The sequence below is a fragment of the Musca autumnalis genome, unplaced genomic scaffold (assembly GCF_047663935.1).
Source record: "Musca autumnalis isolate F117 unplaced genomic scaffold, ASM4766393v1 scaffold_5, whole genome shotgun sequence".
NCBI lineage: Eukaryota > Metazoa > Arthropoda > Insecta > Diptera > Muscidae > Musca > Musca autumnalis.
In genome coordinates, this window is record NW_027412088.1 from 65,550,637 (window position 1) to 65,838,994 (window position 288,358).

The window sequence follows — 288,358 nt, forward strand, 5'->3', positions numbered from 1 at the left end:
AATCAATGGAGAGGAAGGGTTTACAATAATTTAAATACGATTTTGAAATTTGATGCATAAGTTCTTGGATATTTCTTGGATAGTCTTTGACCCCCATACCTCTTATAAACTTTTTAATTGGAATTTGGTATATTGTAATATTTCAAGGTATTTTATTATCTCTTTTACATTATTCATCTGAACGACTTCTATGAATTAAATACCTCCAAAAAGAAGAATAACTCGCATCCGCGAGTGCATATTGGACTTGTATCGAATGATTCCAATCGAAAATTGTGTACTGCTATTGTGTCAATAACCTACGTCATAAAACGCCAACATTTTACTTTTTTAACCGAAGTGATTGGATAGCACGGACAATCCAACTAAAAATTACATTTAAAAAATTGCGACCTGTAGCGTGATTACAAGGTTTAGATGGACAGACGGACGGACGGACTGACGGACGGACACACATAGCCAGATCGACTCAGCTCGTCGAGACATTCATTTTGGTATATGTATATAAGTATGGGTCTACGACCATTATTTCGATGCGTTACAAACTTTTTGGGCAAAACCAACTTATAATACCCTCCCCACATAGTGGTGTAGGGTATAAAAACTCCAAGATTTTTATTCCGACTGCATTCTCTATAATGTTAAAGAAGAAGCTTTATTTATTTATTACCTGTACGAGAAGAAGTTTTGGAACTCGATTACACAAAAAATTTTTTTGGATAACGTTTTTGCTATTTATTGGAACTAGAATTCAATATCTTGAAAAAATAAGCAAATATCTCTAATCAACAAGTACTCTGCCCACACCGATTAATAATTTGCTCCCAAAGTCATAACTTGTAAACGGTTGGAAGTAAACTCATGATAACTCGTCACTTATATTTTGCAAAGCAAGTAAAAACGTATCAGTCGGCTTTGTCGCCTGTGTGGATTAATACTTTTACCTATCGGCAGGTCGAAAATCGGCTTCACAGAAAATATATTTTTCCCAAAATATAGAAACTTTAAGGGTATTTATCTTAAGGATAAATTCTTACGTTTTTCTAATAAATTTGATTTGGATTAAAGCTCAAAAGGGTTTACCTTTTATGGAGAATGCTTCTGAATGAATGTGCCGATTTAGTCCATTAAGCAAGTGTATATCATTATGAAAGTCATTCGATAGTTATCACGCCCACCAGCCATTTTAGTTGGTCACCGTAGGATTTATAGCTTTTCTAGCATTATGCATGGCCAAATTTGATATTTACGCACAATTTTAGCAACATTTTTTAACTTTTGTGTTTGATGTACCCGAAGTGGTGGACCAATATGACTTAAACTAACTTTTGAAAATATGATGTCAACAAAATTTTGGACGGAATCGGTTAATCCAGCTGGGCTAAATGACTGCAGATTGTCTGACCCGGATTTCGTCCAAACATATTTGGACTCTAAAGCCACTATTTCGATTAGGGACATTTGTATCGTATCAAAGTATATATAACCTCATTAGCCTAATGGCCTAATGGCAATAGGAAACAAGTAAAAAAGCGTTAAGTTCGCCCGGGCCGAACTTTTCATACCCTCCACCATAAAATATTCTGAACTAAAATGGAATAATTAGTTTTCATTCCTGTCCCCAACTTAAAGTGGGTACGTCAAGATGTCAGATAATGTACATAAAATGTTTATATCTAACTATGTATGTTGACAACTTTTGGTGGGCTAGAAATTGGGAGGTACCGTTATATAAGGGTTATAATAAAACATAGACCTATGTTGAAAGTTTTTGATGGGAGCCTTTAATGTCAAATAACTCCTCATTCGGTTAAAAATTGTAGGTAGAATCCTCAAAATATCGAAAATTGGTACATAACGTGGGAACTTCAAATGTCATTAACAACTAGTTCGGAGGTATGTGGGCTGTACGAAAATATGAACTTAAATGAACAAATTTTTTTGGATTTTAAATTTTAAATTACAGAAAGTTCGTCCAAAAAATAAAGTTAAGGTACCGAAAATCGGAAGGTTCGTTTTGGGGCTATACCAAAACATGGACCTACGTTCGGTTAAACATTTTAAGTAAAATCCTCAAAGTACCGAAAATCGGGAAGTATCGTTATATTGGGGCTATGTTGTTGAAAATTGTTGATGCAGATGTGTGGTGTTCACTACAACCTTCAAATGTCAAAATACAGTTAGTTCGGTTAAAAATTGTAGCTAAAAATGCCAATTACTGAAAATTGGGAGTTACCGTTATATGGGAGCTATATCCAAACATGGACCTATGTTGACAATTTTTTATGGAGAGGTGTTGTGACCACTAAGAACTTTGAATGTCAAATTACTGTTAGTTCGGTTTAATATTGTAGTTAAAATCATCAAATTACTGAAAATCGGGGAGTTTTATCAATACATCGACCTTTCTTGACAATTTTTAGTGGAGAGGTGTGGTGACCACTAAGAATTTCAAATGTCAAATGTTCAAATTACAGATAATTCGGTTAAAACTTGTAGGTAAAATTTTCAAAATACCGAAAATCCGTTATATGGGGATATCGAAATCCATTATACCGAGGTACCGTTATATGGGGCTGTACCAAAACATGGACCTACGTTCATAATTATTTCGAATATAAGTTTTTTGGTCACTAAGAACCCTAAATATCAAATTATAGCTAATTCGGTCTAGAAATGTGAATTTAAACGTCAAAATACATGAAATCGGTCGGTAACGTTATATGGGGGCTATTCCAAAACATTGATCTATGTCCACTAGTTTTGTTATATAAGTTTATTGACACTTAAGAACCCTAAATGTCAAATTATATCTAAATCGGTCTAAAAATTTAGCTAAAAACGTCAAAATACCGTAAATCGGGGGTACCGTTATATTGGGGCTATACCAAAACGTGGACCTATGTCCACAACTTTTGTTATATAAGTTTATTGACACTTAAGAACCCTAAATGTCAAATTATAGCTACATCGGTCTGAAAATGTAGCTAAAAACTTCAAAATACCGTAAATCGGGGGGTACCGTTATATGGGGGCTATACCAAAACGTGGACCTATGTCCACAAGTTTTGTTATACAAGTTTATTGACACTTTAGAACTCTAAATGTCAAATTATAGCTAAATCGGTCTGAAAATGTAGCTAAAAACGTCAAAATACCGTAAATTGGGGGTACCGTTATATGGGGGCTATACCAAAACGTGGACCGATATAGCCCATCAGCGAACTTGACCTGCCTGCAAACAAAAGACGCATTTTCCCTAAATTTCAGCGTCCTATCTCCATTTTTGTGGATGCTAGAGTGATTACCACAGACGGACGGACGGACGTGCACAGATCGACTCAGAATTTTACCCTGATCAAGAATATATATACTTTATAGGGTCGCAAATGAGTATTTCAATGCGTTACAAACGGAAAAACAAACTTAAAATACCCTCCATACTATGGTGGAGGGTATAAAAACCAGTACGGAGAGGATCAAGGTCGGGCGGCGCCGACTATATAATACCCTACACCACTGTGAATATGTAAAATATATATGGGAGATAAATCCAAATCAGAACAGATTTTGATATAATTTTTCACATTTATTTGTAGACCAAATTCCGTCACATAGTCCAAATTTCATCAAAAGTTATTTCTAGACTAACCACCGTCACACATTCCAAATTTCATTGAAATCGGACAAATATTGCGTGTTTCGTGCATCAAATACCTCAAATTTGCCTAAAATATATATCAAGCTTTTTGTAGAAAATTAACTTATGTTGAAACTGAGGTATGGGGTATTGTAACTCGCGATCAGTTTTACTATACCATAACTTTTGACCGCATTTGGGCAAAATAAACTGTTTTAGCTCGATTCACCGAGGGGTTTCTTAAAATAATAATTTGAGCGGAAGCTGTGGTCGTACTTATGTAAAAAAATCGGAAAAAATCGTTGAAATAAACGAGTTTCATTATGTTATTTTCCAATTAGTGGTTTTACAACACAGTGTAGAGCTTAATGCTCAAAGGAAAAGTTAAAGAGCACACTTCAGGGTTGAAGTTTCTAATGTATGATTTTTTTATATATCACTGTATCTACCTCAAACGGATGCTGACATTTTGAAACCAGAAAAATGGGGTTTTTTGAATTATTGCTCTAATCGGGACGCGCAGCTGGATTTCTCTAAAAGCTTATTATTTGATTATAGTACTCGCGATTTCGCATTTTTTTAATGTATAACATGAGGGTGTAGCCCTCACAGGATCACAGTAATCTGCTCCCAAACACGAAATTTTTGTGCGTAAATTTTTCTCAAAAACCTATTTTTTTGGTTTAAAATTTACAAACGTCAATCGATTTGCGTGGAAACCCGCGTAAATTTAGTTTTTTGCGTTCTGAATCTAACAAGCCACGACGCGTAAAATTCCACCCACTAGATCGGCGGATATGATACCTCTCAAATTTCGAAAATTTGCAAAAAATTATTTTGAAAATATCGCATAATAAAACGCGTTCTGGATGTGTCAGTTCTACTGAAATAAATAGATCGATACGCGTGTTTAAACTGCGCGAAAACAGATATTTAAAAACTCTCGTAAATCCAGAGATATAATAGATTTTTTTCTAAAAATTGAGTGCGATGCTACATCCACGATTCTTGATGGATCGCATTGAAACGGCATAGAATGATGTATTTTTTAATGGTGATTATTGAAATCGGATGCGCATAAAATGTAAATGAACTTCGCGGAAATTATGACCATTTTACTGTGTTTTGCACCCTAATATGCAGAAGATGCTACATCGTGGTCGCCAAATAGAATTTGACAAACTGTACATCAAATAAGAGGGATTGATTCGCTGTGTTGGAAAATCGGATGCGCATCATATCATTATACCCTACACCACTATGTGGGGAGGGTATTATAAGTTGGTTTTGGCCAAAAAGTTTGTAACGCATCGAAATAATGGTCGTAGACCCATACATATATATATCAAAATGAATGTCTCGACGAGCTGAGTCGATCTGGCTATGTGTGTCCGTCCGTCCGTCCGTCCGTCTGTCCGTCTGTCCGTCTGTCCATCTAAACCTTGTAATCACGCTACAGGTCGCAATTTTGATCGGATCGTCACGAAATTTTGCATGTTGATAGGGGTCCCGGAGGGGAAGAAGCCTATTGATTTTGGTGATGGTCGGATAATATTTAGGGGTCGGAAAGGGCAAAAAACTTAGGTGGATAAAATGACAACGTTTTTTTCCAAAGCGAATATCTCAGCTTCTATACGGGGTATACCAAAAGCAAAACCTGACAATGAAAGAAGAAAATATCACCTTTCTAATGATGTAAAGCAGGTGCTCGTAGGTAATCAAACAACGAAGATATAACAATAGTAGCAAATAAAACCCCAATTTTCATTTTTGCGATTTTAACTATATTGACGAATATCACAGCTTTGGTTGAAAACTTTCCAAAAGCAAAGTCTGACTATGAAAGTAGAAGATCCCGTCTTTACAATGATGCAAACTAGGTCGGCGTAGGTAACCAAATAACGGAGATATCGCAATAGTCGGTAATACATCCCATTTTTCTATTTTTTTGGAAATCACGCTACAGGTCGCAATTTTAATCGGATCGTCACGAAAACTTAAGGGTTAATGGGGGTCTCACAGATGAAGAAGCCTATTGATTTTGGTGTTGGTCGGATAATAATTAGGGGTCGGAATGGGCAAACACTTATTTGGAGAAAAGTCAACATTTTATTTTAAAACCAATATCTCTGTTTCTTTAAGAGGTATATCAAAAGCAAAACCTGACAAGGAAAGTAGAAAATATCACCTTTACAACGATGTAAAGTGGGTTGTCGTAGGTGGTCAAATAGCAGAGATATGGCAATAGTCGATAATGCATCCCATTTTCCGATTTTCTTGTAATCACGCTACAGGTCGCAATTTTGATCGGATCGTCACGAAATTTTGGGGGTTAATGGGGGTCGCAAACAGAAAGAAGCCTATTGATTTTGATGATGGTCGGATAATATTCAGGGGTCGGAATGGGCAAACACTTATTTGGAGAAAGGTCAACGTTTTATTTCAAAGCCAATATCTCTGTTTATTTAAGAGGTACATCTAAAGCAAAACCTGGCAAGGAAAGTAGAAAATATCACCTTTACAAGGATGTAAAGCAGGTTGTCGTAGGTGATCAAATAGCAGAGATATGGCAATAGTCGATAATGCGTCCTATTTTCCATTTTTTTGTAATCACGGTTTTTTTGTAATCGGTCGCAATTTTCATCGGATCGTCACGATTTTTTTGGGAGTTGATGCGGGCCCCACAGAGGAAGAAGCCTATTTAGTTTGGTGATGGTCGGATAATATTCAGGAGTCGGAATAAGCGAAAAGCTTATGTGGAGAAATGTCAACGTTTTTTATGCGAATATCTCCGCTTCTGGTTGGAGTATTCCAAAAGGAATACCCCTCAATGGCAGAAGAAAAGATCTCGTTTATATTGATGCAAAGTATGTTGGCGTAAGTGAGCAAACCGAGATATTGCAAAATTCAGTAATATACCCAATATTTCCATTTTTTGTAATCACGCTACAAGTTGGAATTTTGATCGGATAGTGACAAAATTTTTGGGGGTAGATGGGGGCCCCACAGAGGAAGAAGCCTATTGATTTTGGTGATAGTCGGATAATATTTAGGGGTCGGTATGGGGAAAAACTCATTTGGAGACAAATTCAAAGTTTTTTTCTTTGTGAATATATCGGCTTCTAGTAGGGGTATACCAACGGCAAAGCCTGTCTATGGAAGAAGAAAATATTACCTTTATATTGGTGTAAAGCAGGTTGGCGAAGGTGGTCAAACAAGGGAGATACCACAATAGTCGGTAATGCATCCAATTCTTCCATTTTTTGCAATCAAGCTACAGGTCGTAATTTTGATCGGATGGTCACGTAATTTTGGTTGCTTATGGGGATCCCAGAGAGAAAGAGGCATATTATTTTTGGTGGTAGTCGGATTATATTCCCTAAAAGAAATGTTTACCAGTGAAAAGCTTATGCACAGGGATAGTGGTGTAGGGTATCACATGGTCGGCTCCGTCCCGACTATAGCCTTTGCTCACTTGTTTTCATAATAGCGCGGTTTATATGCATCTCAAATGTTGTAATATTCAATATAACATTATTTTAACGTTATGCCACCATTGTAATTCCTTGTGATTTGATGTAATGTTCTAATAATATTATCCAATAGGAAGACTATAAGCGAAAAATTTGTTACAACGAAATATCATCATTATTGCGTGAAATTTTAACGAAAATGCCGAAGAACTCAAACATTTTTTCTCCAACTTTTCCTAGAAAACCATAAAAAAATAAAATTAGAATAACATGATTTTAATTTTTTCGTAATATTTTCTTCGTGTTTTTTCAAATAACTTGAATACTATAGCTTTAACCTTCACAACTTAGGTTTCAATTTACTCCTCAAAATGTCTGGATGCTGTTAAATTTTTTTTATATATTTTTCGTAACTATGAGCGCTATTGTTTCAAAAATATGTTTGTAAATACGTGAAATTTTTTAACAAATTTGATTTTTCGCGAATCCATTGAGACTTTGCGATTATTTTTTTGCATCATCGCAAAGGTTACGAATTCAGTTCACGATAATAGGATATAACAGCTAACAATATTAAACCGCGATTTTTTTAGAATTTTTTCTAATTATCATAATTAAAACAGTCATATCTTTTGCGCGCAACAATCAAAGTTAGTAACGAAAACAGATTTGGAATGCTGATTTTTTTCTTAATCTATTTTCTTAATCATTGATGTAGTATCAAAATTTTTTTTTGATTTTTTTGAAATGAAAAAGACAATTTTAGACATTTTTCGTGATATGAGAGCTATATCCAAATCTGAACCGATTTTTACCAAAATAAATAGCGTTCGTACTTTGGCCGAAAAAACTATCTTCCCCAATTTTCATGCGAATAGGACAATAAATGCGACCTGTACTTTGTTTACAAAAATACATGGACAGACGGACAGGGCAGACAGACGGTTAGACTGACATGCGTAAATCGACTCAGAAAATGATTCTATGTATATCCCTAAAAGGAACTATGGGTCTATCTCGTTTCCTTTTGCATGTTACAAACTAATTCACAAAGACTAATACCCCTTACCACAAGTAGGGTATAAAAATCAAGTGGGTATGAAGCATATTGCAGATTTTTTAAGTTTTTGATGCTCAACAATCAATTTTTCTTTATTATTCTCTACTACTTTTTATTTATTTTGAAACTGAGCCTGTGTAAGCTATATGTTTCTAGATATACAATAAACAGTTACAAAGGAGACTTATAATAACGCCAAAAATAATGAAATCCCTAGCGAACATTTTTTGGACGAAAATCGAAAAATATGAAGCAAATAACAAGTCAAACAGGGACAAATTGTCAATGACGACAGAAATAGAAAATATAAGTATGTTTCTTCTGAGAGCTTCTAGCAAATGATAAAAACTGGAAATAAGGCAGTAGATATGAAGGTTGTCCACTTTTAATCAAATGAAAAAAATAACAGAGGCATCGGATTTCTGGTAAAATGAAGACCATAAAAACTGAAGAGAAAACTGTGAATAATTATTTCTGCATACACAAATTTTAATATTTAACAAAAGCATGAGATAAAGTTGTTTATATTACTTCCGGTGGTATCCAGTATTATCTAAATACCACAAAGATTTAGAACAACAAATTTGTTGAAATAAATATCTAATTGGTTTTCGATATATAGTTCACGAAAAGCCCATGGCACACGATAAATTTTGTCCAATGGATATTTCATGTCATGCACTTCCATTCCCATAATATTTAACCCGTAATATTTGTTGATATAGGATACCTTAAACCTCGAAAATGTCCTAGAAAAGATGGAGTATATTCAATACGGAACTCGTTTATTTTTTGTTACTGAACGATATGACATAAAACAACAATTCAGACAAATATTAAACCCGTAATATTTTCAAATATTTCTTACAAAAGTTATTAATGAAGTACATTTTCTGTACAGAAACTTCAGAAAAACATACGTTTTCATTGAAATATCCAAACATCCCTGTGTACGTCCCTGAGTCGGAGGATAAAACATCGGGTCTCCAGATTCGCCCCAGTGAATGAAAGACTAGATACAATTCGAATAAAAAATACTTCAAAATTCACTGAAGACAAGGACGAACAGACCAATAATATATTTTACGAGCACTTAGGAGAAACATATGACCGTTTCCTACCCATGACATTTAAATTATACTACACGCAGAGAAAAAATATTGTTGGAACAATCATATTCTAAGAGCAAAATAGTGTATTTTAAAATTCTTAAAATATGTATTGTTGGCGCAACAATATATTTTGTGTCATCATGTTTGCTAATAAAAAATATATGGTTGAAACAACAATATATATTTTCAGATTTTTAAAATATACTATTTTGCTCTTAGAATATGATTGTTTCAACAATATCATTTCTCTGTGTGTAGGTGAATTTAATGCCAAAATTTGAAAGAAGGATATCTTTGACCCAACAGGCGGGAAATTCAGCATCCACCGTGAAACATCTGACAATGGTATGAGACTGATAGACTTTGCAGTGACAAGAAACATGGTAGTTAGCAGCACCAGATTGAGGCATCTCGACATTCATAAGCACACCTGGCTGCCCCAGATTGAACAACAAGTAATCAAATAGATCATGTTGTGATAGATCGAAGACATTCATCGAGCGTGTTGGATGTCGAGTGTCAAATACAGACTCGGGCCCCCACCTTGTTGAAGCAAAGGTATGTACCTGTTAAACGTAGCGAATAAAGTCGAACAGACACAATACGAAAGTTAGACATCGGTAAGCTGCCATCACAAGAGATAGCCACATCATATTTCACTCAACCGGCTCAATTGCTTAATCAGCACAATGGCAAAGTATTGCCTACTCTATTCAAACAGCCCAAAATCCATCCATGGATACCAGAGACCTCCACGAAGGAATCCATGGTATGGAGGGTCGTGCTGCTACCGAAGAGAAAAATGCGGCAAATAAAACTATTCCACAATCAGTAGCAATGTTGCGCTTGTGAGAGGTATCGGGAGAAAGAGAAAGAGGAGAGGCGTCTTTTCCGCAGGAAAAAGGAAGAGATGGAAAAGCGGGAATGTGAAAAATTAGAGATGCACAGGAGCCAGAATGGAGTCCGAAAGTTCTACGAAAGAGTGAAAGATCAAACTGATTACTTTGGTTCAGGCACATCTTCTTGTAGAGTTCAGCAAGGTTATTTGGTGACTGATTCCAAACTGGTATCCAATAGTAGCGAAAACGACGAAAATACCACAAAGCTGTATTGAATGTATACCGCCCAGTCAAGATGAGGTAAAGACAGCAATAAACCGGCAGAAGAATAATATAGCAGCAGTAGCCAATGGCTTACCACCGAGCTGTTCAAAACCGGAGGCCATCTGGCAGGATTAACGCGAACCCGACGACTGGAACCTGAGCATCCTGTGCCCTGTTCACAAGAAAGGAGATAAGACTGTATGCTCTACCTATAGGGACATAAGTCTTCTCCCCATTGCTTATAAGTAGACAGCGGAATCCTATGCAAATGCATATATGGTTAGGATGGTCGTAGAGAAAATCTGATTAGACAGAAACTAGCTTTATTACGAAATAAAACGAATTAGGTCCAGAAATTTTTGCATATTCGGCATATCGTGCATATTTTGACATATTTGTACATATCTGCATAAAATTAGCATATGCAAAACCATATGCAAAAATATGTTCAAGGATTTGTGGTCTAAATATCCCACCAAAATGGCTGAAATTTGGTATTAAGTCTTCGTTAGGGGTATGCAACTTTAAAACTGAAATCTGTCCGCATAGGTCCACGTCTTCATATAGCCCCCATAGAACGGTACCTACCGATATTCGGTATTTTGAAAGTTGTAGCCTCAATATCCCAATGACTGAAAATTGGTATTTAGTCTTCGTTGGAGGTATAAAATACTCCACCTGAAATTTGTCGGCATAGGTCCACGTCTTTATATAGCCCCCATAGAATTTTACACACAAACATGTTTGTACCTATTATTGAAATATTTGTTGCATATGTAATATGTTTCGATTGTAATCAGAAGCCAAAAATATGCCTAGTATCAAAATTTGACATGAATCGGACCAAAAATAGGGGTTGCATAAAATTCAGCTGTCTACTTATAAGATAGATTCAGGGATATTGTGCGAACGACTAAATCCTATGGTCAACGAAATAATTGGGCCATACCAATGTTGCTTTAGACCTGGTAGATCCATTACCAGATATTTAGCCTGCGGCAAATCCTGGAGAGGGCCCAAGAGATGCAGATCGACACATACCAAAGCGGCCTTCGACCGCTCCCTATGTTCAAAGGTATTCCAAGTCATGTCTGAATTTTGGTATGCCTGCAAAGCTTATTCGGCTTTGAAGAATGACATAAACTGATGCTCGGTCCTCAGTTAAAATTGGAAAAAACCTCTCCGAAGAGGTTTCCGACAAGGAGATGGACTCTCGTGTGACTTATTCAACATTCAGCAGGAATAGGTTATACGAGATGCGAAGATCGAAAGAAGTGGCACAATATATAAAAACTGCCGTATGCTACTTGCTTATGCCGATGATATTGACATCGATCGGCAAAGGAAGTAAGTGATACCTTTGAAAAAGTCGAAACGGAATCTGCTAAAGTGGGTCTGGCGTTAAACGGCGAGAACAACAAGTTGATGGTGTCGACGAACAATGCGTACAATGCGTCAATCCCACGGCAGCGGGTTCTTTCGTACCGGATTGACCCGGAACAACACAAAACAAATGTTCCGGCCAGCGCACAGAGGGGAAATGTGTGTTAAAAGTTGATCAAAAGCCCTAGAAAGCTCATTTACAGTCGGATTGATATAAAATTTTGCACGAAGCATATCTTCTGTACAAGGGTTAATCCTATAGAAAATAATGAAAATCGGTCCAGATTTGGATGCAGCTTCCATATATATTCGCATCTGATATGAGATAAAAATGCACCAAAATCACTGAAATTTGACACATGCAACCTGAACTAGCCTAAAAAAACATTGTGCCAATTTTTAAACAAATCGGTACAGATATATATATATATATATATATATATATATATGAACTAGCCTAAAAAAACATTGTGCCAATTTTTAAACAAATCGGTACAGATATATATATATATATATATATATATATATATATATGGTCTCATATACATATATTTCATTCCAAATTTTATTTTTTGAAATTTACATAAATTAAATTTTTCTCAATTCACATGAGAAAAGCCGTGATTATACCCTCAGCCTTTAGGCTAAGGAGGGTATATACACTTTGATACGATGAAAATGTGCCTCATCGAAATAATGGTTTTAGACCCCAAGTATGTTTGGACGAAATGTGTTTCAGACAATTTGGAGTCGATCTAGCCATGTCCGTCCGTCTGTCTGTCCGTCTGTCTGTCTGTCCTGCTGGCTGGAGCGCACGATAACTCTCGAACGGATGAACCGATTCGGTTGAAATTTTGGCTTTCGTAATATTTTGTCCAAACTTAGTTTAAGTTCGAAGATGGGTTATATCGGTCCACTCCTTCCGGTACCTCCCCCACATAAGTTCAAAAATGTTCGGAAAAATTGTGCGAACGATAACTCCTAAAGTTAGCAACCGATCTGCTCCATACTTTACACATCGTGAACCTTCTACCAGACATAGATGAGGTTCCACTATGGTCTCAATAGGTCCACTCCTTCAGGTACCTCCCACACAAAATTTCGGAAAAGTTCAGTTTAGGGCCATCTCTCGAATCGCTTTGATTTTTGTTTCAGCAACTTGTATTCACTGCCCTCCATACGACGGTACAAGTTTCATTAGGGGAAAGTCCATACTTCCTGAGAAATTTGCAAAAAACCCCTATGATACCGTGTGAGGTTGTTGGAGCGCAAGATAACTCTCGAACGGATCTGCCGATTCGGTCCAAAATATGGCCTTAGTAATATTTTGTCAAAACATAGTTTATGTTTGAACATAAGCCATATCGGTCAACTCCTTCAAGTACCTCCCCCACAAAAGCTCAAAAATTTTCGGAAAAATTGTTCGTACGGTAACTCTTGAAGGGAGTGGCCGACTTGGTCTATACTTTACACATCCTAATATATCTACAAGATATAGATCACGCTCAATTATGGACTATATTTGTCCACCCCTTCCGGTACCTCCCACACAACATTTCGGATAAGTTCACTTTAAGACCTAATATCGAATCACTTTGATTTTTGTTGAAGCAACTTGCACTCACATCCTCAATTACGATGGTAAATTTTTTTAGGGGCAAGTCCATACTTCTTGAGTAAACAGCCCGAAGAGTGTAAAAACCCCTATGGCACCATATGTTGTGGCTGGAGATCCACTTCCATAACGGTCAATGTCGATCCATTCCTTTTAGTATCTCCTCCGCAGAATTTTTGATCTTTAATCCCAATCAACATTTTTGTCGGTTCAAACGCCCAAAACTTTTAAAATCCCCTAAATACATACGTATTTTGGGAAAAATTGTTTCAATATACACAGGCTGAGGGTATATCTCTGTCGGCAAAGCCGACTGATACTTTTTTACTTGTTGTTTCTGAATAATGCAAACATATTTGTTAGGTGTTGGTTTAGTCTGATAAATAAGAGCTCCGGTTATAAGGCGGAACAAAATTTAGTGTGAGTAAACCTTGCAATTCCATATAAAAATATTTCCTATTTTAGTTAAGAAAAATTAGATTTTGTCGGAATGGCGCAAATATGCGCAATTTTTTATGATTGAATCTGATATTTGAGAATCAAGCGCATAAAACATTAGAAGAAACTATGGTCGGGAAACGACGGGGAAATAGACTTTTTCACTATTGAAATTGTAGTAATATTAAAAATTATCATAAAAAGATTTCATAAAGAGGATATGTATCACCATTATTAAAGAGCAAAGATGTAAAATCAATCTGAAAATTTTAAATGCTAATCTTGTTCGGAGACTGTACAAAAACAATAAATCTTGAAAAATATAAATTTTCGCGAAAATAATGTCATTTTAATGTTCACCTAATTTCTTAGTTATCGAAAATTTATTTTTTGTTTTCAATATGGCTGAGTTCAATCGACTGCTGCATTGGATTGGTTAATCTTACAAAGTCGGGGATGGTTATAGCAAATGTAGAAAAGAGTCTGATTGCCGTTTATCAACATTTTTTTCATAAAAAAACGATTTTCATATTTTGAGTTTTGAGCAACTTTAGGCCTATGTTTCCCCTCTGTGCAGCGGCTGCCACCTCAGTGTGTACATGTTCGTATTTGTTTCGTTTTTCTGTGTTGGGAGCAGCATATCCCGGAATGCCTGCTCCGAATTCTATTGGTCCGAGCCGCGACGGAAGAAAACCCAGGACCAATATATCTGTGCTCAGTTTGTCACATTCGCATCTTCACCCACATCCAACCTTCGGTGAGATGCAATAGATGTCAGGAGTGGGTACATTTAAGGGGTTGCTCTGGACTCGTCCACGTGAGGGACTACGACAGGGACTATGTTGCTGCTTGCTGTGTGAACACAGTTCCCAGTGAGTCGTCGTCGGATTACGAGACTCCTTCGTCGTCTGATTACGAAACTCCCCCGCAGTCCCCTCGACAACAACCACACACACAGCCTTTAACACCAGCCGTTGTTGTCCCAATCCCCGAAAATGCAGCCTTTTTGCAATTGAATTGCAATGGACTCCGAGGTAAGATCGAGGAGATAGTAGATTTTATGAGTCGGAAGAACATCAAGGTCGCGGCGGTGCAGGAAACCAAGCTGAACAACAACCACAGCGTAGAGCATTGTGCTGGTTACAATGTTCTGAGGAAAGATCGCACCAGAAGTGGAGGTGGGGGATTGGCTTTCCTATTGCACCAGTCTGTCCAATACAGACCTATCTCGCTTGAGCCTGTCTCTAATGACCCATACATGGAATGTATGGGGGTAGCAGTCAGGTGTGGAGCTGCCGAGATAGAGTTGCTGAATGTATACATCCCGCCGAGAAATAGCTGTATCCATGATTATAGGCCTGACATTAGCCCGCTCTTGCAAGGTCATAATCGTCTGGTCCTGGGGGATTTTAATGCGCATCATGAGATGTGGCATTCGGCCCTCGGAAACGACCAGAGAGGTACAGCGCTGGCTGAGCAGATTGATAGCTCTACGTTTTGCACGGTCAATGAGGACGCCCCTACCAGAATTAGAGGAGAGTGTCACAGTTCGCCTGACATAACCATCGTGTCACCTGGTCTGACAAATGACGTTACCTGGCAACCCGTCATTTCCCTTGGATCAGACCATCTCCCCATAATTGTCTCCATTAGCAGACCACCCGACTTCATCACCTCTGAACGCCGCACGATCGTCAATCATAAAAAAGCTGATTGGCCGAGTTTCAGAGAGTTCACCAATCACCGCTTCAGAGAATTGCCCAATCCTTCTGATGTTCGGGTAGCGGAAAGGACGTTCCGGGACATCATCACTGCTGCAGCCGCTCGCCATATCCCTGCTGGTCGAATACCCGAAGTAAGACCAAATTTCCCAGCAGAGGCGACGGGATTAGCAAACGAGCGTGATGAGCTTCGTCGTATCAACCCCAATGACCCCAGAGTCAGGGAGCTGACACTGGAAGTTAACAGGCTGGTCGGCGAGCATAAGCGGAACAAATGGTTAAATCATCTGAAGAGCTGCAACATTGGAGCCGGTATAGGTGAATTGTGGGCAACGGTTAAGTCACTCTCGAACCCTGGAAGAAGGGAAGATAGGACCTCAGTCACGTTTGGTGACGTTACGTTGACTGACCCGAAGAGGTGCGCAAGTAATTTCAATCGACAGTTTGTCGAGCATCCCGAGAGTGACAGGGCGAAGAGAAGAGTATTACGTCGCATCAGATCTCTTCCTGCCGAGGATGAACCACCACAATTTACAATGGATGATGTTGCCAATGCCATCAGGAACGCTAAATCATCCAAAGCGTTGGGCCCTGATGGAATCTCCATGGTAATGTTGAAGCAGCTGGATGAGCCGGGAGTCGAGTATCTCACCAAAGTCTTCAACTTGTCGCTAGCCACCCTCGTTGTTCCCGAAGTCTGGAAAATGGGCAGGGTGGTCCCACTACGGAAGCCAGGCAAGGATGCCAGCAAAAGTAAATCGTACAGACCGATTTCGCTTTTGTCGCCCGTAGCAAAGACACTTGAGGCCTTGATCCTCCCTAGTATCAGAAATAGCTATCAAGTTGCCGATCATCAACATGGATTCCGTAAGCAGCACAGCACGACAACAGCGCTGCACGCCATTACCACATATAGCTGTAAAGGACTCAACCGGAGACGGCCGTGCGGTAGAACAGTGATGGTGGCTCTTGACTTATCAAAAGCCTTTGATACAGTCAGGCACTCCACGCTGTTCGAGGACATTGAGCAGACAACCCTCCGGCCAAGCTTGAAACGTTGGATAGTCAACTATATGTGTGGACGCCAGTCGTACGTGGAATTCAGGAATAAGAAGTCCAAACCCCGTAGAGTGAAACAGGGAGTTCCCCAAGGTGGGGTGATATCTCCGGAACTGTTTAACCTCTACCTCTCCTGTATTCCACCCCCTCTAGACGGCATTGAGATCGTGACGTATGCGGATGATTGCACGATCTTGGCGTCGGGTACCTATCCTGATGACATCTGTGAGAGACTGAACAACTATTTAACTGATCTTACCACCTTTTTCCATTCGAGGAATATGCAGATTTCCCCCACAAAATCTACAGCCACTCTGTTCACCACATGGACAGCGCAGTTTGGACGTGAGTTGAATGTCGTGGTCGACGGTAGCAGAATTCCGACCACAAACTGCCCTAAAATTTTAGGGGTCACATTCGACACTACATTCACGTCGTGCGCACACGCCACAGCTATCTGCGACAAGTTGAAAAGTAGGAACAAGGTCCTCAAGTCCCTGGCCGGCAGCACTTGGGGTGCAGATAAAGAGACCTTGTTGACCACATATAACGCGATAGGTCGGTCTGTGGTAAGCTATGCGGCTCCAGTCTGGTCCCCGAGATTGTGTGATTCGAACTGGAAAAAGATTCAAACTTGCCAAAATGCAGCCCTGAGAACAGCGACAGGGTGCCTCCTCAAATCTTCAGTGGACCATCTACATGAGGAGGCAAAAATTCTTCCTGTAAAGCAACACAATGAGATGCTTTCGTTGCAGTACCTGCTTGGATGTTATCGTGTGAGCCATCCCAATCACCATCTTGTGGGTAGGCCCGGCCCATTCAGGGAGATCAGGAAGGATATCCATGCTCTAGAGGGAGAGGTCCAACGATACAGGAGAGAACCCCTAGATCAACAAGCATATCAAGCAGGATTGAATAGCATTCACACGGACGCAGTTGCCAAGGCCTTAAGCAATTATAGTGTGAATAAAGTACTTGGAGTACATCCTCCATCTATCGCAGCTGAGGAGCGTCAGCTGCCACGACAAACTAGAGTAGTTTTGGTCCAACTACGCTCGGGATATTGCAGTCGCCTAAATTCTTATTGGGCGGAAATCGATCGCACCGTGCAAAACATCTGCCCAGTATGCGGCATGGGCCCGCACGACACACAACACCTTTTTAACTGTCCCGCCAAACCTACCCATCTAACTCCAATGGATCTATGGCTACATCCCATCGAGCAGCCACTTTTCTTGAACTGGAGATAGACCCAGAGCCAGATTGAACAGAGGAACGAACAAATAAACATAACAAAAACACTGTTACAACAACAACAACGAACAATGCGTCCATAGAGATCGGACCAACTGTTGACGTTGGTTGCTATAATTTTGAGGTAGTAAAAAGCTTCGTCTACCTCGGCACCAACGTAAACACAACAAACAACATCAGTTGTGGAATAAAGAGAAGAATTATATTGACCAACAGATACTACTTTGGCTTAGGTAAGCAGTTTAAGAACAAAGCCACATCTCGTCAAACAAAAACAACGCTTTAAAAACACTGATACTACCCTTGCTGATGTATGGTTCCGAAGCCTGGGTACTTGCGCAAGCAGTCAAGGGAGTGCTTGACGTGCTTGTGAGAAAAATTCTTCGAAAGATCTATGGACCAATCTGCGTTGACTGTGAACGACATCCGTATAAATAAACGTATCGAGGTGCAACGATTGCGTTGGCTAGGCCATATCATAAGAATGAGCGATATTGAACCCGCTTAAAAGGCGTATAAATATGTACGTGCCACATGGCGGTGAACGCAGATATGGCAGGCTTAAGCTTAGGCGGAGCAAACAAGTGGATGAAGAGAAGGAAAGGCGCGGTGTTCCAGAAAGCGAAGTAGCAAACGGGGAGAATTGGAGATTTGTTCTTAGTTGGGCTTACGGAACAAATGTTCTGTAATGGGCCAGCTAAATAAGTCCATATTTATATTAGGCAATTTTCCTTGCGGCGATTGTCAGTTTGATGGAGAGAGAGGTGTGGCATATGGTAACTATGCGTCTCAACACCCTCTCTTATCGACAAACTGACAATTGCCGCCAGGAAAATTGCCTAATTATACCCTATACCACAATGTGGAAAAGGGTATTATAAGTTTGTTTTGGTAAAAATTCATGTAACACCGCGAAATATTCGTCGGAGACCCCCAATGTGGTATACCAATCTTCATATCTCGACGATTTTGAAATGTGTGTCCGTCCGTCAGTCCGTCCGTCTGTCCATTATAAATTGTAAACACGCTCCAGGCCGCAATTATGGACCGATCATGGAGGTCGGGTTCAGATCAGAATAGATCCCTATTCTTTTTGGTGATGATCGTGAAATATTTAGCGGGTGAAATGGACCAAAAACATAATATTTATCCAATTTTCTAGCGGCTCTGTAGGTATCAATAATAGTCCGAACAACGCGTAATTTTAAATAAGGTAAGAGTATATCACAAAGGAGAAGCTTGCAGTTTGAGATGGCGATAGGATAATATTTAAAGGGTTAAATGGACCAAAACTTTTGTGTGAAAATTGTGAAAATTTTAACTATACAGCTTATATCTTAATTCCTGGAAGTGACATTCCGGACAAGTGCGATATACTTGAAAGTGGAACGCTTGACCTTTCAATTTATGCCAATTATATTGGTGTGCATGATCAGATAACAGAGTTACAGCCTAATATATTCCGTTATTTGTTTGTAGTGTAACAATAAACTCGCTAGAAGTCGCAATTATACATCAATAGTCACGAAATTTTGCACCGGGTAAGAGTATAGGTCGAAAAAAATGCCTACAATTTTGAATGATGATCTGATATTCTTCAGCGGGGGAAATGGACCATTACTTTTGTAAGAAATATAAAAATTTTATTTTTGGTCGATATTTTAATTTCTTGAGGACATATATATTTCGCAAAGTATCGAAAAAACTACTGACCTATCCTCTGATGTAAATTGCAATAAAGTGTTTGCTAGATAACGGGCCTACTGCCCGTTTTTTTTATCCCATGCTACATATTGTCTCTCCAAAAGTTTATGTAACAACACGAAATATTCGTCCTAGACCCCATATTTGGTATGCCAAAATTCATATCTCAACGAGATAAAGCGATTAAGCAATGTGTGTCCGTCCATTAAAAATTGTAAACAAACTTAAGGCCGCAATTATGGACCGATTGTAAAGAATTTTTTAAGGAGGTTGGGTTCGGGCCAGAATAGAAATGATTAGTTTTTGGTGATGATCGTGAAATGTTCAGGGGATGAAATGGACCAAAAACAAAATTTTAACCAATTTTGTAGCGGCTCTGTAGGTCAAAATAATAACCTGCAAAATTTTGAACAAAGTTTGTGTTTATGATGAAGAAGAAGCGTACAAACCAACGTGAAGATCAGAGAATACTTAGCGGGTTAAATGGACTGAAACTTTTGTGTGAAATTGGTAAAAATTTCAATAACGTAGCGATTAAACAACGGAAGTAGTAGTACTACATAAGTGGGTTTCATTACATTTTAGTTTGTGTGAACTAAATTTTCCTTTCCTGCTACAAAAATGTCTTTGTCATGCTAGATAACTTTTTGGTTTTGGTCATAAGTATTATACATTACATCTGTGATATTTGATAATTAAATTTTCACAATCATTGAAAACAGGTTCCGTGGAGAGCGATTGTCCAGGGATAGTGGTATAGGGTATCCCATGGTCGGCTCCGTCCGACTATAGACTTTTCTTACTTGTTTAAATATGGACTAAGTAAACGACTTTGTCTACCTCGGCACGCTATAAACACAACAAACAACATCAGTTGCAAAATAAGAAGAAGAGTTGCAGATAAGGCAGTGCTTGGTGTGTTTGAGGGAAAATTTCTTCGAAAGATCTACTGACCAATCTGCGTTGACGGTGAATATCGACGTCGTATGAACCACGAGCTGTATTAACTATATAACGACATCATTATCGAGATGCAACGATTGCGTTGGCTGGGCCATGTTGTAAGAATGAGCGATGATGAGCCCGCAAAAAGGCGTATAAATAGGACCACATGTCGGTACACACAGAGCTGACAGGCCAAGGCTTTGATGGAGCACACAAGTGGAAGAAGGGATGGAAAGACGCGGTATACCAAAAAGCAAAGCATCGAACAGAGCTCGGTTTATGAGACAAATGTTCTGTAATAGATATTTACTTTAAAAAATCCCTAAGAGAAGTCATTGGCATTTTGTCCAATCTTTACAATTGTATATCTTTGTCCATACTTACTTGATTCGGTATCGGACAAAAAATGTTGAGCTTTGGGTCCCCACCAAGTTATTAAAATACAAGTACAAAAATAAAAATACATTTTCATATTTGATGTGTTTTTTCGTCTCTTTATTTAGCAAATTATTGCAGTATAAGAAATTATACATTTAAGTTTTGTTTTTATTTTGTTGTTTTTGTTTTCCTCATTTCAGTTTAATTGTTTTTTTCTTCTTTAATTTTACATTAAGCTACATACATACATAGAATGTTCATTGTTGTTCTTATTATTGTTGTTAATGCTATGCTTTTATTCTCTTTTTTTTGTTGGTAATTAATTTCTTTATACTTTTTTAATTAATTTTTAATTAATGTTTCTTAGTTTTCTTATTTTCTTTTTGTTTGTTTTGTTATATTTTTCTTGGTGGTTGTGTTTGCATGTGATTTTTCTTGAATTTTGTGGCTTGTCAATAGTTTTCCGTTATAATCGCCTTCATAGTTTTGAGTTACTTGATTCTTCTTATTAATTCCAAATTAGGTTTCCTCAATTAATTATATAATTTTTTTCTTTTTTCAATAATTACAACATTTCCTTGGGTTTGTTGCCTTTTGCTGAATAATAATACAGGCATAAATGGGTATATTTTAGTAGTAGTTCTTGTTGTTGTTGTTGATAATTAATATTTAAATTAATTTTGTTTTTTGTTTGCATCGCTTCATAAGACAAATTAGCGGTTTAGTTTGCTTAGCTTGTTTTGTTGTAACAGCTTCTGCAGCAGCTCTTTTAGTTTTTATTATTTTTTGGTTTAATGAAGTTGATGCAAGTAAGGGAATTGTGGTGGGGCAATGATGGCATTTTTGGTTATTGAAAAACAATTGAAATTATTATTAAAAAATTTGTCTAATTTGTTTCATTTGCAATTGTGTTTGTATTTTTTTTTAATTTTAATAGTTTTGGTTTACATTTTGATGATGATTGTTGCATTTTGTTTTGTTTGGTTTTGTCGTTGATTTTGGTTTGGTTTCATGTTTTGTTTTTTGTTTGTGTCTTCATAGGAAATTTGACTTGTGTTAAATGTAGATATAAATCATTTCGTTTATATTTCAGCGAAGGACACATTTTCTTTTGTTAGGTTAGTATTAAGGATACCTCCACAGGGGAGAGGGTCCCTTTAAGGTTTTAGTTAAAGTTGTTTATTTTTCTTTAATAATTGAAATTATTAATAGTTTGAGAGTGTAAATGCCATATATGTTCGCCGAAATTGGGGCCAAGTGTAAATAAATTAAATCATTTTTTTTTGTAATTTTGGACGGAAAGGGACTTGCGCAAAAGCCTTAATTAAAAATAATAATAAAAAAACATTTTCGTATACAAAAAAATATATATTTTATTATCACATTTTATACTTGATATTTTTGTTTGGATATTAGCAGTAAATTGAATAAATACATGGTAATAAACTTAGTGAGAATCAAGAATAACAAAATAAGCCTATATAGGCAAGCAATGGAGTCAAAGTGGTTGTATCCGCGAAAAAAAAACTGTGTATTATGAGTTTTCCTCGAAGACGGCTTATAGCAGTTTCCTGTGAAAAGAAGTCCTCCTAAGTTTGGTTGGTATAAGTGATGGATATATAGAGGATGGTTATATTTTTAGAGTGGATGCTGAATGTGAGCCATTCCTAAAGGACATTTTTTTTTTGTATTTCATTTAACATTTTATAAATTTCAAATTGTTAAAACTTATTATGCATATCATGCAATTATGAGGCACATCCATCAATAAGCAGAATTGATGCATTTGGTTGAATGATAATCCTGGGTGGCAAGTCCAACTACAAGTTCCTTATTACCTGGAATCCATGCAAAAAACTACTCTAATAAGATCCTCTAACATTATTTTTTATTGTTTTTACGCCAAATCGTGGGCGCATAGTGCCAATACAAAATTATTCCAATCGTTTGAATTTATAGTTTCAATAGTTTCCTTGGCGGATTTCCCGGAGGTAAGGTTGTTTCTTCTTCAATGCATTTTCTTCAGCTACCAATTGTTCTGCCTCTTCTTCGCTTTCCTTTGGCATTCCAATTAAAAGCTTCTCGACATATATCATCCGCTGGTTTGCAAAAAACCTATCCACCAGCATTTCCTTTCTCGCGGTTCTGTGGCCATTGGTTCAGTATCACACCTCTGAACAAGGACCAAGTTTGATATACAGTTATTTGGCCACCATATATGGAGAATGCGCAGGATCTTTTTGCGAAAGATTGCAGCTTATTTCGTATCCATATAGCATAACTGACAGAACGCTATTTTTAAATATACATATCTTTGTCTTCGTACCTAGTTGATTGGACCTCCAGATTTTGTACAACCTGACAAAAGCGATATTTTCCTTTCGGACGCGGGTTGATATATCATCCCCTACCTACCTCCATCTTGAGTTATTTGGCTACGTTAGATCCGTAAAGTTCGTCACCTTTTCATTCGTTATTTATTTATTTATTTATTTATTTATTTATTTATTTATTTATTTATTTATTTATTTATTTATTTATTTATTTATTTATTTATTTATTTATTTATTTATTTATTTATTTATTTATTTATTTATTTATTTATTTATTTATTTATTTATTTATTTATTTATTTATTTATTTATTTATTTATTTATTTATTTATTTATTTATTTATTTATTTATTTATTTATTTATTTATTTATTTATTTATTTATTTATTTATTTATTTATTTATTTATTTATTTATTTATTTATTTATTTATTTATTTATTTATTTATTTATTTATTTATTTATTTATTTATTTATTTATTTATTTATTTATTTATTTATTTATTTATTTATTTATTTATTTATTTATTTATTTATTTATTTATTTATTTATTTATTTATTTATTTATTTATTTATTTATTTATTTATTTATTTATTTATTTATTTATTTATTTATTTATTTATTTATTTATTTATTTATTTATTTATTTATTTATTTATTTATTTATTTATTTATTTATTTATTTATTTATTTATTTATTTATTTATTTATTTATTTATTTATTTATTTATTTATTTATTTATTTATTTATTTATTTATTTATTTATTTATTTATTTATTTATTTATTTATTTATTTATTTATTTATTTATTTATTTATTTATTTATTTATTTATTTATTTATTTATTTATTTATTTATTTATTTATTTATTTATTTATTTATTTATTTATTTATTTATTTATTTATTTATTTATTTATTTATTTATTTATTTATTTATTTATTTATTTATTTCGACAGTTTTTGTGCTAAACGTACCCAGAACAGTTCGACATACGAACATGTGTTGTGTTGTTTGCAGTGACTTAAAAAAATCACTTTGCAAACAAAATGGAATTTACTTGTGAATATTTTTGTCCGTACAGTTTTCACAACTTTCGACGAGGATAATCACGGCAAATGTGCATCGGTCAAATTAAATCTGTATATGCTGATAAAGGACCACCCTATTACACTGGTTTAATGAATTCAATCGTGGCCGACACTCGCTAAAAACGAAGTTCGTGAGGGTCGTCGAAAAACGGCCGCTGTGCCAGAAAAAATTAAGCCGTGCAAAAATGGGGGTTTCTCGTTAGATCCAGCACAATTTGACAATCGCTCAAAAAAGCTCTTATCGATTGGCGCAAAGATATTGTGAATAAATACGGTCACGGTGCAACAAATTACGTTTATAAGATCGAATACTTAGGAGCCCGAAAAAACAACAATTGACCGTGGGGTCTTCGAAGATGAGCCAAATCCAAGGAAAGTTGTTCATGGAAGAATCACTTCGAAGAAAACGATCGTCTGTTTCTGCGGCTAAACTGACTATATACTTGACTTGAGGACGACTTGAGGAACGTAGGTCGGTTAATTCTTAGTGGAAAACTACAATTTGTTTGCCTGAAGTCTCCGGAGAAATTCGAATTCCCATGACAGTGTGAGCTCTCACACATGGAATTAGACCACCGCCTTATTGATGGGCCATCCACCGTACAGGCCTGACTTGGCACCGAATGACTTAATTTTATTCCCGCACATCAAGAAAAAATGCGTGGTCAAGGTCTCGCCACAAGATGCTGTTGAAGCGTTCAATGTTTTGGATGTGTCTCATTTGAGGTGGAAAAAGTGCTTCGACAATAAATTTGAGTGTTTGCAAAAGTGTATAAGTTGAATACGTTTGAAAAAAAAAAACAATAAAACTATCTTTGATGATAGATATTCGCGTTTTCATTATTAAGTCAAAAACTTTCTAGAAGCCCTCGTACAAGTAAGGGATGAAAGATAACACGTAGAGGATGGCTATAACATATCAATGCTCAGGACTATATATCGGTCCCCCTTTTTTCCCATTTGGACACTGACCACCCAGTGGCGTCGCCTGGGGAGCTGCCTTTAACACCCGTTAAAGAATGTTACCCACCATTATAAAAAAACATCCTACTCCGAAATTCTATCAAAATATGAAACATCAACCTGATGGCTTTGGAACAGATGCCGTGTCCTATGGAGATGAGCAAGGTAATTTGTTGACAGATACAGATAGTTTGCTCAGAGCAGAATACTGGGGAAGACGACGAAGATACCACAATTCCAATGCAAAATGTTCAAAAATGTTCGGAAAAATTGTGCGTGTTTGTTTCATACTTTGCACATCCTAATATATCTAATAGATCAGGTTCGAATATGGACTATATTTGTTCACTCCTTCGGGTACCTCCCCCTCAAATTACTTTAAGACCTGTTCTCAAATCGCTTTGATTTATGTTGAAGCAACTTGCATTCGCTGCCTCAATTATGACTCTAAAAGTTTTTCAGGGGCAAATCCTTACTTCTTGACAAACAGCCCACCATATGTAGTTGCTGGAGAGCTCGAACCGAATACTGCATTCATCCACACTTTGAATATCGTAATATTTCTTCGAACATTAGGTGAAATTCGAAGGTGGTGCTTATAGGTCCACTCCTTCCGGTACCTCGCCACAAAGTTCGAAAATATTCGCTGAAATGGTAAGCGCAATATCTCATAAACGGAGCAACCGATTTGATCCAAACTTTGGATCCCGAAATATTTTGTCCAAACTTAGTTCAAAAGTGGGTCCTATCGGTACATTCCTAAGGGTACCAACCCACAAATGATCAACATTTTTGTTTCAGTGCGGTTAAGGGTCTGTGCGAGATTCCTATGGAAATGTTTACCGAAGGTTCTCCTAGTATCCCTGTTTACAGTGATATGATGTTTTTCTTGAGCAAGTCCATGTTTCATGATATAATGGACCTATCGAGAGGAAAGACTCCCAAAATAAGACACACTTCCAAAATGCTCTATGTCAATCCATTCCTTTAGGTACCTCCCCCGCAAAACTTTTGAGATTTTATCCTATTCCATATCTTTGTTGGCAAGTTCATACGTCCAATCTGAAGATCCCCTAAATATATACGTTTTTTGCGAAAAAGGTGTTTCAATTCACACAGGCTGTTTCAATTCTCACTTGGCTAGTTTATTTTCTATCACTTTGTGCAAAATTTGTAGGAATTTTTGAAAAAAAAAATATTTTAGTATTTTTGGCACAAAATATTTTATTTGGCCCCACTGTGGCTTTGTGAAAGTCCTTCCAAGAGGGCACAGTGGATCCACTTGTATGGAGAAAGTTGCCAAAAATATTTAGAGTGTAAAAATCAAGCCAATGCGCCGGTTACAGCTTTGTGCTGCTGCGAAGAGTGTTTTAAGAAACCAAGAGCGTAACATTCTCTCCCTTTTCCCTTCTGGAAGGGGTATACGATAAGAATTGGTTTATGCTGTTAATACAAAACGCCATGAACAAAGGTCCATATTATTTTATGATGCAAAAATAGTCTTGGGTTTGTCTCCCCAATCTCCAAAACAACATAAAATCCAACCAATTTAGCGGATTAAAAAATATCAACATTTTTGTTTGAAAATTTGTAAAATTTTTAATATAGATCTAATAGCGTTCTTGCTGGAAGGCACGTACCGCCAACGTAAGACAAATTTGGAAGAAGATTTCTTCATCTTGCCACTGATGCCAATTACGTTAATGTAGGTGGTCAGATAACAGAGTTATACCCTAATATATCCACAGAAACCATATTCCAGGGCAGCTTTAGTCAGTGACCCACCATTTATAGTCAAACACTAGATGGCAGCTGATTTTAATACTGAATAATCTTAAACCCATGGCCTACATTGGAAAATTCCTCCCGAGGTGGACACTGGTGGGCATCATGACTAAAACCTTAGGTCTAATTTAAGTATATGCTCGAATTGGCCTTACAAAATACACTAAGAAAATATGCAGCTAACTATAATTTCTCAACACGCTAAAACACTATTTTTTAATGAAAATTAAGCCATTACCTCCTCCTTCAAAATCCACTATAATATTTTGCTATACGTATTAGTTTCGTGATTTACTTGCACTTAAAATATAGGTTGTACTCACAATAAAAAATATTAGTCAAATGTTCCGACTTTTGAAGCTATTCTTAATAAGATCGCATTCGAATGAAACAAAATCTAATATATTTTTAAAAGGGTCCATGTCATAGCTGTCAGATTTGCCAGATGTTGTACCAAAATGTTTTACATTCATTTTTTTATTTTTGGCCAATGGGTGGATCCTCTGTGGAGGGTTGGCAGTTTTGTCTCCCTGCCTTTTCAGTTTAACAGATAGAGCGTGAGAAAACTCAAGGGGATGCTACGTTGATAGAATCGATATGCACTCCTTGATATGGCAAAAGTCTTTTCTTCGTGGGAAATAGCTTAGTCTTAATACCGTTATGTCTATGTTATCTTTAAAGCATTGGTGGCCAGCACAAAAAGAGAAGCAAAAATGCCTATGCACGCGTGCACAGGAATTTGTGTTGCTTGTGCTGACGTAGCTTTCTTGTGTGTAAAACTAATGGTGGTTGTTGTGGTGTCTGCTGCTAATTGCGTAAGCTGCGATGTCTTGGCCATAATGGCTTTATAATATTACCAAAAGGAGGTTTATATTTATAATTCAAGCAGAAAAACGAAATTCGTTAAAAAAATATATGCCATACTTACATATGTAATAAAATAATCATATAAACAAAAACATGAGACCAACATAAGTTCCCCCATTTACCGCAGCAATGATATACAACATTTACACTCTTTTTTCTAATTGTGATCACATTAAAGTTACATGGCATTAGCGTTGGTTGTTCAAAGGGCAGGGAGGGGGAAAGGACACCAACAGACTAAACAATAAAGAAAAATATATCGTTTACAAATACAATAAAGCCAGAGGAGCTAGTGTAACAGAATGCACAAAAAACTAACAACAAACACAATAAAGACAAGTGAAGAGGTGTAGTTTGTTTTTTTTTTCTGCTTCTTTCTTTCATTTCATTTAAATAATTTTTGCTATAAAAAATTCGTTTTTGTTTTTTTCTTTTCACTTTTGTTTTTGCATTTATTAAATATATATATGTATGTGTTTGTGTATATAATTGTCTTACACTCATATATATATAATTTTAGTTTTATATAATATTTGTTTTCTTGTTTTTGTAATAGACTTAGTTTATATATTTATATATTTATGTATAGTATAACTAACACTACAACATTTAATATGTATCTCGTTTCCATTTATTATTTAATTATTTCAGTTTTTTGTTTGTTGTTTTTTTATATATATAAATAATAAAGTCTCTATATACGTTTTGTTGTTGTTGATGTTCACAAATAATATGCAAGTGTATAATAATCATCATAATAATAATTTAATTGTATATATTTTTTAATGTTTTTTGTTATAAACAACTCTAGCACAATTAGTGAGTAATGCAGTGAGTTTTCTCTTATTACTTTTGACTATTTTTTTGCAAACTTATAGGCGCTTTTGTTTTTGTTTGACATATTCATCACTTGCTAAAAGAAACTATATATAAACCTAACATCTCAACTCAATTTATTTCCAGTTTAAACTAAGGGTTAGTCTAAATTCCCTTTTGTTCAAAATGTTGTTAAAAAAAATGGTTTTTCTCTCTTTTTTGTTTTGTTTATAAATATTGACAGTCACAGGTTTTTTCTTCTCTTTGTTATATTTTACTTATAAGTGAAGCATTTAGCTTTTGTGTTGTTGTTATATTTATTTCTTTTATTAAATAATTTAGCTACAATTAGTTTGTGTTGTTAGTGTCTCGTTGAATTTATTCGGTTTCCAATCGTGTCGAACTCTCTGAGAAATGGCAAATTGTAGTTTTGTTTAAGAACTGACCTTAAAGGTAGGCAAAGTGTGTTTTATGGTGGAACTTGAAGTCTGAAGGTAGGAAATGAAAAAATATTAAAATGTATCTTTAAATATAAACAGAAGAATTCCATTATTTTGAGAGCTGAAAATAGCTTTATAGACTACCAAGTATAGATTTTTATAAGCGACATAAAGAGAGCACTCCGTATTGTCCCAAAAGCAGTCGTTATGAACCAACAAACGGGAGAGGGATATATACATGGACAAGGTGATGATATTGTTGATATACAAATAAGCCGAAAAAAATAATCCTCTTAGATATAAACAATGAAGATTTTTTGAAACAATGTGGAAATCTCCGTAAACAAAAGCCTTCAAGGTACATTTGTTACAGACGAACAGAGGGAATCATTAAAGGCAACCAGAAGAGTCAGAGACTACCACATTAAAACAATAACAATTAAGAAAGTATCCGTCAGCTGTGCAGACAGAGATCCGTTCGAGAGTTATCGTGCGCACCAGCCAGCCAGTTAGACGGACGTACATGGCCAAATCGACTCCAAATTGTCCGAAACCATTATTTCGATGAGACACATTGTGCATATTGTACGATCTTGGGCTCGGTCCTACCGTCGATTACATGTGGGACAAGTTAAATGTGCAGTTCTTCCATCTGACGAATATGAAAATAACAGCCACTAAATCCACTGCCACACTATTCACCAGAAGAGAACGGCTGAAATGAGTCTCCCACAAAACATATTGGTCGATGGTGTAGTGATTCCGACCACTAACTACCCAAAAATATTGGGTGTAACGTTCGATAACATGTTTATGTAGGAACAAGGTCATCAAGTCGCTGACCGGCTGCACTTGGGGTGCTAACAAAGAAACCATACAAAGCAATAGGCTGGTATGTGATAAGCTATGCGGCGCCAGTATGGTATGCAAATGTTAGCTCTACGCCGAGGGAGAATAATCAAACCTGCCAGAATGCCATTGTGAGGACGCCAACAGGGTTGCCTCCTCATGACACCAGTGGGTCATCTTCATGAGGAGACGAAGATTTTAACGGTGCATCAGCACAACAAGATGTTGTCAATGCAGTACCTGCTTGAGTATTATCACCAGTCTAGAGGACAGCCTTCTTCCCCCCAGCCACGTCAGGAATGATATTCACGATCTAGGGAGATGTTCCAAGGTACAGACGGGAACTTCTAGATCAACCATTAGCACAGACACAAATTCGGCTGTGGATTTATAGTTAGCCGGAGGCAAAAAGGGTCACTTCGGTGGATGGAAGACTAGAAAAAAAATTCGAATAAAATCTAAATACTTCAACATCAATCTCATATGCGCCCATGCCCCGATGCGAAGACAAGGACTAGCAAACGAAAGATCTTTGTTACGAAGGGCTTGAGAAAACATGTGGTCGGTGGCCAACCCTAGGCGATTTTAGCCATCCTGGTTTTTAATGCAAAAATTAGAAAGGGGAATATCTCTGGCTCAACTGCCGATAAATTTAGCCTTCACAGCGAAACAGCCGATAGCGGAATAATGCTGATTGAATTTGTAAACACGAAATCGGCTGTGGATTTTTAGTTAGTTACCCCGATGAATGAAACACTAGCAAAAATTCGAATAAAATCTAAATTCTTCACCATCTGTCTTATCTGCGCCCATGCCCCGAACGGAAGACAAGAACGAGCAAACCAAAGATCTTTGTTACGGGCGGCTTGAGAAAACATATGATCGATGACCTACCCTAGGTCTTTTTAACCATCCTAGGGCGTTTTATTGAAAAATTTAAAAGGTGAATATCTCTGTGTCAACTAACGATAAATGTAACCTCCATGGCAAAACATTCGATAGCGGAATAACGTCGATTGACTTTGCTTTTGAAATGATCATGGTAATAAGCAGCACGAGATTTGGACATCGGGACTTGCACAAGGCCACGTTGAAGTAACCTGATCATAAAAAAGAAACCAAAGTGACCATGTTATGATAGATGGAAGGCATGCCTGCAACTTCGGCTAGGTTCACCATCTTGTTGCAGCAAAGTAGAGAATATAATATGCCCTAATACAGCTCGAAAACTGGACATCGGAAATCTACATACAATCTCAGCAGGCATCCAAAGAATAATCCTTACTAATACAATCGAGCTGCTTAAGACCGGATGTAGCAAGCAAGCATTAGCTCGTTAACCCGATCTGACAGGTAGAAATTGAGCATCTTATACCCCGTATATAAAAAAAGAGGAGAAGGAGACGGTATGTTCCAATTATAGAGCCATAAGTCTGTTCCTAAGGGCTTATCAAAATCGTATCCAGCGTAGTATGCGAATGACTAAAGCCTAAGGTCAATGAAAAAATATGACCATATCAATGCGGTTTTAACCAGAGTTGGGCAATCTCATTCAATTGAACGATCCGGATCACTATCTCGTTCAATGGACACCGGTAATTTCTTTGACAAAACTGCGTATACTTAATTTCACAGTTGGTTTTTATGATATTACTCATTCGTTTTTGAACGAGGACAGTGATCCGGATCGTTCAGTTGAACAAGATTGCAAACTCTAGTTTTAACCCTAGCAAACCCACAATTAACCAGTAGGAAAAGACCAAAGTCGGGCGGGGCCGACTATGTAATACCCTACACCAGTCGAAATATGTAAAAATGGAATAATTAGTATACATCCCAATACGCAAATTGGAGCCATATTTGGGGAAAATCTTTAAAATACCTAAAATCGGGAGGTACCGTTATATGGGGGGCTACAAAAAAACATGGACCTATCTTAACAATTTTAAGTGGCGAAATTTCGTGGCCACTGGGAACCACATATGTAAAATTTCAGCTAGTTCAAGCAAAAAATGTGGCTAAGATCCCTAAAATACCTTAAATCGGGAGGTATCGTTATATGGGGACTATACCGAACCGTGGACCTATCTTGACAATTTTTAGTGGAGCAATTTCGCGGCCATTGAGAACCTCAAATGTAAAATTTCAGCTAGTTTGGGCAAAAAATGTGGCTAAGATCCATAACATACCTTAAATCGGGAGGTATCGTTATATGGGGACTATACCGAACCGTGGACCTATCTTGACAATTTTTAGTGGAGCAATTTCGCGGCCATTGGGAACCTCAAATGTAAAATTTCAGCTGGTTTGGGCAACAAATGCGGGTAAGTTCCTCAAAATACCTTAAATCGGGAGGTACCGTTATATGGGGGCTATACCAAAACTTGGACCGATATAGCCCATCTTCGAACTTGATCTTCCGACGGCTAAAAAAATGGTATTCCCCAATTTTCAGAGAAATCGGTCAACAAATGCGACCTGTATGTTGCGAACGGACGGACGGACGGACGGACGGACATGCATAAATCGACTCAGAAAGTGATTCTATGTATATCCCTAGAAGGAACTATGGGTCTATCTCGCTTCCTTTTGTTTGTTACATACAAATGCACTAACACGTAATACCCCTTACCACATAGTGGTGTAGGGTATAAAAAGCTATTCACCTTACGGCAAATTCTCTAGAAAACACAAGAGAGGCAAATCGTCCTTTACGCTCAAAGGTAATTCAAAACATACCTGAGTTTGAGCTCATACGACCTTGGGAATGTTATAACCTGCTACACAATCGTCTGTTAAAATAGGCGAGAACCTCACCGAGAAATTCACTACCAAACAATGTTTCAGATAAGAAGATAGTATTTCCTGCGGCCTTTTCAATATCCTGCTAGAGAAGTTCATACGAGCTGCGAAGCAAACAGAAATGGTACAACGTCCAACAAAAATCACATGTTACTCGCTTATAGCGACGACAAACATCTTAGAGGGATCGGAACAAGTTGTAATGAATACCTTTATAATAGCAGAAAAATAAAACAAGTAAAAAAGTATCAGTCGGCTTTCCCGACAGAGATATATCCTCAGCCCATGTGAATTGAAACACATTTTGCGCATTTGAACTTGCCGACAAAAATGTGGATTAGGAATAAAGTTCAAAAATGTTACAGAGAGGTACTTAAAGAAATGGACCGACATAGCCCATTAACGAAGTAGATCTTTTTTGGAAGTCATATCTTTTCGATAGATATCGCGCCCACTAGTCATTTCAGTGGGTCATCGTATAACTATGCTAGGCAGCATGGACTTGTCCATTTTCAAAGATTTTCGAACAGAACCTAAGCTGCGCTTGGACGCAAATGTTGAACTTTTGTGGACCGATATGGGCCATTTTAGGAGTTTGATTAAACTTGGACAAAATGTTAGGAGATCCAAAATTTGGACCAAATTGGTTGACCCGTTCAAGAGACATAGTGTATACCATGTTAGTGACATTTTTTTAAATATTGGGGGAAGTACCGGAAGCTGTGGACCGGTATTGCCCATCTTCGAACTGATACTGAAGTTTGGGCAAAATAAGACGAAGGCAAAATTTGGGACCAAATCGGTTGATCAGGTCGTGAGTTATCGTTCTCTCTGGCCACCACATATGGCATCATAGGGGTTTTTACACCTTTCAGGCTGGTTTCCAAAGAAGTATGGACTTGCCCTTCAAAAAACTTTTACCGTCGTAATTGAGGCAGCGAATGCAAGTTGCTTCAACAAAAATCAAAGCGCTTCGGAAGCAGGTCTTATAGTGAACTTATCCGGAATTATGTGTGATAGGTACCCCAAGGAGTGGACAAATAAAGTCCATATTAAACCTGATCTATATCTGGTAGATATATTAGGATGTTAAAGTATACTATTATAACTATTGATGGGAGTGACCGATGATGGACCAAATCCAAATCTTGCGCACAATTTTTACGAAAATTGTTTAACTTTTGTGGGGGAGGTACCTGAAGGAGTGGCCGGATATGGCTTATCTTCGAACTTAAACTATGTTTGGACAAAATATTACTAAGGCCAAATTTTGGACCGAATCGGCAGATCCGTACGAGATATATCTTGCACTCCAAGCACTATACACTGTATCATAGGGATTTTTGTCACCTTTCAGGCTATTTTCTCAGGATGTATGGACTTGCTCCTGATGAAAGTTGTAGCGTCGTATGCGGGGCAGTGAATACAAGTTGCTGCAACAAACATTAAAGTGATTCGAGAGCAGGTTCTAATCTGAACTTATACAAAATTTTGTGTGGGAGGTACCTGAAGGAGTGGACCGATTGAGTCCATATTGGAACCTCATCTAAGTGTGGCAGAAATTTCACGATGTGTAAAGTTTGGATCAAATCGGTTCCTCCCTTCAAGAGTTATGGTGCGCACAGATTTTCCGAACATTTTCGAACTTTTGTGAGGTAGGTACCGGAAGGAGTGGACCGATATAGCCCATCTTCGAACTTAAACTAAGTTTGGAGAAAATATTACGAAAGTCAAATTTTGGAGCGAATCGGTTGATCCATTCGAGAGTTATCGTGCGCTCCAGCCAGACAGACAGAAGGACGGACATGGCTAAATGAACTCCAAACTGTCTGAAACGGATTTCGTCCAAACATACTTGGGGTCTTAAACCATTATTTCGATGAGGCACATTTTGGCCGTATGAAAGTGTATATACCTTCGTTAGAATAAATGCTGAGGGTACAAAAAATTCCAATGAGTCATGATAATATGGTCCACACAAAATCGATGAATTCTCTTGCCGTTTTTGAGTATTTTTTAACGAAAAAGTCATTTTATAGGTACCGTTACTTCAGATATAACGGTGCGATCAACGAAACTTTCATGTTTCTCTCTTAAGCTTAGCTTATTTATTTTCTATCACTTCATATCAATTTTTTCTGAGAGAAAAATTCTTCGAAAGATGTATATGCCCCTCTCTGTAGGCGCTAAATATCAACGTCGAATGAATCACGAGCTATGCCAGATATACTCGTATTTATGATTGGATGCGATGGTTTGGTCATGTCATAAGAATGAAGTATAATGCCCCTGCTAAAAAGCGTATACACCTGAGCCACAAGGCGGTAAACGAAAAGCTGGTAGGAAAGATTGCATCGAAGACCCCCAAACTGTCCAGTGTGCAGCCAGAGCCTCCAAAATTAAGTAAATACCTAAGTAAATAATTTTAACCTCATTGGTGGACATTTAATATTATATGTTTTTATTTGTTTATATATTTTCCACGTGGATTATGTTTATCCATGATGAATTACTTTTAACAACCATGGTAGATAAATTTTTACACGTTGGTAATAATTTTCACTTGCAAAAAAATTTCCGATCATCAAGCTTAACTCTAAACGAGAAAATTAATAAAAATCATTAAAAATGATCTTTATTCACTTTTTATCCGTATACATTTGACTGGATAATTATTATCCACAATGGTGGATACTTTTATCCAAATTGGTGAAGAGTGGATACCATTTATACACATTGAGGGAACATTTCTATCCATATTGGTCGAACGAATTTATCCACCGCAAACTATTGTGGTCGGCAGTATCAATTTTGAGAAATGAACTTTTACAGTCCCACTAAACACATTGAACTGTTTTACACTTTGTAAGCAGATATGTATGTACCGCGGTAACACAGAATATTTGATATGTATTTGTATTGCTTTTTTTATTTCAAAGACAAAGGATTTTTCACATTTTAATTTTGCCATTTCTACAAGAAAGTTGTTACAACAAAGTTGTTTGTATGATACCAAGAGGCCAAAGAACAGGTGTCATTGCAGAGGATCATGCTAAGCTTTAAAATGTCTGGTACACCATGACCTTACTTATGACCCCGAACATTTCTTGCTTGTCTCTTGTTATTTTCTTCATTCATGTTTGTTTTTGTTTAGTAGTTTTTGTGATTGTATCAATTTTATATTGTGTTTTTAATTTAGTTTTTACTTTTTTATATTTACTTATAAATAAAGTTTTCATTTTATAAAATTTGTGTTTTTTTTTTATTTCAATAATATATATAGTTTTTTTTCATTTATTTATTTAAAAGCGTCTTTATACAAACATATTTTGTTTTTGTTTTTTTTTTTTTTCACTGTATATGTGTAGGGTGTAAGTGTAGCTGTGGCGTGGGAGGCTGCTTTAATAGAGATAGAGAGGTGAGGGATGGTGTGTATGGCATATAAGGATTATTATGTATTTGTGTATAATTGTGTGTGTGGGCATGTGTTTCATGTGAAAAATATCAATGTCTCTTTTTCTCTTGTTCTAGTTTCTATGTACTCTGTTGTTGTGTTTTGCTTTTGTTTTGTTGTTTTTTGTTGTTTCAAATATATAGGCAAATAATATCCTAAAAAATAAATGAAAATTTTAACTATTCTTAAGTTATGCGAAACATCAACGCATTGACGTTTCAAAGTATACCCGTCTCAACATTGTGAGCTGTCCCCAATGTATTCGGATCAAAATTCATTTTAAATTCACCGGATATAACAATTTCCGATATACAACCAACAATACCGTTTGTATATCGTCGCCGGGGGAAATATAGTGAATCGGGTAGGCCACCTGTAAAAGTGAAGAGAAAGAGAGTGAGAGAGGAGAAAAATTAATATTAATTAAATGGTAAGAAACTAAGCAAAATTAATAAAAAAAATTAAATTTTAATTTTAGTTTTAGTTTTTTAATTTTAATTAAAAAAAAATAAATTTTCTGTTGAAAGAAACTTAATCCAAAAAAGATGTAGACATTCATATAGATATATCAACTGCAAAGATAGAGACTTAAATCTCCAGAATAAAATATTCCATTAATAAGAGACCTGAAGAAAATTTTGTACCAACAGAAGATCTATAGATATCTGGATATGCGATTTTCTGTAAGATCCTCTGCAAGTTTCTACTAATTTTAGCAGTTCTCCTATGGATAGAAAACCTTTTCGTAGGGATAGGAAACATAATGCAATTGCTGTATGCATAGCACGACTTCTGCAAGACTTCCATGGTTTCTATCAATTTTATTCAGTTCTTCTACAGATAGAAGGCCTTTTCCAGATGTTCTACGGATTGAAAAGGTCTACTATGAATAGAAGGCCTTCTTCAAGGTCTTCGGCATGTCTTATATGAATAGAAGCCTTCTGTAGGTATTCCATGTTTAGAAGGTCTTTCGCAGGTATAATATGGATACAATTTCCACAAAACGAAATCATTTTCCTGCCCTTCTAGAAGCATTCCATGGACAACAGTCGTTCACCTATCGATAAAAGACATGTAAAGTTGGATAGAATTTCCACAGGTCTTTTATAAATAAAAGAAAAAAGAAGATCTTCTTCAGGTCTTCTATGGGAACAATGCCTTTTGCGGGTTTTCTACGGATAGAGTCTTCTCCTAGTTCTTTATGGCTAAAATGCCTTCTACGGGTTTCTATTGGTTTTCTTTTTTCAGTTCTTCTATGGATAAAATACCTTCTGCCGATCTTCTGTCAATATAAGACTTTTTGCAAGTCTTCTATGTAAAGAAAGAAGATGTTCTGCAAATCTTCTTTGAATAAAATACCTCTTAAAGGTCTCCTACGAATATAAGACTTTTTGGGGGTCTTCTATGTATAAAAGGTCTTATGCAGTACTTCTAAAGATAAAATATCTTCTGCAAGTATTTTTTGAGTAAAATTCCTTTTGAAAGAGGACATTTTCGGGACTTCTATGGAAATAAGAAATAATAAGAAATTTAGCGTGAATTCTGTGGATAGAAATTTTTTTTGTAGGTTTTCTCTGTATAAAATACCTTTTGAAGGTGTTCTCTGTATAGTAGGCCTTTTGCAGGTCTCCTCTGAATAGAAGATATTTTGTAGGTGTTCTCTAAATAGAAAATATTTTGCAAGACTTCTATTGAAAGAAGACTTTTTGTAAGGGTTCTATGACCTTTTGAAGGTATTTTATGGAAAGAAGACCTTTTGTAGGTGTTCTATAGAAGATTAAAACCTTTTGCAGGTCTTTTATGTAGGTATTTTCTGGACAGAAGATATTTTGCAAGTCTTCTCTGTAGAAGACATTTTGCAGGTCTTATATGAAAAAGGGCCTATTGCAGCTCTTCTATGGAAAGAATACTTTTTGCACGTCTTCTCTGGGGAGAAGACGTTTTGCAGGTGTTCTCTGGATAAAAGATTTTTTGCATATATTTCCTGAATAAAATCCTTATTCAGGTCTTCTATGGAAAGGGGCCTTTGACAGGACTTCTATTGGTAGAAGACCTTTGGCATGACTTTTATGGATAAAAGGCCTTTTGCAGGTCTTCTCGGAAAAGAAGAAAAAAAAATGTTTTGGGGAAAAAATTTATTTTGCAGGTCTTTTCAAGGGAGGAGACGTTTTGCTGATCTTCTCTAGATAGAAGATTTTTTGCAAGTATTCTCTGGACAGAAGATATCTGCAAGTCTTCTCTTTAGAGAAAACATTTTGCAGGCCTTCTATGAAAAAGGACCTATGCAGCTCTTCTATGGAAAGAATGCCTTTAGCAGGTCTTCTCTGGGGAGAAGACGTTTTGCAAGTGTTCTCTGGATAAAAGATTTTTTGCATGTATTTTCTGGATAAAATCCTTATTCAGATATTCTATGGAAAGGGAGCCTTTGGCAGGACTTCTATTGGTAGAAGACCTTTGGCAGGACATCTATGGATAGAAGGCCTTTTGCAGGTCTTCTCGGGATAGAAGAAAAAAATGTTTTGGGGAAAAAATATATTTTATTATTTATATATTTAGAAGATTTAGAAGATATTTTGCATGTATTCTCTTTCTAAAATCCTTATTCAGGTCTTCTATGGTAAGGGGACCTTTGGCAGGACTTCTGTAGATAGAAGAACTTTGGCGGGACTTCTGTGAATAGAACACCTTTTGCAGGTCTTCTCGGGATAGAAAAAAAATATATTGGAAAAAAATATATTTAGCATTTTGCAGGTCTTCCCTTGGGGAAGACGTTTTGCTGGTCATCTCTGGATAGAAGATTTTTGCAGGTATTCTCTGGGCAAACGATATTTTGCAAGTCTTCTCTGTAGAGAAGACGTTTTGCAGGTCATCTATAAAAAAGGCCTATTGCAGGTCTTCTGTGGGAAGAAGACGTTTTGCAGGTCTTCTTTGAATAGACGATTTTTTGCATGTATTCTCCTTATTCAGGTCTTCTATGGAAAGGAGACATTTGGCATGACTTCTATAGATAGAAGACCTTTGGCAGGACTTCAGAACACCTTGCAGGTCTTCTCGGGATAGAAAAGATTATTTTGAGGGACAAATATATTTTGCATTTTGCAGGTTTTCTCTGGGGAAAGAACCTTTGCAGATCTTCTATGGATAGAAGTCCATTGAATGGACTTCTATTGATAGAAGACATTTGGTAGCACTTCTATAGATGGAAGGTCTTTGCAGGTCTTCTCTGGGGACAATACGTTTTGCACGTCTTCTCTGGATACCTTTGGCAGGATTTCTGTAGGTAGATCAAATTTTGCAGGTCTTCTCGCGATAGAAGACCTTTGCCAGGATTTCTCTGGACCTTTTAAAAGTCTTTTATGGAAAGATCACATATGGTTCGAATACCTTTTGCAGGTCTTCTCTGGATAGAAGACTTTTGCAGTTCTTGTAAGTAAGAAAAAGGCAGGTCTTTTTTGGATGGAAAAGGACATGAGGACCTTTTGCAGGTCTTCTATGGAGAGAAATCTTTTTTAAGGTCTACCATCGATACAATACCACAGGACTTCTATGGATCGAAGGTCGTATGCAGGTCTCCTTTGATAGAAAGGCCATGGAAGACCTAATGATTGATAGACTTCTGCAGGTCTTCGAAAGATCAAAAACATTTGCAGCACTTATATGTATTTAATACCCTGGTTACACTTAACCGGATTGACCCAGTGGGTTTGGATTTCAAATGTCAATTCCATAGCGCAAACGTCAAATAAATCCTCTCGAAGTACGTTTACCCGGCAAAAAACTCTAGTGTAACCGTACTATAAGGGCTTCTGAAAATACAAGACTTACTTTAGGTCTTCTATTGGCCAATAAGTTGTGCAAATCTTTTATGAATTTAAGGGTGTTTGCCCTTCATAGGTCTTTTATAAATAAATCTGAGTCTGATGCAGGTCATCTAGGGATAGCAGACCATCTTCTAGGGATAGAACGTCTTCTGCTGCGTGTTTATGGATATAAGCCATAATGCAGGATTTCCATTAATAGAAGGCCTTTTACAGGTCTACCAAGGGTATAACGCCTTCTGCTGGCCTTCTTTGCCTAGAAGCTCTTCTAAATGTGAATACCTCATGCAAGTCTTCTATGAATAGCAGATCTTTTTCAGGTCTTCTATGAATCGTGGAATTTTTATGGATGTAAGGACTTCAGGTTTTCTATGGAAAGGAGACCTTGGTAGGACTTCTATGGAAAGAACCTTTTTGCAGGTCTTCTCTGAATAGAAGATATTTTGAATTTGTTGATAGAAGACATTTTACAGGTCATCCCTGGATAGAAGAACATTTGCAGGTCTTCTCTGGATAAAATACCTTATTCAGGTCTTCTATATATAGAAGTTTTCTCTGGAGAGAAGACCTGTTGTATGTCTTCTATGGAAAGATGACCTTTTGTAGGTCATTTATATATAGAATACCCTTTGCAGCTCTTCTATAGGTAGAATTCCATTGGCTGGACTTCTATAGAAAGAAGACCTTTGGCAGCATTTCTATGGATGGTCTTCTCTGAAGACAAGAAGTTTTGCACGTTTTCTCTGGATACCTTTTGCAGGACTCCTGTGGGTAGAACAACTTTTGCAGGTCTTCTCGAGATAGAAACCTTTTGCAGGTTTTCCCTGGACCCTTTAAAGGTCTTCTATAGGAAGATGACTGTTTGCAGGGGTTCTATGGATGGAAGACCTTTTGCAAGTCTTCTCGAGATAGAAGACCTTTGGCAGGTTTTCCCTGGACCTGGTCTTCTATGGGAAGAGCACTATTTTCAGGGGTTCTATGGATGTAAGACCCTTTGCAGGTCTACTATGGATCGAAGACCTTTGTAGTTATTGTAAGTCAAGAAGAATGCAGGTCTTATTTGGATAGAAAACCTTTGGATAAGAGTCCTCTGGCGGGTCTCATGTGGATAGAAGACCCTTTGCATGTCTCCTATGGAAAGAAGGCCTATTGCAGATCTTCTATGGCATGGGATCCTTTTGCAGGTCTTCTATGAAGAGAAATCCTGTTGAAGATCTTTAATCGATACAAGACCTTCTACAGGTCTTCTATGGATAGAAGGTCGTCTCCAGGTCTCCTCTGATAGAAAGACCGTGGAAGGCCTCATGATTAAAAAGTCTTCTGCAGGTTTTCTAGGGATCAAAAGATTTATATGACTGCTATGTATGTAAGGGCTTCTGAAGATACAAGACCTTCAGTAGGTCTTTTTTGGATCAATAAGTTCTGCAAGTTTTCAGATAAAAGAACTTCTTCGGGTCTTTTAAAAATAAAATGTTTTCTGTGGATAAAAGGTCTTCTTGGTATAAAAGACCGTCTTATAATAAGGCCAGAAAACCTTCTGCTGGCCTTTTTGCATAGAAGGTATTCTAAATGTAGAAGACTTCGTGCAGGTCTACTATGAATAGACTACCTCCTTCAGGTCATCTATGGATATTGGACTTTTAATGGACGTAAGGACTTGCCGCTTCCAAGCAAAATCCTGAAAATTTAAAATAAACCTAAAAATGTGACCTTTGACCGCGATTTATTTTAAAATTTATTGGAGTTAGTTAAGGCGCATCGTGCATGACATTGTTTTATAAGGAGGCGATACAGTCTGATTTATTTGAAAGTGCCTCCGGCGATTTTTTTTTGTTTTTTTTATTTTGCTCATCCGTGAACATTGTAGTTTCAGAATCCGCAAAAACTTCCCAGGTGTAGGCTAGAGTTGGGAAATATCGTTAAATTGAACGATCCGGATCACTGTCCTCGTTCAAAGACGAATGAGTAACATCATAAAAACCAACGTGTGATATTAAGTACACGCAGTTTTTTCAAAGGAATTACCGGTGTCCATTGAACGAGATAGTGATCCGGATCTTTCAATTTAACGAGATTGCCTAACTTTCTAGTAAGCCCTTTCATTTAATATAAGTTAAGGCGCACCGTGTGGATCGAAAGCCCTCCACAGGAATTGCATGGTCAGAACATCTTATGCAAGCGGTTCGTGGCTACAAAGCCTTTTGTAGGTTTTATGGGTAGAAGCCCTTCGACAAGTCTTCCAAGGGTAGAAGATCTTCTGCAGGTGTTGTATGGATAGAAGGCCATATACAGGTTATCTACGAATATAGGGACTTCTAAAGGTCATTTAAGGGTAGAATACATTATGTAGATCTATTGCGGATAGCAGACATTCTGCTGGCCATCTTTTTAAGGGATTCCCTAACGCATTTTTGGCTACCGACAAAAATCGGTAAAATTAAAACGCAAAATTATGAATGAAAAGTATGAATAAAAGTTGGCAACACTGTTGCTATGGACAATTTTATTTTGGTTGCTAACTTACTGACAAATTTCGTTAATTACCTAAATTATAAGCATTTTAATTTTACCGATTTTTGTCGGTAACCCCCTATTGGCCTGCCATATATAAAAAAACTTTCGGCAGTCCTTCAATGGATAACAGATTTTCTGCAGATAATTTATGGATAGAACTCCTTCTGCAGGTCTTTTTATGGAAAAAGGCCATTTGCAGGTCTTCTATGAATAGAAAGCCGTCAGCACATTTTCTATGGTTAGAAGACTTTCTGCTGCAATTCTCCTTCGGACAGAACATCATAAATACATCTTCTTTTTTTTGTTCTCTATCTCTTTTTACTTACCAACATATAGGCCGGTGTCCGTATTTAATTGACGTAGTGTACCCGGTGATCTTAGCGTTATGCTCTTGCGACCATCAACCTCCAGATAACCTTGTTGATTATTTCTAAAAAAATAAACAGTAAAATTTAAAAACAAATTCTTGTGCTAGTTACGTCTGCAGCCTACCTTATTGCCCTGACACGATGCCAAAGACCGTCACTTATTTTGGTGGCATTAAAACGTATATCCACCTCCCCGGAACCTAAGTTGTAGCGGAAATGAAGATAGCTACAAGAGAAAGAAGAAATTGTTGAAAAATTTCTTTTGCAATAAATATCTCCAACCACACTTACCCATCTTCAATACCCAAGGATAGATAATCATCCGAGTCTTGATCCATTGTACCCACGCATGCTGTCCACAGTATAACACCATGTTCGGAACGTGTTTTTATTCTTAAATTCAAATCAATATTATTGCTAATAATTTGATTCATCGTATCGGGATCATTGTAGTGGAAATAGGATTCATGACCCACAAAACAGGCACCGAAATTTTTCCTCACACCAATGGGTGGGCGATTTTCATTGGAGGGTAAATCAAATTTACTCAGAAGACTCCAATCGGTATGGGTTTGGGTGGAATCTGAAGAGGTTTTCTTTTTAATGTCCATAAATTCTTGGGATTCAAATTCATCATCATCATCTTCGTCGTCGTCGGCATCATTGTCGGTTTCATTTGATTGGTCGGCACTATTCGGATTATCATTGCTACCAAAATTACTATTATCATCCAAAGATTGTGGAACATAGTCATCTTGCTGTTGCTGATGCAGCTGTTCTATGGGTTCCATTAATTTCTCAGCTTGCTGCAATTTATTTGAATTGATTTGCTCATCTGCTTCTTTGTTGTCGTTGTCGTTGTTGTTATTGTGATCCTGATTACGATTCTCATCAGCCTCAGCACTGTAATCATATTCGGTTATTACCAATTTCGGTTGTTTGGGTGTATAATGACCCTTGGTATTGGCCATAATGCGTTTCATATCCTGGGCCAATTGTTTGCGTTGATAATCTTCGGTACCATCGTTTTCATCGAACAAGGATTCATCCATAACAAAGGTATCCTCACTGGTATTTTCAATATTACCTTCATTGTTGTTGTTGTTGGTGGTGGTGGCCATGTTAACATTGTCACTGATTGTTGCAACATCAGCCGCATTAATGGTGGTTTCTTCCTCATCCTTTGCTTCTTCGCTATGTTCCTCGCTTGATGAAGACACTGAATCAGATACCGCATTAAAATCCTGCCATTGTTCTTCTAGTGCCACCGGATCTTCAAAGGTTAAAATGTCACTTCCGGTATTGGTTTGAAAGCTTTCGTAGTGTGTCGGCAAACGACTCAATTTATGTTGCGGTTTATCAATGACTGGTGTCTTGTGGTGTGGATCCGGTTTTGTTGAGTACAACGATGAGTGTTGTTTTTGTTTGTAAGGCTTACGAGTAGTTGTTGTTGAGGTGGTGGTAGTGGTGCTTGTGGTTGTTGTAGGTGTTGTTGTTCGAGCCGTTGTTGTTGTCGTCATGTGTTTACGTTTATTGCGGTTAGTTCGTTGTGATTTCATGTTGTTGTTATTGTTATGATGACCATAGTTGGCCACTTCCTTTACTAACTGTCTTTGCTGTTCTGCTTCCAGTTGCTGCTGTTGTTGTTGTTGTTGCCTTTGTCTCTGTATTTGCTCTTGTTCTTGTGCCAACTCCTGCTGTTCATGCATTGCCTTGATATCACGGAATATCATATCATCCTCAACTTCATCGGCCTCTTCGTCCTGTTCATCCTCATCTTCGTCATCATCGAGTACCACTTCATCGGTTTTCATTTTCTCCATGATACGTTCCAGGGTCTCTTGAGTCTCTAGAATATCCCTATTGATATTTTCCATGTCTTGCCAATTCATTGTTGTTGTTGTGGTGGTCGTCGTTGACGTTGTTGTGGTGTCCGTAGTAGAGGGGGTGGTTGGCCTTGTGGTCGATGTTGTCATTGCACTTGGTTTCAGGTTCTGTTGTTGCTGCTGCTGTTGTTCGTGCATGGCTTTATAGCTTGTTTTGTGCCACAACAAGTGCTGTTTCTTTGGTTTCTTGTGTCCTTTTTGTGGTTGCTGTTGCTGTTCGTTATCCTTAACACTGAAGTCATTGTAGCCCATCGATGAAGAAGATGCCATGGATGCAATGCCACCCTTATTGGTTTTTACTTTTGATTGGATTTTACTTTTCTTATTGTTATTGTTGTTGTTGTTGTTGCCAGTGTCTGCCGTCTGTTTTTTGCCTTTGTTGTTGTTGCATTGTTCATTGTAGGCACTGCAACGGCATTCATAGCCTTCCATTTGTGGCACACACTCTGACAATGGACCACATGGCCTTGCCACACATGCATGCGGACAATTGCCAATGTTTGTACCACCCAGTGCCTCGGATATTATGGACAATGGATGGCCATTTATTTCAATCTGTTTTAATGTGCCAATGAAATATTATTAATGATGATGTTGTTGTTGTTGTTGTTTTTATTTTTGTTAAGGTTCAATGAATTTTTGAAATTGAGGATTGCTAACCACTTACCTTCTGTATGCAACCCACAAAGAAGGGCTTATTTTTCAAGTCCATGGGCAATTTGTCGATGTGATTTACGCCACCCACAAACAAATTCTCCGGCAATGATAGATGCCAAAAGCCATTAGCCGAAATAGTCATTACCTCAGGCATTTGGTCAATCTGGAAAAATGCCAAACAGTTGAAGGGTGATTGGGGGGGTTAATAAAATATTTCTTTATGAGACGTATTAAGTGGAGGGGCAAGTCAACAGGAAATACATTTCTAAATTGAATAATAAATAGCTGAGGAAAATTAAAATTTGGATTTCCAAGAGATTTTTAAAGATTTTTTAAAGTCTACTAAGCTATATTTTTATTTTAAAGGCATAACCGAGGTATATGCAAGGTCGGCCAATAAGCCCACCTGATTAATATCCGAGACATCATCTATGCTTCACTCGCTCGGCTGAGAAATTATCATTTCAGGAATTCAGAAAAATGTATACTGTTCGAATACCAGAAATAAGACCTAATTTCTTAGCAGAGGCCACGGGATTAGCGAATGGAGCCTATGAGCTTCGTCGTATAAACCCTAGCGTTTTCAGAGTCAGAGGACTGATATTGGAGGTTAGTTAAAATAGTCTAGAGGATGGAAATGTTGCTGCTAGTGAAACCGAAGCCTGAAAAAAGACTGATATTGGAGGTTAGTCAAAATAGGCTAGAGGATGGAAATGTTGCTGCTAGTGAAACCGAAGCCTGAAAAAGGTGATTCGACTTCTGTAATGTTTAAATGTGAGTGGATGTTTTAGCCGACAATTTATGGAGCACTGTTTGCGATCTCTTCTAGCCGAGAAGGAACCACCACAGTTTACGATGTTTCAGATGTTATCCGAAGCGCAAAATCATGCAAAGCGGAAACGATGATGCTAAAGGAACTAATAGTTCCGGAAGCCTGGAAAAGTGCAGTGTGGTCACGCTACTGAAGTCAGGCACGGATGCCGACAAAGGTGAATCATACACGCCGATCTGAATTTTGTCAACAATAGCGAAGATTCTTAAGGTGTTACTCCTCCTCAGCATTGGAGCGTGAGTATTAATACTGATGTAGTCACGAAAACTAAAAAGCGATCGTATGATTACCGTCCATCCATAGCAGCAGATAAGCAACAGCTGCCTCGACAAACGAGATAAAGAGAGAGAGAAACTCTCTGAAACCCTGCATCCCACTTACTGAACTCCCTTTTCCTAATGGACAAATGCTATCCAGGTGACGTCATTTTTGACATGGAAGTTGGAGGCAGAACCGGATTTATAAAAAATTAATGAATAAACATGTCGTAGCTTCAACAAGATAAGGTAATAGTCCCGACAGCAGCCATCATTAAGCAGAAGCATTTTGGATCAATAGCCCTATGATACGTCATGCAACTTTTACCCTCTCTATTCACCAACTTGTTGCACGTGTCATTCCACTTCCGAAGCCCGAAAAACCAGTCAAATCCTTGTTCCTTATTGCCATCCACAGCTAAGGTACAGTAAGCGCTATTTTTGCCTAACTTCGCTGAAAACCTACATCTCGCGGATAATCAACATGGATTCAGTAAGGCTTGTAGCACAACCATGGCTTTAAATGACATCGTCATACTCATTGCGAACGGACACAACCAGAATCGACCGCCCACGTACTGTGGTCGCAGTATTGGATTTGCCAACCGCATTTGACACTACTGACCACTCGACTCCACATTGACTCGTATTACCAAGCGCTGGTGTGGTAATTGTCTCAATGGAAGACAGGAATATGTGGAGTTCAGAGGACGGAAATCCAAGCTAAAAATGGGCGTACCGCAAGAGGGCGTTACGTCGCCACGTCTATTCAATTTATTACTTGCGAAGCTTCCAGGCCTGAGAGTGAAACAGTTCGCTAGATATAAACATCGTGTCACCTGGTCTGATAAATGATGTCATCGTCCTTATCTCTCAATAATTGTTTCATTCAGCAGACCGCCCGATTTCATCACATCTGTACGGCGCACTTGGAAAAGCTAATAATTGACATCGTTTCAGAGCGTTCACCGCTTCAGATATACAGTGGTGTGAAAAATAATAAGGACACTTCAATCCATAACCAAGATTACATTGAAAACTGACTAAAAAAGTTAAAATTACATTAGTTTATAAAATTTATTGTTTTCTTAAAATGTTAAGAAAAGTATTATAAAGATATGTTGATTGCTTGTAACCATATTTTATTTATCTTTTATGTTTTATGCGAATTGTTGTAGTTTGGTGTGTGAAAAATAATAAGGACACTTCATGACATCCTTTAATAAGGACCAAACTTGAAAGAAATTAATGCAGGTTTTTACTAAATAATGGTAGATAAAGTGTTTCAGTGTCATTAATACTTTGTAGACGATCCTTTGTTTTCTAAAACGAAAGCGCATCGTCTGGGCATCGAGTCGACCAAATTTTGGCACTTCTCTACTGGTATCGCGTCCTACGCAACCTGTATAAGTTGCCAAGGGTCGCCATAATTTGATGGACACTTTCCCCTGCTTGATTTTTTAACTTCATTCCACAACATTTTTCAATCGGATTCAAATCAAGGGATTGTATGGGCCATTCTAACAACTTAACTTAACTATCCTGGAACACCTTTTTTCATTTTGCCGTCATTTTTGGGTCATTAACCTTGCTGAAGACTCATTTGAGAGGCACACCCCCTTCAGCATACGGAAGAATTATATTTTTCAAAAATTTCAATGTAATCTAGTGATTTCAAAAACACTTAGAATACTGTATAGAGACCCCACAGCATAGTAAGAAAATGAGCCCCACGCCATGCTGTTACCTCTGCCATATTTAGCCGCCTTCAGAGTATATTTTGGGTTATATTATTGATTTTTAGGTCTTCAACCCTGATAAACTCCTCTATCGGAACAAAAAAATATATTTGGTTTCATCAGACCAAAGAATGGTACGCAATTTTTCTTAGACCAAGCGATGTGATTTCTAGCAAACTGTATTATTTGCTGAATATTTTTATACCCTACACCACTACGTAGGAAGTGTATAATTTTTCGATTAAAATGATACTTTTCTGACACTGTGAGCTCTAATGTGGCCACCACAGAGGGTTTTAGGAGTTGTTGATGCGTCAAAATTAATATTTAAGTAGTTTTTTATTTGTAAAAATATGGTAAAAGGATCTTTTTTAATCATCGAATAACGCATTGATTATTACAGGTGCAATTTTTGGATTTCTACTAAGACTTTTATCTTTGAAGTTCACTTAGCTGCATCCTCCACCATTGTTTTTGAAGATTCGAAACTTTTTCTGTAATTTTTCTGTATGAATTTCCTTCTTTATGTAAACATTTAATGATTTCTCGAGTAGCGTGATAACAATGCATATTTTTAACCATATTTGCAAAGAAAAACTACAAATACCGGTAGATTTAACATTTAATGAATAGAAGTTAATGCATTTTAAACTTTTACTTACTGGAAAGAATAACAAAAAATAATATCAATTTATTTTTACTAAAACGAAAAACTGTCATTATTTTTCACAGCAGAAATCACGAATTTTATGAAAAATATTTGTTTTGTATAAAAACTAAACAGAAAGAAACCAAAATCGTAACGGGATTTCTTATTGCAATACATGTACATTTTCAAAAACAAATTTCCATCGCAAATTCTTCCATTTTATACATTTTAGGAGCGACCAAAAGTTGTGAATGTCACTGTCCTTATTATTTTTCACACCACTGTATGCCCAACCCTTCTGAGAGAAGACTTTCCGGGAGAAGAAAGGACGTTCCGAGACATGCTGCAGCCGCTTGCCATACACCTTCTGAACGACTACCCGAAGTGCGATCAAATTGCCCAGCAGAGGCGAAGGGATAAGAAAATGACCGTGATGTGCCTCGTCGTGCCAACCCAAGATACCCCACAGTCAGGGAGCTGACACTTTAAATTAACACTTTAGTCGGTGGAACAGATGGCTAACTCAACTGAAATTCTGCAACATTGCAGCCGATATAAGTGAATTGTGGGCAAAGCTTAAGTCACTCTCAAACCCTGTAAAGGAAGGAAGGTAAGACCTCAGTCACGTTTGGCGCTGTTACGCTAACTGATGCGAAGAGGTGCGCAAGTTATTTTAATCGACAGTTCATCAAACACCCCTGGAGCGACAAAGCGAAGAGACGAGTACTATGTCACATTAGATCTCTTCTTGCAGGAGATTTACGGTGGATCATGTTGCGAATGCCATCAGGAACGCTAAATCAGACAAAGCATTGGACCCTGATGGAATCTCCATGGTACATGAAAAGGGTGATCCCCCTACTGAAACCAAAAATGCCAGCAAAGGTGAATCAAACAGACCGATTTTGTTGCCCGTAGCAGAGATTCTTGAGGCTTTAGTCCTCCCAAGTGTCCGAGGGGTTAAAGTGCTTGTTGAGCAGAAGAGGACGCCCCTACCAGAATTACCGGAGAGTATAACAGTTCCCCAGATATAGGCATCGTGCAATCTGGGCAGACCATCTCCCCACTAGATTTCATCACCTCCGAACGGCGGACTTGGAAAAGCTAATAAATGCCCTAGTTTCAAAGAGTCCACTAATCACCGCTAAAGAGATCTGCCCAACCCTTTTGCTGTTCGCAGACATGCTGCAGCCGCTCGCCATATACCTGCTCCTCGAATACTCGAAGTGTGACCAAATTTTACAGCAGAGGCATCGGGATTAGCATATGAACGTCGTGAGCTTCGTCGTGCCAACCCCAGTGACCCCAGAGTCAGGAGCTAACACTTGAAGTTAACAGGTTGGTTAGTGAGCATAAACGGAACAAGTGCCTTACTCATCTGAAGAGTTGCAGTATTGGGGCAGGAATAAGTGAATTGTGGGCAACGGTTAGGTCGCTTTCAAACCCCGGGAAAAAGGAAGAAAGGACCTCAGTCATGTTTGGCAACGTTTCGCTGACTGATCCCAACATTTGCGCAATTTATTTTAAGCGACGGTATGTCGAGCAACCCTGGAGTGACCGGTCGAAGAGAAATATGTCGCATTAAATCTCTACTTTCCGAGGAGGAACCACCACAATTTACAATGGATGATGTTGCATATGGCATCAGGAAGCCTATATCAGCAATACGTTGGGCCTTGATGGAATCCTCATGGTAATGCTGAAACAGCTGGATGAGCTACAAATCGAGTATCTCACCATAGTTATCATCCGGTGGCGAGCCACCCACAACGTTTTCGAAGTCTGGAAAATGGGCAGGTTGGTCTCGTTACTGAAGCCAGGCAAGTTATCAGTTATCAGCATGGGCTGCTTAAGCAGTACAGCACGACAAGAGAGCTGCACGCCATCTCCACACATATTAGTCGTTGACTTAACCAGAACAAGCCGTGCGGTAGTACAGTGATACTGTTTAGCATTTGATACTGTAAAGCACTCCACGCTGTTTGAGACCACCCTGCGGCCAAGTTTGAAACGTTGTATAACCAATTATATGTGTGGACGTCAGTCGGACGTTTTATTAAAGAACAAGAAGTCCAAGTCCCGTAAAGAGAACCAGGGAGTTCACCAAGGTGGAGCGATATCTTCCAAACTGTTTCACCTCTACCTCTCTGAAATCTCAAGCCCTCCAAACGGCTTTGAGATCGTAACGAGTGCGGATGATTGTACGATCTTGATGTCGGCTACCTTCCCTAATGCCATTTATGAGGGGCTGGACTCCTATTTGGCTGATTATATCACCTTTTTCCACGCGAGGAATATGCAAATATCCGCCTCTAAAACTTTCGTCACTAGTTCACTGCATGGACTGCAGAGGTGAGGGTTGAGTTGAATGTAATCGCAGATGTTATAAGAATTCCGACCACCAACTACAACAACAAGATTCTAGGGGTAATAATCGACAGTATGTTTACGTAGTTCGCGCATGCCACAGTTATCTGCGCTGTAGCTGAGATGTAAAAACAAGGTCATCAAGATCCTAGTAGCCAGCACTTGAGGTGCTGATAAAGAAATCTTGTTGACCACATATAACGCGATAAGTCGGTCTGTGATATGCGGCACCAGTGTGGTCGGCGAAGAAAAAATATTCAAAACTGTCAGAATGGCGTTCTGACAACGGGGTGCCTTCTTATGCCTTCAGTGGACTATCTATATGAGGAGACAACGATTCTTTCAGTATAGCAAGACAACGTCATACTCTCGTTACAGTAATTGCTCGGGTGTTACCGTGAGAGACATCCTAATCACCATATGGTGATCTTCATGGTCTAGAAAGATAGGTACGACGTCAATATACAGAACCACAGAGGCAGTCGCAGATGCCATAAACAACTATCGTGTGAATGAGGTCCTCGGAGTACATCCGTCATTTCTCGCAGCTGAAGAGCGTCAGTAGCCGTGACAAACCAGAGTAGTTTTGGCTCAACTACGCTCGGGATGGTGCAGCCGTAGGATTGATGACACCGGGCAAAACATCATTCCAGAATGCGGCACATACCCTCACGACACACTGCACCTTTTCAACTGCCCTGCCTAGCCTACTCAACTAACTTCAATTTCTTTGTGGTTAGAAGCCATCGAAGCAATCGCATTCCTAGCACTGAAGATAGACCCAGAGTCAGAATGTTCGTGGGAACTATATTATACGTGTTTCCAAATAAGGGTTATTAAACAAGTATTTTTTCGACTAGATGTCGTTGGGAATAAATTGCAGAAGTTAAATGCTCCGCATTTTTAAGTTTGAGATAATAATGTCAATTATTTGTACACCTACCTTTAGTACTGCCAATCGAGCTGTTCGGGATATTCTTATCGTATGCCATTGGCCAATAGACAAAGGATAATCACTCCTAAATGAAAAAACTCAATCAAAACCAAATCTTCAAAAACCCAAGGTGTTTAGCAAATTAGCTTACCTTACAACTGCAGGACCATTGCCCAAATTGAAAGAGAATTCCACATAGCCGTTATTTAAAGATAAGGCAATGAAGTCGCCATGATGTTTGGGTCCAGAGTACATGATAAGGCCATCAGCTTGTTCGGGTTTTAAAATGACCTGAAATTTATGGGAGAAAGACAAATTTTAAAAAGGTAAAATTATAAAAAAAATTTACTTTCTTACATTTAATTCCAGCCATATTAAAACACTGTCACCCAATGGGGCATAACGCAAAAATGAGGAGCCATTGAATGAAGGAACCTGAAAAAAAAACAATTTATTTTATTGAAGAATATTTTTAGTACATTAATCGACACAAAATACCTGTAAATCCATGCGTATTTCACACAAATCTCCGACAAAGCCAATGGGACACAAACACACTGCTCCCTGGTCGGAGGGTAGACATTTGCCACCATGTTGACAGGGATATTTGAAACATTTATCTGTTATGCAATCCTCTGGTGAAAAGAAAAAATATTTATTTTTATGAAATTCCCAAAGTCAACAAATTAAGAGCTTACGTATATCAAAACCCTTGGTAACATCTCCCGCGGGATGTTCTTCAAATTTATATTCATGATCGTTGGCAATAAAATGACGTATGCATCCCAAAAAGCCTGATGTAATGGGTAAACGATTTGCCAGACCTGTTATGTTACCGGTGCCACCTAGGAAAACCGGTTCTCGGAATGTAATGCGTGAGAAAAGGCCCTATAAATAAAGAAAATTTCAATACTTGAAATTTATTCGTATTCATAAATTTTCTCTTTAATCATTTACCGTTGATCTACCCTGAACTTTGGTACCATGATTCAATACCAACCATGCATCCCAACGATGACGATATATCACGACAGAATTCCATTCATTGAGAAGTATGGTTTCTCGTGAACGAACACTACCAGCGCCACTGCCACAATCAAACCTAAATAAAATTTAAGGTATTTTTTAAGTGTTAAGAGTTACAGTTATCCTCTGCCTTGCTTACCAAAATTCCACAAAACCTTTATTCAATAATAGTGCCATAAAATCACCTGTCAAATCATCACGTTCTCCACTTAATAAAATAATGCCATCAAACGATTCAGGACGGAATTCTATGCGCAGTTGAACATGTTTGTAGGCGCCTTTAAGTGCGGGAAATGCCAACCATGAATGTTTGGAAAATTTTGGTACTCGTACCTTAATGTCTGAAAAAAATAAAATTAATGCAAATGGTAAAAAATTAAGAATAGTGGATGAAAATTTGGAATACATATGGGGATAATATTTAAAACCAACTTTTATCAATTATTATACTTCGATTTTCTTAATTTTTTTTTTCGTGTATTTAAATACGATTAATTAAAAAAATTTTAAGTTCTCTTTGGTTGTGGGATTCGAAAAACAAAATTTTTTTCTTATTTTTTTAAAAATTTTCAATACAATTTTTCCTTTATACCAATGCACAGTGTCCGATTTTCCAAAAAACCTGGCCAAAAATCGAAAAAAAAATTATCAATTTACCCTAAAAAGGGTCAGATATTGTTTATAGGATTCCAGTGTCTGTAGTTATGAAAAAATATATACATTTCTTGTTTAATAAGTGGGTATAAATGCAGGTCGAAGTGGCCCTATTTGGAATTTGTTTTTTGTTTTTCAATATTTAAGTTGTTTATAAATCTATGATAATGTACAGATTTTCTATGTACAGATTTTCTTTCAGAATATAGTATAGGGTCACTTTCTGGCGTTAGGGTATAATTTGGTGTTTTGGTATATTCTAAGACCTATAGTAAAATTTTATGGCGAACAAATTTCTAGAATATTTTGGTCTGATCCGATCACATTTTATAGGAGATTTCAAAGATTTGTGGAAAAAGGGACCAAAAGGACCCCTATCATGACTCGCACGAGGGTTAATTTTTTTAAGAAAAATATACTTCGCATACTTGCCAAAGACATTATACACCTAAAATGCAAGAATTCCAAGTGATCTTAACTCAAATATTTACAAAACTGTGGAATTGGTGGAAGCTTGCAACCCTATTTTAGTTTCTTGGTTTTTTGGCAAAATTGATACAGATATTTTCTTGGTATGTAATGCAAATAGAGATTTCTTTTCTTTGGTAACTTATAGTGAAATTTAGCATAGAACATTTTTGTCTTTGACGGCATTTTTCTAAAATGATGCTTTGTATGACAATTTTGCCAAAACTCACATGAAGTACGCCCTTAACCCTAAAATGTGATTATAATTTTACATATTTCTGGAGTTTAGGTAAGGTATAGAGTTTTGGTGTATTCTAGGACCCATAGTAAAAATTGATGGCGAACAAATTTGTGGAATATTTTGATCCGATAAGATCACATTTTATAGGAGGAGGGACCAAAAAGACCCCTTAAATGACCACCTGAGGGTTAAATAATATCAAAAATGTAATCAGCGGCCCGAAAAACATAAGAACCAAAGGTTAGGTCAAAATCCATTCATTTTTAGAGTTTTGGCCAGGTTTTTCGGAAAATCGGACACTGTGTAATGTGAAACATTAATTATTTTACCAAAATTTAAAAAATTTATTTTTTTTACATTTGTTTTGTTGTTTTATTTAGGAATTTATCTTAAACATCGTAAAAACGGAGTTTTTTCGATTTTGAAAATGGATTAATAATTATTGTACCAGCCGGACAATAAACTAACTAATTTGACTGGGTATCCGAGTCAAATAATCTACCACATATTAAAGTGATATATCCTTCAGAAGATGATTATTTAAATACGAAAGAGGATTTGAATTTGAAATATGCGACGGATAAAATTATCGCGGGCACAAACACAGTTTATTCAGGAATACCCACTAATGCTGGTATATTTATTGCTAAACCATTCTTAATATGGCAAAATGAAGAAGTTTTTAAGATATTTAAGATAAATTCCTAAATAAGATACGGGAAAAACTTTATTTACAAATTTTAAACAAATTTAGAAAAAATAGTAATCATTCGAATCCCACTATCAAATAGGACTTACATTTTTTATAATTGATCGTAGTTCAATACAAACAAATTTCAAGAAAATCAAAGGGGCAAATCATTGTTAAAAATTGATATTAAATATTAAATCGCGAAAATGACATCCAAGCCCACTGTAAAAATTTGTATACCCTCCACCATAGGATGGGGGTATATTAAGTTTGTCACTACGTTTGTAACTACTCGAAATAATCATTGTAGACCCCACAAAGTATATATATTCTTGATCAGCGTGCAATTCTACATCGATATAACCATGTCCGTCCGTCTGTCCGTCTGTCTGTCTGTGGAAATCACTCTAGCGTCCGAACGGATTGACGTAGGTTGATGAAATTTTGGAAAAATATGTTATATTTACGTAGGACTTTTGGTATTGAAAGCGGGCTATGTAGGCCCACGCTTTCGTATAGCCCCCATAGAAAATGACGCGTGACGCGTCGTTGTTTTAAGGAGTTTTTAAGATATTTGGCCCATTTTACCACCGAATTGGTTGTAATTTGGTACTTTGTGTCTTCAGAGGCCAGCAAACATTCCTACCAAAGTTGGGTTATATAGGTCCACGTTTTAGTATAGTCCCCACATAAGACCCCTTATAAAGTACGAGTCATTTTAATATATTTTGAATGTATTAGACCCATTTGACCACAGAATTGGTTGTAGTTTGGTATTTTGTGTCTTCAGAGGCCAGCAAACATTCCTACCAAAGTTGGGTTATATAGGTCCACGTTTTGGTATAGTCCCCACATAAGACCCCTTATAAAGTACGCGTCATTTTAATATATTTTGAATGTATTAGACCCATTTGACCAAAGAATCGGTTGTAACTTTGTATTTTGTGTTTCCAGAGGCTAAGAAACATTTCTACCATAAAATGTTTATATAGGTCCACGTGTTGATATAGCCCCCATAATACAATATCTCCCGATTTTCGATATTTTGAACGTTTTAGCCTCATTATCACACCGATATGGCTGAAATTTGGTATATAGTCTTCCTTAGGCGTATAAAACTTTCCTCCAGAAATTTGTAGGTATAGGTCCACTCCATCATATAGCCCCCATAGAACGGTACCTTCCAAATTTCGGTATTTTGAAGGTTGTGGCCACATTAATCCACCGAAATGGCTGAAATTTGTGGTGGAGGGTATAAAAAGTTCGGCCCGACCGAACTTAACGCTTTTCTTACTTGTTTCTATTTGTATTATATAGCTGATAAAACAACAAAACATACAAAAAATTAATTTTTTTCTAAATTGGAACAATACTAAAGAAGTAATGATTATTTCTTAGCCTATAGTTTTTACAGAATTCGAATTTTTTAAGGCGCGATATCTATAGAGCCGTTGGTCAAAAAATCTGAAAATATACTAATATGTTTTGCTGATGAGCAGAATCACCACAGCAAAAAATAAAGGAAATCAAAAACCTCATTTTGAAAAAGTGTCCGATTTCACTCAGAAATCCCCATATACATTAGAACGACCCATGTTTCCATGGTAATTTATATTGAAAATGCATACAAATTACAATACATACAAATTACTATGGAAATAAAGATCGATCGGTTGGACGAGTTAGCTGCTTTTGGATCAAATGGAAGAATTTCGGTTGTAGCAGTTCCATTTTTTTGGATCGCCCTAATTTTCGCATGCTTTTTGGACTTGATTGGGTATGAGTATTACTGGTATTATGTATACGCCAACCACACCACTACATGAATTGTTCCCCGCAATAATACCACAGCCACAATGGGCCCGTTGAGCGTCGCGTCACCGTGTTAAAACATCAACATGAAAATACCGCCAGTGTTGTCAATCATTGACCTGCAGCGATGCTTAATTGACGCCCTCAGGAGGGTATATAAAGTTTGTTTTTCCGTTTGTGACGCATCGAAATAGTCATTTGCGAGGCAATGATGATGATCTTATCTGCATTTTTTTCCGAACTAGATGTAATCGCAAATTTGAGGTTCTTATTGCTCACAAAACTTCTCCACCAAAAATTTTCAACATGGGACCATGTGTTGGTGTAGCCCCAATATAACCGCACCTCCTGATTTTAGGTGTTTTGAGGAGTTTAGCTACGTTTCTTGACCGAACGGTGTAAAATTTTAAAAATCGGCGATATCATGCCCCTTTGACTAAATTTGATTTACAATTTTCTACTTTTTTGTCGTCGAATGAAACATGAACTAAAATACCAACTATTTTCAATGACCTTTCCAATTTATCAATCATTATAATGTGGCAACACTTCGTATTTGCTTTCAGACAATTTTCGAAGCTCAGAAGAGATCTAACGAAATCAAAAAGTCATTTAAAGCAGGTTTATAAAACGTTTTTGTTGGAATATTTCTTGATTTTATCTGAAAGTTCTTGGTAACTTTTCCAGGTTGAGAATTGAACCCACGTTCCTAATAAAGCGGGTCAACTTTGTTGTAAGATTTATCAGAATGTTCCATTTTACTAAACTATACCAAAAAACTGCGCAATATTTGCATGCGTAGAACAATTTTTCAATTTTATTTGATTCAAACCTATTCTGATGATCGCAAAAATTGGACACTTTTTTGTACATTTTTTATTATAATTGGGATATTTTCCAAAAATATGGCGACACCGTCAAATTTTTTCTTGGGAATGTTGGCATAGTATAGGACTCTCAAAAAGTAAATAGTATGGATCTGTAATACAAACACATCAGAAGATACCTAAACATATAAAAAGAAAAAAATTCAAACCTATTCAGATGACCGCTAGTGTATGTTCCCAAGGAATTAAAATATCGACCAAAAAATAAAATTTTTTATATTTTTCATACAAAAGAAATGGTCCATTTCACCCGCTGAAAAATATCAGATCATCATTCAAAATTGTAGGCATCTTTTTCGACCTATACTCTTACCCGGTGCAAAATTTCGTGACTATTGATGTATAATTGCGACTTCTAGTGAGTTTATTATTACACTACAAACAAATAACGGAATATATTAGGCTGCAACTCTGTTATCTGATCATGCACACCAACATAATTGACATCAATTGAATGGTCAAGCGTTCCACTTTCAAGTATATCTCACTTGTCCGGAATGTCACTTCCAGGAATTAAGATATAAACTGTATATTAAAAATTTTCACAATTTTCACACAAAATATTATCCGATCGCCATCTCAAATTGCAAGCTCCCCCTTTGTGATATACTCTTACCTTATTTAAAATTACGCGTTGATCGGACTATTATTGAGACCTACAGAGCCGCTAGAAAATTGGATAAATATTATGTTTTTGGTCCATTTCACCCGCTAAATATTTCACGATCATCGCCAATAAGAATATGGATATATTATGATCTGAACCCGACCTCCACACAAAATTTCGTGACGATCGGTCCATAATTGCGGCCTGGAGCGTGTTTACAATATATAATGGACAGACGGACGGACGGACACACATCTCAAAATCGCTTTATCTCGTCGAGATATGAAGATTGGTATACCACATTGGGGGTCACCGACGAATATTTCAAGGTGTTACATGAATTTTTACCAAAACAAACTTATAATACCCTTTTCCACATTGTGGTATAGGGTATAATAAAACAGACTTTGTGCTGTAAAATACACAATTTTTGTTGTATTGCGTCGCTGCACAAATATACCGAAGTGAGACCAAAGGGAAGCTGTTAATGAGTACTTTCATAATATTTATAAAAAGAACGATGAAATTTGTAAAATTAGCGTAATAAAATCAATGTTTTTATATATATATATATTAATTTTTTTTTTTATAAATATTGTTTAAATATACTTAAACTTTAACAAAAAGGTCCAAATATGTCCACCTCCAAATCGAATTTGAAAGATAGCAGGGGGTCTGTACTAATAAATTCAGAAGTCAAATCGTGCTCAAATTTGCACTGTTAAAATAAAGTGGATTTTTCTGTTTTAAGATGGGAGAATTTTTTGTAAACACCTGTTGTGACTGTTCGTAGTATCCAATTGAAATAGAACGGTAATACCCACATCTATCAACCGATTTTCCTTAGAATTCATATTTGTTCACTCTAAATACATTCGATTTGTCCGTAGATGAAAGTTTTAATTTACACAGGCTGAGGGTATATCTCTGTCGACAAAGCCGACGGATACTTTTTTACTTGTTAAAACTTGGTATAAACATATTAACATTCTTCTAAATATGCATACATATGTGTATCAAACATTCGACTCCTTTATGTCATTCTAAAAAACTGTAAAGATCGCTGTGATTGTTCCCTTTATTTTCTCCTTTATTTTATTTAGTAATTTGTTTCCTGGTCTTTCCCAGACAAGACGATGTTCCAATATCCCTTAAACTTTTATGGTACACTGTCACGTATGAATAATATCACAATGTATACGTCACTAGGCCTAGTTTTCTTTCATAAAATAAGGAAAACTAACTAAAATTTGTAGAATTTTCTCTATTTATTAAATTTTTACATTCTAGGCAACAAAATATTTTTGTGTACACAAGGTCATGTCAGCAAAGAACGAACAAAAATTAATTTCTATTTTATGTACATTGTTTCTTCCACCATAATGCAGCAGTAAAACAAAATTATTTCATGGACTTATTTTTATTTGTGTTTTTTTCGTTCGTTCGTTCAGTTATCCTATGCCCTAATCAAGTAAACACCCAAAGAATTACCAGCCAGCTTTCTTATTCAAACTATAATAAATAATAAAGTAAAGGACAATAATAATAAAATGGTGACGCAACTTTGCATTGTCCACAGAAGTTTAGTTGTGGACAATATTTTCTTTTTCAGACATTTCAATATTCGTTCTTCGTCATGTTTATGACATGCGACAAGATGTACCGACTATAGAAAATAATTGAAAGCGGAAGTCATAAACCAGGACCCAGTATAAAAGTACAAGTACTGGTCAAGGTTTTACGGAAGCAAAATTTGTTTGTCGTCTACGATAACCTTGACTTGCCTTTTTGGTCATGTACACTGTATGTATGCATGTGTTACTTAGTTTTTATGTCTATTGTTGTTGGTGTTGTTAAAACTAAACATCAACATTGTTAATGTCCCCCAGAGTGTAGCAGAGAGATAAGGGGGCTTTTAATGTGACAATAAAGTAGAGAATCATTGTCATCTATGGTAGGTCATGAAATTGCCATAAATAAGTCTATTAGAAGAGTTTTTTTTTAAGAGGACATGTAGCAGACATTGAGTTGTGTTAAATAGTAGTTTCGGATTTGTGTGGTCAGTTTGAAATATTTGTGTTTAATTTTATACTTACCTTCCATACAATTGTTGCCTGTTTTGCCAAATGGACATAGACACCGACTCGTTCCATCCAATTTTTCACACATGCCATCAATTCCGCAATCTAAATTACAAATTCTGAAAATATCAAAGAGGACATATGGAGAGATTAGGGCAATGTCATGGGTTGAGGACGTGAGACTGTGTTAAGAGAACACAATTATATAATTAGTATTAAAGTAATATTCGACCCTTTAAACGAAAGAAAACACAATAGAAATCCGTGGTGAAATGGAGAAGTTATCCTCCTTTAAAGTTAGAAATCCGTAATTAAATCATTTTACGAAATGATCTAAAAAACAAAGGTCTTCCATGGACATCAACAGAACCGAATTGGTACATGAGAACCCCTGCATAATTTTTGGGAAGCACAGTGTAATCATTGATTGGTATTATTTCGGATTGAATGTTGCATATAGGCAAAGACATAAATACAACAATACAAGACATTTTTTTTGCTATCATTCTTCAGTGAATGGCTTTTGAATTTAACATAATGTTATATCACGATATGGTGATATAACATTTTTTCTTTTATACATTTTTACGTATTTAACCGAATTTACCGATCCAATTGACATAGAATTATTCTTGAATAGATCCTTGAATTCATAAATTTCGTTTCTGATACCATTACATGAAATGTTCCTCCTTGGTTGCGATTTTGAATTAACTGCAACCTGTTAAGGGTAATGTTTCTATACAAAGTTTCGTAAACATTTTTTTGTTGCATGCATTTTGTCTAGTCTTAGTTGTATTTATGTCTTTGACATAGGAATGTCGAAAAGTTTGGTTTACCCATCGTTACGTTCGGTCGAGCCGAACATTTATACACTCCACCATAAAAAATTCTGAACTAAAATGGAACAATTAATTTCCTTTCCTGTCCCCAATTTCACGTGGAAAAGTTGTGTGGCCACTGGTAACCTCAAATGTCAAATTACAGATAGTTCGGTCAACAAATGTAGCTAGATTCCTGTAAAGACATATAATCGGGAGATATCGTTACATGTGAATTATATCAAAACATGGACCTATTTTGGCAAATGTTGGTGGAAAAGACCACTGGGAACCTTAAATGTCAAATAACAGGTAGTTCGGTTAAAAAATATTGCTAAAATCCTACAAATGCAGAAAATCAGGAGGTACCGTTTGATGGGGGCTATACCTATGGACCTATGTTGACAATTTTTGATGGAGAAATCAAATTACTTACAGTTCAGTAAATAACAAGTGAAAAAAGTGAAAAACTATCTGTCGGCAAAGCAAAGATATACCCTCAGCCTACGTGAATATAAACGTTCATCCACGGACAGATCGAATGTATTCAGCTTTTTTTTCAGAATTTTGTGGTCCTTTTTGGACACTTTTGGGTGACGTAGGGGGTGGAAGATACCAAGCAACGGTCCTGACCGGTTTTTAACATGGCAAAGCCCAGGATTTATCCTGTCCCTCTTTCATCTCAAGTGGACACTGACCTCCCCGTGGTCTCACCTGGGGAACTGCCTTTAACACCCGTTAAAGGTAGTGAGCTAACATGTGCCGCGCGTTCACCCATAAGAACACTAAAAACTTGGGTTTGGGCGTCGGGTTAGAAACCCTCCCCTAGAAAAAAACAGCCTACTATGAAAAAACGAAAGAAAAGAAAAACAAACCCCTCTAAAGTTGACGAACGCCGCAAACGATTTAAGGACCATGATCTGCGAATCTGCCCCTGGAATGTTCGCACTCTTTATAGAGAAGGTGCAGTCTTCGCATTGGCAGACGTACTTGAAAAGTACAAGACCGATATTACTGCCATACAGGAAATACGATGGATTGGGAAAGGCGTCACAACAACACCTAAAGGTGACGCACTGTATTATAGCTGCCATGACGTAAAGCATGAGTTTGGTTGTGGATTCGTAGTTAGTCGGAGACTAAAACATCTGGTATTCAGCTTCACCCCAGACTTGCTGCAATTCGAATAAAAGCTAAATTCTTCAACATCAGCTTTATTTGCGCTCATGCTCCCACTGAAGAAAAGGACGAACAGACCAAAGATATATTTTACGAGCGCTTAGAAGAAACATATGACCGTTGCCCTGCCCATGACATTAAAATCATTCTAGGCGATTTTAATGCCAAAATTGGAAAGGAGAATATCTTTGGCCCAACAGTCGGGAAATTCAGTCTCCACAGTGAAACATCTGACAATGGTATGAGGCTGATAGACTTTGCAGCTGCAAAAAACATGGTAGTTAGCAGTACCACATTTAATCATCTCGATATTCATAAGGGCACCTGGCTGTCTCCAGATCAAAGAACAAGTAATCAAATTGATCATGTTGTGATAGATGGAAGACATTCATCGAGCGTGTTGGATGTACGATCGTTCCGAGGCGCAAACATTGATTCGGACCACTACCTTGTTGCAGCAAAGGTACGCACCCGCTTAAACGTAGCAAACAAAGTACGAACAGACACAACACGAAAGTTAGACATCGGTAAGCTACAATCACAACAGTTAGCCACAGCATATTCCACTCAACTAGCCCAATTGCTTAATCAAAGCACTCCTCATCCCGATAACATATCAGCGCAATGGCAAAGCATTGCCCACTCCATGCAAACAGCCGCAAAATCCATACTTGGATACCAGAGACCTCCACCAAGGAATCCATGGTATGATGAGGAGTGTCGTGCTGCCACCGAAGAGAAAAATGCGGCATATAAGGCTACTTTACAATCCGTAGCAACGCGTAGCGCACGAGAGAGATACAGGGAGAAAAGGAGAGAGGAGAAACGTCTTTTCCGCAGGAAAAAGAGAGAGATGGAAAAGCGGGAGTGTGAAAAAATCGAGATGTACAGGAGCCAGAATGAAGTCCGAAAATTCTACCAAAGAGTCAAGCATCAAACTTATGGCTTTGGTACAGGCACATCCTCCTGTAGAGACCAGCAAGGTAATTTGGTAACTGATACAGATAGTGTACTCAGTATCCTGAGTATCCTGTGCCCCGTCCACAAGAAGGGAGATAAGACTGTATGCTCTAACTATAGGGGCATAAGTCTACTCCCTATTGCCTACAAGATCGTATCAGGGATATTGTGCGAACGACTAAAGCCTATGGTCAACGAGATAATTGGACCATAACAATGCGGCTTTAGACCTGGCAAGTCCACCATTGACCAGATATTTACCCTGCGGCAAATCCTGGAAAAGACCCAAGAGATGCAGATCGACACCTACCATCTTTTTGTCGATTATAAAGCAGCCTTCGACAGCCCGCTGCGTTCAAAGGTATTCCAAGCCATGTCTGAATTTGGTATTCCCGCAAAGCTCATCCGGCTTTGTAAAATGACTTTAACTGACACGAGGTCCTTAGTTAAAATAGGAAAGAACTTCTCCGAAGAGTTTGGTACCAAAAGAGGTTTCAGACAAGGAGACAGCCTTTCGTGTGACCTCTTCAACATCCTTCTAGAAAAGGTTATACGAGAGGCAAACGTCAAAAGAAGTGGCACAATCTACACCAATAGCCACATGTTACTTGCTTATGCTGATGATATAGACATCATGGGCCGATCAGTAAAAGAAGTAACTGATACCTTTATAAAGGTCGAAGGAGAATCTGCTAAAGTGGGTCTGGCGGTAAACAGTGAGAAGACCAAGTTGATGGTGTCGACGCGCAATGCGTCCATTGAGCTCGGACCGACTGTGGAAGTTGGTTCCTATAATATTGAGGTAGTAAAAGACTTCGTCTACCTCGGCACCTCCGTAAACACAACAAACGACATCATTTGTGAAATAAAAAGAAGAATTGTATTGGCCAACAGATGCTACTATGGTTTAAGTAAGCAGTTTAAAAACAAAGCCACATCTCGTCAAACAAAAATAACGCTCTACAAAACACTGATACTACCCGTGCTGATGTATGGCTCCGAAGCCTGGGTACTTGCGCAAGCAGACATGGCAGTGCTTGGTGTGTTTGAGAGAAAAGTTCTTCGAAAGATCTACGGACCAATCTGCGTTGACGGTGAATATCGACGTCGCATGAACCACGAGCTGTATCTGCTATACAACGACATCAATATAGTTAAACGTATCGAGATGCAGCGATTGCGTTGGCTAGGCCATATCATAAGAATGAGCGATGATGAACCCGCTAAAAAGGCGTATGAATACATGCCACATGGCGGTGCACGCAGAATTGGCAGGCCAAGGAATATATGGCGCAAACAAGTGGATGATGAGACGAAAAGGCGCGGTATTCCAGAGTGCAAAGCAACAAATAGAGAGGAATGGAGATCTCTTCTTAGTTCGGCCTATAGAACAAATGTTCTGTAATGGGCCAGCTAAGTAAGTAAGTAAGTTTTTGGACACTTGTAATTGGCGACAAAAATGTGGATTAGGATTATAGTTCAGTTGAGGAAAGAGGTGGTATTTAAAGGAATGAACCGACTTGATCCATTATGAAAGTGGATCTTATTTTACTTCAGTGGGTTATCGTATAACTTTTGGACCAGTATGAAAGGAAGCATGGACAACATAATATCGCTTTAAACAAGACCACAACGAACAGCATCGGAATAATTTCCAAAAGATCTTCGAACAGATCCTAAACTGCACACAAGTGTTGAATTTTTGTGGGGCAAGTACCCTAAGGAGGGGACCGATATGGACCATTTTAGAAGTTTATGGCGTATTGAGCACGAAAAAAAAACAAATTTGGTGAATTTTTTACAAGAGATCTACCAAATTTTTTCAGAAGATTTTATTTTCATCTAATAGATCACACTTTGAACTATTAAGGATTTTTTTTTTTTTGAAAAATATTACACAGTTTTCTGACAAAGGGCCGTCTACTAAACGCTGTTTTTACTAAAGCAGTTTGCGATGCCCTCTTTAGCTCGAAAACTAATAAACCGATCAGCTTATGCTTTTGTGGGATCATTCAGAACCTAGTACTTAAGCGAAAAGGGATTCTAAAAAATCAAATTTTTAAAAAATTTTGAACTGTCAAAGTAAAAAAAAATTATAGTATTTTCGCGGTAAATCCGTCAATATATATATATATATATATATATATATATATATATATATATATATATATATATATATATATATATATATTTTTTTTTTTTTTTTTTTTTTCAAAAAAGTCTCTCGCTTAGGTACAAGCTTTTTATGTGTATAACAATCCCACTAAAACATATGAAGATCGGATCATCCTTTTTCGAGCTACAATGGGTACCGCATTCCAAAATGCCATTTTGAGAAAACCACATTTCAAACGTCAAGGGTTAACATTTTTAACAAAAAATATTCGCCACATCCTTCTCTTTAAAGTTGCCAAAGACACTATATACCAAAAATGAAAGGATTACAAGATATCATAAGTCGAATATTTCGAAAAAAAAACTAGAAATGGGCGTAATTTGCCCCGCCTAATTTGGTTACTTTCCGATGTATACTTTAAAAACTCCTATAAACGTGTCTCATATTTTTAGTTCTACTTTCATAATCTACTCCGTTTTTGCCATCATTTTGAAAAAGAATATTGAATTTTGTTGCACAGTGCTATTGTTTATTTTTTTTATATCTCTGAGTCTATATCTCCGTCAGCACAGCTAACTGATACTTTCTGACTTGTTTTTCACAACTTTCGACGCTGCAAGTGTGCGTGATCAAACCAGTAACGAAAGGATCATAGTGGGGCGGGGCCGACTATATGATACCCTACACCACCGTGAATATGTAAAATATAGGAGATATATATCAATTTGAACTAATTTCTATATTATATGGTACAGTCAAAATTCCGTCACACATTCCAAATTTCATCAAAATTGAATAGATCGGGCAAAAAAATATGTGGGAGCTATATACAAATTTGAACCGATTTCGATATAATTTGGCACACTTATTTCTAGACCAAATTCAGTCACAGATTCCAAATTTCATCAAAATGGGACGTATGTATATAGCGTGTTTGGTGCAGCAAATACGTCAAATCGGCCGAAAAAATAAATGGGAGCTATATCCAAATCTGAGTCGATTTCGATGTAATTTGGCACATTTATTTTTGTACCGAATTCAGTCACACATTCCACATTTCATAGAAATCCAACATATATAGCGTGTTTGGTGCAGCAAATACATCAAATCGGCCGAAAATATATATGGGAGCTATATCCAAATCTGAACCGATTTTGATGTAGTTTGGCACATATATTTTTAGACCGAATTCAGTCACACATTCCATGTTTCATTGAAATCCAACATATATAGCGTGTTTGGTGCAGCAAATACATCAAATCGGCCGAAAATATATATGGGAGCTATATCCAAATCTGAACCGATTTTGATGTTGTTTGGCACATTTATTTTTAGGCCGAATTCAGTCACACATTCCAAATTTCATCTAAATCGGACGTATATATTGTATATATATTACCAAATTTTCAGCTGAATCGGACAAAAAGTGCGACCTGTACGTTGCGAACAAAAATACATGGACAGACGGACGGACATGCATAAATTGACTCAGAAAGTGATTATATGTATATCCCCAAAAGGAACTATTGGTCTATTTGGTTTCCTTTTGTATGTTACATACAAATGCACAAAGACATAATACCCCTTACCGCAGTGTGGTGTAGGGTATAATTAAATCATTGTAAAATATATAAAGTAAATCATGCTAAGAATACAACAAAACTATTTTTGCTGGTAAATTTTCGCGTTTTCTTAATTAGGTTCGAAACTTTTCGATTAGTCTTCGTATAAAAGAAATATCTGAAATTTGGTATTTAGTCCACATATAACTGTACCGCCCGGATCTATGTATTTTTAATGTTTTAGCCACATTATTCCAAAAAACATAAATTTAATTAATTCTCTTTCGAGTTGAGCTTTCATGACCTAAGAGATACATTGAAAAATTAGGAGTCTACCGAAGTCCCACGCATCCAACCATTACGCTACGTTTCACGGTTGGTTAAGCCGATCTTCAGGCGTATTAGGATGTTGTTTTTGTGGCAGACGAAGGCAAAGCTTGGTAACTAGTATATATATTAGGGTTATGACTTTTTGACATTTTTTCTCAAAAATGATTTCCTGCAGCAGGGATGAATGAACTTTTGCCTTATGATCACTACGCTATCGTTTATTCCATTGAAATATAAAAAAAGTTCACGCACAAATCGATTTTAAAAATATAATTTTTTGAAAAAATTTATGAAATGAAAAAAAAAAATTTCAAAAATTATTTTTTATTGCACGAATGAATAAATATAAGCCTACTAAAAACTATAATAATGTTTATTTCATTCAAATATTGAAAAAGGTCATGCACAAACCACTTTGAAAAAAATTTATTTTTTTGTTTTTTTTTTTTGAAATTATATTTTTAAATAAAAGCGTTTACAAAATTTTTACGGCTCTCAGAATTGAAGAAAATTAGTGAGAAAAAAATGTTATGTCAGTTTAATTATCTCATGTGACTCTAAAGATTATTTTCAATTGTATATCTGCTTACAGTGACTTCAAAAAATGTTCCATAATTTTTATAAATTCAAATTTTAAAATCATTTTGTGCGTGAGGTTTTTTCACCGAATCACGTTTTAATTATGATTTTAAGTAATCGTATGGCAAAACTCATCACGCTATGATACAGGGATATGAGGTTGTAAAAAAGTCATAACCCTAATATCGACACCTCCAAATAATAGTATGCTAAGTCTCACAAGTAAGAAAAGCGTTAAGTTCGGCCGGGGCGAACTTTTTATACCCTCCACCACAAATTTCAGCCATTTCGGTGGATTAACGTGACCACAACCTTAAAAAAACCGAAATCCGGAAGGTACCGTTCTATGGGGGCTATATGATGGCGTGGACCTATACCTAAAAATTTCTGGGGGAAAGTTTTATAAGCCTAAAGAAGACTAAATACCAAATTTCAGCCATCTCGGCATAATGAGGCTAAAACCTTTAAAATATCGAAAATCGGGAGATATCGTATTATGGGGGTTATATCAACACGTGGTCCTATATAAAAATTTTATGGTAGAAATGTTTCTTAGGCTCTGGAAACACAAATACAAAGTTGCAAGCGATTCTTTGGTCAAATGGGTCGGATACATTCAAAATACATTAAAATGACGCGTACTTTATAAGGGGCCTTATGAGGGGTCTATACCAAAACGTGGACCTATATAACCCAACTTTGGTAGGAATGTTTTCTGGCCTCTGAAGACACAAAGTACCAAATGACAACCAATTCCGCGGTCAAATGGGTCTAATACGTTCAAAATATATTAAAATGACGCGTACTTTATATGGTGCCTTATATGGGGGCTATACCAAAACGTGGACCTATATAACCCAACTTTGGTAGGAATGTTTTTTGGCCTCTGGAGACACAAAGTACCAAATTACAACCAATTCGGTGGTCAAATGGGTCAAATACATTCAAAATATACTAAAATGACGCGTACTTTATATGGGGCCTTATATGGGGGCTATACCAAAACGTGGACCTATATAACCCAACTTTGGTAGGAATGTTTTTTGGCTTCTAGAGACACAAAGTACCAAATTACAACCAATTCGGTGGTAAAATGGGACAAATATCTTAAAAATTCCTTAAAACGACGAAGCGTCACGCGTCATTTTGTATGGGGGCTATACGAAAGCGTGGACCTACATAGCCCGCTTTCAATACCAAAAGTCCTACGTACATATAATATATTTTCCCAAAGTTTCATCAACCTACGTCAATCCGTTCGGACGCTAGAGTGATTTCCACAGACGGACAGACGGACGGACATTGCTATATCGATGTAGAATTGCACGCTGATCAAGAATATATATACTTAGTGGGGTCTACAATGATTATTTCGAGTAGTTACAAACGTAGTGACAAACTTAATATACCCCCATCCTATGGTGGAGGGTATAAAAAGTGAGTTTTGCAGGAGAAGCTCTCAAAGTTTGGAATTTTTTTTGAACTTCAGTACTATGCTAAATCAATATTTGTTTATAACTTCTGTTCGGATTGACCGATCAATACCAAAATTAGACAGAATTTAAGTTAAAGGACGTTCGACACCTCCAAATAATAGTTTGCTAATTCTGAAAAGCGAGTTTTGCAGGACAAGCTCTAAAAGTTTGGGAATTTCTTTGACCTTCAGTACTATGCTAAGTAAATATTTGTTTATAACTTCTGTTCGGATTGTCCGATCATTACCAAAATTTGACAGAATTTAAGTTAAAGGACGTTAAATATAACAAGTAAAAAAGCGTTAAGTTCGGCCGGCTCGAACTTTTCATACCCTCCACCATAAAACTTTAAGTGGGTACGTTAAAATGTCAGATAATGTACATAAAATGTTTCATTCGGTAGGCCCTTTTTTATGTTGCCTATATCTAACTATGTATGTTGACAATTTTTGGTGGGCTAGAAATTGGGAGGTACCGTTATATAGGGGTTATAATAAAACATGGATCTATGTTGACAGTTTTTGATGGGAGCCTTTAATGTCAAATAACTCCTAATTCGGTTAAAAATTGTAGCTAGAATCCTCAAAATACCGAAAATCGGTATATAACGTGGGAACTTCAAATGTCATTAACAGCTAGTTCAGAGGTATGTGGGCTATACGAAAATATGAACTTAAATGAACAATTTTTGTTGGCTTTTAAATTTCAAATTACAGAAAGTTCGTCCAAAAAATAAGGCTAAGGTAGGAAAATCGGGAGGTTTGTGTTGGGGCTATACCAAAACATGGACCTACGTTCGGTTAAAGATTTTAAGTAAAATCCTCAAAGTACCGAAAAGCGGGAAGTATCGTTATATTGGGGCAATGTTGAAAATTGTTGGTGCAGATGTGTGGTGACCACTACAACCTTCAAATGTCAAATTACAGTTAGTTCGGTTAAAAATTTTAGCTAAAATTGCCAATTACTTAAAATTGTGAGGTACCGTTATATGGGAGCTATATCCGAACATGGACCTATGTTGACAATTTTTTATGGAGAGGTGTTGTGACCACTAAGATCTTCAAATGTCAAATTACTGCTAGTTCGGTTTAATATTGTAGTTAAAATCATCAAATTACTGAAAATCGGGAGGTACTTTTACATGGGAGCTTTATCAATACATCGACCTTTCTTGACAATTTTTGGTGGAGAGGTGTGGTGACCACTAAGAATTTCAAATGTCAAATGTTTAAATTTCAGATAATTCGGTTAAAACTTGTAGGTAAAATTCTCAAAATACCGAAAATCCGTTATATGGGGATACCGAAATCCGTTATACCGGGGTACCGTTATATGGAGCTATACCAAAACATGGATCTACGTTCATAATTATTTCAAATATAAGTTTTTTGGTCACTAAGAACCCTAAATATCAAATTATAGCTAATTCGGTCTAGAAATGTGAATTTAAACATCAAAATACCTGAAATCGGGCTGTAACGTTATATGGGGGCTATTCCAAAACGTGGACCTATGTCCACAACTTTTGTTATATAATTTTATTGACTCTTAAGAACCCTAAATGTCAAATTATAGCTAAATCGGTCTGAAAATGTAGCTAAAAACGGCAAAATACCGTAAATCGGGGGGTACCGTTATATGGGGGCTATACCAAAACGTGGACCTATGTCCACAACTTTTGTCATATAAGTTTATTGGCACTTAGGAACCCTAAATATCAAATTTTATCTAAATCGGTCTGAAAATGTAGCTAAACACGTCAAAATACCGTAAATCGGGGGGTACCGTTATATGGGGGCTATACCAAAACGTGGACCGATATAGCCCATCATCGAACTTGACCTGCCTGCAAACAAAAGACGCATTTTCCCAAATTTTCAGCGTCCTATCTCCATTTTTGTGGATGCTAGAGTGATTACCACAGACGGACGGACGGACGTGCACAGATCGACTCAGAATTTTATCCTTAATATACCCTCCATACTATGGTGGAGGGTATAAACATGTAAAGAACTTGTAAACATGCTAAGTCGACTTAGCATACTATTGTTTGGAGGCGTCGATATATATATCGCACTTCATTAGATAAATGCATATTCGATTTTATGTCAGTTAAAATACATACTCTGCTTAACTTGCAGATGAATATCTCCACATCTCTTCCCTTGACCGTTTGTCCGATGTTATATTTAATTTCTATAAAATCTTTTCAAATGTAATAGTAATAAAGACAAAAACTTCTTGACTGTAGTTAAAAGTTCAAAGCTTCATTGTCCATGACATGGAAGCAAATTCACCTGTTTTCTTCAAAGTTAATTGAATATTTGTTGTGTTTGGTTACAAACGCACCGCCGAATTAAATACCAGCCAACGAAATTAAAAAAACAAGTGAGCAAAGGCTATAGTCGGGACGGGGCCGACCATGTGATACCCTACACCACTACCCCTGTGCATAAGCTTTTCACTGGTAAACATTTCATTTAGGGAATATAAACCGACTACCACCAAAAATAATATGCCTCTTTGTATCTGGGACCCCCATAAGCAACCAAAATTTCGTGACCATCCAATCAAAATTACGACCTGTAGCTTGATTGCAAAAAATTGAAGAATTGGATGCATTACCGACTATTGTGGTATCTCCCTTGTTTGACCACCTTCGCCAACCTGCTTTACACCAATGTAAAGGTAATATTTTCTTCTTCCATTGACAGGCTTTGCCGTTGGAATACCCCTACTAGAAGCCAATATATTTACAAAGAATAAAACTTTGAATTTGTCTCCAAATGAGTTTTTCCCCATTCCGACCCCTAAATATTATCCGACTATCACCAAATCAATAGGCTTCTTCCTATGTGGGACCCGCATGAACTCCCAAACTTCGTGACGATCCGATCAAAATTGCGACCTGTAGCGTGATTACAAACAAATCGGGAAATGGGATGCAGTACCGACTATTGCGATATCTCTGTTGTTTGAGCTGCTTTTGATATACCTCTTAAAGAAACAGAGATATTGGCTTTGAAATATAACGTAGACCTTTTCTCCAAATAAGTTTTTGCCCATTCCGACCCCTGAATATTATCCGACCATCATTAAAATCAATAGGCTTCTTCCTCTGTAAGACCCCCATTAACCCCTAAAATTTCGTTACGATCCGATCAAAATTGCGACCTCTGGCGTGATTACAAAAAAATCGGAAAATGGGATGCATTATCGACTATTGCCATATCTCTGGTATTTGATCACCTATGACAACCTAATTTACATCGTTGTAAAGGTGATATTTTTTACTTTCCTTGCCAGATTTTGCTTTTTATATACCTCTTAAAGAAACAGAGATATTGGCTTTGAAATAAAACGTTGACCTTTCTCGAAATAAGTGTTGGCCCATTCCGACCCCTGTGTATTATCCGACCATCATCAAAATCAATAGGCTTCTTTCTTTTTGGGACCCCCATAACCCCCAAAATTTCGTGACGATCCGATCAAAATTGCGACCTGTAGAGTGATTACAAAAATATCGGAAAATGGGATGCATTATCGACTATTGCCATATCTCTGCTTTTTGACCACCTACGACAACCTAAATGTGATATTTTCTACTTTCCTTTCCAGGTTTTGCTTTTGATGTACCTCTTAAAGAAACAGAGATATTGGCTTTAAAATAAAATGTTGACTTTTCTCCAAATAAGTGCCCAGTCCGACTCCTAATAATTATCCGACCATCACCAAAATCAATAGGCTTCTTCATCTATGAGACCCCCATTAACCCTCAAATTTTCGTGACGATCCGATCAAAATTGCGACCTGTAGCGTGATTTCCAAAAAAATAGAAAAATGGGATGTATTACCGACTATTGCGATATCTCCGTTATTTGGTTACCTACGCCGACCTAGTTTACATCATTGTAAAGACGGGATCTTCTACTTTCAGAGTCAGACTTTGCTTTTGGAAAGTCCCCAACCAAAGCTGTGATATTTGTCAATATAATTAAAATCGCAAAAATTAAAATTGGGGTTTTATTTGCTACTATTATAATATCTTCGTTGTTTGATCACCTACGAGCACCTGCTTTACATCATTAGAAAGGTGATATTTTCTACTTTCATTGTCGGGTTTTGCTTTTGGTATACCCCATATAGAAGCTGAGATATTCGCTTTGGAAAAAAAACGTTGTCATTTTATCCACCTAAGTTTTTTGCCCTTTCCGACCCCTAAATATTATCCGACCATCACCAAAATCAATAGGCTTCTTCCCCTCCGGGACCCCTATCAACATGCAAAATTTCGTGACGATCCGATCAAAATTGCGACCTGTAGCGTGATTACAAGGTTTAGATGGACAGACGGACAGACGGACAGACGGACGGACGGACGGACGGACGGACACACTTAGCCAGATCGACTCAGCTCGTCGAGACATTCATTTTGGTATATATAAGTATGGGTCTGCGACCATTATTTCGATGCGTTACAAACTTTTTGGTCAAAACCAACTTATAATACCCTCTCCACATAGTGGTCACCGACGTAGCCCGGGCCCCCCGGGCCCCCCCCGAAATGATTTTCTTTCCCATAGGATATTAGCTTATGTTACACATTTTTTTAATTTTTGAGTAAATTTTTAAACTGTTTTAAAATTTTCAAGAAATATATAAAGTATTTGGAGGAAGTATTACAGAGAATTATTTAACTACATTTGGTATACTTATTGTCCAACATATTTGAAAGTATAAAAATAATGAAAACTTTAGACTTTTTGAGCAATTTTCTGCAGAGTTGTTGTGAAGTTTTAAGGTGTTGTTTAAGCGTTTAATTGTAATTTTAGGCTGACTGTAAGTGTTACTGAGTTCAGAACAATACGTTTTTTTTTGTATGTATTGAACGTTTGTAGCATATTACGTCCAATACTTTAGCTTATAAACAACATCTAGAAAAAACATTCTTGCGATCTTTTGTTTTTGAAACTTTTGAATAGAGCTATGAGTATATAGTCTCTAACACCTTTTTGTAATAAACTATTTTGATCATTATAACAATTACAAAATCTTTATTATGTTTGAAATTTGCAACAAATAAAACTATATCAATCATTTTTTATGATATATTTTCTATTCCACCGCAGTGTCCTCCGTTAAGATTATTTGAAACTCGTCTCTTCCTAAAAATTAGTAAATGTCTATTGTACAATAAAGCATTTTTCTGTCACATTTTATGTTTTGTTCGAGTCATTCCTTTTAAAAGATATTGCGCCCACAAGTCATTTCACTGCGTCACAGTATATTTTTCAGTTTTTTTAAGAAAAAATATACACAGACAAAGAATACCGACCTTAAACTGCATTAAACAACTATTTTCAAGGTTTGTTGGGATGTACCCATTTACGAGCTAATACTAAGTTTAGACAATATATTACTAAAACCAAAGTTTGGTACATATCTGTTGCTCCGTTCAAGATAAATCGCGCAAACCACCGTAGTTACAATTCTTGAATTTTGGGGTGGAAAAACCAGAAGGAGTAGACCGAAAATCACCATCTACGAACTTTATATAAGGCTCGCAGAAATATTGCTATAAACAATGTTTGGACCAACGCAGTATCCGGTTCGAAAGTTGTCGTGCGCACCAGCCACTACATATGATGGCCCTAGGCGTTCCTTACAGCTTTCGGGCCATTTTCTCTGGAAGTATGGGCATGTCCCTGAAAAAACTTCTATTGTAGTAATAGGGGTCCCGAGAACAATTGTTTCAACAAAGCAAACCGTTTCCAAAGAGGTCTTTATAATTTATTTATATAATAATTTACATAATAATTTATTTATTTCATATTTTTAATTATAACTAAATTATTAGCATAAAGGAAGTGAAGCCATGAATACTGAGGTCTTAAGCTTACACAGGTATATTTACTAATTATCTAGAGAGGTCTTAAATTGTACTTCTGCGAAAATTTTTAAATACTCTGTGGAAGGTTATCGTAAGAGTGGATCGAATCGGTTGATCTGTTCCAGAATTATCGTGTTCTCCAGGCAGCCACCCAGACGGACGAACATAGCTAAGTCTACTCCAAATTTTCTGAAACAGATTTCTTCCAAACACACTTTGGCCTAAAACCATTATTTCGATGAGGCACATTTTGACTAAAGGCTGAGAGTATAAAAAATGTAGATTGGGAAAAATTGTGTTCTTGGATTTTTGCTATAAATCTGGGCGCCAAAATTTCATTTTAAAATTATTGAAGATAAGAGTTTTCTTGTTTTCTGATCAATTTATGAGATAATCCACGATAGGAAACAAGAATTTCTATAAGAGAAGTGCGACGATTGGACTCCAAAATAGTCTATTGACAGATGCACGATTGGGCGACAGAATTTGTCAATACATACCCACGATTGGGTACTAGAATTTCATCATGGATAGACTCACTATTGCTCAGCATTAGTTCTCTATCAAGAAAACCGCTACCAGCTTCAGAATTTCTTTGTGATAAGATATACGATTGGACACCAAAATATCTTTAGGGAATAACTTCAATGGCAGTAACAGTAACAACGATTGGACACCTGACTTTCCGAAATTGAAAAACTGACCATATTCTGACACCGGCGCGTGATAAAAGACAAGAAAAGAAGACACGTGTCTCGGAATTTTTTTCTTTTATTTATATAAAAATATAAAAAATACTAGTGGATAACGCCATGATATCCGAACGTTCCCTTTGCATAAATCAATTTCCTTCCATAAATCACTCAATAAAATTTGAGTGGAAAATTGAAGCCATGATTTTGAACTTTTGTGAAGTAGGAAACAAAGAAACACGGTGCTCTTGAAACAAATTTAAATGAAAGGTGCTTACTCCTCGGAAGTTTTTGCGGATTCTGAAACTACAATGTTCATAGATGAGAAAAATCAAAAAACAAAAAATTGTCGTTGTGCTTTTTAAATAAATCGCGATTCAAGTATTATCGAAATGGGACTAAAGAAAATGTTGTAGCTATGAAAATTCTCTACATGATTGACTTTTATGTTATCTTTTTAGGACACTAGATTGACTGTACCGCCTCCTTATAAAACAATGTCATTGCTGCAATTTCTCAACTTAAACTTATATATCTCAAAAATGGTACAACCTAGGAAAAAGTTACGAAAGCCAATCTTGTAGAGAATTTCTTTAGTCCCATTTCGAAAAGATTTGCAGTATTCAGGCTGAATCCTGAAGACCTAAGAAAATCATCTGGATGTTTGATCTGAACCTTTATATCTCAAAAATGGCAAAACCTATGAAAAGATCAATCAGGCAATCTTGTACAGAATTTTCACTGCTATAACATGTTCTTTAGTCCGATTTCGATCGTGAAAACCTAAGAAAACCCCAAAAAATGTGAACTTTGATCGCGATTTATTAAAAATCCATGCAGTGATATTTTCTGGTTTTTAGATTTTTCTCATCTATAAACATTGCAGTTTCAGAATCCACAAAAAATTTCGCTGGTGTAAGCGGTTTTCATTTAAAGTTAGTTAAGGTGCACTCTGCATAAGGAGGCGATACCGTCAATCTATTGTCCTAAGTTGAACATCGATATCTCAATAACGGTAAAAACAACGAAGATGTCATAAAAGACAATCTTGTAGAGAATTTTCATATCTATAACATTTTCCCTGGTCACATTTCGATAGGACTTGTGGTTTCCAAGCAAAATCGTGAAAACCTAAAAAATCCCTAAAAATGTCAACTTGAATCGCGGTCTATTTAAAAAGCGGCCCTGCGATTTTTTTGTTTTTCTCATCTATGAACATTGTAGTTTCAAAATCTGCAAAAATTTCCCAGTGTAAGAACCTTCCGTTTCAATTTGTTTCAAAAGCACCGTGGGAAAGATTAAGATATTTCTAAGGTTTTCCGATGTTATACTCTTTCTTTTGGTCTTATATTGTCAAGAAAGTTCTGAAAAAAAGGGAAATTGGCCAAGAAGTCTTACGTAATTTTAATTAAAAAATAGTAATGACAATTATTTGATGAGTAATATAAGTATAAAATAAGGTTTACATCATTGCTAAATAAGAAATTTTCGCTAACATGAACTTTCAAAATTTTGGTCAGGTGGACCCCCCCCCCGAAATGAAATCCTGGCTACGTCCCTGATAGTGGTGTAGGGTATAATAAATAAAAAACAAAATTAAATTCTCACAACTATGATAACGATAAAAGAATACAGGATTATGAAAGTCTTTATGTATCTTCTTTGATAAAAAAAGAAAACACAATGAAGAAGATGAAAAAATCGTTACAACAAAGAAAGAAGAAGAAAGAAAAACAATAATATGAAAGCTGATGCCGTTGTGGCAGAAACGTTTATTATTTTCTTTTTTCATTTAAACGAATTAAGTTTTATGAAGGTATTTTACTGCAAAAAGCTTTTGTTGTTTTCCACTTTTGTGAGAAAGTCACTGTGTGCGTGTGTGGGTCTCTGTGATATTAAATGCACTTTGACCTTTGCTCGTTCCACTTATATACGTACATGACATCTCAGGTCATAGTAGGGAAATATGAATTTGTTGTTTTATACCTCCTGCCAACAAGGTAAGGTTACAAGGTTACATACATTTGTAACAGAATGGTACAAAAGAAAACTGCAAATATATAGAAATGAGGAAGACTTTTTCAGAACATTTAAAATAGCAAATCCCAAGACTTAAAACAAGTGAACACTGACATCTTCGTGGTGCCACCTGGGGATCTGCCTTTAAGACCCGTTAAAGCTAGTGAGCTACATGAGGGTATATACACAAGGGTTATGATTGTGGGGCTCCAAAGCTTATTCTCAGTTATATATCAGCTTTTAGTAACTTCAAAAGTTTGTCGAAAAGCTCATATAGGCAAAATTTTCAACTGACTTTTTGCGTAAGCTTTTTTTATCGAATCACCTTATAATTAAGATATTATCTAATCTTAGGTAAAAACTCACCAAAATATACGAGGTTGTAACATTCATAACTCTAATAAACACTTTCATACGGACAAAATGTGCCACATCGATATAATTAGACCCCAAGTATGTTTGGACGAAATCTGTTTCAGACTATTTGGATTCGATTTAGCAATGTACATTCGTCTGTCTGGCTGACTGGAGCTCACGACAACTCTCGAATGGATTAACCAATGTGGTTCAAAATTTGACTTTGGTAATATTTTATCCAAACTTAGTTTAAGTTCGAAGATGGGCCATATTGGTCCACTCCCTCAGGTGTCTCCCCCACAAAAGTTCAATTTTTCGCAAAAATTATGCGCTCGGGTGCCTTCGGGTAACTCACACACAAAATTTCGGAAGTGTGAACTTTAAGACATCCCCTCGATTCGTTTTGGTTTTTGTTGGAACAACTTGTATTCGCAGCCCCATTACGGCGGTACAAATATATAGAAATGAGGAAGACTTTTTCAGAACATTTAAAATAGCAAATCCCAAGACTTAAAACAAGTGAACACTGACATCTTCGTGGTGCCACCTGGGGATCTGCCTTTAAGACCCGTTAAAGCTAGTGAGCTACATGAGGGTATATACACAAGGGTTATGATTGTGGGGCTCCAAAGCTTATTCTCAGTTATATATCAGCTTTTAGTAACTTCAAAAGTTTGTCGAAAAGCTCATATAGGCAAAATTTTCAACTGACTTTTTGCGTAAGCTTTTTTTATCGAATCACCTTATAATTAAGATATTATCTAATCTTAGGTAAAAACTCACCAAAATATACGAGGTTGTAACATTCATAACTCTAATAAACACTTTCATACGGACAAAATGTGCCACATCGATATAATTAGACCCCAAGTATGTTTGGACGAAATCTGTTTCAGACTATTTGGATTCGATTTAGCAATGTACATTCGTCTGTCTGGCTGACTGGAGCTCACGACAACTCTCGAATGGATTAACCAATGTGGTTCAAAATTTGACTTTGGTAATATTTTATCCAAACTTAGTTTAAGTTCGAAGATGGGCCATATTGGTCCACTCCCTCAGGTGTCTCCCCCACAAAAGTTCAATTTTTCGCAAAAATTATGCGCTCGGGTGCCTTCGGGTAACTCACACACAAAATTTCGGAAGTGTGAACTTTAAGACATCCCCTCGATTCGTTTTGGTTTTTGTTGGAACAACTTGTATTCGCAGCCCCATTACGGCGGTACAAGTTTTTTCAGGGGCACGTCCATATTTCCATAGAAAATGATCCGAAAGCTGAACAAACACGCTAAGGCACCATGTGCAGTGGATGCAGCGCACGACAACTCTCCAACGGATAAACCAATTCGATCCAAAATATGGCAGTCGTAATATTTTGCGCAAACTTAAATCAAGTTCTAAGCAGGGCCATAGCGGTCTACTCCTTTGGGTACCTACCACCCAACCGTTCAGAACTTCACTTAAATGGTGCGCGTATTACAACTCCTTCGGGTACCTCCAGGCCAAATTTCGGAAAAGTGCAGTTTAGGACCTCATTTCGAATCGTTTTGATTTTTCTTCCAACAGGGTCCACTCAAGGCCGACCTACTACGATGGTACAAATTTTTTGAGTGGCAAGTCCATGCTTCTTGACAAAATAACCCCAAAGCTGTGAAAAAAAAATTCTACGGCCAGCGAGCATAGAGGCTGGGGCGCACGAGTACTCTCGTACCGAATACTGCGTTGGTCCAAACTTAGCATATCGTAATAGTTCTTCGCATATTAGATCAAATTCGAAGGTGGTGCTTATAGATCCACTTCTTCTGGTACCTCCCCATAAAAGTTCGAAAATATTCCCTAAAATGGTACACGCGATAACATATAAACGGGGCAACCGATTTGTTCCAAATTTTTGATGTTGAAGTATATGTCCAAATTTAGTTTATGTTCATAAGTGGGCCTTATCGATGCACTCCTTGGGGTACCATCCACACAAATGTTCAACATTTTTGTTTAATTGCGGTTAAGGTTCTAATTGGGGATCCTTTGGACATCTTTGCCGAAGGTGCTCCTAGCGACTCAGTTTACAGCGATAATATCTTTTTCGTGGGCATGCCCATGTTTCCTGATATAGGTCAAACTTATATGGTGACTAACTAAAATGACTGTTGGGCGCAATATCCATCGAGAGGAATGACTCCCAAAATAAGACCCACTTCCAAAATGGACTACGCCGGTCCATTTCTTTAGGTATCTCTCCCGTAAAACTTTTGAGCTTTAATCAAAATCCATGTTCGGAATATATACTAACCTTTTTTGGGAAAGAAGTGTTTCAGTTCACACAGGCTGAGGGTATATCACTGTCGGCAAAGCCGACTGATACTTTTTTACCTGTTATATGGTAAAAACCAAAAATGTTTTACAATTGATGAATCCGAGTTTCGCCCTTTCAGAACTCGCGAACTGTTAACATATTCTATATATTATGACAGAAATTCTTTAAAATGAAGTGTTTTAGGAGGGATCCCATAATGGCGACCATTAAAATTAATTTTCGTTGAAGGTGTGTTGGCATCAATGTAGGAAAATGGGTAAAAATGGGTTGAAGCCAACAAGTTTTTTATACCCTCAGCCTTTAGGCTAAGGAGGGTATATACAATTTGATACGATGAAAATGTGCCTCATCCAAATAATGGTTTTAGACCCCAAGTATGTTTGGACCAAATGTGTTTCAGACAATTTGGAGTCGATCTAGCCATGTCCGTCTGTCTATCTATCTGTCCTGCTGGCTGGAGCGCACGATAACTCTAGAACGGATGAACCGATTCGGTTCAAATTTTGGCTTTCGTAATATTTTGTCCAAACTTAGTTTAAGTTCGAAGATGAGCTACATCGGTCCACTCCTTCTGGTGCTTCCCCCCCAAAAGTTCGAAAATGTTCAGAAAGTTTGGGCGCACGATAACTCTTGAAGGGAGTGACTGATTTGGACAATTCTTTGTATAGCGTAAACTATCTACCATAGTAATATGAAGCTTCAATATGGTCTCAATAGGTCCACTCCTTCGGGTACCTCCCACACAAAATTTCGGAAAAGTTCAGTTTAGGGCCATCTCTCGAATCGCTTTGATTTTTGTTTTAGCAGCTTGTATTCACTGCCCTCCATACGACAGTACAAGTTTCATCAGGGGCAAGTCCATACTTCCTGAGAAAATAGCATGAAAATTGCAAAAAAAAACCCTATGACACCGTGTGAGGTGGTTGGAGCGCAAAATAACTCTCGTACGGATCTGCCGATTCGGTCCAAAATATGTCCTTAGTAATATTTTGTCCAAACATAGTTTAAGTTTGAAGATAAGCCATATCGGTCCACTCCTTCGGGTACCTCCCCCACAAAAGATAAAAAATGTTCGGAAAAATTGTTCGTACGGTAACTCTTGAAGGAAGTGGCCGAATTGGTCTATACTTTACACATCGTAATATATGTACCAGATATTGATCAGGTTAAAATATGCACTATATTTGTCCACTCCATCCGGTACCTCCCACACAAAATTTCGGATAAGTTCACTTTAAGACCTGATATCGAATCACTTTGATTTTTGTTGAAGCAACTTGCATTCGCTACCTCAATTACGATGGTAAAAAATTGTTTAGGGGCAAGTCCATACTTCTTGAGCAAACAACCCGAAGAGTGTTAAAACCCCCTATGGCACCATATGTTGTGGCTGGAGATCCACTTCCATAACGGTCAATGTCGATCCATTCTTTTTAGTATATCCTCCGCAAAACTTTTGATATTTAATCCTAATCAACATTTTTGTCGGTTCAAACGCCCAAAATTGTTACCCCCTAAATACATACATATTTTGGGAAAAATTGTTCAATATACACAGGCTGCGGGTATATCTCTGTCGGTAAAGCCGACTGATACTTTTTTACTTGTTATGTTCCCTTCCGATTTCTGGCTTAACCTTACATTTTATTGACCCATGCCCAAAGAAAAGACTCAAAGAATACTCCATGGGATATTAGTGTATGATTTTTCGATATGTCCACTGCATCCACATAAAATTGATGCTGACATTTTGAAGCCAAAATTTCGGTGTTTTCCTTTGATTTTTTTTAATAATCCGGACGCGCACTTGGTGGTATTCAAAAAAAAAAATAGGATTACACAGTGCGACACGAAAAAAATTAACCACATTCTGACACCGCAGCGTGATAGAAGACGACAAATAAGAAGACACGTGTCTCGGCGTTTTTCCCTGTTACTTCGAATTTCGCGGTTATGGGCCCCCAAAGACCTGAGGCCTTGATGTCAAAAAGGACCATTTTGTCAGGCTCATATCTTCTAAACCGCTAAGAATTTTGGTTTAATCTTATAGAATTGTGAAGGCATAAAATCCATTCAACCTTATCTTCAAGGTCAAAATCGTTAAAGTCAAGTTTCCGTTATAATTTTTTCTCAGATTTTGGATCTCAATAAACAACATTCTAGATCATACGAACCCTGTAGAAATGGTTCTTTAAGGTCAAAATAGCAAAACAAATGCAATTTTTATTTTATTTTTTCGGTTTCTGCTCCATAGAAATTTTAACCAATCAAAATTCAAGAAAACATTCAACCACAATAATGTAGCGAATATATCGGTATACAACTTTGTGGAACATCAGAGCTCTCTATGAACTGTTCTTAAAGGTCAAAATAGCAAAAAAACTTTAGAAAATATTCGATTTTTATAATTTTTTCTCCGATTCTGGTCCATAGATACCGAACCGTTCAAAATTCAAGAATAAAATGAACTACAAAAATTTACCTAAGATCTCAGTTAATAACTTCCTAGAACATATGAACATTCTAGGAACGGTTCTTCATGTTCAAAATTCACTAACACTTATATTAAGATAATGCTCAGGTCTGGAAATAACAAACTGTTTAAGACTCTAGAAAATTTGAAAGGTTTGTTATTTACGGACCTGACCAGGAAAGAATGGGTAAAACTAATGGAATTTTGAGCTTAAAGGGCCGCTCCTAGAATGTTCATATGTTCCAGAAAGTTGTTAACTGAGATCTTAGGTACATTTTTGTAGTTGCTTGTATTCTTGAATTTTGAACGGTTCGGTATCTATGGACCAGAATCGGAGAAAAAAGTATAAAAATCGAATATTTTCTTAAGGTTTTTGCTATTTTGACATTTAAAAACAGTTCGTAGTGGGCTCTGATGTTCCACAAAGTTGTATGCTGATATATTCGCTACATTATTGTGGATGATTGTTTTCTTGAATTTTGAATGGTTTAATTTCTATGGAGCAGAAACCGAAAAAATAAAATAAAAATTGCATTTGTTTTGCTATTTTGACCTTTAAGAACCATTTCTACAGGGTTCTTATGTTCTAGAAAATTGTTTATTGAGATCTAAGGTACATTTTTGTAGTTGGTTGTTTGATTAAGTTTTGATCGGTTTGATATCTGTAGGCCAAAATCTGAGAAAAAATTATAACGGAAACTTGACCTTAACGATTTTGACCTTGAAGAAAAGGCTGAATGGATTTTATGTCTTCATAATTATTATTCTTTAAGATGAGAGCTACAACTTTGCCTCCACGAGTAAACCGAAATTCTTAGCGGTTTAGAAGATATGAGCCTGACAAAATGGTCCTATTTGACATCAAGGCCTCAAGTCTTTGGGGGCCTATAACCGCGAAATTCGAAGTAACAGTGAAAAACGCCGAGACACGTGTCTTCTTATTTTTCGTCTTCTATCACGCTGCGGTGTCAGAATGTGGTTAATTTTCCGTGACACAAAAATTTACTCACAGTGTTATAGAACTCGTGATTTTATATCGTTTAATCTAATTAATGAGTGTGCTCCGTACAACATCCTAGTAGACTCCTATTACTAGGATGATATACGGAGGATAAATTTGATGCGTGATGTAAACAAACCTATTTTTGCGCGTAAAATGTACAAGTGTCATTAAATTTCTTTAAACCCCGCGTGAATTAAGTTCTTCCGCGTTCGAATTCATACACTGAAATGGTGGATATAGATACCTGGAAAATAGGAAAATCTACAAAAATATATTTTTACAAATCCGTGTATTAAGCCGCGAAATTAATTTTTTTTTACATATATGAAATCCTTTAAGCGCGATTATAATATTTGCGAAATAGCATGTCATAAATTACCGAGATACGCGCGAGTAATATGGGTCTTTTACCGAAAATAGAATGTTGAGGAGCATCCGCGGTTCATGAATAATCTATTTAGTGTATATTGACGTAATTTTTAAGGGTGATACTAAAATCGGATGCGAATCAAAATCGTATGCATATTGCGCGACTTTTACCCTCTTTAAGCTTTTTTGTATTGTGTGAGGCAACTGAGCGGGTAAAAGAGGGTAAAAGTCGCGCACTATGGCCTCTGAGTGAAACATCGAAATGAATGAACAACCCAGAAACCTTTGTACATGACTAGATATGTGGTTTCTCCTAGGTATGTTGTAAACAAACCGTACTGTAGTATTTACTACACGCCTCAACTTCAGAATATTATTCCAACATGTGCCCGAAACAACCTCTAAGCCATATAAAACTTGGGACATTAAAAGCGAGTGAGCTATGATGTTTCTAACACGAAGGGGTAAGAACATATTAGTGGATCTTATTCTCCGCAAAACGCCCAGACTCTACCAGCGATGCCATCAATATGAGGTTTAAAATTTAATTTGGTGTCTAGAACTACACCCAGACATTTATGTTTATCAACACATTCCAGTTGATCACTACCAAGAAAAAGATTCAAATTCACCAACGAACTATTGGAAGGGCAACAAATCATGGCTTTCGTTTTGGAGGCATTGACCTTTAAAGAATTCAAGGAGGTCCAGTTCAAAAGGCGATCCAAATAGGAGTTTATCGAACTTTCCAAAATGTCAACACTCGTCGTAGTACCAGAAAATAATAGAAATACATCGTCAGCAAAAAGGAAGGTGGCGCATGTACGAGGGTTAAATATGTTTGGAAGGTCATTAATATAAAGAATAAACAGCAACGGCCCAAGTACTGATCCTTGTGGGACCCCAGAAAACAATTCAATAAAATTGGACTCTACTCCGTTCCAAACAACAACTTGCGTTCTTCCAACTAGATAGGAATATATGAGCCTACAAGCAGACCTAGAAAAGTAGTAATCCTTACTAAGTTTAGCTATCATAGTTTTATAACAAATGCAGTTGAAAGCCTTAGACATATCAAGCGATACCAAAACATTAACCTTGTTATAGTTCATATTTAAACGGATGGTTAGGTTAGGTTAGGTTAGGTTGAAAAAGAGGGGCGAATATAAGAATCGCCACATGCCCGTATGGGGCATACACTTAAGCCAGTATAGGCCTGTTGTGCGCTCTAATTTTGGAAGCCTAAGGGGAATAAATTTTTTATTGCTTAATTTATTAAAAAGAAAATAAATTTATCAGTTAAGAAATTCTGTGCCATTGACATAATCTCTTAAGTTTTTGAACTCGCTTGCCCTAATTTGGTGGAGTTCTGGTATAGTGTTATTTCCTAGAAATTGGTTTCTTAGCGTCGCGAAGGCTGGGCAATGACAGAATTAGTGTTCCAACGTTTCGTCGTCCTCTCCGCATGCTCTGCATTCGCTGTTTTCTGCACAATCGATTTTGTGCAGGTGTGCTTGTAGCCCTAGGTGTCCTGTAAGGCTGCCTGTCAGTCTACTAATGTCTTTTTTACTCATTTGAAGGAGTTCCTTTTTTATCCTCGTCTGGGTTTCCCCAGAGGATTTTTGTATTTTTCCCTTTCTCTTCAGTATTCCAGAGGGATGTATGGGCGTTTTCTGCCCATGCTTTTAACTCTAGACGCGCCGCTTTTAAAGGCTTAGCATTATCTAGGCTTATCGTAGCTTGCTCTCTGGCTTGCCTTGCCAAGGAGTTGGCTATCTCGTTACCCCTAATCCCTTTATGTCCTGGTACCCATATAATGTTTACAGAACCATGGTGGGAGTAGTCGTTGATTATTTTTTTTACACTGCACGACAGTTGTTGATTTCACCGTCTTGCTTGTTATTGCTTTAATTGCTGCTTTACTGTCTGTTAGGATGTTTACAATGATTGGCCTTGTGTTAGCTTTAAACCAGTTCAGACACTCTGTGATCGCTCGGATTCGGCCATCTGTGAAACCACAGCTTCCAGTTGGCATCCGTTCCAGGGTTCCATCGATCCACATGTCCCTGTCTGGTATTAAAATTTCACACAAGGCGGTTTCAATTGTTTCAGGTATACGGTCTGATACAATATGATCTATTGACTCACCCGTTGTAACCTGTAATATGCTTTGGTGGTATGTTTGGTGGTCTCTTACGATCCACTCGCTCATCGACTTAAGTCTTATAGCTGCGATGGCTGCCTCATACTTTACCTGAATTTCTATTGGGTGGACAAATAAAATTGTCTCTAAAGCCCTAGTTGGTGTAGTCCTCATTGCCCCGCTAATACTTAAGAAGCACGTTCTTTGGACTTTTTGCAGTACTTTTACGTTGCATTTCTTGTCCGTAGCTGTCCACCATACCACAGAAGCGTAAGTTAGAATCGGTCTAATTACGCTTCTGTATAACCAGTGTGTCATCCTAGGATTGAAACCACATTTTGAGCCTATAGCTCTTCTGCAGGTTGACCAACATCTGTGGGCTTTATTAGCCCTTTCCTGAATATGGTCTCTCCATTTAAGTTTCCTGTCTAGAATTACTCCCAGGTACTTAATTGTTGGAGAAATGTTTATCATCTTATCTAGGAAAACAGGTTCTTCGTAAGCCCCTATTTTCGTTTTTCTAGTGAATAGACATAATTCTGTTTTTTCCGGGTTGACATTTAGACCTCTCGGTCTAGCCCAGTTGTATGCTATTTTTAGAGCCGTTTCGGCCCTTCTATAGAGTATATTTGGATTCTTTCCCCTAAGAAGTATTATAACGTCGTCTGCATAGCAGATGGACGGATAGAATCAGTAAGATGTAGGAGTAAGGAAGAAGTGTTATGTCCATATCGGAAAGCATACTGAGAATGAACTCTAGCAATTGCTTTTTGATTACGTGTTCAACTACCTTAGACAAGGCGGGTAAGATTGAGATAGGGCGAAGGTCATCAGGTCCACGAATCACTTTAGTTTTGGGTATGGGTACAACTCGAGCAGTTTTCCAGATTTTAGGGAAAGTAGATGATTTTTGCGAAATATTTTTCTTTTATTATGTCTAGCCAATGCTTATAATTTAGGTTTCATATTTTTTACGCGTTTTCTAGATTCTGTACGTATTTTTAATTTATTTTGTAGACGTTTATACGGACTCTGAGGTAGTATAATTTAGATTTGCTCCCAATTTGTTTTTTTTTTTTTTTTTTATTTTCCCCGAAAATAAAAACAAATTTTAGAAATTATGGTGCATCTACGGATGGATATCAAATGTTGTTACTGATATATGCATATATTTTATTAATACAACAAGTAAGAAATTTTAAAATATTTGTTTCTTTATAAGAGAATAAAAACCGCTGCGACTTTTACGCGCATCGGCCAATTTTGTGGAAGCGAACAGACTTGAAACTAGAATGTTTTCCGTAACCTCTGTACCAAAAATCGTAGATGTGCTCGCAATTTTTTTTTTAATTTTTTTTTTTCAAATGGAATTGTAGAGTAATTTTGGTTTTTTTACCACATTTCTGTCGACAAAGCCACTGATAATTTTTTACTTGTTATATATGTACATAATATGCTCTGTTCAAGAACTTGCAAGAATCTACTATTATTGAATTCTTGAAAATTGTTTCCTTTATAAAATTGTAAAAAGACTACAAAAATAGTAAATTCTTGCAGGTTCTGGAACTGTGCTACTGTGCTCCTTTGGTTTTTAATTTTATAACGGTAAATGTAGTGAAAAATGGGGTTTCTTGGATTTTCAACTTAAAACGGACATAACTTTTTTCCACGACGGACTTTTACAGTTTATTTTTTTATTTAAAAGTTGAAAATCATGTCTTTCGAACAAGCCATAATTTTTAAATCGGGTAACAAATGGTTAAGTTATAGTGATTTAAGTGTGGCAAAAACGCATTAAAAAAACCGGAAACTGTTTTCCCTCGTGGTCTAGGCTGCGTAGAAGACACCAAACTGCATAATTATTTACTTTTATCAAGAAGGAAATTCAGTTAGCTTTACAAAATGGGGAAAACTAATCAAATCGGTTGAAAAATAGACCACATAGGGGTAATGGGATTCGGGCGATTACTATTTTTTTTGAATTTTTTAAAATTTGTCAATACAATTTTTCCTTAATACCTTTGTCCAAAATTTATATTTCCTGTATTTTTGAAGCTAAGAGTACATATTTATCATTATATATTTATCATAAAAAATAGAAAAAAATGAACAGTGGGCTTTAATGGAATTTTCGCTGATGCATTTTCAAAATCGAAAAATGACGGAGTTTTTAAGATGTTTGAGATAAATTCATAAATATAAAATCAAAACAAATATTTATAAATGAAACTTTTAATTTTTTAATAAAATAATAAATTTTGCACAAAGGTATAAAGGGAAATTTGAATTGACAAATTTTAAAAAATTCAGAAAAAATAGTAATCATGCGAACCCCATTACCACATAGGACCTAAAATTTTTGTAATTGAACGTAGTTTAATACAAACAAATTTAAAGAAAATCGAAGTGGTCAAACATCTTTAAAAATTGATTTTAAATATTAAATCGCGAAAATAGCATCCAAGCCCACTGTGCAAATTTTTGCTATTTTTTGTTTAATAGCTGATAAAACAACAAAACATACAAATTGGACCAATATTAAGAAAGTTATGAGTAGACATCGGATTTTGCATATTTGCATATTTTTTAATAATAAAGATACGAAGATTCTGATTGAACCAAAATTCGTTTCAAAGGAATCTAAATTCAATGCCAGGGTCATATTTTGTATTTATTTTGCATATTTGCATATTTTGCATATGCACAAAATATGCAAAAAAATATGCAAAATATTCAAAATATGCAAAAAATATGCAGAATATGCAAAAAATATGCAAACAGTTTTTGGCCGAAAATCGTCATAAAAGTCGTAAAATTAACAATAAAAGTTGGAAAAAATCGTCAAAAAAAACTTCAAAGTGTCCTAAATTAAGATTGTTGGCCGTTTAACGTCGCTTTTTTAGCAGATTATTGTGTAATTGAGACCCCTTACCACAGTGTGGATATAAAAATATGCTTATATGTCTATTGTAATACCATTTTTTTATTATTATCCTATTAAAAAATAAAAAATTTGATAAAATGTCAAATATTTTATGTAAAATTCAATATTTTCTTTGTCTTAATTTGTTGCATTAGTCTGGTTTTAACTCAAAGGGAAAACATCGATGTCCAATTTTTCATGCGGCACTCCCCTAAAGTTGTTAGTTTGGTTAGATTTTAAGATTGTTAAAGATTGAACACCATTGGAATATGCCATAGTTTTCTTGATATTTCTTGCCGAACAACAAAATACCTAAGTAGTACTGAATTCAAGATAATAAAGTCAATGTCCTGAAAACGCCTTAGGGTGAAAATGGAGTCTATTGTGAAAAAGCCCTGTTTATTATACCCTCAGCCTTTAGGCTATGAAGGGTATATACACTTTCATACGGGCAAAATGTGCCTCATCGAAATAATGGTTTTAGACCCCAAGTATGTTTGGACGAAATGTGTTTCAGACAATTTGGAGTCGATTGAGCAATGTCCGTCCGTCTGTCTGTCTGTCTGTCTGTCTGGCTGGAGCGCACGATAACTCTCGAAGGGATGAACCGATTCGGTTCAAATTTTGGCTTTCGTAATATTTTGTCCAAACTTAGTTTAAGTTCGAATATGAGCTATATCGGTCCACTCCTTCCGGTACCTCCCCAACAAAAGTTCGAAAATGTTCGGAAAATTTGTACGCACGATAACTCTTGAAGGGTGTAACCGATTTGGTCCATACTTTGCCCATCGTGGAGCGTGTACCAGACTTAGATCAGGTTTTAATATGGACTCAATCGGTCCACTCCGTCGGGTACCTCCCACACAAAATTTTGGAAAAGTTCAGTTTAGGAACATCTCTCGAATCGCTTTGATTTTTGCTTCAGCAACTTGTATTCGCTGCCCTCCATACGACGGTATAAGTCTCATCAGGGGCAAGTCCATACTTCCTGAGAAAATAGCCTGAAAGTTGCAAAAAACCCCTATGACACCGTGTGAGGAGGTTGGAGGGCAAAATAACCCTCGAACAGGTCTGCCGATTCGGTCCACAGTTTGACCTTAGTAATATTTTGTCCAAACATAGTTTAAGTTCGAAGATAAGCCATATCGGTCCACTCCTTCAGGTACCTCCCCCACACAAGTTCAAAAATGTTCTGAAAAATTGTGCGTACGATAACTTTTGAAGAGAGTGGCCGAATTGGTCCATACTTTACACATCCTAATATATCTACCAGATATAAATCAGGTTCAAATATGGACTTTATTTGTCCACTCCATCCGGTACTTCCCACTCAAAATTTCGGATACATGTTCACTTTACCTGCTTTCGAATCACTTTGATTTTTGTTGAAGCAACTTGCATTGCTGCCTCAATTGCGATGGTAAAAGTTGTTTCAGGGGCAAGTTCATACTTCTTGAGCAAACATCCCTGAAGTTCTAAAAAACCCCTATGGTACCATATGTAGTGTCTGGAGATCCATTCTTTTTAGTATCTCCTCCGCAAAACTTTAGATATTAAATCCTAATCAACATTTTTGTCAGTTCAAACGCCCAAAATTTTTAAAACTCCCTAAATACATGCGTTTTTTGGGAAAAAAATTGTTTCAATATACACAGGCTGAGGGTATATCTCTGTCGGCAAAGCCGACTGATACTTTTTTACTTGTTTTTGTTTTATTTAACTTGTCTGTTTAGTTCAAATTTAGTAACTAATTTTCCACACATTTGTAGTTTAACAATCGAACTAAAACTTTGCACACTTTTCAGACTTGGATGACAATACATGAATATGAAACCAAAACCAATATGGGTCCATTTTTTTTTAGAGCCCCCATATAGCGGTACCACCCGATTTAATGTATTTTAAGGATTCTGTTTAAATTTTTAGGCCGAATTGGCTATAACTTGGCATTTGGGGTTCCCAATGGTACAGAAACTTCCTCACTAAAAATGTTGGATTTAGGTCAAGGTTAAAATAGTTAAAATAAGTTACAAATAGTTAAAAAATAAGTTACAGTGTTTTATTTACAAATGCACTTAAAACTAGAAAATAATTTTTAATGATTAAATCTCTCAAATAAAACGCAGATAGGCTCCATTTTCGCCCTAAGTACGCCAGTCACGTTAATCGGGACACTGGCTTTCTATCTCGAATTCAGTTATACCTACGCATTTTGTTTTTGAATATAAAATAAACAGAATTGCCTTTAATTTAATGCATAATACGGCCGACTGATACTTTCTAACTTTTTTGTTTGTTTTCTCTTGTGTTTTTTTTTTATTTATTCTTTGTCTTATTCTACTTCGCATACTTACTCATTTGTTTCAGCTGAACTTAGATTTAATGATATGTTTGTAGATAGTTGTTGTTGTTGTTGCTGTTGCTGCTGTTTGCTTATGCCACTTGTGGCAGTTGCATAATTCGCAGATTGTGTTTGTGCTGCTGTGGCAGTTTTCAATAAATTTTTATTATTCTTATTGTTGTTGCTATAGCTATTGTGATATTGTTGCTGAGATTGCTGCGACTGCTGGTGAGTGTTAATTATTTGTGCTTCCATTTGATGTTGTTGTTGTTGTTGCTGTTGTAATTGTCGCTTTTGTTGTGGTTGTTGCTGGTGCTGCTGCTGCTGATATGTTAAATGATTGATTGGCCTTAAATTTAATTGATTATTATTGACATCGTCGTAAATGGACATATCCTGTTTGGCATAATAGTCATCCAAATCTTCTAGATTTTCATTTGTTATCGTTGCCTCCGTTGTTGATGTTGTTGCAAATGTTGTAGTTTTTGCTGTAGTCGTTGTTGTGCTGCTAGGTGTTGAGGATAACGCCAAAGCCTTGGGATTATTTCTATACGACGCAGGTGTTTTTCGATTATGATGTTGTAGCAACATGGCAGCCACTGGTTTAGCTGTGGTTATTGCAGCTCTTTGCCGTTCATAGGGTTCATCATCGTAATCATCTTCACTTAAATCACGCTCCATGCCACCGCTATCCTCCCCACCCTCATTTGACATGTAATAATCATTGGAATTGATTTTCTCACGCTGGGCCATTAGACCCAAATCGTCACTGATATATGTGGACTCATCATCGCCATCGATAATATCCTCATCAGAGTCATGATTGAATGATGACGAAAAACCCGCTGATGCTCCACCAGCCGTTTGGCTGTTGCCTATGCGGTTATCATCGGCATTGTCATTGGCCAATTTGGCACTAAACGATGCTCCTTTTTGATACAGCACATCTTCATCGGATTTGCTGTGACCATCACTGCTATTCGTAGAATTTATCACTGTCATACAAATCCATTCCAAGCAGCAGTATCGAAAAAAACAAACAAACATGATAGAAAGAACGTAAAAACACGTTCGTGATTGTAAGTCATATCAATGATACATCAAAAGGCAACTTAAAACAAAAAGGGGGGAGTTGGAGCACTAGCACAAGAATTGAATTATATCCAAATGATAGTTAAGGGATATGGATAATGGCTTGCCATTGCGTTCCTCCTTTCCCCATACGAACATGAAAAACTTGGTATATGTATGTATTTTATTGTACCTACCTTGACAGCTATAACCATTTTTATTGAGTTCATAACCTTCGATGCAATCACATTCGTACATGCCATCATGTATTTCATAGCACAATTGTTCGCAGGGGCTAGTATGGCCACAGTGTCCTACAAAGATACAAAAAACAACAAATAATCACATGAAAAAATTGACATAAAAATCAACATCAACAAAATTGGTCGACAATCACTCACACTGCAGATACAAAAACAAAACAATGAAATTAAAATTGATTGCCTGAATGTAGTGACTGTCGTTAAACCTCCGAGAAAACCACAGAGAAGAAAAGATACCTTATAAGGGGAATATTAAAAAGAAATACCCCAGCAAAAAGCCATATTACTAAATAATGGGTATATATAGTATTTTTAGGTACACGGAGAAGAAATGCGGCAAATTTGGCTGAAAAAAATATATGTTTGGACCCAAACATGCATGCAAACACATATTTGTTTGCACGCAAACATATATTTTGTTTGATGCCTTTGTTTTTGTCCGTGTACTGACAATCATTATTTTAACAAAGGAACTTTTTATAACTGTGTGGTTAAATTATGTTAAATTTCTGCCCATTTCACATTATTATTGAATGCTACTACTACACACACAATGTGCCACACCTACGAACATTAGTAGACGTCAGACAGTCTATGCGATTTCGGACAAATCTTCAGACTAATTCGTTCTGATTCTTTTCGACTGGCATAATTGACATTTGCATACATTTCGCTTCATTCAAATTTGATTTTGTTTGAGGTGCAAATAGGCTGGTTTCCCGAGCTGTTTGTCTTGTTATACCGCACGATGCTCTTGAACCAACTTTAAATCAAATTAGCTTACACCTGGGAAGTTTTTGCGGATTCTGAAACTACTATATTCATAGACGAGAAAAAGACAAAAAAATTGCCGGAGTGCTTTTTGGATAAAGCGCTGTCAAAGTTCACATTTTTAGGGGTTTTTTGGGTTTTCACGATTTTGCTGGGAAACCACAAGCCCTATCAAATGGGATTGAAAAAATGTTGTGGCATTGAAAAATTTTCTACAAGATTCACCTTTATGATATTTTCGTAGGTTTTACTAGTTTTGAGATATAAAAGTTCAAATTGGAACAATTCATTGACGGTATCGTCTCCTTATAACACAATGTCATGACTGCAATTTCCCAACTTAAACTTATATATCTCAACTAGTAAGAACGGCGTTAAGTTTGGCCAGGCCGAACTTGTTATACCCTTCACCACGAGTTGTATTGAAGAAAAATGGAACAATTAATTTCCTTTCGTTTATGAAAAAGTTTTAATACCAAATTTCAGCAAGTTTGGCAAAACAATGTGGCTGGTCTTCAAAATACCGAAATTCGGGAGGTACCGTTCCATGATGGTATTATCAAAACGTTGATCTATAACTACAAACTTCTGATGGAAAGTTTTTAAATCTAAAGAAGATTAAACAAGTAAAAAAGTATCAGTCGGCTTTGCCGACAGAGATATACCCTCAGCCTGTGTATATTGAAACAATTTGTTCCTCAAAATACGTATGTATTTAGGGAGGTTTAAAAATTTAAAGCATTTGAACCGACAAATATGTTGATTAGAATTAAATATCAAAAGTTTTGCGGAGGAGATACTAAAAGGAATGGTTCGACATTGACCGCTATGGAAGTGGATATCTATCCACAACATATGGTGCCATGGGGGGTTTTTACACTCTTCGGGCTGTTTGCTCAAGAAGTATGCACTTGCCCCTAAAAAAACTTTTACCATCGTAATTGAGGCAGCGAATGCAATTTGCTTCAACAAAGTGATTCGAGAGCAGGTCTTAAAGTGAACTTATCCGAAATTTTGTGTGGGAGGTACCGGATGGAGTGGACAAATATAGTCCATATTTGAACCTGATCTATATCTGGTAGATATTTTAGGATGTGTAAAGTATAGACCAATTCGGCCACTCCCTTCAAGAGTTACCGTACGAACAATTTTTCCGAACATTTTTGAACTTTTATGGGGGAGGTACCTGAAGGAGTGGACCGATATGGCTTATCTTCAAAACTTAAACTATGTTTGGACAAAATATTACTATATATTTTGGACCGAATCGGCAGCTCCATTCGAGAGTTATCTTGCGCTCCATCCACCTCACACGGTGTCATAGGGGTTTTCTGCAACTTTCAGGCTATTTTCTCAGGAAGTATGGACTTGCCCCTGATAAAACTTGTAGCGTCGTATAAAGGGCAGTGAATACAAGTTGCTAAAACAAAAATCAGAGCGATTCGAGAGATGGCCCTAAACTTAACTTTTCCGAAATTTTGTGTGGGAGGTACCCGAAGGAGTGGACCGATTGAGTCCATACTGAAACCTTATCAAAGCCTGGTACACATTTCACGATGGGCAAAGTGTGGACTAATTCGGTTACTCCCCTCGAAAGTTATCGTGCGCACAAATTGTCCGCACATTTTGGAACTTTTGTGGGGGAGGTACCGGAAGGAGTGGACCGATATAGCCCATCTTCGAACTTAAACTAAGTTTGGGTAAAATATTACGAAAGCCAAAATTTGAACCGAATCGGTTTATCCATTCGAGAGTTATCGTGCGCTCCAGCCAGCCAGACAGGCAGACAGACAGACGGACGGACATTGCTCAATCGACTCCAAATTGTCTGAAACACATTTCGTTCAAACATACTTGGGGTCTAAAACCATTATTTCGATGGGGCACATTTTGGCCGTATGAAAGTGTATATACCCTCGTTAGCATAAATGCTGAGGGTATAAAAAGGCTAAGTAAAACCTTCACAAAATATGAGGGCTATAGGAACCAGCGGACCTATACTGATAATTCTATATATAATATAATTGTTCCACAAACATCCCATAAGGGACAAGGGAAACTTCTCTCATATCAATGAGTGCACCCGATTCATATTAGCTCAATGATATGGGACCTACAATTTATCGCCGAGTCCGAACGGCGTGTCTAAGACACCACTTTTGTAGAGAAGTTTTACATGGCTGAAATACTCAGGAAATGTCGCCAACATTACTGAGGGGTATTTTGCCACCGTTGAAAAGTGTTTTGATGTTGCCTGGCCGGGAAATCGAACCCACGACCTTATGTGTGCAAGGCGGGTGTGCATACCATTGCACCACGGTGGTACCAATACTGATACTGATAATTCTAGTTTGAAATATTTTTTAACCCCATGGAATACTAAATAACGAATTTCAGTCTTTCTGTGGGATATTGAAGTCACAACCTTCAGAATTACGAAAATCGGGATGTAACGTTATATGGGGGCAATGTGAAGGCGTGGATCTATACCGACAGATTTCTGGGAGAAAGTTTTATACCACCAACGAAGATTAAATAAAAATTTCAGCCATTTCGGTGGAATATAAAGGCCACAACCTTCAATATTCAGGATATAGGGAGGTACCGTTCTATGGGGACTATACTAAGGCGTGGACCTATACCGACAACTTTTTGGGAGAAAGTTTTATACCCCCAACTAAGACTAAGTACCAAATTTGAGCCATTTCTGTGGATTATTGTGGTCACATCCTTCAAAATACCGAAAATCGGGAGGAACCGTACTATGGGGGCTATATGAAGGCGTGGACCTTTACCGACAAATTTCTGGGGGAAATTTGTACACCCCCAACGAACACTAAGTACTAAATTTCAGAAATTTCGTTGGAATATTGAGGTCACAATCTTCAAAAAAACCGGAAATAGGGCAGTACCGACAATTTTCATGTTATACGTTTTATAACCCAAATGAAGACCAAATGAAGGTCTGGGCCTCTACCGACAAAATTCTGAGGCAAAGTTTTATAACCCCAACGAAGACTAAGTACCAAATTTTAGCCATTTTGGTGTGATAATGAAGTTAAAACTTTCAAAATACTGAAAATCGGGTAGTACCGTTATGTGGGGGCTATATCAAAACGTGGACCGATATAGCCCATTTGCAATACCAAACATCCTAGAAGTAATAGACACTTCTATACCAAATTAAAAAGCTGTATCATAAATTTGCGATCTGCATATTGATTTCAAAAGACGGACGGACGCACGGACAGACGGACATGGTTATATCGACTTAGAATTTTACAACGATCAAGAATATATATACTTTATTGAGTCTCCGATGAATATTTCGTTACAAACGGAATGACAAATTTAATTATACCCTCCATATTATGGTGTATGGTATAAAAATGGTAAAACCTACCTATCATAAAGATCAATCTGGTAGAGAATTTTCACGGCAACAGCATTTTCTCTAATACCATATCAATAGGACTTGCGGCTACAACATTTTCCCTAATACGACTTCAATAGGACTTGCGGTATCCCAGCAAAATTGTGAAAACCTAAAAGACCCCTAAAAAAGTGACCTTTGACCGCGATTTATTTAAAAAGCGCCAAAAATAATATATAATGTTGCGTATAACTAGCTAAACGGGAAGGAGATGGATTTAGAGGCATATGGTGAAAGCTGTCTTGCTCGTGGCGAAAGCTCGATTAAGATGCAATCATTGGAAGGAGATGAAGAAACTAAATAGCAAATAAGATGATAGGAAATCGTTTATGGCTACAGGACGACTAAATATTTTGAGTCCAAAATGTGCCCACCTAACCAGATCGCAGTCTGTATGATCCATTTGAGGATGAATAAAATTTATCTGCGAACCCAGACTTCGACGTAACTACCCTGCCTACTTTTTGTTTCTTGATTTTTTATTTATGTAGCTTCAGAATCCGCAAAAACTTCCCAGGTGTAAGCTTCTTTCATTTAAAGTTGGTTCAAGAGTACCGTGCTGTCTGTTGAAATTAAGACACAGCTCGCAATATTTAAGATAGAACTTTATAATTTAGTAAAGAAGTTTCTTAGGATGTTTAATATTGAAAAACCGATAGATATATCGGTCCACGTTTTGATATAGACCCCACAGGACGGTACTATTCAGTTTTCGGTATATTGAGGTTTTAGCCCCATTTTCACAGCGAAATTAGTATTTAGTCTTCTTTGGGGTTTGGTACGTTTTGATACAGTAGAATAGTACCTCCCGACTTTCAGTATTTTAAAGGTTTTAGCCTCATTATCATACAGAAATGTTTGAAAATTTATTGTTAGTCTGTTTTGGGCCTACAAGACTTTCCTTCAGAATTTTTTCAGTACATGCCCACGTTTTTATATTGATAGACTGGTACTACCCGATTTTCGGAATTTCAAAGTTTTAGCCTTAGCGAAATGGTTGAGAATTTGTACTTAGTCGTCTTTGCGGCCACACAACTTTTCCCCAGAAATGTGTCAGTATAGATTCACGTTTTGACATAACCCCCATAGAACGGTACCGCCCGATTTTAGGTATTCTGAAGTTTTTCGCCACATTATACATCGAAATTGCTGAAAATTAGTATTTAGACTTCATTGATGGTGTAGTGATATCGATTGTTACCGATATACACACCTACAGTTCCCTGTATATCTCAATAATCACATCTGTAGATCAATGTAATTATCAATCACTAGATCCACATAGATCCCAAACATCAGCTGTTTCAATAATCTGTTTAGATCATATGTTATTTATAACAACAAATACTGTTTATATTTAAGGAAGATAGAAAATAAGAAAACTAGGATTAAGAAAATAAGATTAGGAAAATACCGTTATGTATAATATGTAAGGACTGCAATTTGTCGAATAAAATCAATCAAGTTTTTACTGCCGATTTGTTGGCAACCAGAAAAACACTTTCTTTTATTTTGCGCTCTTAAGTGCAAATCAATAATACTTGCACTGGCATTTTTAAGTGTCTGCAACCCATAAATATTAGTTGCCAGCGGCTTTAATAAAGAGCCGGCAGAAATCCCTGGGCAGGCCTACACAAAACGAAAGGTTATTTCTTTGAAAAGTGTGTTGTAACACCACAATGGTATGAAACACTCTTGCGGAGAAATGTGGGTATAGGTCTACCATTTAATATAGCCCATGGAATGGTACCGCCCGATTTTTGGTATATTTAAGGTTTTAGCCATATTATTCTACCGATGTAAATTTGAAATTTGGTAGGTGTATAAAACATGTCATTAGAGAATTGTCGTTGTAGTTCCTAGTTTTGATTTTCGGTATTTGAAGTATTTTACCACATATTCCACTTCTCCTAGGAATAAACGACTTCTTGTTGTCATGCCGCATTAGCTTGCCACGAAGTACATATCGCTGTAAACAAAAGTATAAGAAGTATCAGGGTCTTTTAGCGCTTTTGAAATATGGACGTGCCTTCGAAAAAAATCGACCATTGTAAAATTTACTCTTTGTTCGGGGAATAAAACTTTCCACCTGAAATTTCTCGGTATAGTTCCACGAACGGTACCTCCCGATTTTCGGTATTTTGAAGGTTGTGGCTTCAATATCCCTCCTAAATGGCTGAAATAAGTATTAAGTCGTCGTTGGGGGTAGAAAACTGTACACCTGAAATTTGTCCTCATAGCTTTACGCCTTCATTTACCCACCATAGAACGGTACCTCCCGATTTTTGGTATTTCGAAGAATGAGGCCTCAATATCCCACCGAAATGGCTGCAAATACGTATTAAGTCTTATTTGAGGGTATAAAACTTTACACCTGAAATTTGTCGGTATGTCGGTTCACGCCTTCATATAGTCCCAATAGAACGGTACCTCCAAATTTTCTGTATTTTGATGGTTAAGTCCTCAATATCCCACTGAAATGGCTGAAATTTGGCATTCGTTGGAAATATAAATCTTTCCTCCGGAAACTTAGAAAACTTACACGCAAGAAAAAACTTTCCATATATATACTGGTTTAGGTCTGGCCGGCATTGCCCAATTTTATGTATTTTGACGGTATTTTGTCAAATTTTCGAACCGAGATTGCTATAAATTAATATTGTGTGTTGCCAGAGGATACAAAAAACTAAATTCGAAAAATTGTTAATATTGGTCCATGATTGGAAAAAACAACGATGGCGCCCTATATGAGCTCTATTGGCGGAATATTAGCCATATAAAGGGAATATTATAAGGTAAGATATTCTGATCCAGCAAGAAACAAGAGGGAGAGCTTAATACTTTCATAAACGAAAGGAACCTAATTTCTCATATTCACTTCAGTATAGTTCGTGCTGGAGGGGATTAAAAGTTCGACCCAGCCCAACTTAACCTTACTAGTGCTCCATATGTGGATATTGGTGTAATTATCCTTTTGTACATCTATAACACCATTTTAGGCTTAAGGCCCGGTTGCTTCATGATCATGATGTTGCATGTTACGTATTCATGGCAGTTATGGGTCTAGCCTAACGTCCAGGTATTTGGCGTGATATAGTAGGTGTTTTTATACCCTCCACCATAGTATGGAGGGTATATTAAGTTTGTCATTCTGTTTGTAACACATCGAACTAATCATTTGCGACCCTATAAAGTATATATATTCTTGATCAGGATAAAATTCTAAGACGATCTAGCCATGTCCGTCTGTCCGTCCGTCTGTCCGTCTGTTGTAATCACTCTAGCGTCCGCAATAATTGAGATAGAGTACCCGAGGGTCTTTTTTCCATAGGCAGGTCAAGTTCGAAGATGGGCTATATCGGTCCACTTTTTGGTATAGCCCCCATATAACGGTACCTCTGGATTTGAGGTATTTTGACGTTCTTCGCCACATTTGCAGACCGAATTAGCTATAATTTGGCACTTAGGGCTCCTATTGATCAACAAACTTATATCCCAAAGGATATGGGCATAGGTCCATGTTTTGGTATAGTCCCCATATAACGGTACCTCCCGACTTTCGGTATTTTGAGAATTTTAGCCACAATTTTTAACCGAACTAGCTGTAATCTGCCAGTTGAGGTTCTCAGTGCTCATGAAATATCTCCACCAAGCATTGTCAACATAGGTCCATGTTTTGGTATAGCCCCAATATAACGGTACCTCCCGATTTTCGGTATTTTGAGAATTTTAGCCACAATTTGTAACCGAACTATCTGCAATTTGACATTTGAGGTTCTCAGTAGTCATGAAACATCTCCACCAAACATCGTCAACATAGGTCCATGTTTTGGTATAGCCCCCATATAATGGTACCTCCCGATTTTCGGTATTTTGAGAATTTTAGCCACAATTTGTAACCGAACTATCTGCAATTTGACATTTGAGGTTCTCAGTGGTCACAAAACATCTACACCAAACATCGTCAACATAGGTCCATGTTTTGGTATAGCCCCCATATAACGGTACCTCCCGATTTTCGGTATTTTGAGAATTTTAGCTACAATTTTTAACCGAACTAGCTGTAATCTGCCAGTTGAGGTTCTCAGTGGTCATGAAATATCTCCACCAAGCATTGTCAACATAGGTCCATGTTTTGGTATAGCCCCCATATAACGGTACCTCCCGATTTTCGGTATTTTGAGAATTTTAGCCACAATTTGTAACCGAACTATCTGCAATTTGACATTTGAGGTTCTCAGTAGTCATGAAACATCTCCACCAAACATCGTCAACATAGGTCCATGTTTTGGTATAGCCCCCATATAATGGTACCTCCCGATTTTCGGTATTTTGAGCATTTTAGTTACAATTTTTAGCCGAACTAGCTGTAATTTGCCATTTGAGGTTCTCAGTGATCATGACACATCCCCACCGAACATCGTCAACATAGGTCCATGTTTTGGTATAGCCCCCATATAACGGTACCTCCCAAATTTCGGTATTTTGAGAATTTTAGCCTCAGTTTTTATCGAAATAGCTGTAATTTGACATTTGAAGTTCTCAGTGGTCATAAAACATCTCCAATGAAACATCGTCAACATAGGTCCATGTTTTGGTATAGCCCCCATATAACGGTATCTCCCGATTTTCGGTATTTTGAGAATATTAGCTGCAAGTTTTAACCGAACTAGCTGTAATGATCGGTATTTTAAGAATTTTAGCTACAATTTTGTATATTCAAAAATAATCGTCAATATAGGACCATGTTTTGGTATATCCCCCCATATAACTGTACCTCCCAATTTTCGGGAATTTTCAGTGGTCTCGAAATTTCTTCACTAAAATTCGTCAACATGGGACCATTTTTGAGGGTCTACATTGTTTTGATGAAACTACCCTCAATTTGACTCTTGAAGTTCCCTGCAGCTATAAAACTTTTCTGCCAAAAAATTTAAAGATAGGTTGACTCTTTGATATAGCCCCGTAGGTGGTACCTTTCACCTAGCTGAACACATTTTTTTTAGATTAGATTAGATAACACTGTGCAACAAAATGGAGGTGAAAGTCTGGGGCACAGAAAATTCCTCTTGGGGAAGAAAGGCCTTGGTTAGTATATTATGAACCCCGAAGGACACATCCGCCGTGAGACGAACTTCCGCGTTATGGCGTGATGAAATTTTTGTTAGAGACCTCTACAAAAACAACAAACAAAGATATAATGCTAATTCATGATGGCTTACAGGGTCTCTTGCAAAAACTTCATCACGCCATTACGCGGAAGTTCGAATCACGGCGCATCTGTTCTTCGGGGTTTTTAATATACATACACCAAGGGCTTTGTTTGCGTTCTTCAATTTTGAACGGTTCAGTATCTAATGACCATAATCGGAGAAAAAACTATAAAAATCGAATATTTTCTAAGGTTTTTGGTATTTTGGCCTTTAAGAACCGTTCACAAAGAGTTCAGATGTTCCCGAAAGTTGTTTACCGACATTTTTGCTACATTATTGTGGTAAATTGTATTCATGAATTTTGAATGGTTTAGTTTCTATGGCATTTATTTTGCTATTTTGACCTTAAGAACCAATTCTACACAGTTCATATATTCTAGAAAGTTGTTTATTGAGATCTAAAATACATTTTTGTAATTAGTTGTTTGATATCTGTAGACCAAAATCCGAGAAAAAATTATAACTGAAATTTGACCTTATCGATTTTGACCTTGAAGATGAGGTTGAGTGGATTTTATGTGTTCACACTTATTATTCTTCAAGACGAGAGCTACACTTTTTCTTGCACGACTAAACTAACATTCTTAGCGGTTTAGAAGATATGGGCTTGACAAAATGATCCCTTTTGCTATCAAGGCCTCAGGTCTTTGGGGCCCATAATCGCGAAAGTCGAAGTAACAGGGAAAAACGCCGGGACACGTGTCTTCCTATTTTTCGTATTCTATTACTCTGCGGTGTCAGTTAATTTATTTCGTGTCGCACAGTGTAATCAAAATTTCCCACGAGATATTCAAAGGTGCAAATTTTGAATTATAATTATTTTGTCAAGGTAGTAGAGTAATAATCTCCTTCCATTAACAAAACTATAAACAATGTGGTTGACTTATCACATTTTCTAAACAATTGTTATCCTCTTTTTGTTAAATAACCACCTCCCGCTAATAAATTCATTGTCATTTATAAATTATCAATTTATCTAAACAAATAAATCATTACTGTAGAAAAATTATCCAGCATGTTGGATAAATTATCCACTTCGTTGGGTGTGTATTAACAATCCAAAGATTATTTCTATTGTGTTCTTTTGTTAACTGATGTCCTACATTGTCCTTGTCTAGTTAATTTAACAATTAAATCCATCACGTTTCATTTAACCTACATACATGTCAAATAGAGTGACACACTCCCACACACAACATACATACGATTATATCCACGTTTGACAGGTGTCCATTTACAATGAAATTTATTCTTATTTAGCATTCCTTTTTTCGTCTTGTTTTTATCCATGAAATATTCCTGACCCACCGTCGGTCGGATCAAACCAAACAAGTGCGGTGGTGTCCAAAGGTGAGCAGCGGCAACTTGTCTACAAACAAATGAAATCTGTAACACATGTCCTCTTCTAATCTTTGACAGTCAAAGACTAAATAAAGAAATGTATTTTAAGGAAACTATCATTTTGCGAAAGCAGGATGAGTTTGGATGGTGGTTATAACAAGAAGCAGGTGGTAGTGATGGTATTGCAGATTTAGTTTCGGCTTCTGGCAATCATTTGTGCATGTACAGCATACAAACCAACGTAGCATACTCACACACACACACAATGACATACTGTGATAAATGACAATGCCAGTTGTCCAACAAAGACGACAACATCACTATCTGTGTGTTGAGATTAATGATGTTAAACTTCTGTCTCCGACTGATGTCGTATTGTTCGCTGGATGGCTGGCTGGCTGATCGGGAGGGTGTATGACAGGCGGACTACTGCTGTATCTTGTCCGTCACACTTCTGTTTCCTGCATTTTATGTTGGCACAATAGCAACGGTAGTGACATATATCCGCCCTGCAGCATCAATGACACTGGGTTTGTGGAACATTTCAAGATGCCCCAAGAAAATTAATTTCTTCGATAAATTTAAACACGTAGCACGACTATACGTTACGGAACGTAAAGTTATTATTTTTAAGTTTTGTATGTTGCCGTGGAAGGATGTTGAATATGGAAATGGGAGATATTAAAATAAACAATTGTATTTAAATAATTATAAATTGAGAAAAGAAGGTTTTGGTAGAATTGAAATGTGTAAAATGACTTTTTGCATCCTTCAGATGGAAAATTTGTTTTAGGAGATTTTTAAGAAAGAATAGGTTTGATTTACAACTGAAAGGTCGTGTACTTGCACCATAATGAAGTCCTAAATATTAGAAGACAGCAGCACATTAAATTAACATTTGAGGAGCAGCCACATTCACTAGATACCAGGACAATCTATATTAATAAAAGAGTTAAGTGATTGACAGACTGACTTTATGATTCATCAACACCCAGACGAAACGGCTGAAGCTAAAATCTTGAAATGTTCGGTGGGAGTCACTCTTGGTCCGAAGGGATTAGATAAGGCTGGATCTTTAGAAATTCTGACTAGAAGGGTACCAAAAGTACTTAAAGGTACTAAATAAGGTACCCTTTGTATTAGGCGAACCGGTAGAGCTAGAATTGTGAAAGATGTGACAAAGGTTTTTTGGAAATTCGACCCACAAGTATACGAAAAGTACTAAAAGTTACTGCATTTAATACCAATTGTAGATATTGAATCTTGAAAATTGTTATGGGAATCGAGGTTGGGAAGTGGCGTGGATATAAGAAAATTGTTTGGGAAATTTTTACTTATGTATTAAATGGTACTGGGTGACGTAGGGGATGAATGATACCAAGGAACGGTCTTGACCGGCTTTAACATGGCAAAGCCCAGGACTTATCTTGGTCCCTCTTTCATCTCAAGTGGACACTGACCTCCCAGTGGTGTCACCTGGGGAGCTGCCTTTAACGCCCGTTAAAGGTAGTGAGCTAACACGTGCCGCGCGTTCATCCATAAAAACGACAAAAACTTGGGTTGGGTGTTGGGCTAGTAACTCACCCCGTCAAAACAGCTTACTATAAAAAAACAAAGAAAAAGAAGAAAAACAAACCCCTCTAAACTTGACGACCCCCGCAAACGTATTAAGGACCATGATCTGCCAATCTGCACCTGGAATGTCAGGACTCTTTACACAGTAGGTACCGTTTACGCATTGGCGAATGTACTTGACAAGTACAATGCTGATATTATCGCCTTACAGGAAGTGCGATGGAATCGGGCAGACGTAAAGGTCACAAACGATTACGCAATGTATTATAGCTGCCATGAAACGAAGCATGAGCTAGGTGTTGGATTCATGGTAAACCGGAGGCTTAAAAATCTTGTATCCAGTTTTACTCCGGTTGATGAGAGAATTGCCACAATCCGTATAAAAGCAAAGTTTTTTAACATCAGTCTCATCTGCGCCCATGCTCCGACCGAAGAGAAAGACGAACAGACCGAGGATATATTCTACGAGCGCCTAGAGAGAGTATATGACCGCTGCCCTGGCCACGACATTAAGATTGTTCTTGGAGATTTTAATGCTAAAATTGGAAGGGAAAATATATTCGGTCCCACGGTCGGCAAATTCAGTCTTCATGAGGTAACATCCGACAACGGAATGAGGCTGATTGATTTTGCAGCGCCAAAGAACATGGTAGTGAGCAGCACCAGATTCCCACACCTCGACATACACAAGGCTACGTGGATATCCCCGGATGGGAAAACAAAAAATCAGATTGATCATGTTGTGATAGATGGAAGACACTCGTCCAGTGTGTTAGATGTCCGATCGATTCGATCGATTTGCAAACACTCAACTCACTCACATGCTGGAAAACAGCACTCCTTGTCCCGATAATGTAGAAGCACGTTGGCAAAGAATAGCCCACTCCTTTCAGACTGCCGCAAAAACCATACTTCGGTAAAATTTATGGTACGATCAGGAGTGTCGTAAAGCTACAGAAGAAAAGAACGCGGCATATAGAGCAACACTGCATTCAGTAGCAACACGAAGAACGAAAGAAACTTATCGGGAGAAAGTGGAGAGAGGAAAAGCGTATTTTCAGGAGAAAAAAGAAGGAGCAAGAAAAACGTGAGCGTGAGAAACTCGAGATGTTCAGGAGACAGAATGAAGTCCGAAAATTTTACCAGAGTGTAAAACACCAGACTGATGGATATGGTGCAGGCACATTCTCCTGCAAAGATGACCAAGGGAATCTGGTAACGGATATGGTATCGAATATGGATGGCGATGAAGATACCCCAGAACCAATCGTAAATGACAATGTTGAATGTCTACTACCTAGCCAAAGCGAGGTTACGACAGCCATTAATCGGCTGAAAAACAATAAGGCAGCAGGAGCTGATGGACTTCCCGCCGAATTGTTCAAGACCCGTGGCGAAGTGCTGGTAAGGAGTATGCATCAGCTAATTTGCGAAATTTGGCAGGAAGAAAGCATACCCAACGATTGGAACCTCAGCCTACTATGTCCCGTACATAAGAAAGGAGACAAAACGGTTTGTGCAAATTACCGAGGTATAAGTCTCCTTCCCATCGCAGATAAAGTGTTGTCGAGCATACTGTGTGAACGGTTAAAACCCATGGTCAATGAAATAATCGGGTCATACCAATGCGGTTTTAGACCTGGTAAGTCGACAATTGACCAAATCTTCACACTGCGCCAAATATTGGAGAAGACCCACGAAAGACAGATCGACACATACCACCTATTCGTCGACTATAAGGCCGCGTTCGACAGCCCAATTAGAGCAAAGGTGTTTCAAGCCATGTCTGAGTTTGGCATCCCTGCAAAACTAATTCGACTATGCAGGATGACATTGGCTGACACAAGATCAGCGGTTAAAATAGGAAAGAACCTCTCCGAGCCTTTCAACACAAAACGAGGTTTCAGACAAGGTGACAGTATATCGTGTGACCTATTTAATATCCTACTGGAAAAGGTCATACGAGATGCGAATATATATACGGCCAGAGACAAAAACAGCACGATATACAATAAAGATGTAATGTTGCTTGCATACGCAGATGACATAGACATAATAGGTAGATCAGCGCGAGCCGTAACAGCCACCTTTGCCTCTGCCAAAGTAGGCCTGGCAGTCAACGGCGATAAGACGAAGTTTATGTTATCAACACGCAAGTCGTCCAGTAGACTCGGACCAACTGTGGATGTTGATAATTATAAATTTGAGATAGTAAATGACTTTATGTACCATAAATAAAACCAACAATATAAGCGTTGAAATAAAGAGAAGAATAATATTGGCCAACAGATGATACTTTGGTCTAAATAAACAGTTTAAAAGCAAAACCACCTCTCGTCAAACAAAACTTACACTTTACCGGACACTGATACTACCCGTTCTTTTGTATGGATCTGAAGCATGGGTACTTGCGAAAGCAGATAAGGTGTGTTTAAGAGAAAAATTCTTCGAAAGATTTATGGACCAATATGCGTTGAAGGTCAATACCGACGTCGTATGAACCACGAGCTATACCAGCCGACCGACATCGATATAGTAAAACGTATCGAACTACAACGATTGCGTTGGTTTGGCCATGTCAGCAGGATGGATAAAGATGCCCCCGCCAAAAAGGCATTTGAATACGAGCCACTCAACGGTATACGCCCCAAGGAAAGGCCAAAACTCCGATGGAAAGACCAAGTTGAAGAAGATATCACAAAACATGGCGTGCAAAATTGGAGAAGTAAGGCAAAAGATCGGTGCGTTTGGAAATCTATTCTTAGTTCGGCTTATGGAACAAGACGTTCTGTTTAGTATAAAAGCCATCTAAGTAAGTAAGTAAGTTAAATGGTACTAAATTTTGTACAATTTGCATTTGGATGAACGGATAGAGCTGGAAAATTAAAATTTGGAATTAAGATTGCTCCTGGAGTGTAGGATAGATGTAGTTGCAGATATTGGAGGTAGTTTTGGTAATTCGTACTTATGTGTATGAAAAGTACTAAATGGTACTAAATTTGGTGCAAATTGGATTTGGGTGAACAGATAGAGCTGGAAACCAAAAATTTGGACCTATTTTATTTTTATTTATTTATTTAAATATTTATTACAATTAAAAATTATAATAATATAGTGAGTGTGATTCTCATTCATATGAGAATACTAGACACTTAAAGAGTTCGGTTTTTCGCTAAAAAGGCATCATTTCAAAAACTGAGAAGCCAATTGATAATTCCCTTCGCCGGGATGAAATCATGATATTGGTAGCGATCAGAAAAATTTTTGCAACACTGTCAGTTCGTTTTGAAAAACATTACTCTCTGTAATAGAGGGTAATAAATGAAGTTGAGCCAATGGGGGAATACTCCACTCAAACAATCGACAATGAGATTGAACTTCAACAATAAACAAAACAAACAAAAAACAGCCTAGGCACGGGCGAATTGGAGCTTTGTTAAAAACAAAAAAAAAAAAAAAAAAAAAAACAAAATTCCAATAAACAACCTCACAGGCAACTGTGTTGGTGTTCTTTTCAACTCACAGAATTCGAAGAATTCTTAGTTGATACGTGCTGACATGTTGCAAAATATTTTGATTTTGGTGTTTCTTTGGAAAAGCCGAAAAGTGAGTGTGATTCTCATTCATATGAGAATACTAGACACTTAAAGAGTTCGGTTTTTCGCTAAAAAGGCATCATTTCAAAAACTGAGAAGCCAATTGATAATTCCCTTCGCCGGGATGAAATCATGATATTGGTAGCGATCAGAAAAATTTTTGCAACACTGTCAGTTCGTTTTGAAAAACATTACTCTCTGTAATAGAGGGTAATAAATGAAGTTGAGCCAATGGGGGAATACTCCACTCAAACAATCGACAATGAGATTGAACTTCAACAATAAACAAAACAAACAAAAAACAGCCTAGGCACGGGCGAATTGGAGCTTTGTTAAAAACAAAAAAAAAAAAAAAAAAAAAAAAAACAAAATTCCAATAAACAACCTCACAGGCAACTGTGTTGGTGTTCTTTTCAACTCACAGAATTCGAAGAATTCTTAGTTGATACGTGCTGACATGTTGCAAAATATTTTGATTTTGGTGTTTCTTTGGAAAAGCCGAAAAGTGAGTGTGATTCTCATTCATATGAGAATACTAGACACTTAAAGAGTTCGGTTTTTCGCTAAAAAGGCATCATTTCAAAAACTGAGAAGCCAATTGATAATTCCCTTCGCCGGGATGAAATCATGATATTGGTAGCGATCAGAAAAATTTTTGCAACACTGTCAGTTCGTTTTGAAAAACATTACTCTCTGTAATAGAGGGTAATAAATGAAGTTGAGCCAATGGGGGAATACTCCACTCAAACAATCGACAATGAGATTGAACTTCAACAATAAACAAAACAAACAAAAAACAGCCTAGGCACGGGCGAATTGGAGCTTTGTTAAAAACAAAAAAAAAAAAAAAAAAAAAACAAAATTCCAATAAACAACCTCACAGGCAACTGTGTTGGTGTTCTTTTCAACTCACAGAATTCGAAGAATTCTTAGTTGATACGTGCTGACATGTTGCAAAATATTTTGATTTTGGTGTTTCTTTGGAAAAGCCGAAAAGTGAGTGTGATTCTCATTCATATGAGAATACTAGACACTTAAAGAGTTCGGTTTTTCGCTAAAAAGGCATCATTTCAAAAACTGAGAAGCCAATTGATAATTCCCTTCGCCGGGATGAAATCATGATATTGGTAGCGATCAGAAAAATTTTTGCAACACTGTCAGTTCGTTTTGAAAAACATTACTCTCTGTAATAGATGGTAATAAATGAAGTTGAGCCAATGGGGGAATACTCCACTCAAACAATCGACAATGAGATTGAACTTCAACAATAAACAAAACAAACAAAAAACAGCCTAGGCACGGGCGAATTGGAGCTTTGTTAAAAACAAAAAAAAAAAAAAAAAAAAAAAAACAAAATTCCAATAAACAACCTCACAGGCAACTGTGTTGGTGTTCTTTTCAACTCACAGAATTCGAAGAATTCTTAGTTGATACGTGCTGACATGTTGCAAAATATTTTGATTTTGGTGTTTCTTTGGAAAAGCCGAAAAGTGAGTGTGATTCTCATTCATATGAGAATACTAGACACTTAAAGAGTTCGGTTTTTCGCTAAAAAGGCATCATTTCAAAAACTGAGAAGCCAATTGATAATTCCCTTCGCCGGGATGAAATCATGATATTGGTAGCGATCAGAAAAATTTTTGCAACACTGTCAGTTCGTTTTGAAAAACATTACTCTCTGTAATAGAGGGTAATAAATGAAGTTGAGCCAATGGGGGAATACTCCACTCAAACAATCGACAATTATAATAAACTTATAACTAAAAGCACTAGCGACTACGGCTATCGGCTTTAAGTAGATTTAAATTAAGTAGATTAAATTAGACGTTTAATATACACAATCATGATATATAAAAAAAAACTAGATTTTATAATGGAGATTTAAAAGACTGAGGAAATTGTAGATGTCGGTGATGTTCTGGTGTGATGGATTTTTCAGTGTTTCCAATGCATTGACAGGTGAAAAGCACCTTGATCGAAGTTTATGAAGGGCGGAACATTCGACGATTAGATGATGGGTCGATAAGGGGGAAATTCTGCAATAACTACATATTGGTGGTGATTCTTTCTTGAAAAGGTGTGAATGCGTTAAGCAGCTATGCGATAATCTCAATCGTGTATATCATTTATTTTGATGAATATTCGTGGTTGACGGCAACAACAGTGGTTTTCTGTAGGGATTGATTTCTTTGTAAATATGACTGTATTCCGCCCAAAGTTTTTCGGTTTCGGTGTAAATTTGGAACTAAGATTGCTGTTGGAGTGTAGGATAGGTATAGTTGTAGTTTTTTGAGGTAGTTTAGGAAATTCGTAATTATGTATACGAAAAGTACTAAATGATACTAAGATTGGTACAAATTTTATTTGGATCAACGGATAAAGCTGGATTCTTAAAAATGGAATTATAATTACACTATGCAACACTGAAAATGCAAACAACTTCTAGTATTAATTTTTTGAAAGTACATATATAGACTACAAAAACCTTAGTTGGGTTTTGTCCTGTCAGATCCAGTTCGGATTTTATGGCCTCATCTAAACCTGGCTAAATCTACACTTTTTTGCATTTATCAGGCCTTTATCTCAGAAACGAATAGGAATTTGGCCTTGCTGTCTTTAGCAATATTGTAGCCATAAACTAGTAGAACTTATATTTTGAAGAAACCACATAAGAAAAACTCCATCTAGGGCATCAAAATCTATAAAATATAGAAAATTTTACATAATTGCTGAAATTCTGGTCAGTATCGGCTAAACTATTGGGAGTTGAACCAAGTAACCTTTTGCAAAAATCTTCCAAATAAAGTTCTCAACAATTCTTTAGAACATTCTGAAACTCTAAAATGCTTACTTCATGTTGTTTCAGCGGTATTTTGCATCATATCTTTTACAACAAGTATTTTAAACACAGTTCACACCAACAGTTTATTCTCGCATTTCGGATTTCACTACATTATTGACATTTTTATTAAATCGTCGTTGAGAAATGTACTGAAAACAACGGGACAGAGGCATTTTACAACAATGACATGTTCTGAAGAGTTGTGTACTACATTCCAGGGAATATTTTTCCAAAAGAAAATATTCAGAAAAAATTAACGGTTTTGGAGATACGGTGCGAAATGTATAAAAATTGTGGTATTTTTGCATATATTTTGAAATTTGAGGCAATAAATGTAGTTTTTCGAGTTCATTATTTCTCCAAATATTGTTTTCTTGTCCTTATCTACAAATTTGTTTCAGAGGTCAGAAGAAGATTCGCATTGGTTTCAGAGATATAGCCCCGAATTTCTTTAAAAACTCAATATTTAACCATGTTTAGATGGGGTCATAAAATCCGAGCTGGATCTGACACAACAAAACCCAACTAGGGTTTCTTGGCGTTTGGGTCTGTACTTTTAAAAAATCTTCAGTTCGAATTGTTTGCACAAGATCACCTTAAAAATGTTGCACAGTGTTATTCTACAGGATTTATATATGTGGGTAGGTTTTGAAGTTCGTACTTATGTGTACTAATAATAATAATAATAATAATAATAATAATAATAATAATAATAATAATAATAATAATAATAATAATAATAATAATAATAATAATAATAATAATAATAATAATAATAATAATAATAATAATAATAATTGTTCCACAAACATCCCAGATGGGACAAGGGCGACTTCTCTCATATCAATGAGTGCACGCCGATTCATATTGGCTCAATGATATGGGACCTACTTTTTATTGCCGAGTCCGAACGGCGTGTCTTACGACACCACTTGTAGAGAAGTTTTTCATGGCTTAAATACTCAGGAAATGTCGCCAGCATTACTGAGGGGGAATTTTGCCACCGTTGAAAATTTGATGTTGCTTGGCCTGGGATTCGAACCGCAGACCTTCTGAGTGCAAGGCGGACGTGCTAACCATTGCACCACGGTACCATTTATGTGTACTAAATGGTACTAAATTCGGTACAATTAGGCTGGAACCCTGAAATTTGAAATTATAATTGCTGTTGGAGTGTAAGATAGATATGTGGAGTTAGTTTCGGAAATTCGTGTGTACGATAAGTACTAAATGGTACTAAATTTGGTAACAATTGCATTTGGGTGAACAGATAGAACTAAATTCCTTAAACCTGGAACTAAGATTAATGTTAGAGTGAAGGACTTCGATAGTTTTGGGAATTCCTACGAATGTGTACGAAATGTACTACATGTTACTAAGTTTGGTACAATTTGCTGCTGGAAGCTGGAATCCTAAAATTTGGAATTATGACATGGTTTGACATATGAAGGTGGTTTTCGACAGTCGTGAAGGAAAGTATGTGTATGAAAAGTATTAAATGGTACTAAATTTGGTATCATTTCATATTGGGTAAACGGATAGAGCTAGAATCCTGAAATATATCCCTCTTGGTCGAAGGTGTCAGATAACGTTGGGTTTTCAGAAAGTCCGACTAGAACGGGTAGAGTTGAAATTCTGAAATTTGAAATGAGGGTCACTGATAGTGTGTAGGATAGATGTACCGAAGGGTTTTCGGAAATTCGAACTATAAATGTACGAAAAGTACTAAACTGTAGTAAATTGAATACCATTTGGTATTATATGAACGGATAGAGCTAACAAGTAAAAAAGTATCAGTCGACTTTACCGACAGAGATATACCCCCAGCCTGTGTGGATTGAAATATTTTTTCCACAAAAACAAACCTTATGTATTTAGGGGGTTTTCAAAATTTTGGGCGTATGCGCCGAAAGAAGTATGGATAGGATTAAAGCTCAAAAATTTGCGGGGATATAGATAGATAGGGCTTTTCTATCACACTAGCCTACGAAAACATACCTTCGGTAAAAATGTTCAAAAGATCCTCGAACCACACAAAAATGTTGAACATTTATGTGGGTGGTCCCACAAGGATTGGACAGATACTGCCGAAATTTGAACATAAACAAAGTTTCGACAATATTTAGAGATCAAATGAGAAATTGCGCGTACCATTTTATCGAATATTTTCGAAATTTTGTGGGGGAGGTACCGAAAGGAGTGGACCTATAAGCACCACCGTCGAATTTTATCTAATATTCGAAGAAATATTACAATATCCAAAGTGTGGACGAACGCTATAGGGACTTTTTACAACTTTCTGGCTGTTTTCTCAAGAAGTATGGACTTACCCCTGAAAAAAACTTTTACTGTCATAATTGAGGCAGCGAATGCAAGGTGCTCCAACAAAAATCAAAGTGATTCGAGAGCAGGTCTTATAGTGAATTTATCCAAAATTTTGTGTGGGAAGTACCCGAAGGAGTGGACAGATATAGGCCATATTCAAACGTGATCTATATCTGGTAGACATTTTAGGATGTGTAAAGTATGGACCAAATCGGTCTCTCCCATCAAGAGTTACAGTGCCCACAACTTTTACGAACATTTTTGAACTTTTGTGGGGAGGTACCTGAAGGATTGGACCGATATGGTTTATCTTCGAACTTAATCTAAGTTTGCACAAATTATTACGAAGACCAAATGTTGGACCCAATCGTCAGATCTGTTCGAGTACTATCTTGCGCTCCAACCACTTCACACGGTGTCTTAGGGCTTTTTTGTAACTTTTAGGCTATTTTCTCAGGAAGTATGGACTTGCCTCTGATGAGACTTATACCGTTATATGGGGGGCAGTCAATACAAGTTCCTACAGCAAATATCAAAGCGATTCATGAACAGGTCCTAAACTGAACGTCTCCAAAATTTTGTGTGGGAGGTACCCGAAGGAGTTGACCGATTGAGTCCATATTGTAACCTCATATATGCCTGGTACACATTTCACGATGTGCAAAGTATGGAAGCTTTCAAGGGCTGGGACAAATACAAATTACACTGTGCCACAACAACAAAAATGACGAGGAAAATCGAGTAGATTATGAAAGTAGAGCTAAAAATATGAGACACGTGTATCGGCGTTTTAAAAGTTTACGTCGGAAAGTAACCAAAATAGGCGGGGCAAGTTCCGCACATTATTAATTTTTTCGAAATATTCGAGTTAAGATATCTTCGAATCCTTGCATTTCAGGTATATATTGTCTTTGGCAACTTTACAGAGGAGTATGTGGGCAATATTTTTGTTAAAAATTTTAACCCTCATGCGGTTCATCAAAGGGGTCTTTCTTGTCCTTTTTTCAAAAATCTTTCAAATACTCCTTAAAAATATTCTACAAAATTGTTCGCCATAAAATTTTACTATAGGTCTCAGAATACACCAAATCTGTAACTCTTGTCTAATCGCCAGGAATCTCTAAAAACGAAAAACACGTTTCAGGGTTAAAGTCGGACTTTATTTGAGTTTATTCAAAATTGTCCAACAAAACATAATTTTAGAGGGATGACGTCAAAGACAAAAATATTCTCCGTCAAATTTTACTATGGGTCACCAAAGAAATGAAATGCCTATTTACATTATCATTATTTACAATATCAGTATCAATTTTGCTGAAAAAACAAGAAAATATTTCCCAATCTTTTTGATGAAAAATTGTTCCTTCTTTTTTCGAGTTTATACATGAAAGTAATATGAAACTTGGTTACAGGTGAAAAGTGTCAAAAGATGAAAAATTCTACACCACAAATATTTCAAAAGCATTATGAATGGAACGCACAACATCTTCTGTATGAATTCACAACGAAAAACCATCAATATGATATTTACAGTATGGGAAATATGGCCCTAAAACATATACATATATCAAAAACAAGTGCTGCTAAGAATGTTATATGCTATGGTTACAGATTTCTTTTATTCAGAGACCCATAATGAAATTTTATTTGGAACATTTCTTTCTTTAACAATATTCCCAAAAAGTAAAGGATTTTGATAGATTTTGATCCAGTATGGAATTATGTAAAATTAACAGTCCAAAATTAAAACATATAATTTCATCCAAATATATATAAATTTGGAATCTAATTTTTTAAGGAAATAGTATAGCTAGATATATGGTTTATTCTGAAACTCATAGTGAAATTTTGTGTAGAATTTTTCATCTTTTGACACTTTTCACCTATAACCAAGTTTCATATTACTTTCATGTATAAACTCGAAAAAAAGAAGGAACAATTTTTCATCAAAAAGATTGGGAAATATTTTCTTGTTTTTTCAGCAAAATTGATACTGATATTGTAAATAATGATAATGTAAATACGCATTTCATTTCTTTAGTGACCCATAGTAAAATTTGACGGAGAATATTTTTGTCTTTGACGTCATCCCTCTAAAATTATGTTTTGTTGGACAATTTTGAATAAACTCAGATGAAGTCCGACTTTAACCCTAAAACGTGTTTTTCGTTTTTAGAGATTCCTGGCGATTAGACAAGAGTTACAGATTTGGTGTATTCTGAGACCTATAATAAAATTTTATGGCGAACAATTTTGTAGAATATTTGGATTTGATACAATCACATTTTTAAGGAGTATTTGAAAGATTTTTGAAAAAAGGACAAAAAAAATTTTAACAAAAATATTGCCCACATACTCCTCTGTAAAGTTGCCAAAGACAATATATACCTGAAATGCAAGAATTTGAAGATATCTTAACTCGAATATTTCGAAAAAATTAAAAATGGGCGGAACTTGCCCCGCCTATTTTGGTTACTTTCCGACGTAAACTTTTAAAACGCCGATACACGTGTCTCATATTTTTAGCTCTACTTTCATATTCTACTCGATTTTTCCCATCATTTTGAAAAAAATTGAATTTTGTTGCACAGTGTTATCGGCAGTGAGCCTAACGAGACACACACAAACACTGCAGCTCTCGAGGAGGTATTCAACAGTATAGCAACTTCTTGGGATGGTAGTAATCTGAAGCTGTTGAAAAAAGACGAAATTCTTCACCTGACCAAAGCGGCGGTATACGCCAAGGGGTATAGGTGCAAAATCGAGGCGAAAAGCATACTTGAGGTCTTTGGAAAACAATATGAGATTTTGGACGTGAAGAGATGGAAAGTCTTCCACAGGGAGGATGAAGAGCATGGTACTCTTTTTGTGGTGGGACCTGACAATATCTCGCTGGCCAGACTGACAAAGACAAAGGGCATGACGTACTACGTATAAAACGCAGTCCACATCAAAATTGGAAGGACAAGAATCTGTGAGGAAAAGAATGCCAAAAGTACAGCCAGGAGGCTAAACCTCCGAGAAACCCACAAGATGAAGTCGACTCAATCAGCGAATCCAAATAACTGCTCTGTGGAAACCCCACAACATGAGATAGTACAACACTTCCTGTCTGCACTTACATCAAAGGAGCCTCCAACAACATCAGCACTGATATGCTGATCCAGTTCTTAACCAAGGTTCAGGTTGACCGGACCCTGAAGAACTGGATAACTTATATGCCGAAAAATCGAGTAAAAAGCTGCGTGCAACATGAGCTAATAATAAGAGACAAAGTTGACCAAGGAACGTGACAGGGGTGGTGATATTAGCACATCTACTGTGTGCTGCTACCATAAATAGTGTATTAAGGGCCTTAACCGCAAAGTATTTGAATACTTCTAAAGGGGAAGTAATGGTTGCCACCGTGATGCAATAGTAAGGACACCCGCCTTGCACGCTGAATGTCCCGGGTGCAAAAATACTCCTCAGTGCAATGTAGAAGAGTATATCAGCCATGAAAAACTTCTCTACAAGTTGTGTTGTAAGACACGCCGTTCGGACTCGCCAATAAACAGTAGGTCCCATATCATTGAGCTAATTTGAATTGGGGTGCACTCATTGATATATGAGAAGTCTTCAATGTACCTTCTGGGACGTTTTTGGAACAATTAGAAAGCCGAAATGGATTATAAAATTGCTTATAACTGGACCAGACCGAAGTGTATAAATGTCGGTTAAATGGAACCTTTCGAGGAGTTAGTTTTCCTGAATTAGAAAAATGTACATTTCTAGAACAGTTAAATACCTAGGTTCAATTCTGGTTAGGAAACTTTAATGGAAAAACCGTATGCAGGCAATGGGCTAATAAAGCTCACATATATTATTTAATCTGTAGAAGGGTTGTATGCTACAAATGAGGGATTTATTTCTAGGACGATGCACTGGTTATACTTACTTACTTAGCTGGCCCATTACAGAACATGTGTTCTATAGGCCGAACTAAGAAAATATCTCCAATTCTCTCTATTTGTTTCTTCGCTTTCTGGAATACCGCGCCTTTTCATCTCATCATCCACTTGTTTGCGCCATCTATTCCTTGGCCTGCCAATTCTGCGTGCACCGCCAAGCGGTCCGTATTTATACACCTTTTTAGCGGGGTCATCATCGCTCATTCTTATGATATGACCTAGCCAACGCAATCGCTGCATCTCGATACGTTTAACAATATTGATGTCATTGTACAGCAGATACAGCTCGTGGTTCATGCGACGTCGATATTCACCGTCAACGCAGATTGGTCCGTAGATCTTTTGAAGAATTTTTCTCTCAAACACACCAAGCACTGCCATGTCTGCTTGCGCAAGTACCCAGGCTTCGGAGCCATACATCAGCACGGGTAGCATCAGTGTTTTGTAGAGCCTTATTTTAGTTTGACGAGATGTGGCTTTGTTTTTGAACTGCTTACTTAAACCAAAGTAGCATCTGATGGCCAATATAATTCTTCTTTTTATTTCCCAACTGATGTCGTTTGTTGTGTTTACGGAGGTGCCGATGTAGACGAAGTCTTTTACTACCTCAATATTATAGGAACCAACTTCCACAGTCGGTCCGAGCTCAATGGACGCATTGGGCGTCGACACCATCAACTTGGTCTTCTCACCGTTTACCGCCACACCCACTTTAGCAGATTCTCCTTCATAAAGGTATCAGTTACTTCTTTTACTGATCGGCCTATGATGTCTATATCATAAGCATAAGCAAGTAACATGTGACTATTGGTGTAGATTGTGCCACTTCTTTTGACGTTTGCCTCTCGTATAACCTTTTCCAGCAGGATGTTAAAGAGATCACACGAAAGGCTGTCTCCTTGTCTGAAACCTCTTTTGGTACCAAACTCTTCGGAGAGGTTCTTTCCTATTTTAACTGAGGACCTCGTGTCAGTTAAAGTCATTTTGCAAAGACGGATGAGCTTTGCGGGGATATCAAATTCAGACATGGCTTGGAATACCTTTGAACGCAGCGGGCTGTCGAAGGCTGCTTTATAATCGACAAAAGGGTGGTAGGTGTCGATCTGCATCTCTTGGGTCTTCTCCAGGATTTGCCGCAGGGTAAATATCTGGTCAATGGTGGACTTGCCAGGTCTAAAGCCGCATTGGTATGGTCCAATTATCTTGTTGACCATAGGCTTTAGTCGTTCTTGTAGGCAAAAGGGAGTAGACTTATGCCCCTATAGTTAGAGCATACAGTCTTATCTCCCTTCTTGTGGACGGGGCACAGGATACTCAGGTTCCAATCGTCGGGTACTCGTTCTTTCTGCCAGATGGTGCTAACTAGCTGATGAATACACCTTATCAGCGTGTCGCCTCCGGTTTTGAACAGCTCGGCTGGTAAGTCATCGGCTCCTGCTGCCTTATTATTCTTCAGACGATTTATTGCTGTCTTTACCTCATCTTGGCTGGGCGGTATACATTCAATACCATCTTCTGGGATTGGGACTGTGGTATCTTCGTCGTCTTCGCTGCTATTGGATACCAACAGTTTTGAAAAAATGTTCTTTCCATATCCTGAGTACACTATCTGTATCAGTTACCAAATTACCTTGCTGGTATCTACAGGAGGATGTGCCTGTACCAAAGCGATCAGTTTGATGCTTGACTCTTTGGTAGAATTTTCGGACTTCATTCTGGCTCCTGTACATCTCGATTTTTTACCCTCCCGCTTTTCCACCTCTCTTTTTTTCCTGCGGAAAAGACGTTTCTCCTCTCTCCTTTTCTCCCTGTATCTCTCTCGTGCGCTACGCGTTGCTACGGATTGTAAAGTAGCCCTATATGCCGCATTTTTCTATTCGGTGGCAGCACGACACTCCTGAGCATCCCATGGATTCCTTGGTGGAGGCCTATGGTATCCAAGTATGGATTTTGCGGTTGTTTGCATGGAGTGGGCAATGCTTTGCCATTGCGCTGATATGTTATCGGGATGATGAGTGAGCCCAATTGCTTAGGGCTAGTTGGAATATGCTGTGGCTATCTGTTGTGATTGCAGCTTACCGGTGTCTAACTTTCGTGTTGTGTCTGTTCGTACTTTGTTTGCTACGTTTAAGCGGGTGCGTACCTTTGCTGCAATAAGGTAGTGGTCGGAATCAATGTTTGCGCCTCGGAACGATCGTACATCCAACACGCTCGATGAATGTCTTCCATCTATCACAACATGATCAATTAAATCTGGTACTGCTAACTACCATGTTTTTTGCAGCTGCAAAGTCTATCAGCCTCATACCATTGTCAGATGTTTCGCTGTGGAGACTGAATTTCCCGACTGTTGGGCCAAAGATATTCTCCTTTCCAATTTTGGCATTAAAATCGCCTAGAATGATTTTAATGTCATGGGCAGGGCAACTGTCATATGTTTCTTCTAAGCGCTCGTAAAATATATCTTTGGTCTGTTCGTCCTTTTCTTCAGTGGGAGCATGAGCGCAAATAAAGCTGATGTTGAATAATTTAGCTTTTATTCGAATTGCAGCAAGTCTTTCATTCACTGGAGTGAAGCTGGATACCAGATGTTTTAGTCTCCGACTAACTACAAATCCGCAACCAAACTCATGGTTTACGTCATGGCAGTTATATTACAGTGCGTCACCTTTAGGTGTTGTTGTAACGCCTTTCCCAATCCATCGTATTTCCTGTATGGCAGTAATATCGGCCTTGTACTTTTCAAGTACGTCTGCCAATGTGAAGACTGCACCTACTCTATAAAGAGTGCGAACATTCCAGGTGCAGATTCGCAGATCATGGTCCTTAAAACGTTTGCGGGGTTCGTCAACTTTAGAGGGGGTTGTTTTCGTTTCTTTCGTTTTTTCATAGTATGCTGTTTTTTCTAGGGAAGGGTTACTAACCCGACGCCCAAACCCAAGTTTTTAACGTTCTTATGGGTGAACGCGCGGCACATGTTAGTTCACTACCTTTAACGGGTGTTAAAGGCAGTTCCCCAGGTGACACCACGGGGAGGTCAGTGTCCACTTGAGATGAAAGAGGGACCAAGATAAATGCTAGGCTTTGCCATGTTAAAACCGGTCAGGACCGTTGCTTGGTATCTTCCATCCCCTACGTCACTCGATGCACTGGTTATACAAAAGCTTAATTAGACCGGTCAGTTATCGTAAAAATGCGATGTGAAACAATTAGGAACGGTGCTTAGTTAGGCTTTGTCGAACTATTGACTAAAGTATTAATGTGAATAAGATTTTTATCTTCTGGGAACACAAAAATTCCAATTAACAACCAATTTGGTAGAAAAATGTGACTAAAATCTTCAAAAAAGCTTTAAATGGGTGGCACTTCAAAATGTCGACCCATATTGTCTGATTTTTTGCAGAGGATGTTTGAACTTGTTATAAAAAAAAACATCAGCATTTCACTCATATGGGGGCTACATGAAGACCAGAACTTAAACAGAGAAAATTCTGAAAAATCGGCCTGAGAATTCAATACTCTTTTGGAAGTTTGTTCATCTGGCCTAATATCATCCATTTGAAATTGAACCCACCCCATACCAAATGGGATTGCAATATGGACTTGCAAATGTGTCCAAGACCCTCGAAATGGATAAAATCTGGAGTTATCTTTATAAGGGAGCTACTCGGAAACACGGACCAACATTGAACATTTTCTTCGAAAAGGTTTGCTACCCCTGAGAAACGAAGATTCCAAAATACAGCTTCATTAATTGGAAAATATGGCCAAAAACCTCGAAATAGTTAAAATCAGGGGGTTACTATATATGAGGGCAATACCAAAACGTGACACGTATAGTGATGATTTTTGCATAGATGGTTTATATTTACCAATAACTCAAACTACCAAGTGTCTGCGAAATTCGTTGGAAAATATGGGTAAAACGTAAAATATCCTGGAAATCGGAAATACCCTTGTATGGGGGTTAATACTAAACAGTGGATCGACATGACCCATTTTTTGTACCAATAACTCTATATGTGATACAAAAGCCTCTATCAGTTTTCAAAGCATTATTTTTAATCTTGCAAAGTATAACGCATAATATCGGGAACCCATTGCCTTCGGTAACGTTCTATATGAGGATTTCTGAGAGAAATGGGACACTTTTTCAAAATTACGTTTTTGATTTCTTTTATATTGTGTGTACTTTTGCTCACCAGCAAAACATTTCAGTATATTTAAAGATTTTTGTGAATAACGGTTCTAGAGATATCGCGCCTTGAAAAAGCCGAATTCTGTAAAAACTTTATACAAAGAAATACTCATAACTTCTTTAATACTGGCCCAACTTGAAAAAATCTTTTTTTACGTTTTGTTGTTTTATCAGCTATTTTATCAGCTGATTGTACTCTTCGATTTTCTTGAAATGTGTTGTATTAAATTGCAATTAATTACAAAAATTTTAAGTCCTATTTGGTAGTGGGATTCGAATGAATACTATTTATAACCTCAGCATTTATGCTAACGACGGGTATATAGACTTTCATACGGGCAAAATGTTCCTCATCGAAATAATGGTTTTAGACCCCAAGTATATTTGGACGAAATCCGTTTCAGATAATTTGGAGTTGATTTAGACATGTCCTTCACACGCAGAGAAAAAATATTGTTGGAACAATCATATTCTAAGAACAAAATAGTGTATTTTAAAATTCTTAAAATACGTATTGTTGGCGCAACAATATGTTTTGTGTCATTATGTTCCCTAATAAAAAATATATGGTTGAAACAACAATATATATTTTCAGATTTTTAAAATACACTATTTTGTTCTTAGAATATGATTGTTCCAACAATATCTCTAATCTGTGTGCAGTCTGTCCGCCTGTCTGTCTGGTTGGCTGGTGCGCACGTCAACTCTCGAACGATTTCGTAGTATTTTGTCCAAACTTAGTTTAAGTTCGAAGATGGGTTACATCGGTCCACTCCTCCCGGAACCTCTCCCACAAAAGTTCGAAAATTTTTGTGCTCAGGATAACTCTTGAAGGGAGTAACCGATTTAGTCCAACCCTTGTGAAATTTATACCAGACTTAGATGAGGTTCCAATATAAACTCAATCGGTTCACTCCTTCGGTACTTCCCACACAAAATTTCGGAAAAGTTCAGTTTAGGACCTGTTCTCGAATCGCTTTGATTTTTGCTGTAGCAACTTGTATTCACTGCCCCCTATACGACGGTACAAATTTTATCAGGGGCAAGTCCATACTTCCTGAGAAAATAGCCTGGAAAGTTGCAAAAAAAAACCATGACACCGTGTGTAGTGGTTGGAGCGCACGATAACTCTTTTTTTTGTCCAAACAAGGTTTAAGTTCGAAGATAAGCCATATCGGTCCACTCCTTCAGGTCCCTCACCCACAAAAGTTCAAAAATGTTCGGAAGGATTCTGCCCATGATATCCCTTGATGGAAATGGCCGATTTGGTCCATACTTTACACAGCCTAATATATCTACCAGATATAGAGCAGGTTTGAATATGGCCTATATTTATCCACTCCTTCGGGTACCTCCCACACAAAATTTCGGATAAGTTGACTTCAATGCCTGCTCTCGGATCTCTTTGATTTTTGTGAAGCAAACTTGCATTCGCTGCTTCCATTAGGATGGTAAACTATTTTTCATGGGCAAGTCTATGGTTCTTGAGAAATCGGGGCGAAAGGAGTAAAAAGCCCTAAGGCACCATATGTAGTGGCTGGAGAACACGAAAACTCTCGAACTGATCAACCGATATGGTCCAAAATTTGGCCATCATAAAATTTTGTTCAAACTTAGTTTTAGTTCGAAGATGGACAATACCGGTCCACAATTCCGGTACTTCCCGCAATTTTTAAAAAAAGTCACTGAAATGGTATGCGCGATATCTCTTGAACGGACCAACCAATTTGGACATCCTATAATTTTGTCTAAAATGTTTCTAAAAATGGCCCATATTGGTCCTCTCCTTAAGGTACCTCCCCCATAAAAGTTCAACATTTGTGTCTAAGTGCAGTTTAGGATATGTTCGAATATTCTTTGGAAATGTATACCGATGCTGTTCGTTGTGGTCCTGTTAAAGCGATATTATGTTTTCATCCTTCCTGGAATACTATGCTTCCTGGAATACTAGTCCAAAAGTTATACGATGATCCACTGAAATGACTAGTGGACGTGATATCTATCGGAAAGATATGACTGTCAAAATAAGATCCACTTCCACAATGGACTATGTCGGTCCATTCTTTTAAGTACCTCCCCCGCAATCCTTTTGAACTTTAATCGTAATCCACATGTTTGTGCGTATGAACCGCCCAGATTTTTGAAAGCTCCCTAAAATTAAACAGACTGAGGGTATATCTCTGGTCGGCTAAGCCGACTGATACCTTTAAACTTGCTATAACCCTCAGCCGTTAGTCTAAAGAGGGTATTTACACTTTGATACGACCAAAAATATGCCTCATCGAAATAATGGTTTTAGACCCCAAGTATGTTTGTACAGATATCCGTTTCAGACAATTTTGAGTTGATCTAGCAATGTCCGTCCGTCTGTCTGTTTGTCTGGCAGGCTAGTGCGCACGATAACTCTCGAACGGATCAATCGATTCTGTTCAAATTTTGGGTATCGAAATATTTTGTCCAGATTCGATTTAAGTTCGAAGATGGGCCATATAGGTCCACTCCTTCAGGTACCTCCACCACAAATGTTCAAAAATTATCGCAAAACTTGTGCGCACGATAACTCTTGTAGGGAATACCGATTTGTTATACTTTGCGCATCGTGTAATTTCTACCAAACTTATATGGACTCAATCGGTCCACTCCTTCGGGTACCTCCCACACAAAATTTCGGAAAAGTTCAGTTTAGGACCTGGTCTCGAATCGCTTTATTTTTGTTTACGCAAGTTGTATTCGCTGTTCCTCTATACGACGCTGTAAGTTTCATTAGGGGCAAGTCCATACTTCCTGAGAAAATAGCCTGAAAGTTACAAAAAACCCTATGACACCGTGTGTAGTGCTTGGAGCGCAAGATAACTCTCGAACGGATTTGCCGATTCGGTCCAAAATTTGGCTTTCGTAATATTTTGTCCAAACTTAGTTCAAGTCCAAATCCAATCGGTCCACTCCTTCCGGTACCTACCCCACAAAAAGTTCGAAAATATTCGGAAAATTGTGCGCACGATAACTCTTGATGGGAGTGACCGATTTGGTACACATTCTCATAATATCTACCAGATATAGATCAGGTTCGAATATGGACTGTATTTGTCCACTCCATCCCGTACCTCCCACACAAAATTTTGGATAAGTTCACTTTAAGACCTGCAAATTGAATCACTTTGATTTTTGTTGAAGCAACTTACATTCGCTGCCTCAATTACGATGGTAAAAGTTGTTTCAGGGGCAAGTCCATACCAGAGGTCCGCAAAATGCATATAAAAGGCACACTCTATTGCCTTTTCCCAAAAGCGAATAGTGCAGTGCAGCCCATAAAAAATATGAATGTGCAAAAAGCAGATTCACCCCAAGAAATGATTCACTGCTTTAGTGCATACTTGCTTGCTTTTACAATTGTATTCACACGATTCGCAAATGCAGTATGCACAATACTGCATACCACCACACAGTATCGTACCATCTTCTGTTTGAATAAATGAATACATTTGCCAAATTTCGCTTTTTCTTTGAGTTTCTTTAATAATAGGATAAACACCATTACTAGTAATTGTTTTTATTGTCCTAACATTCATTTTTTATGTTTATTAACATGTAAATTTGACCAGAAATATCTACTGCTTTTTGTAGTGCAACGTGCTTTTTCGAAGGCAGCGTGCAAAAAAAAGACAACGAGCTCTTTTAGTGTGTTGTGTGTGTGGCATTGGCACACTCTCATGAAAGAAAGTGCAAAGCAAGCAATAGCACTAAACAGAGATGGCAATAGCAAGCAATGAAAAAGGCACGAAATAGCGAATATGCATTAAAAGCGAGTGGCATTTTGTGGACCTCTGGTCCATACTTCTTGAGAAAACAGCCCGATGGGTGTAAAAACCCCTATGGCACCCCCATGGTCTACGACGGTCCATTCCTTTAAGTACCTTTTCAGCAAAATTTTTGAACTTTAATCCTAATCAAAATTGTTGTCGGTTCATACGACCAAAATTTTGAAACCCCCTAAATACATAAGTTTTTTGTGAAAAAAGTGTTTCAAGTTGCACAGGCTGAGGGTATATCTCTGTCGGCAAAGCCAATTTTCCCTTGTATAAAGTTTTTACATAATTCGACTTTTTCAAGGCGCGATATCTCTGGAAACATTAGTAAAAATCTGAAAATATACTGAAATGTTTTGCTGAGGAAATAAAAAAACACTTTTTGAAGAAGTGTCAGATTTCACTCAGAAATGCCCATATACATATAAGGGTCTCTAACCAAAAACCCTTTTGAGTTTTTAAATTTTCCACACCCCAGACCATTACCCAAAAATTATTGCACAGTGTTACCGGAGACAAAGCCCAATATAGTCAACCTCCTACAGAAAGGAATAAGGTTAGAATGTACCAATCATTATTTTTTCTGTTGCCAGAATCTAAATATTTTCCTAGCTAAACGTATGTATTATACGTAAGAAATGTACGCCATATATGCCACAATTTCTGACGGGTCATCTCTGAATCAGGCTGCTGTACCAGTACCTCATTTTACTCATTAAAGTCTTCATTAACGAAATATATATCTTAAGTTCACATATATACACTCTCCTCATTTGTTTATATATTGAAAACAATCTTATTCAGCTTTTTTATTAGAAAGTATTTCCTTGCAAACTTCCCGTTCATCACATTTAAAAGCAATTTGCAGATTAGAATAAACAATTCCTTTCTAATTACTGGTATCACTACTATGATTTCACTGGAAATCTCTGTATTTTGAATAAACTCAATTTCTGTGAGTGAATTTTGGGATTCATTTAATTTTCCACTAAAGTTCCAATTAAATCTATGCTAAACTACGGAAAGGGATTTCAATACAACTACAAAGTAAGCTTATTTTCTTTGAATTGATTCCTATGCAGCTATGCACAGAAACACCCACACGCATACATTGAAATACACCTAAACATAGACAATTACGAGATTAAAATCTAACTCAAACCGCACATACATGAGACTAGTCGTGTTTTGTGGTTTTTTGTTGATTTTAAGATTGCTAATTGTGAATTGTAAATTGTGTCAGATTAAATTATGGCCATTGGATTGTCGAATTGAAATTGAAATCGAAAAATGAAAATGACCTCAACAAGAAAATTGCTGAAATAAATAAAGTAAAATAAAACATCAGCAATTTAGATAAAATTTTCACAAAAACACATGTTTTTAAATAGCTACTAACATTACATATTGGCATGAGTTCATGTACACAGATATATTTCTATATTAGTAAATATGTATGTATTATGTAAACTCAAACATATCTATGTAAGTGTATATTTCTATTTATTTATATAATAAAACATTGCCAACAGAAAGTGTTATGTGATACATATTTTTAAAGATTATCCTAGACTTAAAATTTATTCACTTCTTTTATACCTCCGACTCTTCCCACTCTCTCTTTCTGTGTTATTTTTTTTTTTCTCTCTGACACACCAAGCTGCTTGCTGGCTACGACGACTGGCACTTTCATTTGCATTTTCCATTTGCTGTTTATTTAACAAACTGACACGAAACATTTCATTTTCTTTTTGATACAATCTACCGGCCGGACTACCACCACCATCACATTGTACCAGCAGGTCTATTGCATTTTCCGGAAGCAACAGCAATAACAGCACAACAAATTCAGAAAGCAGAAAAAACGAAAATGTCAAGTAAAATGTCCTGCTAACAACGGGAAATAAACAACTTGAGTGTCACATACAGAACACATGTTAAATGCATTGTAAATAAAGAGTTAAGATGAGATAGCGGTAATAGAGGGTGGTATGCTAAGTTTAGTAGTCGGAGGTAGAGGTCATATTTTGCCTCATTAGTCCCGTTGGAGGCAAGAACGGAAATTTGTTTGTAAAGCTGATCATCTCACCCTTCTGCGCTTCCAATACCAAGTGTCGAGGTTTCCTCCCTCACCTGATTTTGCCATCGAACTTTTGGGACACCCTTCTGCGTAAACCGTGACCATATTGGTCAACTCCTTCGGGTACCTACCCCACAAAAGTTATACATTTATCGCTAAGACTGTGGGCGGCATCTCCTTTCAAAAAAAGTCCGCCTACGAAACCATCTGGTTGACAGGTGAAATTGGAACTATGGAAAAGAGGTCAGACAGCAAAAAACAATTAAGCAAGTAAACAAGTAAAAAAAGTATAAGTCGTTTTTGCCGACAGAGATATACCTTCAGCCTACGTGAATTGAAATATTAATCTACGGACAGATCGAATATATTTCGGGTCTTTTCAAAATTTTGTGGCCATTTTGTCCCTTTGAACTTGCCGACGATAATGTGGATTAGGATTAAAGTTTTGCGGAGGGGCTACTTAAAGGAATAGACGACATAGGAAGTGGATCTGATTTTGAGAGTCATATCTTTTTGATATTTATTGGGCACACTAGTGATTTCAGTGGGTCATCTTATAACTTTTGGGCCAGTATGACAGGAAGCATGGACTTGTCCACGGAAAACATAATATGACTGTAAACAGCATGACCACAATGAACAGCATCGGCATTCATTTCCAAAGCATCTTCGAAGAGGCCCCAAACTGCATATCGACACGAATGTTGAACTTTTGTGGGGGAGGTACCCTAAGGGTAAGAAGTTCTCGTGCTCTCCAGCGACTACATATAGGGTTTTTACACCTTTCGGGCTGTTTCCTCAAGAAGTACGGACTTGCCCCTGAAAAACATTTATCGTCGTATTTGAGGTAGCGAATGCAAGTTGCTTCAACAGAAATCGAAGTGTCTCGAGAGCAGGTCTTAAGGTGAATCTATCCGAAATTTTGTGGAGTGGACAAATATAGTCCATATTTAAACCTGATCTATATCTGGTAGAAGTATTAAGATGTGTAAAGTATGGTCCAAATCGTTCACTCATTTCAAGAGTTATCGTGCGCACAATTTTTCCGAATATTTTTGAACTGTTGTGGGGGAGGTACCTGAAGGAGTGGACCGATTTGGATTATCTTCGAACGTAAACTATGTTTGGACAAAATATTACGAAAGCCAAATTTTGGACTGAATCTGCAGATCCGTTCGAGATTTATTTGCGCTCAAACCATTACATACGGTGTCATAAGGGGTTTTCGCGGGGTTTCAGGCTAGTTTCTCAGGAAGTATGGACTTCCTCCAGATGAAACTTGCACAGTCGTATAGGGGGCGGAGAATAAAAGTTGCTACAGCAAAATCAAAGCGATTCTACACCAGGCCCTAAACCCAACTTTTCCGACATTCTGTGTGGGAGGTACCCGAAGGAGTGGACCAATCGAGTCCATATTGGAACCTTATCTAACCCTGTTTGAAAATGTACAATATGCAAAGTATGGACCAAATCGGTTATCGTGCGCACAAATTTTCCGAACTTCGAACTTAAACCAAGTTTGGACAAAATATTACGAAGACTAAATTTTGGACCGAATCGGTTAATCCGTTCGAGAGTTATCGTGCGCTCCAGCCAGCAGGACAGACAGACGGACGAACATGGCTAGATCGACTCCAACTTGTCTGAAACACATTTCGTTCAAACATACTTGGGGTCTAAAACTATTATTTCGATCGTATCATTTTCATCGTATCAAAGTGTATATGGGCAAAACTGCCAATTATTTCATATTCCATTTCCAAAAAATTGAATTTTTTCTTTTCGTGCTACATTAACGATTTTTGGTACATAGGTTAAGAAAAAATTCCCCAGTACAAATCCGCTCGCGAGCAAATTTTTGGCTGTTGCGGACAAATGTTATCGCGGTTTTACTTCTGCTTTTAAGAAAAAATTATTATAAAAACGCTAGTTATTTTACTGAGCACAATTGGCACTAAAAAGTTATCACGAAGTGACGTCATTTAGTAGATTGCATAATATTTGTAAAATGATACTCAGCATTCGCGGAATTTTCAAAAAATTGACAAAATTTTAAATGTAATCCGAATTGTTTGAAAATATAGGTCCATTTACCCGTCAAAAATTAGAAAAAAGTAACAGTTTTAAAGAAAGACTTCACGGGGAATCAAATGAGACCAAACTTATAATCATCGGGATAGTAGTTAGTATATTATAGCCAAAATAAGCACATATTTGTGATACAAAAAACAAATTTTGGTTTGGAACAATAGTTTTCACATGCATTCTAGAGTTGAAAATATTGGAAAAATTCTATAGGAGTACTTCTTTTATTTTTCTTGAAATGGGCGGATTTTGCTTTATCTACATTCAGATAGAAGGTTTCCCATTGAGGAAAGTTATCAGGTTGTTGAAATAAGTCATTAGACTTCTTAAACGGAAATAGAGTTCAAATAAACCGCTTTAACTTATATGCATTATTAAAATATGTGTAAATCGCGTAATTATCAAAATCGTTTTGTCCGCATGTGATTTTCATGTACAGCAAGACCCTATCTTTGAATTTGTATATATTTTTCGAAATATAATTTGGATGCTATGATGTAGCATCGGCTGCATCTTAGCATTAAAAAACCTATAAAATATCGCTAATTTGCGCAAAGTTCATACAATTTCGTTCCGCATCCGGGTTTAGTGTCAACATGAAAATCTGCATCGATATATACCTATATATACCCCTCTTTAGCCTAAAGGCTAAGGGTATAAAAAGTATCAGTCTGCTTTGCCGACAGAGATATACCCTCAGTATGTGAATTGAAACTTTCCTCTACGGACAGATCCAATGTATTTAGGGTCTTTTCAGAATTGTGTGGCTTTTTTGGACATTTTAACTTGCCGACAAAAATATGGATTAGGATTAAAGTGCAAAAGTGTTGCGGAGGAGGTACTTAAAAGAATGGACCGACATAGACCATTATGGAAGTGGATCTTATTTTGAGAGTCATATCTTTCGATAGATAGATATCTCGCCCACTAATAATTTCAATAGGTCATCGTATAACATTTGGACCAGTATGCCATGAAGCATTGGCTTGTCCACGGAAAAAATTAGATGGCTGTAAACAGGACCAATAAACAGCATCGGTATACATTTCCAAAGGATCTTCGAGCAGACCCTAAACAGCACTAAAGCTGATATTTTGTGGGGGTGGTACTCTATGGAGTGGACCGATATGGACCATTTTAGATGTTAAACTAAATTTGGACAAAAAATTAGGAGATTCAAAGTTTGGACCAAATTGTTTGCCCCGTTCAAGAAATATCGTGCATACCAATTTATTGACATTTTTAAATATTGGAGGGAAGTACAAGAAGTTGTGGATCGGTATTACCTATCTTCGAACTGAAACTAAGTTTGGACAAAATATGTCGAAGGCCAAATTTTGGACAAAATCGGTTGATAAGTTCGAGAATTATTGTGCTCTCCAGCCACTACATATGGTGGCATAAGGGTTTTTATACCCTCAGCCTTTAGGCTAAAGAGGGTATTTACACTTTGATACGACCAAAAATGTGCCTCATCGAAATAATAGTTTTAGACCCCAAGTATGTTTGTACGATATCCGTTTCAGACAAGTTTGAGTAGATTTAGCAATGTCCGTCCGACTGTCTGTCTGTCGGTCTGGCTGGCTGGTGCGCACGATAACTCTCGAACGGATCAATCGATTCGGTTCAAATTTTGGGTATCGAAATATTTTGTCCAGATTCGATTTAAGTTCGAAGATGGGCCATCTAGGTCCACTTCTTCAGGTACCTCCCCCACAAATGTTCAAAAATTGTCGCAAAACTTGTGCGCACGATAACTCTTGTAGGGAATAACCGATTTGGTCCATACTTTGCACATCGTGTAATTTCTACATAATTTAGATTAGGTTCCAATATGGACTCAATTGGTCCACTCCTTCGGGTACCTCCCACACAAAATTTCGGAAAAGTTCAGTTTAGGACCTGGTCTCGAATCGCTTTGATTTTTGCTTACGCAAGTTGTATTCGCTGTCCTCTATACGACGCTGTAAGTTTCATTAGGGGCAAGTCCATACTTCCTGAGAAAATAGCCTGAAAGTTACAAAAAACCGTACGACACCTTGTGTAGTGGTTGCAGCGCAAGATAACTCTCGAACGGATCTGCCGATTCGGTCCAAAATTTGGCTTTCGTAATATTTTGTCCAAACATAGTTTAAGTTCAAAGATGGATTATATCGGTCCACTCCTTCCGGTACCTCCCCCACAGAAGTTCGAAAATGTTCGGAAAATTTGTGCGTACGATAACTCTTGAAGGGAGTAACCGATTTGGTCCATACTTTGCACATTATGAAATTTCTACCAGTCTTAGATGAGGTTCCAATATGGACTCAATCGGTAAACTCCTTCGAGTACCTCCCACACAAAATTTCGGAAAAGTTCAGTTTAGGACCTGCTCTCGAATCGCCTTGGCTTTTTGTTGTACCATCTAGTATTCACTGTCCCCTATACGAAGGTACAAGTTTCCTCAGGGGCAAGTCCATACTTCCTGAAAAAATAGCCTGAAAGTTGAAAAACAAACCCTATGACACCATGTTTATGGGTGGAAGCGCAAGATAATTCTCGAACGGAAATGCCGGTTCCGGCCAAAATTTGGCCTTCGTAATATTGTTTCCAAACTTAGTTTTAGTTCGTAGATAAGCCATATCGGTCCACTCCTTCAGGTACCTACGCCACAAAAGTTCAAAAATATTCGGAAAAATTGTGCGCACGATAACTCTTGATGGGAGTGACCGATTTGGTCCATACTTTACACATTCTCATAATATCTACCAGATATAGATCAGGTTCGAATATGGACTATATTTGTCCACTCCATCCCGTACCTCCCACACAAAATTTTGGATTAGTTCACTTTAAGACCTGCTATTGAATCACTTTGATTTCTGTTGAAGCAACTTACATTCGCTGCCTCAATTACGATGGTAAAAGTTGTTTCAGGGGCAAGTCAATACTTCTTGAGAAAACAGCCCGAAGGGTGTAAAAACCCCCTATGGCACCCCCATGGTTTATGTCGGTCCATTCCTTTAAGTACCTTTTCAGCAAAATTTTTGAACTTTAATCCTAATCAACATTTTTGTCGGTTCATACGATACCAAAATTTTGAAACCCCCTAAATACATAAGTTTTTTGTGAAAAAAAGTGTTTCAATTTGCACAGGCTGAGGGTATATCTCTGTCGGCAAAGCCGACTGATACTTTTTTACTTGTTTTTACACATTTCCGGCTGTTTTCTCAAGAAGTATGGACTTGCCCCTGAAAAATTTTACCTACGTAATTGAGGCAGCGAATGCAAGTTGCTTCAACAGAAATCTAAGTGATTCGAGAGCAGTTCGTAAAGTGAAGTTATTCGAAATTTATGTGTAGGAGATGCCGAAGGAGTTTTTTTAAGTCTCTCGCTTAAGTACAAGCTTTTTATATGTAATAGTCCCACAAACACATATGAACATCGGATCATCCGTTTTTGAGCTGCAGTGGGGAAAACCGCTTTTACCAGAAAAAAAATATATTTTGTCCGACAAAAGGAAAAACAATTCTTATACTTCCTTCATACTATGACGAAGGATGTAAAAACATAAAATATTAGACTTAACCTCCTTCAGATATAATGCAGAATAGAGATATTCAGATATAATGTAGAATAGAGCCCCCAACAAGCCTGCTTTGCCTTAAGTCTATGTAAATACGGACATGTGGTGCTTTCAACGTCCCTATTCTCAACCTAAACTAAGGTTAGGCGTACAACATACAAAAATAATAATATCCTAAGCTTCATATAAAGCTACTGAACGGCGGGGACGACTTTATCTCCCCTATACGTAGGCGTTAAATCCATAATAGATAATTAGTAAAACTAAATACCAATTAAATTAAAGTTCATTCATATAGTCGTTTATTTAATCTTAGTCGGAGTTGCGAAGTGTACATTTCCACTCCCCTCCTTTCAAAAGGATTACTTTCTCAGCGCACTTCTTGTATTGTTTTCCTAAGGATACATTACAAAATCTCAACTTATATTTAAGTAATGCAACAACAACATGAGTATCTTCCTTCCACCAGTTGATATATTTGTCCTGAAAAAAAGTCAACACAGGTAACGTCGTTTCGACAACCCCATATTCTAAGATCCCCATTAGCAAGTATAACCCCCCACATCGGATATGTTTCAGTATGTAGGTATGTATGTAAATGCAATGTTAATATCATTTACAATTCCATACATTAAGGTTAGTATGATGGTGTATTACGGCATGTTCTGCCTTATTGTAAATGGTAGAAATGCATTGTCATGCCATACAATAATCATCTGCAAATGCAAGCGTATAAATTTACACAAGCACGAGCAGCACTCACACTCACCGCCCTAACTAACCTCCACCATGTATATGTATAGCTCATAATATACAATTTACTTTTATAATGACTTGCAGGATACATTTGTTCGTACATTTTTGTGCGGATACAATAGCATTTTCAGCATTTCGTAATATTAAATCACATGAAATGTCACGATACGCCACGATATGAGAACAACAAATGAAAGGAACGACCAGAGCCAGAACCAAAGCAAAAGAATTCGAATCTAAAGCCTGTAAACACAATCCACATGAAATTCTTTGGTAAATGCAGGCAGCTGGCTTGCGGGCATGTAAAAGCAAGCGATTCATCCATGGGGGCATTGGTAAGGAATGGCAAAATGCACGACAAGCGATTGGGGGCGCTAATGTATGAAGGACATTGTTGGATGTATTATTGTACAAAGAACCATTTGCTAGTCTGTCGACCCCACTTGCGCATCCCACATTATAATCAGTAACACCACCCGTATGTGTGCGTATTTACATTATAAAATTGACAAATATACGAATATAAGCAAGCACACACATAAACACACACTTAGGAACTAAAGAAGATTTATATCGCTGTACATGTGTATTTATGTACATTACATTTTCAAGTGTTTATCGGTATACCTAACGTTTAACATTGGATTTTATTCTCTGAATGTCCTTTTCCCCTTCCCTAACCGAATACTTTGGAATGATATCACAAGTTGTTAAGGCATCAGTGCAATGCGTGTGCGTATGTATGTTAGTGGGCATTGATCATGCAGGGTATTTGTTGAATGTAAGTACTGAAATTCTTTACGCAAGTATACTGTGATGTAAAACAATTATAACGAACATTTCAAGGGTTGTATGTAAACCTTCTTTTAATTACTTTTTTCTTCGTCATGTTAAAAAGGATTAATGTATACAAGGGTGAATAGACTGGCATTCAATTCGATCGAGTATTTGCTAGTGAATGAAAAAATCGAACTATGAAAACCTTTGGGTTCTTCAAAGAAGTGCATGTACGGTTAGTACATGTACGGTTAGTAGCGCGAATAGGTTTTCATAATTCGATTTTTTCATTCGCGTGCAAATACTTTATCGAATGGAGTACCGTAATTAGACCCCAGGTTAGGAGAGTTTCAAGAATATTTATACCTTCATCTTTTAGGCTAATGGTCGAAATAATTGTTTTACGTCCTAAGTATGTTTGGACGAAATCCGTTTCATACAAGTTTGAGGTTGGAGCCCACTATAAATCTGGAACGCGTCAACCAATTTGGTTCTCGTAATATTTTGTCCAAAATAAGTTCAAGTTCGAAGATAGGCCACTGATTAAGGTACCTACCCTATAAAAGTTCAAAAAAAATCACTAAAATGGTGCATACGATAACTCTCGAAGAGAGAACCCAATTTTGTCCAAACTTTGCACATCGTAATATTTATTACAGACAGAGATTAGGTTTGAGTATGGAATACCTCCCACACAAAATTTCCAAGGGTTTGGCACAATTGTGGTTTAGGACCACCTCTCGGATCGTAATGAATTTCTTGCAGCATGTTGTGATCGCAGCCCCTATTTGCACCCGAGTGTCTTTTTTCCACGAGGAGGTCAAGTTCGAAGATCGGCTATATCGGCACACCTTTTAGTACAGACCCCATATAATGATACATCCCGATTTTTGATATTTTGAGGGTTTTAGCTAAATTTTATTGCCGCACCACCGGTAACTTGACATTTGAGGTTCGCAGTGGTCACAAAACATCTCCACTAAAAATCGTTAACATAGGTCCATGTTTCGGTATAGCCCCCATATAACGGTAACTCTCGATTTTCGGTATTTTGAGGGTTTTAGCTACATTTGTTGGCCGAACTACCTTTAAATTAACATTTGAGGTTCACAGTGGTCATTAAATATTGCCACCAAAAATTTTAACATTGGTCCATGTTTTGGTATAGCCCCCATATAACGGTACCTCCCGATTTTTGGTAGTTTGAGGGTCTTAGCTAAATTTTTGGGCCGAACTAGTTGTAAATTAACATTTAAGGTTCCCAGTGGTCACAAAACATCTCCACCAAAAATTGTCAACAAAGGTCCATGTTTCGGTATAGCCCCCATATAACGGTACCTCCCGATTTACGGTATTTTTTGACAGAAGTACCTGCAATTTAGCGTTTGAGCTCCCAGTTGTTACAAATCTGCTCTACCAAAAATGTTTAACATAGGTCTAAGTTTCCTTATAGCCCCCATATAACGGTACCTCCCGATTTTCGATAGTTTGAGGATTTTATCTACAATTTTTAACCGATCTAGCTGCAATTTGACATTTGAGGTTCGCAGTGGCCACGAAACTTCTCCACAAAAACTCGTATAGCTCCCATATAACGGCACCTCCCGATTTCGGTATTTTGAGGGTTTTAGCTAAATTTTTTAACCGAATTAGCTGTAATTTGACATCTTAGGTTCTCTCTGCTCACGAAACTTCTTCACTAAAAATCGTCAGCATAGTTCCATGTTTTGGTATAGCTCTCATATAAAGCTACTTTGAGGTCACCTGAAGTTATAAAACTTTTCCACCAAAAATTGTAAAGATAGGTCCACACTTTGATATAGCCCCGAAGGTGGAACCTTCCAACAGGCTAAACACATATTTTAGATTAGATTAGATAATTAAGACATTTGGGGTATCCGTTGTCGAACAATTTTTCCATCAAAAATTGTGAATGGAAACTAATTATCCCATTTTATGGTAGAGGGTATAAAAATTTCGGCCCGGCCTTAGCTTAACGACTTTTTACTCGTTTTTCTTCTTCCTGTGCAAAAGAATTAATGTATACAAGGGTGAATAGGCCGGGTTAAGAGATGGTTTAAGAATATTTATACCCACAGCTAACTCTGGAACGCTTCAATCAATTTACGGTAACACCAGTGAAGTACTGCAACAAGAGCGTTCCATTGATTTGCTGTACTAGAAAATTCTTTGCCTGAAGACATGAGTAGGCAACGTTTTGTAGAGATGGCATACTATCGATAGTATGATTATCCGTTTGGATTGCTGTCGCAGAACAACATTTATTATTGGGTTATTAGTTGCGAGATATTTGAAAAATAATTTGCTTTACCACAGCGATCAAAAGATCGTCAGACTATCGATAGTTTGCCAACTCTACCCTGTTGAAGTTTTTAGGATTGCAGTTTGGCAGGTTTGAATTGTTTTCTATCGCGTTGCACTTAGATTCGCGGATCACACTGGCGCCATAGACCGATCCATTTCCTTATATGTGGTCAACAAGGGTTTTTCTCTGAACCCTTCGTGCTGCCGGCAACGGACTTGAGGATCTTGTTCCTACATCTCAGTTTGTCGCAGATAGCTGCGGCATGCGCTGTCGAAAGTGACCCCTGGTGGTAGTTGGTGGCCTGAATTCTGCTACCATCGACCATATCAGTGCTCACCTCGGATATTTGCATATTCCTTGCGTGATCTTACCATCTTTTTGGTAAGATGAGTCAAATAGGAGTTCTGCCATTCACTGATGACATCAGTGAAGGTGCCTGATGCCAAGATCGTACAAACATCCGCATACGTTACGATCTCATTGCGTCTGGAGGGGCAAGATATCACCCCACCTTGGGCAACTCCTCGTTTCATTTTACGGAGTTTGACTTCTTGTTCCTGAATTAGGAACGATATGGGTGGCTAGCGAAAGTTTGAGAACATTAGTGAGATACTCGAGTCCCTGCTCATCCAACTTTTTTAGCATTTCCATGGCGATCAGGGCCTTAAAGACATCTGGCTGCTTCATTAGAATAACTTGCGCATCTTTTCAGATCAGTCAGCGTATCGTCATCAATCGTGACTGAAGTCCTATCTTCTTTTTTTTCCAGGATTCGAGCTTCAATGTTGCAACTCTTTAGATGTTTAAGCCACTTGCTAAGCTTATGCTCACCGAGCTACCTGTGAACTTCTCTGACCTGAACCCTCTGAAACTTGGCCAATTCGCTATATAGAAATGGTCTGACGCAAGAGAAGCGGTAGATTGCCAGGTGACGTCATTTGTCGGACAAGGTGACACGATGATTATATCTGGCGAACTATAGAAGGATATTTGGAGGTCTTGTCGTTTGTAATTGCACCTAAGAGAGCCTAAATCCTGGATTTTTATACACTACACGGTGTTCTTGAATTAACTTTAAATGAAAGCTTAATCCTGGGAGGGTTTTGGGGATTCTGAAACTACAATTTTCATAGATGAGAAAAATCAAAAAAACAGAAAAATCGTCAGAGCTCTTTTTAAATAAATCGAGGTCAATGTTCACATTTTTAGGGATTTTTCTAGGTTTTCACGATTTTGCTGGGAAACCGCAAGACCCATTAAAATGGAACTATAGAAGGGACAATTCTTTATAAGATTGTCCTTTATGATATTTTTGCAGGAAATAATGGTTTTAGACCCCAAGTATGTTTGGACGAAATCTGTTTCAGACAATTTGGAGTTGATTTAGATATGTCCGTCCGTCTGTCTGTCTGACTGGAGCGCACGATAACTGTCGAACGGATCAATCGATTTGACTTTTGTAACATTTTCTCCAAACTTAGTTTTAGTTCGAAGATGGGTTATATCGGTCCACTCTTTCCCGTATCTCCCCCACAAAAGTTCGAGAATGTTCGGAAAATTTGTGCGCACGATAACTCTTGAATTCGGTAACCGATGTGGTTCATATTTTGCACATCATGAAATTTCTGCCATCGGTCCATTTCTTCGGGTACCTCCCACACAAAATTTCGGAAAAGTTCAGTTTAGGACCCGCTCTCGAATCGCTTTGGTGTTTGTTGTAAGAAATCGTATTCTCTGGCCCCATACGACGGCACAAATTTCATCAGGGGCAAGTCCATACTTTATGAGAAAATAACCCGAAAGGTGCAAAAAACCCTATGACGCCGTGTGTAGTGGTTAGAGCTCAAGATAACTCTCGAACGGATCTGCCGATTTGGTCCAAAATATGGAACTCGTAATATTTTGTCCAAACTTAGTTTAAGTTCGAAGATAAGCCATATCGGTCCATTCTTTCAGGTACCTCCCTCACGAAATTTCAAAATGTTCAGAAAAATTGTCAGCACGATAACTCTTGAAGGTAGTAACCGATTTGGTCCATACTTTACACATCCTAATATATCTACCAGATGAACGGGGCAACCAATTTGGTCCAAACTTTGGATCTCCTAATATTTTGTCCAAAGTTAGTTTATCTTCGAAAATGGCCGATATCGATCTTCTCCTTAGGGTACCTCCCTCACAAAAGTTCAACATGTGTGTCTAAGTGCAGTTTAGGGTCTGTTCGCAGGTCCTTTGTAATATATACCGATGCTGTTCGTTGTGGTCCTGTTTAAAGCGATATTATGTTTTCTGCGGACAAGTCCATGCTTCTTGGAATACTGGTCCAAAAAATATACGATGACCCACTGAAATGACTAGTGTGCGCGATATCTACTGGACTATGTCGATCCATTCCTTCAAGTACCTCCTCCGCAACACTTTTGAACTTTAACCCTAATCCAGATTTTTGTCGGCAACTTCAAATGTCCAAAAAGGGCCACAAAATTCTGGAAAGACCCTAAATACATTCGATCTGTCCGTAGATGATATCTTCAATTCATATAGGCTGAGGGTATATCTCTGTCGGCAAAGCCGACTGATACTTTTTTACTTGTTGAGATATAGAAGTTCAAATTGGGAAAATTCACTGACTGTATCGTCTTCTTATAAAACAATGTCATGACTGCAATTTCCCAACTTAAACTTCTATATCTCAAAAATTGTACAACCTAGGAAAAAATTAATTAAAGCCAACCTTGTAGAGAATTTTCTCAGCTATAAGATTTTCTCTAGTTCCATTTCGATAAGACTTACCGTTTTCAAGCAAATCGTGATAACCTAACAAAAAACACCTAAAAATGTGATTTGGAAATCTATATCTAAAAAATCTCTAGAGAATTTTCACAGCTACAATATTTTGTTACCCCCATTTAGAGAGAACTTGCAGTTTCTAAAACCTACGAAGATATTATAAAGGTGAATCTTGTAGAGAATTTTCACAGCTAATCCCATTTGGATAGGACTTGCGGTTTCCAAGCAAAATCTCATCGATGAACATTGTAGTTTCAAAATCTATAAAAACTTCCCAGGTGTAAGCTCCTTTCATTTAAAGTTGGTTCGAGAGCACCGTGATTATTTTAGGGTCTGTCACAAGGTTAGAGAGAATATTTTTCAAAGACTTTTAAAGCACTTTTTAAGACAAGTTGAATAGTTTACGATCTTTCAAGACTATAAACATATTATAGTTTTTTTAATATTTGATGTGTGGTGTCATGTGATGTCCTTCAATTTATATTTTCGACTGTTAAAAAATGCGTGACAACAGCTAATATCCCCTAAAATCACATTATAATCTCCATAATCTGTTTACACATGTCTACAAGAAAAGAAAAACACACAAAAAACTTATGAAATTAATGTCTCAATATTAACTTTCTTTGGTAACGCAAGTACACTCCCACCCAAATAACAAAAGGAATCAAAATGTAAAAAAAACGCAAAACATGTCAAAAAACGCAGCACATCCTCGAACATATTTCATCTAGAATAGAATTCTCATGTGAGTCGCATGTTAAAACTTTTTTTGTCAGTTCACATTGAAGGCAGCCAGACAGAATAGATGGATAGGTGGGTGGGTGTGTTGCACAGGAGGAGTTGGATTTCACATGACATTCTTGCGTAAAACAAAAGACTTGAATTCACGAAAAAAACGACAATGCTTAGCCAGAAGTTAACCACCATGCCGATGTGAAATGATTACAGTCGTCAACAAAGTTACCCGACATGGCAACATTGTTGTAAACTGATGACTGGTAATAAAATGAAATTTTCGTGCCATAGTGTGTTAAAACGAAAAAAAAGCTCAGCAAAAAAGGAATCTTATTCAATGTGCAGACATTAAACTCACTAACATGGAAGAATTGTTGCACTGAATTGTTACATTGAAAGTTAGGTGAATCTGAGTCCTTTAAAATATGATTTTGTTTGTGACTATATTCTATAGACAATTTTTATGGGGTAATGACATAAATACATTGCCTTTCTTACTTGCGCGTCAACCTTCACCTCAAAGTGTTATGCAATGCACCCGATAATTGACAAGAGGAGTGTTCGTTCCCTTAAAATCTTTAATAAATATAAGTAATAGGAAAAGTAGCTAAAACTAAGTGTAATTTCAATGTCATCCCAGTCATAAGGGACCACAACAGCAATGCAAATACAATCGTGGTGGAAATCTCTGGGATTAGGCCCATAATGTGGTATGCAACGTGAACTCCAACGTATCCAGAAGTTGAAACAGGTGAGCAGGATTGCAAAACCACCTCAGAAGAGAAAGGACGTCATGTTTTCTAGTGCTTCGAAAAAAAAACACAAGAAAACTGACCGTAGAATTCTTGTGAAAAGGACAACAAAGTGTGATCGCACATGAAAACTGTGACTCCGGCCTCAGAGCACGTGAAATAAGAAAAATAATTAAGAATTCTACAGAAATGAGGATGTAGCAGTGTCGACTTGTAAATAACAGATATCTTACGACACCGTAGAGAGATAGGTAAAGCTCAAAGATGGGCTACATCGGCCCAGGTTTTGGTATAGCCCCCATATAACGGTACCTGCCGATTTTCGGTATTTTGAGGGTTTTAGATACATTTTTGACCCAACTACCTGCAATTTAACATTTAAGGTTCCCAGTGAACACAAAATATCTCCACCAAAAATTGGCAGCAACGGTCCATATAACGGTACCTCCCCTTTTTTAAGTATTTTCAGTACTTTGAGGGTTGTAGGTACATTTTTGACCGAACTATTTGAAATTTAACATTTGAGGTTCCTAGTGGTTAAAAAAACATATTCACCAAAATTGTCAACATATGTAGGTCCATGTCTCGGTATAGCCCCTACAAGGGTATCTTACGATTTTCGGCATTTTAAGGATTTTAGCTACATGTTTTTTTCCCAACTACCTGTTATTTGACCTTTGAGGTTCCCAGAAGTCACAAACCATTTTCACAAAAAATTGTCAACATTGGAGAATGTCTCGTTATAGCCCCCATAAAATGATACCTTCGATTTTCGGTATCTTGATTATTTTAGCTACATTTTTGGACTGAACTACGGGTAATTAATATTTGAGGTTTCCAGTGGCCACAAAATATCTCCACAAAAGATTGTCAACATAGGTCCATGTTTTGTGTATAGCCCCCTTGATAACGGAACCTACAGATTTCCGGTACTTTGAAAATTTTAGCTTCATTATACCATCAGCATTTATGCTAACGAGGGTATATACACTTTCATACGGGCAAAATGTGCCTCATCGAAATAATGGTTTTAGACCCCAAGTATGTTTGGACGAAATGTGTTTCAGACAATTTGGAGTCGATTGAGCAATGTCCGTCCGTCTGTCTGTCTGTCTGTCTGGCTGGCTGGAGCGCACGATAACTCTCGAACGGATGAACCGATTTGGTTCAAATTTTGGCTTTCGTAATATTTTGCCCAAACTTAGTTTAAGTTCGAAGATGGGCTATATCGGTCCATTCCTTCAGGTACCTCCCCCACAAAAGTTCGAAAATGTTCGGAAAATTTGTGCGCACCATAACTCTTGAAGGTGGTAACCGATTTAGTTCATACTTTGTCCATCGTGAAATGTGTACCAGACTTAGATAAGGTTTTAATATGGACTTAATCGGTCCACTCCTTCGGGTACCTCCCGCACAAAATTTCGGAAAAGTTCAGTTTAGGGCCATCTGTCGTATAGGTTTGATTTTTGTTTTAGCAACTTGTATTCACTGCTCCCTATACGACGGTACAAGTTTCATCAGGGGCAAGTCCATACTTCCTGAGAAAATAGCCTGAAAATTGCAAAAAAACCTCTATGACACGGCGCGAGGTGGTTGGAGCGCAAGTTAACTCTCGAACGGATCTGCCGATTCTGTCCAAAATTTGGCCTTCGTAATATCTTGCCCAAACATAGTTTAAGTTCGAAGATAAGCCATATCGGTCCACTCCTTCAGGTACCTCCCCCACAAAAGTTCAAAAATGTTCGGAAAAATTGTGCTCACGATAATTCTTAAAGAGAGTGACTGATGTAATCCATACTTTGCACATCCTAATATATTTACCGGATATAGATCACTTTCGAATATGGATTTTATTTGTCTACTCCTTCTGGTACCTCTCACACAAAATTTCCGATAAGTTCGCTTTAAGACCTGCTCTCGAATAACTTTGATTTTTGTTGAAGCGATGTGCATTCGCTACCTCCTTTACGACGGTAAAAGTTGTTTCAGGGGCAAGTCCATGTTTTTTTGGAAAACAGCCCGAAATGTGAGAAAACCCCCTATGTCACCATATGTGGCGGTCGGAGAGCGCGATAACTTTCGAACTGTTCAGCCTATTTGGTCTAACATTTGGTGTTCGTCATATTATATCCAAACTTAGTTTCGTGGGGCAATACCTGTCCACAACTTCCGGTACTTCCCCCAATATTTAAAAAAATGTCGCTAAAATTAGAGGACGATATCACTTAAATGAGGCAACCAATTTTGTCCAAGCTTTGGATCTCCTAATATTTTGTCAAAATTTAGTTTAACTTCTAAAATAGCCCATATCGGTCGTCCTCGGGTACCTCCCCACAAAAGTTCAACATTTTTGTCATAGTGCAGTTAATTCATAATCCACATTTTTGCCGGCAAGTTCAAATGTCCAAAAAGGGCCATAAAATTCTGAAGAGACCTTAAATACATTCGATCTGTCCGTAGGTGCAAGTTTCACTTCACACTGGCTGAGGGTATATATCTGCCGGCAAAGCCGACTGACGCTTTTTTACTTGTGTTTTTTTTTTTTTTTTAATGAACTACCTGTAATTTGACGTTTGAGGTATACAGAGCTTCTTCATCAAAAATTGTCAAAATAGGTCCATGTTTTGGTATAGTGACCATATGACGGTACCTCCCGATTTTCAGTATTTTGAGGATTTTATCTACCCTTTCCGACGGAAGTACCTACAATTTGCCGTATGAGGTACCCAGAATTTTGTGGCCTTTGGATCATCATCATCTTAACGATTTTGGATATTCCAATTATATACATACATTTTGATTTCGGTTACCTGAAGGAATGAACCGAATAGTATACCCATCTACCTGAAATTTAACATTAGAGATTCCCCGCAGTCAAGAAATTTCTCCACCAAAAATTGTCAATATAGGTCTATGTTTTGGTATAGACCTCATATAACGGTACCTCCCAATTTCTGTAATTTGAGGGTTTTAGCATTACACTGTGCAACACGAAAATTATTAACCACATTCTGACACCGCAGTGTGATAGAACACCAAAAATGAGAAGACACGTGTCTCGCCGTTTTCCCTATCTCATCCACTTTCGCGGTTATAGGCCTCCAAAGATTTGAGGCTTTGATGTAGAAATGGTCATTTAGTCAGGACTATATCTTCCAAACCGTTAGGAAATGTGAACTTATCTCAGAGGCAAAGTTGTAGCTCATGTATTAAAGAACAAAAATTGTGAACACATATAACCCATCAAACTTCATCTGCAAGGTCAAAATCGCTATGGTCAAATTTCTTTTAAAAAATTTCTATCAAACCGATCAAATTTGAAGCAAACAACCAAAAAAACAATTGCGATTTTTATCCTTTTTGCTAGGATTCTGCTCCATAGATATTAAACCGTTCAAAATTCAAGAAAACAATCAACTAATAGCTTGGCAAAGGCATCAATAAACAACATTCTGGAATATGCGAAATGTCTATGAACGGTTCCTAATGATAAAAATAGCAAAAATCTTTTGAAAATATCCAATTTTTATACTTTTTTCTCCGACTGTGGTCCAAAGATACGCAACCGCCCAAAAATTAAGGATACCGTCAACCACAAAAATGTACCTAAGATTTCAATAAACAACTTTTTAGAATATATGAAGATTCTAGGAATGATTCTTAGGGCTGAAATTCACGAACAATTAAATTTTGTTAACATTCCCCCTGCTCAGGTTTGGAAATAACAAACTGTTAAAAACTCAAGGAAATTTTAAAGGTTTGTTATTTACGGACCTGAACAGAAAAGAATGATCTAAAATAATCGAATTTTGAGCTTGAAGAATCGTTCCTAGAATCTTCATTTGTTCTAAAAACTTGTTTTTTGAAATCTAAGGTACATTTCTGTAGTGCGTATCTTTGGACCAGCGTCGGAGAAAAAAGTATAAAACTTGGATATTTTCAAAAGATTTTTGCTATTTTTACCATTAGGAACCGTTCATAGACATTTCGCATATTCAAGAATGTTGTTTATTGATGACTTTGCCACGCTATTGTGATTGATTGTTTTCTTGAATTTTGAACGGTTTAATATCTATGGAGCAGAATCCTAGAAAAAAGGATAAAAATCGCAATTGTTTTGTTATTTTGACCATTAAGACCTGTTCCTTCAGGGTTCGTATATTCTAGAAAGATGTTTATTGAGATTTGAGGTACATTTTTATAGTTGGTTGTTTGCTTCAAATTTGATCGGTTTGATAGCTGTATAACAAAACTTGAGAATTTTTTTAAAAGATATTTGACCATGGCTATTTTGACCTTGCAGATGAAGTTTGATGGGTTATATGTGTTCACAATTTTTGTTCTTTAATACAAGAGCTACAACTTTGCCTCTGAGATAAGTGCACATTTCCTAACGGTTTGGAAGATATAGTCCTGACTAAATGACCCTTTTTACATCAAAGCCTCAAACCTTTGGAGGTCTATAACCGCGAAAGTTGATGAGATAGGGAAAAATGGCGAGACATGTGTCTTCTCATATTTGGTGTTCTATCACACTGTGGAGTCAGAATATGGTTAATAAAACATGACTCAAAAAATTACACACAGTGTTATTTTTGGGACCGAATTACATATTATTTGACATTTCAAGTTCCCAGCGGTCACAAAACATTCCTACCAAAAATTTTCAATATAGGCCCTTGTTTTAGTATAACTCCCATATAACCGTACCACCTGATTGTCGGTATTTTGAGGATTTAAGCAACATTTTTTGACTGAACTATCCGTAATATGACATTCTATTCATTCCCTGTGGTCACAAACCTTCTCCAAGAAAAATTTTCAACAGAGGTCCATGTTTTGGTATAGCCCCCATAAACGGTACCTCCACATTTTCGATATTTTATGGGCTTTGACTGAACTACCCGTAATATGACATTTGAGGTTACCAGTGGTCACAAAACTTTTCCAACAAAAATTATCAATATAGGTCTATATTTTGTTATATCCCCAATATAAAGGTTCAGACCGTAGCACATTGGGCCCAATGACAGGTTTTTGAGGCAACAAGTCACAGGAAGCAGCTAAAGCTACTAAATTTCGTTCCAATGTTTATAATGGGCATAAAAGTACTTCTGCAAAATTTGGTAAGAATCGGTTCAGATATAGATATAGTTTTCATATATATATTTCATCCGATTTAATCCGATTTTATATTTAAGCCCCACAAAGGTCACAATTTGCATCCGATCGCCTTAAAATTTGATATGGTAAATCCTGTTCAGTTTAGAATCATGTCCTGAAAATTTGGCTCTGATCGGTTCAGATATAAATCTACATATATATAGAAACTTTTTCAGGTATACCATGATGTTCGAAATATAAATCTTCTGAAATGGCTGAACCGAATTTTGTTTGTAGATTCATAAGGTCTGAGAATAGATCGTAAGGTACTTTTTATACCGAAAAATGGAGGGGGTGGGGGACCTCGCCCACAACGTGTTTTAGTCAGAGATTATTAGACGCATTGGTATTAGAGCTGGCAAAAAATCGTTGGCACCATCGATAAACTCGATTGTTTCTTAAAAATTAAATATCGATAGATAGTTTTGCCTATCGATATTATCGGAACAAAACCCCCAACCTAAAATTCATTGAAATAAATAGAAATTTCACGGTTTTTCGGTTTTGTGTGTGTGAGAAAGTAAGTCCGTAGTCACACGTACACATTTTTCGGAAAAGTAAAATGTATTTTTTTATATTCTCTTAGAATAAAAGCAATTGTTTACTCTCCTTTACATTTCTGTGAACTACTTGTGCAAAATGTCACGAAAAGCATTGACATTTCCGCCATTTTCATCTCCAAATTAATGGTGTTGACAACGTAACGATAATATCGATAGCAATCGATATTCTAAAATATTATATCGAAAATATCTAATGTTGGGAATATCGATGGTTTGCCAGCTCTAATTGGTATACAAAACAATAGTAATTGTGACCCCTATCATTAATTTATGCTTTGGAAGTAGAAAACCGCGATCGCGTCCGTTACTTGAAAACTTTATAATTACAGGTTAAGATCTTGAAATTTAGTAGGTGTTTGTAGTACCAGTTATTAAATTAAAGATCTAGAATATTGAAGATTTCAATGCTTGGTGTAACTCGGATAAGATTACTATAAAATTTGGCGACTCGTGTCATTTTGAGCATCGTCCAGTCCCAACCAAGTCTAATAAATAAAAATATCCACATTTTTAAGTGTCACGCAATCTGTAAGTATTTTTCTATAAGTTTTCGGATCCATACGGACATGAAATTTTCTACACATATTGTACTCACTATTACCTTCTATCACATATATATAGTTTCGACAATACGTCGCAATACCGAGAGTTCTATTCCAAAACCCATATAAACTACAATATAAACTACACTAAAAATACACCACAAGTCTACATCTAATATTCCTTACCAAATCTAACTTCTTTTAATTCTTAATCAGAATATTAAAATTGTTTATTAAGTAAGCGGTTTTTAATTGTCAAGCCAAACAAATTTGTTCTTCGTTTGAAAGATTTTATAAAATGCAGGCTAATGCAGACTTCTTGGGGCTTCCTGTAGATCTCTTGAGGACTTTCATAGACCTTATGAGGTCTTCTATAGACCAAAACAAATTCCGAAAAGTCCAGCGAAAAAAATTCTTGTGGTCATCTATAGGCTGAAGACGTTTTTAAGTCTTTTATAGGCTGAAACCTCGTTATGTGTTCCATTGGCAGAAGATCTCTTGAGATCCTCATTAAGAAGAAAAAAATCACGCATCATCGGATCATAATTTGCTGGTTTTTTCGCATATCTCTGACAGCAAAATTCCGATACTATCCCAATACTGTAGATCACAATAAGCAATCAAAAAATTATGTGGGAAATACACTTTCCAGCTATATAAATGGCTATGACATGATGATATCAACCCGTCCTTGTTCTGAAATTCTTCTTCAAAACCTAAGGGAAAGATCTCAAGTATATCAGAGAATGGTCGTAGCGTCTTATATGGCTGGAATAAGTCTCATACCTCAAAACCAATATCATCAGGATAAATGCATTTCAGAAATTTAGTTATTCTTTTAAGGAAATAGTCCCAGCCAGTCTAAACCACTGTGGAGCGTACAAGAGATCAGCACATGTTTTTCAACTCTTTTCAGCCAAACCTAAATTCGGCTGTTAGAAACAACAAACATCCTCTTTTTGGCCACCTATGTGAATAAGGACCAGCCACATTCTTTTTCTTGAACAGAAATCTCAGGTGTTCTTTTTTACCTTACATCTATTTATATTTACCTTACAGTCTGTCATTATTTTCATAAATTTTCGGCAGAACTGAGAAAAAGTTGACAAAACGCCTATAACAATTAACATTAATGATGCGAAGGATATCATTAATTCAAGGTTATGTCATAAAGTAAATACCAAGATAACGTTTATTTAATAACCAAACCGTATTACACACAAATACTGCCAGAAAACCTAAAACCAAAAATATAGCAGCAAAAACTTTGGCAGGAATTAAAAATTGTTTAATCCCTACCAAAAAGAGATTTTCAACCATAAAATGTTTTGTTTTTTTTTTCTTTTTGTTAATACTACAAGCTGATATGTGTGGGGTTGTTGTTTGGGGGGTGTTGATTTAACTCATGTGGCATTAGTAACGCCAGATGGTTTATAAGTTTGTTTCTTGTTAGGTTTATAATTTTTGTGTGTTGTCTGAAGCCAAAAGCCAAAGGCAAATAAACTAAACAGTAGTTTAAACTACTACACACACTACACTTGACATAACATATGTATGTAATGACGGCGATGCTTGTTGTTCATGTTGTATAATTTTTGTTGTTTTTTCACTTTTTATTTATCTTTTTCGGTCTAAAAGTTGGAAGAAAAGTTTTAAGGCCACTCTAGTTTTTCGTTAGGTCCGTAAATTCTTCTCTAGGAAAAAGTTTTGTTTCCTCTTTTTTTTTAAGCCAAAACTGTTAATGACGATTAGTTGAAAATCATTAGAAAACGTAGATTCAAATTAGAAGGAACTTCAAAATAGAAGTTGTGGCAACCAACTATCAGGGCGTTAACATTAAAAGTAACAAAAAACAGGTGGAAGAGATAATTTGAAATTTGTTGTTAGTTCTTAATGAAGAGCATAACAAATCGTTGAATAGTAAAGTCTGATGAAAAACGAGAGGAATGGAAACATGATTAGACAAGTGGTGGTGAGTGTTGCCATTGTAACAGTAACATAACGGAGATAAGTCAAAAGGATTATGGTCAGGTTGGGTTACGCCACTAATTGTTAGGCTGCGAAACATTCTCTTAATACACAGATTATAAACATTATAAACTAGGGTTAGGTTTTGCTATTGTTTAGATTTTAAAACCACTATATCTTGAAAAAATTTATTTTTTTAAATGAATGGGACTGTGGCTGCTAGGAAACGGCCATGGGCTAGGTTTTATCATATATCGAATATAGAAAAAATGACCTGGTCTCCACATGAAATAAATACCATACAGAAAACGCTGCAATGATTGCCCATCTGTCGAAAAAAAATTAATAAAATCAAATTTTTATTTATTATTGCCTTTTTAGGACGAAGGCCATTATTTATGAAAGTTTTTAATTAATTAATTGGATTAATCGAGCTAACATTAGGCCATGCTAGCTCGATTAATCCAATTAATTAAAATCAAATTTTATTTGAAAATGTTGCCTATCAGGGCGAAGATCATTTTGATATTAATTTTAATTAATTACAGATTGAGTGGACAAATATTCACCACTGTCAAAACAAACAAAAAGATAAGCCACTCCACAGCCGCAATTTCTGATGAGACGGCGAAACCGGTCTCATAATGGTGGTTGCGTGGGTTCGAATCTTGGTCTTGCCCTTTTCACTTGCAAAAATCATAAGTCATTAAGGTCGACTCCAACGTTAGTTTATGGTAATTGAACTTTTCCGAAATCTGCAACTGGAATGTTTGGAATCTTTATATAGAAGCTGCAGTTTACGTTGTGTCATACCTTAAATCGATGGCTTAGAAAAATGTCACTATAAAGCCTAAAAGAAACTAGACTGGATGTCCAGTTTTATCCCGTTGGATAAAGACTTGCTTCAATTCGGATGCCAACATTGGAAAGGAGAATATCTTTGGTCCAACAGTCGGGAAATTCAGTCTCCACAATGACTCATCTAACAACTGAATGAGTCTAATAGACTGCGTAGAGGCAGAAAACATAGTAGTTCGCAGCACCAGATTTTATCATTTCAACATTCATAAGAGTACGTGGCAGTCTCCAGATAAAAAAAACAAAAATAACTAAGTAGGTCCTAAAGTTCGACCGGGCCTAATTTTTATACCCTCATTCATAAAATGTTTTTAAGAAAATTGCAATTAGCTTCCTTTCCACATTTTTAGGGAGGTATCGTTATATGCGGCCTATCCTTAAACAAGGACCTATGCTGAAAATCGGGAGGTACCGTTACATGGGGGCTATATCAAAACATGAACCCATGTTTACGATTTTTGGTAGAAAATTTTCGTGACCGCTGAGAATCTCAAACGTCGAATTACATCTAGTTCGTTTAAAAATTGCAGCTAAAATCCTAAAAATACCGAAAATCGGGAGGTACCACTAGACCAAATATGGCTTTTTAGAAGTAAAATGTTCAGAAAGTTTAAGAAAAACAAGTAAGAAGGCGTTAAGTTCAGCCCGGCCGTTATTGTTATTGAAGTAAAACTGAAACATTAGTTTCCTTTCGTTTATGAAGAAAACTAAATACCAAATTCCCGCTATTTCAGTAAAACACGTGGCTAATTTTCAAAATATCGGAAATTGGATTGGACATGTACGGACAAATTTCGGGGGAAAATTTTATACGACCAACGAAGACTAAATACCAAATTTCGGCCATTTCAGTGGAATATTGAAGCCATAAACTAAAATACCAAAAATCGGGAGGTACGGTTTTATGGAGGCAATATGAAGGCGTAAACCTATACCTACTAATTTCAGTTCTGCACCCCAACGAAGACTAAATACCAAATTTCAGCAATTTCGGAGGAATAGTGGGGCCAAAACCTTCAAAATACCGATATTTGGGACTTACAGTTCTATGGGGGCTACATGAAAGCGTAGACTATACCGACAAATTTCCCCAATGAAGACTGAAATTGAAACCACAACCTTCAAAATACCGAAAATCGGGAGGTACACTTCTATGGCGCAACATGAAGGAGTGGACCTACACTTAAAAATTTCAAGTGGAAAATTTTGCACCCCCAAAGAAGACTAAATACCACATTTCAGTCATTTCGGTGGAATATTGAACCTTCAAAATACCGAAAACTGGGATGGGCCGTTCTATGGAGGCTATATGAAAACGTGGGCCTGTAACGACACATTTCTAGGGAAAGTTCTATGGGAGCTATATGAAGGCGTATACCTATACCGACAAAATTCATATGGAAAGTTTTGTACCCCAAATGAAGACCAAATACCATTTCAGCCATTTCGGAGGAATATTGAGGCGACAACCTTCAAAACACCGCTAATCGGGAGGTACCGTTTTATTGGGCCTATATGAAAGCGTGTTCCTATACCGACAAATTTTATATCCCAAATGAAGACTAAATATAAAATATCAGCCATTTTGGAGGAATATTGAGGCCACAACCTTAAAAAAGCGACAATCGGAAGGTACCGTTCTATGGGGCATGAAGGCGTGAACCTATACCGATAAATTTCATACGGAAAGTTTTATACCCCAAATGAAGACTAAATACTAAATTTCAGCCATTTCGGTGGAATATTGAAGCCACAACCTTCAAAATACCGAAAATCGGGAGGTACCGTTCTATGGGGGATATATGAAGGCGTGGGCCTATACCGAAAAAATTCTGGGGAAGAGTTTTATGCCCCCTACGAAAACTAAGTACCAAATTTCAGCCATTTCGGTGTGATAATGAAGCATTCAAACATTCAAAATACCGAAAATCGGGTGGTACCGTTCTATAAGGGCTATATCGAAACGTTGACCGATATAGCCCATTTGCAATACCAAACATCCTAGGAGTAATAGAAACTTCTATACCAAATTACAAAGGTCTATCTTAAAAATTTGCGAGCTGTATCTTGATTTCAACAGACGGACGGACGGACATGGTTATATCGACTTATAATTTTACCCTGGTCAAGAATAAGGGTTGTTTAAACCAACTGTTCTTTGTTTTGTTTAACAAAAAGTCCCCGGCCGACTGACTAATTGACTAACGAATCCGAATTTTGGCTGAGTAAAGAGGGTTTCTTTTTTGTTTGCATGCCTGCGGATAACCCCTAATTTACGTTATAGCAAACCTCTTTAGTTGTACTATATATACCAGAAATTGGTAATAATCATTCTGTTTTCCGCCAGTAAATCACTTTTCATTTCAATTTCTTAATTGCAGATAATAAAAAATATTTTTTTGGCATTCGGCCAATATGTCGTGTGAATTGTCTCAAAAAGTCATTGCCTTTAACTAAAATCAACATTGTGGATATTTTTTTCCATCCACTTAATCCATTTATTTCTTATTTAATTATGAATTATGATATCCATAATAATATTTGCTATTTGAACTGTCCACCACTTAATGTCAAATTGACCCACTTAAATAGAAATAAATAAAGCTTTTAAATATTTTTTCTATGAAATTGTGACAACAAAATAATTCACACATCACCACCACAACAAAACTTTTTTTCTGTGTACATATTTTTCGGTCAATCCTTTCTTCTGCTGCTCACAATGTCCAGACCAGTTATACGTGGCCGGTAATTTAAGGCACACTGCTGTGTGTGAGTAGTGAGTGTTGATAAATCATTTGTTCTTTAACTTTTCTCATTAAAGGCAATTTAAAAGTTTTTGTGTTGTGCCACAAAACAATGGCAAGCAACAAAAAATATAAAATTATTGCTATCGAAACCAATAACATCAAGTGGTCGGTTGGTCGGTCGGTTGGTTGGATGTTAAATATGACATTATTTTTTGGACAAATATTTTATTGGAAATATACTCGTATATGTATTGCGGTAGAACGGCCCTGTACTTTTTTTGTCTTCATTTATGTTGGTATCATCTGATTATAAATTGCACTGACATTTGAAGTAGGCTTGATGTCAAGTATCAGGGCAAAAAAAATACAAAAAAAATGGAAAAAGTGAGAGAACGAAAAAAAACAATGGGTAAAGTAGGCCCAATAAAAACATAAATAAATTCCATGTGCCACTAACATCAGTGTAAACAACATGAAAATGTTTTGGGTAAAAATATGTTTTCGTTATTATACGCACAAATAATTGATGGCTAAATACCCAAAGCCGCACACACCCACACACACAAGACCGCCTGCTCTGACACATCTCACACCTTATATCAACAAATAACAATAACAATAATAATGACAAATAATGAATTTATTGGCTGTCATTTGCATGACAAGCAAATGACCAGAGATACACAACAGCAAAATTGGACAATGTAAAGTTGTGGTGTTTTACGAGCGAAGGAAGACAGACAGATGGCAAAAAATCATTGTAAAACAGTCGTTTTCCATGTGAAAATATGTAAAAGGACACGTACTTGAAATTTTCATAAAATTACACATTACGCCTCCTTTATGTCATTTCCGAATTGAAAAACATTTATGGTGACAAAAAATAAGAATAGCCATGGGAACATTTTACGATAAGTGGCCAGAGATTTCGAGTAGGGGAACAAGTGAGAAGTTGCGTATACTTCACGACATCAATGACACGCATTGTAGTACCTACCAATAACCAACCCTTTCGGAGCTAAATGTCGAAATTTACTAATCGGTCGCTTGTGTATTGAAATAATATCTTTGAACAAGATTAAAATATTTATTACGTATTGACAATTTAACAAGTAAGAACGGCGTTAAGTTCGGCCGTGCCGAACTTGTTACACCCTCCATCACGAAGTGAAGTAAAATGGAACAATTAGTTTCCTTTCGTTTATGAAGGAGACTAAATACCAAATTTCAGCAATTTCGATAAAACAATATGATTAAAAAACAAGTGCGAAAAAGTATATGTTGGTACCACAAAAACAAAATTAACAAGTAAAAAAGTATCAGTCGGCTTTGCCGACAGAGATATACCCTCAGCCTGTGCAAATTGAAACACTTTTTTTCACAAAAAACTTATGTATTTAGGGGGTTTCAAAATTTTGGTCTCGCATGAACCGACAAAAATGTTGATTAGGATTAAAGTTCAACAATTTTGCTGAAAAGGTATTTAAAGGAATGGACCGACATAGACCATGGGGGTTCCATTGGGGGTTTTTACACCCTTCGGACTGTTTTCTCAAGAAGTATGGACTTGTCCCTCAAACAACTTTTACCATCATAATTGAGGCAGCGAATGTAAGTTGTTTCAACAAAAATCAAAGTGATTCAATAGCAGGTCTTAAAGTGGACTTATCCAAAATTTTGTGTGGGAGGTACGGGATGGAGTGGACAAATATAGTCCATATTCGAACCTGTTCTATATCTGGTAAATATTATGAGAATGTGTAAAGTATGGACCAAATTGGTCACTCCGATCAAGTTATCGTGACCACAATTTGTCCGAATATTTTAGAACTTTTGTGGGGTAGGTACCTGAAGGAGTGGACCGATATGGCTTATCTACGAACTTAAACTAAGTTTGGAAACAATATTACGAAGGACAAATTTTGGCCGGAACCGGCATTTCCGTTCGAGAATTATCTTGCGCTTCCACCCATAAACATGGTGTCATAGGGTTTGTTTTTCAACTTTCAGGCTATTTTTTCAGGAAGTATGGACTTGCCCCTGAGGAAACTTGTACCTTCGTATAGGGGACAGTGAATACAAGATGGTACAACAAAAACCAAGGTGATTCGAGAGCAGGTCCTAAACTGAACTTTTCCGAAATTTTGTGTGGGAGGTACTCGAAGGAGTTTACCGCTTGAGTCCATATTGGAACCTCATCTAAGTCTGGTAGAAATTTCTTAATGTGCAAAATATGGTCCAGATCGGTTACTCCCTTCAAGAGTTATCGTACGCACAAATTTTCCGAACATTTGTGGTGGAGGTACCGGAAGGAGTGGACCGATATAATCCATCTTTGAACTTGAACTAAGTTTGGACAAAATATTACGAAAGCCAAATTTTGGACCGAATCGGCAGATCCGTTCGAGAGTTATCTTGCGCTCCAACCACTACACACGGTGTCATAGGGTTTTTTGTAACTTTCAGGCCATTTTCTCAGGAAGTATGGACTTCCCCCTAATGAAACTTACAGCGTCGTATAGAGGACAGCGAATACAACCTGCGTAAACAAAAATCAAAGCGATTCGAGACCAGGTCCTAAACTGAACTTTTCCGAAATTTTGTGTGGGAGGTACCCGAAGGAGTGGACCGATTGAGTCCATATTGGAACCTAATCTAAGTTTGGTAGAAATCACACGATGTGCAAAGTATGGACCAAATCGGTTATTCCCTACAAGAGTTATCGTGCGCACAAGTTTTGCTACAATTTTTTAACATTTGTGGGGGAGGTACCTGAAGGAGTGGACCTATATGGCCCATCTTCGAACTTAAATCGAATCTGGACAAAATATTTCGATACCCAAAATTTGAACCGAATCGATTGATCCGTTCGAGAGTTATCGTGCGCACCAGCCAGCCAGACAGACAGACAGACGGACGGACATTGCTAGATCGACTCAAAATTGTCTGAAACGGATATCGTACAAACATACTTGGGGTCTAAAACCATTATTTCGATGAGGCACATTTTTGGTCGTATCAAAGTGTAAATACCCTCTTTAGCCTAAAGGCTGAGGGTATAAAAACAAGTGAGCAAAGGCTATAGTCGGGACGGGGCCGACCATGTGATACCCTACACCACTACCCCTGTGTATAGGCTTTTCTCTGGTAAACATTTCTTTTAGGGAATATAATCTGACTACCACCAAAAATAATATGCCTCTTTCTCTCTGGGACCCCCATAAGCGACCAAAATTTCGTGACCATCCGATCAAAATTATGACCTGTAGCTTGATTGCAAAAAATGGAAGAATTGGAGGCATTACCGACTATTGTGGTATCTCCCTTGTTTGACCACCTTCGCCAACCTGCTTTACACCAATGTAAAAGTAATATTTTCTTCTTCTATTGACAGACTTTGCCGTTGGAATACACCTACTAGAAGCCGATATATTACCAAAGTATAAAACTTTGAATTTGTCTCCAAATGAGTTTTCCCCATTCCGACCCCTAAATATTATCCGACTATCACCAAAGTCAATAGGCTTCTTCCTCTGTGGGGCCCCCATCTACCCCCAAAATTTCGTCACTATCCGATCAAAATTCCAACTTGTAGCGTGATTACAAAAAATTGAAAAATTGGGTATATTACTGAATTTTGCAATATCTCGGTTTGCTCACTTACGCCAACATACTTTGCATCAATATAAACGAGATCTTTTCTTCTTCCATTGACGGGTATTCCTTTTGGAATACTCCAACAACACATAAGCTTTTCGCTTATTCCGACTCCTGAATATTATCCGACCACCACCAAACTAAAAAGGCTTCTTCCTCTTTAGGACCCGCATCAACTCCCAAAAAATTCATGACGATCCGATCAAAATTGCGACCTGTAGCCTGATTACAAACAAATCGGAAAATGGAATGCATTACCGACTATTGCGATATCTCTGTTGTTTGACGACAACCTAATTTACATCGTTGTAAAGGTGATATTTTCTACTTTCCTTGCCAGGTTTTGCTTTAGATATACTTCTTAAAGAAACAGAGATATTGGCTTTGAAATAAAACGATGACTTTTTCTCTAAATAAGTTTTTTGACCATTCCGACCGCTGAATATTATCCGACCATCATCAAAATCAATAGGCTTCTGTCTCTTTGGGACCCCCATTAACCACCAAGATTTCCGATCAAAATTGCGACCTGTAGCCTGATTACAAACAAATCGGAAAATGGAATGCATTACCGACTATTGCTGTATCTCTGTTGTTTGAGCAGCTACGACAACCTAATTTACATCGTTGTAAAGGTGATATTTTCTACTTTCCTTGCTAGGTTTTGCTTTTGATATACCTCTTAAAGAAACAGAGATATTCGCTTTGAAATAAAACGTTGACTTTTTCTCTAAATAAGTTTTTTGACCATTCCGACCGCTGAATATTATCCGACCATCACCAAAATCAATAGGCTTCTTCCCCTCCGGGACCCCCATTAACATCCAACATTTCGTGACGATCCGCTCAAAATTGTAGCGTGATTACAAAAAAATAAAAAAATGGGATGTATTGCCGACTATTGTGATATCTCCGTTATGTGGCCACCTACGCCAACCTACTTAGCATCCCTGTAAAGATGGGATTTTCTACTTTCATAGTCAGACTTTGTTTTTGGAAGATCCCCAACCGAAGCTGTAATATTCGTCATTATTATTAAAATCGCAAAAATAAAAAGTTGGGTTCTATTAGCGGCTATTGCGATATATTCGTTGTTTGATCACCTACGAGAACCTACTTAACATCATTCTTCTTCTTCTTTATTTGCCAATCCGTGTTCGGATGTTAGCGATCATACAATTATAATGCAGTGTTATAAAATTAACTTAACTAATTGTTAATATTATAGTACAATTAAATATGTTCTATTCAATTATCGAAAGGTTTCGGTTTCTGGCGGCATTTAAAAGAATTCGTTCGTTTTGCACACCCGTCCATTCTTTAATGTTACTTATCCATGTTGTTTCTTTTCTTCCTCTGGATCTTTTTCCTTCGATATTGGTCTGTATAATGGCTTGGAGCAGCTTATATTTTTCATTCCTCATTAAATGGCCCAAATAGGCAGTTTTTCTGGTTTTTATCATACGTGTAATTTGAAGTTCGGTATTCATGCGTCTAAGCACTTCTTCATTTGAGATACGTTCAGTCCAACGAATTTTTAAAATACGGCGATATATCCACATTCCAAACGAATTTAATCTTTTCTGATCTGTTACTTTTACCGTCCAGGTTTCGGCTGAGTATAATAGTACTGGCCATATGTAACATTTAACAAAGCGCATTTTTGTTGTTAGGCTTATATCATGACTTGTAAGCGTTTTTTTATATTTAAAAAATGAATTTCGTGCCATTTCAATTCTGCACTTGATTTCTTTCGACATATCCCACTGATCATTAATCTGGACTCCCAGGTATTTAAACGTTTTAACTCTTTCTATTTCGGTATTACTTATTAACATAGGTGCAGTTGTTTCCACAGACTTTCTGCTCACAATCATATATTTGGTCTTTTTTATGTTAATACGTAATCCATATATTTCGCTTGTTTTCACAAGTACATCTAATAATCTTTGTAGCCCCGCAAAACTGCTTGCTAGTAACGTAGTATCGTCGGCGTAACGGATGTTATTAATTAGCGTATTGTTTATAGCAATACCAATGTTCTTTCTAGCAATGGATTCTACGAATATTTGTTCTGAATATATGTTGAATAGAAGGGGAGACAAAACACATCCTTGTCTTACACCCTTTGAAATTTGAACATTGTCTGTTAATTCACCATCTACATTAATATTTGCTACTTGATTCCAGTATAAATTTTTAATGCATCTTATATCCCATTCGTCTAGCCCAATAGAAGTCAAGATATTCATCAGTTTATCATGTTTCACCGTATCAAATGCTTTCTCATAATCCACGAAGCAAATATATACGTCTTTTTGAACTTCTCGACATTTTTGTATTAATACGTTAAGTCCAAGTAGTGCTTCTCGCGTTCCCATACCTTCATTGAATCCAAATTGCGTCTGCCCCATGTGTGCCTCACATAGTGGGTATATTCTTCTGTGTATTATTTTTAGAAATATTTTCAGGGCATGGCTCATTAAACTAATTAACCTGAAGTCACCACACGTATTCGCATTATTTTTCTTGGGTATAGGTATAAATGTTGATTGGAGCCAATCTTGCGGATATTCCCCGGTAATATAAATTTGGTTAAACAACCCCAATAGTAGTTGTTTATTGTTTCCTTAACATCATTAGAAAGGCGATATTTGCTACTTTCATGGCCAGGTTCTGCTTTTGGTATACCCCATATTGAAGCTGAGATATTCGCTTAGGAAAAAAACGTTGTCTTTTTCTCCAAATAAGTTTTTTGCCCATTACGACCCCTAAATATTATCCGACCATCACCAAAATCAATAGGCTTCTTCACCTGTGTGACCCCCATTAACCCTCAAAATTTCGTGACGATCCGATCAAAATTGAGACCTGTAGCGTGATTTCCAAAAAAGTGGAAAAATGGGATGTATTACCGACTATTGCGATATCTCCGTTATTTGGTCACCTACGCCGACCTAGTTTACATCATTGTAAAGATGGGATTTTCTACTTTCATAGTCAGACTTTGTTTTTGGAAGATCCCCATCCGAAGCTGTGATATTCGTCATTATAATTAAAATCGCAATAATGAAAATTTGGGTTTTATTTGCGACTATTGTGGTATCTTCGTTGTTTGATCACCTACGAGAACCTACTTTACATCATTAGAAAGGTGACATTTTCTACTTTTTTTGCTTTTGGTATACCCAGTATAGAAGCTGAGATATTCGCTTTGGAAAAAAACGTTGTCTTTTTATCCACATAAGTTTTTTGCGCATTCCGACCCCTAAATATTATCCGACCATCACCAAAATCAATAGGCTTCTTCCCCTCCGGGACCCCCATCAATATCCAAAATTTCGTGACGATCCGATTGCGACCTGTAGCGTGATTACAAGGTTTAGATGGACAGACGGACAGATGGACGGACGGACGGACTGACGGACGGACACACATAGCCAGATCGACTCAGCCCTCCCCACATAGTGGTGTAGGGTATAATTACCGAAAATCAAGAGGTACGCTTCTATGGGGGATATAATAAAATTTTCACTCATTTAAGTGGGATATTGACGTCACAACCATACGAAAATCGGGAGGTACAGTTCTATAAGGCTATATCGAAACATAGACCTATAGAGACGAATTCCAGTCGGAAAGGTTTTTACATCCAACGTAGACTAAACACCAAATGTCAGCCATTTCGGTGGTTTGTTGTGACTACAACCTTCAAAATACCGAAAATCGGGACGTACCGTTCTATGGGGGCTATATGAAGTCGTGCACCTATACCTAAAAATTTCAGGTGTAAAGTTTTATACCCCTAAAGAAGACTAAAGCCAAATTTTAGCCACTTCGAAGGTTTGTTGTGGCCATGACCTTTAAAATACCGAAAATTGGGGGTACCGTTCTATTGGGGCTATATAAAGGCGTAAATCTATACCAACAAATTTAGGGTTGAGGGGAGTTAATATTGTGGAATATTGAGGCCACAACCTTCAAAACACCGGAAATCGGGAGGTACTGTTCTATGGGGCTTATGAAGGCGGGGCTAAATGAAGGCGCGAATCTATGCCGACAAATTTAGGAGAGAGGGGAGTTAAAAACCCTCAATGAAGACTAAATAAAATACCAAAAATCAGGAGGTACTGTTCTACAGGGGCTATATGAAGGCATGTACCTTTACCGAAAAATTTAGAGAGGAATGTTGAATAGCCCCAACGAAGACGAAATATCAAATTTCAGCCATTTCGGTAAGTTTTTGTGGCCACAACCTTCAAAATACCGAAAATTGAGAGGTACCGTTCTATGGGGCTATATGAAGGCATGGGCCTATACCAAAAAATTTCAGGTGGAAAGTTTTATTCCTCAACGAAGATTAAATACCAAATTTCAGCCATTTCGGTGTGATAATGACGCTAAAATCTTCAAAATACCGAAAATCGGATGGTACCGTTCTATGGGGGCTATATCAAAACGTGGACCGATATAGCCCATTTGCAATACCAAACATCCTAGGGGTAGTATAAACATCTATACCAAATTACAAAGCACTATCTTAAAAATTGCGAGCTGTATCTTGATTGCAACAGACAGACGGACATGGATACTTTATAGCGTCTCCATATGTATATTCTTTATAGGGTCTCGAAAGGATATCCCTCTATATTTTGTGTGCAATTAATCCCACGGCCGCGGATTCTCTCGTACCGGATTGGCCCGTAGCCATAGTGTTTCCGACAGCTGCTTCTACGTAGGTTTCTATGCTGCTACAACAATGACAACTGCATGTGTACAATCCGTGGCGGCAGGCACCGGAGGAAACTTCGACCAGGGGCCGTTATTGCGTGCGCATATTTTATTCATCATTGGAATGGCAATATATAGCGGAATGCATGCTGCGAGTTCTTTTGGTCCTTGTCAGTAAAGAGTAGGACGCCGGGATCAGGGGTCGATAGGAGTTATGTTGCTACTTGCTGTGACAGAGAATCTCCGTTGTCGGAATACGAGACACAGCACCTAAAACCACAAGCTATTGGACAGCACCCCGAAACTGCATCATACATGCAATTCAGTTGTAAACTTTATGAGACAGAGGTTCTTCATGGTCGTCGCGATCCAGGAAAGCTCATCGCCATCTGTAGATTGTAACGATGCGATGGTTACACCGTTTTGCTAAGCGTACAAGAAGCGGAGGAGGAGGAGGAGGACTTAACTTCTTTGGGTCTATCTGACCTATCCCACTTAAGCTTGCCTCTAGTGACCGATACATTGAAAGTATGGGGGTCGCAGTGATGTTTGGGAGTGCCGAGGTACAGTTGCTTTATGTGTACATTAGGGTTATGACTTTTTTACAACCTCCTATCCCTGTATAATATTTTGATGAGTTTTTACATAAGGTTACATAAAATCTTAATTATAAAGTGATTCGTAAAAAAGCATTTAAAGTTTTTATTTTTCAGAACTTTAGACAATTTTTTGAAGTCACAGTTAGCAGATATTTAAGTGAAAACCAGTTATCTCTGGCATTGTCTAAGCTAGATGACATATATGATAGGTTAAATATCTTCTTAGCTGACTTAGTGCAGTACTTCCATTGCGGACCTCTAATCCGCCATTAGGCATTCAGGTCAGTCGATAAGGGAGGATACTGACACGAGGTACCCAATATTGATTTGGTACAGTATAGTCTGTGGGCACCATGGAGGCAATTGCTAGGCCTTATGAAACAAACGGTGGATCTGAGTCTCTGTCGGTGTACTAATTCTTCTGAGATCAAATACAGCCTAACTATTCGAGAACGAACTTGATACCACAGTTGTCCCAGCGACTGTAATCGTCGATAAACTGACCACGGTACTAACTCAATAAATACGAGTCCGTCTTAAATTGAGGAGAACTGTCCATGGGCCCAAGTCGATAGAATTAGACTTCCAAGGCAGGTTTCAGTTGAGCAAGGAGCCTCGGCAAACACAATAGTTTAAAATTTTCTCACCGCTCCAACTAGCGTAGTAAATAGGATGACTAGGGATACGTCGGCAAACAAATTTCCTCCATCAAGGCGAGAGATTACTAATTGATTAGCATTAATCTCACCATGGTGAGTAAAAACGGGAAGATTTAGCCTCACTTGTCCAAATGAAATACTGATCTCAACAAAGTCCCTCTTATAACGTTGTCCGAAGAGAACAATTTGAGTTCAACATCCACCCCAATAGCACCCACAATAGCCACATCGAGTACGATGTTGATTTGACTTAATCTTCCATTGGTGATTCATCCTTTGTTACCTCAACACTTTCTTCATGGATGTGACGTCAGGGTGTAACACACCTCCTTCAACGGGAGGCTCTGCCATCCTACCATCAGGACAACTCTCGCTGTTCAAGAGGAAAAAAATCCGCCCAAGATAAAGCAGAGGGGAGACTGACTCAGAACTGGCCTTGGTGTAGAGAGTTAGGTCAACCGGGAGAAAGTCCAAGAGACCCAACCCGGGAAGGAACTCCATACCTCCTAGCTCTCAAAAAACTGAGAGCCGGAAATTTAGCCTCACAAACTTTCAAGAACTTTCCAAATCTTCAAGGATAGCAATGCCGAAAAGAGGAGCACCAAACGACCACAATTGTTACGAATGAGTTCCGAGTAGCCTTTACAGAAGTCAAGGTTATCCGCTGTGGGAATAAATAATCATTGGACTTCCTTGTTAGCACAATAGATGACCTCGACAAACTTTGGAAAACAGGTATTCCAGCATCTGGAGATTCCCAGCAGAAGTATATGTAGATACCACTGACAAAGTAGTCTCACAATCTAACCAAAGCCATAAAGTATACTTCAAATCCCTAAATAATCGATAGGCAGGATCCCATCCTCCAGACAAGCTCATGGGAAATCACAAGGCACAGATCGGAACGACTAACAATAGACACTAAGGGACACGAGTATTTAAGGTCGTGCGAAGAAAAGCTGCACTTTGATCTGGGTTGTATAAGATTCCATCTCACACCAAAAAAGTAGATGAACGTAGGCTGTAACCACTGAACATCATGCAGATCAATTTGCACCACCGCAAAGCACCGGCTGCTGAATTTCTCCAGCCTTCACGAAGTTGATGTAGCTCTAGTCGAGTTTAACTGAGAAAAAATCTTAGAATATGGAATAGCGATAATAAAATTAATTTTCAAAACGCGTCCCTTAACCTACCCACCCTATAAACAAGTACAATTAATTAAGTTCGGCCGACACGAAGTTTTTATACCCTCCATCATAAATATTCAAAATTAAAATAGAATATTTAGATTCCTTTCCTATCCACAATTTTAGGTTGAGGAGTTTTCCCAACCTAAAAACATAAATTAGATCAGAAAATATATCTAATAATGTCCTCAATCGGGCGTTACCTTTATATGAGGGCTATATCATAGTGTGAACCTACGTTTACATTTTTTGGTGGGGGAGTTTTGTGACCAAATCGCAAATTACAGATATATCGTAAAAAAAGTTAGCTAAACTGCAAAAAACACCTAAAATCGGAAGGAACCGTTATATGAGAAATATACCAAAATATGATATGTTGACAGTTATTAGTGAAGAAGTTTTGTGACTACTATTAACCTCATATGTCAAATTACAGATAGTTCGATAAAAAAAAATGTAGCTGAACTCGTCAAAACACCTAAAACCGGAAGATATCGTTATATGGAGAATATACCAAAACATGGACCTAAACTTGGGAATGTTTTGTGACCACTGGGAATCTCAAATACCATATCACAGACGGTCAGCATGTGTAGCTAAACTGCTCAAAATACCGAAATTCAGGAGTTATTGTTATATGGGGGGCTATACCAAAACATGGCCTTATGTTGACAATTTTTGGTAAAGAGGTATTATGACCACTGTGAACCTCAAATGTTAAATTACAGAAAGTTCCATCCAAAAATGTAGCTGAACTCCTAAAACCACTAATATCGGGTGGTACCGTTCTAGACCAAAACATGGACCTATGTTGATAATTTTTGTAACTGCTGAGAACCTCACATGTCAATTTACGGTTAGTTCAGTCAAAAAATATAGCAAAAGCCCCTAAAATAACTAAAACCGGGGGGTACTTATATATGTAGCAATACCAAAACGTGAGCCGATATAGCTCGTCTTCCAACTTGACCTGCTTATTATAGATAATTCTGGAGTGATTTCAAAAGACGGACATGTCTGGATCGACTAAGAATGTACTTTATATGAACTTTATAAGTTCGTTAACTTAACTTAATATACAGTATGCAAAGTTCATATTCGTACACCCCTAAAAAATGAATAAAATCGTTATTAATTCTATATTTTATGGGAAGAAAATTTTAAGAATTACAAAACTAATTTTTAATTTATTCCATCGTGTAGGTATAGATGGCGCCTGTGTGTGCGGCAAAGTTCGTATTCGTACACTTATAAGCACTATACATATATTTGGAGTTTTTAAGGATTTTCAAAGCAAAATACCGCAAATTTTTGTTCTTTTCTTCTTTTGGAATGCCTCTGCTATAGAAATATTTAATAATAACGGTAATTTTATTAAAATTTTTGCATGAATAAAAGGTCGGACGAATAATTGAAATACATAAGAACAAGTAAAAAAGTATCAGTCGGCTTTGCCGACAGAGATATACCCTCAGCCTGTGTATATTGAAACAATTTTTTCCCAAAATACGTATGTATTTAGGGGGTTTTAAAAATTGTGGGCGTTTGAACAGACAAAAATGTTGATTAGGATTAAAGATCAAAAGTTTTGCGGAGGAGATACTAAAAGCAATGGATCGACATTGACCGTTATGGAAGTGGATCTCCAACCGCAACATATGGTGCCACAGGTGGGTTTTACACTCTTCGGGCTGTTTGCTCAAGAAGTATGGACTTACCCCTAAAAAAACTTTTACCATCGTAAATAAGGCAGCGAATGCAAGTTGCTTCAACAAAAATCAAAGTGATATCAGGTCTTTAAGTGAACTTATCCGAAATTTTGTGTGGGAGGTACCGGATAGAGTGGACAAATATAGCCATATTTGAACCTGATCTATATCTGGTAGATATATTAGGATGTGTAAAGTATAGACCAATTCGGCCACTCCCTTCAAGAGTTACCGTACGAACAATTTTTCCGAACATTTTTGAACTTTTGTGGGGGAGGTACCTGAAGGAGTGGACCGATATGGCTTATATTCAATCTTAAACTATGTTTGGACAAAATATTACTAAAACCATATTTTGGACCGAATCAGCAGATCCGTTCGAGAGTTATCGTGCGCTCTAACCACCTTACGCGGTGTCATAGGGGTTGTTTGCAACTTTCATTCTATTTTCTCAGGAAGTATGGACTTGCCCCTGATAAAACTTGTACCGTCGTATGGAGGACAGTGAATACAAGTTGCTAGAACAAAAATCAAAGCGATTCGAGAGATGGCCCTAAACTGAAATTTTCCGAAATTTTGTGTGGGAGGTACCCGAAGGAGTGGACCTATTGATACCATATTGGAACCTCATATTACTCTGGTAGAAAGTTTACACAGTAAAAAGTATGGACCAAATCGGTCACTCCCTTCAAGAGTTATCGTGCGCACAAACTTTCCGAACATTTTCGAACTTTTGTGGAGGAGGTACCGGAAGGAGTGGACCGATGTAGCTCATCTTCGAACTTAAACTAAGTTTGGGCAAAATATTACGAAAGTCAAAATTTGAACCGAATCGGTTCATCCGTTCGAGAGTTATCGTGCGCTCCAGCCAGCAGGACAGACAGACAGACAGACGGACGGACATGGCTAGATCGACTCCAAATTGTCTGAAACACATTTCGTCCAAACATACTTGGGGTCTAAAACCATTGTTTCGATGAGGCACATTTTCATCGTATCAAAGTGTATATACCCTCCTTAGCCTAAAGGCTGAGGGTATAAAAAACATTTTTGGGGCGTTAAACCACCCTCGAACGATTTAAGCGTAAGGTGCTTCTACGGCCTCTTGTTCTTGGGAAGTGAGCTGGGCAGTAGTTTTAAAACATTCTCGCCTACTTCGAACTTGGATTTGTCAATCGCAGACTATTCTTATAGAAATCGCTTGAATATATTTGGTTGATGTCCGCATGTGCTGCCAAACCTGCGGTCAAAAATCCCTCTCAACAATTTTTCTAATAAGTCTGTACTGTGGTACAGAAGCTCTCAACCTTATATCTGCTCGAGGAGAAGAGCCCTTTCTCTCTGTTTCGAGAATACCTGGTAATAGTTTTCCATGCCAGTGCACGCAAATAGCTTTGTTCCTTAAAGTTGTTGCGTGTATTTTTCACGGTTTATTCTCCGTTGTTCACGGATAAAGCTTCTAGAGATCTTATATTTGTAGGGATCCTCTCCGATAACTTCTACTGCAGCCAAAATGATACTAGTAACGTTTCTATAGGATACCTTACAGGGGTGCAGCACCAATGACAATTTCATAGTTACGATTTTCTTGAAGCCACGATTGATTATTTTCGGAACTGATGGTTCTTCAGATTCTGCGATAGGTTTAGCATCAAAACAAGACATAGACCTCATTGAAAATCGATTGAAATATGACAACATTGACATACAATTATCAGAAAAAGAAAATAACAGCATGATTAATCTTAGTCCTGAACTGGTTGACGTGGCATTGTTTGATTCAACGGTGCAAAAAACCGTAAAGAGCGACAAAAATTTCAACAAAGCAAAGATGGAAATTTCTTCAGAAATATTCGATCCAAACTTCCAAAATAATAACTGCCGACATTCCTAGATAAAGGTCTGGCTTAAATAAATGTGGGACTTCTTGTAGTTCAAAAGGTTAAACATTAACTCTGAGTTTCCAGGAGGCGCAAAAGATTGTAAACAACTTGAAAGTTGCGAACTACATAATAGAGCGTTCTTTAAGTAGTCAGCTGTACTCAGATAGCTCCAAAACCACATAATGTCTGACGCTTGAGTAAATTTAAATTAGAACAAAATGTAAAAGACATTTGTTTTCATTACAAATTGATAAAAAAGGAAGAAAACAGGTTTTTAAATATACTCTATTTTCGCCCTAAGGCGTACCTAGTTACGTTTTTCGGGACATTGGCTTTGTTGTCTCGAATTTAGTAATATTTACGTATTTTGTTGTTCAGCAAGAAATGTTAAGAACTGAATAGCCTTTAATTCAATGCTTAATATGGACAAAAGCTTTAACTATTCCAGAGAAATGGGTTGCCGAAGTCGCTAAATAACCAAAAAAAATCGAGATTTTCATAATTTCGAATCCCCAATAGGACGTATTAACACATTCCAATTGTGCTCAAACTTTGACAGTCTTAAAATCTGACCAAACCAAACAATTAATGTGGGTGCAACCTAAAAAAATCCGACAACGTTTTTTTCCCATTGAACAAAAACCAGCCCGCTGCTACAAATTATGACAAAGAAAATATTGAATTTTACATAGAAGAATTGATATTTTATCAAATTTTATATTTTTACATAGTTTAATAATAAAAAATGGTATTACAATATCATATTTTTATACCTTAAACCACACTGTCGTAAGAGGTTTCGATAACATAATAATCTGCTGAAAAAATCGACTTTAAACGATCAACAGTCTTAGTTTAGAACACTTTAAGTACATATTTTTGATGGTTTTTCCAACATTAAATTACAATTTTACGACTTGAATGACGATTTTCGGCCAAAATCTGTTTGCACATTTTGCATATTCTGCATATTTTTGACATATTTTGCATATTTTGCATATTTTTTGCATATTTTTTGCATATTTTTTGCATATTTTTGGCATATTTTTTGCATATTTTTTGCATGTTTTTGATATGACACCAAATAACATAGTAACAGGAAACTGTTGCAAGAAAGAATGACCTTTTGCCAATAAAAGATTTCTTTCTATTCTATTACTTTAAAAATGCTATATCTATATAAAGAAAAATAAAATGTCATTCGTTGGTAATGGCATCAGTTGAGAACGTTGGTAATGGCATCAGTTTTTTTTTTAATGTTTGTCATAACTCGACTTAGGTTTTTTGCAAAGAAAATTTGAAAACACCCACTTTTGCGCCACATTTTTCATATTTTCAACAAAAAAAGCACGGCCACTTTTTAAATATATTACTTTCCCAAACTACTGAACCGATTTTCCTGAAAATTTCGGAGAATATACAGGTAGGGCCCGAGAAAAAGGTTATGTATTTTGTTGAATTTCGGGGGGACGGGGAACCTCCTCTGTGCCCTATTTTTTAAAAAGGCTATTTTAGCAAAACTAACGGTCTTGTCCTTGATAAAGTTAATTTCCGAGGCAATGATGGTTGTGTCTCCAATCCTAGGTTCTCATATGGGGCCTAAAGACCCGATCACGGCCACTGTTTTTAATATGTTATATCTCTGAAAAAACTATGCAGATTTTCCTACAAATTTCAGAGAATGTACCGGGATAATCCTGATGAAAATAGGCTGCGTAGATGTCGAATTTCGAATTTAGATGTTGAATTTCGGCGGAGCGGGTTTTGAAAATTACTTCGATAGACAATGGTGGTTGGGGCACTTATTTGTGGCCTTAAGACCCGACCACGCCCACTTTTTTTAAATATGTTATATATCCAAAACTTCTAAACCGATTTCCATATCATTTTCAGATGATGTACAGGGATGGCCCTTGGTGGGAATAGGCTATATGTTTTGTTGAATTTCGGAGGTGCGGGTTATCCCCTGTGCCCTATTTAGCCATAAGATGACATATTTAGCCATAAGACCCGAACACTCCCACTTTCTTAAATAGGTTTCAAATCAATGTAAATACCAGATGTTATGCATAACGAAGCTTTGGTCTTATTGGAAAGCAAGTGTTCAAAATAGAAGACAACATATCGATAGGTATAGCTTTATCAAATATATAAGATACATTATACGAAGGTGGAAGGACCAAACAGTCGGCCATTAAGTTGCCACAGGAAATTCATTTGAATGAAGGGCACATATACAATATTAAATAGAAGTTATTATCTGGAACGAATGTACGACGACACATACAAATTCTCTAGAACCTCTAGATCGATTCTTGAAGGATTAAAGAAGCAATTCACATTTAGATATCAGACAAACACTACCAGTTATACTATTCCAGCATGCTGAAATAAATGATTGCCTCAAGCCATCACTTTCTTGGCGGTATGTTAAAATTGCATATCGACGATAACATTTCTGAAGATTTTTTATTTATAGACTCTTGCAGATCCCGACAAATTAGCGATGCAAGACGTAGGGGATGAATGATACCAAGCAACGATCTTGACCGGCTTTAACATGGCAAAGCCCAGGATTTATCTTGGTCCCTCTTTCATCTCAAGTGGACACTGACCTCCCCGTGGTGTCACTTGGTTAACTGCCTTTAACACCCGTTAAAGGTAGTGAGCTAACATGTGCCGCGCGTTCACCCATAAGAACGTTAAAAACTTGGGTTTGGGCGTCGGGTTAGTAACCCTCCCCTAGAAAAAAACATCCTACTATGAAAAAACGAAAGAAAAGAAAAACAAACCCCTCTAAAGTTGACGAACCCCGCAAACGTTTTAAGGACCATGATCTGCGAATCTGCACCTGGAATGTTCGCACTCTTTATAGAGAAGGTGCAGTCTTCGCATTGGCAGACGTACTTGAAAAGTACAAGGCCGATATTACAGCCATACAGGAAATACGATGGATTGGGGAAGGCGTCACAACAACACCTAAAGGTAGGGTTTTGGGTAGGGAAATCCCGCACCGGGAATTCCCGGGAATTCTCGGTTTTTTGGTTACGGGATTTTCCCGGGAAACAAAATCATATTTCCCGGGAAATCGGGAAATATCTTTTTACATTTATCACAACTAATATTGAATTATATCATAGGATCAGAATTCGATTCGATTTTACAGAATAAATAAATTACAAAAGATTTGGAAATAACTTTAATCTACAAAAGTGTTTTCAGGGAAAAAGTTATAAGAGCCGCACAAAAAACGTGGACTATAACGACGGATTTTTATTAAGTGCGACAGAATATTTTCTATTTTAAAGCCCCTTTTTAATAAGATGGTCCGGCTGGCTGGCTGGTGAGCACGATAACTCTCGAACAAAGCCACCGATTAGGTCAAAAATTTGGCATTCGAGATTTTTTTTCACACTTAGTTTAAGTTCGAAGATGGACCATATCGGTGGTCCACTACTTCCGGTACCTTTCCCACAAAAGCTCAACAATTATCGCTAAAATGGTGCGCACGACAACTCTCGAAGGGAACAACCGAATCGGTCATAATTTTGCATATGGGAATATTAGTTCCAGTCATAGAACGGATTCCACACAAAATTCGGAAAAAGTGAAGTTTAAAAGCTCCTTTCGGATCGATTTGAAATTTTTAGAGCAGTTTGTCTTTACGGCCCCCTTTACGAAGGTACACATTTTGTCGGGGGGCAAGTCCATACTTCCTGATATAATGCCTTAAAAGCTCCACGAAATCTTGACGGCAACAACTAAAATGGAAATTGGCAAGATTACTCCCGCAGGAAGTTTCTGACTGGTCCAAACTTTGCGCATCATATTATTTCATCTAATCATGTATCAGATTGGAATATAGACTATATCGATCCAGCCCTTCGGGTACCTCCAACACAAAATTTAGGAAAAGTGCACATTAACAGCTCATCTCGATTTTTTTTAATTCTATCCAAATAGCTCTACTTGAAGGCCCTGTTACGACGGCGCAACTTGTTTTGGGAGGGCAATTCCACTCTTCCTGAGTTAAAGGCCCAAAATCTCAAAGAAAGCCTACCGGTACCAACTACATTAGGTAGTTCGTATGATAACCGTCGAAGGGAGAAATCTAACATACTCCCTCTTTTAAGTGTTTGGCAATATGTTTTGTGTGCGGCCCTAGTTAAAACGGTACAATTTTTTTTCGGGGCAAATCCATACTTCCTAAGAAATTGGCTCAAAAACTCAAAAAGGCCCTGGAAACGTCAGAAATATTTTGTTTGCTTATTTTCTTTAGGCCCGAGGCTGAGGGCATATCTCTGTCGGCACTGCTGACTGATATTTTCTTACTTAATTCAAGCAATCTTAAGCATAAGAATAAAACATACGATTTTCGAGGTCCATAAAATTGGAATTTCTGATCAATCATTTCATTGTTTGAGCCAAATCACTTTCCATCGAGCGATTTCCTTAGTATTGAATATTGGAAATGATCAATGTGGGCAAAATTCGGGCAACATGGTGTATTTTTATATATTTTTTCGTTTTTAATAGATAGAGCGAAAACGTGTTATGCATTTTTGAGCCCGCAACTCTTTGCAAATATTGTATTTTATATAAGTTACTATGGGAAGATAAAAAATCACGGAAGTATTGATGCACTCTCGTATTTTAAAATTTCCCGGGAATTCCCGGATTCCCGGGAATGGCGATTTTATGATTCCCGTTTCCCGGGAATGATAAAAACCGGGAAAACCCAAAACCCTACCTAAAGGTGACGCACTGTATTATAGCTGCCATGACGTAAAGCATGAGTTTGGTTGCGGATTTGTAGTTAGTCGGAGACTAAAACATCTGGTATCCAGCTTCACTCCAGTGAATGAAAGACTTGCTGCAATTCGAATAAAAGCTAAATTCTTCAACATCAGCTTTATTTGCGCTCATGCTCCCACTGAAGAAAAGGACGAACAGACCAAAGATATATTTTACGAGCGCTTAGAAGAAACATATGACCGTTGCCCTGCCCATGACATTAAAGTCATTCTAGGCGATTTTAATGCCAAAATTGGAAAGGAGAATATCTTTGGCCCAACAGTCGGGAAATTCAGTCTCCACAGTGAAACATCTGACAATGGTATGATGCTGATAGACTTTGCAGCTGCAAAAACATGGTAGTTAGCAGTACCAGATTTAATGATCTCGATATTCATAAGGGCACCTGGCTGTCTCCAGATCAAAGAACAAGTAATCAAATTGATCATGTTGTAATAGATGGAAGACATTCATCCAGCGTATTGGGTGTACGATCGCTCCGAGGTGCAAACATTGATTCGGACCACTACCTTGTTGCAGCAAAGGTACGTACGCGTCTAAACGTTGCAAATAAAGCACGAACAGACACAACGCGGAAGTTGGACATTGATAGGCTGCAAACACAACAGATAGCCACAGCATATTCCACTCAACTAGCCCAATTGCTTAACGCGAGCACTCCTTGTCCCGATAACATAACAACACAATGGCAAAATATTGCCCACTCAATGCAAACAGCCGCAAAATCCATACTTGGATTCCAGAGACCTCCACAAAGGAATTCATGGTATGACCAGGAGTGTCGTGCTGCTACCGAAGAGAAAAATGCGGCATATACAGCTTCATTGCAATCAGTAGCAAAGGGTAGCGCGCGAGTGTGATATCGGGAGAAAAGGAGAGAAGAGAAACGTCTTTTCCGCAAGAAAAAGAGAGAAATTGAAAAGCGGGAGTGTGAAAAAATCGAGATGTACAGGAGCCAGAATGAAGTCCGAAAATTCTACCAAAGAGTGAAACATCAAACAGATGGCTTTGGTACAGGCACATCCTCCTGTAGAGACCAGCAAGGTAATCTGGTAACAGATACAGATAGCGTGCTCAGGATATGGAAGGAACATTTCTCCAATCTGCTGGTATCCAATAGTAGCGAAGACGATGATACCACAGATCCAATTCCAGAAGATGGTATAGAATGTATACCGCCCGGCCAAGATGAGGTAAAAACAGCAATCAACCGCCTGAAGGATAATAAAGCAGCAGGAGCCGATGGCTTACCAGCCGATCTGTTTAAAACCGGAGGCGACGCGCTGATAAGGTGTATGCATCAACTAGTTAGCACCATCTGGCAGGAAGAACGCGTACCCGACGATTGGAACCTGAGCATCCTATGTCCCGTCCACAAGAAAGGAGATAAGACTGTATGCTCAAACTATAGCGGCATAAGTCTTCTCCCTATTGCCTATAAGATAGTGTCAGGGATATTGTGCGAACGACTAAAGCCAATGGTCAACGAAATAATTGGACCATACCAATGTGGCTTTAGACCTGGCAAGTCCACCATTGACCAGATATTTACCCTGCGGCAAATCCTAGAGAAGACCCAAGAGATACAGATGGACATATTTCACCTTTTTGTCAAATATAAAGCAGCATTCGACAGTCCCCTCCGATCAAAGTTATTCCACGCAATGTCTGAATTTGGTATCCCCGCAAAACTCATCCGGCTTTGTAAGATGACTTTAACTGATACTAGGTCCTCAGTTAAAATTGGAAAGAACCTCTCCGAAGAATTTTGTACCAAAAGAGGTTTCAGACAAGGAGACAGCCTTTCGTGTGACCTATTCAACATTTTGCTGGAAAAGGTAATACGAGATGCAAATGTCAAAAGAAATGGCACAATTTACACCAATAGCCACATGTTACTTGCCTATGCTGATGACATAGACATCATGGGACGATCAGTAAAGGAAGTAACTGATACCTTTAGGAAGGTCGAAGCAGAATCTGCGAAAGTGGGTCTGGCGGTGTCGACGCGCAAAGCGTCCATAGAGCTCGGACCAACTGTGGAAGTTGGTACCTACAATTTTGAGGTAGTTAAAGACTTCGTCTACCTCGGCACTGCCATAAACACAACAAACAACATCAGTTGTGAAATAAGAAGAAGAATTGTATTGGCCAACAGATGCTACTATGGTCTAAGTAAGCAATTTAAAAACAAAGCCACATCTCGTCAAACAAAAATAACACTATACAAAACGCTGATACTACCCGTGCTAATGTATGGCTCCGAAGCATGGGTACTTGCGCAAGCAGATAAGGCAGCATCTACGGGCCGATTTGCGTTGACGGTGAATATCGACGTCGTATGAACCACGAGCTATACAAGCTATACAAAGACATGAATATAGTTAAACGTATCGAGATGAAACGATTGCGTTGGCTAGGCCATATCATGAGAATGGGCGATGATGAACCCGCTAAAAAGGCGTATGAATACATGCCACATGGCGGTGCACGCAGAATCGGCAGGCCTAAGCTTCGATGGAGCAAACTAGTGGATGAAGAAATGGAAAGGCGCGGTATTCCAAAAAGTAAAGCGAAAAACAGAGAGGAATGGAGATCTTTTCTTAGTTCGGTCTATGGAACAAATGTTCTGTAATGGGCCAACTAAGTAAGTAAGTAAGACAAAAATATAATCGACTTAAGAAAAGGTAACATTAAACTGTTTCAAGGTCCAGCAAAGCTTTTTGTGCGGAAGCTTTTTTTATAGAATCACTTTATAATTAAGATTTTATGTAATATTAGGTAAAAACTCATCAAAATATCATACAGGGATACGATAAACAAGTCATAACCCTAATGAACACAACGCAAGTAATCCGAGTCAAATATCAGTCAATTACATCTTCCCGTCCTTCAGTCTCTCCATAACCGTTCTGTGAGGCATGGTGGTGCCAAAGTTTTTCGCCAATTTACACCCAATGTGTTCTTCTTTGGCACGGCGGCGCCGAAGTTTTTCGGCAATTTACACACATACGACCCGAATGCATAGAAAGAGCGTACGAAAGAGAGATTATATTTTGATTTGTTTTTGTTTTGTAGCGTGCGTGCATAAAAACACACTAACACAAAATCATAAGTTGCCAATAGTTTGAATACATTCACATTTTGGTCTGTTCTCTTCTTGGTCACCCATGATTTACACACACACGATCCGAATTCAATGAAAGAGCGTACAAAAGAGAACAAATGTTTTATTTCTTTTTCACTGTCATAGGTTGCTAATAATCACATTATGGCCTGCTCCCTTCTGGGTCACTCATGTTTTAGGACCAACATTTCGATGTACTACATGATTTTTGGTCAAAACAAATTTATAATAACCCCTCACATGGTAGTGCAGGGTATAAATAGGAACCAAATAATCTCCTACACAATATTACATCCACTTCCAACGTCACTTGTTTTTGTGATACACCGGTGTGCGTATAACTATTGTCGTAACTTATACGTAATGGGAGGTAAGTCTTAAATTTAATTACTTTATCTCTCTTTTCAAAATACTCTGCAGTTGAACAAAAAAACACATCACAATTCTAAACTAAGTCAAGTACTTCAATGGACCTCATTAAGAGCGGCATTACAACAAAATTTGCCACCACCATTCCACAAAGAAGAGCAATTTTCAAAACTACAGTGAATTAAATAAAAGTCATAAGGTGGCTAGCGGGTTGCTTGCTCCCACTAATTGGGACGGGGAAACGATGAAAATAAATTGGTATAACATACAACACAATTCAATTACCTTGAAAAGCAGCTTCCATAGTAATTTCCGCTTCGGCACTTTTGGCCGTTGCCAAAATAGTCACCAAAATAAAACCGTGCATCAGCATGTTATTATCCTTTCTGCTTCTTTTTGTTGCTGTCCCCGCCATTATAATGTTTTGTCAATGCTTGACGACAAAATGACAAGTGTCGGTGTCACAGTGTAGAAAATAATGTAGTTGAACGTAGGAGAGGGGGCAGGGCGTAATGGGGTTTTCTAGAGTGTTAATGACAGCCGTCGCAATAATGATGTTAATGTCGCCAGTTTATAATATTTCCAGAGGCTGTTTATGTATACCAGACCCTGTCTACCGGTCTCTGTTTTGTTCTTGTGAGAGATGCTTTGCTTTCAGATATAAGGCAAATTGTTGGAGGGCACTGTTGTTGTTCTTGTTGTGTTAAGAGTCCAAATAAATGTGATGGCGCCTATGATGGTGGTGTGTGTGTGTGTGTGTGTACAAGCAAATCCTTGTTATAGGAATTGAGTTAAGAATTGAAAGGATAACGTCAGAGTCTATACAATGTGGTTTGTTGTTGTTCGTGGTGGTGTAGATGATGATGATGATGACGATGTTGCTTGTAATGCTGCTGCTTCTCTTGTTGTTGGTGTCGTCGTTGTTGTTGATATGTTGGCTCGCTTGCAACAGGCAATGAGAGCTGTTAGAATGATTGATGTAGTTGTGCAGTGATGGCTCTTGTTATCGTTCTATGCAACTTTTTGTGCAATTGCAATCGTTTGTCGTAATGCGAAGTATGTTGAGTAGTGGTAGGTTGTAGATGCAGAGGTTTGTAGCTGGGTTTGATATGATTCTGTGCCTGTTTTACCCTGTATGTGAGTGAATAAATGAATTGCTAGCTGACTGGATGGCTGGCTGGCTGCTTGGTTGAGTGTTTTCACTTGAAATGATATTTTTTCTGGTTGTCTCTTTTTTCTTATTTTTTTTTCCTCAAATGTGGGAGCCTATGAAGTTGTTGCTGCTGTTGGTTGTATGGTAATATGGTTTGGTCGTTGTTGTTGTTGTCGCTTTTGCTGCCAAACGAAATGTTGTGATAATTGCTGATAACGTTGATTTTGTTGTGTCGCTATGTTGCTGTGTCACTATGTTTTTGAGCTCATTCGTTATGTTGTGTTCTTGATGAGATGTATGGCTGTGTGTCAGTGGAACTTTTGTTGTTATGCTGCCGTTGACACGTATCTGTGACTAAGTTCCGGATGTGATGTATGGCTGGCTGGCTGTTGTCCTTATGATTACAAAGTAGGCAGCACCAGTAGCAAAATAAGCATTAAAACTGTCGAGGTTTTCTGTGTCAATTGCGGGATATATTATCGTCTGTGTGGCCACCAGAACTGAATATCAAAAACAAACTTTTTTGCTTCTAGGTTCTCTTTCACTTGGCAATTACATGTGTATGCTGAAGGAGAGAAAATTTTGTAATTTTTTGCTATTTCCAATTATTTGTTGTGGACTAGTTCTCCCTATTTCTCTCTCGCTCTCTTACTTTGTTGTTGCTGATAAGTTTAATGATGTTGCTATTTTTTTTTTTTTTTTTTTTTTGCCTTGGCTATTTATTGTTTCCTTTTAAAACCCAGCACAGGCCTTGGTTCAATGCAGCCGCTGCTGTTGTTGTTGTTGTTTTTATTATTGCCAGCTTGTTTTTTGTATTTTTGTTTCCTCAGCTCAACAAATAAAATAAGTTGAAACAAAAACAAAAAATGAACTTTTTCCTCTTAATCCACAAAAGACATGCCTCAAAGGCCAAAAGGAAATCTGTAAAGACAACAAGAAGAAGAACAAAAACAGTGAACATAAATATGCTGGAAGAGATACAGTCGCTAAAACACAATAAAGTACTATAATGCCATTGTTATTGTTGTTGTTTGTTTTTTTTTGTTTTAGTTTCCCTCAATTTTACACCGTTCAACAACTACAACAACAAGGATAAGGGTTACAATTCAAGACTTTAAGAATTTTTGTTTTAGCTATGACAAATAATATCACGCACACACACGTTCATAGATACAAAAGGATATTTTCAAAGGATATTTTCAAATTTCTCATTTTTATTTTGCTTTTGTTTTATTATTTTTATTATTTTGTTTTTACACTTCGTTTACGTTGTCTTATTCAATTAAATAGAAAGCAACCCTTTAAATTGTCCAGCTAAATATGAAGGTCAAGTTAGATTTTGTTTTCTGAGTTAGTTGTTAGTGCCTAAAAAGGATTCATTAGACCTTTTCTTAAAAGATTTAAATATAATTGGATAGCACAGACTAGAACACGCGCAGTTTTTTTTTCTTTTTTGTTAGTTAAGATATATAAATGGTTTAATGACGCGAATGTAATTTTATATATTTTTTATAGCTGCCAAGAACGGAGACACGTGCTCGGTATTGACTTTATCTTTGCAAAAATATCTTACAAAATAATATATTTTTAAGCAATTAGCAGCAGTTGTAACTTTCTAGCTACTACAAAACTAATAACCCCTCACCTTAAGGGGGGAATGTCATAATTAATTACCACATAAAAAGTCAACTCAAAAACAACACGGTGCGCCTTAACTAATTTTAAATGAAAAGTGCTTACACCTGGGAAGTTTTTGCAGATTCTGAAACTACAATGTTCATAGATGAGAAAAATCAAGAAACAAAAAAAAAATCGCCGGAGGGATTTTCAAATAAATCGCGATTTAAGTTCACATTTTTAGGGGTTGTTTAGGGTTTCACAATTTTGTTTGTAAACCGCGAGTCCTATGTAAATGGGCCTCAAGAAAATGTTGTAGCTATGAAAATTCTCCACAAGATTGACCTTTATGATATTTTCGTAGGTTTTACCGTTTTTGAGATATAGAAGTTCAAATTGAGACAATGCACTGACTGTATCGCCTCCTTATAAAACAATATCATGCTCAGTGCGCCTTAACTAACTTTTGATGAAAACCGCTTACACATGGGAAGATTTCGCGGATTCTGAAACAGCAATGTTCATAGATAAGAAAAATGAAAAAAAAACTGAAAAAATCGCTGGAGGGATTTTTAAATAAATCGCGATCAAAATTCACAATTTTAGGGTTTTTTCAGGTTTTCACGATTTTGCTTGTAAACTACAAGTCGTATCGAAATGAGTCTAAAGCAAATGTTATAGCTGTGAAAATTCTCTACAAGAGTGACCTTTAGGTTTTTTTGTAGGTTTTACCATTTTTCAGATATAGAGGTTCAGTTCAAATTTTTAGGTTTTTATCTTAAGTCTTCAAGATTTAGCTTGGAAACTATAAGTCGTATCGAAATGAGTCTAAAGAAAATGTTATAGCTGTGAAAATTCTCTACAAGATTGGATGATTTATTTTTTCCTAGGTTGTACTATTTTTAAGATATATAAGTTCCAGTTGGGAAATTGCAGTAATGACATTGTTTTATAAGGAGGCGATACAGTCAGTGCATTGTCTCAATTTGAACTTCTATATCTCAAAAACGGTAAAACCTACGAAAATATCTTAAAGGTCAATCTTGTGGAGAATTTTCACAGCTACAACATTTTCTTTAGTCCCATTTTGATATGACTTGCGGTTTCTAAGCTAAATCTTGAAGACTTAAGATAAAAACCTAAAAATTTGAACTGAACCTCTATATCTCAAAAACGGTAAAACCTACGAAAATATCATAAAGGTCAGTCTTGTGGAGAATTTTCACAGCTACAACATTTTCTTAAGGCCCATTTAAATAGGACTCGCGGTTTTCAAACAAAATCGTGAAAACCTAAACAACCCCTAAAAATGTGAACTTAAATCGCGATTTATTTGAAAATCCCTCCGGCGATTTTTTTTGTTTCTTGATATTTCTCATCTATGAACATTGTCCTTTTAAAATCTGCAAAAACTTCCCAGGTGTAAGCACCTTCCATTTAAATTTGGTTAAGGGACACCGTGACAAGTGAGAAAAGGCTATAGTCGAGACGGGGCCGACTATGTAATACCCTACACCACTACTTTTGTATAAGATTTTCACTGCTAAACATTTTTAGGGGCGATACTATAGTTATCAGCCGCACTGACTTTTATACCCAAATGACTTAACTGAACTAAAATAATAACAAGTAAAAATGTATCAGTCGGCTTAGCCGACAAAGATATACCCTCAACTTATGTGAATTGAAACTTTCATCTACGGACATATCGAATGTATTTAAGGTTTTTTCAGAATTTTCTGGTCCTTTTTCGACATTTGAACTTGCCCGTATGAAAATGTATATGGTAAAAACCAAAAATGTTTTACAATCGATGAATCCGAGTTTCACCCATTTAGAATTCGCGAAATGTTAACATATTCTATATAGTATGACTGAAATTCTTTAAAATGAAGTGTTTTAGGAGGGATGCCATATTGTCGATCATTAAAATTAATTTTTGTGGAAGTTGTGTTAGCATCAATGTAGAAAAATGGGTAAAAATTAGGGGTAGGTAAGTCGACTTTCCATTAATCGATTAGTCGACTTTTTGCAGTTAAAAGTCTAAAAATCGTGGTCGACTTTTGGCTGGAGGGAAATCGCATAATCGATTATCTTATGATCGATTTTCGAGTTTGCCCATTGATTGCTGACTTGGCGGTTTTACAGTTTTGGCAGTTTTACATTTGCAAAAGAAAACTCGAAAAGCGACGAATAATCGATCATAATCGATATTCTGCGGTTATGAAAAAGTCGAAAATCGAGTTTTATGACAAGTGAAATAATCGCCAGACCGAAAAATCGCATTTTCAGTTTTAGACCAAAATCGAAAAGTCGAAAAATCGATTATTGCTTTCCATTGCCTATCCCTAGTAAAAATGGGCTGAAGCCAACAAGTTTTTTTATGCTCCCTTCCGATTTCTGACTTAACCATACATTTTATAGACCTATGCCCAAAAAAAGAATGATATAATACTCCATTGGCAACATGATACTAGTGTATGATTTTTCGATGCAAATTCAAGCTGACATTTTGAAGCCGGAATTTCGGGGTTTTTTGAATTTTTTAATAATCCGGACGCGCAACAAGACTATATTCCAAACTCATAATAGGATTATAGAACTCGTGATTTTACGTCGTTTAATGTATATCTCATGTGTGTGCTCTTTACTTACTTACTTTACTTACTTACTTACAGAACATTTGTTCCATAGACCGAACTAAGAAAAGATCTCCATCCCTCTCTGTTTTTCGCTTGACTTTAGGAATACCGCGCCTTTTCATTTCTTCATCCACTTGTTTGCTCCATCGAAGCTTAGGCCTGCCGATTATGCGTGCACCGCCATGTGGCATGTGTTCATACGCCTTTTTAGCGGGTTCATCATCGCTCATTCTCATGATATGGCCTAGCCAACGCAATCGTTTCATCTCGATACGTTTAACTATATTCATGTCTTTGTATAGCTTATATAGCTCGTGGTTCATACGACGTCGATATTCACCGTCAACGCAAATCGACCCGTAGATCTTTCGAAGAATTTTCCTCTCAAACACACCAAGCACTGCCTTATCTGCTTGCGCAAGTACCCATTCTTCGGAGCCATACATTAGCACGGGTAGTATCAGCGTTTTGTATAGTGTTATTTTTGTTTGACGAGATGTGGCTTTGTTTTTAAATTGCGTACTTAGACCATAGTAGTATCTGTTGGCCAATACAATTCTTCTTCTTATTTCACAACTGATGTTGTTTGTTGTGTTTTTGGCAGTGCCGAGGTAGACGAAGTCTTTAACTACCTCAAAATTGTAGGTACCAACTTCCACAGTTAGTCCGAGCTCTATGGACGCTTTGCGCGTCGACACCATCAATTTGGTCTTTTCGCCGTTTACCGCCAGACCCACTTTCGCAGATTCTGCTTCGACCTTCCTAAAGGTATCAGTTACTTCCTTTACTGATCGTCCCATGATGTCTATGTCATCAGCATAGGCAAGTAACATGTAGCTATTGGTGTAAATTGTGCCATTTCTTTTGACATTTGCATCTCGTATTACCTTTTCCAGCAAAATGTTGAATAGGTCACACGAAAGGCTGTCTCCTTGTCTGAAACCTCTTTTGGTACAAAATTCTTCGGAGAGGTTCTTTCCAATTTTAACTGAGGACCTAGTATCAGTTAAAGTCATCTTACAAAGCCCGATGAGCTTTGCGGGGATACCAAATTCAGACATTGCGTGGAATACCTTAGATCGGAGGGGACTGTCGAATGCTGCTTTATAATCGACAAAAAGGTGAAATATGTCGATCTGCATCTCTTGGGTCTTCTCTAGGATTTGCCGCAGGGTAAATATCTGGTCAATGGTGGACTTGCCAGGTCTAAAGCCACATTGGTATGGTCCAATTATTTCGTTGACCATTGGATTTAGTCGTTCGCACAATATCCCTGACACTATCTTATAGGCAATAGGGAGAAGACTTATGCCCCTATAGTTTGAGCATACAGTCTTATCTTCTTTCTTGTGGACGGGACATAGGATGCTCAGGTTCCAATCGTCGGGTACGCGTTCTTCCTGCCAGATGGTTCTAACTAGCTGATGCATACACCTTATCAGCGCGTCGCCTCCGGTTTTAAACAGCTCGGCTGGTAAGCCATCGGCTCCTGCTGCCTTATTATTCTTCAGCCGGTTGATTGCTGTTTTTACCTCATCTTGGCCGGGCGGTATACATTCTATACCATCTTCTGGGATTGGATCTGTGGTATCATCGTCTTCGCTACTATTGGATACCAGCAGATTGGAGATATGTTCCTTCCATATCCTGAGCACGCTATCTGTATCTGTTACCAGATTACCTTGCTGGCCTCTACAGGAGGATGTGCCTGTACCAAAGCCCTCTGTTTGATGTTTTACTCTTTGGTAGAATTTTCGGACTTCATTCTGGCTCCTGTACATCTCGATTTTTTCACACTCCCACTTTTCCATTTCTCTCTTTTTCTTGCGGAAAAGACGTTTCTCTTCTCTCCTTTTCGCCCGATATCTCTCTCACGCGCTACACGTTGCTACTGATTGTAGAGTAGCTCTATATGCCGCATTTTTTTCTTCGGTAGCAGCACGACACTCCTGGTCATACCATGAATTCCTTTGTGGAGGTCTCTGGAATCCAAGTATGGATTTTGCGGCGGTTTGCATGGAGTGGGCAATATTTTGCCATTGTGTTGTTATGTTATCGGGACAAGGAGTGCTCGCGTTAAGCAATTGGGCTAGTTGTGTGGAATATGCTGTGGCTATCTGCTGTGTTTGCAGCCTAACGATGTCCAACTTCCGCGTTGTGTCTGTTCGTGCTTTATTTGCAACGTTTAGACGGGTACGTACCTTTGCTACAACAAGGTAGTGGTCCGAATCAATGTTTGCGCCTCGGAACGATCGTACATCCAACACGCTGGATGAATGTCTTCCATCTATTACAACATGATCAATTTGATTACTTGTTCTTTGATCTGGAGACAGCCAGGTGCCCTTATGAATATCGAGATGATTAAATCTGGTACTGCTAACTACCATGTTTTTTGCAGCTGCAAAGTCTATCAGCATCATACCATTGTCAGATGTTTCACTGTGGAGACTGAATTTCCCGACTGTTGGGCCAAAGATATTCTCCTTTCCAATTTTGGCATTAAAATCGCCTAGAATGACTTTAATGTCATGGGCAGGGCAACGGTCATATGTTTCTTCTAAGCGCTCATAAAATATATCTTTGGTCTGTTCGTCCTTTTCTTCAGTGGGAGCATGAGCGCAAATAAAGCTGATGTTGAAGAATTTAGCTTTTATTCGAATTGCAGCAAGTCTTTCATTCACTGGAGTGAAGCTGGATACCAGATGTTTTTGTCTCCGACTAACTACAAATCCGCAACCAAACTCATGCTTTACGTCATGGCAGCTATAATACAGTGCGTCACCTTTAGGTGTTGTTGTGACGCCTTTCCCAATCCATCGTATTTCCTGTATGGCAGTAATATCGGCCTTGTACTTTTCAAGTACGTCTGCCAATGCGAAGACTGCACCTTCTCTATAAAGAGTGCGAACATTCCAGGTGCAGATTCGCAGATCATGGTCCTTAAAACGTTTGCGGGATTCGTCAACTTTAGAGAGGTTTGTTTTTCTTTTCTTTCGTTTTTTCATAGTAGACTGTTTTTTCTAGGGGAGGGTTACTAACCCGACGCCCAATCCCAAGTTTTTAACGTTCTTATGGGTGAACGCGCGGCACATGTTAGCTTACTATCTTTAACGGGTGTGTGTCCACAGTGTCCACTTGAGATGAAAGAGGGACCAAGATAAATCCTGGGCTTTGCCATGTTAAAACCGGTCAGGACCGTTCCTTGGTATCTTCCATCCCCTACGTCACTCTTTACAGTATCCTATTAATTGGAGTCTAAATACCAAAATTTTTTGCGTGAATTTTCTTAAAAAATCTATTTATTGCGTTTAAAATTTAAAAGTGTCATTCAATTTCCTCTGAACCCCGCGTGAATTTATTTTTTTACGCGACGTATCTAATGAGCCCTTCCGCACTTCCCATCCACTAAAACTGCGGATACTGATACCTTGGAAATAGGAAAATCTGCAAAAGTATATTTTGACAAATCAGAGTAATAAACCGCGATTTTCTTTAAAAAAATTTTTCATAAATGGAATCCTTTATACGCGATTATAATATCTGCGAAAACGCGTGTCATAAATTACAGATATACGCGAGTAATATGGGTATCTTACGCAAAATAGAATGTGAAGACACATCCGCGGTTCTTGAAGAATCTATTTGAAATAGGTGTATATTGACGTATTTTTGATGGGCGCTAATGAAACCGGATGCGCATCAAAATCGTATGCACATTGCGCGACTTTTACCTACTTTAAGTTTTTTGGCATTATGAGATGCAAATGACGGCACACAATGGCCGCTGACCGAAACATTGAAATATGCATGGGCATTGAATGAGAGTGATTCGCTGTATCCAAAAACGGATGCGAATCAACTGATTTTAACTAATTCGCGAATAATAGGCTTTTTAATTTTCACATTTTTTAAATGATTGTAATTTCAATATTACTCTTAATTTTCTATTCTAAGAGTTATCACATTAAGCAGTAAGCTCCCTCTCTCTCTCTCTCTCTCGTATATTGGAATATACTCGCCTTACAATTTTTAAGGTTTTTGTAGAAAATTTTCCACGATTAATTGTTATAGACTAAGTTCTGTGCCTAATTCGATAAATAAGACTAACTGTTTTGTAAAGAAAATCCTAAATAAATGTAGTTTAATTCGCGCATAAACACAAATGTCGATCACTGTAGTTCCACGTTTTGGTATAGCTAAAATTAAGTATTTGGGTATCCCAGTGTTCAAAGAACTTTTCCAAATAAAATTGTGGACATTGGAATTTTTGTAACAGAAAGAAAACTATAAAATGTTCGGCTTAACTTAATACTTTTTTGCTTGTTTTATTTCTTTTTCACCCCATTCCTCCCTAGTGGGCTACGTGTTGCTGCTGATTGAAGAGTAGTCGTGTACACTTAAAAGAAGATACATCTACCTCATAAAGTTTCCACCTACAGTCTAGGATTTTACCAGAGGTAGTCTATAACAACGGTAAAATTTTATTCTCTATACATTTCTAGATATATAATTATCCGAATGTTCCAAAAAAAACGACTTCCAAATGGTGTTCTTTTAATATATCGACGTAGCGTGGTTAACCAAATTTTTATCTCGTGGTACAATGGAAAATATGAAGAAATTACTTTGAGTTACTAACACCGCGCTCAAAACCATGTTTTTAACGGAAAACTACCTTAAGCCGGTGTTAAGTCTAGTTTCCCAGTTGATACCACTGAACACAGTCCACATGAAACTAAAAAGAACCAAGAAAAGTCCTGAACTTTGTCATGCAAGGAATGATCAGAACCCTTGCTTGTGCCTTCCATCTATGTTAATTCTAGAAAAAATGTTTGCTGGGGTACCGAAAGTAATTTGTTATGTAAGTCCATATTTACATTAGGCATTTTTCCTTGCGGCAATTGTCACTTTGTAGGTGAGAGAGGGTGTTGAAAGGCAAAGGGTTACTATATGCCTCACCTCTCTCTCCATAAAACTTACAATTACCGCAAGGAAAATTGCCTAATATAATTATGGACTATTACATTTTTTTATTTCTTTCTTTTTGGCAACACTTATTTTTATACTAGAAAACAACCCTCAGTTACATCTCTCATAACTAAGCCCGATTCCTTATGTAGTAGTGAGACTTTTTTTGATTTCGTTGAGTTCTCTGACGTACCTAATCTATAACACTGTGCAACATTTTTAAGGCCATTTTGTGCAAACAATTCGAACTGAGAATTTTTTGAAAGTACAGACCCAAACGACAAGAGACCCTAGTTGGGTTTTGTTGTGTCAGATCCAGCTCGGATTTTATGGCCCCATCTAAACATGGTTAATTATAGAGTTTTTAAAGAAATTCGGGGCTATATCTCTGAAACCAATGCGAATCTTCTTCTGACCTCTGCACTATAGGTAATTTGGCCTGTTTTTGAGGCAAAAATTAATAGCGGTGGATATGTGGGCTTTATATATTTGTATTGCTTTATATGCAAAAGTAAGATAAAACAAAGAATTACAACGTAAAATTCGGATATAGCGAACATCGCTTATAAGAAACTACGTTTATAGCGAACAAAGTTTTATGTTTCCAAAGAATTTTTCTTAATATTTGTACACACATTCAACTTCTTAAAACGACCACAATTATAACAAATAAAAATTGTTACCCCGCGAGTAGAATTTTTTACAATTTGTTAGGATTTTCAGGCCCGCTTTAAAGCACGAGCGGATAGCGACGAATTTAAGCACTGTTTCAAGTATTTTAACATATGATATTTAAAAGTAGGCTTTAATAAGAATTTTACAGACGAACACGTTTACAACGAACAACTTTTCTTTTTCCTACCCCCTATTCTCATTTTACCTATTTTATTCGTTCCAACCCAATGAACGCGGTCAAAACAAAAGAAAAACGGTTACAATGAACTCAAGTACTGATCCGCCAAAAGATTTTTATAAACATTGATATGTTTAAAATATTGATTCGCGAAAGATCTTCAAAAAATATAATTTTTTTAAGGACCAAATAAATCACGCAATCATGTTCCCTAGTTATAACATATTACGGCTATAATTAACAAAAATGTTGACCACAACACCTCTGTATATTTTTACAACACATGATGAATATTTCTTTAAAGAAAATGTCTTTTTAGTTCAAATCGGACGCTTTTTTGTGTTTAATATTTCCTTCACCCAACAAAAAATTAAAAAAAATATATTTTTCTGCAAGGAGGGCACCTTCAAGAAAGTGATATAACTCAAAAAACGCAAAAAATCGCACCTTGGTAATTATGTAGTTGATTCAGAACCCTTTGCTGAAGATATTCCCGGTAGCAGAATTTCGGACAAAGTTGGACAATTTTGTAAAAGTCTATAATATAAAACTATAATTTTGTAAAAAAATAATAATTCTTAGATTGTATCCTATATGACGATTTCTTCTGATGTAACAAACATTTTGAAGAAAATTATTTCTTAAAACAGAAAGTACACACCGCCACCATTCCACTGAATATCGTATCTTTGTATTTGATTATTACCAAAGTCTTACCAATTGCGTTTAAATTCTGCTCTGAGTTTTAATCTTTTTTAACATTTTTTATTTTGTCTTCGAAATTTTGATTTTAACTTCGAATTATACCCCGGTTTTTGAATATTTGTGAAAACAAAGTGCACATCCAAATTAGAAAACCCGCGTTATTAAAAGTGCAAATATCGAATTTTTGCCTAAAAACCTGTCCAAATTACCTATAGTGCTCTGAAGCAAATTTATAGATAAGGCCAAGAATAAAATATTTGGAATATTTGAAATAATGAACTCGAAAATCTACATTTATTGCCTCAAATTTCAAAATATATGCAAAAATTACACAATTTTTATACTTTTCGCACCGTATCTCCAAAACCGTTAATTTTTTCTGAATATTTTCTTTTGGAAAAATATTCCCCGGGATGTAATACACAACTCTTCAGAACATGCCATTGTTGTAAAATGCCTCTATGCCGTTGTTTTCAGTACATTTTTCAACGACGATTTAATAAAAATGTCAATAATGTAGTGAAATCCGAAATGCGAGAATAAACTGTTGGTGTGAACTGTGTTTGAAATACGTGTTGTAAAAGATATGATGCAAAATACCGCTGAAACAACATGAAGTAAGCATTTTAGAGTTTCAGAATGTTCTAAAGAATTGTTGATAGCTTTATTTGGAAGATTTTTGCAAAAGGTTAATTGTTTCAACTCCCTAAAGTTTAGCCGATACTGACCAGAATTTCAGCAATTATGTAAAATTTTCTATATTTTATAGATTTTGATGCCCTAGATGGAGTTTTTTTATGTGGTTTTTTCAAAAGATAAGTTTAACTAGCTTAGGGCTACAATATTGCCGAAGAAAGCAAGACCAAATTCCTATTCGTTTCTGAGATAAAGGCCTGATTAATGCAAAAAAGTGTAGATTTAGCTCGGTTTAGATGAGGCCATAAAATCCGAACTGGATCTGACAGGACAAAACCCTACTAGGGTTTTTGTAGTCTTAACATGTACTTTCAAAAAATTCATACTAGAAGTTGTTTGCATTTTCAATGTTGCATAGTGTTATTCGAAGTTTTCAGGAATTAATTGTTATTACAAAGGAAAATCTTTTGGGCTTTCCAAAATCTACATTGATACAATTCCCATTTTATACAATATTTTTTTAAAAAATTCATTACTTTAAGTCCTTTCGTTTTAATTTCCATCTAAACTGAAACTCTATTTGAAAATTTGCTATCTTGAGGATGTGTATGTTTGTATGCTGTGCCCTTAAAACTGGCAACTACTTGAACTTTCTCGAATGCAATGGCTTTGAAATCTTTTTTATCAGTTTCCTTGTTCTTGGCTTATTTGTGTAGCTTCTTAGAAACTACTTCTATGTGGCTTTTGTTTTTTGTTCACGTCACTTTCATTTCCCCCTGGGGAAAAGGGAAATTAAATTTTCTTCTATCGAATGTTGTTCACATATACGAGTAATTGGCTGTTTTTTTCAGTTTTGTTTTTTGCTTTCGTTTTTTACGCAGTCTGTCAGTCGGTCGGTCCATCTAAGCAAATTGATTGAGATTGAAAGTTTTTTCTCAAACCAAAAGCTGTAAGAGGACTTTGAGAATGATGATATTTTTCCACTGTTGTTTTTTAAAGCCATTTCCCTAGTGAAGGGAAAAATACTTAAGTAAAAAAGATATTAAGTGGAAAAATGTTTCGAGAGAAAAATTTTTCAATAAAAGGACAAAAAATATTTGAGAAAAAAGCAAACAAGCTATGTGTGTGTATAGATTTTGAGGTTGGGGTAGTATTTGCTATGATTGATGAGTACTGCGAAGAAGTCATGGAACTTTGGAATGCAGTTTATGGACCCAAAGTGATTTACTTTGAAATGAAAATATTTATATTTAAATAAAATTACTATATTCTAGGGGAAACGACACAGGAAGATCAATGAGGTCTCTCTCGTATCCGGTATTATAAAATAGGAAGAGAGGAAATACCATAAATCACTTTAGTAAATTAAATGTTAAAAAAGTGTGACAATTACCTTAAAATAACATATGTACGTTTATATTTACATTAGGCATTTTTCATTGCAACAATTGTTAGTTCTTCGGTGTGAGAAGGTGTTGAGAGGTAAAGTGTACTAACATACATCACTTCTCTCTCTCCATCAAAGAGATAATTGCAGCAAGGAAAATTGTCTAATAAAAAATTATATTATCTTGTTATACTTATTAGTGGAAAAGATTTGGCATTGTTCGCCAAGGGGTAAGGCAGGGAATACTATAGTTTCGATCCACGCCACTGGATCTCATCAGTTCCCTTGTTTCTTGTTTGTGGATATTCTCCACCGAAGTTATTTTTCAATAACTTCTTCAACAAGAAACTTTTTATACCCAAACATCAATCGTCAGCTCGAAGTATAAAGGTAAGCAAAGAAAAAAGTTCAATGAGAAGTTTTTCCTTGGCAACCTCATACAACTCCGACGAAAGTGTCTGCGAAAAGAATTCAAACCTCTGCCACTTGTATGTGTCGTCGAATTTCAACGAATGCTTACTTACTTACTTACTTAGCTGGCCCATTACAGAACATTTGTTCTATAGGCCGAACTAAGAAAAAATCTCCAATTCTCTCTATTTGTTAATTCGCTTTCTGGAATACCGCGCCTTTTCATCTCATTCTCAATTCTGCGTGCACCGCCAAGCGGTCCGTGTTTATACACCTTTTTAGCGGGGTCATCATCGCTCATTCTTATGATATGGCCTAGCCAACGCAATCGCTGCATCTCGGTACGTTTAACAATATTGTTGTCGTTGTACAGCAGATACAGCTCGTGGTTCATGCGACGTCGATATTTGCCGTCAACGCAGATTGGTCCGTAGATCTTTCGAAGAATTTTTATTTCAAACACACCAAGCACTGCCATGTCTGCTTGCGCAAGTACCCAGGCTTCGGAGCCATACATCAGCACGGGTAGTATCAGTGTTTTGTAGAGCGTTATTTTTGTTTGACGAGATGTGGCTTTGTTTTTAAACTGCTTACTTAAACCAAAGTAGAATCTGTTGGCCAATATAATTCCTCTTTTTATTTCACAACTGATGTCGTTTGTTGTGTTTACGGAGGTGCCGAGGTAGACGAAGTCTTTTACTACCTCAATATTATAGGAACCAACATCCACAGTCGATCCGAGCTCAATGGATGTATTGCGCGTTGACACCATCAACTTGGTCTTCTCACCGTTTACCGCCAGACCCACTTTAGCAGATTCTCCTTCGACCTTTATAAAGGTATCAGTTACTTCTTTTACTGATCGGCCCATGATGTCTATATCATCAGCATAAGCAAGTAACATGTGACTATTGGTGTAGATTGTGCCAGTTCTTTTGACGTTTGCCTCTCGTATAACCTTTTCCAGCAGGATGTTAAAGAGATCACACGAAAGGCTGTCTTCTTGTCTGAAACCTCTTTTGGTACCAAACTCTTCGGAGAGGTTCTTTCCTATTTTAACTGAGGACCTCGTGTCAGTTAAAGTCATTTTGCAAAGCCCGATGAGCTTTGCGGGGATACCAAATTCAGACATGGCTTGGAATACCTTTGAACGCAGCGGGCTGTCGAAGGCTGCTTTATAATCGACAAAAAGGTGGTAGGTGTCGATCTGCATCTCTTGGGTCTTCTCCAGGATTTGCCGCAGGGTAAATATCTGGTCAATGGTGGACTTGCCGGGTCTAAAGACGCATTGGTATGGTCCAATTATCTCGTTGACCATAGGCTTTAGTCGTACGCACAATATCCCTGACACGATCTTGTAGGCAATAGGGAGTAGACTTATGCTCCTATAGTTAGAGCATACAGTCTTATCTCCCTTCTTGTGGACGGGGCACAGGATACTCAGGTTCCAATCGTCGGGTATTCGTTCTTCTGCCAGATGGTGCTAACTAGCTGATGAATACACCTTATCAGCGTGTTGCCTTTGAACAGCTCGGCTGGTAAGCCATCAGCTCCTGCTGCCTTATTATTCTTCAGCCGATTTATTGTTGTCTTTACCTCATCTTGGCTGGAAGGTATACATTCAATACCATCTTTTGGGATTGGGACTGTGGTATCTTCGTCGTCTTCGCTGCTATTGGATACCAACAGTGTTGAAAAATGTTCTTTCCATATCCTGAGTACACTATCTGTATCAGTTACAAATTACCTTGCTGGTCTCTACAGGAGGATGTGCCTGTACCAAAGCCATCAGTTTGATGCTTGACTCTTTGGTAGAATTTTCGGACTTCATTCTGGCTCCTGTACATCTCGATTTTTTCACACTCGCACTTTTCCATCTCTCTCTTTTTCCTGCGGAAAAGACGTTTCTCCTCTCTCCTTTTCTCCCTGTATCTCTCTCGTACGCGTTGCTACGGATTGTAAAGTAGCCCTATATGCCGCATTTTTCTCTTCGGTGGCAGCACGACACTCCTGATCATACCATGGATTCCTTGGTGGAGGCCTCTGCTATCCAAGTATGGATTTTGCGGCTGTTTGCATGGAGTGGGCTATACTCTGCCATTGCGCTGATATGTTATCGGGATGAGAAGTGCTTTGATTAAGCAATTGGGCTAGTTGAGTAGAATATGCTGTGGCTATCTGTTGTGATTGCAGCTTACCGATGTCTAACTTTCGTGTTGTGTCTGTTCGTACTTCGTTTGTTACGTTTAAGCGGGTGCGTACCTTTGCTGCAACAAGGTAGTGGTCCGAATCAATGTTTGCGCCTCGGAACGATCGTACATCCAACACGATCGATGAATGTCTTCCATCTATCACAACATGATCAATTTGATTTCTTGTTTTCTGATCTGGAGACAGCCAGGTGCCCTTATGAATATCGAGATGATTAAATCTGGTACTGCTAACTACCATGTCTTTTTTTGCAATTGCAAAGTCTATCAGCCTCATACCATTGTCAGATGTTTCACTGTGGAGGCTGAATTTCCCGACTTTTGGGCCAAAGATATTCTCCTTTCCAATTTTGGCATTAAAATCGCCTAGAATGATTTTAATGTCATGGGCAGGGCAACGGTCATATGTTTCTTCTAAGCGCTCGTAAAATATATCTTTGGTCTGTTTGTCCTTTTCTTCAGTGGGAGCAGGAGCGCAAATAAAGCTGATGTTGAAGAATTTAGCTTTTATTCGAATTGCAGCAAGTCTTTCATTCACTGGAGTGAAGCTGGATACCAGATGTTTTAGTCTCCGACTAACTACAAATCCGCAACCAAACTCATGCTTTACGTCATGGCAGCTATAATACAGTGCGTCACCTTTAGGTGTTGTTGTGACGCCTTTCCCAATCCATCGTATTTCCTGTATGGCAGTAATATCGGCCTTGTACTTTTCAAGTACGTCTGCCAATGCGAAGACTGCACCTTCTCTATAAAGAGTGCGAACATTCCAAGTGCAGATTCGCAGATCATGGTCCTTAAATCGTTTGCGGGGTTCGTCAACTTTAGAGGGGGTTGTTTTTCTTTTCTTTCGTTTTTTCATAGTATGCTGTTTTTCTAGGGGAGGGTTACTAACCCGACGCCGAAACCCAAGTTTTTAACGTTCTTATGGGAGAACGCGCGGCACATGTTAGCTCACTACCTTTAACGGGTGTTAAAGGCAGTTCCTTTGCACACACCAAAAATTTGTTTGGTCTGCTTTACAGCAAAAACAACACACGTCGTGCAAGTGTCTTCAATTAGAAGCATTGTGGCGTTTTTTTGGTGGAGAATATCCACAAACAAGAAACAAGGGAACTGATGAGATCCAGTGGCGTGGATCGAAACTATAGTATTCCCTGCCTTACCCGTTGGTGAACAATGCCAAATCATTTCCACTAATAAAATAGTTGTTTTAAAATATTAAAACAACAACAATAGATATCTTTGGTAACTCTTTATAAAATCCTTATCTAACTCAATTTCAATTTAAAAAAAAAATTTATGTAATTTTCATTATACATATTTCCATCAATGACGCAATCCATTAGAGTACTTGCAATGCCTCCGCTATTAACCACAAAATAGCTGTTTTTACCCATTCATTTACCCATTCATTTCTTAGTTAATTTAATTGAAATCTTAATTAAAATCTCGTTTTATATTCCAACACGAATTACGAATCAATCAATTAAATGCCATGGCATCCATATCGCTATCACAGTTATCGTGAATTCTCATACCTATTGCATGACTACTATTACTACCACTACCACCATCTAAATATCAGACCATCAGATCAAATGTTAATTGGAAATTTTCATAGAATTCAATTAAAACAAATTTCCACATAGACAGTCTATTAGAGAAGAAAACAACACAAATTAAAATGGAAATACAATTTGAAAAACGAAACCTGTGGGAGGATTTTTTAAATTGAATTAAATCAAACAAGTGACTTTAGGTTGAAAGCACCGTCTACAATTTTAGATGGGTCAAAGGCCACGGATACCCCAAATGCCTGAATTAGGCCATGAAGTGTACTTAAAAATGTCTTCAATCGGGCGGTACCTTTATATGGGGCCTATCTTTAATATAGGCTCCATATATTATATATGTTAACCAGTGTTTGATACTTTTTGGTGAAGATGTTTTGTGACCACTGAGAATCTCAAATGTCGAAGAACAGGTAGTTCGGTCAAAAAAGTAGCTAAAATCCTCAAAATAGCCATAACAAAACGTGATCCTAAATTGACAATTTGTGATGGGGAAGTTTTGTGACCACTGGTAACTTTAAAAGTCAAATAATAAGTAAATCGGTCAAAAATGTATCTTATATGCTCTGTAACGACGAAAGTCACTACGCTCGTTTTCGTCTACACCCTTTGTCTATGTTATGTTTATTTCCAACCTGATTTAACCACCCCTCATATTTGTTTCCTAAAGTAATTGAAGTGTTAACCGTTAAGTTTACTAACCGATCGACTCAAGGCCACGATCGGTCTGGTAATAGGTGATACCTATGATCATTGGTAATATGTGACACCTATCATCACGGTTACCCCTACCAGGAAATACCTGAATTATATTTGTTTAATGGGTAATAGGTACCGACTGTTTTCCTATAAAAAGAACCAGAGAAAATTGAAAGGGGATGAGTCAGTGTTCAAAGGAAGTGAAGTCAACTAGAGCGCGAATTTAATCGAGTGAAAGTAAAAAAAATCTCAGATAACCAGGTGAGTCAGAGTGGTGATATTCAATTTCTTGCCCAGATTCCTTGAAGTGTTCGCAACTCTTGGAACTCCTTCGCGTACTCTTGCCCAGATTCCTTGAAGTGTTCGTAACTCTTGGAAGTCCCTCGCGTACTTTTGCCCAGATTCCTTGAAGTGTTCGCAACTCTTGGAACTCCTTCGCGTACTCTTGCCCAGATTCCTTGAAGTGTTCGTAACTCTTGGAAGTCCTTCGCGTACTCTTGCCCAGATTCCTTGAAGTGTTCGTAACTCTTGGAACTCCTTCGCGTGCTCTTGCCCAGATTCCTTGAAGTGTTCGCAACTCTTGGAACTCCTTCGCGTACTCTTGCCAAGATTCCTAGAAGTGTTTGTAACTCTTGGAACTCCTTCGCGTACTCTTGCCCAGATTCCTTGAAGTGTTCGCAACTCTTGGAACCCCTTCGCGTATCCTTGTTCAGACTCCTTGAAGTGTTCGCAACTCTTTGAACTCCTTCGCGTACTCTTGCCAAGATTCCTAGAAGTGTTCGTAACTCTTGGAACTCCTTCGCGTACTCTTGCCCAGATTCCTTGATGTGTTCGTAACTCTTGGAATTCCCTCGCGTACTCTTGCCCAGATTCCTTGAAGTGCTTGGAAGTCCTTCGCGTACTCTTGCCCAGATTCCTTGAAGTGTTCGCAACTCTTAGAACTCTTTCGCGTACTCTTGCCCAGATTCCTTGAAGTGTTCGTAACTCTTGGAAGTCCCTCGCGTACTTTTGCCCAGATTCCTTGAAGTGTTCGCAACTCTTGGAACTCCTTCGCGTACTCTTTCCCAGATTCCTAGAAGTGTTTGTAACTCTTGGAACTCCTTCGCGTACGTTTGCCCAGATTCCTTGAAGTGTTCGCAACTCTTCGAACCCCTTCGCGTATCCCTGTTCAGACTCCTTGAAGTGTTCGAAACTCTTTGAACTCCTTCGCGAACTCTTGCCAAGATTCCTAGAAGTGTTTGTAACTCTTGGAACACCCCTTCGCGTATCATTGTTCTTGAGGTATCATCAATTTCTGAGTCCTCTCTTCCGCGTACACTCGTCCATTTAGCCAATCAGTTCGGGAACCTTGTCCAGATCTCTCGTGACACCTACAGAAACCTTGTTCAGGTCTACCGTTTAGCCGACCTTTCCACGGTAACTTATCTGGAGGAGAACCCGCACGGAGGGCGAACTTATCCAGGTCACCCAACAGGCCGGTATATACGGAGAAATTATCCAGGTCTCCCACACAGCCCATATCCAGAACCTACTAGGGTCTCCCGTCGAGACTGGACTGCCGACGACGAGCGGAGAGGTGAACTTATCCAGGTCACCCCGAACGAGCTGCCCCGCGAGCTATCACAGCAACCGGAGGGAACTTGTCGTTACAGCTCAAAATACCGAAAATCGGAGGTGCCGTTATATTTGGGGCTATACCAAACTTAGGTTGTTGTTAACAATTTGTAGTGAAGAAGTTTTGTAACCACTGGGAACATAAAATGTCAAATTACAGGTAGTTCGGTCCACAAATCTAGCTAAAATTCTGAAAATATCGAAAATCGGGAGGTTCTGTTATATGGGGGTTATACCAAAACGTGGACCAATACTGACAATTATTGGTGGAGAAGTTTGGAGACCTTATATGTCAAACTACAGGTAGTTCGGTTACAAAATACAACGAAACCCCAGAAAATGCCGAAAATCGGGAGGCACCGTTATAGGGGGGCTATACCATAATATCAACCTGTGTTAACAGTTTGTAGTGAAGAAGTTTTGTGATCACTGGGAACCTAAAATGTCAAATTACAGGTAATTCGGTCAACAAATATAGCTGAGATCCTCAAAGTACCTAAAATCGGGAGGTACCGTTATATGGGGACTATACCAGAACATGCACCTTTGTTGACAATTGTTTGTAAAGAAGTTTTGTGACCAAATGTCAGATTATAGTTAATACAGTTAACAATTTTAGCTAAAATCCTAAAAATACCCAAAATCGGGAGGTAAAGTTATATGGGCTCTATACCAAAAGTGGGCCAATATAGCCCATCTTCGAAATTTGGCTGCCTATCTTGCAAAAATATAGCATTCTAGCTAAGGACGCTAGAGTGATTATAACAAACGAACATGGCTAGGGTCGTTAATGACAATCTGTCACTTTAGCCATACCCGTCCGTCTGTCTGTCGGCCTAGCGCACACGATAAGTAACCGAATTGCCCTAAATCGCATGTAGGTACTGTGGTATTGTTTAAAATCTTTCTTTTTTTTGGTATGTCTATACTTGGTGACGTATGGGATGAAAGATACCAAGCAACGGCCCTGACCGCCTTTAATATGGCAAATCCCAGAACTTATCTTGGTCCTTTTCTCATCTCAAGTGGACACTGACTTGGTGCCACTGGGGAGCTTCCGTTAATATCCGTTAAAAGTTGTGTGCTAAAATGTGCGGCGCGTTCACGCATAAGAACAATAAAAACATTGGTTTGGACGTCGGGTTTTAGTACTCCGCTAGCAAAGACATCATAAATAATGGATATTATCATTAATTTTAGTTGATGTAGGCTGGATTTCTTTTAAAACTGTTGACCATTATCACAGTATGGAATTGCCATCGAAAAAACTATACCCTTGCAATAGCGACCGCAAAGCGACCTGCTGCAAATAAAATCAAAACGATCAGAGACCTGTTTTTAAAATGCAGTTGTGCGACATTTTTTGAAATTTTGTGTAGTAGGTGCCCGCAGGATTGGACCGATATAGTCTATATACAATACTGATGTATGTCCGGAAGAAATATTACGATTCGCAAATGTTGAACTAAATCGGAACAATTTTGAATCTTTCAGGGGGAGGTACCGGAAGGAGTGGACCGATATATTCCATCTTCCAAATTGATCTAAGTTTGGACGAAATATTACGAATAGACTAAATCGGTTGATCCATTCGTGAGTTATCGTGTGCTTCAGCCAGACATACAGGCAGACGGATGGATAGGACTAAATCGGCTCGAAATTGTCTGAAATTTATTTCGTACAAATATTCTTGGGTTCTAAAACCAATATTTCGATGAGTCATATTTTTGATCGTATCACTAACCTAAAGGCTGAGAATATAAAAAATGGAGAAATGGCATGCATTAGCGACTACTTCAACGTCTTTGTTGTTTGATAACCTACGCCAACCTACATTCCTTAATTGTGAAGGTAAAATTGTCTACTTTCATTTTCCGGCTTTTGGACTACCCCTGAAAGGAATGGAAATATTCGAATATGTAATAATAATAAGTAAAAATCGCTAAGTTCAGCAGTGCCGAAATTTTAATACCCTCCACCATAAAAGATTCCCAACTAAAATGGAATAATTTATTTATTTTTTTGTCCACAATATTTGGTGGTAAAGTTTTTCGGCCACGGAAAAATGAGGTCAGAAAATGTATCTAAAAATGCCTTCAATCGGATTGTACCTTTATATGGGGACTATATTTCATACACCTTTGTTGACAATTTTTGGTTGGTATAGTTAAAATTTTCAGAACTCCTAAAATCGGGAGGCATGGTTATATTCGGGCTATACCAAAACATAAACTTATGCTAATAATTTATCGTTGATAAGTTTTGTAAGCACTGCGAGTCTCAAATGCCAAACAACAGGAAGTTACGTCAAAAATGTTATATGGGACTTGTACCAAAACATTAACGTATAAAGAAAATTTTTGGTGTAGAAGTGAGAACCTCAAATGTCAAATTATAGCTGGTTTGGCTTAAAATCCTCAAAGTAGCGAAAATCAGGATATGCCGTTATACATGGGCTTTACCAAAACGTGGGTCAATATAGACCTGCCTGTACAAAACAAGTAAGAACGGCGTTAAGTTCGGCCGGGCCGATCTTGTAATACCCTCCACCACAAGTTGTATTGAAGTAAAATAGAATAATTAGTTTCCTTTCGTGTATGAAGAAGACTCAAAGAAGACTAAATACCAAATTTCCTATATTTCGGTAAGAGAATGTGGCTAAAACTAAAAAAATCTCGAAAATCAAGAAGTAAGCTTTTATAGGGATATAGGAAGACGTGGACCTATACTGATAATACTCTTCTGGAATATTTTATAACTCTTGGAAGACGAAATAACGAATTTCAGCCATTTCGGTTGGATATTGACGTCACAATCTTCAGTATTACGAAAATCGGGAGGTACCGTTCTATGGGGGCTATATCGAAACGTGGACCTATACCGACGAATTTTAGTCGAAAATGGGGCAATATGAAAGCGTGGACCTGTACAGACATATTTCTGGCGAACAGTTTTATATCACATTGAAGACTAAATACCAAATTTCAGCCATTTTGGTGGAATATTGAAGACACAACGTTTAAAATACGAAAAATCGGGAGGTACTTTTCCATGGGGGCTATATGAAGGCGTGGACCTATACCAACAAATTTAAAGGGGAAGTTTGAGTACCCCCAACGAAGTCTAAATACCAAATTTCAGCCATTTCGGTGGAATATTGAGGCCACAACGTTCAAAATACCGAAAATCGGAAGGTACCGTTCTATGGGGGCTATATGAAGGCATGAAACGATACCGACAAAGTTCTGGGGGAATGTTTTATACCACCAACGTAGACTAAGTACCAAATTTTAGCCATTTCGGTGTGATAATGAATCTAAAACCTTCAAAATACCGAAAATCGGGAGGTACCGTTCTATGGGGGCTATATGAAGGCATGGACCGATACCGACAAAGTTCTGGGGGAAAGTTTTATACCACCAACGTAGACTAAGTACCAAATTTCAGCTATTTCGGTGTGATAATGAATCTAAAACCTTCAAAATAACGAAAATCGGGAGGTACCGTTCTATGGGGGCTATATGAAGGCGTGGACCGATACCGACAAAATTCTAGGGGAAAGTTTTATACCCCTAAAGAAGACTACGTTCCAAATTTCAGCCATTTTGGTAGGATAATGAAGCTAAAACCTTCAAAACACCGAAAATCGGGAGGTACCGTTCTATGGGGGCTATATGAAGGTGTGGACCGATACCGACAAAATTCTGGGGGAAAGTTTTATACCCCTAAAGAAGACTACGTACCAAATTTCAGCCATTTTGGTAGGACAATGAAGCTAAAACCTTAAAAATACCGAAAATCGGGAGTTACCGTTCTTTGGGGGCTATATGAAGGTGTGGACCGATACCGACAAAATTCTGGGGGAAAATTGTATACCCCTAAAGAAGACTACGTACCAAATTTCAGCCATTTCGGTGGGATAATGAAGCTAAAACCCTAAAAATACCGAAAATCGGGAGGTACCGTTCTATGGGGGCTATATCAAAACGTGGCCCGATATATCCCATTTTCAATACCAACCATCCTGCAAGTAATAAAAACTTCTGTACCAAATTTTGACTCTCTATCTTTAAAATTGCGAGCTGTATCTTGATTTCAACAGACAGACGGACGGACGGACAGACGGACATGGTCAAATCGACATAGAATTTTATGCTGATCAATAATATATATACTTTATAGGGTTTCCGACGAATATTTCGATGTGTTACAAACGGAATGACAAATTTAATTACACTGTGCAACATTTTTAAGCCAATCGCGTGCAAACAACTTCTGTCCAGAATTTTATGAAAGTAGAGGACCAATAGGCAAAAACCATATTTGGGTTTTGTTTTCTTAGATCGGGTTCGGGTTTTATGGCTTCATCTAAACATGGTAAAAGATCGAATTTTTTAAACAAATCGGGGCTGTATCTCTGAAACCAATACGAATCTTGTTTTGGCATCTGTAGTAAACTTGTAGATAAGAGCAAGAAGAAAATATTTGGAGGAATAGTGAACTCGAAAAACTGCATTGATTGCCTCAAATTTTAAAATATATCTAAAAATTCTATAATTTGCGTATATTTCGCAGCGTATCTCCCAATATGTTAAATTCGTCTTAATGTTACCTTTTGGGTAAATATTCTCTGGAATGTAATACACAACACTTCAGAACATTATATTGTTGTAAAATGCCTCTATCGCCTTATTTATAGCAAATTTTTCAACAACAATTTGGTAAATATTTCAATAATTAATTGAAATCCCCAACATGAGAACAAACAGCCTTTGTGAACATTGTTTGAAATAAGTTTTGTGAAAGGTATGTTATGAATTACCCCTTAAACGACGTGAAATAACAATTTTAGAGTTTCAGAATGTTCTGAAGAATTGATGGTCACATTATTTGGAAAATTTTTAGAATGGTTACTTGTTTCAACTTTCAAAAGTTTAGTTGTTACTGACCAGAATTTCAGAAATTATGTAAACTTTTCTATATTTTAAAGAGTTTGATGCGCTAGATGCAGCTTTTCCTAGTTCATCTGTTTGACACATAAGTTCTACTACTTTAGGGCTACAATATTGCTGCAGACTGTAAAGCAATATTCTTATTAGTTTCGGAGATAAAGGTCCGATGACTGGAAAAAAGGCTCATTTTAGGTCGGTTTAGATGAGGGCATAAAATCTAAACCCGATCTAAGAACACAAAACCCAATTAAGGTTTTTGTAGTCTCAATATGTACTTTCAGAAAATGCCCATTAGAAGTTGTTTGCATTTCCAGTGTTGCACAGTGTTATACCCTCCATATGGTGGAGGGTATAAAAATATATAGCGTTTTACCTCAATTATTGTGGTCGCAGGGCTATTTCGTCTAAGAATCATACTCCGATCAAGAATATATAATTATTTCAGTACGTTACAAACGGAAAAACAAACTTAATATACCCTACATACTACGGTAAGGGTATAAAATAATATTTTCTCACAGAAGTTGTTGTGGGGTCGTGTACAAAAATATATGGACTGAGAAAATACCCCCACATACAATTAAAACAACGGTATGACAAAAACTAAAAGAGTACTCGGCAAAAGTAGAATCTGCTCGATTTCGAGCGTATTTTACTCCCACTCGAACGAACAAAACAAATTCGCCACTATTCGAGTGACATAGATTTTTTTCCTACTCGGCAGAATACTCACGCATTTCGGAAATCGGCTTAACGCACCTGATGAGCACCGTCACCAAGTGGAAAAATGTCGTGTAATGGTTAGTGTAACAATTTCTCTGACATTCTTCTTTAAAGAGCCTCAGCACAGCTAACGAGGGTATATACACTTTCATACGGGCAAAATATGCCTCATCGCAATAATGTATTTGGCTGGCTAGGCACGGTGCTCTTGAAGCAACTTTAAATGGAAGGTGCTTAGACCTGGTAAGTTTTTGCGGATTCTGAAACTACAATGTTCATAGATGAGAAAAATCAAAAAAATCCTGAGGGGAGGCTTTTTTAAATAAATCGCGATTTAAGTTAACATTTTTAAGGGTTTTTTAGGAGTTCACGATGTTGCTTGTAAACCGCAAGAGGTGGCTAGACACGGTGCTCTTGAAGCAACTTTAAATGGAAGGTGCTTACACCTGGTAAGTTTTTGAGGATTCTGAAACTACAATGTTCATAGATGAGAAAAATCAAAATAAATCGCGATGTAAGTTGACATTTTTAGGGGGTTTTTAGGTGTTCACAATTTTGGGACCAAAGAAGATGTTGTAGCTATGAGAATTCTCTCTCGTTGGGTTTACCGCTATTGAGATATAGAAGTTCAAATTGGGACAATGCATTGACTGTATCGCTACCTTTAAAACAATGTCATACATGGTACGTCTTAACTAACTTTAAGTGAAAACCGCTTACACCTGGGAAGTTTTTGCTGATTTTGAAAGAGCAATGTTCATAGGTGAGAAAAATACAAAAACAAGAAAAAATCGCTGGAGGGATTTTTCAATTAAATCGCTATCAAATTTCACATTTTTGGGTTTTTTTAGGTTTTCCCGATTTTGCTTGGAAACCGCAAGTCCTTATCACTGCTAAATGTTGTAGCAGTGAAAATTCTGTACAAGATTGATCAGCATAATATTTTGGTAGGTTTTACCGTTTTTGAGATATAGAAGTTCAGATCAATCATTTAGATTTTTTTCTCAGGTCTTCAGGATATTTCTTGAAAACTGGAAGTCATATCGGAATGGGAATAAAAAAATTGTTGTAGCTGTGAAAAATACAGAAAATACCATAAAAGTCGATCTTGTAGAGAATTTTGATAGCTACAACATTTTCTTTTGTACTATTTCGATAGGACTTGTGGTTTCCGAGCAAAATCGTGAAAACTCAAAAAACCCTTAAAATTGCCGACTTCAATCGCGATTTATTTAAAAAGCTCCTGGCGATCTTTTTTTATACCCTCCACCATATGGAGGGTATAATTAAATTTGTCATTCCGTTTGTAATACATCGAAATATTCGTCGGAGACCCTATAAAGTATATATATATTATTGATCAGCATAAAATTCTATGTCGATTTCACCATGTCCGTCTGTCCGTCCGTCCGTCTGTTGAAATCAAGATACAGCTCGCATTTTTAAAGATAGAGAGTCAAAATTTGGTACAGAAGTTTTTATTACTTGCAGGATGGTATTGAAAATGGGATATATCGGTCCACGTTTTGATATAGCCCGCATAGAAAGGTACCTCCCGATTTTCGGTATTTTTAAGGTTTTAGCTTCATTATCCTACCAAAATGGCTGAAATTTGGTAGGTAGTCTTCTTTAGGGGTATAAATCTTTCCCCCAGAATTTTGTCGGTATCGGTCCACACCTTCATATAGCCCCCATAGAACGGTACCTCCCGATTTTCGGTATTTTTAAGGTTTTAACTTCATTATCCTACCAAAATGGCTGAAATTTGGTACGTAGTCGTCTTTAGGGGTACAAAATTTTCCCCCAGAATTTTGTCGGTATCGGTCCACACCTTCATATAGCACCCATATAACGGTACCTCCCGATTTTCGGTATTTTGAAGGTTTTGCTTCATTATCCTACCAAAATGGCTGAAATTTGGTACGTAGTCTTCTTTAAGGGTATAAAACTTTCCCCCAGAATTTTGTCGGTATCGGTCCACACCTTCATATAGCCCCCATAGAACGGTACCTCCCGATTTTCGGTATTTTTAAGGTTTTAGCTTCATTATCACACCGAAATGGCTGAAATTTGGTACTTAGTCTACGTTGGTGGTATAAAACTTTCCCCCAGAACTTTGTCGGTATCGGTCCATGCCTTCATATAGCGCCCATAGAACGGTTCCTCCCGATTTTCGGTATTTTGAACGTTGTGGCCTCAATAGTCCACCGAAATGGCTGAAATATGGTATTTAGACTTCGTTTGGGGTACTCAAACTTCCCCTTTAAATTTGTCGGTATAGGTCCACGCCTTCATATAGCCCCCATGGAAAGGTACCTCCCGATTTTTCGTATTTTGAAGGTTGTGTCTTCAATATTCCACCAAAATGGCTGAAATTTGGTATTTAGTCTTTAATGTGATATAAAACTGTTCACCAGAAATATGTCTGTACAGGTCGACGCTTTCATATTGCCCCATTTCTGACTAAAATTCGTCGGTATAGGTCCACGTTTCGATATAGCCCCCATAGAACGGTACCTCCGGATTTTCATAATACTGAAGATTGTGACGTCAATATCCAACCGAAATGGCTGAAATTCGTTATTTCGTCTTCCAAGAGTTATAAAATATTCCAGAAGAGTATTATCAGTATAAGTACACGTCTTCCTATATCCCCATAGAAGCTTATTTCTTGATTTTCGGTATTTTTTTAGTTTTAGCCACATTCTCTTACCGAAATATAGGAAATTTGGTAATTAGAAATTTGTCGGTATAGATCGACGTTTTGAAATAGCCCAAATAGAATGGTGCCTCACATTGTTTTACCGAAATTGCTGAATTATTCCATTTTACTTCAATACAACTTGTGGTGGAGGGTATAACAAGTTCGGCCCGGCTGAACTTAACGCCGTTCTTACTTGTTTTTTTTTTTTTTTGATTTTTCTCATCTATGAACATTGTAGTTTCAGAATCCGCAAAAACGTCCCAGGATCCACTCCTTCCGGTACCTCCACCACAAATGTTCGGAAATTTGTGCTCGCGATAACTCTTAATGGGAGTAACCGATTTGGTCCATGGTTTGCACATCGTGAAATTTCCACCCGACATAAATGACGTTCCAATATGGACTCAATCGGTCCACTCCTTCGGGTACCTCCCACACAAAATATCGGAAAAGTTCAGTTTAGTACCTGCTCTAGAATCGCTTTGATTTTTGTACAAGTTTCATCAAGGGCATGTTCATACTTCCTGAGAAAATAGCCTGAAAGTTAAAAAAATCCTACGACACCATGTGTAGTGGTTGGAGCGCAAGATAACTCTCGAACGGATCTGCCGATTCGGTCCAAAATTTGGCTTTCGCGCAACACAAAATCTGCGTAGCCGGTATAAGATTTGATGTTGTCAATAGATGAAAGTTTCAATTCGCACAGGCTGATACTGATACTTTTTTAATTGTTTATTTCCAAAAAATTCTGATCATTCTCGAAAGAAAAAAAAAAACAACTGAAATGTGGATATTCGCGGTTTCTCACATCCGTTTATACAACATAAAAACATCCCTGAGCTGCTTAAATGGTGGCAGTAGGTAAATCTATGTGGTTTTTCCAGACTTGTTTGCTTGGCGTAATATGTTGCACCATGTTATGTCAACATAACTCCCAGTGTCTTCAGAATATCAGACTTCTCAACCATTTGTAAAAATACATTCACATTAAATTAAAACTGTCCCATAAATATTTCAGAAGGAACGAAGAAAAACTTCCGATTCAATTTGTACTTCACTAATACTCAGTGGAATATTTTTCTCATATCAAAATTGTTATACGATATTATGTTTTCTGGATCCTTCCGAAATCGTACGGCATTTTCAACATAACACGACCTATAGAGAAAATGTGGCTTAAATTTCGTAGAGATCTTTATTAGAAATATTGCACTGAGGGCATTCCGAACACCGTTATCTTTTGTGTGTGAGGCGTGTATACTGATCATTGCATCATTTTGTCATTCCCCTAAACTAAAGAGAAGTCTCCCTTGTCCCGTATGGGATGTTGTGGAACAATGTTTTTTTTATTATATTATCATAGTTTAAGTTATTATACACCCGATTTCTAGATTTATCAACAATAAATAACAAACAATATATGATTTAATGAATTTCAAATATATATATTCGAACATTGATTTATCTTCCATTTTCGATTCATTTCACTATTAGAGCATTGCATGTGTATATTTTTTAAATAATATCAACCTTAATTTACAATAATGCCAACAAAATATCATGCTAATACCTGTTCTCTATCCTGGGGTTTTAAAAAGTATTATTTTTCATTTCACTCCTGTTTTTTGTTTCTGTTTTATTAAAACTGCAACGCATAACTTTTGAAAATAAAATTTTTGTTTACTTCCCAGATAAGCACCGGGCTATGCAAGAGGGTGATTGAAAAGTCACCTTAATCCGCTATAAAATAAAATTTCACCTGCCATAGAAAAAAAACTTTACCCAGTCATAATACATAGCCATAGATATTGTGAATTCGCTCAACTCTGGACACCTTTTCACTTTGGTATTAGCATAGCTTAACATTGTTTGCATTTTGGCTTTATTCGACGACTAAACATCGCTGATGGTTGGTTTCACTATAGAAAAATACATGTGGTCATACTTACCGCAGCACTAACTACTACTGGGTGAGTAGGCAAATTGACCCATTTCTTGTTGAACCGAGTGTACTTTGTAGTGGTGTTAGTAGCAATAGCGGTAGTCATAGCTGTTGTTTTCTTAGTTTAAAGGAAAATTCCATTTGCCCACCAAACCAAAATTAAGCTTTGTGATAGTTGGAGGTGTGTGGAGCTTACTTGCTTGGTAGCTTGTATGGGTACCGTTATTGTATACCATTGAAATCAATTATTTTCCTTTATTTTTGTTTTGTACGCCATTAAAGATATAGTAGCACATGTTAGAATATGGAAGTCTCGGTTAGTGTGAGTTGTTGCTTTTATGGCTATATTTTGTTGTCGCATGTTCAAATTAATATCGATTTTTTTATTTTGTTGGTATTCATCACAACACATTTTGTTGGTTGTGGCCCAAAAATTCTTAATATCAATGTATATTTTCTGTGGGAATTGTACCCGCTATTCTGCCTGGCCAATTGTATGAACCATAAAACAAATATTATTTTATTTTGGCCTAAATTACCAAACATGCATTGACCAGTATGTTGAGTTGTTAAATTTGAAAATTACGTAAACAAAAGCGTGTGAACATTTGTAGGTATATTTTGTTAAATATGGTTATTTTTCAATAGTTCTCCGGGGCATATAACTGTTGTCGTTATGTATATGAACCTTAGGGATATGACTCTTTTACAATCTCGTAGTGGGGTGCTACCAGAAATTCCCAAAACCCTGCTGATTTGGTTTGTAACATACTAATCATCAATGTGATATACTGTTATTGGGTAGTTTGATCACTTCCAATGCGGCCAAAGTCATTGGCCAGTGACGTCAATTGCCCTTGACCATCTTCGTCAATTTCCATTGACCCTTGTGGTCATCGGTAGTTGTGGTCAATTCTCAAAATCCACCGTAGTCAATTACCATTGACTAAAATGGTAAATTGTTATTGGAGAATTGTAATTGATCATCGTGGTCAATTCTTATTGACAATCGTGGTCAATTGTCATTGGCCATAATGGTAAATTTCAATTGAGCATTGTAATCAACCTTCGGTGACTATTGTGATCAATTGTCATTGACCCTCGTGGGTCAATTGTCATTAAATAGAATTGTCAATTACCAATGAGCAGTATGGTAAATTGTCATTTAACATCGTGATCAATTGTCAATAACTAGAGTTGTCAATGGTGTGGTAAATTGCCAATGACCACTATGGTAAATTGTCATTGAACAGTGTGGTTAATTTTCATGGACCATTGTGGTCTATTTTCATAAACCAGTGTGGTCAAGTATAATTGAGTATTGTGATCAATTGTCATGTACCATCGTGGTAAATTTCCATTGAATATTGTATTCAATTTACCTTGGCCATTGTGGTCAATTGTCATTGCCAACTGTGGTCAATTGTCATTGACAATCGTGGTCACTTGTCATTGACCGTCGTAATCAATTGTAATTTACCATCATGGTCAATTTCCATTGAACATCGTGTTCAATTTCCATTGACCATCGTGTCCAATTTCATTGGGCCATTTGATCATCGATAGGTGTGGTCAATTCTCAGGTGTGGTCACAGCGGTAAATTGTTGTTGGAGAATTTTCATTGACCATTGTGGTCAATTCTAATTGACCATCATGATCAATTTCCATTTATCTTTGTAGTCAACCTTCGCTGACCATTATGGTCAACTGTCATTGACCCTCGTGGTCAATTGTCATTAAATAAAGTTGTCAATTGTGTGGTCAATTGCCAATGACCTGTATGGTAAATTGTCATTTAACATCGTGGTCAATTTTCCATTGACAATTGTGGTGAATTTCCATTGACCATTGAGGTCAATTTCCATTAACCCTTGTGGGGTCAATTACCATTGACAAAAAGGTCAATTGATATTGGAGAATTATCATTGACCTGTGTGGTCAATTGTCATTAACCATCGTGATCCATTGTTAGACCATCGTGGTCAATTTCCATTAACCATAATGGTAAATTTCAATTGAGCATTGTAATCAACCTTCGGTGACTATTGTGATCAGTTGTCATTGACCCTTGTGGTCAATTGTCATTAAATAGAATTGTCAATTACCAATGAGCAGTATGGTAAATTGTCATTAAACATCGTGATCAATTGTCAATAACTAGAGTTGTCAATGGTGTGGTAAATTGCCATTGACCACTATGGTAAATTTCAATTGAGCATTGTAATCAACCTTCGGTGACTATTGTGATCAGTTGTCATTGACCCTCGTGGTCAATTGTCATTAAATAGAATTGTCAATTACCAATGAGCAGTATGGTAAATTGTCATTAAACATCGTGATCAATTGTCAATAACTAGAGTTGTCAATGGTGTGGTAAATTGCCAATGACCACTATAGTAAATTGTCATTGAACAGTGTAGTTAATTTTCATTGACCATTGTGGTCAATTTCCATGGATTCACGTGGTCTATTTTCATAAACCAGTGTGGTCAAGTATAATTGAGTATCGTGGTCAATTGTCATTTACCAACGTGGTAAATTTCCATTGAATATTGTATTCAATTTTCCTTGACCATTGTGGTCAATTGTCATTGACAATCGTGGTCACTTGTCATTGACCGTCGTGATCAATTGTAACTGACCATCGTGATCAGTTGTAATTGACCATCATGGTCAATTTCCATTGAACATCGTGTTCAATTTTCATTGACAATCGTGTCCAATTTCATTGGACCATTTGATCATCGATAGTTGTGGTCAATTCTCATAGGCCACCGCAGTCAATCACCATTGACCAAAGCGGTAAATTGTTATTGAAGAATTTTCATTGACCATTGTGTCAATACTTATTGACAATCGTGGTCAAATATCATTTACCATCATGGTCAATTTCCATTGAGCATTCTAGTCAACTGTCATTGACCTTCCTGGTCAATTGCCAATAACCAGTATGGTAAATTGTCATTTAACATCGAGGTCACCGTATCAATTACCATTGACAAAAAAAGGTCAATTGTTATTGGAGAATTGTCATTGACCTGTGTGGTCAATAGTCATTAACCATCGTGATCCATTATAAGACCATCGTGGTCAATTTCCATTAACCATTTTGGTCCACTCAAGCAATCATTTTGGTCAATCTTCGTTGATTTCAATTTCGCGTGCCGGGACGGAGGAAATCCCAGGACCAATATATTTGTGCTCGATTTGTCACATCCGTATATTCATCCATAACCAGCCTTCGCTGGGATGCGATAGATGTTAGGAGTGGATGCATCTAAGGGGTTGCTCTGGACTTGTCCATGTGAAAGGGACTATGTTGCTGCATACTGCGTGAACATAGTCCCCAGCGAGTCGTCGTCGTGTCAGATTATGAAACTGCCGCGCAGTCCGCTCAACAGCAACCACACCCACAGCATTTAACACCATATCGAGGAAAGAGTGCACTTCGAGAGTCGGAAGAATATCAAGGTCGCGGCGGTACAGGAAACCAAGCACAACAGCAACTGCTGCTTACAGCGTTGTGTTGGTTATAACATATTGAGGAGAGATGGCACCAGAAGTGGAGGTGGGGTATTTGCTTTCCTATTACACCAGTCTGTTCAGTACAGACCTATCTCACTTAAGCCTGCCTCTATTGACCCGTATATGGAATGTATGGGGGTAGCAGTTAGGTGAGGAACTGCCTAGGTAGAATTGCTAAACGTATACGTCCCTCCGATAAATAGCTGTACTTTAGGTTACAAGCCTAACATTAGACCGCTTTAACCGTCTTCTCTTGGAGGACTTTAATGCGCATCCTGAGTTGTTGCATTCGGTCATCGAAAACGAAACAGGTGTACACCGCTGGCTGTGCAGATTGATGGCTCTACGTTTTGCATGGTCAATGAGGACGCCCCTATCAGAATTAGAGGAGAGTGTCACCTTTCGCCAGACATAACCTTCGTGTCACCTGGCTTGATAAATGACGTCACCTGGCAACTCGTAGTTTCTTTTGGATCAGACAATATCCCCATAATTTTCTCCATTAACAGACCGCCCGACTTGATCTCCTCTGAACGCCGCACTTTCGTCAATCATAAAAAAGCCGATTGACCGAGATTTAGCGAGTTCACTGCCCAATTCTTTTGATGTTCGGATAGCGGAAAGGACATTTCGAGACAATATCACTGCTGCAGCAGTTCGGCAATACTTGCTGGGCGAATACCCAAAGTGAGACCAAACTTTCCAGCAGAGGCGACGGGATTAGCAAATGAGGGTGATAAGTTTCGTCGAGCCAATACCAGTGACTTCAGAGTCAGGAAGCTGATACTGGAAGTTAACAGATTGGTAGACAAGCATAAGCGGAACAACTGGTTAAATCATCTGAAGAGTTGCAACATTGGAGCCGGTATAAGTGATTTGTGGGCAACGGTTAAGTCACTCTCGAACACTGGAAAGTAGGAAGATAGGACCTCAGTCACGTTACATTGACTGACCCGAAGAGGTGCGCAAGTTATTTCAATCAATAGTTTGTCGAGCAGCCCGTGAATGCCAGGGCGAAGACGTCACATTAGATCTCTTCCACCACAGTTTATAATGGATGATGTTGCGAATGACAACAGGAACGCTAAATCATCCTAAGCGTTGGGCCCTGATGGCATCTCCATGGTAGTGCTAAAACCGCTGGATGTGCCTGGAGAGGAGTATTTCACAATAGTTCTCAACTTGTCGCTAGCCCCCATCATTTTTCACGAAGTCTGGAAAATGGGCAGGGTGGTCCCGCCACTGAAGCCAGACAAGAATACCAACAAAAGTGAATAGTAAAGGCCGATTTTGCTTTTGTCGCCCGTAGCAAAGATCTTTGAAGCATTGGTCCTCCCCAGCGTCAGAAATAGTTACCCAGTGGCCGATCACTAGCATGGATTCTGAAAACAGCACGGCAACAGCGCTACCCGCCATCTCTATACATATTTGTCTAGGACTCAACCAGAGCAAGTCGTGTGATAGAACAGTGATAATAGTGTCAAGCACTCCACTCTGTTTGAGGACATTGATCATACAACTCTCCGGCTAAGTCTGAAACGTTGTATAATCAATTATATTTGTGGACGCCAGTCGTACGTGGAATGCAGGTACAAGAAGTCCAAATCACGTAGAGTCAAACAGGGAGTTCCCCAAGGTGGAGTGATATCTCCGGAACTGTTTAACCTCTATCTCTCCGGTATTCCGCCCCTCCAGCCGGCATCCTGGCGTCGGCAACCTTCCCTGATGACGTTTGTAAAAGACTGAAAATTGAGGGTACCGTTCTATGGGGCTATATGAAGACGTGGACCTATACTGACATATTTCGGACAAAACTGACAAGTTTTGCACCCCAGCTAACACTGAATACCAAATTTCAGCCAATTCGGTGTTATAAAGAGGCTAAAACCTTCAAAATGCCGAAAATCGGAAGGTACCGTTCTATGAGGCTATATGAAAGCTTGGACCTATACCGACAAATTTCAGGTGGAAAATCTCGCACCCCCAGCTAACACTAAATATCAAATTTCCGTCATTTCGGTGTTATAATGAGGACACAGAAAATCTCAAGGTACCGATCTATGGGGGGCTATATGAAGGTACCGTTATATGGGGGGCTATATGAAGACGTGGACCCATACCGACAAATTTCAGGTGAAAAGTTTTATACCCCCAAGAAAGACTAAATACGAAATTTCAACCATTTCGGATGGATTTTGAGGGCACAACCTTCAAAATACTATAAATCCGGAGGTACCGTTCTATGGAGGCTAAATGAAGACGTGGACCTATACCGACAAATTTCAGGAGAAAAGTTTTGCACCCTCAACGAAGACTAAATACAAAATTTCAACCATTCCGGTGGGATATGGAGGCCACAACTTTCAAAATACCGAAAATCGGGAGGTACTGTTCTATGGGGGCTATATGTAGGAGTGGACCTATACCGACAAATTTCAAATGGAAAATTTCATACCCCCAATGAAGACTAACTACCAAATTTTAGACATTTCGGTGTTATAATGAGGCTAAAACCTTCAAAATTCGGGAAATCGGAAGGAACCGTTCCATGGACCTGCACCAACAAATTTCAGGTGGAAAATTGTATACCCCTAATGAAGACTAACTACCAAATTTCAGTTATTTCGAAGGGAGAGAACACAAGCTTCAAAATACCGAAAACCCGGAGGTACCGTTCCGCACCATACCGACAAATTTTAGGTGAAAACTTTTATACCCCCAACGTAGACCAAATACAAAATTTCATTCATTTCGATGGGATATTGAGGTAAAACCTTCAAAATATCGAAAATCGGAAGGTACCGTTCTAAGGGGCAATCTAAAAGGGTAGACCAATATAGCCCATTTTGAATACCAAACATCCTGGAAGTAATATAAACTTCTATACCAAATTACAAAGCTCTATCTTTAAAATTGGGAGCTGTATCTTGAATTCAACAGACGAAATGACGGACAGACGAACATCCTTAAATCAACTTAGAATTTTATGCTGATCAAGAATATATGTATAGGGTCTACTTTATAGGGTCTCCGACCAATATTTCGATGTGTTACAAAAGGAATGGCAAATTTAATTATACCCTTCATATTATGGTGGAGGGTATAAAAACGAGCTTACAAATACAACAACAACGGCTGATGGACTAAACGAGCGGGAAACTCTAAGTCGAACTTAGTATGTTCGAACCAGATATGTACGCCGGTCCGCAATGGTTTCTACTAGAACGCGTTCCGCCACTATGATTGCCTAGAAAGCAGTCCATTTTGCACCATGAGAAAGCACCGCAGCCATATAAACCTGAGCAGATAATTGCCCAGATGGTCTTCGAAGGGTAAGTTTGTCAAAATATTTAAATTCGAACTTTCTTCTTTGGTAAGAAAGTTCCAACGAAAGCATGGTACGACAAGGAAAGATGTGTTGATTCTGAGGAGAATTAAATGGCAAAGCAAACGACTGAAGAAAACCGCAAGAAAAAGAGAGAAATGGAACTGCGAGTACCTACAAATATGGAAATGTTCCAGAATGAGAATTATGTACAAAAATTATATCAAATTTTCCAGTACCGTGGATGCACTAGAACCTTGGCCTACATGGAAGGTTGTTTACTACTTCTACGGTAGCTAACATTTTAATTCTGAATAAATTAAATGGATGGAGCCACTTATAAAATCACTTACAATACGTTTTACGTGTCCTGTAGGAAAGAAGCTTTATAGTCAACAAATGGATAGTAAGAATCGATGTGTGTCTTCTCCAGAATTTGGATAAGGGTGAGATTTAATCAATGGCAGAATTATTTCACTAAACCTAGGATTCAGCGCAACATATGCTGGATACGTTTTTAGAACGGATGGCAAGGAGTCTTGTGCCCCTCTCATACTTGTCCTGCTCCAATATCTGTTTATTTGGTAATTTATAGCTGCAACTAACAAGTGATCGATGGTGTAGAAATATGTTAGCAACAATGCACAGTGGTTTACGTTTCCACATATTCAAATCAATAGTCACATCTTATTCACTACTTCCTAACAATTTCTACTTATTCCCACTCTCACATGAAACCCACAATGAAAACTTTGAAAAACTTTGGTGGACGCGCATTAATTTATGGCGCTTGTGTTCGTTGTGGTGGTCAAGCGTAGCGAACCACCACCACCACCAGTAACATATAACATAGTTTCCAGCTAAAACAGTAATTGTTTTTGTTTGGAGAGCTCTGTTGTATTCTCACTCTTCATTACATTTATTATTCTTTTTTGTTCATTTCTCTTCACAATTTTTAATGGAAAAAGTTATTAGAAAATTGTTTACCCATTACTGACAGCCTGTCTATTTGTCTGACGGATTGTGTCTGTAATGTGGTAATATTGCAGCACGTTTGCACAGGTGTACACACCCACAGTGTCACACACTCATTTCGATTACACCCATTCATGCAGCCACACACATGTACATACGATGCATAGAATATGCAATTTCATTTGTATAAATTATCAGGGTGTGTATGTTTGTCAGCGGAATTATAACGGATTTTCAACAATCTCATCTAGACGGCCCATCGCAATATGCTCCATATTTTGAAATATAGTTCTCATTAATTTTTAAAGCAATTTGAGGACAATGTGGGCCAAAGGGAGATGAGATTAGTAAGAAGTATTAAAAGGAGGATTTTCAAAGGAATGGACATGAGAGGCAAATAATTTAAATTATGTTTAACGATTTGCATGGGCATACTTTGGTGTAGATTTGGGTGACGTAGGCGATGACAGATACCAAAGAAAAAAATCCACGTTTTGTAGTCGATGTTCCATGGAAATTTGTTCTTTAAAAAATCCACGTTTTGTGGTCGATGGTCCATGGAAAAATTTTCTATACAAATCCAAGTTTCGTGAAAAATCTACGCTTTGTGGTCGATGGTCCACGGAAACATTTTTGTTGAAAAATCCACGTTTTGTGGTCGATGGTCCACGGAAATATTTTCGTTAAAAAATCCACGTTTTGTGGTCGATGGTCCACGGAAACATTTTCGTTAAAAAAACCACGTTTTGTGGTTGATGGTCCACGGAAACATTTTCGTTAAAAAATCCACGTTTTGTGGTCGATGGTCCACGGAAACAATTTCGTTAAAAAATCCACGTTTTCTGGTCGATGGTCCACGGAAACATGTTCGTTAAAAAATCCACGTTTTGTGGTTGATGGTCCACGGAAACATTTTCGTTAAAAAATCCACGTTTTGTGGTCGATGGTCCACGGAAAAATTTTCGTTAAAAAATCCACGTTTTATGGTCGATAGTCATTGGAAAACTTTCTTTAAAAAATCCACGTTTTTTTATTTTTTTATTTTCTTTAAAAAATCCAGGTTTTTTATTTTTTTTTATTTTCTTTAAAAATCCACGTCTTTTTTTATTTTCTTTAAAAAATCCCCGTTTTTTATTTTCTTTAAAAAATCCACGTTTTTTATTTTTTATTTTCTTTACAAAATCCACGTTTTTTGGTTGATGTTCCATGGAAAATTTTTCTTTAGAAAATCCACGTTTTGTGGTTGATGTTCCATGGATAATTTTTCTTTAGAAAATCCACGTTTTGTGGTTGATGTTCCATGGATAATTTTTCTTTACAAAATCCACGTTTTTTGGTTGATGTTCCATGGAAAATTTTTCTTTAGAAAATCCACGTTTTGTGGTTGATGTTCCATGGATAATTTTTCTTTAGAAAATCCACGTTTTTTGGTTGATGTTCCATGGAAAATTTTTCTTTAGAAAATCCACGTTTTGTGGTTGATGTTCCATGGAAAATTTTTCTTTAGAAAATCCACGTTTTGTGGTTGATGTTCCATGGAAAATTTTTCTTTAGAAAATCCACGTTTTGTGGTTGATGTTCCATGGAAAATTTTTCTTTAGAAAATCCACGTTTTGTGGTTGATGTTCCATGGAAAATTTTTCTTTAGAAAATCCACGTTTTGTGGTTGATGTTCCATGGAAAATTTTTCTTTAGAAAATCCACGTTTTGTTGTCGATGTTCGATGGAAATTTTTTCTTTAAAAAATCCACGTTTTGTGGTTGATGTTACATGGAAAAATTTTCTTTAAAAAATCCACGTTTTGTGGTTGATGTTACATGGAAAAATTTTCTTTAAAAAATCCTCGTTTTGTGGTTGATGTTACATGGAAAAATTTTCTTTAAAAAATCCACGTTTTGTGGTTGATGTTACATGGAAAAATTTTCTTTAAAAAATCCACGTTTTGTGGTTGATGTTACATGGAAAAATTTTCTTTAAAAAATCCACGTTTTGTGGTTGATGTTACATGGAAATTTTTTCTTTAAAAAATCCACGTTTTGTAGTTGATGTTACATGGAAAAAAATCCACGTTTTGTGGTTGATGTTACATGGAAAATTTTTCTTTAAAAAATGCACGTTTTGTGATTGATGTTACATGGAAAAATTTTCTTTAAAAAATCCAGGTTTTGTGGTTGATGTTACATGGAAAAATTTTCTTTAAAAAATCCACGTTTTGTGGTTGATGTTACATGGAAAAATTTTCTTTAAAAAATCCACGTTTTGTGGTTGATGTTACATGAAAAAATTTTCTTTAAAAAATCCTCGTTTTGTGGTTGATGTTACATGGAAAAATTTTCTTTAAAAAATCCACGTTTTGTGGTTGATGTTACATGGAAAAATTTTCTTTAAAAAATCCACGTTTTGTGGTTGATGTTACATGGAAAAATTTTCTTTAAAAAATCCTCGTTTTGTGGTTGATGTTACATGGAAAAATTTTCTTTAAAAAATCCACGTTTTGTGGTTGATGTTACATGGAAAAATTTTCTTTAAAAAATCCACGTTTTGTGGTTGATGTTACATGGAAAAATTTTCTTTAAAAAATCCTCGTTTTGTGGTTGATGTTACATGGAAAAATTTTCTTTAAAAAATCCACGTTTTGTGGTTGATGTTACATGGAAAAATTTTCTTTAAAAAATCCTCGTTTTGTGGTTGATGTTACATGGAAAAATTTTCTTTAAAAAATCCACGTTTTGTGGTTGATGTTACATGGAAAAATTTTCTTTAAAAAATCCACGTTTTGTGGTTGATGTTACATGGAAAAATTTTCTTTAAAAAATTCTCGTTTTGTGGTTGATGTTACATGGAAAAATTTTCTTTAAAAAATCCACGTTTTGTGGTTGATGTTACATGGAAAAATTTTCTTTAAAAAATCCACGTTTTGTGGTTGATGTTACATGGAAATTTTTTCTTTAAAAAATCCACGTTTTGTAGTTGATGTTACATGGAAAAAAAATCCACGTTTTGTGGTTGATGTTACATGGAAAATTTTTCTTTAAAAAATCCACGTTTTGTGGTTGATGTTACATGGAAATTTTTTCTTTAAAAAATCCACGTTTTGTAGTTGATGTTACATGGAAAAAAAATCCACGTTTTGTGGTTGATGTTACATGGAAAATTTTTCTTTAAAAAATGCACGTTTTGTGATTGATGTTACATAGAAAAATTTTCTTTAAAAAATCCACGTTTTGTGGTTGATGTTACATGGAAAAATTTTCTTTAAAAAATCCACGTTTTGTGGTTGATGTTACATGGAAAAATTTTTTTTAAAAAATCCACGTTTTGTGGTTGATGTTACATGGAAAAATTTTCTTTAAAAAATCCTCGTTTTGTGGTTGATGTTACATGGAAAAATTTTCTTTAAAAAATCCACGTTTTGTGGTTGATGTTACATGAAAAAATTTTCTTTAAAAAATCCTCGTTTTGTGGTTGATGTTACATGGAAAAATTTTCTTTAAAAAATCCACGTTTTGTGGTTGATGTTACATGGAAAAATTTTCTTTAAAAAATCCACGTTTTGTGGTTGATGTTACATGGAAAAATTTTCTTTAAAAAATCCTCGTTTTGTGGTTGATGTTACATGGAAAAATTTTCTTTAAAAAATCCACGTTTTGTGGTTGATGTTACATGGAAAAATTTTCTTTAAAAAATCCTCGTTTTGTGGTTGATGTTACATGGAAAAATTTTCTTTAAAAAATCCACGTTTTGTGGTTGATGTTACATGGAAAAATTTTCTTTAAAAAATCCACGTTTTGTGGTTGATGTTACATGGAAAAATTTTCTTTAAAAAATCCACGTTTTGTGGTTGATGTTACATGGAAAAATTTTCTTTAAAAAATCCACGTTTTGTGGTTGATGTTACATGGAAAAATTTTCTTTAAAAAATCCACGTTTTGTGGTTGATGTTACATGGAAAAATTTTCTTTAAAAAATCCACGTTTTGTGGTTGATGTTACATGGAAAAATTTTCTTTAAAAAATCCTCGTTTTGTGGTTGATGTTACATGGAAAAATTTTCTTTAAAAAATCCTCGTTTTGTGGTTGATGTTACATGGAAAAATTTTCTTTAAAAAATCCACGTTTTGTGGTTGATGTTACATGGAAAAATTTTCTTTAAAAAATCCACGTTTTGTGGTTGATGTTACATGGAAAAATTTTCTTTAAAAAATCCACGTTTTGTGGTTGATGTTACATGGAAAAATTTTCTTTAAAAAATCCACGTTTTGTGGTTGATGTTACATGGAAAAATTTTCTTTAAAAAATCCACGTTTTGTGGTTGATGTTACATGGAAAAATTTTCTTTAAAAAATCCTCGTTTTGTGGTTGATGTTACATGGAAAAATTTTCTTTAAAAAATCCTCGTTTTGTGGTTGATGTTACATGGAAAAATTTTCTTTAAAAAATCCACGTTTTGTGGTTGATGTTACATGGAAAAATTTTCTTTAAAAAATCCACGTTTTGTGGTTGATGTTACATGGAAAAATTTTCTTTAAAAAATCCTCGTTTTGTGGTTGATGTTACATGGAAAAATTTTCTTTAAAAAATCCTCGTTTTGTGGTTGATGTTACATGGAAAAATTTTCTTTAAAAAATCCACGTTTTGTGGTTGATGTTACATGGAAAAATTTTCTTTAAAAAATCCTCGTTTTGTGGTTGATGTTACATGGAAAAATTTTCTTTAAAAAATCCACGTTTTGTGGTTGATGTTACATGGAAAAATTTTCTTTAAAAAATCCTCGTTTTGTGGTTGATGTTACATGGAAAAATTTTCTTTAAAAAATCCACGTTTTGTGGTTGATGTTACATGGAAAAATTTTCTTTAAAAAATCCACGTTTTGTGGTTGATGTTACATGGAAAAATTTTCTTTAAAAAATCCACGTTTTGTGGTTGATGTTACATGGAAAAATTTTCTTTAAAAAATCCACGTTTTGTGGTTGATGTTACATGGAAAAATTTTCTTTAAAAAATCCACGTTTTGTGGTTGATGTTACATGGAAAAATTTTCTTTAAAAAATCCACGTTTTGTGGTTGATGTTACATGGAAAAATTTTCTTTAAAAAATCCTCGTTTTGTGGTTGATGTTACATGGAAAAATTTTCTTTAAAAAATCCTCGTTTTGTGGTTGATGTTACATGGAAAAATTTTCTTTAAAAAATCCACGTTTTGTGGTTGATGTTACATGGAAAAATTTTCTTTAAAAAATCCACGTTTTGTGGTTGATGTTACATGGAAAAATTTTCTTTAAAAAATCCACGTTTTGTGGTTGATGTTACATGGAAAAATTTTCTTTAAAAAATCCACGTTTTGTGGTTGATGTTACATGGAAAAATTTTCTTTAAAAAATCCACGTTTTGTGGTTGATGTTACATGGAAAAATTTTCTTTAAAAAATCCTCGTTTTGTGGTTGATGTTACATGGAAAAATTTTCTTTAAAAAATCCTCGTTTTGTGGTTGATGTTACATGGAAAAATTTTCTTTAAAAAATCCACGTTTTGTGGTTGATGTTACATGGAAAAATTTTCTTTAAAAAATCCACGTTTTGTGGTTGATGTTACATGGAAAAATTTTCTTTAAAAAATCCTCGTTTTGTGGTTGATGTTACATGGAAAAATTTTCTTTATAAAATCCTCGTTTTGTGGTTGATGTTACATGGAAAAATTTTCTTTAAAAAATCCACGTTTTGTGGTTGATGTTACATGGAAAAATTTTCTTTAAAAAATCCACGTTTTGTGGTTGATGTTACATGGAAAAATTTTCTTTAAAAAATCCTCGTTTTGTGGTTGATGTTACATGGAAAAATTTTCTTTAAAAAATCCACGTTTTGTGGTTGATGTTACATGGAAAAATTTTCTTTAAAAAATCCACGTTTTGTGGTTGATGTTACATGGAAAAATTTTCTTTAAAAAATCCTCGTTTTGTGGTTGATGTTACATGGAAAAATTTTCTTTAAAAAATCCACGTTTTGTGGTTGATGTTACATGGAAAAATTTTCTTTAAAAAATCCACGTTTTGTGGTTGATGTTACATGGAAAAATTTTCTTTAAAAAATCCTCGTTTTGTGGTTGATGTTACATGGAAAAATTTTCTTTAAAAAATCCACGTTTTGTGGTTGATGTTACATGGAAAATTTTTCTTTAAAAAATCCACGTTTTGTGGTTGATGTTACATGGAAAAATTTTCTTTAAAAAATCCACGTTTTGTGGTTGATGTTACATGGAAAAATTTTCTTTAAAAAATCCTCGTTTTGTGGTTGATGTTACATGGAAAAATTTTCTTTAAAAAATCCACGTTTTGTGGTTGATGTTACATAGAAAAATTTTCTTTAAAAAATCCACGTTTTGTGGTTGATGTTACATGGAAAAATTTTCTTTAAAAAATCCACGTTTTGTGGTTGATGTTACATGGAAAAATTTTCTTTAAAAAATCCACGTTTTGTGGTTGATGTTACATGGAAAAATTTTCTTTAAAAAATCCTCGTTTTGTGGTTGATGTTACATGGAAAAATTTTCTTTAAAAAATCCACGTTTTGTGGTTGATGTTACATGGAAAAATTTTCTTTAAAAAATCCACGTTTTGTGGTTGATGTTACATGGAAAAATTTTCTTTAAAAAATCCACGTTTTGTGGTTGATGTTACATGGAAAAATTTTCTTTAAAAAATCCTCGTTTTGTGGTTGATGTTACATGGAAAAATTTTCTTTAAAAAATCCACGTTTTGTGGTTGATGTTACATGGAAAAATTTTCTTTAAAAAATCCACGTTTTGTGGTTGATGTTACATGGAAAAATTTTCTTTAAAAAATCCACGTTTTGTGGTTGATGTTACATGGAAAAATTTTCTTTAAAAAATCCTCGTTTTGTGGTTGATGTTACATGGAAAAATTTTCTTTAAAAAATCCACGTTTTGTGGTTGATGTTACATAGAAAAATTTTCTTTAAAAAATCCACGTTTTGTGGTTGATGTTACATGGAAAAATTTTCTTTAAAAAATCCTCGTTTTGTGGTTGATGTTACATGGAAAAATTTTCTTTAAAAAATCCACGTTTTGTGGTTGATGTTACATGGAAAAATTTTCTTTAAAAAATCCACGTTTTGTGGTTGATGTTACATGGAAAAATTTTCTTTAAAAAATCCACGTTTTGTGGTTGATGTTACATGGAACAATTTTCTTTAAAAAATCCACGTTTTGTGGTTGATGTTACATGGAAAAATTTTCTTTAAAAAATCCTCGTTTTGTGGTTGATGTTACATGGAAAAATTTTCTTTAAAAAATCCACGTTTTGTGGTTGATGTTACATGGAAAAATTTTCTTTAAAAAATCCACGTTTTGTGGTTGATGTTACATGGAAAAATTTTCTTTAAAAAATCCTCGTTTTGTGGTTGATGTTACATGGAAAAATTTTCTTTAAAAAATCCTCGTTTTGTGGTTGATGTTACATGGAAAAATTTTCTTTAAAAAATCCACGTTTTGTGGTTGATGTTACATGGAAAAATTTTCTTTAAAAAATCCACGTTTTGTGGTTGATGTTACATGGAAAAATTTTCTTTAAAAAATCCTCGTTTTGTGGTTGATGTTACATGGAAAAATTTTCTTTAAAAAATCCTCGTTTTGTGGTAGATGTTACATGGAAAAATTTTCTTTAAAAAATCCACGTTTTGTGGTTGATGTTACATGGAAAAATTTTCTTTAAAAAATCCTCGTTTTGTGGTTGATGTTACATGGAAAAATTTTCTTTAAAAAATCCTCGTTTTGTGGTTGATGTTACATGGAAAAATTTTCTTTAAAAAATCCACGTTTTGTGGTTGATGTTACATGGAAAAATTTTCTTTAAAAAATCCACGTTTTGTGGTTGATGTTACATGGAAAAATTTTCTTTAAAAAATCCTCGTTTTGTGGTTGATGTTACATGGAAAAATTTTCTTTAAAAAATCCACGTTTTGTGGTTGATGTTACATGGAAAAATTTTCTTTAAAAAATCCTCGTTTTGTGGTTGATGTTACATGGAAAAATTTTCTTTAAAAAATCCACGTTTTGTGGTTGATGTTACATGGAAAAATTTTCTTTAAAAAATCCACGTTTTGTGGTTGATGTTACATGGAAAAATTTTCTTTAAAAAATCCTCGTTTTGTGGTTGATGTTACATGGAAAAATTTTCTTTAAAAATCCACGTTTTGTGGTTGATGTTACATGGAAAAATTTTCTTTAAAAAATCCACGTTTTGTGGTTGATGTTACATGGAAAAATTTTCTTTAAAAAATCCACGTTTTGTGGTTGATGTTACATGGAAATTTTTTCTTTAAAAAATCCACGTTTTGTAGTTGATGTTACATGGAAAAAAAATCCACGTTTTGTGGTTGATGTTACATGGAAAATTTTTCTTTAAAAAATGCACGTTTTGTGATTGATGTTACATAGAAAAATTTTCTTTAAAAAATCCACGTTTTGTGGTTGATGTTACATGGAAAAATTTTCTTTAAAAAATCCACGTTTTGTGGTTGATGTTACATGGAAATTTTTTCTTTAAAAAATCCACGTTTTGTAGTTGATGTTACATGGAAAAAAAATCCACGTTTTGTGGTTGATGTTACATGGAAAAATTTTCTTTAAAAAATCCACGTTTTGTGGTTGATGTTACATGGAAAAATTTTCTTTAAAAAATCCACGTTTTGTGGTTGATGTTACATGGAAAAATTTTCTTTAAAAAATCCTCGTTTTGTGGTTGATGTTACATGGAAAAATTTTCTTTAAAAAATCCACGTTTTGTGGTTGATGTTACATGGAAAAATTTTCTTTAAAAAATCCACGTTTTGTGGTTGATGTTACATGGAAAAATTTTCTTTAAAAAATCCTCGTTTTGTGGTTGATGTTACATGGAAAAATTTTCTTTAAAAAATCCACGTTTTGTGGTTGATGTTACATGGAAAAATTTTCTTTAAAAAATCCACGTTTTGTGGTTGATGTTACATGGAAAAATTTTCTTTAAAAAATCCTCGTTTTGTGGTTGATGTTACATGGAAAATTTTTCTTTAAAAAATCCACGTTTTGTGGTTGATGTTACATGGAAAAATTTTCTTTAAAAAATCCACGTTTTGTGGTTGATGTTACATGGAAAATTTTTCTTTAAAAAATCCACGTTTTGTGGTTGATGTTACATGGAAATTTTTTCTTTAAAAAATCCACGTTTTGTAGTTGATGTTACATGGAAAAAAAATCCACGTTTTGTGGTTGATGTTACATGGAAAATTTTTCTTTAAAAAATGCACGTTTTGTGATTGATGTTACATAGAAAAATTTTCTTTAAAAAATCCACGTTTTGTGGTTGATGTTACATGGAAAAATTTTCTTTAAAAAATCCACGTTTTGTGGTTGATGTTACATGGAAATTTTTTCTTTAAAAAATCCACGTTTTGTAGTTGATGTTACATGGAAAAAAATCCACGTTTTGTGGTTGATGTTACATGGAAAATTTTTCTTTAAAAAATGCACGTTTTGTGATTGATGTTACATAGAAAAATTTTCTTTAAAAAATCCACGTTTTGTGGTTGATGTTACATGGAAAAATTTTCTTTAAAAAATCCACGTTTTGTGGTTGATGTTACATGGAAAAATTTTCTTTAAAAAATCCACGTTTTGTGGTTGATGTTACATGGAAAATTTTTCTTTAAAAAATCCACGTTTTGTGGTTGATGTTACATGGAAAAATTTTCTTTAAAAAATCCACGTTTTGTGGTTGATGTTACATGGAAAAATTTTCTTTAAAAAATCCACGTTTTGTGGTTGATGTTACATGGAAAAATTTTCTTTAAAAAATCCACGTTTTGTGGTTGATGTTACATGGAAAAATTTTCTTTAAAAAATCCACGTTTTGTGGTTGATGTTACATGGAAAAATTTTCTTTAAAAAATCCACGTTTTGTGGTTGATGTTACATGGAAAAATTTTCTTTAAAAAATCCACGTTTTGTGGTTGATGTTACATGGAAAAATTTTCTTTAAAAAATCCACGTTTTGTGGTTGATGTTACATGGAAAAATTTTCTTTAAAAATCCACGTTTTGTGGTTGATGTTCCATGGAAAAAATTTCTTTAAAAAATCCACGTTTTGTGGTTGATGTTCCATGGAAAATATTTCTTTAAAAAATCCACGTTTTGTGGTTGATGTTCCATGGAAAAAATTTCTTTAAAAAATCCACGTTTTGTGGTTGATGTTCTATGGAAAAAATTTCTTTAAAAATCCACGTTTTGTGGTTGATGTTACATGGAAAAATTTTCTTTAAAAAATCTACGTTTTGTGGTTGATGGTCCATGGAAAACTTTTCTTTAAAAAATCCCATTTGTGGTCGATGGTCCATGGAAAAATTTTATTTAAAAAATCCCATTTGTGGTCGATGGTCCATGGAAAAAATTTCTTTAAAAAATCCACGTTTTGTGGTTGATGTTCCATGGAAAAAATTTCTTTAAAAAATCCACGTTTTGTGGTTGATGTTCCATGGAAAAAATTTCTTTAAAAAATCCACGTTTTGTGGTTGATGTTCCATGGAAAAAAATTCTTTAAAAAATCCACGTTTTGTGGTTGATGTTCCATGGAAAAAATTTCTTTAAAAAAATCCACGTTTTGTGGTTGATGTTCCATGGAAAAAATTTCTTTAAAATATCCACGTTTTGTGGTTGATGTTCCATGGAAAAAATTTCTTTAAAAAATCCACGTTTTGTGGTTGAAAAATTTCTTTAAAAAATCCACGTTTTGTGGTTGAAAAATTTCTTTAAAAAATCCACGTTTTGTGGTTGAAAAATTTCTTTAAAAAATCCACGTTTTGTGGTTGAAAAATTTCTTTAAAAAATCCACGTTTTGTGGTTGAAAAATTTCTTTAAAAAATCCACGTTTTGTGGTTGAAAAATTTCTTTAAAAAATCCACGTTTTGTGGTTGAAAAATTTCTTTAAAAAATCCACGTTTTGTGGTTGAAAAATTTCTTTAAAAAATCCACGTTTTGTGGTTGAAAAATTTCTTTAAAAAATCCACGTTTTGTGGTTGAAAAATTTCTTTAAAAAATCCACGTTTTGTGGTTGAAAAATTTCTTTAAAAAATCCACGTTTTGTGGTTGAAAAATTTCTTTAAAAAATCCACGTTTTGTGGTTGAAAAATTTCTTTAAAAAATCCACGTTTTGTGGTTGATGTTCCATGGAAAAAATTTCTTTAAAAATCCACGTTTTGTGGTTGATGTTACATGGAAAAATTTTCTTTAAAAAAATCCACGTTTTTTGGTTGATGTTACATGGAAAAATTTTCTTTAAAAAATCTACGTTTTGTGGTTGATGGTCCATGGAAAACTTTTCTTTAAAAAATCCCATTTGTGGTCGATGGTCCATGGAAAAATTTTATTTAAAAAATCCCATTTGTGGTCGATGGTCCATGGAAAAAATTTCTTTAAAAAATCCACGTTTTGTGGTTGATGTTCCATGGAAAAAATTTCTTTAAAAAATCCACGTTTTGTGGTTGATGTTCCATGGAAAAAATTTCTTTAAAAAATCCACGTTTTGTGGTTGATGTTCCATGGAAAAAAATTCTTTAAAAAATCCACGTTTTGTGGTTGATGTTCCATGGAAAAAATTTCTTTAAAAAATTCACGTTTTGTGTTCCATGGAAAAAAATTCTTTAAAAAATCCACGTTTTGTGGTTGATGTTCCATGGAAAAAATTTCTTTAAAAAAATCCACGTTTTGTGGTTGATGTTCCATGGAAAAAATTTCTTTAAAAAATCCACGTTTTGTGGTTGAAAAATTTCTTTAAAAAATCCACGTTTTGTGGTTGAAAAATTTCTTTAAATAATCCACGTTTTGTGGTTGAAAAATTTCTTTAAAAAATCCACGTTTTGTGGTTGAAAAATTTCTTTAAAAAATCCACGTTTTGTGGTTGAAAAATTTCTTTAAAAAATCCACGTTTTGTGGTTGAAAAATTTCTTTAAAAAATCCACGTTTTGTGGTTGAAAAATTTCTTTAAAAAATCCACGTTTTGTGGTTGAAAAATTTCTTTAAAAAATCCACGTTTTGTGGTTGAAAAATTTCTTTAAAAAATCCACGTTTTGTGGTTGAAAAATTTCTTTAAAAAATCCACGTTTTGTGGTTGAAAAATTTCTTTAAAAAATCCACGTTTTGTGGTTGAAAAATTTCTTTAAAAAATCCACGTTTTGTGGTTGAAAAATTTCTTTAAAAAATCCACGTTTTGTGGTTGAAAAATTTCTTTAAAAAATCCACGTTTTGTGGTTGAAAAATTTCTTTAAAAAATCCACGTTTTGTGGTTGAAAAATTTCTTTAAAAAATCCACGTTTTGTGGTTGAAAAATTTCTTTAAAAAATCCACGTTTTGTGGTTGAAAAATTTCTTTAAAAAATCCACGTTTTGTGGTTGAAAAATTTCTTTAAAAAATCCACGTTTTGTGGTTGAAAAATTTCTTTAAAAAATCCACGTTTTGTGGTTGAAAAATTTCTTTAAAAAATCCACGTTTTGTGGTTGAAAAATTTCTTTAAAAAATCCACGTTTTGTGGTTGAAAAATTTCTTTAAAAAATCCACGTTTTGTGGTTGAAAAATTTCTTTAAAAAATCCACGTTTTGTGGTTGAAAAATTTCTTTAAAAAATCCACGTTTTGTGGTTGAAAAATTTCTTTAAAAAATCCACGTTTTGTGGTTGAAAAATTTCTTTAAAAAATCCACGTTTTGTGGTTGAAAAATTTCTTTAAAAAATCCACGTTTTGTGGTTGAAAAATTTCTTTAAAAAATCCACGTTTTGTGGTTGAAAAATTTCTTTAAAAAATCCACGTTTTGTGGTTGAAAAATTTCTTTAAAAAATCCACGTTTTGTGGTTGAAAAATTTCTTTAAAAAATCCACGTTTTGTGGTTGAAAAATTTCTTTAAAAAATCCACGTTTTGTGGTTGAAAAATTTCTTTAAAAAATCCACGTTTTGTGGTTGAAAAATTTCTTTAAAAAATCCACGTTTTGTGGTTGAAAAATTTCTTTAAAAAATCCACGTTTTGTGGTTGAAAAATTTCTTTAAAAAATCCACGTTTTGTGGTTGAAAAATTTCTTTAAAAAATCCACGTTTTGTGGTTGAAAAATTTCTTTAAAAAATCCACGTTTTGTGGTTGAAAAATTTCTTTAAAAAATCCACGTTTTGTGGTTGAAAAATTTCTTTAAAAAATCCACGTTTTGTGGTTGAAAAATTTCTTTAAAAAATCCACGTTTTGTGGTTGAAAAATTTCTTTAAAAAATCCACGTTTTGTGGTTGAAAAATTTCTTTAAAAAATCCACGTTTTGTGGTTGAAAAATTTCTTTAAAAAATCCACGTTTTGTGGTTGAAAAATTTCTTTAAAAAATCCACGTTTTGTGGTTGAAAAATTTCTTTAAAAAATCCACGTTTTGTGGTTGAAAAATTTCTTTAAAAAATCCACGTTTTGTGGTTGAAAAATTTCTTTAAAAAATCCACGTTTTGTGGTTGATGTTCCATGGAAAAAATTTCTTTAAAAAATCCACGTTTTGTGGTTGATGTTCCATGGAAAAAATTTCTTTAAAAAATCCACGTTTTGTGGTTGATGTTCCATGGAAAAAATTTCTTTAAAAAATCCACGTTTTGTGGTTGATATTCCATTGAAAAAATTTCTTTAAAAAATCCACGTTTTGTGGTTGATGTTCCATGGAAAAAATTTCTTTAAAAAATCCACGTTTTGTGGTTGATGTTCCATGGAAAAAATTTCTTTAAAAAATCCACGTTTTGTGGTTGATGTTCCATGGAAAAAATTTCTTTAAAAAATCCACGTTTTGTGGTTGATGTTCCATGGAAAAAATTTCTTTAAAAAATCCACGTTTTGTGGTTGATTTTCCATGGAAAAAATTTCTTTAAAAAATCCACGTTTTGTGGTTGATGTTCCATGGAAAAAATTTCTTTAAAAAATCCACGTTTTGTGGTTGATGTTCCATGGAAAAAATTTCTTTAAAAAATCCACGTTTTGTGGTTGATGTTCCATGGAAAAAATTTCTTTAACAAATCCACGTTTTGTGGTTGATGTTCCATGGAAAAAATTTCTTAAAAAATCCACGTTTTGTGGTTGATGTTCCATGGAAGAAATTTCATTAATAAATCCACGTTTTGTGGTTGATGTTCCATGGAAAAAATTTCTTTGAAAAATCCACGTTTTGTGGTTGATGTTCCATGGAAAAAATTTCTTTAAAAAATCCACGTTTTGTGGTTGATGTTTCATGGAAAAATTTCTTTAAAAAATCCACGTTTTGTGGTTGATGTTCCATGGAAAAAATTTCTTTAAAAAATCCACGTTTTGTGGTTGATGTTCCATGGAAAAAATTTCTTTAAAAAATCGACGTTTTGTGGTTGATGTTCCATGGAAAAAATTTCTTTGAAAAATCCACGTTTTGTGGTTGATGTTCCATGGAAAAAATTTCTTTAAAAAATCCACGTTTTGTGGTTGATGTTTCATGGAAAAATTTCTTTAAAAAATCCACGTTTTGTGGTTGATGTTCCATGGAAAAAATTTCTTTAAAAAATCCACGTTTTGTGGTTGATGTTTCATGGAAAAATTTCTTTAAAAAATCCACGTTTTGTGGTTGATGTTCCATGGAAAAAATTTCTTTAAAAAATCCACGTTTTGTGGTTGATGTTCCATGGAAAAAATTTCTTTAAAAAATCCACGTTTTGTATGTGATGTTCCATGGAAATTTTTTCTTTAAAAATCCACGTTTTGTGGTTAATGGTCCATGGAAATTTTTTCTTAAAAAGATCCACGTTTTGTGGTCGGTGATCCATTGAACAATTTTCTTTAAAAAATCCACGTTTTGTGGTCGGTGATCCATGGTACAATTTTCTTTAAAAAAAATCCACGTTTTGTGGTCGGTGATCCATGGTACAATTTTCTTTAAAAAAATCCACGTTTTGTGGTCGATGGTCCATAGAAAGAGTTTCTTTAAAAAATCCACTTTTGTGGTCGATGATCCGTGGAAAATTTTTCTTTAAAAAATCCACGTTAGTGGTCGATGGTCCATGGAAAATTTTTCTTTAAAAAATCCACGTTTTGTGGTCGATGATCCATGGAAAATTTTTCTTTAAAAAAATCCACGTTTTGTGGTCGATGGTCCACGGAAAAATTTTCTTTATAAAATCCAAGTTTTGTGGTCTACGGTCCATGGAAAAATTTTCTTTAAAAAATTTACATTTTGTGGTCGGTGATCCATGGAAAAATGTTCATTAAAAAATCCACGTTTTGTGGCCGATGGTCCATGGAATTTCTTTAATAAATTCAAGTTTTGTAGTCGATGTGGGCGATGTGTGTACAGAAAACGAAGTCTTTGTGTGGTACTGAAAGCCGAAAATCCACGTTTTCTGGTTGATGTTCCATGTAAAAAATTTCTTTAAAAAATCCACGTTTTGTGGTTGATGTTCCATGAAAAATTTTTCTTTAAAAAATCCACGTTTTGTGGCTGATGTTCCATGGAAAATTTTTCTTTAAAAAAACCACGTTTTTTGTGATGTTTCATGAACCATTTTTCTATAAAAAATCGACATTTTGTGGTCGATGGTCCACGGAAAAATTTTCTTTACAAAATTCCACGTTTTGTGGTCGATGGTCCATGGAAAAATGTTCTATAAAAAATCCACGTTTTTTGGTCGATGGTCCATGGAAAAATTTTGTTAAAAAAATCAACGTTTTGTGGTCGATGTTTCATGGACACATTTTTCTTAAAAAAGTCAAGTTTTGTGGTCGATGGTCCATGGAAAAAGTTTGTTTAAAAAATGTTTCTAAAAAATGCACGTTTTGTAATCGATGTTCCGGCCGGTTCTATGCACGGGGAATCTTCGACCAGAACGGTAACCATCATGTCACCTGGACTAGCAAATGACGTCATCGCAGTTTCACTTGGTTCGGATCATCTCCCCATAATTGTCTCCATCAGCAGAGCGCCCGATTTCATAACTTCTGAACGCCGCACTTTCATCACACATGGAAAAGCTAATGGATCTGGTTTAAGAGACTTCACTAATCACCGCTTCAGAGATTTGTCCAACCGTTCTGATTTTGGGGTAGCGCAAAGGACGTTCCGAGACACCATCATTGCTGCAGCATGTTGGTCGAATACCCGAAGTGGGACCAAATTTCTCAGCAGTGGCAGTGGAATTAGCACATGAGCGTGATAAGCGCGTCTTGCCAACCCAGTGGGAGCGACGAAGCTGGTTAATTCTACGATTTAATGATAATCGGGAAAGACGATATAATAACTAACTAAGGCTACTATAAATACTGCTACGAACTCGTAGAAACTACTACGAATCTCTCAAAAAAGGGAACCGACATTCATGTGAGGGACAGACTACTGCAGTATCTTTGTGGGACGTAAAACCGAAACAGAAAACGAAGTCTTTGTGTGGTACAGAAAGCCGAAACCTACGTGTGGGATAGAAAGCCGAAGTCTCTGTGTGGTACAGAAAACCGAAGTTTCTGTGTGGTTCAGAAAGAAGATGACGCTGTGTTTGACGGAAAGCCGAAGCCTCCGTGTGGGATAGAAAGCCCAAGTCTCTGTGTGGGACGGAAATCCGAAGTCTCCTTGTGGAACCGTAAACAATATGTCTCTGTGTGCAATGTATCAATAGAACAGCCACAATGGGTAGTCCTTTCCAAAATTTAACAACACCCTACCTTGGAAGATTTTTTTAAGAATATTTTTTCATCATCAATCACAACAATAAACGTGGATTTTTTTAAGAATATTTTGTCATCATAAATCACAACAATAAACGTGGATATTTTTAAGAATATTTGTTCATCATCAATCACAACAATAAACGTGGATTTTTTAAGAATATTTTTTCATCATCAATCACAACAAACGTGGATTTTTTTAAGAATATTTTTTCATCATCAATCACAACAATAAACGTGGATTTTTTAAGAATATTTTTTCATCATCAATCACAACAATAAACGTGGATTTTTTTAAGAATATTTTTTCATCATCAATCACAACAATAAACGTGGATTTTTTTAAGAATATTTTTCATCTTTAAGCCCAAGGTCAATGAGATAATAGGACCGTAATTAATCATGCTTTAGACCCGGCAAGAAAAACTCGAGAGAGGCAGATCGACACCTATCATCGTTTTGTCGACTATAATGGGACCATATCAATGTGGCTTTAGAACCGGCAAGAAAAGTTCTGAAAAAAAAACTCAAGAGAGGCAGATCGATACCTATCACATTTTTTGTCGATAATAATGACTGCTTACGACAGACCATAACATTCAATGTTTGAATTTGGTTTAAGCAAAGTGCTGTTTCAGTAAATTTTGAAAATACTTTACCCCATTTGCAATTTAAATTCCGTAATACAAACCATGTAATTTCCCGTAAAAATTTTACTCCAAACCTTGCCGCTATCCCCTACTCCCTCTCCCTCCATTAAAACATGCACTCCACATAAAATTGTTTGCTTGACACAATGTCATGTCATTATTGTATTGTGTCAAAATGTATTTCATATACATATTCGCCAGACTTGTTTGTTATGGGGTTTTCAAAACTAATGTAATGTAAATTCAATGAGGCATATTTGTGAACAAGTGTTTGCCTTACGAGCACAAGAACGAAAGAAGAAGAAAAAGCGACCATGAGCTGTCATTTATATATACTCGTACATACATACATATGGTAGTTTATTTGCTACTGATGGTAAGGAGTGACATGACCTTTTCCATTTTATTTTCAACTTTTGTGATGATGATGATGACGATGGTGATGAAGTGATTGCATGGCAAACTAATGGTAAACTACACGAAGAACTAACGGCAAAAAATAAGGCAAACAAGTAAGCTATTCAAAACTAGATGGCATGCCATTTATAAGCAAGCTGACACCATTCATTAAACCCAAGAAGAATAAAATTCGAAATTTCTAAACGAAATGCTTTTGGCATTTGAACGCATTTCAAATATTCAATTGAACATTTAACCTTAAAAGTACATAGTTGGCATGTGATGAAAGCATCGTGCGTATGGCACTGATTGTAACATCAAATTGCAAGGTTGGGAAATACACACTCACCACGTCTTCCGACAAGTGATTGAAACTCTAACCCCATCTACTTATCATAGCAAGGGGGTAAGACCAGAATACCCCTTTTCCTAATGTCAATTTGTGAGGGTGTGGATGTGTGAGTGATATTTGACAGAGGATTTCAACGTTTGGCCTACAGCATTTTAAAATCTATTACAGATTATAATTCCCATGTGAATGTGTGTTGGGCCGGATTATGTTCTTAAACTATTAATATTAGCAACAATTTTCGTACACCAGATGGTGAATTAGTCAGGATAACAATGGCAAAGCTACGATTTACAGTGCTTTTATTTAATGCTTTGATCATTAAACCTTTAAAATGACTAATCATAATGGCTGCAGCACTATTTATTATATATATATATATATATATATATATATATATATATATATATATATATATATATATATAATAAGCGTGGATTTTTTTTTTGAGAATATTTTTTCATCCCCAATCACAGAAACAAGCGTGGATTTTTTTTTTGAGAATATTTCTTCACCCTCTATCAGAGCAATAAGCGTGGATTTTTTTCATCCTCAATCACAGCAATAAGAGTGGATTTTTTTCATCCTCAACCACAGCAGTAATCGTGGATTTTTTTTTAAGAATATTTTTTCATCCTCAATCACAGCAATAAGAGTGGATTTTTTACATCCTCAACCACAGCAATAAGAGTGGATTTTTTACATCCTCAACCACAGCAATAAGCGTGCATTTTTTTTTTTTTTATTTTTGAGGATATTTCTTCACCCTCAATCAGAGCACTAAGCGTGGATTTTTTAAGAATATTTTTTCATCCTCAATCACAGCAATACGCTTTGATTTTTTAAGAGTAATTTTTCAAGGTGACGCACTGTATTATAGCTGCCATGACACAAAGCATGAGTTTGGCTGCGGATTTGTAGTTAGTCGGTACCTAAAACGTCTGGTATCCAGCTTCACTCCAGTAAATGAACGACTTGCTACAGATAAAAGCAAAATTCTTCAACATTAGCCTTATATGCACTCATACCCCAACCGAAGACAAGGAAGAACAGACCAAAGATATGTATATTCTACGAGCGCTTAGAAGAAACATATGACCGTTGTCCTGCCCATGGCATTAAAATTGTTCTAGGCGATTTTAATGCCAAAATTGGAAAGGAAAATATCTTTGGCCAAACAGTCGGGGAATTCATGTTTCATAGTAAACATCTGCATGAATACATTCGTCCAATGAATGCACAACAACATTAATTCATTTGTATTCATACTCATTGTACAAATTCTCCAATGAGTGAGTATGAATGAATACACTGAAGTTGTGTTGTGCGTCGTTGTGATCTTTGTTGTTGAAGATTGTATTTATTTGTCCCGTAAAACGATCTAACTCGACCTGATATCATTCGGCAAGAGGGAATGGACACAAATAAGAGTGGTATGAGTGATTTATTTTGAACTTGGTTGCGCATTCACTGGTTATACCTTTTATTTCTAGTGACGTCACACGTGATTTTGCATTGTTAGTATAGTCTGTAAAATGCATATGCTTCCTATGGAGGGGGTTGTTCGGAGGTTCAGAGGAGGTCGTTCGAAGGTTCAGAAAAGGTTGTTCCGAAGTTCCAATGAGGGTGATCGGATGTTGTTCCGAAGTTAGGAGGGGGGTTGTCGGAGATGAGCCGGAACTTCGGAACAGCCTCCTTTGAACCTCCGACCACTCTCCCACGAACTTCGAAACAACCTCCCTTGAACCTCCGACCACCCTCCTCCGATCTTCGGAACAACCTCCTTTGAACCTCCGACCACCTTCCTCCTCACCTCGGAACATCCTCCTTTGAACCTCCGACCATCCTCCTCCGAACTTAGGAACAACCTCTTTCGAACCTCCGAACCACTTCTTCCTAACCTCTGAACAACCTCCTTTCAACCTCCGAATGACCTCTTCCGAACCTATTCCTCCCCCTCGGAACCTCCGAAGAACCTCCACCAACCACCTCCGATCCAGCCCCTTAACTTGAAATTTCCACCTTCAGCACATAGCAAGATCAAAATCTGTGCGCTACCATTATTAGTAGTAATTTTAACACTGATAACTCGGATAACTCAAATAATATTCTAATATGAATGCGAATAATGTTCAAATTTTCTCATTCATATCGCCTTTAGTGAATTAGATGATTACCGAGTTGTGACGAGTATGAATGGTGGTGAGTACGAATATTATCTCTCTCTTTTGTACTCACTCACTGCTACTCGCTGCTAGTGAATAGAATGAATAAGGTTTGTTTTTATGTGTGAGTGTCTCATAAGTGGCGTTTTTTCGCATTCATGCAGATGTTTACTTCATAGTGCAACCTCGAACAATGGAATGAGGCTGATAGACTTCGCAGCGGCAAAAAACATGGTAGCTAGCAGTGCCAGATTTAAGCATCTCGATATTCATAAGGGCACCTGGCTGTCTCCAGATCAAAGAACAAGAAATCAAATTGATCACGTTGTGATAGATGGAAGACATTCATCGAGCATGTTGGATGTACGATCGTTCCGAGCAGCCAACATAGACTCGAAACGCCACCTTGTTGCAGCAAAGGTGCGTACCAGATTAAACGTAGCAAATAAGGTACGAACAGTCACAACTCGGAAATTGGACATGGGTAAGCTGCAATCACAACAGATAGTCACAGCATATTCCACTCAACTGGCCCAATTGCTTAATGAAAGCACTCCTCGTCCCGATTACATATCAACACAATGGCAAATTATTGCCCACTCCATGCAATCAGCGGCAATATTCATACTTGGATTCTAGAGACCTCCACCAAGGAATCCATGGAATGACCAGGAGTGTCGTGCTGCTACCGAGTAGAAAAATGCGGCATATAGGGCTACTCTGCAATCAGCTGCAACACGTAGCGCAAGAGAGAGGTATCGGGAAAAAAGGAGAGAGGAGAAACGACTTTTCCGTAGGAAAAAAAGAGAGATGGAAAAGCGGGAGTGCGAAAAAATCAAAATGTACAGGAGCCAAAATTAAGTCCGTAAATTCTACCAAAGAGTAAAACATCAAACTGGTGGCCTTGTACAGGCACATCCTCCTGTAGGGACAAGCAAGGTAATTTGGTAACTGATACAGATAGTGTACTAAGGCTATGGAAAGAGCACTTTTCCAAACTGTTGGTATCCAATAGTACTGAAGACGACGAAGATTCCACATATCTAACACCAGAAGATAGTATTGAATGTAAACCACCCGGCCAAGATGAGGTACAGACAGCAAAAAACCGGCTGAAGAATAATAAGGCAGCAGGAGCCGATGGCCTACCAGCCGAGCTATTCAAAACCGGTGGCGACACCCTGATAAGGTGTATGCATCAGCTAGTTAGCACCTTCTGGCAGGAAGAACGCGTACCCGACGCTTTGAACCTGAGCATCCTGTGTCCCGTCCACAAGAAAGGCGATACGACTGCATGCTCTAACTATAGTGGTATAAGTCTTCTTCTTGTTGCCTACAAAATAGTGTCAGGCATATCTTGCGAACGACTAAAGCCTATAGTCAACAAAATAATTGGACCATACCAATGCGGCTTTAGACCTGGCAAGTCCACCATTAACCAGATATTTACCCTGCGGCAAATCCTAGAGAAGACCCAAGAGATGCAGATCGACACCTACCACCTTTATGTCGATTATAAATCAGCGGGTTGTCGCTAAGTTCAAAGGTATTCCAAGCCATGTCTGAATTTGGTATCCCCGCAAAGTTCATACGGCTTTGTAAAATGACTTTAACTGACACATGATCCTCAGTTAAAATAGGAAGGAAACTCTCCGAACAGTTTTATACCAAAAGAGGTTTTAGACAAGGAGACAACCTTTCGTGTGATCTCTTAAACATAGTGCTGGAAAAGGTCATACCAGAGGCAAACGTTAAGAGAAATGGCACAATCTACACCAATAGTCAAATCTAACTTTCTTATGCTGACGATATAGATGTCATAGGACGATCAGTAAACGGAGTAGCTGATACCTTTGTGAAGATCGAAGGAAAATCTGCTAAATTGTGTCTGGTGGTAAACGGCGAGCAAACCAAGTTGATGGTGTCGACGTGCAATGCGTCCATAGAGCTCGGACCAACCGTTGAAGTTGGCTCCTATAATTTTGAGGTAGTAAAAGACTTCGTCTACGTCGGCACCAACGTAAACACAACAAACAACATCAGTTGTGAAATAAAAAGAAAAATTATATTGGCTAACGCATGCTACTTTGGCTTAAGTAAGCAGTTTAAAATCAAAGCCACATCTGGTCCACAAAAGTAACATTTTACAAAACACAGATACAACCCGTGCTGAAGTATTGTTTCGAAGCATGGGTACTTGCAAAAGCGGACAAGGCTGTGCTTGGTGTGTTTGAGAGAAAAATTCTTCCAAACATCTACAGACCAATCTGTGTTAATGGTGAATATCGACGTCGTATGAACCACGAGCTGTATCGGCAATACAACGACAGTATAAATAAACGTATCGAGATACAACGATTGCGTTGGCTAGGCCATATCATAAGAATGAGCGATGATGAACCCGCTAAAAAGGCGTATAAATACTGGCCATATGGCGGTACACGCAGAACTGGCAAGCCAAGGAAACGATGGAGAGCGAAGCAACAAATAAAGAGAATTGGAAATCTTTTCTTAGTTCGGCTTATAGAAGAAATGTTCTGTAATTGACCAGTTAAGTAAGTAAGTAGTAATTTTTCATCCTCAATCACAGCAGAAAAAGGTAGATTTTTTAAGAATATTTTTCATCCTCAATCACAGCAACAAACGTGGATTTTTTTAAGGAATATTTTGTCATCTTCAATCACAGCAATAAGCATGGATTTTTTTAAGAATATTTGTCATCCTTAATCACAGAATCGTGGATTTTCTTAACAATATTTTTTCATCTTCAATCACAGCAATAAGCGTGGATTTTTAAGAGTATTTTTATCCTAAATCACAGCAATATGCGTGGATTTTTTTAAGAATATTTTTCATCATCAATCACATCAATATATCAAGAATATTTTTCAATCCTCAATCGCAGCAATAAGCGTGGATTTCTTTTAAGAATATTTTTCCATCCTCAATCGCATCAATAAACGTGGATTATTTTAAGAATATTTTTTCATCCTCAATCACAGCAATAAGCGTGGATTTTTTAAGAATATTTTTTCATCCTCAATCACAGCAATAAGCGTGGATTTTTTTAAGAATATTTTTTCATCCTCAATCACAGCAATAATCGCGGATTTTTTTAAGAATATTTTTTCATCCTCAATCACAGCATAAACGTGGATTTTTTTAAAAATATTTTTCATACTCAATCACAGCAATAAACGTGGAATATTTTAAGAATATTTTTCATCCTTAATCACAGCAATAAACGTGGATTTTTTTTTTAATTATTTTTCATACTCAATCACAGCAATAAACGTGGATTATTTTAAGAATATTTTTTCATCTTCAATCACAGCAATAAACGTGGATTATTTTAAGAATATTTTTCCATCCTCAGTCGGAGCAATAAGCAATATTTTTTCATTCAACATTTTTATAAATATACTAGCAAATGCCCGCTACTTCGTATGCGGAAAGGGAACAAAATATATATGGTAACATGGGGCGGCTTCGCCACTGGGGCGCCTTCGCCAGCACCGATTTTCTTGATAATTATAACTGCTACAGAAATGCCGTTTAAGGGAAAATTGTGAGATTAACGAAGATCTTTCATCTCCCAAAAATTGGCATTTCTATCAGATATATGATTGCTGATGCAGGCGGTTTCATGTTTTTGGGGTATTGCGAAAAATATTCTTGGTAGGTATATTTTGTGATATCTTGTATACCTTTTGTGATATCAAAATTATATTTTATACCGTTAATAGACAACTACTGAAGAATATAAATCCAAATAATTTGCATGATAAAAGTAATTATAAATGTCAATATATTCATATTATGAACTATGTAGGGGGTGGGGCGGCTACGCCATGATAGGGGTGTTGTGGGTAAATGTGAGAAATATGTCAGGTTTAACTTAAATTGTTTATGCTATTGATACCACGCTAAAATGTGTAGTTGAAATCAAATATTGTGCTAAACCTATCTAATTTGGCAAAAATTTCATTTTTATGTCTAAATTCAAGGTACCTACTTCAATTAACGGCTGGAATATGTTTCTTTTTGTAAATTTTAGAATAATTTTTGAGTATTAAATAGAAAACATGTTCCTTTTATGCATAATGTTGATATTTGGGGAGAAAGAATGGTAAATTCCAGTTTTAGAGTCCGTTGATATATGTCCTATGTCGATGGCGAAGCTACCCCATGGGTGGGGAGGCTTCGCCACTTTTAGACATTTTGTAAATTCTCAAAAATAATATTTTAAAAACAAAATTTCAATCATTTATATATCAAAACTTATATTCAAGACATGCTAATATTCTTAACAAAAATAATATTTGGAAAAACTTTAGTGATGTCGATATGAGAACATTTTGAAAAAAACGTGGCGAAGGCGCCCCATGTTACCATATAAACAATATTTAATACGGGAATGGTGAATACTGGAGATTCTGTTGTACTAAGACCTATTTTTATTACCAATATTTTTTTCGATTGTAGTCAGAATTTACAAAAAAATCTGAAGTATCGCATCCCTACACAACTACCATATTTTTTATTTCGAATTTCCAAAACTACGTATCATATTGCAAATTTCAGATTTGACTCCTGGCTTTAACCCTTCACTAACACAGCATTCCCTTCCAGTACGAATTTCCAAACACTAAACTTTATCTCACGTCTTCACAACAACAATCACGCACATTTACAATGCAAAGTTCTAGCTTTAGCGGTTTCGCCCAGAACCCGAATAGGTCCGTTAAATTTTCGGCATTCAAAATGGCCATAAAAATCCACGTTTTCGTATATCCCCATATAACGGTACCTCTCGACTTAGTGTATTTTTAAAGATTACTTCCTTATATTCAACATACAGTGTTGGTCACTCAATTAGCACACCCCACTACCAACATTTATTTTGCCTATAAAGACCTTCAAAAGTAGTTGTATTTAATAAAGTATTTGTATTAATATATTCTCAGTAGTATGCTTAAAGAATGCAATGCAATACAGAAACTGAAACATAATTGTCAATTTGAATAACCTCCAAAAATGTAAAAAATTTCCTAGATTCACTGGACACGTAATTAGCACACCTAAAAAGAATCACTAATATTGTGAATAGTTTCAATATTTTCGTCCATATTCAGTTTTAAATCCCTTTCGTTTGGGAATAAGTTCCAGTCTGCTAGTTATACTCTCCTCCAGTCTCCGAAATTTTAGTGTCAGAAGGGAATTATATGGGGTACACCTTGGGTCCCAAGGACTGATGGAAATTTCAGTTTTTTAGTGTTTTTTATCGATTTTTTCACATGTAAACAAATTCATTGAGGCAAGTAGTTCATAGAAACATCGAATAAAACATTATATTCTTGTTCATCTTTGTAAATTTGCGAATGGTGGGATGTACCCACCAGCAGTGTGCATCTGTAATGTCCGTTTGACACAAACATTTTCATTAAAAAACTGTAATATGATGCTTTGAGCTATTGATTTTATAAATACTTATACATCTGGACTGAATTTTACCGATATGTCGTGATGTATGCCACGATAAACCTTTGTTCATCTCTATGGGAACTACGCAAATTTCAATAATTTATCTAAAGATAAGGCAAATGGGACATAATCTAGTGAGACCGCAAGATAATATGTTTCCCGGAGCTTAAAACGATTAAATTTAAAATTCAATAATCCAGAAAACATTTATCTTGAATAGTATTTGCCTACTTTCTGGGATTTAAGCCAATTTCAGCAAACCTCAAAATCCTTTATGGTCAGAAAGGGGTTATACCTTTAAACATACCCATGTGCTACGTGTTTATCTAGTGCTAAGTTGGCAGTTTTGTAATGATAGGTCCTTGGTGTTATTCAGACGTGTAATTTTGAATCACAAATGGTGTTATAAGTTGTTCCTTCTTCACATAAGGGTCCAATTTATTGATCTTCTTTCTATAAACCCTTTCCAAATCGATAATTTTCTTGAATGAATTATCGACATTAAACACTTTTTGAAAAGTTTTTTCACTTTATATTTAAATTTCGGTAATCGGTTAACCATTCCAATAATTTCAGATCCAATTGTACATTTAGTTTTAAAGTTTCAGCCACTTTCTGAAGTTTAAGGGTACATTACGAAATATTGTCCACTATTGGGATATATTTTGAGATTCCGGTGTGATAAATTATTTTTTCTTTCAAAAAATATTTTGTTCAATACGTTTTGTATATGAATTAACCTCAAAATAAATTAATTTTTGTATATTAATTGAATTAAATTAAAAAATCTTCGGGTGTGCTAATTATATGTCCCCTTGATAATTTGGGTGTATTCACAAAACTTTTATTTTCAAAAAAACACTGATAATAATATTCATTTATATCATTAAATCTGTTAAATACATTATAGAAAAGGATTTTGTTTACGAAAATTTTTCAATTTGTCCTATCAAAACTCTTAGCTGACTGAAATCATTTTGCACCAAAGGGGTGTGCTAATTCTGTGACCAACACTGTATATCCTAACCCCAATTCACTTTTCCAGCTTTATCTGTTCTCCTGAAACCCATTATAGTACTATTTAGTACTTTTTGTATAAATAAGTACGAATTTCAAAAACCTCCTCCCTACCTCCACTCTAAACACCAATGGCTAATCTAGTACCGAATTTCAAAATTCCAGTTCTACCCTTTACAAAGTCACAAATTGTACAAAATTCTCTACCATATAGCAAATACCAAAAGGTACCAAATTTTGTACCATTTAGCACTTTTCGTACACGATTTTCCAAAATGTACTTTCATATCTCAACTCTGTCCGTTCACCTAAACCCAAATTATAGCCAATGTAGTTCCATTTAGCACTTTTCCATAAGTATGAATTTCCAAAACTACCTCAATCCTCACTCCAACAGTAATCTGTTCACGCAAATACAGCGAATTCCGTACCAGTTAGTACTGCTTCGTTCACATTAGTACCATTTTCCAAAGCTTCCTCCATATCTCAATTCTATATTCTAACAGTAATCTTAATTCCAAATTTCAGGATTCCAGCTCTTCAAATCCAAATCCAAATCATACCAAACTCACTACCATTTAGGAATTTTCGACCTTTGGTACATCTTTCTTACTCTTAATCAGTGACCCCCATTCCAAATTTCAGGATTCCGGCCCTATTCGTTAACACATATCTAAATTGTACTATATTTAGTACTATTTAGTACTTTTCGTATAAGTTTAGTTCGAATTCCAAAAACCTTTAATTTTTACTCTTCAACAGTGATTCTCATTCCAAATTTCAGAATTCCAGATCTATCCGTTCACCCAAATCCAAATTGTACTAAATTTAGTATCATTTAGTACTTTTCGTGCACTTATAGCTCGAATTTCTAAAAACCTTTCTTTGTTACTCTCCATCAGTGACCCTCATTACAAATTTCTGGATTCAAGCTCAATCCGTTCACCCAAATCCAAATTGTACTAAATTTAGTACCATTTAGAACTTTTCGTGCACTTATAGTTCGAATTTACAAAAACCTTTCTTTGTTACTCTCCACCACTGACCCTAATTTCAAATTTCAGGATTCCAGCTCTATCCGTTCATCCAAATCCAAATTGTACAAAATTTAGTATCATTTAGTACTTTTCGTACCCTTATAGTTCGAGTTTACAAAAACCTTCATTGTTACTCTTCATCAGTGACACTCATTCAAAATGTCTGCATTCCAGTTCAATCCTTTCACCCAAATCAAAATTGTACTAAATTTAGTACCATTTAGTACTTTTCGTATCCTTATAGTTCGAATTTCCAAAAACCTTTCATTGTTACTCTTCATCAGTGACCCTCATTCCAAATGTTTGTATTTCCGCTCTATCCGTTCACCCAAACCCAAATTGTACTAAATTTAGTACCATTTAGTACTTTTCGTGCACTTATAGTTCGAATTTCTAAAAACCTTTCTTTGTTACTCTCCATCAGTGACCCTCATTACAAATTTCAGGATTCCAGCTCTATCCGTTCACCCAAATCCAAATTGTACTAAATTTAGTACCATTAATTACTTTTCTTACACTTATAGTTCTAATTCCAAAAACCTTTCATTTTTACTCTTCATTAGTGATCCTCATTCCAAATTTCAGGATTCCAGCTCTATCCGTTCACCCAAATCCAAATTGTACTAAATTTAGTACCATTTAGTACTTTTACCCTTATAGTTCGAATTTACAAAAACCTTTCATTGTTACTCTTTGTCGGTAACCCCCATTCCACATGTCTGTATTCCAGCTCAATCCGTTCACCCAAATCAAAATTGTACTAAATTTAGTACCATTTAGTACTTTTCGTACCCTTATAGTTGGAATTTCCAAAAACCTTTCATTGTTACTCTTTATCAGTGACCCTCATTCCAAATGTCTGTATTCCAGCTCTATCCATTCACCCAAATCCAAATTGTACTAAATTTAGTACTATTCGTGCACTTGTAGTTCGAATTTCCAAAAAGTTTTCTTCGTTACTCTCCACAATTGACCGTAATTTCAAATTTCAGGATTCCAGCTCCATCCGTTCACACAAATCCAAATTGTACTAAATTTAGTACCATTTAGTAATTTTCGTACACATAAGTACGAATTTCCAAAATCACCCTCATGTCTCAATCATACACTTCAACATTATCTTAATTCCAAATTTCAGGATTCCAGTTCTATCCGTTCACCCAAATAAAATTTGTTCTAAATTTAGTATCATTTAGTACTTTTCGTACACATTAGTACGATTTTCCAAAAATATTTAATTACATCAACACCACTTCCCAACCTTGATTTCCATACCAAATTCCATGATTCTAGCTATATCCGTTCAAAATACACAATTGGTACTAAATTTTGTAAATTTTAGTACCTTTCGTACACTTAGAGGTCGATTTTCCAAAACCCCCTTTGGTACATCTTTCAAGATCTCCATCAGTTACCCTCATTCCAAATTTCAGAATTCTAGCTCTTACCGTTTCCCTAATACAAAGGGTACCATATTTAGTACCTTTTAGTACTTTTCGTACACTTCTGGGTCGAATTTCCAAAAACCCAGCCTTATCTCACCCCTACACACCAACAGCAACCTACACCCAAAATTTCAACTTTCTAGCTTCAGCGGTTTCGTCTGGGCGGTGATGAATCAGTCAGTCAGTGAATACCTCACCTCACTGCTCTTTTATATATATAGATGTATTTTATCAGTTATCAAACCAACAAATTTGATATAAAAAACTAATTTCCATTCGGATGATAGCGATACCTTTGTAATATATTTCCAGTTTAATTAATTATTGACACATTATTAAGTAGGCGACCTTTCGTCAGAAAAGGTTATTAATTGTCACAAAGATTGATATCAATTTCTTTTTTTTTAAATATTTTTACATTTACGTGAAGGTTTTTCATTTTATTTTTTCTGGGTATTCATTGATACTTTTGAATATTGTCACCATTTCTTCGACCTCCTGCATTAAACATTCAATGTTAATTTTAAGTTTTGCACCGTGGAAGTAGCTGCAGCCAACATTTCTTTGGCCTTCTTTTAAAACATCCTTCTTGTGTTTTTTTGCCTTCCTTCTTTTTAGTATTTGTGTCACATCTTGAAATTCAAATCCTTTCAGGATTAGGTAACAAATGTTTGCCATTTCTAATGAGATGTAGATATGCCTGCCAGGGTATTCCTGGCCTAGTAACTGTTGATCCATAGAGTTTTTTTTTTCCTTATTTACGTTTATTTCTATTGATGTTTTTCTACGTTTCCTTCTAATTTTTTATCAGATTTTTAAGAAGGAAATCCCATTTGATTTAATAGAAAAATTAACAAAATAAGTACCTATGTATATGTATGTTAGTGTGAGTGTTATATAAAATGTTTGTATGTTGTGACATTGTATACCAAGAGCTCTTAATATGTCTACATTCCCAGCATAAAGACTAATTAACCTAATTTTCTTTATTTATTTTCCTCTATTATGGCATAATCCGTTAATTTATTTAAATGAGATTGACTTTATTTTTTTATAAATTGATATTATGTGTGATTGTACACCTGCGTGTATGCATATGGTACACCTGAGTCGCATATATAGTATTGTAAATAGTTAATGGATCTTAAACTCAAAGGTTCATAGAGCAACAAACTTGCATTTTTGTAAAGATACATTGACCCTCAAAAGCAAATTTCCTACAAATTCCTAAAACCAAAAAGCGTGTATTTTTTAAAAATATTTTTTTTATCATCCACCATAAGACCCCTAAGCGCCAATTTTTAAGAATATTTTTTCATCTATCAGCAGACCAAAAAGTGATTTTTAATGAATATTTTTCATCCAACATGGATTTTTTAATCACAGCAATATGCGTGGATTTTTAAAAAATATTTTTCCATCCACAATCAGACCAATAAGCGTGTTTTTTAAGAATATTTTCTCATCCACAATCAGACAAAAAGTGTGGATTTTTCAATATATATTCATCATATCAGACAAAAAATTGTGAATTTTTTATGAATTTTTTCATCCACAATCAAATAAAAGTTCGTGGAGTGAATAATTATACCCTCAGCCTTTAGGCTAAGGAGGGTATATACACTTTGATACGATGAAAATGTGCCTCATCGAAATAATGGTTTTAGACCCCAAGTATGTTTGGACGAAATGTGTTTCAGACAATTTGGAGTCGATCTAGCCATGTCCGTCCGTCTGTCTGTCTGTCCTGCTGGCTGGAGCGCACGATAACTCTCGAACGGATGAACCGATTCGGTTCAAATTTTGCCCTTCGTAATATTTTGCCCAAACTTAGTTTAAGTTCGAAGATGAGCTACATCGGTCCACTCCTTCCGGTACCTTCCCCACAAAAGTTCGAAAATGTTCGGAAAGTTTGTGCGCACGATAACTCTTGAAGGGAGTGACCGATTTGGTTCATACTTTGTATAGTGTAAACTTTCTCCCAGAGTAATATGAGGCTCCAATATGGTGTCAATAGGTCCACTCCTTCGGGTACCTCCCACACAAAATTTCGGAAAAATTCAGTTTAGGGCCGTCTCTCGAATCGCTTTGATTTTTGGTTTAGCAAATTGTATTCACTGCCCTCCCTCCATACGACGGTACAAGTTTCATCAGGGGCAAGTCCATACTTCCTGAGAAAATAGCATGAAAGTTACAAGAAAACCCCTATGACACTGTGTAAGGTGGTTGGAGCGCACGATAACTCTCGAACGGATCTGCCGATTCGGTCCAAAATATGGTCTTAGTAATATTTTGTCCAAACATAGCTTAAGTTTGAAGATAAGCCATATCGGTCCACTCCTTCAGGTACCTCCCCCACAAAAGTTCAGAAATGTTCGGAAAAATTGTCCGTACGGTAAATCTTGAAGGGAGTGGCCGAATTGGTCTATACTTTACACATCCTAATATATCTACCAAATATAGATCAGGTTCAAATATGGACTATATTTGTCCACTCTATCCGGTACCTCCCACACAAAATTTCGGATAAGTTCACTTTAAGGCCTGATATCGACTAACTTTGAGTTTTGTTGAAGCAACTTGCATTCGCTGCCTCAATTACGATGGTAAAAGTTTTTTTAGGGGCAAGTCCATACGTCTTGACCAAACAGCCCGAAGAGTGTAAAAACCCCCTGTGGCACCATATGTTGCGGTTGGAGATCCACTTCCATAACGGTCAATGTCGATCCATTCCTTTTAGTATCTCCTCCGCAAAACTTTTGATGTTTAATCCTAATCAACATTTTTGTCTATTCAAATGCCCAAAATTTATAAAACCCCTTAAATACATACGTATTTTGGGAAAAAAATTTTTCAGTATACACAGGCTGAGGGTATATCTCTGTCGGCAAAGCCGACTGATACTTTTTTACTTGTTTTTCATATAAAATCAGACGAAAAACGTGTTTTTTAAGAATATTTTTTTATCCACCATCAGATCAAAAAGCGTGGACTTTTCAAGAATATTTTTTCATCAACAACCAGACCAAAAACCGTTGATTTCTAAGAACATTTGTTCATCCATAATCAGATCTATAAGCGTGGATATCTAAATATCTTTTCATCCACAATCAGACAAATAAGCTTGGATTTGTTAGGAATTATTATTCCCTCAGCATTTACGCTAACGACGGTATAAACTTCCATACGGTCAAAATGTGCCTCATCGAAACAATGGATTTAGACCACAAGTATGTTTGGACGAAATCCGTTTCAGACAATTTTCAGTTGATTTAGCAATGTCCGTCCGCCTGTCTGTCTGGTTGGCTGGAGCGAACGATATTTCCATATTCATGCATTTTTATACCTTCAGCATTTATGCTAACGAGGTTATATACACTTCCATACGGTCAAAATGTGCATCATTGAAATAATGGCTTTAGACCCCAAGTATGTTTGGAAGAAATCCGTTTCAGACAATTTGGAGTTGATTTAGGAATGTCCGTCCGTCTGTCTGGCTGGCTGGTGCGCACCATAACTCTCGAACGGATCAACCGATTCGAATATTTTGCCCAAACTTAGTTTAAGTTCGAAGATGGATTATATCGGTTCACTCTTCCGGTACCTCCCCCACAAAAGTGAGAAAATGTTCGGTAACTCTTGAAGGGTGTAACCGATATAGTTCATACTTTGCACATCGGAAAATTTCTACGAGACTTAGATGAGGTTCAAATATGGACTCTATCGGTCCACTGCTTCGGGTACCTCCCCCACAATATTTCGAAAATGTTCAGTTTAGGACCAGCTCTCGAATCGCGTTGATTTTTGTTGTAGCAACTTGTATTAATTGCCCCCATACGACGGTACAAGTTTCATCAGGGGCAAATCCATACTTCCAGAGAAAATAGCCTGAAAGTTACAAAAAAACACCTATGACATCGTGTGTAGTGATTGGAGCGCAAGATAAATCTTGAATGAATTTTCTGATTCAGTCCAAAATTTGGCTTTCGTAATATTTTGTCCAAATATTGTTTAAGTTCGAAGATAAGCCTTATCGGTCCGCTCCTTCAGGTACCTCCCCCACAAAAGAAATGTATACAGATGCTTTTCGTTGTGGCCCTGTTTACAGCGAAATTTATGACTTCCAAAATAAGGTGCATTTCCATAATGAACTATGTCGGTCCATTCCTTCAAGTACCTCCTCCGCAACACTTTTAAACTTTAATCCTAATCCATATTTTTGTCGACAAATTCAAATATCCAATTCACATAGGCTGACTGACCCTTTTTTACTTGTTAATAACATTTCTTCATCCACAATCATACCAAACAGCGTGTACTTTTATACCCTACACCACTATGTGGAAAGGGTATTATAAGTTTGTTTTGGAAAAAATTCATGTAACACCGCGAAATATTCGTCGGAGACCCCCAATGTGGTATACCAATCTTCATATCTCGGCGAGATAAAGCGATTTTGAGATGTGTGTGTCCGTCCGTCCGTGTGTCCGTCTGTCCATTATAAATTGTAATCAAACTCCAGGCCGCAATTATGGACCGATCGTCACGAAATTTGGTATGGAGGTCGGTTTCACATCAGACTAGATCGCTATTTTAATTGGTGATGATCGTGAAATATTTAGCGGGTGAAATGGACCAAAAACATAATTTGTATCCGATTTTGTAGCTGCTCTGTAGGTCGCAATAATAGCCCGATGGCCTCGAAAATTCGAACAAGGTAACAGTATATGACAAAGAAGATGTTTGCTCTTTGATGTGGTGATCGGATGATGTTTAGAGGGTTAAATGGACGATAACTTTTGTGTGAAATTTTTTTATATACCGGTTATATCTTTATTCCTGGAAGACACATTCCACCCACGTAAATAATGTTTGGAAGACTAACTCTTGCCCTTTCCATTGATGCCAATTATATTGATTTACGCGATCAGATAACAGAGTTACAGCCTAATATATCCAGTTTTTTGCTTAAAGTGTAATCATAAGCACACTAGATGTCGCAATTATAGCTCAATAGTCACGAAATTTTGCACGAGGTAAGGGTTTAGGTCGAAGAAGATGCCTACAATTTTGGATGATGATCCGACATTATTTAGCGGGTGAAATTGACCATTACTTTTGTATGAAAAATATACAAATTCCATTTTTGGTCCATATTTTTATTCCTGGATGGCATATACCGGCAAACTAGCCTACATATGGAAAAATAAATACTGATATTTCCCCTGATGCAAATTGCAATAATGGGTTTTGTGTAGAGAACCACAATTTCCTCTCATACTACAAATTGTTTCAACCATGACAGTGAAATTTTCAGTTCAGTTATCCAATTGAACTGTTATACAAATATTGCAGAATGGGGTCACTTCGCCACCTATTTTATACCCTCAGCCTTTAGGTTAATACAAAATATACAATAGACCCCAAGTATGTTTGGACGAAACTAGTTTCAAAAAGATTGGTGTCGATTTAGCCCTGTCCGTTCATTTGTCTCTCTTACTGTCTAGCTGGTTGGGATGCGCAAGTCGATTTTCGAGTAATCGATTCCTCGATTCTTTGATTTGAAGAATCTAAAAACCGGAATCGAGATTTGACTTCATAGGGAACCGATCGATTTTCTATTATGATTCTTCGATTCTTGCAGTGGGAATCGAAAGATCAATTCTGTTTTGACTTTTTGGTGTACCACGAAAATTAAATATGCAGATTCCATTGGTAAGATCAAGACAACAATACTATATTATTTGTTGTACTGATGAACAAAATTAATCTAACGGTACGGCAGTGTTAAACGCGAAGAATTGTACACTAAAAGGTTCACATTTTCAATTAAGGAGTCATCTCGATCTAACGATTCTTTTATCCAAGTGAGTTCTAAGTAAGAATCAAACGATCGAAAGAGCGATTTTTGATTCCTACGTAAGAATCGAAAAATCGATTTTTGAGTTCTAAGTAAGAATCAAAAGATCGATTTTTGCTTGGTAATACGTATCCCTAGTCCGCATGATAACTCCCGAATGGATCTACCGATGGGAACCAAATTTTGCACTTCGTAATTTTTTGCCCAAACTTAGTTTAATTTCGAATATGGGCTATATCGGTTCACTCCTTCGGGCACATCCCCCACAAAAGTTCAAAATTTTTCTGAAAAATTGTGTGAACCATAACTCTCGAAGGGCGAAATCTATTTGGTCCAAATTTCCATATATTATTATCCCTTCCAGATATAGATCGAGTAAGACTATATCGGTCCACACCTTCGAGTATCTTCCATACAAAATTTGGAAAAGTGAAATGTAAGAGTCCTCTCAAATCGTTTTGATTTTTTCCAGCGGAAAACAAAGAAGGAAAAGAAGGAAACTAACTAAAATGGCAAATCCGCAAAATAACTCTCATTCATCCAGTAATGTATCAGGTTGGGATATGGACTATATCGGTCCCGTACTTTGAGTTCCTCCTACACAAAATACAAAATATGTATATTTTTTATACGGCATAATTATTGTGTCTGTTTCTTTTTTAGTCAGATGGTATATCACCTTTAAAGGAGCTGACTTTTACTATCTTACTTGGTGTGTACTCGTAATTTAATATGAATAATTTTGGAATTTATACATTTGTTTGCATGCAAATTATTTGAATTTCTATTCATTATTAGTTATTTCCATCGGTATAAAATATTTATATAACCACAATGAACTATTTTCGAAATGATCTGAAAATGACAAAACTGCATGCATTACCCAGCATATGTGAGGACGATAGATCTTCAAGAAACCCACAATCAATGTGAAATTTCCAATTTTGGCATATTGTTTATAATTTATATAATTGTTCCACAAATATCCCAGTAGGGACAAGGGAGGCTTATCTTATACCAATGGATTATTCATGTTATGTCATTGATATGTGACGTATTTTTTATCGTCGAATCCGAAAGGCATGTCCTAAGCTGCCACTTGTAGATAAGTTTTTCGTGGCTGAAATACTCAGGAAATGTCGGCAGCATTATAAAGCGGCATTATGTCACAGTTGAAAATTTGATGTGCCCAGGCGTAGGAATCATACATTCAGCGTGCAAAGTGGTTGCACATAGCTAGTTCCTAGAAGTTGTGGTGTAGGGTATCACATGGTCGGCCCCGTCCGACTATAGACTTTGCTTACTTGTTTATGAATATTTTTATGCACATCCATTTATTTTTAAGAATATGTTTTGTATCCACATCTATGAATTTTCTAATAATGTTTTCCAACCACAGAACAAAAAGCCTTGATTTTACAGCCTTATAACTTCAAACGTATTCCAAGTTTAAGGTAAATTTCAGATCATCCATGTCTGGCCATGAAATATTTCACAAGCGCCTAAAATGAATATGGGATGCTCTCACTGCCGAAATTAAGAAGCAGAACACCTAAGGCCCATATAGCCTCTTAAAGGACATAAAACCTCCATTGTGAAACATACAATAGTTAGCAGTGTCAGAGGATAGCTTACATGATACGATTTATGAACATAAAGTCATGTGGCTGTTAGACGGTTCATTGGTTTGGTTCTTTTTATTAGTTTCCTTATTATATCTCAGAAACATCCCAAGTTGCTTTAAAAAAAAATAAGACTTTATATTTATATAATCATTTATATAATTTCTATAGACAGACTCCTTCTTTTTCAAATCTTTTATTACAAATAAAATAAATTAATTTATAGACGAAGTTATTAAATTATCCTTCTAGTGCTTCCTCTTTTTGTATTATTAAATTTCATAACCAGAAAAGTTTATATTTAATTGGTTTACTTTTGAGAAGGGCATGAGAGCTATCTCTCAGCTACGGAGATGGGGGGCTTTCCTTTAAGAAACAATAGAACTACACGAAAGAGAAGAAAAAGTATCGAAGAACGTACTTCAAACATAAATCTTTGACAGAGCTTTTCCTTTCATTACCAAAAATACATCATAAATCCTTGAAAAACTTGTTAAAAGTACTGAAATGCTTTTTGTCTACTCCCGTTATTCTTTCCACTTACTACAAATTCTCAATTTCTTAAACTACACTGTAGCAGTAGGGGAAATATAAAAATTATAAATAATGTTATACGAAAATCTATGTCTAAGATTTGCTTTCTTTGCTTTGGTATTTCTACTTCGTCTTCGATTTAGGAATTTCCGGCTTCCTTTGCTTTATTCTTTGCCCTACCTAGCCATGAAGTTTTGTTTTAATTTTCTTGACATCGTTTTATTACATCATCCTATTTTGATTTGCAGGCTAAAAAATGGAGGAAGGAAAGAATCATGTGTGCACGACTGCTTGCATGTACAAAAGTAGAGAAATAAGAGTGTGTGTGTGTGTGTGTGTGTGTGCGAGAGAGTGTTCACTGTTAGGGTGTGAGGGGTATTTGTATCATGGCTTGCCAAAATCATATCGTATGAACAAAAGTACTAACTTAAATTGCGTGCTTCGAATTTTAAATGATATTGATTTTTATTTCTTTTCACTTGTGCTGGCAAAATGGCAGCCAGTAAAACCAAAGGAACCCGTAGTTTTGTGATGATTTGAGAAAGCCAATTTCCAATGATTCGTTGTACATACAGCGTTCGTAGTTGTAAGGGAATGGTGGGGGAAGAAATATTACGAAAAAACTTTAAAAGTTTTTTGTTACATATTTATATGGTTTAAATAAATTCCCATTGTAATGAATTATAACAAATGTTGGAGGTTTTCGAAATTTGGGAGGCCGCATGTTGTGGCGCATGATTGATAACAACACGTATACGCAATCTTGTCTTTAGAAAAAGAATATTAGAATCTAATATATCTATTTAAAACTATATTTAATTATTATTATTAATTGTTGTTAGAACATTTTAATGGATATTATCTTTTTACCCAACATTTTGAAGTTATGTGTTGCAGGAGAAAAATAGTACAGAAACTTCGAGCAAGTAAACCAAGCAAGGACGGAGTTAATTTCGGCAGAGTCGTACTTATTATACCCTCCACCACAACTTGAAGTAAAATGGAACAATCAGTTTCCTTTTGTTTATGAAAAAGACTAAATACCAAATTTCAGCAATTTATTTATTTAACAAGTAAGAAAGTATCAGACAGCTGTGCTGACAGAGATATACCCTCAGCCACTGACCCAAACACAATAATTATGCCGTATATAAAACATATTGATTTTGTATTACGAGTTTGCTTTAAAATCTGTATGTACCGTAATGTGGGGCTATACCAAATCATTGACATATACCAAACATTTTTAGTAACCAAACTTCTTCATAAAGAACTCGAATTATTAAATTAACTTAAACTAAGTTTGGAAGAAATTTTTAAAAAAGTTTTAGAGTAATCTAGGTGACGTAGGGGATGAATGATACCAAGCAACGGTCTTGACTGGCTTTAACATGGCAAAACCCAGGATTTATCTTGGTCCCTCTTTCATCTCAAGTGGACGCTGACCTCCCCGTGGTGTCACCTGGGGAACTGCCTTCAACACCCGTTAATGGTATTGAGCTAACATGTGCCGCCCGTTCACCCATAAGAACGTTAAAAACTTGGGTTTGGGCGTCGGGTTAGTAACCCTCCCCTATAAAAAACATCCTACTATGAAAAAACGAAAGAAAAGAAAAACAAACCTCTCTAAAGTTGACGAACCCCGCAAACGTTTTAAGGACCATGATCTGCGAATCTGCACCTGGAATGTTCGCACTCTTTATAGAGAAGGTGCAGTCTTCGCATTGGCAGACGTACTTGAAAAATACAAGGCCGATATTACTGCCATAAAGGAAATACGATGGATTGGGAAAGGCGTCACAACAACACCTAAAGGTGACGCACTGTATTAAAGCTGCCATGACGTAAAGCATGAGTTTGGTTGCGGATTCGTAGTTAGTCGGAGACTAAAACATCTGGTATCCAGCTTCACTCCAGTGAATGAAAGACTTGCTGCAATTCGAATAAAAGCTAAATTCTTCAACGAACAGACCAAAGATATATTTTACGAGCGCTTAGAAGAAACATATGACAGTTGCCCTGCCCATGACATTAAAATCATTCTAGGCGATTTTAATGCCAAAATTGGAAAGGAGAATATCTTTGGCCCAACAGTCGGGAAATTCAGTCTCCACAGTGAAACATCTGACAATGGTATGAGACTGATAGACTTTGCAGCTGCAAAAAACATGGTAGTTAGCAGTACCAGATTTAATCATCTCGATATTCATAAGGGCACCTGGCTGTCTCCAGATCAAAGAACAAGTAATCAAATTGATCATGTTGTAATAGATGGAAGACATTCATCCAGCGTGTTGGATGTACGATCGTTCCGAGGCGCAAACATTGATTCGGACCACTACCTTGTTGCAGCAAAGGTACGTACCCGTCTAAACGTTGCAAATAAAGCACGAACAGACACAACGCGGAAGTTGGACATCGATAGGCTGCAAACACAACAGATAGCCACAGCATATTCCACTCAACTAGCCCAATTGCTTAACGCGAGCACTCCTTGTTCCAATAACATAACAACACAATGGCAACATATTGCCCACTCCATGCAAACAGCCGCAAAATCCATACTTGGATTTCAGAGACCTCCACAAAGGAATTCATGGTATGACCAGGAGTGTCGTGCTGCTACCGAAGAGAAAAATGCGGCATATAGGGCTACTTTACAATCAGTAGCAACGCGTAGCACACGGGAGTGATATCGGGAGAAAAAGAGAGAAGAGAAATATCTTTTCCGCAAGAAAAAGAGTCCCCTCCGATCAAAGGTATTCCACGCAATGTCTGAATTTTGTATCCCCGCAAAGCTCATCCGGCTTTGTAAGATGACTTTAACTGATTCTAGGTCCTCAGTTAAAATTGGAAAGAACCTCTCCGAAGAATTTTGTACCAAAAGAGGTTTCAGACAAGGAGACAGCCTTTCGTGTGACCTATTCAACATTTTGCTGGAAAAGGTAATACGAGATGCAAATGTCAAAAGAAATGACACAATTTACACCAATAGCCACATGTTACTTGCCTATGCTGATGACATAGACATCAGGGGACGATCAGTAAATGAAGTAACTGATAACTTTAGGAAGGTCGAAGCAGAATCTGCGAAAGTGGGTCTGGCGGTAAACGGCGAAAAGACCAAATTGATGGTGTCGACGCGCAAAGCGTCCATAGAGCTCGAACCAACCGTGGAAGTTGGTACCTACAATTCTGAGGTAGTTAAAGACTTCGTCTACCTCGGCACTGCCATAAACACAACAAACAACATCAGTTGTGAAATAAGAAGAAGAATTGTATTGGCCAACAGATGCTACTATGGTCTAAGTAAGCAATTTAATAGCAAAGCCACATCTCTTCAAACAAAAATAACACTATACAAAACGCTGATACTACCCGTGCTAATGTATTGCTCCGAAGCATGGGTACTTGCGCAAGCAGATAAGGCAGTGCTTGGTGTGTTTGAGAGGAAAATTCTTCGAAAGATCTACGGGCCGATTTTCGTTGACGGTGAATACCGACGTCGTATGAACCACGAGCTATATAAGCTATACAAAGACATGAATATAGTTAAACGTATCGAGATGCAACGATTGCGTTGGCTAGGCTGTCGTGCTTTTTGGTCGTATCATATGTGTATATACCCTTCTAGCCTAAAGTCTGAGGGTACAAAAATACCAAAAATCGGGAGGTAAGCTTATAAGGGGGCTATACCAAAACATTAGCCGATATTGTTCATAATTGTAAATTGGCAAAGAAAGATTCACAGAAGAGCGGTATAGGCCGGATTATTCAGTCCACAACCACCAAAAAAACCTTTCATATCGACAAAAATTGAAAAAGCTAGACTTGATTTCTCCAAGACCCATCTGAACTGGAGTGTCCGAAAATGATGAACTGTGCCGTTTTCTGATTATACACTCAGCATTTATGCTAACGAAGGTCCAAAATTTGACTCTCGTAATATTTTGTCCAAACTTAGTTTAAAATTGATGATGGGTTAGATCGGTTCACTCCTTCCGGTACCTCCCCCCACAAAAGTTGGAAAATGTTCGGAAAATTTGTGCGCACGATAAGTCTTGAAGGGAGTAACCGATTTAGTCCATACTTAGCATATCGTGAAATTTCTACCAGACTTAGATGAGCTTCCAATATGGACTCAATCGGTCAACTCCTTCGGGTATCTTCCACACAAAATTTCGGAAAAGTTCAGTTTGGTTCATACTTTACCCATCCGAATATATCTACCAGATATAGATCAGGTTCGAATTTGGACTATATTTGTCCACTCCTTTGGGTACCTCCCACACAAAATTTCGGATAAGTTCACTTTAAGACCTGATCTCGAATCACTTTGATTTTTGTTGAAGTAACTTGCATTCGCTGCCACAATTACGACGGTAAAAGTTTGTTCAGGGGCAAGTCCATACTTCTAGAGAAAACAGCCCGAAATGTGTAAAAACCCGCTATGGCACCATATGTAATGGCTGGAGAGTACGATAACTCTCGAACTAACCTATTTGTTTCAAAATTTGGCCTTCCTCATATTTTGTCATACTTTCAGTTCGAAGGTAGGTAAAACCGGTCCACAACTTCCGTTACTTCTCCCGAATATTTAAAAAATTTAACTTAAATGGTATCCACGATATCTATGGATCTCCTAATATGTTGTCCAAATTTAGTTTACCTTCTAAAATGAAATATAATGGTCCTCTCTTTAGGGTACCTTTGTGTCTCCGACGAATTTCAGTCTGAAAGGTTTTTACATCCAACGAAGTTAGTCTTCGTACCAAATACCAAATTTCAGCCATTTCGGTGAAATATTGAGGCCACAACTTTCAAAATACCGAAAATCGGGAGGTACCGTTCTATGGCGCATATATGAAGGCGTGGACTTATACCGACGAATTTCATAAGGAAATTTTTATTCCCCAAATGAAGACTAAATACCAAATTTCGGTGGATCATTGTGGCCACAACCTTCAAAATAACGAAAATCGGAAGGTACCGTTCTATGGGGTCTATATCAAAGCGTGGAAAGTTTTATACCCACATCGAAGACGGAGTACCAAATTTCAGCCATTTCGGTGAGATAATGAGGCTAAAACCTACAAAATATCAATAATCGGGTGGTATCGTTCTTTGGGAGCTATATGAAAACGTAGACCGATATTGCCCATATGCAATACCAAACATCCTAGGAGTAATAGAAACTTCTAGACCAAATTACAAAGCTCTATTGCTGTATCTTAATTGCGAGCTGTATCTTAATTTCAACAGATGGACGGACGGACAGACGAATATGGTTATATCGAAGTAGAATTTTACCCTGATCAAGAATATATATACCTTATAGGGTTTCAGATAAATATTTCGATGTGTTACAAACGGAATAACAAACTTAATTATACCCTCCATATTATGGTGGAGGGTATAAAAATCCACCTGCTCACTACACCAACACAAACACGTAATTGTTGAGGTGATGGCCCCTGGTAGAAGATTCCTCCGGACTCCGTGGGATTGAAGTCTATCAAGGATACGAGAACTTCTTGACTAAAGAGACTACCAAGCAAGCTTCGTTAGCATTCACGTTGATGCGGTCGCGCAGGCAGTACAGAGATACAGTGTGAATGCCGTAATGGAGACAAGGCGAACATGATCACACATAACACGATGGGTCGGTCTGTGGTAAGCTATGCGGCTTCAGTATGGTTTGCGAATATAAGTGCAACCCAATGGAAAAATTGTCAAGCCTGATAGAATACCACCCTTAGAACTGCTACAGGCACTCTGCCTTTATATCTTCAGAGAACCATTTACATGAGTAGACGAAGATTCATCCAGTACGGCAACACAACGGCGTGCGCCCCTTGCAGTACTTGCTCGGGTGTTGCTAAGAGACCTACCGAATCAACATATGGCGAAAAAACAACATAAAAACACATCATATACTGTTACATCAACTGCATATCACGAAATTTTGTTAACCCACTTAACGCCGAGATTTTTTTCCCCATAAAAGTGAGGATTTTATTTGAAAATGATATTTTTGAGACTTTTTAAGATTTTTTTAAATAAAACAACTTTTTTCTCCAAAACGTATAGTTTTACTGCAATCGGGCCTTCTTTTAAAAGTGCCGGAAACTTTGAAAGGTAATATTACATGCCATTCCAGTGGTTCTTATACCTTCAGCCTTCAGGCTAAAAGGGTATATACAATTTGATAAGGCCAAAAATGTGCGTCATCGAAATAACGGTTTTAGAACCCCAATATGTTTGGACGAAATTCATTTCAGACAATTTGGAGTCGATTTAGCCATGGCTGTCCGTCTGTCTGTCTGGCTGGTGCGCAAGATAACTCTCGAACGGATCAACGATATCCAAATTTTGGATTTGGTTCGAATGTGACTATATTGATCCGCTCCTTCGAGTACCTCCCACACAAAATTCGGATAAAGTGAAGTTTAACAGCTCCTCCTCTAAAATTTGTTTCAGTAAGTTGTTCATGCGGCTCCCTTTACGACGGTACAATTTTTTTTTTTTTGCCCAAGTCCGTACTTCCTGAGATATTGGCAATACGTTCAAAGAAACCCTGACGGCACCAACCAAAATGGAAAATCCGCAAGATAATTCTCGCAGGGAGTTTCTGATTGGTGCAGACTTTACACATGGAATATGGGCTATGGTCCACTCCTTCGGGTACCTCTCACACAAAATTCGAAAAAAGTGAAGTTTAAGAGCTCCTCTCGCATCGTTTAGTTTCTTTTTTCAGTAGATTGTTCTAGCGGCCTCATTTAAAACGGTACAATCTTTTTTCTGAGGGAATGGTCCAAGCTCCAAAACCGGTACATACTCTAATAGCTATCGTGCAAGATAACTCTAAAACTTGTTCAAAAATTTCTTCCAAACTTAGTTTAATGTAATTTAATATTTCGATTCCTTTTTGTCATTACGGAACACACAGGTTTTAAAGCAAACCCGTGATACGAAATCTTACTTACTTACTTAGTTGGTCCATTACCGAACTAAGAAAAGATCTCCATTCCTCTCTGTTTTTCGCTTGACTCTTTGGAATACCGCGCCTTTTCATTTCTTCATCCACTTGTATGCTCCATCGAAGCTTAGGCCTGCCGATTCTGCGTGCACCGCCATCGCTCATTCTCATGATATGGCCTAGCCAACGTAATCGTTGCATATCGATACGTTTAACTATATTCATGTCTTTGTATAGCTTATATAGCTCGTGGTTCATACGACGTCGACCGTCAACGCAAATCGGCCCGTAGATCTTTCGGAGAATTTTCCTCTCAAACACACCAAGCACAGCCTTATCTACTTGCGCAAGTACCCATGCTTCGGAGCCATACATTAGCACGGGTAGTATCAGCGTTTTGTATAGTGTTATTTTTGTTTGACGAGATGTGGCTTTGTTTTTAAATTGCTTACTTAGACAATAGTAGCATCTGTTGGCCAATACAATTCTTCTTCTTATTTCACAACTAATGTTGTTTGTTGTGTTTATGGCAGTGCCGAGGTAGACGAAGTCTTTAACTACCTCAAAATTGTAGGTACCAACTTCCACAGTTGGTCCGAGCTCTATGGACGCTTTGCGCGTCGACACCATCAATTTGGTATTTTCGCTGTTTACCGCCAGACCCACTTTCGCAGATTCTGCTTCGACGTTCGTAAAGGTATCAGTTACTTCCTTTACTGATCGTCCTTTACTGATGTCATCAACATAGGCAAGTAACATGGCTATTGGTGTAAATTGTGCCATTTCTTTTGACATTTGCATCTCGTATTACCTTTTCCAGCAAAATGTTGAATAGGTCACACGAAAGGCTGTCTCCTTGTCTGAAACCTCTTTTGGTACAAAATTCTTCGGAGAGGTTCTTTCCAATTTTAACTGAGGACCTAGTATCAGTTAAAGTCATCTTACAAAGCCGGATGAGCTTTGCGGGGATACCAAATTCAGACATTGCACGATGGGGCCAATAGCAGGTTTTCGAGGCAAAAAGTCAATTTTTGAAGTGAACAATTTGAAAAAAATAATAACGGATTTCGATTGCCAACACTCTGAAACACTAAAAATAAGAAAATAAATCAATCTGGTAACACCACATAGCGACATACTGATCTGGCAATGGTGACATATTTTCTTATGCATCATTTTCCGACATTCATTATAAATAAGTAGTGAAAGCATTTTGGGCGCCAAAAAGAACATTTCAACATTTTTATATTTTTTAAACATGGAAAGCTCTTCAATGGGTATGTAAAATAAGATAGTGTTAACAAATAATAAAAATGTTATGTGTGGTAAATGTATTTTTGAGTTAAGATGTGATGTCTTTTTTGGAGTATTTTGCTTTGTTATCCATGTGTTCTCTGGAGTATAACTTTAGAGATCTAGGTAGATCTAGGGTATTATATATATGTGGTGAAAGGTATTAATGTGTACTATCATTTTGTGAAAAAATTAGCTGCGCCTTTCTGCGCCTTTTCATAAAAATCTGATTTCAGATGTCGTAATACTTAAAAATATGGACATTTTTATGTTTTGGTTGGAGAATAATCGGAAACCCATTAATGTTATCATTTGAATTTCGGAAAAATTTAATAGACGTATATAATAATAATATATATATAATAATAGTTGGCTTTTGTGGCGGAATCTTAGCCGATTTTTACTAAATTTGGAACCTCTTTTTATTAACTTATAACAAACCACAGGCAAAACCATGAAATTTGAACATATGTATATAGGGGAGCTATATCTATATCTTAACCGATTTCAATATAACTTGACAAACTTATTTGTAGTCCGAATTCCGTAACATTTTCCAAATTTTGTAATTTGATGGAATTTGCATGATTGGTCAATCATTTGCCTGAAATCGGGCGAACATATGATGGGAGCTATATCCAATTCTGAACCGATTTCAATATGATTTGCCAAAAATGTTTCTAGACCAAAATCCGTCACACATTTCAAATTTCATCAAGATTGGACATACATAGCGGGATGGGTGCACCAAATACCTAAAATCGGGCGAAAATATATATGGGAGCAATATCAAAATCTGAACCGATTTCAATATAACTTGGCAAACTTATTTGTAGTCCTAATTCCGTGGCATTTTCCAAATCGCATAAAAATTGGGCAGATTTTCCGTGTTTGGTTCATCAATTGCTTGAAATCGGGCGAACATCAGGGACGTACGCAGGATTTCATTTCGGGGGGGCCCAACTTGACCAAAAATCATGAAAATTAAAAATGTTGTGTATCGTTACATAAAGCTATTTTAAACGTTTTTAGTTGATTTTATGTATCTGCAATATTGCCACAAAGTATATACATTCAGTAGAGAGAGCTCACAATATTTTAGAAACAAGATTGAAATTTGGAATATTAGTCCTTGGATGTATAGAATTGAAAATGAACCGTATCAGACCACGTTCGGTATAGTCTCCATACAAAAGTGTTTAACCAAATTCTCCAACAGAATTATTTGGCATTTTGGGTTCTAAATCCAGCAGAAAATAGCTTAATTCAAGGCAATTAGCATAAATTTTAAAAATATCGTAAGTAAAATGGATTTTGGAAATCCTTTTGGTGGGAAAACCTCCAAGCAAAAAGTGGTGAAAATAGATCCGAGTTTGAATACAGGGATTGCAATCGCGAATATGTCGAATAGAGATATACAGTGGTTGGAGGATATAAACAGTTCGGCCCGAACGCCTTTTCTTCTTTATAGTACATATCCAGATATCACACACTAACTTCAGTCGAATTAAAAAAAAATGTTATTATTGTAAGAAAATAATTTTCTTTAATGACATAAAACACCAAAACTTTACTATTTTACCAAAAGCGATAGAGTCCGTAAAATCCAACTTAAAATTCAATCTACGACTCATAAACTCCGAATCCAACACGCAGTACTGTTTGAGAGTCCTGAAAAAAATAGGATAAGACGAAAAACTCCATCTGATACCTCAATGGTTGTTGTTCCCGCTTATTTATATCTTAATTGTACGACTAGAAGTTTATGGACTCGATGACATTAAAAACTTTCCAAAGACCAATCACTTCTGTCGGCACAGCAGAGGCAAACTTATGAAAATTCATAACTTTTATTTTCTGGAAAACAATTAAAAAATTGACAGCCTGTGTGAGCTGAGACTTTAATATCGAATCGAATACGGGCTACATAGCCAAAAATTCTTCTATAAATTGTATATCCAGGAAGTTTCAGATAATATGGATAATATTTGGGGTATACAATTTCAGGATTAAAGAAAGCCCAAATGTGTTGCACTTTTGTACAGAAGATACCTAAAAGAATCGACTGATATAGTCCATTTTGGAAGTCTTTCCTTTTGATAGTAATGGTGTCAAGCCGTCAATTTAGTTGGTCGCCGTAAGATTTAAAGCTTTTGGACCAATCCTGACATAACCATGGACTTACCCACGAAAAATACAATATCGCTGTAAACAAGACAGCAAGGAGTACCATTGGTCAAAATGTGCAATGACTTCGAATAGCCCTTAAACTACACCTATGTTGAATTTTGTGAGGGATGTATCCGAAGATGTTGTGTCAAATTGGCTATCTTGGTACTTGATATATCAAGCTTTTTGTAGAAAATTAACTTATGTTGAAACTGAGGTTTGGGGTATTGTAACTCGCGATCAGTTTTACTATACCATAAGTTTTGACCGCATTTCGGTAAAATAAACTGTTTTAGCCCGATTCACCGAGGGGTTTCTTAAAATAATAATTTGAGCGGAAGCTGTGGTCGTACTAATGTAAAAAAATCGGAAAAAATCGTTGAAGGAAACGAGTTTCATTATGTTATTTTCCAATTAGTGCTTTTAAAACACAATGTAGAGCTTAATGCTCAAAGAAGAAGTTAAAGAGTACACTTCAGAGTTGAAGTTTCTAATGTATGATTTTTTAATATATCCACTGTATCTACCTCAAACGGATGCTGACATTTTGAAACCTGAAAATGGGGTTTTTTGAATTTTTGCTCTAATCGGGACGCGCAGCTGGATTTCCCTAAAAGATTATTATTTGATTGTAGTACTCGCGATTTCGCATTTTTTAATGTATAACATGAGGGTGTAGCCCTCACAGGATCACAGTAATCTGCGCCCAAACACGAAATTTTTGTGCGTAAATTTTTCTCAAAAACCTATTTTTTGGTTTAAAATTTACAAACGTCATTCGATTTCCGTAGAAACCCGCGTAAATTTAGTTTTTTTTTATGTTCTGAATCTAACAAGCCACGACGCGAAAAAATCCACCCACTAGATCGGCGGATATGATACCCCTCAAATTTCGAAAATTTGCAAAAAATTATTTTGAAAATATCGCATATTAAAACGGGTTTTGGATGTGTCAGTTCTACTTAAATAAATAAATCGATACGCGTGTTTAAACTGCGCGAAAACAGATATTTTAAAACTGATGTATTTTTTAATGGTGATTATTGAAATCGGATGCGCATAAAATGTAAATGAACTTCGCGGAAATTATGACAATTTTTCTGTATTTATCACTCTAATATGCAGCAGATGCTACATCGTGGCCGCCAATTAGAATTTGACAAACTGTACATCAAATAAAAGGGATTGGTTCGCTGTGTTGGAAAATCGGATGCGCATCATGCCATTTTCATAATTACGCGGTTTATATCCATCTCAAATGTTGTAATATTCAATATAACATTATTTTAACGTTATGCCACACTTGGAATTCCTTGTGATTTAATATAAGGTTCTAATAATATTATCCAATAGGAAAAATATAAGCTATTTGTTACAACGGAATATCATCATTATTGCGTGAAATTTTGACGAAAATGCCAAAGAACTCAAACATTTTTTCTCCAACTTTTCCTATAAAACCATAAAAAATAAAATTAGAATAATTTAATTTTTTTTTTTTTTTTTTATTTTTGCCTTATTAAGGCGAAGGCCCTTTATAGTGATATTTAATTAATTCTCTTTCGAGTTGAGCTGTTAGGCCTTTAGAGATACATTGAAAAATTAGGAGTCTACCGAAGTCCCACGCATCCAACCATTACACTACGTTTCACGGGTGGTAAATCCGATCTTCAGGTGTATTAGGATGTTGTTTTTGTGGCAGACGAAGGCATGAAGGCGTCTGCCACAAAACAGCTCAACTCGAAAGAGAATTAATTAAATAGAATAATTTAATTTTTTAATTTTTTTCGTAATATTTTCTTCGTATTTTTGCAAATAACATAAATACTATAGCTCCAACCTTCACAACTTAGGTTTCCTTTTATTCCTCAAAATGTCTGGATGCTGTTATAATTTTTTATATAGTTTTCGTAAGTATGAGCGCTATTGTTTCAAAAATATATTTGTAAATACCTGAAATTATTTAACACATTTGATTTTTCGCGAATCCTTTGAGACTTTGCGATTATCTTTTGCATCATCGCAAAGGTTACGAATTCAGTTAACGATAATAGGATATAACAGCTAACTATATTATGCCGCGATTTTTTTAGAATTTTTTCTAATTGTCATAATTAAAACGGTCATATCTTTTGCGCGCAACGATCAAAGTTAGCAACGAAAACAGATTTGGAATGCTGATTTTTTTCTTAATCCATGTACCAAAACTCATTGATGTAGTATCAATTTTTTTTTTGAAATGGAAAAGACAATTTTAGACTTTTTTCCTGATATGTACGTAAGGAAGTAATTTTAGGATGTTCAAAGTTTCGGTCAAATCGGATAATTGAAATTCTATGTTGGAGGAACCTGAAAGAGTTGATCGATATAATCCATATTCGAGCCTAATCTATGTCTGGAAAAAAATCGATTTGGACTTTCGAGAGTTATTGTGCTCAAGATTATAGGGAAACATTTTGAAGTCCTGCGGGAAAGCCGATATGACTTAATATTTGGATAAAATATTGGGAGATCCAAAATTTGGACCAAATCTATTGATCTGTTCGGATGAACTGGAATAAATCGACTCCAAATTGTTTGACTCGGGTTTCGTCAAAACATTATTTCGCTGAGGTACATTTTTATCGTTAGCCTAACAGCTGATGGTACAATATCACGGTGCTCCTAAACCAACGTTAAATGAAAGGAGCTTACAACTGAGAATTTCTGCGGGTTCTAAAACAGCAATGTTCATAGATGAGAAAAATCCAAAAATAAGAAATAATCGCTGCAGGGATTTTTAAATAAATCACGGCCTAAGTTTTTAGGTTTTCGCGATTTTGAAACCGCAAGTCTTATCGAAAATATTTTAGCTGTAAAAATTGGTTTGATTTGTTCCTAGGTTTTACCATTTTTATGATATAGAAGTCGAGGTCACATTTTTATGTTTTTTGTTAGGTTTTCGCGATTTGCTTGGAAACGGTAAGTCTTATCGCAATGGGACTAGACCAAATCTTATTGCTGCTAAAATTCTCTACAAGATTGGCATTCGTATTTTTTCCTAGGTAGTGCCATTTTTGAGATACATATATAAGTTTAAGATAGGAAATTGCAGTCATGACATTGTTTTATAAGGAGACGATAAAGTCAGTGAAATGAAAGCTACGAAAATATCATAAAGGACAATATTGTATTTGTTTTTTCTCATCTATGAACCACCAATAAACCCAGGTGTAACCTTCTTTCATTTAAAGTTGGTTAAAGAGCGCCGTGATATACAATACAAATTGCAAATTGGAAAGAATTCAGATGTGCATGCTATTTATAGCAGATATTATCACTTTATGATACACAACAATAAATGAATAATTAATAAATTTTTCTCCATTATTTTCTAACAATATTTAGCAATAAGCTGATATAAAATAGGAATACAAAATTTTTATTAAGGCAGTAAAACAATTTTCTAATTGGTTTTCGAGATATACTCCACAGAAAACCCATGATATGTCGTACATATGGTCCAATAGACATTTCCTTTCATGTACTTCTAATCCGTACAATACTGAATTTGTAATCGTTTTGAATACAGAATGAGTTTAAAGCATCAAGGCTTTTATATTCATTACAGAATTCCACAACACTGACTTGGATTAAAGAAGGAATTCAGTTTTACTGTAAGTTTCTCTCAAAAAGAGTATTTAAAGAAAAAATGTTTAAATATTTCTTAGACAACTTGTTAATAAAGTACAATTTCAGTACATAACCTTAAGAACAATATAAGTTTTCATTTGAAATTTCTAAAACAAAAAATTATTTTAGAGAAAAAACGTAATAATTTGTTAAAGTAGCTCAAAAAATCTAGTTGCATCAAACCATTTCGGGGGGCCCGGGCCCCCCGTGCCCCCCCTGCGTACGTCCCTGGCGAACATATATACGGGAGCTATATGTATATATGAACCGATATGAACCAAATTTGGCATATTAGTTTCTAAGCCCATTATAAACATCTGTACAAAATTTGGAAGGTATAGCTTGCCCCAGTGATTTGTTGCCTCGAAAACCTGTCATTGGCCCCATCGTGCATTGCGTGGAATACCTTTGATCGGAGGGGACTGTCGAATGCTGTTTTATAATCGACAAAAAGATGAAATGTGTCGATCTGCATCTCTTGGGTCTTCTATAGGATTTGCCGCAGGGTAAATATCTGGTCAATGGTGGACTTGCCAGATCTAAAGCCACATTGGTATGGTCCAATTACTTCGTTGACCATTGGCTTTAGTCGTTCGCACAATATACCTGACACTTATAGGCAATAGGGAGAAGACTTATGCCCCTATAGTTGGAGCAAACAGTCTTATCTCCTTTCTTGTGGACGGGACATAGGATGCTCAGGTTCCAATCGTCGGGTAGGCGTTCTTCCTGCCAGATGGTGCTAACTAGCTGATGCATACACCTTATCAGCGCGTCGCCTCCGGTTTTAAACAGCTCGGCTGGAAAGCCATCGGCTCCTGCTGCTTTATTATTCTTTAGCCGGTTGATTGCTGTTTTTACCTCATCTTGGCCGGGCGGTATACATTCTATACCATCTTCTGGAATTGGATCTGTGGTATCATCGTCTTCGCTACTATTGGATACCAGCAGATTGGAGAAATGTTCCTTCCATATCCTGAGCACGCTATCTGTATCGGTTACCAGATTACCTTGCTGGTCTCTACAGGAGGATGTGCCTGTACCAAAGCCATCTGTTTGATGTTTCTCTCTTTGGTGGAATTTTCGGACTTCATTCTGGCTCCTGTACATCTCGATTTTTTCACACTTCCGCTTTTCCATTTCTCTCTTTTTCTTGCGGAAAAAACGTTTCTCCTCTCTCCTATTCTCCCTGTATCTCTCTCGTGCGCTACGCGTTGCTACGGATTGTAAAGTAGCCCTATATGCCGCATTTTCTCTTCGGTGGTAGCACGACACTCCTGATCATACCATGGATTCCTTGGTGGAGGTGTCTGGTATCCAAGTATGGATTTTGCGGCTGTTTGCATGGAGTGGGCAATGCTTTGCCATTGCGCTGATATGTTATCGGGATGAGGAGTGCTTTGATTAAGCAATTGGGCTAGTTGAGTGGAATATGCTGTGGCTATCTGTTGTGATTGCAGATTACCGATGTCTAACTTTCGTGTTGTGTCTGTTCGTACTTTGTTTGCCACGTTTAAGCGGGTGCGTACCTTTGCTGCAACAAGGTAGTGGTCCGAATCAATGTTTGCGCCTCGGAACGGTCGTACATCCAACACGCTCGATGAATGTCTTCCATCTATCACAACATTATCAGTTTGATGTCTTGTTTTCTGATCTGGAGACAGCCAGGTGCCCTTATGAATATCGAGATGATTAAATCTGGTACTGCTAACTACCATGTTTTTTGCAGCTGCAAGTCTATCAGCCTCATACCATTGTCAGATGTTTCACTGTGGAGACTGAATTTCCCGACTGTTGGGCCAAAGATATTCTCCTTTCCAATTTTGGCATTAAAATCGCCTAGAATGATTTTAATGTCATGGGCAGGGCAACTGTCATATGTTTCTTCTAAGCGCTTGTAAAATATATCTTTGGTCTGTTCGTCCTTGTCTTCAGTGGGAGCATGAGCGCAAATAAAGCTGATGTTGAAGTATTTAGCTTTTATTCGAATTGCAGCAAGTCTTTCATTCACTGGAGTGAAGCTGGATACCAGATGTTTTAGTCTCCGACTAACTACGAATCCACAACCAAACTCATGCTTTACGACGTCATGGCAGCTATAATACAGTGCGTCACCTTTAGGTGTTGTTGTGACGCCTTTCCTAATCCATCGTATTTCCTGTATGGCAGTAATATCGGCCTTGTACTTTTCAAGTACGTCTGCCAATGCGAAGACTGCACCTTCTCTATAAAGAGTGCGAACATTACAGGTGCAGATTCGCAGATCATGGTCCTTAAAACTTTTGCGGGGTTCGTCAACTTTAGAGGGGTTTGTTTTTCTTTTCTTTCGTTTTTTCATAGTAGGATGTTTTTTCTAGGGGAGGGTTACTAACCCGACGCCCAAACCCAAGTTTTTAACGTTCGAGGTCAGTGTCCACTTGAGATGAAAGAGGGACCAAGATAAATCCTGGGCTTTGCCATGTTAAAGCCGGTCAAGACCGTTGCTTGGTATCATTCATCCCCTACGTCACCCCGTATATAAAATATATTATATATTATATTATATTATATACGGCATAATTATTGCGTTCGTTTTTTGATTGAGGTAATGCTCTTCCTATATTCCTAACTGTATATGAACGTAACATTTATTATTAAATTTTTATCGCATATTTAAATTTTTCATCAAAAATCGTTCTTTTTTTGTTTCTTTTTTTTAAATTACTTGCGTTTTAGGCCAATTGCGTGAAAATAAAGATTTATAATCATTGAATGACAGATGACAGACATTACTATAACAAAATACATAAAAACCCACCAAAATTCGCGAAAATAACCAAGTTTTCATAAATTTGTGCAATCAGTTTTTGTGGCGTTTAAACGACCAGTGGCTTTATCTGGGTTAATAAACAATTCGCTAGGTGCATTGCAGCGTATAATTGTTGATGATTGATATCGTTACTTATACAAACAAATGTACATTTTTTCGTTTTACTCAGTTATTCAACTTACCCAAAAAATGTTTTACAAAATCAAATCACTGCCACATATTTCAACATTTCAAAAGCACTCATTGTAAATATCTGAAAAGAATGAGCAAAAAGAAAAATATGGGTTTAACAAAACAAGAGACAAACACTAACTTTGGTTAAATTAAAAATGCATTTTCACCTCTTTAGCTAACTATAAAATTTATTAAAAATAATATTTGTAAAACCCAATGTTATTATAAGCTTTGCATTTGTTGTTCATAACAAAAATATTGTTGCCTATAATCCCCGGAGAAAATACAACAAATTCCCATACCCAAAAGTGGCAAACTCAAATCGTATATATGCACATACATACATATATATTATGTATGTAAGAGAAGTTCTACATACACGCATAGTTTATTGTAAGTCAAAGTAAAATACGTGCACATCACGGTGCCGACATGCGTGTATGACCTCATATCTCCAATAAATTGACTCAAAAGCAGGGGGTGGTCGGGGTGGTCTATGAGAAACGTCAAATGACATACGAAGCAATTTTCGTTTAGTTATGTTAGGCACATTTTGTATTCATTACATCGAATGACAGCCGCAGCTAACGTTCGTGGTGTCATCAAATGCCATAACCTAAAGTCACAGACATGTGCAAAGTCAGTCAGCTAGCGAAGCACGCATACCCAAATTCTATGAAATTCATTATAAACGAATAAAAGACCTGCTGCACACACAAACTACGAATATAAAATGCTTCTTTAAAAGGTAAGGAATTTTTTTCATAAGAGGTAATTCAGAAGTTTATTTTGTAAAATGCCATATATTAGCTCTTAAACCAAGGACAAGTATTGACATCTTTTCTGAAGATTTTCTATCATCTTGGAATAAATACAACGTCGTCTAATTCAGTAGTTTACTTTGAAATATTTAAAGAAGTATTGAAATATGAACCCATTCGGTGCTAGAATATTCAGCGCTGTGTAAACAGAAACTATTTCAGAATATTTGTATTTCTATACTCTTCACCATAATATGGATGATATAATTAAATTTGTCATTCAATTTGTAAACCATCGAAATATATATCGGAGACCCAATAAAGTATATATTAGTATTTCTGATTGAAATCGAACACTTTTTCAAAAGGAGGTTTTCATTTCAGTAAATTTTCAGGTTTTTTTGAGTAACGATTTCAAAGATATCACGCCTACAAAAAGTTGAGTTCTGAAAAACTATATGCAAAGAAACACATAACTTCTTTGATATTGGTACGATTTGAAAAAATATTTTTTTAACTTTTTGTTGTTTTATCAGCTATTTAATCAAAAATAGAAAATAAATGTGCACAGTGGATTTGGGTTTTGATTTCGTGATTTAATATTTAAAATTAATTTTTATCAAAGATTGTACTCTTTGATTTTTCTTGAAAAAATTTTGTATTAAACTACGAATAATTACAAAAAATTTAAGTCTGTTTTGGTAGTGGAGTTCGAATTAATTAATTAATAATTAATTAGTTAAATTTTTATTTTTTAAAATTTAGAACTGGGTGTTTATTTGGGTAAAAAAAAATTATTTTGAAATCATAATTTTGTTTTTTTCTGTCAGACAGAAAATCAACAAGTAAAAAGTCGTTAAGTTCGGCCGGGCCGAACTTTTTATACCCTCCACCATAAAATAGTCTTAATTAAAATGGAATAATTAGGGTCCTTTTACAATTTTAGGTGGAACAACTTTTCGACAATGGTTAGACTGCTACTGCCTCCCACTATTGCTTAAATTACACTGTGAACACAAATGTTGGGACAGAGATAATTCCTTTTGGAGATGAAAGCCCTTGGTGTGTGTATATTAAAAACCCCGAAGGACAGATGCGCCGTGATTCGAACTTCCGCGTTATGGCGTGATGAAGTTTTTGCAAGAGACCCTGTAAGCCATCATGAATTAGCATTATATCTTTGTTTGCTATTTTTGTAGAGCACTTAAGCAACAGTGAACAAAGATATAACGCTAATTCCTGATGGCCAACAGGGTCTCTAACAAAAATTTCACCACGCCATAACGCGGAAGTTCGACTCACGGCGGATCTGTCCTTCGGGGTTCATAATATACTCACCAAGGCCTTTCTTCCCCAAGAGGAATTTTCCGTGCCCCAGACTTTCACCTCCATTTTGTTGCACAGTGTTATCTGATCTAATCTAAAAAAATGTGTTCAGCTAGGGGAAAGGTACCACCTACGGGGCTATATCAAAGAGTCAACCTATCTTTAAATTTGTTGGCGGAAAAGTTTTATAGCTGCAGGGAACTTCAAGAGTCAAATTGAGGGTAGTTTCATCAAAACAATGTAGACCCTCAAAAATGGACCCATGTTGACGAATTTTGGTGAAGAAATTTCGTGACCACTGAAAATTCCCGAAAATCGGGAGGTACAGTTATATGGGGGGATATACCAAAACATGGACCTATATTGACGATTATTTTTGAATAGACAAAATTGTACCTAAAATTCTCAAAATACCGATCATTACAGCTATTTCGGTTAAAAACTGTAGCTAAAATTCTCAAAATACCGAAAATTGGGAGGTACCGTTATATGGGGGCTATACCAAAACATGAACCTATGTTGACGATGTTTGGTGGAGATATTTCATGACCACTGAGAACCTCAAATGTCAAATTGCAGATATTTCGGTTACAAATTGTGGTTAAAATTCTCAAAATACCGAAAATCGGGAGGTACCGATATATGGGGGCTATACCAAAACATGAACCTATGTTGACGATGTTTCGTGGAGATATTTCATGACCACTGAGAACCTCAAATGTCAAATTGCAGATAGTTCGGTTAAAAATTGTGGCTAAAATTCTCAAAATACCGAAAATCGGGAGGTACCGTTATATGGGGGCTATACCAAAACATGGACCTATGTTGACGATGTTTCGTGGAGATATTTCATGGCAACTGAGAACCTCAAATGTCAAATTGCAGATAGTTCGGTTAAAAATTGTGGCTAAAATTCTCGAAATACCGAAAATCGGGAGGTACCGTTATATGGGGGCTATACCAAAACATGGACCTATGTTGACGATGCTTGGTGGAGATGTTTCATGACCACTGAGAACCTCAAATGGCAAATTACAGCTAGTTCGGTTAAAAATTGTAGCTAAAATTCTCAAAATACCGAAAATCGGGAGGTACCGTTATATGGGGGCTATACCAAAACATGGACCTAAGTTGACGATGTTTCGTGGAGATATTTCATGACCACTGAGAACCTCAAATGTCAAATTGCAGATAGTTCGGTTAAAAATTGTGGCTAAAATTCTCAAAATACCGAAAATCGGGAGGTACCGTTATATGGGGGCTATACCAAAACATGGACCTATGTTGACGATGCTTGGTGGAGATGTTTCATGACCACTGAGAACCTCAAGTGGCAAATTACAGCTAGTTCGGTTAAAAATTGTAGCTAAAATTCTCAAAATACCGAAAATCGGGAGGTACCGTTATATGGGGGCTGTACCAAAACATGGACCTATGTTGACGATGTTTCGTGGAGATATTTCATGACCACTGATAACCTCAAATGTCAAATTGCAGATAGTTCGGTTAAACATTGTGGTTAAAATTCTCAAAATTCCGAAAATTGGGAGGTACCGTTATATGGGGACTATACCAAAACATGGACCTATGCCCATATCCTTTGGGATATAAGCTTGTTGATCACTAGGAACCCTAAATCCCAAATTATAGCTAATTCGGTCTGCAAATGTGGCGAAGAACGTCAAAATACCTCAAATCCGGAGGTACCGTTATATGGGGGCTATACCAAAAAGTGGACCGATATAGCCCATCTTCGAACTTGACCTGCCTATGGAAAAAAGACCCTCGGGTGCAAATTTTCAGCACTCTATCTCAATTATTGCGGACGCTAGAGTGATTACAACAGACGGACAGACGGACAGACAGACGGACAGACGGACATGGCTAGATCGTCTTAGAATTTTATCCTGATCAAGAATATATATACTTTATAAATGATTAGTTCGATGTGTTACAAACAGAATGACAAACTTAATATACCCTCCATACTATGGTGGAGGGTATAAAAAGAATACCAGAAAAGCGGTAAAACCACACGGACTAAACTTTTTATACGTCAAATCGGTCGTTGGAGTTGCTTGTGCAAAACAGTTAGTGAAGAATGCAAAAATTATAGGTTTTTCGAGGAGGACGCAAATCTCAAGATTATTCGCTAAAATCGAGGTGTTAATCTATATATCATAAAGTTTGGATTTCGATCCAGCATTTATGATTTTCTGCAAGAAGATATACAACAAATTGATCTAAAAGTTGTCAAATACCGAAAATATGATGTCACAACATATGAGAGATTTAGCAAAATATGGAACAAAATTGATCATATTTCAACTTGCCCCGTATCCAAGAATGGTAGTTTTATTCATAGTCATTTAAAACACTGCGTTTTCGCATCTAATTTCATGATTTTAGTTTCTGTAGTTTGTACCCACAATTTGTGTAAATACCCGGGTATGTACCCATTTCTACAAAATTTACTCATTTTAATGGGTATTTACCCATTTCCCATCTCTATTGATCAGGATCAAATTCTTAGTCGATAAAACCATGCAGCTCGAAATTTTCAAAATAAAGCTTTATAATTTTGTATATAAGTTGTTATTAATCCTAGGATGTTTGGTATTGAAAATGGGCTTTATCGGTCCACGTTTTGATATGGTCCCCATTATAACGGAACCTTCCGATTTTCGGTATTTTGAAGGTTTTAGCTACATTATATTACCGAAGTGGCTGAAATTTGTCATTTAGTTTCCATTGGGGGTTTCCCCTAGAAATTTGTCAGTATAGGTCCACGTTTTGATATAACCCCCATACAATGCCGATTTTCGGTAGTTTGAACGTTTTTACAACTTTCAACGAAATAGCTGAAATTTTGTGTTTAATCTTCGTTAGGAGCATTAAATGTTCACCAAGAAATTTGTTGATATATGTCCAAGTTTTCATATAGACCCGAACAGTACCTCCCGGTACTAAATGGCTGCAGTTTAGACTTCGTTTGTAGCGCAAAATTTTCCCTCAGAAGTGGTTTGCTATAGGTTCACATTTTGGTACAGCCCCCATAGAAAGGTATCTCTCGATTTTAGGTATTTCAAAGTTTTAGTCACTTAATCACACCGAAATGGCTGAAATTTCGTGTTTTGTCTACGTTGGGAGTAAAACACTTTCCGCTAGAAATTTGTTGCTATAGGTCCACGTTTGATGCTATTGGCCCCTTACAAGCGTAACTCCCGATCCCCATTATTATGTGTGTTCGTTTACTCAACAATTTGTACAAATTTGTACAAGTCCAGTAACTTCTTGTAAACGACTAAGGTCTTTTGCATTGTACTGTAGAGTAAACGAACTGCCTCCAGTAACAATTTGTACAAATTTTGACTAACAAACACACATTATGATGGAGGTTTAAAAACGATTGACCCGATCGAACGTAACGTCTCTTTTTACTTGTTATACCCTCCGCGTTTAGGCTAACGAAAGTATATACCCTTTGATGCGACAAATCAGAAATCCATCTAAGCCAATATGGAGTCGATGTAGCCCTATCTAGCGTCTGTCTAGCTGGAGAGCACGATAACTCTCAAAGGCAGTAACCGATTTGATCGAAATATTGCACATCGCAATATTTCTTCCAGACTTAGAGCAGGTTCGAATATGGTACCAAAACATGGTACATCCATCACAAGAGTTCAACTTTTTCACTAAAGTGCATTCTATGGACGCATATCCGATAGTTTTGTGATTTTCGCAGAATACTGTCCCCGCGACCCCTATTACGATGGTACTATATTTTTTTAAGACCATAAAAAACCCCTGCCAGCACCAACTAAAATGACTTTGCACATCGTAAAGTTTCTTCCAATCCTACATCAAGTTCCAAGACGAACACTCTTTGAATTTGATATACGTTAATACGGAAAACTTCTTCAAGTATCTTTCAAACAAAAGTTATTATGTTTTTCGTGAGCAAATCCATGCTTCCTGGCATAATGGCCCAAAAGCTTTATATCCTAGAATGAGCAACTAAAATACAATAACATTTTCACTTAGTAGCAAAGTATTGCCAACTCCATGCAAACAGCCGCAGAATCTATAATTGGATATCACGGACCTGCACCAGGGTACCCATGACATAACCAGAAGTGTCGTTCTGCCACCAAAGAGAAAAATGCGGCACATAGGACTACTATATACTGTAACGTGACCGTATCATATACATATTTCTACATGCATTCATTACCATCAACCACCACTACACAGCCAGCTTAATGGACAAATTTAACTTCGGTGTAATTAACGATAATCACTGCTGCACAATAATTCCCATTCACTTTGGGTTACCACCCGAATATATATTTCAGTTTTATTTACCGAAGTCGTCGATCACCAGCCGACAAAGAACGACAAGACGTGTGGCTCGTCCGCAGTCTCGTTACTCGTTAGCTACGAATCGAACTCGCTCCTAGCAAGCTCCAAGTCTCTTAGCAAGCTCCAGACTCCTAGCAAGCTCCAAGCTCTTAGCAACCTCCAAGTCTCTTAGCAAGCTCCAGACTCTTAGCAAGCTCCAAGCTCTTAGTCAGCTCCAAGCCTCTTAGTAAGCTCCAAGCTCTTAGCAAGCTCCAAGCTCTTAGCTAGCTCCAAGCTCTTAGCAAGATCAACGCTCATAGCCAGCTCGACGTTCATAGCCAGCTCAATGCTCACAGCCAGCTCCTAAATATTTACCGACCTCTTTCCCCACAGCAACCCGAATGCCATCGACTCGAGACATACACCCGACGACCGCCGAGCCGACAACCACCCGAAAGCATTACCGAACCACATCCGACAACTACCGATTACCGAGCCAGTGCCGATCCGACAGCCGCCGAATAACACAGACACGAACTCAACTAATAACTAATATTGCATCCACTCTCCACACACATATATTATTCGTTCATCAAACACCAAGAGTTCACAATAAAGATTAAACTTGTAAACACTCGTGTTTTACTTAAGGTTTGTGGGTCCTTAGGCCGACCCTGACAGCGACTAAGCCTACCTCAGCCCTAGATAAAACCACCCGTTATAATACTCAGTAACAACGCGTAAAGCATGGGAGAGGTGTCGGGAGAAAAGGAGAGAGTAGAAAGAGAGAAATGAAAAAGCGGGAGTGTAAAAAATTCGATATGCCAGAATGAAGTCCGAAACTTCTACCAAAGAGTGAAACATCAAACTGATGGCTTTGGTACATGTACATCCTCCTGTAGAGTCAAGCAAGGTAATCTGGCAACAGATACAGATAGTGTGCTCAGGTTGTAGAAAGACAATTTTTCCAAATTGTTGGTATTTAATACTAAAAAAGACGATGACTATACCACCAATTCAATCCCAGAAGATGGTATTGAATGTATATCGACCGGCCAAGATGTGGTAAAGACAACAAAAAACCGCCTGAAGAATAATAAGGTGGCAGACTTACCAACCGAGCTGTTCAAAAAAGGACAATGCATTATGAAAATTCTCTAGAGGATTGGCCGTTATGATTTGTTCATAGGTTTTACCATTTTTATACCCTCCACCATAGTATGGAGGGTATATTAAGTTTGTCATTCCGTTTGTAACACATCGAACTAATCATTTGCGACCCTATAAAGTATATCTATTCTTGTTCAGGATAAAATTCTAAGACGATCTAGCCATGTCCGTCTGTTGTAATCACTCTAGCGTCCGTAATAATTGAGATAGAGTGCTGAAATTTTGCACCCGAGGGTATTTTTTCCATAGCAGGCAAGTTCGAATATGGGCTATATCGGTCCCCTCTTTGGTATATCCCCCATATAACGGTACCTCCGGATTTGAGGTATTTTGACGCTCTTCGCCACATTTGCAGACCGAATTAGCACTTAGGGTTCCTAGTGATTAACAAACTTATATCCCAAAGGATATGGGCATAGGTCCATGTTTTGGTATAGTCCCCATATAACGGTACCTTCCGATTTTCGGTATTTTGAGAATTTTAGCCACAATTTTTAACCGAACTATCTGCAATTTGACATTTGAGGTTCTCAGTGGTCATGAAACATCTCCACCAACCTTCGTCAACGTAGGTCCATGTTTTGGTATAGCCCCCATATAACGGTACCTCCCGATTTTCGGTATTTTGAGAATTTTAGCCACAATTTGTAACCAAACTATCTGCAATTTGACATTTGAGGTTCTCATTGGTCATGAAACATCTCCACTAACCATCGTCAACATAGGTCCATGTTTTGGTATGGCCCCCTTATAACCGTACCTCCCGATTTTCGGTATTTTGAGCATTTTAGTTAAAATTTTTAACCGAACTAGCTGTAATTTGACATTTGAGGTTCTCAGTGGTCATGAAACATCTCCACGAAACATCGTCAACATAGGTCCATGTTTTGGTATAGCCCCCATGTAACGGTACCTCCCGATTTTCGGTATTTTGAGAATTTTAGCCACAATTTTTAACCGAACTAGCTGTAATGATCGGTATTTTGAGAATTTTAGCCACAATTTTGTCTATTTAAAAATAATCGTCAATATAGAAGTTTTGTTATATCCCCCCATATAACTGCACCTCCCGATTTTCGGGAATTTTCAGTGGTCACGAAATTTCTTCACTAAAATTCGTCAACATGGGTCCATTTCTGAGGGTCTACATTGTTTTGATGAAACTTCCATCAATTTGACTCTTGAAGTTCCCTGCAGCTATAAAACTTTTCCGCTAAAAAATTTAAAGATAGGTTGACTCTTTGATATAGCCGCGTAGGTGGTACCTTTTACCTAGCTGAACACATTTTTTTAGATTAGATTAGATAACACTGTGCATCTGTCCTTCGGGATTTTTAATATACACACACCAAGGGCTTTCATCTCCAAAAGGAATTATCTCTGCCCCAACATTTGTGTTCACAGTGTAATTTAAGCAATAGTGAGAGGCAGTAAGAGTCTATCCATTGTCGAAAAGTTGTTCCACCTAAAATTGTGAAGGGACCCTAATTATTCCATTTTAATTAACACTATTTTATGGTGGAGGGTATAAAGGGTTCGGCCCGGCCGAACTTTACGACTTTTTACTTGTTTAGATATAGAGATGTTCAGGTCAGATGTTTAGGTTTTTTGTTAAGTGTTCACGATTTGCTTGAAAACGATAACTCTTATCGAAATGGGAATAGAGAGAATCTTTTAGCCGTGAAAATTCTCTACAAGACTGGCCTTCGTAATTTTTTCCCAGGTTGTACCATTTTCGAGATATATTAAATTAAGTTGGGAAATTGCTGTCATGACTTTGTTTTAAAAGGAGGCGATACAGTCAATGCATTGTCTCAGTTTGAACTTCTATATCTCAATATTGGTAAAACCTATGAAATTATCATAAAGTTCAATCTTATAGAGATCATAGCTACAACATTTTCCTTAGTAACATTTTGATAGGACTTGCGGTTTGCAAGCAAAATCGTGAAAAGCTTAAAAACCCCTAAAAATGTCAACTTGAATCGCGAGTTATTTAAAAAGCGCTCGGCGATTTTTTTTGTTTTTTGATTTTTTTCAACTACGAACATTGTAGTTTCATGAATTTTTTCTTCCAACCAGTGTGAAACATTTGTTTTGTTGTCTTATTTAGGAATTTATCTTAAAGGTCTTAAAAACGGCTTCAATTTTCGATTTTGAATATGGTTTAGCAATTATTATACCAACATTAGTGGATATACTGAATGAAGTTTATTCGTGCCCGCGATAGGTTTAACCATTGCATATTTCAAATTCAAATCCTATTTTGTATTTGAATAATCATCTTCTGAAAAAAAAAACTTTAAAATTTTTTCATTTTCAAAATCGAAAAATGAAGCCGTTTTTAAGAAAACAACAAATCAAATGTTAATAAATGTAGCTTATTATTATTTTTTTAATAACAAATGTTATTGAGAAGAATGGTATTGACAAAATTTTAAAAAAAAAGTACCTACAACTTTTGTAATTAATCGTAGTTTAATGCAGAAAATTTTCATGAAAATCGAAGAGTAAAATCATTGCTAAAAATTTATTTTTAATATTAAATCGCCAGAATTGCACCCAAACCCACTGTGCACTTTTTTTCTATTTTTTATTAGATATCTGATAAAAACAAAAAATACAAAATAGAGTTTTTTTTCTATTTGGACTAATATTAAAGAAGTTATGAGTATTCATTTGCATATAGTTTTTCCTGAATTCGAATTTTTCAAGGCGCGGTATCTCTGGAACCGTTACTCAACAAAATCTTAAAAAATGTGATGAAATGTTTTGCTGATGAGCAGCATCACCACCGAAAAAAATAAAGAAAATCAAAAACCATATCGCTCATTTACTCAAAGAGTGGCATAACTCAAAAAACGGGTTTTTTGAGTTGGAAAATTATATTTTTTCTACGACTTCTATTTTATCTCGTGTCAAATTTTCATGTTGATATCTCTAAAACTCAACGAGTTACAGTTTGTTTTCTAGGACTTTGTCATAAATCAACAAAAAAGTTTTTTGAGGTTATGAAGAACTAAAACATTTCGAATCATGCTTGATCTTGCACAAAAATTTAGCACGGATATCTGGCAAGATGTTTACAAAAGATGATCAAAATAGTTGTTTTATTTTTTGTGTAATAACCTTTTTATGTTGGGAAGTCAAATTTCTTTCCCCAACTTAAAACGCGTTTTTCTCGAAACTTGATTTTTTGAAATGTGTCACTCTTTGAATAAATGAGCGATATGGAGTTCGAATTTAAGATTTATTTCGCTTTTCAACAATTTTATAAGCTATTAAATATTTCAGAATTTGTGTGGAATTAAAACATTTTCGTGTTTAAAAGCAATTTATCCTGACTTATTGAAGTAACTAAACCCACTTTATACAACGTCGGCCTTCAAGTCAGCCATACATACACATATCTTGTGAATGTGGTCATATTCCCGCATGTGTGTTAACAACTTTCAAACTGTAAATGCTTTTACTTAAAGTAACCAGTTTTTTGTTTCGTTTCTTATTCTTCATTGCCACATAACCACAGCATGTTAAACTATTTAGTCTAACTAAAAGAATATTCCACAACTAGAAATTTCACAACTCCTACTTTGCCATTAAACAACTCCGAACACCAAACACCGACGATACTTGTCGATTGCCACAACATCAGCAGTCAATGGTGGCTGACTTTAGAAATGGAATTTTACCATAATTCATTAGCAAACAAAAAGAAGAGGAAAAAAGGAGGCATGAGAGGCATCGTTAGTTAGTTGTAACCTCATGTTCCCTTCTCCCTCGTTCTGTCACGCCTCCTCCTTTTGTTACAAATTTTACCAACGTCCTAACGATGTTGTTGTTTTTGCCATTGTCGTTCTTTGTCTACCATTCTAAATATTCATTGCGTGTTTGTAAAACATTTCAATGTCGTCGTACCTCACTCCTCACCTTTAAGTATGGCTGGCTGCCTACTAGACTCGCTCACATGTTGTCATGCCATGCTTTCAAATCAACCGAAACAAGGTTCAAAGGATATGGGTGATTCTATGCTTGATGATTGCAGGCAAAAGTCAATAGCAGCAGCTAGTCTATTTTCTGACATTTTCATTGTTGTAAACTGCTGCTTGATAAATGAAATGGCAACAACAAATCTGCTCCATTTGTCACACAAGTGTCATGTTGTGGTTTTGGGCCAAGGTAGACAAGCAGTAAAAGTGGAGTTATTAAAGTCTCCTGTATAGGGAACTTTAAGAATTAAATAATAATATTTGAAGATAACTTTGCTACCATAGAAGGAACTGAGTTAGAAGGACGAAATGTTATAGAAAAAAGTTCGTCATTCGATTAGACTGCAGACATGTGATCTCAAAACGAAGCTACAATAATAAGTCAACAAATTCATCACGCAATAACTTTTTAACGTTATTTTTTGCACTCATGCTCCCACTGGAGACAAGGACGTACAGGCCAAAGATATATTTTACAAGCACTTAGAAGAAACACATGACCGTTGCCCTGCCCATGGTATTACAATTTTGCAAAGCGATTTTAATGACAAAATTGGAAAGGAGAATATTTTTGGTCAAACACTCAATTCAGTCTCCAAAGTGAAACGATTGATACTGATAGACTTGGCAGCGGTAAAAACATTGTAGTTAGCAGTACCACATTTAAGCATATCAACATTTATAAGGACACCTGGCTGTCTTCAGACGAAGAAACGAAAAACCAAATTGGTCAATGTGTAAGAGATGGAGGACATTCCTCGAGCATGATGGATATACGATCGACCCGGATTACCACCTTGTTGCAGCAAATATACGTACCCGTTTTAATGTAGCAAATAAAGTACGAACAGGCACAACACTGAAGTTAGACATTGGTAAGATGCAATCACAACAGATAGCCACGGCATATTCCATTCCAATTGAGCCAATTGCTTAATCAAAGCACTCCTCGTCCCGACAACATATAAACAAAGTGGCAAAGTATTGTCCACTCCATGCAAGTAGCCACAAAATCCATATGTGGATACCAGAGACCTCCACAAAGAAACCAGGATATCGGGAGAAAAGGAGAGAGGAGAAACGTCTTTTCTGCAGAAAGAAGGAAATAAGTGGAAAAGCGGGAGTGTGAATAAATCAAGATGTACAGGAGCCAGAATGAAGTCCAAAAATTTTACCAAAGAGTGAAACATCAAACTGATTGCTTAGGTACAGACACATACTCCTGTAGAGACCAGCAAGATAATTTGGTACCTTATACAGATAGTGTGCTCAGAATATGGAAGTCGACGAAGATACCACAGACCAAATCTCAAAAGATGGTCAAGATGAGGTAACGACAGCAATAAACGGATAGTTCATATAAAAATAAACCTGTACTGTAACTATAAGATTTTTTTAAATCTTACTATATAAAAGAGCTTAGTGATAAGTGAAGGAGTGACTGGCAGATCATCGCCCAGACATAACGGCTAAAGCTAGTAGCTTGACATTTTGAGTGTGAGTTGCTGTTGGTGTGTAGGGGTGAGATAAGGCTGGGTTTTTGGAAATTGGAACTGGAAGGGCACGAAAAGTACTAAAATGTACTAAATATGTACCCTTTGTATTAGGCAAACGGGAAGAGCTAAAAATTTGGAGTGAGATTCACTGATGGAGAGTTAGAACGATGTACCAAAGGGTTTTTGGAAATTCGACCTATAAGTGTACGAAAAGTACTAAAAGTTATAAAATTTAATACCAATTATATATTTTGAACGGCTATAGCTAGAATCTTGAAATTTGGTATGGAAATCAAGGTTGGAAGTGGTGTTTATGAAAGGAAATGGTTTTAGTACTCATGTACTTAAATGGTACTAAATTTGGTACAAATTGGATTTGGGTGAACGGATAGAGTTGGAAACCTGAAATTTGGGATTAAGATTACTGTTGAAGTGGAGGATTAAGATACGAAGGTGGTTTTGGATTATCGTACTAAATGGTACTAAATTTGATACAACTTGGATTTGGGAAAACGGATACTTGAATTTTGGAATTAAGATTACTTTTGAAGAATAGGATTGAGATATGAGGGTGGTTTTGGAAATTGGTACTTATGTGTACGAAAAGTACTAAATGGTACTAAATTTGGTACAATTTGGATTTGAGTGACGTAGGGGATGAATGGCAAAGCCCAGGATTTATCTTGGTCCCTCTTTCATCCCAAGTGGACACTGACCTCCCCGTGGTGTCACCTGGGGAACTGCCTTTAACGCCCGTTAAAGGTAGTGAGCTAACATGTGCCGCGCGTTCACCCATAAGAACGTTAAAAACTTGGGTTTGGGCGTCGGGTTAGTAACCCTCCCCTAGAAAAAAACATCCTACTATGAAAAAACGAAAGAAAAGAAAAACAAACCCCTCTAATGTTGACGAACCCCGCAAACGTTTTAAGGACCATGATCTGCGAATCTGCACCTGGAATGTTCGCACTCTTTATAGAGAAGGTGCAGTCTTCGCATTGGCAGACGTACTTGACAAGTACAAGGCCGATATTACTGCCATACAGGAAATACGATGGATTGGGAAAGGCGTCACAACAACACCTAAAGGTGACGCACTGTATTATAGCTGCCATGACGTATAGCATGAGTTTGGTTGCGGATTCGTAGTTAGTCGGAGACTAAAACATCTGGTATCCAGCTTCACCCCAGTGAATGAAAGACTTGCTGCAATTCGAATTAAAGCTAAATTCTTCAACATCAGCTTTATTTGCGCTCATGCTCCCACTGAAGAAAAGGACGAACAGACCAAAGATATATTTTACGAGCGCTTAGAAGAAACATATGACAGTTGCCCTGCCCATGACATTAAAATCATTCTAGGCGATTTTAATGCTAAAATTGGAAAGGAGAATATCTTTGGCCCAACAGTCGGGAAATTCAGTATCCACAGTGAAACAACTGACAATGGTATGAGGCTAATAGACTTTGCAGCTGCAAAAAACATGGTAGTTAGCAGTACCAGATTTAATCATATCGATATTCATAAGGGCACCTGGCTGTCTCCAGATCAAAGAACAAATAATCAAATTGATCATCTTGTAATAGATGGAAGACATTCATCTAGCGTGTTGGATGTACGATCGTTCCGAGGCGCAAACATTGATTCGGACCACTACCTTGTTGCAGCAAAGGTACGTACCCGTCTAAACGTTGCAAATAAAGCATGAACAGACACAACGCGGAAGTTGGACATCGATAAGCTGCAAACACAACAGATAGCCACAGCATATTCCACTCAACTAGCCCAATTGCTTAACGCGAGCACTCCTTGTCCCGATAACATAACAACACAATGGCAACATATTGCCCAATCCATGCAAACAGCCGCAAAATCCATACTTGGATTCCAGAGACCTCCACAAGGGAATTCATGTTATGACCAGGAGTGTCGTGCTGCTACCGAAGAGAAAAATGCGGCATGTAGAGCTAATTTACAATCAGTAGCAACACGTAGCGCACGAGAGAGATATCGGGAGAAAAGGAGAGAAGAGAAACGTATTTTCCGCAAGAAAAAGAGAGAAATGGAAAAGCGGGAGTGTGAAAAAATCGAGATGTACAGGAGCCAGAATGAAGTCCGAAAATTCTACCAAAGAGTGAAGCATCAAACAGATGGCTTTGGTACAGGCATATCTTCCTGTAGAGACCAGCAAGGTAATCTGGTAACAGATACAGATAGCGTGCTCAGGATATGGAAGGAACATTTCTCCAATCTGCTGGTATCCAATAGTAGCGAAGACGATGATACCACAGATCCAATCCCAGAAGATGGTATAGAATGTATACCGCCCGGCCAAGATGAGGTAAAAACAGCAATCAGCCGAGCTGTTTAAAACCGGAGGCGACGCGCTGATAAGGTGTATGCATCAGCTAGTTAGCACCATCTGGCAGGAAGAACGCGTACCCGACGATTGGAACCTGAGCATCCTATGCCCCGTCCACAAGAAAGGAGATAAGACTGTATGCTCAAACTATACGGGCATAAGTCTTCTCCCTATTGCCTATAAGATAGTGTCAGGGATATTGTGCGAACGACTAAAGCCAATGGTCAACGAAATAATTGGACCATACCAATGTGGCTATAGACCTGGCAAGTCCACCATTGACCAGATATTTACCCTGCGGCAAATCCTAGAGAAGACCCAAGAGATGCAGATCGACACATTTCACCTTTTTGTCGATTATAAAGCAGCATTCGACAGTCCCCTCCGATCAAAGGTATTCCACGCAATGTCTGAATTTGGTATCCCCGCAAAGCTCATCCGGCTTTGTAAGATGACATTAACTGATACTAAGTCCTCAGTTAAAATTGGAAAGAACCTCTCCGAAGAATTTTGTACCAAAAGAGGTTTCAGACAAGGAGACAGCCTTTCGAGTGATCTTTTCAACATTTTGCTGGAAAAGGTTATACGAGATGCAAATGTCAAAAGAAATGGCACAATTTACACCAATAGCCACATGTTACTTGCCTATGCTGATGACATAGACATCATGGGAAGATCAGTAAAGGAAGTAACTGATACCTTTAGGAAGGTCGAAGCAGAATCTGCGAAAGTGGGTCTGGCGGTAAGCGGCGAAAAGACCAAATTGATGGTGTCGACGCGCAAAGCGTCCATAGAGCTCGGACCAACTGTTGAAGTTGGTACCTACAATTTTGAGGTAGTTAAAGACTTCGTCTACCTCGGCACTGCCATAAACACAACAAACAACATCAGTTGTGAAATAAGAAGAAGAATTGTATTGGCCAACAGATGCTACTATGGTCTAAGTAAGCAATTTAAAAACAAAGCCACATCTCGTCAAACAATAATAACACTATACAAAACGCTGATACTACCCGTGTTAATGTATGGCTCCGAAGCATGGGTACTTGCGCAAGCAGATAAGGCAGTGCTTGGTGTGTTTGAGAGGAAATATCGACGTCGTATGAACCACGAGCTATATAAGCTATACAAAGACATGAATATCGTTAAACGTATCGAGATGCAACGATTGCGTTGGCTAGGCCATATCATGAGAATGAGCGATGATGAACCCGCTAAAAAGGCGTATGAATACATGCCACATGGCGGTGCACGCAGAATCGGCAGGCCTAAGCTTCGATGGAGCATACAAGTGGATGAAGAAATGAAAAGGCGCGGTATTCCAAAAAGTCAAGCGAAAAACAGTTCGGTCTATGGAACAAATGTTCTGTAATGGGCCAACTAAGTAAGTAAGTAAGTGAACGGATAGGGTTTGAAACCTAAAAATTTAGAATAATGATTACTGTCGAAGTTTAGGATTGAGATATGGAGGTATTTTTGGAAATTCGTATTTAAAAGGTACTAAGCTTACTACTATTTGGATTCGATTGAACGGATAGAGATGGAATTCTGAAATTTGGAAATAAGAGTACCGTTGGAGTATAGGATTAAGGTAATTTTGAAAATTCATACTTATTGCGTACGAAATGTACTACATTGTACTAATTTGGTACAATTTGATTTTGGGTGAACGGATAGAGCTGGGATACGAAAATTTAGAATTAAGATTATTGATTTAGTGTAGGATTGAGACATATTTTTATTTAATTTCGTACGTACGTGTACCAAAAATACTAAATGGTACTAAATTTGGTACAATTTGGATTAGGGTGAACGGATAGAGCTGGAAACCTGAAATATGGAATTATGATTACTGCAGAAGTATAGGACTGAGGTAGCTTTGAAAATTCGTACTTATGTGTGCGAAAAGTAGTACACGGTACTAAATTTCGTACAATATTGAATTGGGTGAACGGATAGAGCAGGAATCCTGTCATGTGGAGTTAGGATTGCTGTTAGAGTGTAGGATTGAGGAAGTTTTGGAAATTCGTACTTATGGGTACAAAAAGTACTAAACGGTACTTAAGTTGGTACAATTTGGATTTGGGTGAAATGTGGAATTAATTTTATTGTTGGAGTGTAGGATTGAGGAAGTTTTGAAAATTCGTACGTATGGGTAAGGAAAGTACTAAATTTGGTACAATTTGGATTTTAGTGGTAGAGCTGGAATTTTGAAATTGTGAATTATGGTTACTGTTTGAGTGTAGGATTGAGAAAGTTTTGGAAATTCGTACTTATGGGTACGGACAATTCTAAATTTGGTACAATTTCGAATGTACTAAATGGTACTAAATTTGGTGCAATTTAGATTCAGTTGAACGCATAGCGCAGGAATAATGAAATTTGGAATTAGGATTACTGTAGGCCTGTTCGATTGAGAAAGTTTTGAAAATTCGTAATTATGGGTAAGTTTGGTATTTTGTATTAATGTCAGTATAAGGTTGTTGAGTGTAGGGACAGAGCTGGAATCTGAATTTTTTGAATTAGGGTGAGTATTGGAGTGCAACATTGGTCTCGCTGTTGAAGTGTAATGGTGAGATACAGCTGATTTGTTTGAAAATCGAATTAAGGAGGTACGAACAGTACTTAATTAAAAATAAAAATTGGTATTGGTGTAACGAACTTTTCAGTGTTCGCCATTTCAATTAATGTTATCATACAAAGACCTTCCCCTTACGTCCAAAGCTGGAAAACCTTTGAACGTAAGGGGCAGGT

The 288,358-nt window shown here is 36.8% G+C and overlaps 1 protein-coding gene across 1 annotated transcript; it reads right to left on the bottom strand.

Moving 5' to 3' along the window:
* Positions 1-35,971: 35,971 nt before the first annotated feature.
* Positions 35,972-179,176, bottom strand: SP2353 (EGF like, fibronectin type III and laminin G domains protein pikachurin). The gene is made up of 16 exons (XM_073956954.1): positions 177,442-179,176; positions 93,589-93,705; positions 92,334-93,315; positions 60,790-60,893; positions 53,473-53,674; positions 53,265-53,409; positions 53,006-53,195; positions 52,806-52,942; positions 52,665-52,742; positions 52,459-52,598; positions 52,317-52,392; positions 45,540-45,692; positions 43,278-45,427; positions 43,111-43,212; positions 42,945-43,048; positions 35,972-36,659 (listed from the first exon to the last, which is right to left on the bottom strand). Exons 1-16 carry the CDS (start codon positions 177,569-177,571, stop codon positions 36,505-36,507), a joined length of 4,965 nt encoding a protein of 1,654 aa, XP_073813055.1. The 5' UTR covers positions 177,572-179,176; the 3' UTR covers positions 35,972-36,504.
* Between the last annotated feature and the right edge of the window lie 109,182 nt (positions 179,177-288,358).

Bases quoted from the DNA above. Each gene is read 5' to 3' on its own strand.
- SP2353 (XM_073956954.1), bottom strand. From the start codon at position 177,571: ATGGCGGGGACAGCAACAAAAAGAAGCAGAAAGGATAATAACATGCTG. The intron at 93,706-177,441 runs GTAATTGAATTG...GTATCTTTGTAG, and splicing joins TATGGAAGCTGCTTTTCAAG to GACACTGTGGCCATACTAGC. The intron at 52,393-52,458 runs GTAAGCTAATTT...TTTTTCATTTAG, and splicing joins AATGGTCCTGCAGTTGTAAG to GAGTGATTATCCTTTGTCTA.